General features: G+C 49.7%; 1 protein-coding gene and 2 long non-coding RNA genes across 7 annotated transcripts in view; 1 reads left to right on the forward strand and 2 right to left on the reverse strand.

The window, feature by feature from the left end:
• The first annotated feature begins 10,245 nt into the window (after positions 1-10,245).
• GRIK3 (glutamate ionotropic receptor kainate type subunit 3) lies at positions 10,246-134,348 on the forward strand. 5 transcript variants are annotated; one of them, XM_072979610.2, is made up of 16 exons: positions 10,263-10,541; positions 85,212-85,388; positions 88,044-88,301; positions 91,034-91,215; positions 98,522-98,575; positions 101,789-101,962; positions 102,535-102,678; positions 104,773-104,880; positions 106,538-106,651; positions 110,580-110,783; positions 119,543-119,766; positions 123,662-123,780; positions 125,887-126,104; positions 131,859-132,081; positions 132,923-133,173; positions 133,641-134,348. In XM_072979610.2, the coding sequence occupies exons 1-16, from the start codon at positions 10,361-10,363 to the stop codon at positions 133,833-133,835; spliced, it is 2,826 nt and encodes a 941-aa protein (XP_072835711.1). In that variant the 5' UTR covers positions 10,263-10,360; the 3' UTR covers positions 133,836-134,348. The 5 variants fall into 5 exon arrangements, with proteins under 5 accessions (XP_078236202.1, XP_078236203.1, XP_072835711.1 ...); XM_078380075.1 differs by lacking the exon at positions 10,263-10,541 and adding an exon at positions 28,953-28,973; XM_072979611.2 differs by lacking the exon at positions 10,263-10,541 and adding an exon at positions 29,690-29,805.
• Positions 134,349-158,162: 23,814 nt separating this feature from the next.
• Positions 158,163-163,854, reverse strand: LOC144584278 (uncharacterized). The gene is made up of 3 exons (XR_013538422.1): positions 162,262-163,854; positions 161,226-161,278; positions 158,163-159,668 (listed from the first exon to the last, which is right to left on the reverse strand). It is a non-coding gene; the product is annotated as an uncharacterized LOC144584278 (long non-coding RNA).
• Positions 163,855-202,015: 38,161 nt separating this feature from the next.
• LOC144584283 (uncharacterized) overlaps positions 202,016-285,148 on the reverse strand; it is a 126,318-nt gene continuing 43,185 nt past the window's right edge. The window contains exon 2 of the long non-coding RNA XR_013538432.1: positions 202,016-202,128. This is a non-coding gene — a long non-coding RNA (uncharacterized LOC144584283). The remainder of the gene's footprint in view (positions 202,129-285,148) is intronic.

The following is a 285,148-nucleotide window of genomic DNA, read 5'->3' on the forward strand; positions in this document are numbered from 1 at the left end:
AACAAGCCCAGGAACAGAAATGCAGGGGGAGGGTCTAAAGAGGAGCCCCCCTCCTGCTTCTTCTCCATGTGCCTCGGGCAGTTCTTCCCTAACCACAGTTGGGGGAAGAGCCATGTCTTGCCTGGGGCTGGTGGTGGTGGAGGTGGAGGTGAGATATCTGTAGAGAGACCCAGGAGGGAAATCTCCAGCCCCGAACAAAGGCTGGTCTGAATACGCGAAAGAGCTGGGCAAGGCGAACGCTCACTCCAAGCGGGAGGCAGGGCAAGGTGGAGACAAGGCTGAGATGAACCTCTACCAGAAAGAAGGCACAAATGAGAGCCCGTGAGCTGGCTCAGGATGATGTGACAAGCTCGGTTTCTCAGGCAGGAGGCGAAGTGGCAAAGCCATCCCTGAAAAAGGACAGATAGGAGAGGACTGAATGGCCCAGAGAACCCTCAGTACATGTGCAAAGCACTACCCCTGCCCATGAAACAAGACAACCAGCTCAACATCTAGTTTTACATATTTGCACCTGGTTGCCAGTTTACAACAGGCGAGGAGAAGCTGTTGCTTTGCTGCTCTAAAGTAAAGCCACCCTGCAAGCACCAGCAGTGAGAATCAGTGTGTCTGGGGACTCCCCCCTTAGCCCACCTGGTCCCGGAGGATGGATCATCTGAGGAGAGGCCAGAGGCCAGAGGCCAGACAGGCAGACCATGAGGGAGACCTCTTGGAAACAGCTGCATGGGCTCTGCAAGGAAGCTCAACTCTTGAGCCCATGTTCCTTTCTCATGGGCTGCAGGAAGGCTGGGTGAGACCAGGAAGAACCCATCCAGCAAGTTGAGATGCAGAAGAAGTCCAGAGGGGTCAGTGCCTCTGTGGGTGGCTCTTTGAATGCTGGTGAGGAAAACTGCCCCGGGATATCGGTTCTAAACTCATAAGAACTAGGGTGGCAGAGGTTCTGGAAGAAGATGGCAGAGAGCTGGGTGTGAATTCCATGAAGCTTCCTAGGGAACCATCTCTCTCTCTCTTTCTCTCTCTGGAAAGCCCTTGTAGGGGATGAGATGTTAAAGACCTTGGAGACAATCCTACCTTAAAGTCCCTGGAGAAAAGGCAGAAGAAAAATACTCTAAATCAAGGAAAAAGTTTCCTCCCTGAAGAAAGTGTGTGTATGCGTGTGCATGTACACGTACATTTGTTACACAGTTGGCCTAGCGACACCCTTCATTACTCAACTAAATGAGTCTTTACAGACCCCCTGCCAGTGAAGCTTGGCTCCTGCCATGTTTTATGACACAGTCACACTCACAACATATCTGAAATATGAGCAAGCGATCACAGCTATTTCTTTCTGGTGCCAGGTCATTGATAACACACTCCAAGTTAAGGGCTTTTTCATCAAGACAGAGTGGTCTCTTTCTCTCTCTCTCTCTCTCTCACTCACTTTCTCTCTCTCTCTCTCTCTCTCTCTCTCTGTGTGTGTCTGTGTGTGTGAGTGAGCGAGCGAGAGAGAGAGAGGTGATGATGAAGATTCAGCGAATGATCTCTCAGGTCTAGTTGGTGATGAAGGTGTTGATTCACTAACCCAACCCTTGCACCTTCCAGTCCAGTCTTCTTCTGCCAGGGAGCGTAGAAGGAGTGGGTGGGGAACTACAGAACCTCAGCCATCCCAACTCCAGCATTTTTGTAGTTCCGCTAGCTCTCACATTCATTCCCACAGCCAATTAGGTTATTCCCACTAATCAAGCAGTTTAGACCTGGCCGTCTGAACAAGGCATCTGTCTGTCTTGCAAATCTTAATCCCTACATTTATTCCCCTGATACTTTCAAAATAAACACCAGATTGCCAGGAGATAATTAATGGCGAACCTGTTCTATTCTTAGGGAAGTACTTGGGCAACCAAACTGCGGTTGCATGAGATCTAGCTTACACACACACACCGCCCACACATCTCCTCCCAGCCCACAGAACTATGGCGCTGAGCCCTCCTTGGAAGTAGATGTCAGGTCCAACGCTTGCTTAGAAGACGACCCCAAGGGTTCCACTTTCTTTTTTGCAAGCTGAATTGGATGCCTGGAAGTCTCTGCGGTGAGCTTAGGAGCTGCAGCTGGAATGGGGGGAACAGCAGTCCTGTCGATGCTCCCAAAGAGAGGTGGGGAGGGACAGAACCTCTCCCCCATGGCATGATTTGCCCAATTCTGGTGTAAGAATTTAACAAGGCTCCATGTTTTAAGTGGATGTCATCACAAGAAAGTCCCGAGACAGCCCCCACAATGCAACACAATACAGAAAAGGTGCTACCTCCCAATAAGTACGTTGAGGCATCCTCCAAGGGCCGTGCTGAGGCTGTGTGTTTTCACCTGGAGGGAAGTCAAGAGGAAAAGTGCGCTCCACATTCCTGCCTGAAAATGGTCCCTGGGGTTGCCAGCTGGGCCCCCTAGGCTGGCCTTTCTCCTTCCTGAAGTTCTACAAGGTGGCACCTTTGCACAAGAGAGGAGGCGAGGAACAGCACTCCCTGGCGTATGGCGGAGAAGGCATGCGCTCCCTCTGGCTTTTGGGCCAGGGTGTCAGAAAGCCAGCTGGCTGCATCCAAGGACAACGGGAAGCCACCCCCCAGCCTGCAGGGTTCTGTTTCTTTCTGCCTGACAGCACAAGCCCCCATTAACGTCCGTCAGTGGCAGGCGAGCAGCTGACAACCTCAAGGGCTGGCTTGAAATATCTTTGGAGAAAAGAAAGACGAAAGGTGATTTCCTGCATCCCTAGAAAGGGGATGAAAATGAATGCAACCAATTCCAGGGCACCAGTAGGTGTCCTCCAGGAACTCTTGGCTCCTCCATCAAGCCTAGCCCCTGAGACACTACAGGCAAAGCTGAAGGGGAAACACGGGGAGTCAGGAACTGGGCCCAGAGAGGCTCCTTAGAAGGGGAGGACCACACACGGTGCTGCACGCCACCCAGGACTCACTCTCACCCCCTCCCCCCCACACACATAGAGGCTTTACCCAAACGTGTCTGCTGCATCTTGGGAGGCATGCTGCAGTCTGTGGTTCTTCCAGCACACGATTGACCGGGTTGCTCGGGCCAGAGCTGAAAGGAATATATTGGAACCTCACCGCAAAAACCTTGGTTCCCCCCCCCCTGCACACACCCCAGCAAAGGTCTGATCTCTATTCTCCCATCAGTCCCTTGTAATGAGGGGTGGAGAGGGAGGAATGGTGGGGGCAATGAAGCTGCAGGCTGGTGAGGTCCAGATTTAACGAGGACCTTGTGAACCGACAACCAAAGCCAGCTGCAAAGTGTGTGCCTTTTTATTTACATCCATGCAAACCTTCCTCAGAGGCCAAAGAATTCCCAGAGCAACGAGGCAATTACATCAGACAACTTAAAAGGTAAGCAAACAACCAATTAAAACCAACCAAGCAACATTGAAACATTTTACATTTGTATACACACTGAAGTTATACTTGATAATATTGAAGCTGGTAGGATGAAGAACTCAAAGCAAACAGCATCTGAGATAGCTAGGCAAAGAGACAGGACGTTGGCTCGGTTGTGCTTCAAAGGCAACAAAGTTAGCGAGCTGTCTTCTTGGTAAGTGTTCCAGACATGGAGCTCGGCCAACAAAAAAGCCTGCATGGAGCCAGCACTACCACCCAGCCAGCCCTGGAGCAGGGATGGAGCCAGAAAGAGCGGGGTGGTGGTGTCAGAAGATCTCAGCGGTTGACAGCCTTCAGGGAATTGCTGGCCTAGGTTCCTCTTCCCCAAGAGTAACGTGGCAGGATCCATCTCTTGTTGCTTTTAAAGTGGCTTAAAGATTCACCTGTTCCCTCTGGTTTAAAAGGAAAAGTTTGCTTATGGTACATCTTCCTCAGGTTTAGGATACGAATTCTTCCCAAGCAGTTAAGCCTAAAATGTATTGAAATCAATTTATGATCTCAGGAACATTCCAAGGCATTGAATGTACTGCCTGGGGGAAAAAAACAGTCTTGAAATGCAATGCAAAAGGTATTCGCGAACGTATTCGGCAGAGTGCTGTCCTCTGAAGATGCCGGCCATGGAGACTGGTGAAACGTTAGGAAGAACAACCTTCAGAACACAGCCAAAGAGCTCAAAAAACCTACAACAACCAACACAATATAAAACATTTATTAAACAAATACAGTAATTCTTAAATAGTGTTTGGGGTGTCATGCCTTTATAAGATTTCCTGTGTCTACGAAAGCAAACATGAATGCCTGATAGTGCAAGAGTCACAGAGTCCCCCAATTACATCTGAAGACACACAGTATCTGACTGGAAGGGGACAGGAGCCCCCCGTCAGGACTACAGCGTCCAACTGGCGATCCTTGATTCCTCTTCGAATAGGTTTTGCACCAAGTGAGGAGCTGCTGTCAGGTCAAGACATGTTTGAGATACAACCAAAGAAAGAAACCCTTCTGGAAGGTGTGTCATGCCTTGTACCCCTTTGAGAAGACATGGAGTTGCAAGGTAAAACTCCTGAGGAAGCGTTTCGCAGTGCCATTTTGTCATGGGGTTGAGGGCAGCCAGATTTAGGCCTCTTTTCAACAGTTCCAGTCTCAAGGCGAAGCACAGTTGCTTTTAAAGACACACAGACTGGAACTTTGATGGCATTTTCAGATTTTCAATTTCAATCTTGAAGGGCCCTTAAAACCGAAACCATAAATTAGCCGGCCAAAGCATTCCTTCTGAAAAGGACTGGTTTGCCCTTCTCTTGCCATCCTCAGCATTTCTCTCTGTGGTCAAGTCCCAGAGTTGCTGGGCAAACCCCCATCTTGGTCTCCATTTATCAGGGGGCTGTCTTTGTCATTTTGCTCAAAGAAAGACAACATCTGGCTTTGCAACATTTAGAAACAAAGCAAGTTTTCTTTAATAACGAGATTCTACCAAGATGGGAATGCTTGAACCATCTGTTCTCCCTGATGCTGGGTCACGATGTGCACTGCTCTGCCCTGCCTTGGACAGGATTTTTTCCTCAGTCCTCTCAGATTCTCTGCTGCTCAGCAGATTCCCTTGGTTTTCTGCAACTGTGTCTGCAGCAGAGGTGTGTTGCTTTGCAAGTGACACAGTGCAATACAGCTGTAGCACTGTCAAGGGCATGATATTCTGGGCAGGCAACCATGGTCATATATTTTCCAGCTTTGCCTTTACTGCTCTTTCCAAATGCACAGTAATGACTTCGCTCAACAGCTTTTGCTTCTCTGACAAATCTGCAGAATTGGACTCTGCAAAGGGCAAGGAGCACAGCCGGCTTTCGAAATGGGGATGCTGCACTCCTGACTCTCCAGCTGGCCTGCCGACTAGGCAGTGCACCAACAGCCCACGTGGAACTGAGAGATGGCTTATAATGCACAATCCGTTTTACTCTCTCTCTCTCTCTCTCTCTCTCTCTCTCTGTGTGTGTGTGTGTAAGAATGTGAAACTCCTGCAAGACATGTGGCTTTTTAAAAGATGAGGAGAGAATGGGACAGAATTCACCAGGGCCCTCCCCAGCACGTAATGCCCACATTCACAGTGAAGGCCAAGGACTTGCGGTTTATGGCATGGAATGGCATGGAACTGGGATGTTTGGCAACGTGTGAGAGTAGTTACAATAGTTACAATAACTATAGAGCCGCCTGTTATTTCCCAGTGCACGCTGTTCAGGTCAGTTATTACTTCCCATTGTTACCAGCCTAGCTCGCTAGCTAGCTCATTGGTTTAGGTGTGGTGGGCGAGGAGCCAGAAGCCAGGCGTTCCATTCCCCACTGTGGCTCCAGTCCGTGTGGCCTTAGGCAAGTTGCCCAGGAGTCCCAGGGAAGGGAACGAGAAGCCACTTCTGAGTATCCTTTACTTGGAAAACCCTGAAAAGGGTTGTCATGAATCAGAATGGACTTGACAGCACACAGTTATTACTAGAGTTGCCAACATGCTTAAAGTCACTTGTTTCTCCACACATGGAGAGCAGACCTGATAAAGAGATGGCTCCTGCCCTCATGGAGGCTCTGCCTGTGAAGAAGAAGAACCACAGGAGGCCTGGGCACCAGCCTGGATCCGGACCCTGTACGTACGCCGGAGGTTCCAGCTTTCCAAACGCATCACCATCTGTGTGGAGAAGATGAGCACAGATCAGAAGGACCCCGGCTGCTTCTCTCTAAGCATATGGGAAACAGGAGGGTTAATCTGACTGAAAGGGGCTTCTTGGTGGTGCCGCAAGATCTGGAGGTTGTGGCTCTCAACCGTGCCGAACGGGCACATGGCACTGACAAAAGGTCTGGGTGGAAGGGTCTGGAAGTCTGGGGTGCTTTTCCTGGCCTTCCTGGGCTGGCCTACCACCAAGGGACGTTCATCACTTTGCTTTATGCATTTTGCCACGAGTGCTGCAATGCCTTTTAGACTAAATTATTATGACCTGCTTTAAAGCTGATTAAGGGACAATGTGATTTTAAAAAGCAACAAAAACATACTGTTGGTTGTTGCGCGTTTTCCGAGCTGTTTGGCCGTGTTCTTAAGGTTTTTCTTCCTAACATTTCGCCAGTCTCTGTGCCTGGCATCTTCAGAGGACAGCACTCTGTGCTCTGTGCACTCCCAAGCCAACTACACCAGAGCACAGAGTGCTGTCCTCTGAAGAGGCCCATGGCCACAGAGACTGGCAACATGTTAGGAAGAAAAACCTTAAGAACACAGCCAAACAGCCCAGAAAACCCAAAACAACCATCAGATCCTGGCCGTGAAAGCCTTCGAGAATACAAAAACATACTGTATTTGTTATCATTTTCTCAAAACAGATAAAACATTCTCTGGGTGGGTGTTGCAGGGTGTTTGAAGTTAAAAAAATAAAACAAAACATACAAGCCCAAGAGAAGAATTTTGTTTGAACAATAGCGTCTGTCTGTCTGGTCTCTAAAATCGGATGCAAAGAACCTGGGAACATTTCAGCAGAGGGCACTCCAGACCGACAAATCTCTCCTTGCCAAATCCCAGCAGGCGTATTTACTCAGCGGTGTTTTAGAAACTCAAGCACATGAATCTCCATAATGCGCACACAGGGCCCCATAACTCACCCTGATGGTGGCTGTATCATACCTGATGCATATAAATTCAAACAAAACGCAAGCGTCTTTGGCTAATTCAGCCAAGAATCATTTAACCCAAACCTCCATTGCTTTTTTAAAAAAGTCCTTCTTGTCTCTTTGTGAGCATTGAAAACTTAAAAAAAAAACCAAAACCAAAACCCAACCAAACCCATGGCAAAACTGCTTATTTCTCTTCTCTTCTTCTAGGGCAGCTCATCTTTCAAACTGTGCTTTGATTAGGATTGAACATAGGCTGCCCCTTCAGCAATTCCCCCCAGCTGCCTCCTCTCTCTCTCTCTCTCTCTTTGGATTAATAAAATGTTTCAGCATTTCTCCTCTCTCATAAGCAGTTTGCCTTTGTACTTGAACAGGCTGGCGTTAAATTAAGAGGACAGAGTCCCTCCATAAATCTGCAATTATTTTTTTGCTCACAGGCATGAGAACATTGAATGCTTTTCCGTACCGAAGCAGCACCACCAATGGCAGTCACAGTAGAGACGATGGGTGCCATGAGCAACATCTCTTTCTTAGGACAGAAATCTCCTTGACCATTGTTGGCCTGTGTGTGATCGTAGGGCCACAAGGCCTTTGATAAGTGGGGAGGGGGGGAGGGAAGCTCAGAGTCGCCAAAGGCCAGGGGTGCAGGGTCCCTACGGGGTGAATGGCAAGGAGGGAGCTTGTCTGGGGTTTTGAAGCCACATGGTTTTGCTGTTGGCGCCAACGCTGGTGCCCCCTTCGTGGGCATGAGGGGAATATGGGCCAGCTGGAATTCAAATCCTGACAGCGCTTTGCTCAGTGTGATGGCCAGCAGCCTCTCAAAAACTCCGCCCCGAGGGCTCTTGCCTGGACATGCCAAACACACACACACACACACACACACAAACACTTTTGCAGGGAAGAGACCAAAGGCTACCAGCTGCCTGCTTCACCACCACCCTGCCACGGTGTGCATTTCTGCTGTCCGCACTCCCAGTCCCACCATAGTTCAAAATCTGCAGGAAAACTCCACCTGTGTGGTTTCCACCCTTCTGCAGTGAGATGTCCTCAGCCCAGCCTGCAGTGGGTCCTGGCTCCCCATGGTTTGAATATCCTTAGACACACTCCCCCCCCCCAGTGTCCTCTGCTCCCCCCACCCTGGCAGCCTCCCTGTGAAGCCTGCTTGCCTTCTCTCCTTCTAGGCAGGGGCCACCTCTCTTCCCCTTCATCCTGTCTCTGTTCCAGAGCAGACACCACCAAACTGGTGCCCTCTGGATGGTGCAGGCGGTGGAGGTGGAGGTGGTGATGAGGTGGCCAGAGGCACCACGCCTGTGTGTGAATTTGTTTTTTTTTTTTTTTTTTGCGGGCGTACCGGGTTTGTGACCCTGGCCGGCCAGGCCCAGCTGTGGTTCGCCTTCCGCCCCCGCCCCCCCCAGGGGCACCTGCAGGTGGAGGACAGACCCGCTCGGCTGGGCAGGTGCGCTAAGATCCAAAGAATAGGTTCGGCAGGCTTGGTTGGGTAGAAGAGGGCGGTTCTCGTGCCTGGGCGGCGGGCGTCCGCTGCTTTCTCCGCCTGGCGCTCCCCCCCCCCCGTGGGATAGAAGCGGTGTCTCCTTTGCGGTGATCGTGGGCCTCGCCCTTCGCCCACTGGCTGGCCACGGGCCTCGTCGCGTCCGCCCTCCCCGCCAACCTCCGCTTTTCTGAGGTCAAGGCTCCTCAGCGTCCCCCCCCGCGCCCCCGGGGCAGCGTCCGCTTCCTTGCAGCCGTCGCTCCCGGCTTCGGCTCTCGAAGGGGGAGCGCTTCGCGGAGGAGCGGCCTGTGCCCCGGGGCACCTGCTCTTCCTTCCCCCGCCGCCCGAAGCCGGTCTTTTCGCTGGCCGCCCGGCCCGCCGTCGGAAGCCTTCGCCTAGGACTGCCCTTCACGGGGCGCCCCGTCCAGTCTCCGGCCCCACAAGGGGCGCCCCGTCGTGCCCCGCTCTCGGCGATCCCGCCCAGGCCCTAAGCCTGCTTCAAGAGGGGAGGCCACAGGCGAGTCCCAACCCCTGCCCCCACCGACGGCACCCCGCTCCCCGCAGCCACCCCGCCTCGACTCCGCCGGCGGGCGCCCTTTCCCTCGCTGTCTTGGACTCCACCACCGGCCGGTTCGCCAGAGAGCGAGCCGCAAGCGGCCGCCGCCGGTCTCACCGGGCGTCCCGTCTACCTCCCCCCCCCCCTTTTTCCCCATCTCCCGGGACCGGCTGCCCAGTTTCGCTCCCCGGGCAGGTCTCCGGCTCCCCTGCCTTCCGAGAAGGCCAGCCCGGCCTCCCCCTCCTGGGTCCTTCCCCCCCCCCGCCGCACTCTGCACGTGGCCCAAGGGCAGGGGCTCCTCCTTTGCGGCGGGCACGTCACATGCTCCAGTTCAGACCGGAAGTCTGTCTCCTGGACGGGGCGGGAAGGAGAAAGTGGTCGGGGCGGCTGGGATGCCTGCGCGCCCGGAGGCGGCCCACCGGTCCTGGGAAGAGACGGTCGCGCTTCCTCGCCCTGACCCCGGGCGGGAGGAGAGGAGCCATGGCGCGCTCTTGAGCATGTGCAAAGTGCCTTCGCCTCCACCGGCCTCCCTCCGCCTGAGGATAGGGGGCCGGACTTCCCGGGCAGAAGGCGGGCCTTTCTGTGCGCCGGCTGCAGCCCCGCCGGCATCGCTCGGCCGAGCCGCTCCCGCCGGGCAGGCGCTTCGCGGCCGCGGCCCCGCGCTCCGCCGCCGCCTCCTCCGCCTCCTCGTCTTCCTGGTCTTCCCCCCGACGGGCGCCAACCCGGGCTGCGCGTGAAGCGGGCGGGGCGAGCGAGGCGGGCGGGCGTTCTGCCGGAGCGTAGCCGGGGAAGGCAGCCAGGCGGGCAGGCGGGCAGGCGGGCAGGCGAGGCGGCAGACCCGGCGGAGGCGCGGCGCTGTGGGCCAGGCAGGTGAAGCCCGAGCCGGACGTGGCAGGGCAGGAGGGGCGGCGGCAGCCGCGGCGCTCGGATCGTCGCCGGCGTCCTCCACCTCCTCCGCCTCCTCCTCCGCCGCCTCCTCCCGCCGCCGGAGCCGGAGTCGGAGCCAGTATGCTGCGCCCCGCCGCGCTTGGCGCAGCCAGCCCGGAGTCGGACGCGCCCTCGCCGCCACTGCTCCCGCCGGCCAGGAGCCCTCCTGCCGCCGCCGCCGCCTCCGCCGGGCGCCCAGTCCTCGCTGTGTCCCCGGCGCCGAAGGTGTAGCGAGCGCCGAAGCTTGGCCGCGCCTCGCTTGCCCGCCGCCGCCGCCGCCGCCGCCAACTCGTCCGGTCCGCCCTCCTCCTCCTCCTCCTCCTCCCGGTCCGCTCGCCCAGGATGCTGCTGCCCTGCTGCCGCCGCGCCCCGGTCCCGGTCCCGCTCGTCGTCCTCCTGCCGCTGCCGCCGCCCCCGCCGCCGCCGCTGCTCCTGGCCCGCTCGTCCTTCGCTGCCGCCGGCGTCCTCCTCGGGCTGCTCTGGGTCCACGCCTGCCACGGAATGCCCCATGTCATCCGCATCGGTGAGCCCGCCCGCCCGCCCGCCGCCCGCCCGGGGAGAGAAGGGGGCCGGCAGGGGCCGCGGAATGGGGGGGAGGTCGGTCGGTAGGGGAGCGCCAGGCGGGTGTCCCACGGGGAGGAGGGCCCCCGCTTTGGTTTCCGACCAGGCTGCCTCGGGAGGGACCGGGCTTGCGGGCTTCGGGGACGGGTCTGCGCCTGGGCGAGCGAGGGGCGCCTGCTTGGCCACCGGAGCAGGCGGTTGCCGGGGCGGACGAGGGGAGGTTGAGCCCCACGTCCCGCCTGCTCCGTCCCGCTCCCGGTGGGCTACCGGCTTTGGCACACCGGCGGCGATCCCGGCCGCGGAGAAGCGCTCCCCGTGGCCGGCGCAGTTTCGTGTTTGCCAAGTACGGTGGGCGTCGGAGCGCCTCTGGCCGCGGAGAGGAGAGAAGGCGAGACGGTGCGATCTCTTCCTCCGTCGCCCAGCCAGCCCCGGAGCCGTCTGGCTTGGACGCCCGTGCCGCGCGAGTCGGAGCCGGGAACCCGGGAGCGGCGATCCCCGCCGCCCGCGTTTCCCTTCGGGGTTAGGGGAGGGAAGCGAGGGCGCGCTGGGCCGCTTCTCTGACCCGAGGAGCCTGCCGGCCGCCTCCCTCCCGATTCAGCCCTGGAACCGCGTCCTTGATCCAAGCCGGAAAGGGCGCAAGAGGAGAGAGGCCCCGGTCCCCTCCTGCCCCGGAGGTCGGCCGCTCCGGCGACCGGCGCTTCTCAAGGGGCCCCGGGGTGCTCCCGGTCTCGTGCAAGGCTGGCCAGAGACCTTTGGACTTCTCCCTGCTCGGAACCTTTCCTGCACAAGCCCCGCTGAAAGCGTGGAGAGCTGCCTGCCGGGAAGCAGCTCCCTTGCCTGGCGCCGCTGGAGCCCCAAGCCGCCACTTGGCACAGCGTCTTTCCCGGGCGCTGGGACAGCGGAACCGGCTGCAGCAGCCCTTGCGGGGGTGGGGGGTGGGGGTGAGGGGGGGTGAGAGGAGGGCAAAGGAGGCACATTCCGGGAGAGCAATAGTTTGGAGGTTTAGAGAAGCCCTTCCTCAGCCTTTCTTTCCCTGGGATGCTTTCCACCCAGACTGGTCCTTTCTCCTGAAAACAGGTAACATACACCTGGGCCTCTTGACGCCCAAAAGATAGACCTTTGGCCCCAACTCTCTCCCACGGAGCCTCCCATGTGGGCTGCGGATGAGCCTATGGGGTGGCAGTGAGGCCAAAGCCAAATCTCCCCGGGGTGGGGGTGGGGGGGGCGGGCAAGCCTCTCTCGACCCAGTCCAGGGGCGTCAGAAGGAGGCTGGCGGCCAGCCTGACCCTTTCCCGGCAGAGACCTGGTTGGCGTTGGGCGTGTTCAGCCTGGTGCAGGATTCAACACTCGGCTGCAGTTGGAAATGTGGTGAAGTTTCATTCGTTGGGCTTGGTTTGTGTGGCGTTCTTGGCATGCCACTTGGGCTTCTGGGAAAGGGCCTGGGGGGGTGAGGGTGACCACGTGAAACTGGTAGTGACTTAGGGGACAGCTACTGTAGGATGTCAGAAGGTTAGGGTTAGGGCACCTACACAATACAACTTCATGTGATGGGGGGAGGAGGGGGAGCAGGAGGGCAGCAGCCTCTCCCCTTGGACGGTCGGGGTCCATGTGCTTCAGGGGCCTCTGCACATGGGCAGAGGAGCTTCATTCCTACTGCTTGCCAATGGCAAAAGTTAATGGGGGGCACGTGAGAGAGAAAGGTTGGTGTCCTCCCATGCCTGTTCCAGAGGAGCTCAGTGGCTTTGATGAATTTGGTGCAGCGTGGTCTGTAGACTGAGCCTTCATGGCGAATGAAACCAAAGCATAATCTAAGAGGCCGGGCCCTTCCGGCTCCACGAGAAGGGCTTTCCTTTCCTTTCTGTTTTAATTTTTAATTTTTTTTGTTATTAAAGAAAGTTGTATTGCATTGTATGTACACACATTTTATGTTAGTGTTGTTGTTATTATTTTCCCTTTTCCTTTGCCATGTCCAAAGTGGGCACTCTGGTCCCTGTTTGTTGTTGTTGTTGTTGTTGTTGTTGTTGTTGTTGTTGTTGTTGTTGTTGTTGTTGTTGTTGTAATAACCACTTATCTGGTTCTCCCTTCAATAAAAGCCAGTTTTCTAGGAGGAGGTGAAAAGATACCCAAACAGGAGTTGTACAGGGAGCACCAACAGAGCTGCAGTTTGTAGCACATTCTAGACTCTGAAGGGTTTATTTCTGGAAGACCCTTTAGTTGTAGCTACAGCCCTGCGTATTTCTGACCAGGGCACAGGGGGCATCACCCTTAAGAGTCAGGATGATGAGAAGAAGGACCATTTCGGAAATGTTTTTTTAAAAACTGAGCTTGGTGAGGCTTTGCTCAGAGCTAGAGGGAAAAAGCCTCTGCATCCTCCTTACCACCACCCCTCTCTCTCTTTTTTTTTTTTGGTAAATTGAAGCATGGGTTAAAAATCATTCCCTCGAATCTATGTAAACATCACCTTTCGAAAATGCCAAACAAGAGGAGGGAGTTGAAAATGCTTGGAGACAAGCGAGGAGAGGATCCCGTAGCCACCGCAGCAATTTCGGGTTTAGATCAAAGGCAGCCGAGCTGTTCCGAGTGGCGCGCGTGTGTGTGTTTGTCTGTCAGCTCCCCTTCTGAGCATGGTAACAGCAGTTTCCTGTCCCTGTTTTAATGTAATTTAATTTTTTGTCATGTTGACAGAAGCAGATCTTAATAATAAACAGAGAATCTTTGAAGGTTATTTTAGAAACGGAGACGCTTGTAAGATGTCAGAGGGAACTGCCTAGCAAATGAATGTGAGGCGTCACTCTGAAAAATTGGCGGCACGTGTGTGTAGCAGGTGGAAATCCTTCTTGTTGTTGTTGTTGTTGTTGTTGTTGTTGTTGTGGACTCAGCACTCCCACCCCCCTGTGCCCCATGAGAGAGAATAGATTTTGGTATTTTCCTACATTGCTTCTGAGTCCTAAGTAACCAGGTTCAACCTCTATCCTATGCAAACGACGAGGGTGATTTTCACTGGAACATTTGTAAGTTTCGAGTGCAATTGTCACATAATTATGAGCATAATCTTTTTGTGAGTGGAGTTTATTGTGCCTCGTGAAAACGTAATTCTAGTCAGAGGAACCTGGGTGGCAAAGCAGCAGCCGGGAAAATCTGGAACAATTCAGCTGACTTGCAGGAAGAATGGTGGGTGTCACAGAGGTGGCTTCTGGTGCTTGTGAATGCGACGACGGAGCCAAGCGTCATTGGCCTTTTGAGTGATGGTCTCCTTACGATGCAAAACGCATTCAGCTGTTGCCTTGAAACACCTTTCCTCCTGTACCTTCTGATTCCTCTGCCTTCTTAGCGCAGGGGCGAACGTGCAGGAGGACTGAGTTTTCCCCAGCGCCTCTTGGCAGCCTGTGACATCACAAATCTTGGGGAACAAGGCAAACACCATGCCAATGACAACAGCAAAACCCTTTTATTTGCATTACGCCTTTGGAGGCCACATTTGATCTTTCGATTTGCTGCAGTTTGTCCAACGCAAGCTTCAATGGATGTCCTGCCTTGTTGAAAGAAGCCAAACCTTTGCAGAGTCTAAAACGGATAGAGGGGAAACAGACATAGAAATCATGGCGTGCCTTGAAGCTGGATAAAACTGTAGGCGGGCAAGAGGCGGGCAGTATTTTCATAGATCCTTGTGTTCAGAAAGGCGGCCTGGGTCTACGCAGGCCTTGAGGATGCTCCTAGAGGCGTCTGCCATGCTCTTGTTGCCTCATGCTGGATCTTGTGCCTGAGATTTCAGAGGGAAACTGGCTTGGTCCCAGGCAGAGAGAGGAGCAACCCTGGGATCTTGCCCGAACGGAGTCACAGGGAGTCTCCGAGGGGGTCACCACCAAGGCCTTTTCTGCACACGGGCAGGGGAGTGAGCCTGCCGCTCTATCCTGCCACTTGGCTCTTGGAGAGACTGCTGTTTTCTGTTCGCAGAGAACGTTGCTGCCACCCCGGCGAGGAGAAGGGGATATTGCATTTGGCTTCCATGGCATCTGGGATGAGGGCCACCATTCTGGTGCTGAAACAAACAGGCTGAAATAAGAGATGTGTTGTGCTAATTTGAGATGAAGCAAAAAAAAAGGCAGTGGCATCAATTGTTTGGATAAAATACAAGTCCTGCAGAAGGGAGGCGGGCAGGCGGTGGAAGTCTGTTGAAATGAAATAGTTCATTGATTATTTCATAAAAACGTGTTGTGAACAAATTCAATTCATAATTATGTTTCCTTGAGAGGTAGGCTTATTATTCCCAGGGCTTATTATTCTGTTATTATTTTATTTTTAGACACATCAGCTGCAGCCTCCACTTCCAAGGGTATTTAACAGTTTTCTTTCTTTCCACCGCTGCTAAGTGGTTTCACTGTTGAAAACGACAGTGTTCAGTGGCATCAAATCCATTTAATATTCTTCTGTGTCCCAACAGGTAGAGAAGGATTTTTTGGTTTGACTTGGAGGTAATTTTGTGTGTGTGTGTGTGTGTGTTGCTGTTAAGGAAAGACACATAGGAGGGAGATGGTCATCACTCTAGGCCTCCAGAAAGCAGTGGTGCTGGAATTCAACAGATGCAGAGACACCAATAAGCAAGCATTGGTGTACATCAGTCCATTATCTGTTGTCAAAAGCCAAACCGTTCTCGGGTGGGAAGCATCCTCCCTCCCTCCTTCCCTCCCCCCTCTTCCCCCCCCCCCTTGTGTGTGTGTGCTTGAGAGTGAAATCTTGGTGTTTCCTGGATGTTTCGGGCAGAGCTTTCCCTGCTTGTGCACATGGGGGCGAATCCTCCCGAGCCGCCCCCCCCTGACCCGTTGGGTTGTACTTGCTTGCAGCATTTCATTCAGGAGCCTCACTCAGCAGGAAGAGGCACCGGCTGCCAGACCTGTCCTGCTATCAGCCTTAACCAATGCCTCAAAAGACAGTGGCTCGGCTACCGATTTGTAGAAGTGCAACTGAAAACTCATGTTAGTGAAGCGAAACCGGTGCAGAAATATTTGCAAGGTCAGGGTTGATCTTGTCAGGATCGTTCAGCAAGAAAAGAATTTTGAAAGGGGGCAAGGGGGTGTCTTTACATCTGTGCAAGCCAGTAAGGGATCGGTGCGCAACCGTCTCTTTCCCAGCGCTGTGATCTGAAGCGTCACCAGCCCAGCGGCTCAGTCCACAATGCCTGTCTCTAAGTTTTTGTCTTGGTGAATGTAGAACAATGAGCGGTGAACCCTCGCGGTGTTGGCGGCTGCTGATATGATAAAGCTTAGCTGTACAGGCGCAGACACGAAATGAATGAAGATCAATACGTTTTCCCTGTCCCTCTCTGCTCACCTTCCTGGCACACAGCAAATCGCTTCAGACAAGTGGCTTCTCACCATTTGGGAGTGGAGCAGCCAAGCTGGAAAACGTTAACTTGAGGACTCTCCCTGCCAGCCCTGAAATTTACAAAAAGACACACACAAACAAAAGACCAGCTAACCCTCTTTTAATCAGAGAGATGGAAGCACACTGAATGCCGTGGAAGTTTCCTTGTGTTCAGGTCAATGGCGGCGGAGTGGAAGGTGCCTCTGCCCTACTGGATGTGAAAGCCTCCGGAAGAACCTTCAGCCCCTGAGTTTGAAAAGCTGGAAGCAGGCCTTTGGGTCCCGCCGCCCTGTTGTTCTTCACACTGGGGAGGGGGCTGGGGGCAGTGGCAGGCTGGAAGGCTAGGTTTTTGCCCTCTCAGAAAACGAAGCCGTCTGTAGGCGTTAAGGCCACGTAGGCTTTGCTGACTGGAGCGCAGGCTGCAAGCAAAGAAAGAAAAAGGGTGTGCTCTTTTTGTGAATGATGCCGCAGCCAAGGCCTGGGCTGGCTTCTGTGTTTGTGCATCCGTTACTTCTGGCATTTTGTTTGTTTCTTGGTCCGTTCTGCCACAGGAAGGTAAAGCATGTCCAGTCTCACAACGGGGCGTGTTATTCACCTGCTTCTTTCTTCCTTTTCTACCTGTGTGGATCTTACTTAAACAGGGTGTGGAGAGTGTGGTGTTTGGAAGCCCCTTAAAGGAGAGGCTCCCGTCATCCCTCCCCAGGGATGGGCTAGGAGGAAGATTAGGGCGGAAGTTATTCCTCTAGTCCAGTGGTCTTCGTTGCCCACCCTTGACAGAAGCGGTCCAGAAGAAATATAGTGGAGGAGTCCAAAGGGCTGGGTAATGCTAGGTCTTCACAGGGCGTATGTGTGAATGGGAAGCGGAGCTGCCGCTGCATCACGACACACACCTTTGTTTCCTTGCCGCACCAGCAGCGGTGCCTGCCTGGAAAGGTCTGTTCCACAGGCAGCTGGTATGGGCCCAAAACAAACAGCAGTGGCAGCGACGGCCCGATGGATTTGAGGCGAGGGTGTCACTGTTTCCTCTTTGTGTCAGGCGAATCTAGTTACTTAATCCCTGTTCTCAGGAGGATGGTGTCGACACAATGCGAAGGCCTGGCAGGGGAACGGAAAGCCACACTGTCGATGGTGTGGGGCTTTCAATGAAGAGTACCGAGGGGGGCATTTCCATCACCTTCCCCCCATCCCGACAAAAAAAGAGGAGGCAGCTGCTGTGTCCTGCGGTCCGTTGCTTCACTCCCCAATGAAGCTCCTGAGGCTGGATGCTGAGTTGTTGAACAGAGCCGACCGCCTGGCATTTGGTTTATTTGCGCAGGTGCCGAGGTAATGCCTGCCCTGGCTGCATGTGTGCATGACACGTTGTGAAATGCCGCAGCAGGTGTCGAATGGCAGCTGGTGTGCCGGTTGTGGACGGTTGGCAAAGGGTGCCATGTTTCGTCACCTGTTCAAATGGAGGCTGGCGTCCCTGCTTGCCCACCTGGGTTCAGCTGCTTCTCTCTGCTGCAGGTAAATGGCCCTTCTGGATGCTGGTGGTGGTGGCTACCTCCTGCCATCCTTGGTCGTTGTGGGCACTGCCAAAGTAACACATGTGCTGGTATATCCCTAAGGAGGTGAAACAAGAATGCGAGCATGTGCAGAACGTGCTCCATGCACCCCCCTGCCCCCACCCATCTCATGCCTTTCTCTTCATCTGCACCATAACCAGGCATGCTTTTCACCTCTTCATGTTGGAAAAGTGCTTTAATGTAGGCACGTTTTATTAAATGTTTTATCCTTCAGGAAACAAATGTTTCTTCCTTCATCCGTGCAACTGATCAGAACACTGGGAAACAAAGATAATATCCATAGTTACGCTCAGGTGCAGTTCAGAAACTGAGGAAGGAGGCTGACAATTCTCCCTGCAGGCAAAGCTCCCGGTGGAATTGCTGCAAATCTGGTGGATGTTGGATACGGAGCGGGGCCGGAGGGGGGGGGAGGGCAGGCAGGATTCTCCATCAATTTCTTTGTGGTCCAACACAGGTGGCATCTTCCCCCAGTTTGGCTGTGTTTCCAGGGGAAATGTCCTCTTTCTTGATCCATGAGCTGCTTGGGGATTTTCAGTTCCCCAGACAATTTTAGGGTCTCTCTCTCTCTCTCTGTGTGTATTTCAGAGGAGGAATGTGTAACTGTTTTGAGAAGGGAGTGGGTTTGATTTAAAAATTTTTTTAAATGGTATAAAAATTGTACCTATTGCTTCTTCATATGCAGTTTAAATTATCATCCCATGATATGCAGAAGGTCACACATTTATCACACCTTTATGTTTTGTTATCTCCCCATTATGTTGTAATAAATTTGGGAAAATGAAAACGGATTTTGCTTCCTAAATTTAAAAATGGGTGTATTTGTTTTTAGTCATGCAGTTTCAAATTTTAAATAAAAGTGTGGCCAAAAAGCCATGGTTTTGAAAGGCTGCGTTGTCCTGCTCCGGCCTCTAAGGACACATTCATGCAGCTGTTTGCTTGTTTGTTTTTAAAAAAACAAATTGCATACCTGTTTTGGACTTCCAAAAATAATTGCTATCTAATGGCCAAAATCCTCTTCCTTGTTTTATTTTTGGGGGCGGGGGGCGGGTAAGGAAAGCATGTCCCTGGCAGCCCTGCTTCAATTTGGGGGCCTGCCCCACAGGGCCAGATTGAAACCACGGGGATTTAAAGCCGAGGCAGTTCATCGTCCTCAGGCGTGGGGAGGCGGCAGATGAGGATTCATCTCTTTGCTAGGCAATCCATCTTTGGTGGGGGGAGCAGCGGGGGGGGGCATGGCTGCTGGTGCCCCTTCTGTGGCCTTCTTGCTGCGGAAGCGCACGGTGCATTTTTCCTCCCCTCCGCCCACCTGAAGGTGTACAAGGGCGAGCACCTTTTCCTTCTGAAGGAACACCTCGAGTGAGGATGGAGACGGCTGTTTCAAGGAGGATGCAAGAGGATCATGACGAGAACGGCAATGCCTGATGTGGGCTGCGTATTTTCCAGTTTAATAAATAGACAGCTGTCATCTTTTGTCTCCTGCAGTAAAACAATAAATAAAATACAGAGTAAGTTGGAAGCCGAGCTGAGCACGGCAAGTGTGCGGGGAGACGGCGTCAGATTTGCCCGTTCTTGTTCTGCACTGAATTTGGAGCGCTTAGGGGTGGGACAGAGGTGGGAGGACAGGCGGGTCCCCCGCCTGCCTGTTGTGGGAGAGCCCACTCCCCTCCCCTCCCTCGGCCCTGCTGCAGCCTGAGGATGCTGGCAGGTGCAGCTTCCCGGCGGGGGGGGGGGCTGTGAAACATGGTGGAGAAAGCCTGTGCCCACTGCATCTGAAGGGCTGGCCCCTGAACCTGGCCAAGCAGATGCTGAGCGGAGCTCCAGGACTTGGGGTTCAGGAGAGGTGCACGTGGGGCCTCTCCTTGGCGCCACTTCTCTTGGCCATGTGAGACCTACGGATCTCTTCCTTCCTTGCTGGAGGGGGGAGGCTTTTCCTCTGGAAGGCAGGGTTGGAGGGGCAGGACCAGCCACAGCGCTAGAGCTCCCTCCTCCTCTTCATAGCCTTGGTCAGACTGCCAGGTGGGGGCGCTTTTGCTCAGCCTCACCAGGAGAGGTTCCCCCCCCCCACAGCAGCCTGTTGTGCTGTGCGTCTCCTATGGCCTTTGCTTTTGTAAGGCCTTCACTTTGTTATCTTAGAGCTGCAGAACTGGAGGGGACCCTCTGGGTCATCCAGTCCAGCCCCTGTCAAGGAGGCGCCATGGGGGGAATCAAACCCACAACATCTGGATCCGCAGCCAGACCGCTAAGCCACTAAGCTATCTTTTAAACCTACTTCAATGTCAGGCTGAGAGATTGGATTTCATGAGACTTGGGGGGGGGGGAGGTGAGGAAGGGTGGCTCGCATGTACTTCCCTGAGAACCCCAGGGCAGTGGCCACACTTCTCCAAACACCCCCAAAAATCTCTCTCACTTACCCCCCCTCCCAATACTACAGATCAGGCCTCTGGGAGGCAGAGCTTAGCCTTTCCCTTCTTTTTTTTTCCCCCTTGGGATATTTTGGGTCTGGAAAGACCTTTTTGAGAAAGTGGAAGTGACTGCCTCATCACTTCTGGTTACCCCAACAGGCATTTCAAGGTCTGGAGGAGGACAGGGAGGGCCCCCAAACTGGGCTGGATGGCATGTTGCAGTCCCCACAGGGTGTGTGTGCCTGCATGTGTGCGTGTGTGTGCCTGATTTGCAATTGTAAGGCATTGCCAGATGGATGGGGTGGCCTGTGGCTTTCCAAGGTCTGGGGGAGGGCAGAATGGGACTTGGCACCAGGAATGTTGATCCCTCCACCCCCCCCCGCCCCCGCTGCCACAAGGTCCTTCATTCTCCAAACTGATTCTAGAAGGGTCTGGATATTCTCTCTCCCCTTCCTACCATCCAATACTATTTGACCCGCCTGTGTCTTCCCTGGCCAGCTGTGTACCCACCTTCGATCTTTTTCTCTCTGTCTGTCTCTCTTTTGGAACAGATTTTTGTGCCTTAAAGGCTCTCAGGGTGGACAGAACAGAGACTGTGTGAGAAGACAGAGGCAAAGGAAATGATGGGGGAGGGGGAAGGAAAGGGTGAGGAGCCCCAAAGACAGCTCTGGTGCGGACAGCTTAAAGGCAGAGGCCGGCGGGTGGGGTTGCCCCTCCTTGTGCCTGGAGCAGCAGCCGGCCGGCCGGCTGGGAAAAGGCTTGGAGGCAGAGCGGGAAGAGGGAGACAAAGGAGCCGAGGGCCAAGCACAAGGAAGAGCGGTGGCTGCGGCTGCGGAGGTGGCGCTGAACCTCTGGGGCTCTGAAGGGATGTTTCGGAGGCCTTGTCTTGCCGTTCGGCTATAAAATAGTCATGGCGTTTTGTGTACCGTCTCCAGCTGATGGGAGCACACCAGCGTGTTCTAAATATAGTGGGTTCTTAGCGCTTCAAGTAGAAACGGGGAAGAGTTGGCGACTTCTCGCTGGGGATTTTCTTACTCTGCTTGCTGACACATTTTGTGCTCCACGCATAGCCAAGGCACTCGATCTTGCTGTTTATATTTTGGATATTGAGTGGGAGGGGGGCTGGATCTCAGAGGCCAGCAGAGGTTTCTTAGGATGGCCATGCTTTGCTCATTATTCCCAAATGGAAATGCACAGGGATTTTTCATATGGGTTTTCCTAAATGTACATATTTGGTTCACATGTGTATTTCTCTGAAAATACACATTTTTAGATGCATCCCGCCCCCCCCCCCCGGCAAAAGTCTGTTTGCAATGTTTTCACCATAGGCATTTTTAGCCAAGCACCACAAGCCTGAGAAACGCATAGATTTCTGAGGTTAGATAGGCTTCATCTCATCTCAGACATTCTCAGGTGGTGCAAAAGAGACACTTTCACTGGGAATCCCAAATCTGATGAAAATCTCTTCTGTTCCTAGTTAAGGATATCCCAGAAAAATGTAATCAGCATTTTAAGCCAGGATTTCTCAATGAACAGCGTGTTTCTGTGGAGGGAGGGACTCAGAAATTGTCTAGGAGGGATGCAAGGTTTCCAAAATGGAATTGCTATTTTTGCTTGTCTATGTCTTAGGCATAGCAATGCAATTTATTTCCACTAATGCTAACTGATTTTTGTTTTACAGTTGCTATAGCATTAAAATCTGCACTGAGCAATATGATTGCAAATTTCAAATGCGAAAGGGGCTTACGATACTGGGTTGTTTGCATTTAACAATACTGCTGCAGCTTTGTATTTCCTTAAACTTGGTCAGAGATGATAAACATAACAATAGACTCTCCTCCCCAGGAGAAGTGTTTATTGTTTCCTTTTGCGCCCACCGTGCGGAGAGGCAGGTTCTCGGGCAGGAAGATCCCAAGGCTGCTGAGAAGCACTGGTTTGGGTGAATCCTGAGCAGCTGCAGCGTTCACAATGGTAGCCACAAGGCCTGGCTGTCAGGAGTTGTGAGCGTGCATGTGCGTGTACGCTGTTGTTGTTGTTGTTGATGTTGTGGTTGTTGTTGTTGGTGGTGGGGAGTGTGTTTCCAGGCAAAGCTTCCTTCCAGAGGTTGCTCTATCTCACAAGGTACCCACTAGTGGGAGGCGGGTGCCTAGAGCGCTGGCTCCCATATCCAAAACTGTGGCAAGAAGGAGGGAATGGACCAGGTAAGGAGAGATGACGCCGCCACCACCACCACCGTCTCCTCCTTTCTTTCCCTCTCTGGCTGCTGTGGGAGGTGAATGGGCCCCAGGGGAAGCCTCAGAGGGGAGTCAGCCGGCCCCTGGGGCTCTGGGGCTGAAAGAGCATCTCCTCCTCTAGAAAGCGGAGAAGATGGAAGGCGAAGGCTGGAAGCCTGCTCTCCTGCGGAAGGCCTGCAGGCCCAAATCAGTCACCGTTGCCCACTCCTTGTAGTGCCTGCCTTACATCCATCTCCACTGAACTGGTTGCTTTGCAGATGGTTCCCTTCCGCCCAAGACCCCGTGGGATGTTGCCAAGGTTACTCTTGTGAGATCAACAAGTCAGTGGAAGGATACGCCTGGGGCAGAGTTATGCCATTTTGCTGAATTTTGTGCATTGAGGGGACCTCACGGGTGGCTTGGTCAATGGTCCTCCCTCCCTCCCTTCCTAAATCAAAGGATTTATATACCCTCCCATTAGTGCAAGGGGAGTAATATTGCTTGCCAAGCTACACAGGGCAACTTTGAGGTCCTTTGGAGGGTTTGGCATCCAAGTCAATGCACAGAATAACTGTTCCTCCTTTTTGACCTCCTTCTCTTCCCCCCCCCAACTTGCTACAAAACACACAACAAATGGAATGACAGCTTGTAGTTTTTCTAAAACACAAACAAACAAGTGTGTTAAGGGCTCCAGAACTACGCCTCTGTACATGTGTGGAAAATGAGGGTCACCGGTTCCCTTCCCGCCTCCTCACCGCCTTTACCTGTCCGGCTGCAGACCTGCTGGCTTGCCTCTCCTCGTAGCCTTCAGAAAGCTCTTTGTACCTTTATGGTGCTCAATAATGATTTATTGAATAATCAATTTCTTTATCACCTCATGCTTTTGTGTAATCGGTTAATGCCAAAGCCCTGCAACCAGCCTGGGGGCCTGTGATTTTAAGCTCTCCATTTTCTGCCCTGAAGGTGTCTCAGCAAGACTGACGTGTGGAGTTTTCCGGGTTCACCCTGTTCTTGGCTTAGCTGAGAAAGTCAAACAATGAAAAATGCAGAGGTCGCTCTAGACGCACGTTGTAGTGGGGAAGCGGGACGGTGAGGGTGCATTTTATCGATAGACTGCCCTTTTCGAGGTTCCGCTGGTCACTGGTAAATCCACAGGTCTGACACTAAGGAGCCTTAGTGCTGGTGGTGGTGGTGGTGCTGCTTTTTTGAAGGTGATCCTTTGTGCTCTTGCAGGATGGAATGAAGAAGCATCTACATAAATGAAAAGAGGTCTTAGCTGGAAAGGGGAAGACCATCAAGGCAGGTCTCAGCGCCATCTTGCTCTCCTCAGTGGCCACCCAAAGGGGCCCGAGGCCTACTCAGAGTAGCTGGGCTTTGTTCAGTGGATAGGACTCGCTGCACCTCCTTTCGATGAATGGTCTGCGCTGTCAAAGGAAAGGGAGCCCAGTGGTTGTTCCGTCTCTTTCCCTTTGCACAGTGTGGTTTTCCGACACCGGAAGTTGAGGCTGAAAATGAGAAATTGTGCAAACCGTAGAAAAGGGCAGGTTAACGTGCAGGCACTTTTCAGAAATATTCTGCCTTCGTGGACAGAACAGAATGCCCTGTTTGTCCTTGAACACAAGTCTCCTGGCCACCGTGGTCGGACAGGGCTGGCGGTGGGGGAAGTGCAGGAGAGTGACTGGGCTCAGAAGGAGACCGTCGCCGTGGCTTCTCAGCCTGTTTTCAGTAGGGATGGGGTGGGGAGAGATTTCAGTGGGGTTTTGGTGACAGTACTTTCAGCGTAGCGAGGTGGAACTGCCTTGTGCACCAAGGGAGGACAAACCTAAGTCAAGATAGGTATCCGGACTTTCCTCACATGCAGTCCCTTTAAACCAAGAGCAGGCTCCTTCCACAGCTGCTGGAGGCGCTTGCCACAGCATGGGAGATGATACCCCCTTGCAGATGCATCAGTATTCTCATCAAACCTTAGGGACTGGAGGGAGAGGTCCAAAGCCTGTCCAGCAGAGGGTCTGGGAAGGAGCCCCGTCTCTCAGCGGCTCCTGGAGGTCATCATCTCAGGTCAAGGGCCGTCTTCAGGAGAAACTCTGGCATGGTTCCCAGAGAGTCTGAGGTATTCTGCTAGTGATGGGGGCCAAGCCCAGGGCACTGTGCTTTCCTCGCAGCTTCTTTTGCCTGTCCATGGCACTCCTTCACCCAGATTTTGGGGAGGCTCTGCCTGTGCGGCCTCCTGAACTCCACAGGTCTTGACTTTGAATTTCTCAGTGAATTTCACTTTTGCCACCTACCTGGCAGGTTGGGCTGCCTCCTGCTCAGTTGGGGGGTGGTGGTGGCAGGAGTGAGTTTGTGTTGTGGAAACAGCTTTTGGTAGGAAAAATGTAAAAATTCAGAGCACACAGAAAGAAGGCACAAGCCGCACGAAGTTCAGTGGATTGTCCCCTTGGTTGGGGTTCAAATCCCTCACTGGGCCTCCTGGGAGAAGAGCCAGCCTGGGTGACCTTGGGCAAGCTGCACAGTCCCAGGAAGCCCACCAAGGAAAAGGGAAGGGCAACCCACTGCAGAGGACTCTCCATCTGGGAAACCCTGGAAAGCTCGTGATCTAACCCTGCTTGCTTTGTTCTTGCAACGGAAGCATTTCCCGAGGGATTTGTCCTTAGAGGGCATTCCTAAACTGTTTCACTTCTGTTGAAGAAATAAATTCTGGAAATTTCTCGCTAAGTCCGGAAGGTGTTAGATGGGGAATACTTTGGGAGCATCCCCGGATGGAAACCAAATGTGATCCAAGCTGTGCGTTCCAGAGGTCTCGCACCTCGCCTCCACTGGCCCACTCCCCTGCCGTTCCTCTCTTGCTTTGTGGAATCGGGTGTCGGTGGTGGAGAGGGTGGGCTGAACGTCTGGCTGCCATCATGTTGCTGTTTGCTCTGCTCTTTTATGCTGAAATATTAATGTGGCTTTGGAAATTTGGTTTTGGAGTGGAACCATTTCCTGTCCCTGCTGCGTGGCTGTTTTACATTTTGAGTACCTGCGTCTGGGGCCGGATCCATTTCTTCCAATTAGGCGGCGTGCAAATGGTGCACTAAAAGCTGTAACCCAGCCCAATTTGCATCTCATTATCCATAATGCTGTCCATTATGAATTCACATTTAATCTTAGCACTTTTTTTCAGTTGACTCTCAACTTAATTAAATCTATCCCCCCCCCAGGAATAGGTTACCCCGCTGGTGTCCTGTTCCCCCCCCCCAAATAATGCCCATCTCTCACCGCCTGTAACAACAGCTGAGACATGTTGGGAGGGAGAAGGGACACTCCGTTACCTACACACACATAGAGAGATGCACACACACACCCATTATGGGAACGGTTGTGCTTCCTGGCCATCATTTCCTCATGCTTTTTGGGTGTAAATAACACCCCTGGAGTTCCAGTGACCCCACTGCCGTCCCAATGAAGCAGGAGTCAATGCTTTTCTTGACCTGGTGGTGAAGGGAAACATCCTAGACACTTTCCTGGCTGAAATAAGATGCTTCCCTTGCCAGAATTTGCTTTGCTAGTGCAGCTAGGATGGGAAGTTTTCCTTAAATTAAAACAATGAACAAAAACCCGGCACCGTGTTGGGCTGCTCTGCGCCTTGGAAGGACTGGGCAGAAGCTCAGGGTTTCGTTGTAAGTCTGGTTATGCTGAGAAAGGGATGGAAAGCCAGGGTGGTGGCTGTCAAGGCCGGCTCCTATGCTGGAAGTGGAGCCTCTAGTCAGAGCCTTAAGGCAGAAATGGAGGGAAGCCGCCCTTAAGTGCCGAGAGCTTCTGCGGGTCCCTGCGGGAGCTTTTCTCACTGCCCTTGTGAGGTGCAAGCCGGCTAGTTTTGCTTTGTAATTGCTGCCCAGGACACAGCACTGGATTCCTCGGCAGTCTGGTTTCTCAGAGGGAAAGGCCTGCCTAGATGGTGTCTCCCCAACACTAGCGTATGGTCCTGGACATGTCCCTTGGCGCTCAGGCAGGGGCCCCATCCACCTTCCTCTCATGTTGAGATGGCTCTGCTGCCTTGCTGGGTTTTGCTTGACGCCGGGGTTGTTATAGCAGCAGAAACAGGAGCCCTGCTCAGCTGCTTCCAGGTTGCCTTTGAGAGGGGCCTTTGGTCTCCTTCCAGAAGGTGCTTTGGCTGGGCGGGTGAGGCTCAGCTGCTGCAGACACATTAATTCTCTCCTGAAAGTGTCTGACCCCAAAGGCCACTTGCCTCCGGCTTGTGGCCACCTTGGGATCTTGCCTCTCCCATGCAGCTGGCTCCAGGTACTTAGCATTTCTTTCATATCATAAAGAACAGAAGAGGTCGCTTCCATTTAAGCTGTGGCGGAAGTCCTTAGAAAGCCCAAGTGCCATGGGGCAGGTGCCGCTCAAGGCACTCCTGGTGCCTTCTAGTCCCCTGTCTATAGATATTTAGCAATCACCTCCCTCCCTCCCCTCCCTCCCTCCCCCCTCGCCCCCCCTCTCTCACACACACCCCTAAAGGTTCCTTTCGAGTCACTTCCTGCCAGGTTAGGACTCAGGAGATCTGGGTTCTAATCCCTTCTTGGCAGTGGCAAACGAATCCTTGAACATTTTGCATATCCTGAAAACCGCATTAGGGTCCTTGTAAGTCAGAAGCTCACCAACAGTTTATTTATTTCATTTATTTGATTTATACCCCACCCATCTGGCCTAAAAGACCACTCTAGGCATTTATCCCAGGAGAAGCACGAGGGGTAAAGCAGAAGGGGAGCCAAGGATTGGAACTTGGGTGGGGCAACGAGGTGATGAACTTTTCCATCACAAGATGAGACATAATTCAAGTTTGGGAAATAAATGTACATGTTGAGGGATTGTTTATGATCACCTCCAAACAAAAATACGTGTTTGCCTTTTTCGTGGAAGAAAAGCAATTGTAAGTCACAAAGGAGCTAATGAAGTTTTCCTTTTAAGGCTACGCTGTCTATTTTATGGCTATTATAAACCATCTGATTCAATTTATAATGGAAATACTTACCTTGGATCAGTCATTCTGGGAAATAATGGATGTCTTCAAGAATTAACCACCTTGGGATTTTAACTGGCAGAATCCGGAAAGGAGAGAAAAAGCCTTGTGATAGGAGGCACCTGGGCGGGAGGGTGGGGGGGCTCCCAGCCGGACCCCCGCCAAGCACAGAGTCCTGCAGCCCCTTTTCTTTGGGAGAAAAGAAGTCCCTTTGGTGGTCCCTGTGCATGCACGCTCTTGATCGGCAGTGTTAAATTCAGTGACATTTAGAAACCTGCCAACAGTGGGAGAGAAATCCTCTGAACTTGGAATCTGAGGGCAGTAGTGCAGAAAGGGAGAGGTGTCATGAATGCCAACAAAGGTCCACACGGACTGAGAGACATTTGATTTAAAATGAAAGCCACCGCAAGAGAAGAGGAAAGAAACCCAGCTGAACCAAAATGGTGCTTAAGAATACTGAGCATTTCCTGGCCTCACCCCCTGTTATAAGAACTACCTTTACCTTGGCACGGGCAGCTTCACAAGACTTGTCAGAAAGTGAGTCGCCAGGGTCCAGGATGATTTCCTTCGTCTTGGAAATATTGGTGAAGGCGAACGTAGACCATTGGCCGGTGCTTCCAAGGTGCAGGAAACCATCCCAGGTTAGATGGGGAGGATGGTTCCTCCTGACCAGTCTTGTGAAGTTGTTGAGTGGTGGTACCAAAAATAAAAATAAATAACCACCACTAAACCATGGAACATACAGCATCCTGCAAACTATAATGCTAAACACATAAGACGGCCTTTTAGCATAGAGCGTACTGTACACTCTGTAGGGTAGGGTAAGACCAGAGTCGATCTTTGAAAGTGGAAGAGAAATGGCTGGGCCTGCCTAGAAACAACTCTGGGGGCAGGGGTGGTTTGTCTTATTTTCCCTCTTGTTATCAGCCAGTTTGTACAGCAGTTTAAATAACATCTGTGCTCCTTGAATTTTGAAGCTGCTTTTGAAAATGCATTTTAAAAATATATGCTGTATACTGTACCTTCTAGAGAATTGGTCAGCTCTTGCTGTGAGATCCAGTATCCTGGGCACAAGGTCTGTGGAGAGAGGTGATGCTGGTCTCTGAGAAATCCACACAAAGTTTGCTTTCCTATTTTTTATTTTTATGTTTGCGGGCATGAATGTGAATGATTATTTTCCCCTCTGTGGCTATGATTCCTTAGTACTAAGTAAACTGCATTAATCTTACAATCAGCTTCCCAACCCCGTATTTGCAGTTCTGTATGAAAAGCCTGAATAGCAACACCGGCAGTGCTAAAGAGTTGTTGATGTCACATTGAATTCCCACAACAGATGGGTGTGGCAACGCTGGGATGCTGTGGAAGGTGTGGCAATTCAAAGACCCCCTCAGCTGCATTCCTGCCCCTTTGCCATTTGGGAAGAACAAGCATGCATTTTGTCCAGAGCTTAGCAAAAAAAAAACCTTGGCTCTTTCTGGGGAGGAAAGACACTGGAGTCAGAAAGAGCATCGGCTCCTGTCTCTGCTTCTGGTCTTCTCCACGGCAGAAAGCCAGCCTCTCAGTAGAAGTGGCCCTGTAAGATCGCGGGAAGCCTCTTGCTGTGTACAGTATGGGGCTACAAGGGGCATTTAGGATTTTCGGGGAGAGGAGTCTCCCTCTTCAGGAACATCCCTGCCTACCAAGCTCCTCATTGGGCCAGAGTTTGTTGGAAAGAAGTCAAGCTAAATACACCACTATTTAAATGACTGTCTTTGGTGGCAGAAGTCCATTCTTTCCTTGGCTTCTTCAATGAGCTGATGGTTACCTCACGGAGGATATTAACTGGGACTGATTTATTCCTTTAATGACAAAGTGAGACCTTTTTTTTTTTTAAAGCAACAGATTTTTGAACTCAATTTCCTTTGGTTTATTTTCCCAAAGAGCCACCGGAAAAGCAGAATTATTATGGTCTTTCAGCTGCAGGGCCTACTGCACATATCCTTCGAGTGATTTGTTTGGTCCAGAAACTAGAGAGTGAGAATGGAGATGGGGGGGGGGCAAGTTGAGGATGTTGTTAAGCAAGGAGTTGTTAAAACTTAAAAGTCGAAGGGAGAAACGAGCCGAGAGAAGGAAACTGTCTGGATAGCTGGACCCTTCAGAAGGGCTCCAGTGAGCCCCTCCCTCCCCCCCAGCCCAGAACCCTCTCGCTGGAGGGGGGGGCGGCGGGAGTGGAGGTCTTTGGATCAGGGGCCTCTCCCTCTTCAAGGGAGCCGCAGCGCTATGGATTGAGCCGCTGGTGACCAGCTGGACGGCTCAGCCCCAAGGGCGATGGCCTTGGGAGACCGGGTCTCCTCAGGAGCCGGGAGCGTCCGCCAAGGGAAAGCCAGCCTCCCTGGAGAAGTAATCAAGGAGAGGCTGCACCTGCGGGCTGGGCGTGGCCTGCTAATCAAGGAGTGGCTGCACCTGAGGGGTGGGCGTGGCCCAGGCATCCCAGCCTCCGCCGCCACCGCCCCAGGGCAGAGCTCCGCGGCCGGCCGGGCGAGCGGGCGCCTGCCTGCTGCCTCTCGGGGAGCCCGGCTGCGGCTGCTGGACCGCCGACGCCCCGAGCTCGGGCCCCGGAGCCTTCTGCTGTGACGGGCGGGCCTCTTCCAGAGTCTGCCCGGCTTGGACCTTCTTGGCTGGGCGGGGGCCGCCCGACTGACCGGTAGGAGCGGCTCTGATTGATGGACTCCTGAGCGGGCACCTGCTTTGCGCGAGACGGTTCCTTTTTGGGGGGGGGGGAAGGTGGACACTAAGTTGTTTGCAAACACCCCCACCCCCACCCCGACCGTGGGCTTGACTGGGAGGTTTCTCCTGCCTGCAAACGGGACCCGCGCCCGGCGCCGCTGGAAGCTCCCGCTGCGCTCGGAGCAGAGCCAGCCCGGAGCCGGCCTCCTGTCGCGGCCAGGCCAGGCCGGGATCCGCAGGCTGTGGGTCGGCCAACTGGTCCCCCGAGGTCTCAAACGGGGCGCGGGGGGCCGGGGGGGGCTTGTGATTCCTGTGCTGTCGGCCCGCTTTGGGCGCCCTTTAGGACGTTGCCCTCTCGCCCTCGGGTCTCCTCCTGCGCGCACCGGGAAGAGGCGTCGGGTCTTCGGAGGCGGGCGGGCGGGGGAGCGGGCGGGGGGGGGGAGGAGAGGCGAGGCTCCTGTTTGTCTCTCCCGAGTGTGGCTTTAGGGCCAGGGACTTAAAGAAATGATGGGAAATCCTGAGCGCCAAGGAGCTGGGCTTCGCTGGGGTCTCTCTCTCTCTCTCTCTCTCTCTCCCTTTTTTGGTGGCTTTAAAAGGAAATTATCTTTAAAAAGTTTTCCTCTTGGCTTTGGAGTAAGTAGGGCGGCCTACCGCTATTGAGTTGCGCCCCCCCCCCTTGGTAGCGCCCTTTTAATTTGGGAGATTAGGCTGGAATCTAATAGCTCTTCGCTCCGAGTTTCTGCGTTTTTGTTTTAAGCTGTTTTGCATTCTGTGTGAACAGAAGAGATTGTGGCCCATAAATATTTAAACCACCACCACCACCACAAAAAAAATCCCGGTCTTAGCTGAGAGGCGATGCTTAGTAAGTGTGTTTCCTTTTTATGATTTCATTTTGAGAAAGTGTATGTGTAGCAACTGCCTCTTAACCGAGTAACCTTTAGATAAAAGGCTCCTGGTTTGCCTGAAGAGAGAAGAAGCTTGTCTTGAACTTGGGTTTCCTGTGGTCTAGCAAGACCCTGTGCGGGTTTACTAAGTCAGGTGAATCAGGGCCTGCTTTATTTGGCAGGGGCTTTCTCACAGGAAAGTGTACCTGAGACTGAGAGTGGAGGGGGGAGGGGTGAGAACCTTGGGCCCCCCCACCACCACCACCAAAGGGAAGCTGCACAGGAGCCCTGTCTTGGTCTGCACCTTCCTCCTTCTCCTCCAAAGGTGGGCCACCAGCTGCCACCTGCTTTGTTTGGCAAGGCTGTGCCCCACAAGGCTGTGCCCTGCAGAGCTGGGTGCACACAGAGGGGCCCCCATGAAGGCTGGCCAGACTCAACCCCCTGCTGTTTCAAATGGCATCTGTGACCCGGACTTTCCATCATCCATTCCTTACTTTGGAAGCTGTTCTTGTTGAGCTCTGATGGGTAAATGGGAGAGTTGGATAAAGTGGCGCTGTGCCTGGGCTCTCAGCCGAAAATGTCACATTTCACTGTTTTTTGCAAACTGAATTTTCTGTGAAATTGGTTGTTAGCATTACAGCACAGCCGTTCTGGCCCCAATACAACGATGCGTGTCACAGACAAATGCCTAGCAATAGCCAAATGCCCTTTAAAAGCGACCCCCCCCTCTCTGTGTGTGTACTTCCTGTAATGAAACAAGGCAGGGGAGAGAAAGAGATGGGAGCCCCCCTCTGAGTGGATAGTGCTGACTGGGGAAAGCATCATCCTTTGCTTTGCATTTCTTTTCAGTTGCTTCAGCTGAGAGGTGGGAGGCCTGTTGCCCAGTTTAGCTGCAAAGGGCCAGCCTCTGGCAGTGACTTCCACAAGCCCTCTGGGACCCTGTGCTTGGCTCCTGCGTGTGTGTGCGTGTGCGCAGGCGGTGTCCCCTTGGGGGCCCACTTCTCAGCAATGTCTGGCCAGGGGGCTTCTCCAGGTCCAGTGGGTGGGGCGGGGGACTCTAGGGCAGGAGGCCCTAGTTAGGAGCGCCAGGAGAGCCAGCCTGGTCTTCTGCGGAGCTGCCACGGCTGTTGCTGCTCAAGCTCTTGGCTCCCGAAAGCGCTTGATCCAGGGGCGGGACATTTGCTTCAACGCTTCAAGCAGGGCACCGGCTAAAGTTAGCAAGGAGGCTTCTTTTCAAAGGGGCGATAGATACGCCTGTCTTTCTTTGAACCTGTCACAAATGCTGACAACTTGGAAACATTGCACCGGGGAAAGAATTCGATTCTCTCTAAGTGAGACAAAAACCAGGGGGGGGGGGGAAGCTGAAGTGGCAAGCCTCCTTTTTGGCACGGCCGTCAACACATTCAGAAACCTGACACAAGCGTGTTTTAGAACTGTGTCCCAGTCTTTCACACACGTACACCATCCGGGGAAGAGAGGCGCGTGTGGTTTGTGAGCCAGGGGAAGTCCAGCAGACGAGGACCCGGATGTTTTGGTGCGCAAGAGTTTTTCCGGGGGTGATTCTGTTCCTGTCCTGCTTGCAGGATGGTGTTATGGGCCGCAGAGGGAAAGAGGTGGGTGGCCTTGGTCTTCGTGCAAGACGACTGGGGAGATGGCCCCATTCTCCACTTGTGGGCCTGCCTTTGGAACTTCCCTTCCCCATCCCTTCTCCGAAGCGGCTTTGTGGAGCAGCTGCAGCTGTCGGGCCCTCAGGGGGCTGCAGAGAGAAACGTCCTGTGTTCCACTTGCATGTGTCATCATGAACTGGAGGGACCTTGGATGGGAGAGAATTTGCCAGGTTGCTCCTAGGCCACGGAGGGCATCTCATCCAGCCATGGTCCTTTCCCCTCCATTATTCTGTGATTCCTTTGTGGGCCACGTCTCTTCCTCAGTGCTGCTCACGGGCCTCCCACCACCCAGGATCCCATTTAGACCCCATTGATCACCTGGTACGTATCACCATTTGCGACTGTACCGCAGCCAATTAGGAAGACAGTCAAATTGGGATGTTTTGCTGTGGAGCATTAATTTGCAAGAGCGCGAATTGCCAGTCTTGGAGAACTAGAATGGCAGAGTGTTTTGGAGCTCGTTATAGCCCTTTTCTTAATTAAGTGAATCAAATAAGGATTTAATTGGAATGTAATGGATGCTATGACATGTTTAAAAGCAGGGGATTATTAAGCACATATTTACAACAAACCTTGCACAGCTGCGTGCCTAGTGTACGTAGCAGTTGGGGCCCAAATAGGAACCAGGCTGGAACTGGCCGCTGGACTTTCCCTGCTGCCATTTCCAGGGGGTTGTTCCCAAAGGAAGGAAACGGAAGGTTATTGGCCATCTCATGTTAGAGCAATCTCTGGGCAGTTTACAACATAGTTATGCAAAAAGTAACATTGTCCCCCCCCCCCCCAGTGAGCGGGATACTCAGCTTACTGACCTCAGAAGGACGGAGGCCTGACTCCACCTGGAGTGGGCTACCTGGGCCCATTGGGATTGAACCCAGTTTACAAGCAGAGACTTGACTGCAGTGCTGCAGTTTAACCATGGTGCCACTTTCCATTAGCAAATTTCTATCTGAATCCTAGGGTAATTAATTTTCATGAGTTAATTTCTGCCACTGTGTTCTAAAGTGGGACATACTCCTCCACCGTGTTTGTATTTGAGGGAGGTCTGGGGCGGGCAGCAAGGGTCCTCCCGGATCCTGTCGGGAAGACGGCTCAGCCAGGGAGGTGGGCTGCAGGGGGTATTTCCCTCATGAGAGACCTCTCTGGCAGCCGGCTGTGGGGGGGGGGAGGGCTCCTCCCCTTTATGTCTTTCCCCTCCACCCCTCGAGGGTCTTCCTTCTTGAAAGGGGCAGATGTTCCCGACTCAGGCATCAAGCCATCTCTCTCTCTCTCTCTGTTGTTTCAGCTGCTCAGCGCTCCATTAGCATGGCAAGAGGGGGTTGGATTTATTTCCAAATTGGAAAAGAGGCAGGCCCCAATTCCTGTCCTCCTGCCCAAGTCGTAGGAAGTGCCATACAAGGGGTGCCCTCCTCCCTTTACTTTGCATTCCAGGCACCTTCTTGTCCAACGGGCACAAACCTCTTATTTTTCAAATGCGTTTGAGGGTTTTTCTGCCCCCCCCGCCTCCATCCCTGCCAGTCGGTGCCTAAGCAAGGGAGGTGCTGGGATAAACGGCAGCTGGGTCAGGGGGAGTAAATACAGCCATCGACGCTTGTCAAGGGCTCTCTTGTCTGGCTCTGCTGCCATCTGCAGCACCCTGAATGCGGGCGTCTCAGGCGCTCCACGCTGAGAATAATTTGAGAGCTCTAGACATTTACACTAAAGGCTTTAACTTCATCCTTGTGTTTTACGGCCTCAGCCTTCCTCGTTGGCGGTTTCATTCTCTTCCCCCCCCTGCTCCCCCCCCAGCTGCAGCGAAATTCACAGGGCAGGAGCAAGAACACTCCGGCCCCACAGAGGCATGTTGGGGGGGGGGTCTGGGTGTGTGTGCTTTCAGAGCTGGCCTCTCCCAATACAAGCAGCTTCCCTTCTCTCTACCAGTCTCTGCTCCCTTCCCAACACCCTCTTTCTCCCCCCCCCCGTCCACCCTCCCATCTCTAGACTGGCTGAATAGTTGGGTTAACCCCATTTGACCCCCCCCCCCCAAGAGCCTTGCGTGAAGCTGCTCTGTCTTTCCTTTGTCTTCACAGCAGCCTTGTTCAGCCTGGGCTGGTAGGGAGGGATCCTGGCCAGGAGAGCCCTGGGTCTGGATGATTCCCCTCCTGGCGAAATGAACAGAGCAGCCCTTGATGGACAGCTGAAGAAACGGGCCGTCAACAAGACAGGCCTCTGGAACATGAAATTGTCACTTCAGCTGCCTCATAAATTGCAGGAATTAGTTGTGCAAAATGTTATGGAGTGTCCGTGGCTGACCCCACGCAGGCAGGAGCTGGGCGCCTTGGAAAGATGATTAATGGGGCCGTTAAGGAGCAGAATGACTTATTAAGAAACACCTCCTTCCCTCCCTCCCCCCTTGCTCCTTTTGTTCCTGGTGGATATCATGAACATTCTCTCAAGGCTGTCAGGGAAATAGGCTTTATAGAGATCTGTTTACAGCTGTTGTCGGGAGGCTTTTGAAGGCTTGACTCCCTGATCCAGGACATCACTCGGGAGGCGGCGGGAAAGGCTGTCTTGCAGGGTTTGGGGGCAGGGGGTCTGGCAGGGGGTCGAGGAGAGGTGGCCCTCCCCAGGACTGGCATGGATGGAAGGACACCTGTCCCGCGGCAGCGGGGGGGTTGCTCTCGAAAGCGTGCCTTTTTCTTTTATAGGTGGCACTTTTAAGTAAAAGAGGGATTTACAATGTTTGGTGTGTCAGCCTGCAAGGTGTTTGATTATTTTATGTCGTTACTATTTAGAGGATTTATTTCTTTTCCTGGCAACTTGCAATAGCATATAATAGAAACTTATAAATATATGAGTACAATAAAACAGCAATAATATAACATTAAAGAAACAAATGGTGGTAGAGTGGGGGCTAGAAAAAAAAAACTCAGAAAGTGGGTAGTAGGCAGAAACACCCAGGGAGAAAGGCCTTTGTCTGGGGCTAGACAGGATCCAGGAAAGACTCCTTCTGGAAGACATGGCACAATAGGGCTCCCTGACCAAAGAAGGCCATTTCCCAGTCATGGTAACTGAGATTGTGATGGTGAGAACACTGTAGTATGACCTCTAGTCCTTTTTTCCTAAATCCAGCTTGAACATCTGCCATTTCTCCCTCCATATATCGGAAAACATCTTTGTAAACTCTTGAGCGTCACTTTGCTTCCAGGGGAACGCCATGCCCTTGCTCCTATACTGACTGCAGTCTGTGAGGTCTTCTTTGCTTGGGATCACTGTGCTCTGCCTGGCATCTGTGTCCTCAAAGCCCAGCAGGGATGGCACCCCCACCCACCATGCCAGGCGGACTGGTCACCGGGTGCAGGGGGCGGGTGGGCAGGCAGGCTTTTCTCAAGAGGGCTGCTTGGGGCATGCCAGGAGAAGGAGACAGGGTGAACCCCACAGGTTTCTGCCGGGGTGTCCACTCAGAGGTCGGGGAAGGCTTGGCAGGGTTGGGGGGGCACCACTGTGGATTTTATGGCACAGAAAACAGTTCTGTTCAAGGTGAACATCTGTGATCATTTTTCAGAAAACATGCGACTGATCTTAGAAGAGGAGACGTTGGAGAGGTTGAGGAGCCAGCTTTCTGAGGCCCACAGGGAGCTAAAAATGGACCCCAGAGATCGTGCCCCCCCCTTGTGGGTCCAGAGAAAGTGCACGTGCCCATTCACTTTCTCTCCCACCTGGACCCTGTCCTTTCAGCTCAGGAAGGAAACTCAGTCTGAGAAACAAATCTGGCCCTCTTCTCCTTGACTCTTACCCCCCCCCCCGTTCCAGGTGTGTTTCCTGGTCTGGGTTTTGAACAGGTCCCCTTGGCCTTCTTGCCTGCCACCCTTGCTCCCCGTCACCCCCTCCCCGCCGTAGACCCACTTAGCATTCAGTGTCTGAACTGCGCACAAATTATAGACTAAATGGATAGACTTCCAACGTCTGCCAAACGTCTGGTTCCTTTTGATGGCTGAGGGTGGTTTTCTCCCCAGGGGAGCCGGGACAGCTGCCCACAGAAAAGGACAAGGAATCCAGGTAATTAACAAAGCTGTTCCTGAGCAGCTGAGCCCCCGCCCGGCCAGAAAACCCCACATACCCCAAAATATAAAGCCAGAATGGGAGTTTCCTAGCATTCAGTTCTCTGGAAATGTACCTCCCCAGGAAGGAAGAACAGGTTACGAGTTCTGTCTTGTCTTTGTGCCCACAACTCTGAACACTCTTGCTCAAACCTCTCTCAGGCTGTTCCAAAGAATAACTTTATTTTAGTTTACAAAAGCCACCTTGGCATAATTAATGGGAAGTTCCCCAGATATGCCGAACCCCCCTCACTGGTGCAGGGGTCATCTGCTGTGGAGTTGGCAGGTGTCGGAGTTTCCAAGTTGGGTGTTGCCTTTTTTGTGGCGGGTGAGGCCCCTTCTGTGGGGCTAGTTTTCAATTCAGGTCACATTAATGTGGCGCCACCTTTCCATGTTTGTATGTGCCGGAGCAGAGAGGCAGAATCCCTGGGTCCAGAGTTAAGCCCTTGTCAAAGGAACTGAAATGGTTTTCCTACGTCTTCCCTCGAGTCTTGGGCTCTGATTGTGGATGAGGCTAAGATGGAGTTGGAGAACTCTATACAGTATCTGTATATCTATAGAAATATATCCATTTCTCTGACTGTATGCAGAAATGTACTCTCTGCATTCAGAATTCCTGTTAGAGACCAAAGAGAATAGACCTGAGCCCCCCAGCTTCACATTCCCAGTGCAGGGCTGATGATGGTGGTGGGGGTCCCATTGTTATCTTCGGTTAGGGTTAGGGTCTCCCCCTGCCGGCTGTCCCACTTTTGGAATGAGGAGGCCTGCAAGGGACAGAGCTTTGGGGGTGGGGGCACCTGCAGGGCCCTCCCTTGGCATTTTGCTGCTGTGATGTGCTGTCAAGTCAGTTAAGAGTTTTGGCAACCCTTGTAAGGTTTCTGAGATATATGAGATGTTCGAGGAATGGCTTTGCCATTTCCCCTCCTAGCACGCTGCTGTGGCCCAGCCAGGATTTGAACCCAGGTCTCTTACAGCACACTCTACCCACTAGGCCACGCTGGCTCTCCTTCTCTTGGCACCCGTTGTGCATAAGCCCACCGAGGCTCTCGTCTCAGCTCCCAGAACCAGCCAGTCTCTGTGGCAGCCCGGCTTAGAATTGTTCCCAAGCTCCAACAGCACAATTCTTCTCTCTCTCTCTCGTGCGCGATCCCCGAGGTGGTCTGACCGGGCCCTCTCAGGGGCCACTCACTAACCCAGATGAACTATTCAGCTCATATGACATTGCGCGCGCAGGCACACACAGACTGGATTTTCTACAACCAAGCCGAGGGACCATCCCTCAGTCTTTTCATCCCCCCCGACTGCAGGAGCTTCTCTGCTGTGTGTTTACCTTGTGGGCCTGCTCACAGGTAGCACAGGCGCTTTTGAACAGACGCCAGTCTCCTGGGGCCTTTGCGTGCTTCTGCCTATTGTCCAGGAGTTGCGTGAGAATTTTTCAAAAGCATACAAAAATACGCTGAGAAAAGAAGGGAAGCCAGGATGAAACAAAGCTGAAGCATCTCGTTCCCTCCACGTGGAGGGTGGGCTCTTGTCTGCTCTTCCTTCTTCTTGGGATTACATTGTCGTAATAATAATAACAAGTTGCAGGCGGGCGAGGGGAGAGAATACGCATTGTTCTGTCTCTGCAGCTGAAAATCCAGTGGCAAATATTGCGTTGTTTATTGATAGGGCTATAATACGGGTGAGGCATTGCCAGGCGGCTGCAGTTCTGGGCATTTAGAGAGAATCGGCAGTAACGTATTGTAAAGCATTAGCATAATAATTGGTAAGCATTCACAGATGAATAGTTTACTGACTGATAGATTTTGTACAGAAACTGTGAAGGTGACACGGAGGGTGGAAACATTTCGCTGTGTCAATGAACATACTTAATTTTTCTGGAAGTGCTATTTAAATGGTGCAGTTCGGTGGCATTAGCATAACAAAGACATAATGCTTCGGGTGGTGTGGTGGCGGTGGCGTAATGGGGAACACTGCCCCACTGTTGCTTAATGAGGCGACCCAGAAAGGACGATGGCGGTGGGGTGGGAAGGTGTCGGCGGCTGCTGCCTTTGGCGATTAATCTCCCTTGGGCACTTGCCGGAGATCTGTCCTCTGAACAAACTTCCCCAGATCGTAGGGTTCCCCACCCCCACCCTGTTTGTGTGGCTTTCTTGTCATGAGATGACATGCTCGAGGTAGATGGCGGGCATGTCTCCATGCACTTTTGGGTTCTAGAGGCCCCCTCCTCATTTTGCACAGGATGAATCCCACGTGCGCCAAAGCTGGCTTGCTGCAATGCTGTGAGGTGGTCGTGGCTGAGAGGGTGCCCCAAGGACAGGCAAGGCTGGACTGCCGGTGGCCTCTTTGGAAACTCCATGGATATTCCAAGGGGCTCCTTTGGAGGCCGGCCTCAGTGGCACCCCAAGACGCGTGCGGCACTCCTCACACTCCGTGTGTGTGTGTCTGGTGTCACACGGTGCGGTGAGGGGCTGCTGCAATGCCAGGGAAGGCCTCCTGTGGAGAAGGGCAGGGGCGGAGTGCCAGGGCACAGAGGGAGGGGTGCCACACTTTCTCACTCAGAGGCTGAACTCCTGCTGGGATGCTCTCCAAAAAGTGTAATGCTTGAAGGCGAATTGCCTCAAGTTGAGAAATCGTCTCCAAGCATTATGGGTTGCTTGCAGAGTTGCTGGACTCAGTCCTGCCCTGCAACTCGGCCGGGCCCAGATGGGGTCTAAGGCAGAATTCTTAACTTGAGGCCATTCACCTCCAGAGGTTACCCCTTCCACAGAGTAGCAGAGCAGGATTTCAGCCCACGCCTCCCTCATTTCTGTACTGCAGAACCCTGGGAATGGTAGTTCGGTGAAGGCGCAAACGGCAAACGTACCCTTTCTCTTCTCTCTTCTCCTCCGCCACCAGCACGGCCCTTTCTAGGGTCTTCTGAGGGAGCAGATCGTTCCCACTCCTTTCTGAGGACCGACTCACTCACCCTATTATTTTATAATATTGCTTGCTGGCCAAAGTGGCTTCGTTTGCTTTCATTGTGTCGACTTTGATTAGTTCAATTAGATGTTACTATGGGGATGGCAAAGTTCGTTCTTACGTGCTTGTCTGTGTAAGTGGGAAACGAGGTGGGTGCTGGGGAGGCAGATGAGTTTGTAGCCACAACATGCATGGTCTCCTCTCCATCAGCTCCTCCACGACTCCTCCTTCTTTTTTCCGATTTCTTGGCTGCCACCTCTCTGGGGACAGAGACCTGGAACAAAGTGGGGGAAGATCGTTTCACAATTTCTCCTGCTTCCTTTCATCATCTCATAGTTCTTCTGCCGTCCTGATTTTTATCCTCTTCCTCCTTGCACTTTCTTCTTTAACCTTTTTTTTTTGTTGCTGTTGTTTCAAGCCATAGCTACTTTCTTCTAGGAATGTATCTTCTGCATATCGTCAATTAACAGTGTTTCTCCTGCCAGTCTTCACTCCTGCGTTCTCTTAATATAATCCAGGTTTTTGTATAATAAATTCTGCATATAGATTGAACTGATAGAGAGAAAATGCAGAAATGCTTTTCTGATAGCAGCCGCTACACAAATTATGATGATTATTGCATATGAAGAATTTTTGCTGGGTTTGTCTGTGAATTCTGCGATTGGGTGTAGATTTTTTTTGTAGGGGAGGACATGGTTCTCCACTCCTCCCCACTTCCTCTTTTCTGTAATACACTTGCAGGTGCCACAGATATGTTCTGCTGGTGCTTGCTTGCTTGCTTGCTTGCTTGCTTGCTTGCTTGCTTGCTTGCTTGCTTGCTTATCTATCTATCTATCTATCTATCTATCTATCTATCTATCTATCTATCTATCTATCTATCTATCTATCTATTTATTTATCTATTTATTTATTTGGATAGGAGGGATGCCCCCCCTTATCTTCAGTCAGTTCTACAAACCCCAATTTTACATGGAGTTTAAACAATCCAAAAGTTTTAACATTTTAATTTGCTGTATACATTAATTTGTTGAATATACATGATTTGAAATAATATATATTTCATATACATCCATAATATTTAGTTGTGCAATGTTCTGGTGTGAGTAAAGGAAGACTTGGAGTTGATAAACAGCTCCTTACCTCTTGTTCTGAAATAAATGCTGGCCTGGTGCTCTTGCACCCTTTTCTTTCTCCAGGAGAGAAACCCCAAAACCCCAACCAAAAGATCCTTGCATAAGGTCCTGTCCCATTACATTCCCACCCACAGAGGGCCCCACTTAATGTGTGGCAGAGTTACAAGGAAAAAAAAAAAGAAAAAGGAAAAAAAGATTATTTATAATTTCTGTAAAGGAAGCGACTTGGCAAAATCAACTGGAATTCTGCCTGGAAGCCAGTTCCTGATGACGTCGGGAGAACGCTGCATGAGAAACTGCCTTTGCTTGTAGCAAAGTGATGCCAATGCAAAATTGCCGCCTCTGAAATTTCCCCTGGAAGCCGGCCTGCTCTGGCACACCACAAGTGCAGACTTACCAAGGCAATGGGGAACGTGCAAGGGATCTGGCGCGTTAAGTGACATCCGAAGCGCCTCGGCGTTTCCTGAAGTGGGTGACTCAACCCTTTCTCATCTCTGCTTCTCTGCTCTTTATTTTGTAGAGTAAAGTGCTTTCCTTGACAAGTTGTGAATGTCTTTCATCATACAATGAGGAAACAGACATGAAATGTATTGCGATGGATTTCTTGCCACTTTTCCCTTCTCGTGCACCAGTATCAAAACACTGGTTACTGATGGAAGCCTTTTCTGGGATTGAAATGTTCTGAGGTTTAGCAGAAGGATAGCTGCCTGGTGAAGGTCAAAGTTTAATGTCTGCTTACGGTTATTGCCTGAAGGCCCTGCAGGTCCTGGGGGCCCTCCTGAATGGGACCCACTTACTCATGGACAGAGTGCATCGGTTCTGCTGCTTTACATTGTGGACACTGAAAAGGGCCGCACAGGATGGCAAAGTACCCCATCTGCCAAAAAGTAGCAGATTTTGCTCTCCCTGGATTTACCCTCCCTTTAACCTCCCCCCCCTCCCGCCCCCATGCTGTATGTGGCAAATGGCTGAGGCAGATCATTGACCTTATTTCAAAGGGGGTGATGTAGTAGAGCACCCACACTGGACCTCTCATTTGATGTGAATTCTGCAAGAAAAGGGGGATTTGGTCACTAAAACGTGCCATCCTGGTTATCACATGGTTTGCTACACATGTTCCCAGGGTGGATTTCTACCTGTCCCTTCTAGTGCCTGGGGTTTGGTCCGGACTCCTACTGAGAGAGATAATCTGCCACCAGAGCCGTATCTGGCTCTTCCGGCTGAAGGTGTAGGACTATGTCATGTCTGGCCCTAAGGATTGGCAACGTGAATGTGTCCCCCTCCCCCATCCCTAATTTGGCCGTGTTACAAATAATGTTATATGGACTTAGGTGTTGTCGTTGTTTTGTCTCTTCTTTGTCTACTCCAGGTATGCTTGATCACACCTGTGCTTGTTCAGTGACTGAGGGATGCTTTGCCTGCCCCCAAAAGGAGCCATGAGCATCCTTGAAGTGGGTGCAGCTGCCCCCCTCTTCTGCAGCCTCAGGGGGTGGTGTCAGATGGGTACCACAGTAGCCACCATGGACCCATCCGGTGGCGTGAGGTGCTGTGATTCCTCACCTGGCAAAGCCTTGTTCCCGTTCATTGTCTTTATTTCCCCTTTCAAACACTTTTTCCTGCTGTAAACAGAAGTGGCGGCCACGGCAGGGAAAGGAAGCATTGAGGACGGGAGGCTCTGCTGTTTCTTTCTTTCTGCCTGACAGACAGAAGGTTCCGAAAGAAATTGGGACAGAGGAGAGAAAGCCTTCTGGGTCTTGTGGGGCTCTCTTCCAAGTCTTAAGAGAGTTCTTAAAGGTGGGATGAGCCTGTTTCTAAACCCGTAGCTAATGCATCAGAGAATTTTGATGAAATCTTTGTAAATAGCTGTTTGTAACCACTTTGGGAACAGTCTAGTTGAGAGAGGCAGGAGAGGGGATGCCGAGAAGTGCTGGTGATCAGTTGTTTCTCTGTGTTTGCTAATTTTGCATACCTTCTTCTGCTCACATCCGAGACCCATCTTCACCTTTGCAACCATCAAACAACCTGTTTAAAAAGGGAGAGAGAGAAAACGAGACCCCCTGCAATTGCAGGATCCCCAACTTCCTTCTCTGCTTGTTTTATTTTTTAATTATTTTTGCTCACTTGGAATACAGGCAGTTCTGGGTTTTTGCCTGGCAACTGTAGGGAAACAGCTCTCTCCACCCCCCCCCCAAAAAAAAGAAAGCCCCTCCTAAAGAGAGAGGAGGTAAAGAAGTGGCGGGATGGCAAAGCAGAGAAGTGGAAACTCTCCTGCAGGGGTCCTTTGGCAGTGCAAGGAGCCAGGGTGGGTGGCGCAGGCTTTGGAGAAAATAAAGGGCACGGATCCTCCCGCCCTGCAGATCGCACGGCTGTTAGAGGTCAGAGGGCTCCTTTTTTCTGCCATCGCGCAATCAGCCAGGCACCACTTTTGTCTGCGCTCCGCTGAACTCCGCCTGGTTTCAAGCCCTGGAGTCGCTCTGTTCTGTGCATATTTAGATTTGCTCCATAAATAGCCCCGCATCAGAATTCAGAGCACATGGGGTTATCGGTGCTACAAATAGAGGCAGGAGAAATCTGTTTCGCTCAGGAAGGAAGGATTGGAGTTTCTTGCCTCTCCTAAGCAACTTGCCCACAATGCCTTGAAATATAGAGCCCCTTGTTATATTCTGGTTAACTGGGGTGTGTGTGATCGATTCTCAATCAAGATATTAAGAAATTAAAATGAAGGCAAGAGCCCCGCAGCAGACTGAGCAGTGAGCAAGGTGGGGGGGGGAGGGCAGGGAGAGCAACGTCAGATGTTGGCGTGGAAGTGATGCTCTGTGCCAGCTTCAGGTGCCCAAGCCACTAATAAAATGGCTCCTGCATGGAAGGCATTTAGCGGCCGGCGCCAGGCAGCAGGGCTATGGGCAACTTCCATTTGCTCTACATCTTAAAGTAAAACACAGCTACTCTACTGGTCCTGAGCAGGCAGATCAGACGATCTTAAGCCTTCTGAATCCCAGCCCTTTCCAAATTAGCCCAGAATTGTAGAATGTTTTGGAAATTTTGTGAAATTGCAGGAACAGACTTGGGACTAAAGACATGGGGGAAATGATGAGGCTTGATTTGCAAATTCCAGGACCAATGGAGAATTGCTTGCAGTCAGCTGGGTAGTTTATACATATGACAAAATGAGAAAAAGAATCCCACCAAGTCTTGTGGCACCTTTTGGATGAAATGATGTTTAATGCAAAATAAATGTACTGAAGGTTCACAGCCGGAGAAAAATCTAAATCACTAAAAGCTCACAGCAATATAACTCTTGGAAATGAGGCTGAAATCCTGGTCACCTTGCTCCATATTTACAATGTGACTTTGCAGAAGTTGTAGAGAGCATGGCAGCAGGGCGGAAGTGGCATTCATGAAGCACTGTGGCGTGTGTCCTGCATGGCAATCGCAAGGGGGCAGGCGGGCCATCAAATGCACGATGTGCTGGTGTGCAGGCCGTGACGTTCAGCGTGCTTCTGCAGGGGAAAACTGTGTACTGTACATTCCACTAGAACAAACAGGATTTTGGCTTCCGTTGTGTTCTCTATTCATTGTACATGCTGAAACATCATGAGTACCACTTGGAAAGCTGCACAGTTTAAGCCTGCAAAGCAGAGGCATCTTGGTTAGTAAGAAAATGAGAGATAAAGTGAAGGGGGAGAGAGTGAAATATGCATCACCTACATGCCTTTTGTCTTTGCTTCGAAGCTGCCCTGAGGACTTTTTAGGAGGGTGGCTCATAAATACTGAGAATCGGTAGCAATAAATAAGCGAAGGGCTTGTTTGTACGCAAATGGAGGTGACCTGTATTTTATAAGGAGAGAGACAGGGCTGCTGCTGGTGCTGCTGAACATTTTCCCTTGAATAAGGTTTCACTTCCTGCTACCTAATGATGTGGTGGACCAGTTACTGTACATAGTGCTTTGGGAAGCACCCCGACATACACACCTGTTCCTTGGCTCCATATCTTTCCTGGATATAAAATGTGTGAGGCCTGGGCTTACCTCAGAGGTGGTCAGCACCTTTCTGCAACTGGGAGTGGTTCTCCTTGCAGTTAAGGAAGGCACAGTTGAACTCTTTCAAACATCAAATCAGATCTGAAGCCATGGACTCTGTGTGCAAGTATTGTGCAGTTATCAGATCGAATTTTAAACAAGATGCTGGCAAGAGGGCTCCAGAATGGTCCCAAAGGAGAGAGATCCCGTAGTCTCAGGTATATGATCTCATTGGATATTAGAAGCCCCAAAGGGGGTCAATCTCATGGGGAGGGGCACTAGGCATGCCTGTCCTGAGAAGATCCACAGTTCTTCTGAAAAGGGTTGTTGGTTGTTGTATTCTTTTTTCGGCTCATCATAGTTGGGGGCAAATAAATCCCCCTTTCCCCATGAACTGATTATCTTAGCAATGGAATTATTTCATCTCTGAATGTGCACTCTATGAAAGGATGACTTTGTACATGTAGTGTAACAAACAAATCTCAAATGAAAACTAGTAGCATAGACACAATTACGTTCTGTAAATTGGGAACTAAATAGAATGAGTTCAGATGAAATGGAAATATCAGGAGCTCAATCCTGCAGAACAATGGGGGCTGTAGTATAATTAAATCTACAAGGACAAAAGGGCACCATTGTTTTATTGTATTATTATTAGTAGAATGTTTGTAAGGAGTGTGAGGCTCATCTGCAGCATTTTCACTGGTTCATTCTCAAGAACCTGTAGTTGGCAGTATTTTAGAAGAGCTTTGCCATGTATAAATCAGGAACATTTTATTTTTGAAGAAGTATCGTTTAGCATGTCATCAATACCTCCTCCTCTGCCAGCATTTTCTCATACCTAAATGAATAAAGAGAGGCAGTGGGATGTGGTAGATTGCACTCAATTAGGGTTCAAGAGAAGCAGGTTCAAATTCCCACTCAACCATGGAAACTCTTTCTGTGTCAGAGGTGGCAATGGTGAACCATTCCTTGAACATTTCACATACCTAGATAATCCTGTTAGTATTGCCAAAAGTTGGAAACAAGCTGGCAGCACATAAAAATAAGACATGAATAAAAGAGGCTTGTGTAAAAAAAGGCTTTTAGTCCCCCTAATGGCTGTTCATATTATAGCATGATAAAATTATTGTAAGTGAAAATTACAGCTGTATCCCTTATAGATAGCTGGCTGGACAGCTCAGTGTCTGGCTGCAGAGCCAGAGGTTGGGAGTATACCTGGGAGAAAAGCCAGCCTGGGTGGCCTTGGGCAAGCTGCACAGTCCCAGAAGAATCCCCAGAAGAAGGGAAGGGGAAACCCACTGCTAAGTACTCTTTACCTAGGAAACCCTGGAAAGAGTGGTGATAAGTCAGAATCGAATTGATGGCAGATGCTTATGATGTTCCATATTGTTGCCAATAAACTTTTAAAATGAGGAACATTCTTCACTCAGACAAAAACCAGAATGGAGGGGAGCTGAGAACACCTCACAAATCCCTAGAGAACACCTCTGGGTACCTGGATTCTCCAAGCAAATGTGGGAATGACTGAAGTCCTGGAGAGTTTTGGGCCGACTGTACTGGGTTAGATGAACCACGAGCCCAACGTGCACATGCTGAGGCAGCTTCTTCTGTTCCTTCGATTATCCGAAGCCAGGACAACCTGGAGTCTGAGCTGTATTTAGGGCAGAGCCAGCCTTGCACCGCTCGGGTAGGTGGATGCCCTCCGTCAGAGAACAGTCAGGAGCGCCGTTCATGGGTCCTGTCTCTGTTCCAAGCAATCAGATCATCTCCTTAGGGCTGTCAGGATCTGGCCTGTACCGGCCTGGCAGCTGCAGGATCGGGGCCAGCCTGACCCAGGAATGGCCTGGTGTTTGCAGGCCCAGCTCCCTGGCTGCCGGGCCACTCAGGAGACTCACCTGGAAACCTGGAGGGCGGGCCCGTTGAAGGAGTGGCTCTCCCTCCCCGAACAAGACCACCGAGGTCTTGGGCTGGGCGTACTGTTACGGGTGCCTTGCTGCTCCAGAGTCCCTGCATTCCAGTGTTCCTGCATCTGTTCCTGTTCTTGCCTTGGCCTCTCCGCTTGTCTCCTGCATCTCTGCACCTGGACTCCAATGTTCCTGCCCCTGTTCCTGCCCCTCCATCTTGGTCCCTGCTTGCTTCTGCCGGCCTCCTGCATCTCGGCGCCTTGTTCCAGCTCCCAGCCTGGTGCTCCCACCTCCGCTGGGTCACAATCCACTGTGCAGTCTTTGGACTCCATACTCTGTGTGGTGGATGGGGGTCCTGGTGCCCTTGCCTCCCTCTGAGAGGCTGCCTTGTTCTTACCAAATGCCATTGGTGGCTGGATCTCTTAATACGGCCTGTTTTGCTCACACAGCAAGGAAGATCAGAGGGAAGGGAAATCCCATTTGGCCTCCGAGCTACACAGAGCCTCCAGTGATTGCCATCAGGCTGGATATTTGAAATCATTCCAGCTTGACGTGTTGTTAATGCACATTAATGCTCTTGGGTTTTGGAATATTTGTTTTTTGCATGAGTTGTTATTTTTAGGGTTGCAGATTGTAGCCACTGTAACTAATCTTGTACTGTGCATGTATTACACATATTTTATTGCCTGGTGGTGTTTTTGGATCAGTATTGTGTGGTGTTTTGCAGGGTTTGTGGTTACAAGCAATAAACACATTTATCAGCACTGGAACATGGAGGCAGAGAGCTAAAGCGTCCTCGTTCTGAATTTGTCATTTCCTGCCGCCGCTCACCTGATGTCCACGTGGCTACCATGGCTTTGTAGTTTTAGCATGCAAGGGAGGAAGCGAAGGCAGGACCGGAGGAATTAGAAAAGGGTTTGAAGATGTCTCTTCTTGATTCTGTAATTGCCCGTGTTTGCTTACACCAGAGAGAAGCGGAAGGGGAGCTGGTGGGGTGAGGGAAGGAGAGAGCGAGCGAGCTGCTAATGAGTCGGGGTGCGTGCCATGAACTCGCTGGGCATTTTAATCGTTCCATGCTGATACTTCTGTCTCATTGTGGATTCTTTCATGTGAATATGAGATGGGCTGAGTGAACACCAAAGAGTTATCGCATTCAGTGGAATGATTAAGTGTTAACGGGAGAGAGAGGGTGAATGAATTAGTCCGAGGTGACCTACTCAAGGAATTTTAATGAAACGAACATCTCAGGGACATTGTGCTTGTCCAGCGGGAGTCCGGCCGTGGGCGTGGGCCCTTGCCTGCGGTCTCACTGAAATACCATCTCCAGGTCTTCTGTGGCTGATAGAGGGCCGCCTTTTACCTCACAAGAAGGCCACGCGTTCCTTTCACGAAGGTAACGATGATGAGACCAGCAGAGAGGGAAAGGGGCCCGCAGTCAAGGCAGCCTTGTGGCTGCCCTGCCCTGCAGGAGGAAGCAGAAGTATCAATAACACCAACAGAGATGATGATGTGTTTGGAGAGGCGCCTCGTGGAGTCATTTTGATTTCTCGCCACCTGCAAGTCAAGCAAGTTCTTTTCTTCCGCCTGCCTTCTGTTGGGGGCGATTGAAATGCAGAGCGGCTGTCCCTCTCCCTGTCGAGGAAGCCGGCCCCAAACCTGGACTCTTGGCTTTCAGGCTGCGCTGGGCAGAGACGGAAAAAGGGGAAGGATTAGCCTGTTAATCACGAATAAGCTGAAAAATCTGACTTGACTGCCTTTATAAGAAAAGGGGCACCCGGTTGAGAAGCCAGTTAATTTAAAAGTGGTGTTTTACTGTATGTTCTGTTACGACACTAAAGTTAGGGTAGATAAATTTGGCATCCTGGGAAAAGAGGCTCTCTCTTTGGATATCCTTGTTTCCTCCTTGCCCTGCGCGTCTTAGCGATGTGGGAAGGATTTGCTGTGCAAAAGGCTCTTCGCTGTGCGGTGTTGGTGCTCAGCTGCAGCGATGCTGCCCCATCTGAGGGAGGGGTAGCCCGGTCGGGCCAGAGTCTGGAAAAGGACTTTCAGAAAGTTGGCCACAGCAGTTAGTGTCCCAAGCCCCTTGAGTTAGTCACTGTTGCAGTTATAGTTTTCCAACCACAGTTCTTTTTTTATTCTTTCCTTCCTGGTTCTCAAAAGTGGCTACAAATGGTCAAAACACATCTGACTGGGGATTGCACAGGGATACACACACACACACACCCCTCCCAGCAGAGGCATGGCCCATGGCCTTCTCTGTGTTGGCACCCAGGCTGCAGGCTAGCCTAGAGGGTCCTCCTCCTCCTGGCCTGTCCTTCCGTCAGCTGGCAAGGGCATCTTTTCTAGCAGGATTTCGATCGATTGGGTTGAAGGCTAATCCCCCCAATAACAGGAGCCCTGCTCTTGAGTTTGAGGTGGCTAGTGCAAGATGTCTAATTTTTATTATGAAGATTCTGGAGGTTTTAGTCTGCCATGAGTCACTGTGTGTTTGTGAGTGAGTGACTGTGTTTTTACAACAGAATATAAGGCTGTAAATATAATAAATAAATTCATGAGACCCTTGCTAATGGCATGGAACTCACCTAGTCTAGTTAGGCTGGTCTTGTGTTGCCGGAGGGATTCTGCAACCACCATGCCCTCAAAAAGGGATGCACTGGATGAGACCCTTTCCCTAGGGAAGCCAGGAGTGAACCTGGGACCTCCTGCTGGCAAAGGGTGGTTCTGGCCCCTTGGAGCAGTAGCCCCCCCTCCCCAGCACGGCAGAGAGGGCTCCGATTAGGCCCCCCCCCATGCAGCCTCCCTCCCTCGCGATCTGGGAAGCCGCCACTCCCGTTAATAGAGAGGCCTCTTTGCTTTGGCAGCTGTGGTGTCATTTTGCCTGCCGTCTCTGTGATCTATGAGGGTGGCCTCCCCCAAGACACGAAGAAAAATGCATGTGGCAAAATGTTTAGATGCTTGTGCACCTGGAGGAAAGCCAGCCCCCCCCCTTTCCATGTTTATTCAGCTGCCACAGCCAAAGGAGGACCTTGAGAACCAGAACAGTCTTGCTGCAGCTTTGAACTCTGGACCAGGAATTCGGGGGGTGGGGGGTGGGGGAAGCGCAGGGGTAGGGCGTGAGGGGAAGGGCTGGTGGCTGCCAAAGGGAGGGAGGCTTGACCCTCCTCCCTGGAATTCTAAAGGTGCCAAATTCTTGGGAACTGGAGACGCAACTCGCTTGCCAGTCGGCTGGCCACTGAAGCTTCACCATATCATGGGCAAGTATATATATATATATATTGGCATTTAATTTGCATGGTACTTGCATACGCTAATTTAAGCTAATCTTCGAGCTAACACAGTCTCTTATGTGTATGCAATTTATGCTCCACCACGTGTGCAGAAGAAGACCTAGCAAGTGGCCAAGATAACACCATTGAAGTAGCCTGCTTCTGCTCAAAAATAGCCTATCTTAACATTTTAATTTGTTTTCAATTTTACATATAATTCATATACATCCATAAATTCAGGAAGGGAGGGAGGGAAGGTGAGTGGGTGGGTTTTGCTTGCATTAAATATAGTATCATTCATGTGGAAGCTAAGATCACTCGAATTTTTTGTGAGCACATGTGTGAATGTATATAGGGGGGAATGTAGCTACTAAATAAATATTCCTGAAGTCCCGCATGTACCCGTGTTGAGGGCAGATGGGCAAAAGCAGCCTTCCCTGGAGGCTTTGTGGATTAGCTTTTGCTTTGGCTGAATGGTTTCTGATGGGATGGAGGTGGGGGTGGGGTGGGGGTGGGGGTGGGCAACAAGGAGAGACAACCAGATCCAGAACAGAAGTTCACGAGACGTGTGAGCTGGATGTGTCCCTCCCCTGACCTCAAGCTCCTGTTGCCAGTTGTGGGAGGCCAGTAGCAGCATCCAGCTGCCCACCCAGATCCCCGTCTCCTTGCTAGCGTGTGAACTCACTGTGCTTAGTGTATTTTGTTTTATTTTCAATTGGCAAATTTTAATTATAGGTACATGTTTCCATTTTGTAAGCTGCTCCTGGGATTTTCATTGAAGGGAAAGGTATGATTCTACAGGCTGATTGATCTCTGTGTGGTGTGGCGTTAGGTGTCATTGTCTGTCTGTGGGGTGTCTGTGTATTCATGGAAGAGTCCCCCCTCCCCCCTCCCCTCCCCCGCCTTGGACAAGCCCTTGAGGTTGTTTTGCAGTCGATCCTGATCTGGTCTTTGCAGAAATGTCGGGCTGTCAGTGAGTGCGGGCTGAGAGTGAGTGAGTGAGTGATTGAGTGGGAGCTGCCTGGGAAGCATCCTGGCTCAACCGGGCTTTGAGCGCCACTCTCCCCCTCTTGGTGCTCCCCGTAGCTTTTCAAGTCAGTTCTGCTCAGGGTTCTAGGAGGGATGTTGCAAAATGTCTTAAGGTCAAATTCCAGGGAAGCCACCTGGATCAGGAGTCAAAGCAGGAAGAGGTCTTAATTTGGGGAGTGTTAGAAATTTTGCTACCGACACAGAGGGTATGTCTAGGCTGGGGGTGCATCATAGGCAGCCAAGCATGGCATGGGAGACGGGGAAAAGCCATGTGTCTGGAGAAGAACTATGCTCTAGAATCTAGATCATGGAGCTTTCATGTTCTCCTCTGGAGATCTGTCCATTGCCATCTGCAAAATATCACAGGACCTTTGGCTACAGTGCAAGAAATCTGCACACTGTCACATTATGGGCAATTCAGCATCACAAATGCATGCTCCTACATAGAGGATGCACGGAAACAGCAACATGTCTACAGGTACTTGCTGGATACCTTTTAGACCACCTGGTCTGCTCCAGAGACCTCCCCCATTTTAAACTGGCTATTGGCTTTAGCAAGTGCTTTCCAGTACAAACTGAGGATGCTTTTGGGTCCTATGGGTCAGCTGGTCATGGAGCAGTGGATGGCCTGGAAGGAGAAGTTGAAGGCACGTCATTCCCCCCCCCCCCCGGCTGTATTTCTTTATATATTCAGGGTCCTTAATTATATGTAGAAACTCACCACTCACATGTATGTAAGCTCCGTTCCCACAGGCAATCAACTTTAATTAAGAAAATTAATTTTAAAATTGTTGATTAAATTGAAATGCTTATTTTCATTTAAAAAAAGATTTACATAAACTTCCTTGTGTGGGCAATGCATCCTGAGAGGCAGGTTGTAAACTTTTGAGTAAATAAATGGAAGAAATAAGCTCCCAGTGGGAGCAGTTGCCTGGCTTTCTTGCCGGAAATACAACAGATAACCCGCTAACATTTTAAAAGACTCTTAAAGGTTTTAAAGGCTTAGTAAAGGGTGTTTTTTTAAAAAAAAAGATTTTGAAAATGTCTGTGCCTCATGAGATTCACAGCTAGTGTACTTATTAAAAACAATAAAAACAACAAATGGTGGTTTTTAAAAGCCTCATTACTAGGACTGAAAGCAGCAACCGGATCAATATTTAAAGATGGAACATATAAAACCATAGTTAACTTAAAGACAGCTGGAAAAAAATATCTTCTTTGCTTAGTTAAAGAGAGAGAGAGCTCATGCACAAGTCTTTGTCTCCCTGCTTGGGGGTGTATGTGTGCAACCCCTCTGTGCTGGTCCCTGCCCCCCCCCCCCGCCTCCACTTGCAGCAATGCTAAGAACACTTAAGAAGTAGTCCGGCATTGTAGGGTTAAATGTCTTGGTGTTCCAGCACTCGGAAGCTACAGGAGGTGTGGAAGCCTATTTTCTTAGAAACCCCAAGTGCCTGGAGGTCTCCTGAGTGGGGTGGGGAGCACCCTTTCTCTGGCGGTTCTTAGTGGCGGAGAGTCACAAAATCTCTCTCAGAGTGCATGTACCAAGTCTGCCACCACAACGGTGAAACCCCAAAGCCTTTCTATGCATTTCCCCAGTAATTCCTCATAGATTTGGTTGGCCTGATGAGGAAGCAGAGTGACTCTAGGGCCACATGCAGATCTTCAACAGGGCGCCTCTGTGGGGTGGCCCTGGTGCCCAGGTGGGGTATGGCATGAGAGACATCTCTGGTGTTCTCCTGCCCCGTTCAATCAGTCCTTCCTTGGCTGGGCTCTGCACAAATCTAGCATTTGCCTGCCTTTACTGTTTTTGCCCAGCCCTTGTGCTGAGTTGCTCTCTGGAGAGGAGAGGTTTTTTGCCGCTGTGATGCACAGAAGCATCTTGGAAAGGGCAAAGGCCTTGTGAGATGAATGTTCAGGTGCTCTCTTCCCTAAGAATTCCAAGCTTCCTTTGAAATCCTGAAAAACCAGGTTTGCTCCTGATGTGACCCCAAGGCTTGTGATATCTCAGGCATATACAACCGCTCCCCCACCCTTGCCCCAGCCCACGCCAGTGGAAACCATGCTGGTGGCAATGGGAACCTCACTGTGGCTTTGAGCTGCTCCTGTTCTCTGCTGCAAGCAAGGTTCAGAGGCGCTTTACGAGTTGCTCAATATGACTGTTTGGTTCTCCGCACCATCCCCCCATCCCCCAACCCCAAGATATATTAATGGTGGCATCTTTATGTCTCAGTAAATCCTGGCTCCCTTGACTGTAATTGCCAAGTGCTAAATAAATAGATTTAGAACAGATAAGGAAAGATGTTCTCAGTTTTTGGAAGCATTGTTTCCTGCCTGATCAGCAAGAAGGTCTCGCCATCAGAGGCCAGAGGGAGTGTGCGGGGGGGGGGGGAAGCACTGCAGGAATATTTCCTAAGGAAGGTTACTCTTTCTGATTTTCTGTCTTGCAGCTTGCTGGATGTTTGGGTCCCCCTGTAAACCCTGGACATGTTTGGAAAAGCTATACCATTATTGGGTGTGGTACAGTTGCTTCTGAATTATGGCAACCCTATGGGTCTGTGACTTCCAGGATGCCTTCTCATTAGCAATCTTCCTCAGGTCTTGCAAATTCAAGGCTGTGGATTTCCTTTGTTGAGTCAATACATCTCATGCTTGGCCTCCTTTCCCCTTCCATTTTTCCTTGCAGTATTATCTTTCATGCTTTTTAAAAAAAACTCCCAACTGTTGGAAAGAGAAACATCTTCTCAAATTGGGTTATCATTTCTCCTCTGCCACCTTTTCTGTCTTCTGTTCCTTCCCTTCCATGAGTGAAGGTCATCTCTCTCTCTCGATGTCCTGACTGAAGTTTGCTAAAGCACCCCATTAGGATCATAAGCCTTTGGGTTCTCCAGATCCCATACTTGAATCGCCAAAGTGAAAACCATATAAGACTTGGTTGTCTGAAGAACTGCTTCCTGCTACAGCAGGAACATTCCCTCTCTTACATCAAAACATCACACCAGAGTCTGCCACCTGGGTCTCCTGATCATCTGAACACAGGTGGGTGAAGAACAAAGAGGGCTTTCTTGGTGGAGGCACCTCCTGTCCAAAAGTGCTCATCATAGAGGCTGCCCTGCTCCCAGTACCTTGGCCTTTTCTGGTCAGGTAGGGGCTTAAAAGAAGTTCCTGAGTATCTCAGCACATTGGATCGGGTGTATGTTAGTCTTCTGTTGGGTTTCGTTGTCCAGCTGCAGCCTACTACATTTATGATCTTACTGTTACAAAGGGTTTTAAAAGTTTTTATTTTAAGTACCTGCACATGATTCTGGGAGCCTCCATTCCGTGGGGCAACTTATGAATTTACTAGACAATTAATCAATAAATAGTTTGACTTGGAGCCCAGGTATGTAGCTTGGAACTAGAGGAAGGCAAAAAAGCTGAGGAGGAGCTGGTTCTTTCTGCGGATCAAACTGTTCAAACTGTGGTGAGGTATTTTCAGCATAAGCTCTGGAGTGAATGGCCCACAAATCTGGAACAATCCTCCAGGCATCAGGTTATCCAGGCAAATGCTGATTTCAGGAGAGGCGTTCCCATTGAGTGTAATCGCTGGGTTTTGCAGCAGCAACTCTTGCTGGCAGACGATTACACGGATCCTGTTTGACAAGGAGCACTGAGCCCACCGTGGCGAGGTGTGGAGCTGGAGGGGAAGCGGAGGGCTCAGGGCCACATTCAGAACTGGGACGCTGCTCTCTAGAACATGAGCAGCCCTCTAATCACCTTAGTCATGCAGCCATCTCTTCTCAGCTCAAGCCACCATTGTCCCCGGATTGCACGGCTTCCCTGGAGGTGCCTGATCCCAAACCCAAGCTGTCAGCCTCCTATCTTTCTCCGTGTGCTCTTGCTGGATCTGCCGCCACCTTGGATTGAGAATTTGGCTACTTAAATGTTTATTTAAATGCAAGAGTGTTCGGAAATGTAGATCTGCCATGCAGATGTGATAGAATTCTTTATCAGCTTGCTAAAAATACAAATAATAGCTCTCATTTATAATGTGGGCCACAGAATGCCTCCCTTCTTTAGCAGGCGCACAATCATATATATATTTTTGTGTTTGTCTGATACGGCACTCTTTCCCTAAAAGGCACCCATTGTGATTCCCTCCCTAGGATGTGAGGGCCAAAAAAGCACCTTTAGTGCACTAAGGATGCCTGTCCAGGTGTCAGGATCCCCTGTAGATCCCTTCCATCCCAGACGTTGTGTCCGGTGGTGAAATGCAAAACCACTCCTGCCTGTCTTCTAAGAGTGCTGTGTCTGCAAATGGATGAGGGTGTCAGCTCTTCTCATATTAGGGAGTCTGAGTCAATTCGCTTTGAGGCAAACATTTTCAATTCTGCACAAAATCCTTTTTATTTGCGGGTTTGTGCAAACGTGAAGGGTGACAGCCTGCCTGCCTGCCTGCCTGCCTGCTTGGGCACAGCAGACGCAGAAGAGAGAATGGGTGGAAGGCAGTCGCCTCTGGCATCTCGGAATGCGTTCTGGCCCAACAGGGCAAAGCAAGGCAAAGGAGGGGCCTTCCACAGTGACGGCAGCAGCACCTCTCCTCAGTCTCTCTAGTGGCTCAGACAGCCCAACTGAGGTCAACAGCGAACTGCCGGTCATGGTTGTGTTTTGCCTCCCACCGCCTCACTGTCTTGCACAACAAAAGCAGGGCTAAATACACCTTGAGCGCCACCATCTGGTGGCATCTTCTGGATAGGTGACCCCTAGGGATGCTTATCCTCTGGGTAACTTGGCAAAGGTAGCTCAGTCCCAGTTACCTGGGGGGGGGGAGGTAGCGTTCACGGCCACATGGAAAGAAATACTTGCGGTTGCCTAATGTTTTAAAAGGAGAGCAGAGGGGAGACACCTGATGAGCCTCCCCTGCCGCCAGAGAGGAACTGCCCCTTTGGGGGGGGGCTGCTGCTTACCCTCTTCTCAGGATCTCCAAGGGAGGATTTGCCCTTGCCGGAGGGGTTTCTCTCTCTCTCTGTGTGTGTATGTGTGTAAAGAACAGGGCTCTGTGCACATAGGCGTCTGCAGAAGTCATTTCTGATCCCGAGTTGTCTTCTCTTAAGAGGGAGGGCCTGGCTCATTTGGGGACCTGGAGTTCTGCTGTTCATAATCATTCTCACTACTGCACATATATTTGGGGTCTGGTGATAGCTCTGGATCTTCTGATTCAATTGTACTGTTGTAGGAGAGTGTTGTGTGTGTGTGGGACTCTCTCTCTCTGTGTGTGTGTGTGTGTGTGTGTGTTAGAGTGGCATAACTGAGGAGTGGCCATTGCTGGCTGACAGGCCAGGGATGGGGGAGGCAAGTGGCTCCAGTGTGCAGAGGGCAGGCCTCTGAGTTTCTGTCCTGTCTGTCAAAGGAGCTTTCCAAAGGGCCTTTGGGCCTTGGCTGGGGAATTCAATTCAGCACCTTGGAGAGCTCCAGCAAAGCTCTGTCTAAAGCAGCGATGGCGAACCTATGGCATGCATGCCACTGCTGGCATGCGGAACCCTTTCTGCCGGCACACCAACCATAAGTCACCAGATTGCTACTCCCCTCCCCATGAAGACAAACCTGAAAAGGCAGCTGCAGCCACAGTGCTGGTGCTTCGGCAGGCGGATCCAGAGCAGCTGGTGTTGGCAGCGGATCTGGAGTGGGGTCTTGAGGCACCACTTCCGGTTCCACTGCCACCGCTGCTGCAGTGGTGGCACACCACCTGCTGCCCCCCCCTCGGTTTGGGCACACAAGCCCAAAAAGTTTTGCCACCACTGATCTAAAGGGTGGCACACCTTCACGGCCCCACAGGCCACAGCGGTCTCTCTCTCTCTCTCTCTCTCTCTCAATGGCTGCTGGTGGTGACCTTTTTGTCCTCTTCTCTGCCTCCCCCACCTGCTCTTGCTCCTTCCTTTCACCCTCCTGCTTGCTTTTTCACTCCCCCCCAATTTCTGCTGCCTGAGTGGGTGTCACTTCTGTCATTCTTTTGTCATTGAACCATGGGTGTCACTGTGTCTCACTCCCAAAGCAGTGAGTCGAGCGCCATGGGTTGCTTTGTGTTCCTTTTGTCATGCACAAACGATCGGGAAATGCCTTCCAGTTTTCCCTCCTTCATCGGACGGCTGGCTCAGCTGCCTTCCCGGCTAATAGGAATCGACAGGATGGGGCAGCCCTCAACATCACGGCCAGCCCACCCCCTCCCCCCCCCCCGGCCATATTGGAAGAAGAACCAAAATGGATTGAGCTGAACGCCTCTCCTGACCTGGAAATGAAGCCGGCCACCAAAGACTTGCCCTGCAGCCCCTCCTCATCTGTCTGCACAAGAAGCCCATCTGTGGCCATGACAGAAGCAGGACAGGAGTTGTTCCAGGGGCAAGGAGGTGGCGGGGGTGAATCGGAGAGCGGGGGGGAGGGGGCAAATCACTGCTCATCTGCCTCTCAGTTGTCCACGATCAGCCGGAACAGCCGTGCTCCGAGGTGCTGGTTTGGTCGATCCCGCTGGAAGTTCTCTTTCCCTGTTGTTGGGCCATCCATGTGCTTGCAGACCCTGGAAAGTTAGCTCCCTGTCCCAGGGCAGTTTACAGCCTGGAAATCGGCATAAGAGAGATGGAAGGAAAGGATGGGGGGGGGAGGGATTGGCACTGGGGAGGGGTGAGATACCTTTATTGATTAAATAAATGCATACATCACCATTACTTAGACCTATTGTTCAAGGTGGTGGTAATGAGACAAAATACAAAATCAGCAACTGGGGGTGAGACTTTATGGCTCTCGGGCTTCTGTTCCTAGACAACCGAGGTTAAGATATCCTGGCTTCTTGTAGCAGGCAGTTCCAATGGCTGGGAGCAGCCACTGAGAAGGCCCTGTCTTATGTCACCGCCAGATGTGCCCTCAGTGCTGGTGAGACAAGTAAAAAGTAAGAAGGCCCCTCTCAAGGTTCATACAACCCAAATGGGGGCAAAATGACTTTCCAAATACCTCTTGGTGTAGCCCACTTGAATTAATTTTTTAAAAATTGGTTTACCTGGTAATGGCCAACAAGTTGGCCTTCTTAGGAAGCCTGCCTGCCCTGAGTTGGAGGAGATGCCTTGGTGCGCTGTGGCTTTTAGCAAACTCAACCCAGTGGCTGCCTTTTCTGAAAACTGAATGGATGAATCAGTCTGCCTCTGATTCGCAGAAGACTTCCACGTCTTTTTATCCATAATTGCCTCCCATTTCCATCTGGGAGTTTTGTTTAAAAAAGCTCCCAGAATGCCTGCTTGCATCTGTATTCCCCCCCCCCAATATATTTTTGAGGCGTTCTCGCTGTCAGGAACTGCGTCGCAGCCCTCGCCGCTCGATCCTTCTGCCCACCCCAAATGTCCTCTAAAAGGAGGAGGCGAGGAGGGAGGGGGCTGGGGTGCTGTGAGCCACAGAAACGTCCCAGAGTCTGAAATGCCGTGGCTGCTGGTCAGGCCGAGGACTGCTGAGGTGGCTTTTGCTGGAAATGGCTGCGATTGCAAAGCTTCACAGGCAGGAAGTGCGCAGATAAATTTCCCTCTTCGGGCACCTCCTTGGCCTGGCTCAGTGGGTGGGAGAGATGAGGAGCAGAGCCTCACCAAAAGACCCGAGAGTGCAGGCTGTTTATCACAAGATTTTTTTTATTTTTTTATTTTTTGCAAAGACTCATTAGAGTGAAGAAATGAAAAGAGAACCTAACACAGCAGAGTGGGGGGAAAAAGATGATTTTTCCAAGAGTGAGGTAGATGCTTACTGTGGTTATTGGAGGAGGCGGAAGTGGTGGTACCATTTATTTCCAGTTAAAGTCCTGTGTGACTGGTTTGCTCTTTTTTGGTCTGAGCATCGCCTCCCTCTGAGGGCCCCCCCTGCCCCTCTAGCAGATCTCAGAGGAGGGTGCATGAGGTAGCTGGCCTTCTTCCAGGCGGCCCTGATCCCAGGCCTTCCAGAAGGTCTCTTGCTGGGCCTCTGGAGAGGGCTTGGAAGCGGATTCCGATTCCAGGGTCTCACGGGGGTTAGGTTGAGGTGCACGCGCAAGCGTGCTTTACTAAAGGCACCCCCCACTGAAGGCGAGGTGAGTGTGGCAGGAGCAGAAGGACCTGGGCCAAGAAGCAGCTCCTGCCGGCCTGCTCAGGTAGCCGAGGGGGATATCAGTGGGAGGAGGCCCTGAGGCTCAAACGGATATTCCAGTAGCCAAAGGAGACTGGTGCTTTTGGGTGCCCCCTCCCCCAGTGTCCTCAAGGGGACCTCTATGGACAGCTAGGCAATGGGTCCCTGGGCGGCTTCCTAACCCATTTTAGTCTCTGTGAAGATGCAGTGACCGCCCCCCTCCCGCCTCCTCTGTAAGCAAAGGCCTCCCAAGTTAAATGTTTGACTTTCAAACTCCCGGACCTTTGCGCCCACCCCAGGCTTGTGTTTGGAAAGGCCTCTTTGTCATTGAGCTGAAGGAAACGCCGTCCTTCAGCTTTGCTCTCCTCGCCTATTTATACACACGGTGCTTCTCGCTGCGGACAGCAAAGGTCGGCACCCAAGCACCGGAGAGTTATTTGCTACATTAAGTAGATCTTAATGCATCTTTTGACACAGGCAGGAGGTGACCCAAGTTGAACCATCATTAACTCTGAGCCGAGTCTCTGCTTATTAACATCTGAGCATATTTCAATCTTTTTTAAGTGGGAAGGAAAAGGGAAAGAACACAAACCCCATTGGCTATTTCTTTCCTTCCCGCCATGAATATTTATAAGATTTGGAGAGATCTCTCCTAAAATATAGCATTTCACTGTCTGCAATAAATAATACATGTAAAACAGGCTTAACATCAGTGTATATCCTTTCACTGTAAAGGAACCCCATTAAGAATTCAGAGGAGGGGAAGGCAGAATGGTGCTCGTTCGGCAGAAATCTGGATGGAGGGAGGGGGTTGTTTTCGGGAACCGGGGCCGGCTGCTTTTCTTTGGGAGAGATTGGGCGATTCTCCTTCCAACGTCTGCTTTGGCCTGCCAGAGAATTTTCCCCCTTGTCGTTGCAGGGCTTTCCCTTCTCATGGCGGCTGCTGGAAGGGTCCACGTACGCGGAGCAAATGTTTCTCCACGTTGGGGCCTAGTTGGGCCTCCCTGCTCGACTGGATGCGGCGCTGTTCTTGGCAGAGAACCGGAAGCCCCCCCTCCTAAGGCTCCAGGGCCCAAGTCAGAGCATTCGGCCACTGTCTGAGGATGGGTCGGGGGACTCTCGTCCCCTTGACAGGCTTTTCTGCAAACGCCTTCTTCTTCCCCCGCCCGCCTCGAAACCACCCCCCTCTTAGCAGGCCGAGACGGAATTGCAGTGGGTTTCGGTGCTCCGACCTGCCTCCTGCTGTCATTCAGAGGCTGCTTGCACGCCACGTTGCTTGTTCTGCTTTGCTCTCCTCATGAAAGAGATCTGTAAAGGCCTGTGGTCTCCAGCATCTGGTGGGAGTTATTCCGATCAGACCGACCTGGTGGAGGGGCTGCTGAGGATGCCCTCCTGCCAGGAGGCTCTTGGCAGCAGCCGCAGAGGCAGTAGCAATAGCGTCGCCGCTCCCCTGAGGCCCTGACAGCTAAAAGTCCCGGAAGGGATTCCTTACATTCGACCGTCGTGACGGGAGGGGTGGTGCAGCCTCTGCCACATTTCTGAGGCCTGGAGACCACGTGCAGGCAAGGCACGGGTGGCCTTTGGCCAGGCTTTCTGCAGCCCCTCCCCTCGGCTTTGGGCACCACACACCACCCTTCTCCTCACCACTCAGCTGGCCAGCCACGTTGCCGATTCCTCCGGGTTAAAGCGTGGGAGCCGTGGCTTTCTTCCACCAGAGGGGATGCCTTTACGGCCCCCTTGCTTTGTGGGGAGTGCTTTGGTGTGAGGCAGGCGAAGAGTCGTCTGCACCGGTCCTTAAAGATCAGTCCCGGACTCTCCCTGCAGCCCAGGGGAGCGGTCCTGTCGTCCGGCATCCGTGATTCCTCTGAGGTTGGTTTGTGTTGCTTCCTAGCAGGGCCGCCTCTGTGGCTTAGGAACGATGGGCCCCCGTCTCTGACTGGCGTGGTGGCAAAGAGCACCATGAATAGCCCGGAAGGCCCCGGGAGCTTAAAAGGCAACGTTGGATGAAAAAAGGGCAAGTGCTCCCGAGGCACGTGTGGGGTCCGTTGCCCGGAATTCATTCCCCCTTCCCAACCGGCTGCCTCTCCTGCAAAACCCTTTTCCTGCCCCCAGTTTCCTCAGGTAAAGGCATCTCCTTCGGGCAGCCCGCCTTCCTTGCACTTCCCAAGTGTGAAGAATAGCTGCCGGCAGGGAGGGAGGGAGGGGGAAAGGGTGTAAAAATAACCTTCTGCGTGAGAGGGAGCAGGGGAGCCCACTGCCCGCCTTGACCCACTTCATCCCTGTGTGCATTTGAGCAGGAGGAGATGACAGCTCAGGACAATTTCTGCTGGGCCTACAGGAAAGGCCTTGTAATCTCCCCGGGTTTATAACCATGGAGGGATTTCTCTCCGGCTCCTGCTGAATGTGTGAAAGTGGCACCAATTTGATTCTCAGCTTCCAGCACGGCCTCTTTTTATCTGAGAAAAGCAATTATTGCCACTTTGCTGGAGCAAGGGGAGGGGGGCCCGCCTTTCCCGCCTGCCCTCACCTTCCTGCCTCCGATTTGGCCGCAGTCAGCACTGCACTTGGAAAAGAATCAGGGCCCTTGCAGGTCCCCCTCTCCCACCCAATAGCCAGGGATGGGGGAGGGGGGCAGGCAAAAGGGGGGGGGTTTCATAAAGGACTCAAGGGAGAAGAGGTTTCATAGAATGTATTCGCGAAGGCTTCCCTGAAGCTGGGAGCCAAAGTCTGAGGCGAGGATGGCCCTCTCCTTTTGGCCAGATAGGGTGGTTCCCCAAGAAGCTCCCCCCCTCCCCTGCCCCTCCCACAAGCAGGCCCCCTGGCACGTGTACCTAGCTCTCACCAGGTTGGGGGGCATGCCAGAGATTGGGCAGCCTCGGTGCCCCAGACGTGAGGGGAGAGAACCGGGCAGAGAGCCAGTGGATTCAGGCAGAGATCTGGTTTGGAGCAAGGGAAGGAGCAGAGCACCACGGCGTAACTTAGGGGTTTTCTAGGCACATGCACGGACGCGGTTGTGCACCAGCTACAAAAGGGCTCTTCCCCATTTCGTCACTAGGGTCCAGCCCACACCATCTGCCCAGTATGAGGCTTTGGCCTGAAATTGCAAGGAGCGGGAAGCTGCTGACCTAGCCACCCAGCCTTCTATTGCCAATGTCGAAGCACGGTTGATTTGTCAGTTCTTTCAGCTTCTGTATGTGGATGGTGGCATCTTGTCTTTGGCCTCAGGCAGCAACGTGTCTTGGGTGGGCCTTGCCTCCCCCCAGGAACTCCACTTTAAGATTATGCTGGTGCTTGAGAATTTACCCTTCTCCTCTGAGTCTGGCGGCGTCTGCTTAGAGGAAAAGGGAGCTGTGAGATGAAGCTGGCCTGGGATTGTGCCACAGGCTTCCAGAGGTGGATTTAGCTCATGCCGGCGGAGGGAGATGCATTGCCTCTCAGAACCAGCAAGTGCACCATTGATTTTTCCAAAGAGCTGGATCATATATTTTAATTATTGTGGCTGTGAGGTCCATTTGCATGAATTACTGCCTGTTTGTAATTAAAGGAATCCATTGCTGCCGAATGTTGGTCTCCAACCTTGCTGCGCAGCTGGAGATGGGCTGTAGCGTGGGGGATGGCAGAGTGGATTTTTGTTCCTGATGCTTGGACTGGAATGTCAACGGCCTGTGGCAGCATCTTCCAGGACACTCAGAAGCTCTTCTCCTTCCTTGGCCCAAGACTGTGTTGCTTCTCTGCCCTCTTAGCTGGAAGCTGCAGCCAGAGAGTACTTTTCCCCAATTCTGGCTCATCCTTGAGAACACAGGAGAATTTTGGAAGGCCTTTCTCCCTCGAGAGAGACCTTCCAGCGATACTCTCTGGATGAGCCAAAGAGCTCTGAGTAGACACAAGTCCCAGAGCATATCAGCATTTGGTCTAGCTTTCCAGAATCCTTCTTCCTAAAGATGGGTTGGCCAAGCAGGCAGTGGTGATGGTCTCCTGGCCCAGCCTGCCAGCTGAGAAGCCTTCAGAGTGCAAGGTGCAGGTATTTCTCTCTCTCTCTCTCTCTCTCTCTCTCTCTCTCTCTCTCTGTGTGTGTGTGTGTGTGCGTGTGTGCGTGTGTGCGTGTGCAGATGGCCATTGTCAGCCATGCAAGAGACTGTCGGGGCTCTCGTTCCATGTGGCTGTGTTTCACCACTTCATAATTCTTCATTCTATAAAGTGACTTAAGTTTGTCACTTTATTGGATTTGCATCCGTTACTAAGTTCCCCAGCACAGCCTCTCTGTAATTGGTGTTAAATCACTAGAGTTCCAATTACGAGGCTTCGCAATTGACTCTTAATTTCCAGACTCATCGCTACTTTGTTTTAGTTATGGGGAAAGGGGTCTGTGTGGCTTCCCGGGGGAAACATGTGGGGTTCAATTTCTGCTCAGAGCCAGGATCCATCCTGGATGTTTTGAACTAAACAATTTCACCAAACGACTGGCCTCTTCTGATTTTGTGTCACCCCTTTTGGACCTTTGACTGTGGTCTCATCATGGCTGGAGAATACTCTTCTAAGGACCTCCTGAGGTTGAAGTCCAGGCAGGTAGCGCTGGAGAAGGATCAAGCCTGGAGCTTTTAAAGTCAGGGCATCCCTTGTTGCCCACTCGCATCTCATGCCCTGCCTTGGTTCCAAGGTGCTTTTTTTGTGGGGGGCACCTGTGCAATCTTGGCATACGCCAAAGATAGCCGGGAGGGAAAGAGCTGGTGAGTACATGCACGCGGAAGCCATTCTGACCCTCTTCTGCCCTTGGCCAGGCCTCACCACCATGGCTGACCCCCTGCAAGGACCCGTCCCCTGGTTTCAGGCTTGGGCCTTGAATCTCAGCTGGTGGGATGCTTCTGAGCTGGAAGCCTTATATCCTAGGATGTGGCAGCCCTCCCTTCAACCATCGGTGAGATTGGCACCAGCTTCGTTCAAGCCTGCGCTTCCACTGTTTTGAGTCAACTTGCCAGAAGCCAGGCTCTGGGAACTCTGATGTTTTCTACCTGGATATGGAAGATAAGGACTCAGAATCTCAGTTCTGTCCCCAACAATTGTATCTTTGCCACAACAGGAGAACAGAGCCATTTAATCACCTGCTTGGCACCAAGCCTTCAGCTCTAGCCAATGTGCCAGTTGCTTTGAGACTTGCTGAAATCCATTACGGACCTTTGATCTTTCTCTTCATAAAGGGTTGGCTGCAGAGAATGGGTGGGGATTAAACAGACACTCTGTTTTCTGCTCCTTCTTTCTTTCCAGGCCAACACTTTCCTTCTCTCCTCTGTCTCCTTTTCTCTTTTACCACTTTGAAGGACATTTGGAAGGGACTTGAGGAACGGGGTCTGGAAGCTGGTGGAGCTTGGATATAATTTGTTTTATCCATTTGTATTGTCTTGTAAAGAAAGCAGCCATCAGCTTGAAGACATTTGACTTCCTTGGGAGCATTTGTCAGAAGCAATCTGATCAAGCTGAACTGGTAAATATTTGGGGTGGGCCAAGAACGAGGGACGGATGCTTTGAGATGAATGTTGCAACATCCAGAGCGGTGTGTTTGCTGCCTGGATAGGCTTTTGCTGAAATCCCTTTTGAAACAGCCCAGCAGGGCCTTAGAAAATTTTCTAATGCTCTATCCTGTGTGAGAAATCTTAACCCAAAAAAGAGGATATCATAAAGACAGGGCTGGATACTTCAGCCACCTGGAAGGCAGCCAGACAAGGCTCCCCATTGACTCCCCAACTGTCCAGGCTGGGGTATGGTGGAAAAGCTAACTAGTCTGCAGAAGGTCACAGGTTCAATTCCTGCCATTGCTAATTAAAAGTTTCCCAGGTAGGAGTTTGGCCAGACCATGGCCTTGGAGGCCTGATGTCAGTCTGAAAATGCCAGAGATGCAGAGAAAGGTCCATAGCTCAGCAGTGTAGACTCCTGGTTCACATGCTGAAGGTTGCAAGTTCAATCCTTGGTATGTCCAGCAAAAAAGATTTCCAGGTCACATCGAACAGATGGTTTTGGAATTATAAATATACAGAGAGAGGCTGGCTTGCACTGTGTCCCTGAAACAAGGTGATGCTGAAATGCTAATTCCGTTCCAGGTGCTTTCTCAACTGGCTCTTTCAACTGAGACAAAGAAAAAAGATTGTTTCAATTTGGAAGAAGCATCCAAAACTGAAGATATTTTTTCTGAATGTGGAGAAATGCAATCAGTGCAGCACTTAAGTGCATGCAATTTATGCCCCAGCACATGTTCTAAAGAAGGTCTAGTAAATGGCCACGATAATGCTATTGAAGTAGCCTGCTTCTGGTCAAAAACAGTCTAATCATTTTAACATTTTAAATTTGGTTGAACTCTAGCTACATTTCATATACATCCATAATTTTAAATTATACAGTGCTCAGAAAGAAAGAAAGAAAGAAAGAAAGAAAGAAAGAAAGAAAGAAAGAAATGCCTCTATTTTGCTAGTTTGCTTTCTGGTCCATTTGCATCTGGACTCCCAGTTTTTGATGGCTCATGTAAAGCTGTGTGTATAAACAAGGCCACATGGCAGCATAATAAAGCTACAGTGGGGAGTTTATTTATGGCCCTGTTGCCTGGAATAAACCCGGCTGCTTTCCACAGATGCCCAATAATAGTTAGCTTTCCAACGATTCTCCATTTTCTGCCATGTGTTTGAAATTTAAAGGGTGCTTGTAGCATGAAAATCTGCTGTAAATGCCACATCCCCGCGGTCTTGATTTATTCTGGGGTCCAGGCATGCAATGTAATCAGGTGAAGAAACCAGAGCAAGAGAGTGCGTGTATGGAGGTGGCGGCTGGGGGTGATGGGGGGGGGGAAGAGGACGCAGCCCTTGTTCGGATGAAGTCAGGGATTGGTGCCTGGCTGTGGAAACAAGATTTTGTCCTTTGAGGGGAAGGTGAGGAGCAAGAGCTGCTTGGAGCTCTCAGTTCAGGCAGCAAGATGGCCCAGGCTGGTTCTGCTGATTTTTCTTGCACGGAGTGGCAGGACAGGCTGCTGTGACCGTAGTTCCCAGAGTAGGGCCTTGGCTCTCCTGCTTGCTCAGTCACCTCTTGCTTAGCCACCGAAGTTCGGGGGCAGAGTCACCTCCTGCCGTACACAACCGGAGGAGCAACCGAATGGTCAGAAGAGGCCAGGCACCCGGATGTTGTGGAATGCTGTGAGCCTGCTCTGGGTTGGAGTCTGAAGTCTACAGAACCTATTTAAGACCCTGGAGTGACTTTAGGGGACATGGCCAAGCACCAGGGATCACTCTCCTGAGATCAGGACTGAAACCCGGGGCTGGTTCGCTGGCCTCACAGCCTCAGGAGGGGTCCTTGCCCTCCCTAGGGCTCAGAGCATAGATTGTGCTAGGCTTGGCCATTGGTCTGGTGAATCAGGCCCTTTGCTCCTCCTAGGGTGTTCTAAGGCATGTACAAGAGCTGCAAGCTTAGGGGCAAAGCAAGGAGTGGCCTGTTGCCTTTACAGAGTTGATTTGGGATGTTTAGCTAGGATGCTGTGATCTGCAGTAGCCCTGATTTTACTGTTGGGGGTATCTAAAGAAAATCCCTGTAGACCATCATTTTCCTGTCCATTGAATGCATCTGAGATCATTCCACCCCCTCCATCTGGTTTCCAAGACCCCCCTGGAAGGAAGAAGGGCCCCCAATCATCTGAAACTGCTTGGTGCTGCTTGGTTCAGCTGTGCACGACCATAGCCACCCAGTCACAAGCCTGGCTCATTCCAACTCCCAGTTTTTCAAAGGGTTTTGTGGGGTGACCTTGAGTTTGACCCTCAAAAGCCTCCTTAGGAATTTTGCTCTTTTTCTAAAGGATCTCTTTTCCATGTGAAACGTTGGCTTGAGTTTATCTTGATCTTGCCTTGTTAGGAGGTTCTGTAGATTTGGTTTGGTTTTCTCCAATTTCTCCCCAATAACACTGGGGAGTGGAGAGGATTTTTCATTTTAATCGTGTTTTATGCTAATCAGCAGTGTAAACATCTCCAAGAAATTTGTAGGTAGCTTAATTTGTTTTCGCTGTAGCAGTGTGGAAGGTCTTTGATCTCAGATTAATACTTTGATCTGTGCTCTTGATTGGGGATCCTTGGATGGTGCATGGGGAGGAGCAGATTTTTGGGCACGTTTGCTTAAAAAGTCAAAGTGGGTCATTGAAAGAAACATAAACTCTTCCTCCTCTCTCTCTCTCTCTCTCTCTCTCTCTCTCTCTCTCTCTCTCTCTCTCACACACACACACACACACACACACACACACACACACACACACACACACACACACACACACACACATACACACACACACACACACACCAACTCAGAATTCATAGTGGCTTAAAAGTGTCCCTTGCTACTCAATCTGGAAACGTCTGTCTTTTTGCTGCCCCCCCACCAAGGGCAAAACTCTTCATTTTTCAACTTAAAAGAGAACCAGTACAGTATCCTTGGGAGAGGGTTGGGCTTGTTACTGATCAAATCCTGCCTCACCTTTTCAGCCCAGCAGGTGACGTTGGCCCAGTGGCTTTGGTCGCTCAGGTTAAACTGCCTCTCTCTCTCTCTCTCTCTCTCTCTCTGTGTGTGTGTGTTGTGATGGGGAGTGTCTCTGTTTGATGCCCAGATCTCCTTGAAGGAAAGTTGGGAGAAACAATCTGCAAGTTATGCCTAACTTTGCAAGGATGATGGGCTCATCTCCCTTCCTCTGTTGTAAAGCGACAAGACTGCATCTTATCAAACTTCCTGGTCCCCCTGCTTCCTTGGGGTCTATGAAGCCCCACCAACCGTGCCTTGGGAGGTGTGTCTCCTCCCTTGCCCACCTCTGTGCCCAAGCCTTTGTGCCATCCTTCTGCCCACCTTGTTGTCTTCTCTTGGGCTGGAACATCTGGCTTCTTTTTCTTCTTCTTCTTCTTCTTCTTCGTCTTCTTCTTCTTCTTCTTCTTCTTCTTCTTCTTCTTCTTCTTCTTCTTCTTCTTCTTCTTCTTCTTCTTCTTCTTCTTCTTCTTCTTCTTCTTCTTCTTCTTCTTTTTCAGTGCTCGCTTTCTACCTTTTGTCTCTGTGGTCCCACCTGTAGCTCTGGACTTCCGCGGGTTACATTTTACGTCCCTCCAAATGGCAATGATTTGCGACAGGGAGGTGTGCCATCCTTGCAGCAGGTAGTGATGGGGGAGGGGGATGGCAGAGGGATGGCCATTAGAGGCCTAGCCAAACATGTGTCACCTGTGCTCTAAATGGAGAACTGTCAACATGTCTGCGCCAACATTGCAGCCGCCAGACTGAAAGGGCAAAGTTAGATGGAGTCTCCAGGCTGCCAGCTCTATACATACTTCAGTTCCCCCACCGCAATCACACAACCTCATCGTTTCCAGTGAGACAGTTTGTCAGGATTGGGAGCTTTTCATGCCATGGTATTTGTCAGTACAGTTGGTTCAAGACGGGTACGGCCAGACGCCTAAATCACACACCAAAGAGGAGTTTGACCACCACGTGTCACACCAGTGGTGGCTTCTGAAGACTTGTCAAGCGCAATCCTGCACAGAGTGGGTTACAGTTTGGTCTCCCATCTTTCCAGATGCTGGACACCATCTCTCTTTGTGTGTGTGTGTGTGTGTGTGTGAGTGAGAGTGAGAGTGAGAGTGAGAGTGATATATATGGTTTTATATACTACATATCCCCATATATTCATTCCCCAGGGGGCTGCCTGGGCTTGCAGTTAAGCAACAGAAGCTGGATGAGCTCAGCAGATTCCTGCTGCCAACAGCAGATGAGTTTTGTCTTGGGTTTCCTCCCTTGCCAGCAAATACTGGGGGTGGGATGGGGGCTTTAAACTGTTGAGCTTCCGTTAGTAGCTCTCTGATGTTCTTCATCCCTGTTAACACAGCTCTAGCATGTAAATTCCATTACCTTTCCAGGCAGTTTCTGTCTGCTGTTTCTTACAAACTCACCCGCCATATTCCATTAATTTCTCATTTACTCTGCATAAAGTGCTGATATGTGCATTTTACCTAGGGTGTGTGTGTGTTTTTTTTTAATCAGTTAATTTAACCAGAAGCATTAATAATGTAGTTCCTTTGCGACTTGGCTGCTCATCTGTTAAATGGCTGAGGCAGAGGAGAATCCTGTCACCCTAAGTGACAGGAAATATCTAATATAATGAAAACAGAATGTTTGATGCCAAAAGGAACAAAAAGGAGCGTCTCTCGTGGGAGCATGCAGTGGCTCTTTCCTCTTCGTCTTCTTCCCCTCTTGCTTTTCAATCAAGCAAATCCTCCTCGTGCAGCCACTTGCATCGGCATCCTCTTTCTGCACCATCAATTCTGAAAAGGGACGCGGTGGACAGTGAAAGGACCTGCTAAAGACAGCAAGGCACTTCCGACCCCAGAGTGTGCAGAGGGCTAATACAGGAATTGTGGGTCTTTGGCTGTGTCTGATCATGCAAAGGGGCACAGATCTGGTGCAGGCGGACGTTTGCTGCTTTTCCCGAAATGTGGCCGCATATCCTCTCAGCTCTAAGAGCCCTCCTGAAGGCCGAAGATGAAAGCAAGATGAGAAGCCCGGGCCTGTGTGGATCCTGCTGAGTATTGATCTGCACAACAGGCTTCCCTCGGCCTCTTGCTGCCTTCAGAAGCTGGATTTAGAGAGATTCACATCAGCAGAGCTCTTCTGGAAGGGCTTTTCTCTTTCATCCTAGACCTTCACGAGGCGGATAATGTTGGATGAGAGGCTGTGCTTACATTTGAAAGGGAAGCCCACAATGCCGTGCACGGTGCCCGTGAAATGAATGCCAACAGTGGTGGGAATGGTGCTGTGCAGAGTCTTTGGTGTGTGGTGGGGGAGAAATATGTGCTAATGTGGTTCTCCCTTGTGTTTATTGAACTACGCAACGTAGGACAACCTAAATAGGGATGTTGCTGTTACTTCTTTGGGATGATTGAACAAACATGGGCCCAGAGGAGTCAGTCATTCAGACACTCCTTCATTTTAAGCAGGAATGTTTGGGCCAGCTTCCAAAGACAGCCACTCCCCACATACTGTCATTTCCTTTGTTTTCAGCTTCTTGAGAGAATAAAACCATGTTTTGATCTATGAATTCCTCCATTTGCACTATTGTTGCTGATGAAGAACAGAAAGAAAGCAGAAGGGAACAATGCCACAGAATTAAGGGGTGGGTGGGTGCAGGAAAAGCAATCTCCCCAAAAGCAGTGGCAGTCCATCGTAGGAAAAGCAGAGGACTTGGGGTGGGTGGGTTGAAGATGTAGGTCTGAAGAAGGAATGATGCTGAGAGGGTGGAATGGCATTCCGAAGGAAAGTGTGTAGAATCTGCAATGGAAAAGGCAGCTTGGTTTGGCTGGTAGGTTCCATCCAATCCCTGGAATTTAAAACCCAGCCTGGCAGGCCTTCTCTTGCCTTCAGGACCACGGACAGCTTCCCCTGGCGAAGCAGCTTCCCCTCTCCCTTGGAGCCTTCTCCGCTTCTTCCCCTCAGCCTTGGCTTTGGAAAGCTTCAGATGCAAAGTGATGGTGGTGTCCCATCAGATTAAGGCAGATAAACCTGAAGCGGCAGGGTGGAGGCGCCTTCATGGCATATTTAAAGGGACAGCAATACGACACCTTTCTTCTCGGAGGAAAAGATCTGGTCCTACATGTTTGAGACAGCTGAGTACCGCTGGCACAAGAGGCGATTCCCTTGTCACACTGCATGAGCCTGACTGACGTGGTTCTCTCCTGCCTGGGCCTGAGGCACCCAAACCCTCCCCTGCCCCGACACCTGCTCGCCGTGTCTTCAGACACAGGTGTTCCGTGTCACTTATCCAGACTCTGCCACTTCTGCCGTAGCTCGGATTTAGCCTTTTTCAGAGTCATGTTCCTGGAGGAACCACCTGAGTAACATTCTGAGGGCAGGAAGGGAGAGATCTCCCACTCTTGACCTTGACTTGTTCTTTGCCGGACAGCTGCCCACTCTAGCACATCCCTTCCAAAGGGCATTTCCCAAAGGCATGCCCATGGTGCTCTATTGCCGAAACAACAAACGAGCAAGAGTCTTGTGACCCTTTGCATCTGAAAAGCTCACCTGGCATCCATGAACATTGTGCCCCCCCCCCCCGTAGAGTGCGTCTTTGGATGCACGGCAGGGTCTTTCATTGCCGTGGGAATGTTGGGGTTCACTTCCCAGGTATTCCTTCTCGTTCCAGCGCTTCGTTGTGCAGCTCCTGGAGCATCTCTCTCCTGATTTCTTTCTTTCTTTCTCTCTTTTTAAAGGGAAATAATTCTTGACACGTTGTTTCTCAGAAGTTTAAATATTGTGGTTTGGGTCAATGATGTTGGCTGCTTGCTCAGAAATGAAAAGCTTGCGTGATCCTTATTTTAAGCGAAGGAAGCAAATGCTACAAAGTGAGTCATTGTGGGAAAGACGGGCAGTTGGACAATCCGACTTGTCATTGTGTGTGTGAGAGAGTGTGAGAGGAGAAGGGCTGTCCCACGTTTGCTTCCTTGGTTCTTGCCTCCAGCTTTTAGTCGTTCGTTATCATCTGCTTCTCTCTCTCTCTCCCCCCCCTCCCCCTCCTCCCAACCTACTATAGAAACCTGGGAGATGTAGATCCATTTGAAGGTTACTTGAATGGCATTTGATATTCATGGTTCAATGTCTCCCTTGGGTAGCTCCTTTTTAATGACCTCGACCCTTACTGAGTTGCTTGCCCCCCCCCCAACTACAGCAGGGGTGAGCTGTCAGCTGTCCAAGGCAGGGGCCTGATGCCTGAAGCATTTTTTTTTTCCTATTTGGGAGCCCCTTGGCGCCTTATAGAAATTGCTTCTCACTTTTCTCTGACGAGTGCTGGATGCCGGGTTGGGACCTGCTCTGTCTTCTCATGTGTTCCTTTCAGGTCTACCTTCAGGGGGAGAGGAGAGCGCAGGAAAGAGGCTGTCTAGAAGTGTTAGCAATATGCGGTCAGTGGAGAGAGAGTGGTGTTATCGAAGGGGCCCATTTGCCAAAGTGAAGCAGCCTGGCGGAGAAGAGAAGGCGGCGAGGGGAGTCTCCACGGCAGTTAAAGTCTTCCCTGGAGACCTCCCCACTCAGCAGATGCATGTGGAGTCTTGGTGGGGTTCATACACATTTCTTTTCAGCAGAAGCCTCAGAGGGCCTGCTTTTTGTGTAGCTTTTCCATCATAAATGCAACAATAACAAGCCATTTGGTGTTGGGGCTGATGGTTTTTCTGCTCTACTGGCAGGAGGGGAAGTACGGGGGGGGGCGAATTGAATGAACAAAAAATTCTGGGCAGCATTGAGGGCCCCAGGTGGCGTTGTCGGGTATCAGCAAATGTCATCGGGCAGTTTTTATATTTCCAAGGAGAGAGGGCTGCGTCTGGGGCAGGGATCCTTCCAGGAAGTGGCCTCATGGCCCCAGAGAGTGGTTGCTTAGGGCTTCTTGTTGTCGTTCCTCTGAGCTTCACAGCTATAGCCGCAGGTGGTTATGGCATTTTTCCTGGACTGTACACCTTCAGATATTTAAGACACTATAAAATCAAGTCATTTAAGACAGAACATTCAACCACTGAAACGATTCCACTAAAACCTGTGCAGGCCACGATCCTCAGCGTGCCCCCCCCCCCAGCTCTACTAAATACATAAGCTTTGCTTTTGTGCTGAAATGATGCCCATATCAGGACCAATCATGCCTTCAGGCAGGAGGGGATTCTACAGGTGAGGTGAAAAAGGGGGATGCTGGGGGTGGGCTTGCGTGCCTGCAGGGTTTGAGCAGGACTGCTCTTCTCTAGCCCCCTCCCTTGAAACTCTGGAACTTTCCAAGCAGCCTGCTGCCATTTTGACGGTCAATCCAATCCAAAGGGGAGCTGGTTCTAATTAGCGCCTTCTCTCATTTGCTGATTGAGGCACTCCAGGGAGCAATTAGCCCACTTTTGAAATCCAACAGAGAATGTGAAGGAGTGCTTAACCTGCCTGCCAATTGATATTTAAAATACAAGAAGAGCATCCAGTTAATATTTGATGAACGGGCTCCTCTCCCCCCCCGCCCCCCCCCGCAGGCCTTTACATATTTTGACAAATATTCCTTCTCTTTCATGAGATGACAATCCCTGGGAGGAAGAAGACAAAAGGCTGGAGAATGCGCCGCTCCCTGAATGGGAGAAGGAACTAGCATGGCGCTTGGCTTAATTATTCATCAAGTAAGTGTATTAATTTTGTGTTTGCTAATGAGCAGACATCCTGTCCTGAGTTTTCCCACCTGACGTCCCATCCTGGTGACTTGCCCATTGGGGGCTTCAACAGGAGGAGGAAGAGGAGCACAAAAATGGGGCGTCAGTCGGCCCCTTCTCTGTCTCTCCCTGCAATGCGTTCGCATGGCACAGAGAGGATTGTTGTGCACACAGGCAGAAATGGAGACCCTCCCAGGAATCTCCCCAGGGCCCTGCCTCTTGCAGGTCACGATCGTCATTGGGGATCTCTTCTGAAGCACAGGCTGCTTTTGCTTCTGCCTGAGCACACCTGCGCTGCACAGGTACAGCACTTGGATGCTCCCATTTTAATTGCCAGGCCTCCATCTGAAGAAATGCTGGGGGCTGTGGTTTGGAGAGGTGCATAGATTTGTATTTTTTTTTGGTACCAGAGCTTTCCCTTGCTCTGAATGGTTGCAAGAGAATTCTAGGCGTCTTGGAAAACTACAGTTCCCAGGGTTCCATAGGATGAACCACCAGTTGGAATCCTGTTGCCGACAGGAAAGCAGTGTCGATATGTGGCAAAGGAAAGAAATGCAGTGGTCAGTATGGAGCTGCTGGGCGACTCAGTGGTTTTAGGTCTGTGGCTGCGGAGCCAGAGGTTGAGAGCTTGATTCCTCCCACTGGGCCTCCCCAATGGGGGCTGCGCTCAATGAAAGGGGTCCTGTCCAGCTCTGCTGCTCTAAGATGAGTTAGTGGGATCAACTAGCAAAGAGAGATCCACTCTATGACTCCCCCTAAACCTGATGACCACTTGGGGTCAGGACACAGTGCGTCTAAGGTGTGGGATGGGCTGGCCTCACCTGGCCACCTTTAGGGGCCCTGAGGGTGGGGGGGTGGAAGCAGCTGGCTTTCACCTTGCTTTATTTTCTGCTGTCTGCATTTACAAAACAGACACTGAGAATCCAAGCAGATAACACTGCTGTCAGTTGGGGAGAAGCTGTGTGTCGAGCCCTAAGAGGTTGGGTGGTTGGTTGGTTTGGGGCTTCCCGCTCCAGGACATAAGTGAAGCCGAGAGGTGGTGCTCTCTTTTCCGAGAGTTACGGGATTAGTTGGCGCATCTGTGTTTCGCACTCCGGCATGTGAAGTCTTCAGAGACTGTTTTGGACAGAGATGCTATTCATTCGTCTGGCTATTACACTCAGTGTGCGTGTTTCAGTGTTCTTGTTTTCTTGAGTCCTCACCTCATTAACTTGATTTATGCTCTGTTCTTTCTCAAGCAGTAGCTGTTCTATTCTTACCACCTTCGCTGCTTGCTTTGACAAAAAATAGAAAGCTGTTCTTCCAAAACCCCAGGCCACTATAAATCAAGGGAAGACGTGGCTCTTCCCCAAACTGGTGACTGCACAATGTCTGCAGTTTGGGGCTCATGGCTCAGTTTAAACCCCAGGAATCTTGCAAGTCTTTCTGTGGCCCATGTAGGCCTGGGTTCCGTGAGGTCCCTCTGCCTGTTTCAGCAGCCCCCTGCTGCTGAGTTTGCAGCTGTAATCCTTAATTTTAGTAAGGCAGCTGTGGCCACAAAGCCACTTTCCCCCTTAAAACCAGGTGCACATGGAGCACACATCTTCTTAAACAAAGTTGACCCCCCTGGGAGACACCTGGAGGTGTGATTCTTTTCTTAAAGCAGGGCATGCACTCCCTCTATACACCTCGTTTTATAACAGTTTTCCCCCTTCTCCACTGCTGCTGTCACAGTCTGAAAATCAGACAGCATGGCAGGAGTTCATCTAGTGTCAAGCCATTCCCAAGGGAATGAGCTGGCCAGTGTGTGTGTGTGGGGTGCTGGGGACTTATGGTCCTGGAAATTTCCTTCTGTGGGGTTCCAATGGTCAAGATTCCAATCCCTTCTGGCTTTTACACTGGTATAGGGTTGCGAAGTGTCTGGTGTTGGCCCTGGGGCTCACATTTTGGGAGTGGGGGCAGTCTCCAGGTCTCAGACTCTGGACCAGGGAGCGGGATGTTGCCAGACTTGCAACTCTGGATTTTGGAGTTTTTTCAGGACATGCCTGTTGGATGCACCCAGAAATATTCTTTGGGTGCGTCCAACACCATTGTCTTGTCAGTTTTCCATTGTCTTGTAAGTTTTAGAGCTGTTGCTTGCTCTGCTGTGGGATGAACTGTCAATCTTGGCCTTTACGCTCATCATAATGGCTGTCCATTCTCCTTCCTTGGCCCCCCTCCTCCCTACACACCAATTGTGTAATGGTTGCCGAAGGGGCCTGCTCCTTGGGATGGTTTGCTGCTGCTCTGGCCCCTCTCGTGTGTCTGTGTCTTAAGGGAATGCTCTGTTCTCAGCTGAGAAGGTGGTGTTTCGCTTGTTAGAGGATTTCTTCTGCTCTGTTTTGTCAGTTGTGCAGCATGGAAATCACAAGCCAGGAATTAAGGCTTTAGTTGTGGATTAGGTTCAACCCAAACTGTTGCAGAAGATTTTCAAGGTAGCAGGAGAGAGAGAAAGAGAGATCTGGACCTCAGTGTTCCCATTTATGAAGAGGACTTTACTTCTTTGCTGACTGGGAACCGGGCATCCCTGGACTTTTCTCCAATCACCTGCTTAGCAATGACCTCCTTGGTTTCCATCAGCTGCTGTCAAACATGGCAAATGTTCATTCTGGGGTTTGTTGGTGTGGGGGTCCAGCTGTCCTTCCCAACTTTTAACTTCTAAGATTTTAGGATGTGTGCGTTGTAACCTTGGTGGTTGTGTGTGAAAATCAAGACTCTGCTAGTTTTGTGGGACAGCTCTGAAGAAATATGGGGGTGAACTCTTGGGCAAGAGACAGTAGAGAAAGGGGGGGAAACAAGTAGGTGATGCTAGGAGAAAGTGGTGCGAATCAGATGATTGCCTTTCTGAAACCTACCCTCCCCTCCAGCCCAGCCCCTGCAGTCAGCAGACATGACCCTTCCTTGGGTCTAGCCCATGACAGCTGCAAGGTGGGCACTGGGAATGTAGAAACCCTCTTGACTGGCAATCAGAATGGGGAACCTCTTGCCCCATGATAATCACCCTTTCTTTGATGGTCATCATGGCCTCTCGTCTGAAGACTTTTTTTGTTTAGAGAGGTCTGTGACCCAGTTCCTCTTTGCTTTTTCTTGGCCCTCTCTAAATTGTACCTGGTATTTTATGTTTTTTAATCTTCCTTAAGTGGACTTTTGTTTGTGTTGTCTCTTTCTTGAGTGTTGACCAATGTCGAAACAGGAGGCAGAAACATGGGACCCAGATCCTGCAGGAAATCACAGATTCTCATTCAGCCTGAGTCTAGTCGCAGCCAGGGTTGCATCTATAGCCACTTGTGTGCCAAAGGATGCTTTCCTAAGCTCCAGCCCCTTCTGTATTCCTCCTTTCCTGGAAGGGGGTTTCTTCCCCTTCTTTTGCTTTAAAAGAAAAGTGAATGCACCTTTTTTTTTAAAAAAATTGTGAACTGAGAAGCTGGCCTGCTGCAAAGCTAGGCCTTAGTCTGTAGTGCCTCTGGCCATGTGGGCCCAAGATGGTTGTGTGTGTGTGTGTGTGTGTGTGTGTGTGTGTGTGTGTGAGAGAGAGAGAGAGAGAGAGAGAGAGAGAGAGAGAGAGAGGAGCCCAAGGCTTCCTTCCAAAGTGGGCCAGCTGCCCAGGAAAAAAGAAGAAAGGGGGGAGTGAAGCCCAGTGAGCCAGTAACATGTTTTCCTTTTGCTGCCCGGTCCCTTTGTTGCCTGTTTTGCCTTGTGTCTGTTTTGGGATGGGTGTTTGTAATGTGGGTCTAAACTGATCCGTTCTGTTAGTGTCAGGGTTGTGCATGTTCTGCTTGGGTTTCTGCAGGTGGGTCCTGCTCTCTTATGGATGGAAGCCGCACCTGCATTATCCCTGGGGACCCCTTGGTGTGTGGTGCAGATAAGTGGCAGGCATTTTGTCACACACTTTTCTGAACACCACACCAGTTTGTGAAATGGGTGCTGGAACTGAACACCATGACTCCACCATTACTGTCCTGTGTGAGCCTTGGAAGTGAGCCTTTTCTCAGTGGCCACCTTTGCCCTGCCAGCTGCTGTCTCTGAGGAGCTCTGATGCTATCTCAGCACTTGAAATGTTCCCCCCTTGCCCAAGGGGGAAGCCAGGCCTCCGTGGGATAGCCCTTCCTCTTGGTGGTGGTGGGATTTCCCTCACTGCAGTCTCTCTCTCTCTCTCTCTCCATGTGTGTGTATGAGAGAGAGAGAGAGAGAGAGAGAGAGATGGCATATAGCATTGGGCAGGGGCACGTGCCCCCTGCCAGATGGGTCTCTGCTGAAGGCCACACCTCTAGACAAAGTGGAGGCTCGAGCATGTCAAGCCCTCCCTGCCGAGTCCCTTCTGTCTCCACATGCGGGGCTGGGAAATGTGCCACCTTTCATAGCAGAGGAAGGAGAAAAGAGGGAGAACTCGGTGGCTGCTTTAAATGTTGCAATGGCCACGTGGCTTCTTTAATTTATAGCCCAGGCACATTTCTTCCATTTTATTAAAACAGAAAAGCTGCGACAATTATTTTCATAATTAACTGGCTCTCCAAATTAATGCCAATTACACTGTGTAATCATGATTAAGATTATGCATTAATCAACTGCTCCGAGTTAGTGATTAGGCTCTTTAAGTGACTGCACAGGACTTATGCAGAGGTGTGGTAGATGGGTGGGTAGGGGGGATGCAGCTGTCACCCCTAAAGGCTCTTGGTGCTCTGGCAAGGCATCCAACATTTGCACGAGGGTGTCCCCCCCACCTCTCCATGCTTGTGAGTAGAGTGGTGATGCGTGAACAGATGCAGGCAGTTCCACAGCCAAGCACAAAGGGACTCAGGCCGCAACAGAATGTGCACCTGACAGCTGGATTCCCCCCCCCCCCACTCTTCAGAGGTCACAGTGAGGCATGTGCAGACTTTTCAGGAGTTCATGCTGGGGTTCTTGCAGCATCTCCTCATGTTTTGTTGTGTCCAGAGTTCAGTGGCTCCTGTGGAGACATGCCAAAGGGACCGGGTGCTGCCCAGGTTGAAATTCCTCATGGATAAATCTTAGCACTGGCCTGGGCGGTGGTCAGGTGCCACGCAGACTTGCTCCGTATGCATACAGAACTGGGCAGGCTGGTCACTCCGATTTCACAAAGGTGATGGATCCGCGCCAGGTTTTGGTTTCCAGGAGCTCTCCAAGGTGCTGATCCCTGATCACATACAGTAATACGTTTTGCACCCAATGGTTCCTTTTAAGTCCTGGCTAAAGTCTTGCATGTATTTATTACACACACACCCCACAAAATTAGTCACCAACTGCAGGACTAAACTCACCTTCATGAAAGGAGGAACGCGGAGGGAGAATGACCCTCATGGTGGTCCTGGATTCCTGCTGGCATTCAGCCCCTGTGCACAGAGAAGCTTCCTCAACCATTCACGGCAGTGATGGAGATAAAGAGCATGATGTGCAAGTGCCTCTCATAATTCTAGAGTCCAGGCCTGGGTCTGGGGAGAAGTTGGTCCAAGAAGACTAGCCGGCAAGTCTTGGCTTATGACGGACGTCCACAGCTTGGGGGGGCACGGTGTGGGACCCCCTGGGACCCCAGATGGCCCTCCAGTGCTCTTCTTGTGCCCCCACCACACCCCTGCAAAAGAAAAACCAAAAAGCTTTTCTCCTCCAGTAAATAAAAACAGAACCAACCTTCCTGATCACCTTCAAGAGCACTGGGCCACCTTCAGAATACGCTCCAGTGTTACACTCACACACATACTCTCTTCAACACAATTTTCATTCTCTGCTGTGTTAGTGCTCTGTGCACCATCCCACCTTGAGGAACCTGGAGGCAGAAATTTGGCCCCAGACTCACCCACATTTTTAGAAAAGTTGATTTGCCATCCAGGAATTCTACAACATTGTAAACAAGGACCCTAATCCTGCTCCTTCACGTAGTAAGTTGCAGCTAGAGTGGACCCATTGAATCCATGGGGATTTGGTAAATAAGCCCTACCTTAAATTCCAAGCAGGATCTGAAAGCCTTAGGAATGGACCTCAACAGATGAGAAACCTGGACCTCTGAACGTTCAGCTTGGAGGCAGGCGATGCATCATGGCCTCTCCCAATTTGAAGAGACCCTTGTCCAGCAGGCTGAAGCCAAGAGGCAGTCCCCAAATCAGCAAAATCAGGGAGCTGGATGGGGGACAGTATTGTATTTGTCTTCAGTGTGGAAGGGATGGTCCCTCTCGAATTGGCCTTCTCAGCCACACTAGACGTTGTTTCAAGTCCTCCATACAGAGCATGTTACCATAGTCTCTCGAGACTGAAGGATGCCTAAATTCCATTGACTCAAATGGGCTTACTCTAGTTGCTACTTACTACACCATGCAACAGGATTTCAGGTAGTGTCTCTACAGTTCTGTCACTTGGTGTGGATACAGAATTTCTTTTGGTAAGCATAAAAGAAGAAAAGAAATGGGATAACACAATCAATTGGATTTTGCCATTGACACATTCCTTCCCTTACCCTTCCATTTGCCATCATTTAATGTAATGTAAGGCAGAGGACAGACAGACAGATATACAGATAGGTAGGTAGGTAGGTAGGTAGGTAGGTAGGTAGGTAGGTAGGTAGGTAGGTAGGTAGGTAGGTAGGTAGGTAGGTAGGTAGGTAGGTAGGTAGGTAGGTAGGTAGGTAGGTAGGTAGGTAGGTAGGTAGGTAGGCAGGCAGGCAGGCAGGTAGGTAGGTAGGTAGGTAGGTAGGTAGGTGCTGTCTGATGTCTTCTGTGCCCAAACAGCAATGTAGGTGAGGAGAAATGATGCTCTCTGGTTGTCAACAGCTTGGCCCTATTTGAGGGAAATTGAAATTTCTTCTATTCCAGGGACCCTGAAAGTTGCTGCCTTCAGGGATTACCTCTGAGGAGAAGAATTCTGATTTCACCTTCTCCTGTTCTTCTACTGTGTGTTTTCTACCTCACAATAATATTTTTTTTAAAAAAAAAGGTTTGTGCAAGAAGCTTAATAACGGACCATCTATGTGAAACCGTTGGGTGAGATCATCAAGAGGTCTTCATTGGGATCCTGATGCAGAGAGACGACTTCCGCCCTCCTGTCCCAGCATTGCTCAATGGTCCTCTGGGCGAGCAGGATTGCAGAGGAAGGAGACGGTGGGGTCTGCAAGCAGGCGTGCTTTTTCAGAGACGCACGTGAGCATTGTCTCAGTGGAGAAAGGCCTGTGCCTCATTCCAGGTCTTCTGACGGGCTGTGTCCATGGGCTGTGCATAGCTGGTGCCCCACGGCGAGGCCCACAGCCCCACGGCGAGGCCAGGCCTTTCTCTTGCCGCTCCAGCCTGGTCTTCAGCTCCCAGCGGCTGCTTTGTTCCCACCTAGCAAGTACTTGGGTCTCCTTGAAGGGAAGCCTGTGACCTCCAAACGGGCGCCTGGAGTGCCTGTTGACTCTGTTGTCTCAGCCACACGCTGCTGTGTTGTGTCATCAGAAGGAAGGATGGAAGACCGAAAGCCCTCACTTGAAGCCCTCTCACACGCTGTGAGAGCCATAGTCTCAGCTGTTTATTCATCAAAGCAACATCAAGGCACTCATCATTTCAATGAAATACTTGGGGGGGGGGGAGAGAGAGAGAGAGAGAAGGCAGTGGAGGGTGGAAATGTTGGCCTTGTGTGTTGGCGAGTGGATGGCAGCTCTCCCCGGAGGGCTTCTGGGCTTCTGCTGGGGGGGCCAGGCTTGCAGAGAATGGGGAAGGGGTGGCGCCCGCTCTGTGATCTCTCCCCATGGATGGGATTCTGCCCCACACCGTTGCCTCAGAGGTGCCTGGCTGTGCCGGCGGGAGCTGCTGGCTTCGCCCAGTTCTGCTGCCGCCACGAACGAACGGTGCAGGGCCGAAGGAGCAGATGGTCTCCCCTCGCTCTGCAGTAGAGTGTTTTCATTGCCAGAGGAGGCCTTGGCAAAGGCGGGCGTCTTCATAACTCGGCTCTGGAATGATCAGGTCCTCTTTGACTGTATTGTCCTGAATAATTGATCCCCTCGAGTTGAAGTCGGAGTGATGCTGGGAAGGGGGGAAAGGCTGCTGCCTCATAAATACTTCACGGGGAACAGAGGAGGAGGAGGAGGAGAGCGGCGAGGACGGCAGGACGAAGGAGGTGAGCGCAGCTGAGTGCGCCGGTCGGCTTCCTCCTGGGAGGCTCCTTCCGCCGATCCCAGAGCCCCAGAGCGTTGCAGCCTTTATTTTTACCCATCTGGGGATTTTAAAAATGCCTGTGCCCTGCTGCAAACCCACATTGGAAGCAATGTGGCAAATTCTCTTGTCAGGGGAGGGCAGCAGGAGAAACGAGGGATGCTCAGGGCCAAGCGACCCCTCCGCCTCTAGAAGGGGCCACCCTTTTGTGGGTCAAAGAGGGCAGCTTGCAGTGGCAGGCGCTTTCCTCCCCTTCCCATTTCGCAAACGAGCTTCCTGTATTCTGGGGTATAAACACAGGCTTGGGGCGCGATCGGACGGCTGTAACGGTGCCTGCCAGATCGCACTGGGAAGGGTCACTTGAATGGGAGCGGCCTTTGCCTCTGCCAGGGAATGGCTCCAGGCTGGCCCCCAAACATAGGAGCCCTACAGCGGGACCAACAAGGCCCTGCTTGGGCATGGATTGGGATCGGGTTGGGGTGCCGTTCCCCGAGTGCCATGTGAGTGCCCAGCAATAGATCTTAACTGGGCTGCTCCGCAAGTGTCCTGTTTCCCCCTCGCAATCATACCCTTAATTTGCCAATCTAATCACTCAGGCTGAAAGAGCTAAGAAGTCTTGTGGGGAGAGAGCTGAAGCAAAGTGTGCTGCTTATAAACCCCACCCTGGTGCTTAGAGCACTCCCTGGGCAGTTATGCCATTTAATTATGTAGACTACGCATTGGCCCCCCCACCCCCACCCCATTCCAGCAAGCTGAGTACTGAGTTTACCAGCCTTGGAAGGATGGAAGGCAGAGTCAACCTCAGTCCAGCTGCCTCAAACTCAGATTGTAAGCAGAGTCTTGGCTGCAGTGCTGCAGTTTAACCACTGGGCCATCAGGCTCCTTCAGCTTCTTGTGAGCTGGCTGTTCCCTCTTGTTTGATCCCAAGGAAGCAACAGAGGCCTCTGTGCTGACAGAGAGACTTCAAACTGGGCCTCCCTATCTGGGCAACTGGAGGGACGGACCAGAGCACTCTGGCGTTGAGAGGTGCTCTGGCTTGATGAGGGAGACCTGGGTTCAAATCCTCAACCCGTCACCAAGCAAGCTTTGGTCAGTCCTGACTTTTCAGGATACAAGGGTCTCAGGGAGCTTCTTTCCTTGATAGGTATAAAGGAACAAGTCTCCCCCACCCTTATTTTAATGTGTGATTTTAATGGTTGCTTTTATTAGTTCTATGTCTTTGATTTCGCCATTGCAATCTATTCAGATGCTGCCATCTGGGAATTTGTATAGATTATTGTACTATAAATGGACCATTTCTTATGTTCATGCATAGAAATAACAGATACAGCCTCTATGTATACATATCGCATAGAAGCATATCCTTTAGCAACATGTGCATCCCTTTTTTAGCTGGAAAATGTGTTTCCCTTTTTTTTTTTTTAAATTGTCTCCTTCACTGATTGACTTCCAGCAATTTGCGTTGCGGGCAGAAAAAGAGAGCCGAGTACTTCGATCTCCATGAAGGGAGATCAAGATAAAATTGTGTGATGATTTAAAACAGTGCTTCTGTGGAGGTGGCACTCACAGGCTATGGAACTGTTTGTCGGGTAGCTGCTTGGTGTTTTTTTGGGTGGTGGTGGGGGGAGAGGCTTCCGACGTTTCTTCGCTGGTTTCCTTTAGAGTTCTGTGCAGAGTTTTGTCAGATCCCAGCCAGGGGACGGGAGGGTGGCATCGCAATGGCCCAGTTGCCCTCGTGCCAAAAATACAACCCTGCAGCTGATGCACGGGGCTGTTTTTCTCTTGTCTCTTAGGTTGGGCTTGGATACTTGGTGAGGGACCAGCTGGGGCTGTGGGCAGCCTTGCATCAAGTCAACAAGTCCTCTCTGGAAGGAGAATTGGTTTGAGGAGTAAATCCCCCATCTCCACAAGCACATTCAGGCCCCCCCTCCCAGGATGTGGCCGCACAGCTTTCGGCATCTCTTTCGAGAGCTTCCACCTGCACCTCAGAAACACCTCCCTGCCCCCATCTCCCTCGGAGGCAAAGAGAAGCTTTCCAAATGCCTGGCCACCAACAGGTGGAAAGGGGGACCTTCTGCCAGAGCTGGGCTTCCGTAAGGAAACTCTTCGTGGTATTTCAGTCATCTCTTCCACATGCAGCTCACACCCACCTTCCCACCGATTCTTGGCGGAAGCAAAATGAAAACTGCTCCCTGTTGTGATTTCAGAGAGTCTTTTCTTATTGTGTATAATTTGGGCACACAATACTTCCTTAGTTTTCATGTTCAAGCGGCTGCTTGTGGGCTCCTTTGGAGAAGACGGGTCTCCCCTTCAGACCAGTTGGGTTCAAGTTCTCACTTGGCTGGCAGTTCACCTGGATGACGTCAAAGCCCATCGTGCAGTTCTCATGCTACCATGCAGGGTTATTGTGGAAATAGATAATTCCCCAGGTTTTTCTCAGGAAAGGAACGTGAAATACGAATCCATAAAATATAATTAGGTGCCTGGAGAACCGCAAAAGATCTGGCAGTGCTGGAGACGGCAACCAACTACCTCTCCTGACACCAAAAAAAGAGGGGAGGCTTGCTTTCTGCTAATGAATCGGGAGATCCATCTGTTACTGGCTGCCTTTGCGTATTCTGTGCACCCATTAATTATTCTGAATTGCTTGTTAATCAGAGAGTGCCTGGTGTGGGTGCCTCATTGCTGTTCCAAGGGAGAGCAAGGAGAGAGAGAGAGAGGTAGCGGAAGTTGTGAGATCTGAAACAAGGCAAGACTTTCCTAGCCTGGGTTGTGGTGCTTCAGTTGGAGTGGCTGTTGGTTCACAATTGTAGACATCCCTTGAAGTTGTGGAGCCTGGAAGAAAACTCCTCAAATATCCTGTGACACGACTGGCGGAGTCTTTGGGGAGCAATAATGGCATCCACATGCTCTGAACAGAAAATAAAAACAGATATCCGTGGTGTGCGCACACTGTTGTGGCCTGAAGGGTTCCCCTCAGTTGACTCAGAAGGATGGGTCTGCCTGTCAGAACCTGGAGGCAGATCTGAGGAGAGGTGGGCAAAAAATGGCACAGAGAGAACCTGACATACTAGGGGAGCGGACTGAGCATGTGGTTGCAGAAATGGAGAATGTATTCATGGTGGGCTTAAAAACCACCAGTTCCCTTGCCCACCTGTCCAACTGGGCTCTTGTGATGCCACAGAATCTTCATTAACATTCTAACCACCAAGGGGAAGGGAATTGGTAGTGAAAGGATTGGACGCCCTTTACAAAAAGTTCCAAGTATGTAACCTGAATGGCCACCATCCTTGGAACAGTTGTCACTAAACTTAGTGGAGAGCTCTGTGGTTTAGGTATCTGGCTGGAAAGCCACACGTCGAATGGTCTGGATCCCACTGACAAAGGCTGGACTTTGATGATTTATACGGGTGCCTTCCAGCTCTGCAGTTCTCACCTTGTATCTCATTAGTAGGGGGGATGCAGCCCTACACTTAATTCTGAGTAGTGCCAAGAACTTCGTCATAATGAAACCGAGCAAACACGTAAGCAGTCATTTGTCAGGAATGGTAAAATGATCACATTGTGTCTTGAAAATACTTTCTGCTCAGAAAAGAGTGGTAACTAGGAGTTTATCTATAAAGAAAACCAAGAGTGTGAATGCATTTCAGAACCTTTTGAAGAGTAATCAGAGCAACTACATCATTAAAAACATTTAAGGGGAACAATAATTTAAAATATTGAAAAGATACCTGAAGGAGCTGAGGAAATGCTGGGCTGGAAGACAGCAAGGGAGTCGAAGGTTGCTGACTAGATTCAGGCAAACAGTTACAGCCCTCAGAACCCCTTCTATTTTGTGTGCCTCGTTCAAAGTACGAAGCGATGATGGACCCTGGTGACACAAGACAGGTGTCCAGAAGTCCAGTCGGAACATGGACTTATGGAGATGCGGCCTAGTTGGTCCTAACCTTTCTTTAAAAACAAAAATTCTTTCAGGAGGAATCTTTGAATATGTGGATGGCCCCAATGCCCAGGTCATGAACGCAGAAGAGCAAGCCTTCCGATTCTCTGCCAACATCATCAACAGGAATAGGACTCTGTTGCCCAACACAACCTTAACGTATGATATCCAGAGGATACATTTCCATGACAGCTTTGAGGCCACTAAGAAAGGTAAGTGCAGAGCGTCGCCCTTCTTCCACAGCTCTTGGGGTCTCTCTGGTGAAGGAGTTTGCACTGACGACCTGGTCTCCGTGGCCTTTGGTGGGCTGAGTGTGCAGGTGGGGATCTCGGCTTCTCAGTACAGGAATGCTGTGTCTCTCTTGTCTGTCCTTGAGAGGCCCAGAGCTCTATGGAGCCGGGAAGGATGTGCAGGGTTTGATGGATCTCCATGGGGTGGGGGGATGATGGAACAAAGTCAGGAGGAGCCACGGAATCCACATGGATGCTAGCCTTGAAAGCATCTTGCCACTGCCAGCCTCATGGGAGCCTTGTACCCAGTTTAACATTAGAACATCTCTCTCTCTCTCTCTCTCTCTCTCTCTCTCTCTCTCTCTCTCTCTCACACACACACACACACACACACACACACACACACACACACCACACACACACACACATACACACACACACACACACACACACACACGTTGGGTCCACCGGCTGAGGAAGGCGACATTGCCGTGGTCAGTGTGTCACTTGGTGCCCTGAAAAAAAAATGGTGCTTTTCGTTGTTATTGAAAAGTAGCTTTTTTCCCCTCCTTGTTGCTTGCAATGTGAGTGACAATGAGTATTCTTGCCTTCCCTCCAAACTCTGCTTCGGGCCGTTCACCAAATTCACCTGCTGCATGGGATAAATGGGAAATGGGAAATCACAGGAGGGGTGGGCAAGAGAGGCAGGGGCGTCCCATGGCCTCTGCCCCAACCCTAGGCAGGTTCCTCCGGTCTCCACAAGGGTGAAAAAGCCTGTGGCTGCTTTTGCTCCTCTTTATCCGTGGAGGGGTCACCTTCTGCTCGGTTCCCCTGGACTGGTTCTGCCTTACCATGGAGCCGATTCAAGAACGCAGATGAAGTGTGGGCAGATGGAGTGGGTGGGGTGGGAGATGGAGCTGAGAAAGTCTTGCCCTTTGCCCCCGGGTCGGAGTGACTAGACGCCCCCCCTTTTTTTCCACCCACGGACCCTGCCCACATTAGCCTAGTTCTTCTGATTAAAGTTTCTAAAGATTTTTACATAGTTCCACTTAGAGATGATGCTAATGAAATGTGACAAGTAAATAAGGTTAGTTTTGCTTTTTTTAAAGAAGCGCCTCTCCCTCATGTTTAATTAATGCCCTGCTCCTCAAAGCTTGTGTATTACGCAGTCAAGACTGTTGGAAACTTTCCCCGAAGAAATGCAGCCCTCCTTCAGGCCATGTGTGTATGTGTGTGTGTGTGTCTGTACATGCACACATGCGCGTACGCACACGCGTGTGCACACACACAAAGGCTCCGAGAAGCATCTGAACAGACGGTTTTTGGCAATCACTTAAAGGAATGTTGCATATGTCCCCTGCACAGTTGGAGAGAGGGATTGGAGAGAATTATTTTCAGAACCACTCAGAAATTAAACGGGAGTCACAGCAGATTAGACTGGGAGGGAGGGAGGAAGCCAGGAAGCCCACCCCTGTCCTTCTTTCCCTCAGTTGAAAACGAGACCAGTTTCCCCCAAATGTCCCTTTGTGAAATTTAAACTCATGGCAAAACCAAGTTTAAATTTCAGAATGGAAGGCAATCTCTTTGAAGTGTTCCCGCAACTGTTTTCTCTGAGGAAAAGTTCCAGCTCTCAAGACCGCTCCTCTGTCGGCTCCAGCACAGCTTCGTGAATGTCAGACGCCCCTCTTCTGTTTCCTTAGCAAATGGACAGGGACACTGAGGGTTTCTTTGCTTGCTTTGAGGGCTGTGTTCCTTCTGGCTTTTTTAAAGGCTGAATAGAGGAATTTTATTTTGATCAATCAATAAATTTTATCTCAGGCTTTGAAAACCCCAGTAGCATCTCTGCACGTTCTGCTTTCTGAGTCGCTCTTGAGCGATCCTTTGCCCTTCCTTTGTCTCCATGTTTGGTAGAACAGATGGCCTGGGTGATGAGCACGGATTGGGAACGCGCCTTGTTGAAGTGGAAAATGTGGACTCATGTAATTTCCCCATTGTACAGTTTTGCGCAAAACCAGTTTCTAGACAGTTTTGTCTCTACATTTGTGATTTTGTATGTCTTCTTAAAACCCTTCTCTATTGAGAAAACTCTCAGGGGGAATCCTCACTGGTGGTGTTAAATTCCCCCATCTGTGCCTACAACAAGAACACAAATTAGAAGTTGCATCCCTAGTCATAATATGTACAAGACATCCAAAGAGTTGAACACAAAAATGTAACCAAAGTTGACCGCTGAAAGCACAAGAATATACACAGAACTAAAATAAATGGATGGATGGATGGATGGATGGATGGATGGATGGATGGATGGATGGATGGACGGATGGACGGACGGATGGACGGACGGATGGATGGATGGACAGACGGATGGATGGATGGACAGACGGATGGATGGACAGTCGGACAGTCGGTCAGTTGATCTTTGTAGCTAGAGGAAGTGATCCCATGAGTCTTCATTACCAAGGGAGTCACTTAACCTGCCTTAAGATCTGGCTTTGGTCTAGTGGATTTTTGTGACTGAACAGAAATGGATTTGACCTCTGCCAGCGAGCGTTGTGATCCCCCTCCATTGCCACCTCTCAAGGGCTCCTTGGCTCCTTCCCAGGCACCCCTGACCACCTGCACTCTTTCCCTTTCCAGCCTGTGACCAGCTGGCGCTGGGGGTGGTGGCGATCTTTGGGCCCTCTCAGGGTTCCTGCACCAACGCCGTCCAGTCCATTTGCAATGCCCTCGAAGTCCCCCACATACAGCTGCGGTGGAAGCATCACCCTTTGGATAACAAGGACACTTTCTACGTCAACCTTTACCCGGACTATGCCTCCCTCAGCCACGCCATCTTGGACCTCGTCCAGTACCTGAAGTGGAGATCCGCCACCGTGGTGTACGACGACAGCACAGGTAAATGGGGCTCAGGGCAGGAGCGTCGGTTTCGTTGACTCTCACCCTTTTTTCTATTACAAATATGCATGAATCATAAGTGCCAACGTCTACTGAATGAAAAGTGTGTTTGTGTGGTACAGTAATTTTAAAAACCCAGGTATTTTGGTTATTTTCAAGAACTGGGAAAATAAGTTGTTAACCTTTATTGGCCCTTAGTGTTGAGAACTATTTTTAGGGTCTTAGAACTATAACTGTTCCAAATTGTCTTTTCCATGTTACCCATGTTAGCCACATAATAACAAAAAACAAACATACAAGGAAATCCTATTTATTTCAGTGTCGCTATTCATGGCTTAGCATCCACTTCATGGGTGGTGATGCTGCTGCTGCACTATCATACGCAAAAACTCACACTGAAAGGAATATGTTACTTGTAAAGGCGTCACCAGCCAGGTTTTGTTTGGATTTTTGTTTTGGATTTGTTATATCCACAGAAACTGCCACAACAAGACTATCTCTTTGAAATAAAAAGTGGAAAATTATTATTGTTTCAAAGAATTCGTTACAGTTATAACTGGAGGTTTTAAAAGTAGTTTGTTGTTGCAGTTAGAACAAGTGAAAGTAAACTGTTGACTTTTTCATTGCTTGAAAAGAATTAGAATACAGTGGTGCCTCGCTAGACAATGATAATCCATTCCACTGAAATCGCGGTCTAGCGAAATCATTGTCTAGCGAAAAGCCAATAGTCGTCTAGTGAAAGTCGGTTTGCGAAGCAGGGACCAAACATAGTCCAGCGAAATTCCCCCATAGGAATCACTGTTTTGCGAATCGCTATAGTGATCGCAAAAAGTTAATGTCTAGCGAAAAAACTGTCATGCGGGGCAACTGTCTAGCGAGGCACCACTGTAACGGATTTCTCATGCATTTATGTCTGTGTGGAGTTGTTGTCTTTTGGAACAGAATAAATCCCACACCGCCCCCCCCCAGCGGAGCACAAGTGCTGGATTGGAGCATTTGGGTGTTTTGCTTTGGTTTGTTTTTAATTTCTCCTGCGGAGAGCGTCTCTCTAATGCAATCTCTTAATTGGAGGCAGCAGGCGGTGCTGCTTCATAATGGAATTAATTACCCTGAAGGAGTCCATTTGTCAGAAGTTTAAACCCATTTGACCTTGGAGGGGGTGACATCTTCTGGTTCTGTGCCCAGGGCAGTTTTTGTCCTTCTGAGGGTCCTGGCAACTCCTCTAGAGAGCATTACTCAGGGTAAACTGAGGCCTTCTTAGATTTGCTCAGGCAATTTCATAATGCAAAGAGATCATTCAGGCAGGCCGTTTAGTAAAGTCGTGCATGCAAATGCTTCCTATTCCACCAGGTGGGCATCATTCGTGGAAAAGCTTGCCCAGGTGCCAGGAGTGGCTCCACCGGGGCGGACTCTCTCCCGGTTCCTGCACAAATGGCAAACTGAGTGACCTTTTTCTGAACGTTTCCTTCTTTGAGGCTTTGTGTCACCAGCTGTTTCAGATTTCCTTCCTCCATAGGCATCCTGGAACCCAGGGAGGACCACTTGGTGTGCGTGTGTGTGTGTGTGTGTGTGTGTGTGTGTGTGTGTGTGTGTGTGTGTGTGTGTGTGTGTGTGTGTGTGTGTGTGTGTGTGTGTGTGTGTGTGTGTGTGTGTGTGTGTGTGTGTGTGTGCGTGCAGAGGGAGCCTGAAACACGGGGTGCTAAAGTGGCCTCACTTCAGGAAGGAGCACTTTGGCAGCCCTCACCCCATCCACGGGGAGCTCCGGCTTCACGTCCGACCCCTGTTCAAGCACAAACTGAGACTAGTGAGGGCAGCCACTAGAGATGGGCTGTTCATACTGGTATCCCTGGGATACAAATATGAATATCATCGCCGCACGTGCTGCAGAGATCCAGCCCCCCCCTCTCGGACCGGCCGGTCTAGTCCTCGGTGCGCGTAGCTGTCCTCTGTGTCGTCACGCCAATGGCAGAAGCAGCCCGGCTGGCGCTTCCCCACCTCCCTGCGCAGCCGGCCGCCCAACGGCTGAGTGGCGAAGACTCTTCATCCCGGAGGCAGGGAAGGGAAGGGCCGGCTTGATTGCCCCCATGATGGGCGCGATGATGCTGGCAATGTCCGTGCGCACCATGTGGCGGCCAGAGACCAGACTGGCTGGTTTGGGGGGGGGGACAGGCTGGATCACCGCTGCTCCTGTGGTGCCGATATTTGTATTCCTTTCCCCAGGGATCTCTCTAGTGGCCACACCTCCCTTCTCCTCCCATTCTGGCCCTCTTCCAGTGGGAGGGTTGCCAGAGAGCAGTCCTCCTTTCAGTGGCTTCTTCCATTTGAAGGATGGGCTCCTGCAGGTCTGACTCAAAGAAGGAAGAAGGAGGGAGATGGGCACCCTTGGGCACTCTTGGAGATGCCCATCGCCAACAGGGAGCAGCCCCTGGGCAGCGATGCAGCCACATTGATTCAGCTCCCCGTCTCCCTGCACCACAAGGCATGATCCTCCTGTTGAAATTGTAAAAGTCCTTCCTTATTTTGCAAGGCGTCCTCTTTTGCCCTCTCTTTTGGAGATGTCTAAGTGGCCACTGAAGGAGAGGGCAGGAAGAGGGATCCCCCTGATGACCTTGACTCTGGAAGCAGGAAGCTGAAGGGGTTCTTGGGCTGGCGTGGGACCCAAGGCTGCCCTCTCGTCCTCGTTGTTGTCCTTGGGCTCTCGCTCTCTCTTTTTCTCTCTCTTCCCTCCCAAGGCCTCATCCGGCTGCAAGAGCTGATCATGGCCCCTTCCAGGTATAACATCCGTTTGAAAATCCGCCAGCTGCCCCTCGACACAGACGACACCCGGCCCCTCCTGAAGGAGATGAAGCGAGGGCGAGAGTTCCGCATCATCTTCGACTGCACCCACACGATGGCCGTGCATATCCTCAAGCAGGTAGGCTCGAGCAGTGTGTGTGTGTGTGTGTGTGTGTGTGTGTGTCTGTGTCTGTGTCTGTGTCTGTGTGTCTGTGTGCATGCATTGATATTTTGTGCAGGGAAGACCAAGGAGGGCCCAGAAAGGGAACTGGGTGTCGTGGCTTTAAAAAGACCATTACGCGTGGCAAATGAGATTCATCAGATGAGGTGAAGCCAAACGCGGGCACGGCTGCCTCCCGAATGGCCCAGTTACGGCTTCAGCAGCCTCCGTCTTCCAGCCATTCTCCATTGCGCCAGAATTGAAATCTAAAATTAGCGGAAGTTTCCAGTGGAAGCTGCACACCCAGAAGGGATCCTTTTGCCAACGGGTGAGCAGAAGTGACGTCTCCTGCCTGTTCCGATCTGCTCTCTGGCTGACGGTGTCGGGTGGGCTTCCCTTGCGAGGCAGAGCAGTGCTCCTTCCTTGTGCCCATCTGCTCCATTCACCAGGGAGGGAGGGAGGGAGGGAGGGAGGGAGGGAGGCCGGGGGGGGGCAGCCATTGGGGGGGGGAGAGCTTGCGGGGAGGAGCTGTTTGTGGTCTTTCCAGGACACGGCGGCCGGCCGAGGAGCTGGCCTGAGGCTTCACAAGAACCCGGATTCAGCTGCAGAGAAGAGGCACCGAGGCTCATGCAGGGGTTTCCTGCAGACAAGAGGGCGTGCTCCCCCCCCCCCCACACACTGGTTCTCCTTCCCTCTCTAAAGGACAGAATTAATGCGGATCTTTTCTTAGTGCCACAAGAGAGAATTCTTGAGCATGTGCTGAGTGCTTTGGAACCCCACGTAATGTTTGCTTGAAATGCTGAAATATTTTACAGGAGGAGGAAGGAAGAAAATCCTTCTTTGTCTTCTCATTAGAGTGAGAAACTGTTGCATTTTTTTCCTGCCAGTGGGGGAGTTCCTGGCACTCAGTCGTGTTGCCACTTAGATGCAGTGCAAGATCGCTCAAAGCTGCCAGTTTGGGGGCAAAATTGGCCCTTCCCTGTAACATTTCCCGTTTTGCAAAAAATTGTTCTGTTTGTGCAATTGTACAAATTACTCAAATAGCAGCAAACAAGTTTTTTCTTTTTTTTGAAAAAAGGATTTGAAGTACTGGCCAGGTGGTTTGCATCTTCCTTTATCATCACCCATCTTTCTCAGCTTGCTCTTGGTGTGTGTGTGTGTGTGTGTGTGTGTGTGTTTGCACATGCATTGCTTCTCGAGGAGGAAAAAAATGCTAGAGGTGTTTTGCATAGATTACAGAGAGCCGGTGGAACTGGGATGAGGAAGCCCTTTGTTTCTTCTCAGCTTCAGGTAAAGCATCTTGCAAGGGTTTTTAAATCTTGGCAAGGTGCTTCCTTGTTTTGAAACAGCCTAAACCAATGAGTATAAGGAACATTGTGCATCCTCTTCCCATCCCTAAGAGGGAAAGAGTGCACTATTTTCACAATTTCACATAAAGGTTCCCATTTCAGGCAGGGGGGTTTTGCAAGCACAGCTGGAATTGAGGGACATGACACCCAGGTGAGGAGGGAGAGAGGGAGGGTTGTAGACGCCCCACCCCCAGCCTCAGTCCCAGTCTTGATGGTTTTCTTTTAACACCCCACCCTGTCTTTGTATTTGTGAAATAAACATAATATACCTTTCCCAAAAGCAAGGAGTCTTGGCCCCAGAGGCATGCAAAATAATTGACATTTTATCCAGGTCTTTCTGCAAGGGTGGGCAAAGTCTGCTGTAGGGTTCCCCAGAGACCACTCCTTGGGTGGCCACAGGCCTCGTCAGATTGCCCCCCCCAAGTTAGTTTTTCAAACAGTCACTTCCTGTTTTTAATGAAGGCCTTCTAAGACTTAAAGCAGCCTGAGGAAGGGACAGACCATGCCTCACAAGGCCGGGAAGGGGGCCTTTGTCACGTTGGGGGCAAGGGATGGGTTTTCCAGAGAAGGGTGCTGTTCGGAAGGAGGAGACAAACCTGCTCTGTGATTATCCGGAGTTGTAGCCCAGCCACAGCACAGTTTTATAATGGCCAACCAACAGCAACATGATGAGGAAGAGTGAGCCTCTGGCTCATATGCAGAGTGCCTTTCTGGACCCTGCTGTATGGCCTCCCATATGGGGTGAGGTTCCAGGCCACCCCCACCCCGCTCACCGTCCATCCGCAGCTTGAGTGGCCTCGAGAAAGATCCACCAGAATGCTCATTTTTCTAACCATTGATGGATTTCAACAGCTTGGCTTTTTGCCTCCAGGCAGAGGAGAGCCCCGGCTGGCTGGCTGTCCAGCTGGTTGCCCTTTCTGAGTGCATCTGCTGATGGGTTTTCTGACGTCTGCTGTCCTGCCCCTCCCCTCCCGTTTGCACCTGTCCCTGGCAAGCCTGGGCTTCAGACAGATAAACCCGCCTCTCCCTTGTTTGGATGGGCGATCCATTTGCATAAATGAGGTCCTGGTTTGTGAGGCTAAGTGTCCTAATCCCCCCCCCCCCATTTTGCGTCTCCTCCCTTTTTGCCCCTTTTTCCCTTTGAGATCTTTCCACGAGCGTAAATCCTTGCTTGCAGAAACTGCTAAGTATTTCTCCCTGCGTTGCAAGGCGACAAAATACTTCCTGACCTTCTCCAGAGGAGTTCTGGCATTTCTGGGAACCTTTTTCCCCACCGTTGCACAAAATTATCCTACCTGCCGTCTTGCTCTCTGCCCCCCTAACAGTTAGAAGCACTAGATGGTTGGTTCCTTTCTTCTTTGTCAATCGACTCCTTCTGTGCTTGTTATGAGCATGTGCAAAGCTGCACAAAGGGGAAAACTTGCATGGTGCAGAGACGTTGCTTTGTGGAAATTGTGGAAACCTTCGGAGGGAAAAAAGGAGCGTCTCTTGTGCTGGAAGTGAAAAGTCTTGCTTGATGCAACTGCTGACAAGTTATTTTGAAATTCTTCTTCCTTGTCTGCTAGGATGAGACAAGAGAAGATTTGTCTCCCTAATCTAGAAAGCATAATTTTGTCACAACACCGAATGATCAGCAGGCAAGGTTTTGCTGGAGTTGTACCAAAACAGAGAGATCTCAAAATGACAAGACCTGCATGAAATGTGTATTTTCTTCTCTGTTTTGTGGCCATGCAGTATGTGCGCTCCAAGGCTGTCCCTCTTTGGCTCAGCTCAAAGCAGGGATGGAGTTCCATGGTGATTTCATTCTTGCAACAGAGAGCCAAGATCGTCACAGTTTTCTCCTCACTGGCTGGAATCCTGTGGCATCGCGGGAGCAAATCTGCAGGTTTTGTGCCATTCCTCACCAGTCAAATCAAGAACCCCACAGCGAGTCCCGGGGATGTGCACGGGCCCATCAGGCCAGCCTGCCTGTGCGTCTCGGAGAACGAGGGTGGGGCCTCTTTATGTACCAGTGAGGAACAGCCCAAAACTTAGATTGCACGGCGGGGATGTGGCCACTGTGTCGGATTGCCAGTTGTGAACACATTTGAGCATCTCCAGTTCCTTCCTGCTGATCCGTCCTCTCCTGAATCATCTTTGGAGAGGGGCATGTGGGGTAAAAGGCGCTGAAGCTCAAGCAACCGCCTGAGAAGCCAAGCACTCTGCACCCCCTTTCATGTCAGCCCACCCCATTCTCCAGCGCTGGCGGCTTCCCCTGGGGCTGGCTTCTTTGCCAGCCAGAAGGGACAGTCAGCCTTTGGTGCCTGCTGGGCAACAGGGTCTGGGCTGGCCCTTCACTCCTACTTGATTGGTGAGTGCAGAGGCTGGTTGTTCCCCACTGGAAGGAGAACCTCCACAGGCGGCCACCAGTGGCCTACCTCGAAGGAGGGGTGCATCAAACAAGGTGGATTCTGCTCCATGGCAGAGAAACCGCAGTGCTGGCTCACCTTGGCTCCAAACCAGTTCCTGTGTGACCAGCGGACCCTTTGGCACCCTCTGGGCTCATGGGGCCACATCCTGCATACATGACTGCAGAGATGAGTGGCAAGAACCACTTTCTTCAGAAGTCCCTCTCCCCTCATCCCCCCCACCCCTCTGCCTGGCCTCTGTTTCCTTGACACCATCTAGGTCAGGAAAAGGGCCGAAGGGAAAGTGGACCCATGACAGATGGCGCCTCCCCCGAGGGCCTTCGGCTGCTCCGTTTTCCTCCCAGCTAAATCCTGCCCTAGTCCTTTCAGCAGAGAGAGGGGGGTCCCTCTGGCTAGGGGCCGGGTGCCTGCTGCTTGTCACACTGAACATTTTGGCCTCCTCAGACCCCTGCCTTCTGTGGCAATCTGTGGCAAAGGTTCAGAGTGGTGGATGGAGAAGGTCAGCTTCCATTTCCATCTCCCACCAAACCCTCGGCATCCCCTCTTCTCTTACCTCCTCACACCGTGGTGTGTCCAGACCCTTTTCGCCTTGCCCTTCCAGCCCAGGCTGCAGCCCACCGCAAAGAGGCCAGTTGTCCTTGCCTTATTTGGAGAGAAAAACCAATGATTTTGTGAGCAGTCTGCAGGGTTCCCCCCCAAAAAAAACAACCCCAAATCTGACGGTCAGGGGTGGCCAAAGGGAGGGCTGCCCCTCCTTTCCTGGATGGAGGACAGCAGGGCAGAATCGGGTCCTGCCTCAGGGCCATCTCCATCAACTGCTCGGTTCTTCACTCCGGCCCAGCCATGGAGACCTCACCTCACCCTGCTTGGAAATGCCCCCCCGTCTTCCTCCGGGTTTCGGCATCAGCCTTCTTTCTTGGACTCTTTCGGTCCCATTTTGTAGAACCTGCCAAGGCACTTTCCGTCTCTGCAAAATGATTTGATGCCATTGACAAATCCATTCCCAGCCCCCCCCTTCTCCAACGACACATTTTCCTCCACAATTTTCTTGGACCCTAGAAATATTGCCAATTAGCCCTCCCTCTGATGAATCAAGGGCACACTGTTGTTTGTTTCCCAATTAGCTGCACATGTGGGTACACACTAAAGGCCCACACAAAGGCAAAGGAATCAAAGCAAATTCAGATCTCAAACAGCAGAACACCCCCCCCCCGTTGTTTTTCTATTTTTGTGCCCCTCCCCATTGTAGCCATCATAGTCTGGAAAAAAGAATGTGTCTTGAAAGAGAAATCCTCTGCCTGGGCTCCACCGCAGACCTTTCCTTAGCTGTGCCAGTTTACACGTCCCTCCGGGAGACGACGTTCCTTGGGAAGATGGATTCTTCCAGGGGTCTCTTTGAACATCTGTTCAGACGAGGGGTGTCCGTTCCCCTTTGTCTTTTCCTGGTGTCCAAGAATAACGGGCTGCAACATTCTGAGGAGAGAAAGCAGTTCCTCGATCCTCTCAAAAGATTCTTCCCGGCACTAGAAAGAATGTGAACCTTTCCATATTGGGGGAGTGGGCACATTTGCACTTATGTGTCAGTTGTCACAAAACTAGAGTGACTGCAACTGTAGTTAAAGATCTGAAGCATCCGATGGGTTATTTGCATCTTTCTTACCCATCAGCCTGTCTTTGCTCTTGGTCTCAGTCTTGGCCAAAGATGAGGAGTCTTGGAGGGCTTTAGAATTCCTCATTGAGGTGTGCCATCCTCTCAACATAGCCTAAAAAAGCAAGGAATTTCACAAATATTCTTTGCGAGAAGCAGAACAGAAAGGATAGAGCTAGCAAGGTTAAAGGCATCTCAAGGAAGGCTGCCTGCCTATTTTTTCTTTCTTTCTGGGTTATGAATGAATAAAGAAATCCACCACTAGAGGTGTGAAAGTCATGTGTCAGCCCAAGCCGGATTCTGCGGTCTGTTAAAGTGATGCAAACCAAGCTATTTCTCCTGTTTCTTCATGCTTTGCATAATTTATTCTGCTGGCCACTGGAGAGTGGAAATTGAGGGGAGGGCAGTGACACCCACAACCTCTTGACCACCTTACACAGGCGTTCCTCCAGCTTCTGAGAATTTGACATGTACTTATAACCCTAAAATCTTTTTGAAAAAGAAAACTGGCATTTGCAGGAATCTGGCATCTGCATTAAGTGCTGTCTTATGTTGGGTTTTTTTTGGTAAAGTTTCATTTTCTAAAATGTTATTATTATTATATGACAAACATACAAAACATACCAAACATACATACAGGGAGGTGTTTTCCATACTATCATATCTAATATATAGTCTTGACTACATAAGCACATTATCCTACTAAAATTTTTAAATCATATTATATTCTCCACTCTCTCTCTCTCTCTCTCTCTCTCTGTGTGTCTATTTCAGATCAAAACTTCTAATATTAAATTCAGCAAGAGCATTTCTAGTTTGAAGTGATTACCATAATACACTATCTAACACATAATCTAACTACATAACTATGTTATAATACGCAGCTACATATCTATAATAGTCATATGTTTATGTATATATGTGTCTTTCAGTCAACAAATTGAAGGACTGTCCAGTCTCAGTGTTATTTAAGATAAACAATTTCTAATATTGTACTCAACATGGACATTTCTAGTTTAAAAGTTATATATACTTGTCTACCACCTATACCAAAGAGCATCCAGAGTTACTAAATTTAGACCCTAACACCCTTTTACCATTTTATCTAATACATAATCTTAACTACATACTATATTACAGTGCACATATGTTTACTGTGTATATATGTGTATCTTTCAATCAACAATTTGTTATATTTCACATAAACATTTCTAGTTTAAAAGTTACATATACAGTACTTATCTACCACCCATACACAAGAGTTGCTGACAATATTTTAACCTGAATTAATCTCTGACACCCTTTTTGCCAGTTTTAAATTGTCATCTATAGAACATCTTTAAAACATTTTGTCTCACATTTACTGATTTAATCCATCTACAATTATCATTCCTACCCTCGAATCCAGTCATATAAGTCTGAATTATAGCTGAAATTTTGTACCCCTTCCATCCTCACTGCCTTCACATTTTCCTTCATTAAATTCTCTTCTATCAAGCAAATATACATTTTTGGAGTAATCTTCTCCTTAGTGTAAAGTTTCAAAAGGCCTAACAGAGGAGCTATGATGGGGATTGGGCAGAACACAGAGAAGACAGAACTTTGGGGAGGGGGAAATAAACCCCCCAAACAAACAGGGGACACTAGGATGCAGTTGGGAGATCTCACCCCAGGGGCAGGGCTCTGCCCACCCAGGCTAGCTGCAAGCGCGGGGGGGGGGGGGACAGAGGTTTAAACGTTCTACTCCAGAGGAGTAACCAGAGTGGCAAGAGCACAAAGCCAGTTTTCTGTGAGGTTCCCTGGACCTCTTTCCCTTCGTTTTCCAACAGGCTGACTTTGCGATGAACTTTCTCTTTGCCTTCCCCCCCCCCCCCCCACAGGCCATGGCGATGGGGATGATGACAGAGTACTACCATTTCATCTTCACCACACTGGTAAAGTATCTTGACTTGTGCATCTGTGTTTTTCTTTTTGTTTTCTTTTGTGGGTTTTCTTTCTTTCTTTTTAATGGATATTGTAGCCTTTCCTAGTGGAAGTTCCTCACTCTTGAACTTTGACTGGCAGGCTTTAGCTCAAGAGAGACTTGCAAGTCCTCTGCATTTAAGAGCAATAAAATTAAAACGAGCCCGCCTGTTCTGTGTTGGCTTAGCAGACCAGGCTTCAGCCGTGGATGCCAAGAGCCAAAAGGTCTCCGAGGGCCTTCCCTCTTGGCTGAGCATCTCATCCTGGCTCAATGGGAATGGTTGCCAGTGGATGGACAGGATGCAAGGCCAGGCATGTCTACCACGAGAAAAATCCAAAAACGCGTAGAAGTGCAATGCCTTTGTCAGACCCACCACAGAAGGGTGGTCCCAAACAAGTGCATGCTTTGGAGGTCTCCAGATTTCGTCGCCAGCCAAGATGCCACAAAGACCAGAAGGTTCTTTGTGAGGAAGGAGCAATGGAAGGGGAAGAAGGTTGCCATGGTGGAACAACTCACATCATTTTGGCGTGGGGGTGGGGGTGGTTTGCAAGGTGATCTCCCCTCCAGGTAGGGACCAGCCCGGATCGATTTATCCTCAGTGTCAGGGAGGTATGTCAGGTGTCTTAAGACCAGGCTGGTCGGGCCCAGATCGTATCCTGCACAGGAGATCATGCATGTAGAAAAAATCTATATGTTTTTGTAAATTATAGCCCCACCCGCCCACCCACTCCAGACAAGGAGACATTTTAATTGCTGCTGCCACCCTTATCTAGCTGAAGCAGCTTTACAAAGTTCCCTGATAACCTCCCATTAACTGGGCCCACTTGCAAGATGGGAGCATATTTTGAACATAAGAGCTTGAAGGTGAAGATGACGAAGAGCTATGGATGGGGGAATTATAATAAATTAAGAGATAAGCAATTACAATTAGTGCCACTTCCCTGAAATAGCAGCTGGATTGTGGGAAAGATATTTTAAGAACCCCCTCTCTCACCAGGCTCTGTCCTTTCTGGAGCCAAGCAAGGCCCAGGGGGTGTGACTGAATTTGCCTCTTGTGCTTAAGCGACAAGATCCCCCGGTTGGGGCCCGAACGAAGAGGGTAGATCAGCAGCTGGCAAGGAGAGGCAGAGTTTGCATAAGACGGCAAGGTGTTGAATCCCGAAGGGGATCGCCATGAACCAGAGGGGAGGCTACAGAGGCCCCACGTCAGCTGTGAAGGGAGAGCATAAGCAAAACTTTGCGTTAAAGGCCACAGGATATTCCTGGCCAGTGCTGGGATTCGGATGAACGTTGCAACCCCTTGTCCTTCTCTGTCCATACAAGTCAAGCAAGGATTTCCAGCCCTGCTCCAAATCTTCTTGGTCTACCCAGATGTGGAAGGGATGGGACCGTATGCATGGCTCCCCCTGCTTCCCCCCCCCCAGTTCCCTTCCTGTTTCCAGTTGTATAATGCTTGCTGAAGGATGCTGAAGCAGGGCTGTCCCGTGGCCCGTCATGCCACCCAGAGCCCCCGACTGCATCTCTGAGTGCCTCCCACAAATGCCTCCACCGCAGGGAGGTTCTGTGCCAGACTTGGGAGGGGGATCCCTGTGCAGCTGAGTCTCTGAAAAGGTGTGAGAGGCACATAGCCCCAGGCCTCGGATGAATCAAGGGTGGAGAGGAGGGAGGGAGGGAGAAGCTGGACTGGAAAAGGCCTTGTCTCCTTTCCTTTCTGGAGAGGAGCACCACCAGCTTCCTCACCTGCTTTTAGACTCCCTTCTCAAGCACCACCTGCTCAGGGCAGCCTTGGGCGCCCTAAGCAAAAGCACAGCAGCCCTTGCTCTGCAAACGTCTGTAAGAGGGACCAGGCCTGTCGTCCATTGATGTGTCAGCACCTGGCCAGTGGAAAGCAAGAGATAAATGGGGGGGGGGGGAGAAAAAAGGAGCTTTAGGAGGAGCCATTTAATCAAAGCATTTCTTTAACGAGATAATGATTTTCCTTGCTGCTGCTTTCTGCAAAGCAAGGAAAGGTATGCATTATTTTAATCTCTGTAATGCAAAGATTGAAACATGAATAAATGAGTAAATAGCAAGAATCTTGTGAAAAACCCCTTAAATGGAAGAGCAGACTGGTCACGAGCACCCCTCATTTCTGCCACCACAATTTCTTTACGACAGGGTGTACGTGAGGATGCCTCCAGGACCCCTCGGCTCTGCTCAGACTGGCAGTGCTTGGAATGAGATCAAGCAGTCTCTCTGTGAGGATGTTTTCATACAAGATGCTGCTGGCGTTGCCGTCCGCCAGGGCCAAGGGGGTCCCTCCTGGGTGTGCCCTGCCTGCGTGTCCTCCTCTCTCTCTCTCTCTCTCTCTCTTGGGTCAGCTGTTTCTTCTTTCTACTAAGCAAAGCAATTGTCATGAGCTCCTGGCTGCCCTCGGTCCCATTCAGACTCTGTTTGCAGAGGTTGACTTTGCAGGCCTCCGTTTGTGTGTGTGTGTGTGTGTGAGAGAGAGAGAGAGAGAGAGAGAGACAGAGAGAGAGAGAGAGAGAGAGAGAGAGATGGCTATTCTTAGCTGCGCAGTCAAGAGGGGCGCATTGAGGCCGTGCACTGGAGCAGGGCTGGCAAGCGTTCCCTCTGCTCAGTTGTGTTGAGCGCCAAGTGGCAGGACTGGGCCCCCAGCCAGCACTCTGCTTGAGCGCTTCCTTCTTCTCCCCTCCTTGACTCATGGCAGAAAGAGCCTGCTCATTCATTTGCAGGCGGCAGAGGGGGAATGTAAAGCCAAGAAATGCATCTCAGCTCCTCTTCCACAAGTTGACAGGCTAAATTCTACCCACAGACGTGGCTCAGACCGAGAACTGGAAAAAATAAAATAGTGAAATTAGTTCTTAGCTTTTAAAGAAATTCTGCCTATTGCTATGTTGCAGGTGGGTCTCTTTAACTGGAAGGCACATCCAGAAATCTCTCATCTCAGGGGACGAACGGGAGATTCAAGTTCAGGAAAGATTGGGCGAAGGGCATCTTCATAGACCAGGGGAAAGATCTGTGGGGAGGCAGAGGGAAGCTGGGTTTCAGTGAAATTCCTCAGCCACTCCTTGCTTCTATCTGGACATAGCCTAGGCCTCCCTCCGTGGATGACAGGAAGCTAGAGGAGGCTGAGAAGAAGCTAGACAAAGCACTGAACGGAGGTTTCTCTCTTTTTCAAAAGGATCTTTATGCATTAGACCTAGAACAATATCGCTACTCTGGAGTGAACCTGACCGGCTTCCGCATCCTGAATGTGGAGAACCCGCACGTCTCCGCCATCATTGACAAATGGTCGATGGAGAGGTTGCAGACGGCCCCCAAACCCGAACCCGGGTTGATGGCAGGGGTAATGATGGTACGATGGTCACTTTATGTTTTCCCCACCCTTTTTTATGGTGGGCGCAGTGGGGCAGGGGTGGGGTGAGGATCTGCTCTTGTTAGGTCCTACCTTTAACAGCAGATAAGGCCAATTATGGTTTCCTTTTGGAGGTGCCTGGCCCAGTCAGCCATAGGTCACCAGGCAAACGTACATGAAAAATGCTTGAAACAAAGTCTTGATCCCACTTTGGGGAGCATTAATGCTGCTGGTGGGCAATTTGGAGGGGGTGGGGAAAGAGAGCATTGAACCTTTCCCTCTAACCACCATGTGTAGTAGTCGCCTGGATGGTGGTGGTGGGAAGGATCAGCTGCCCAGGGCAGGTGTGAACTGGGGCAGAAGCGGAGAGAGTCTCTCTCTCTCTCTCTCTCTCTCTCTCCCCATTAGAGTAGACATGGGATGTCCTTCAGTGGGGCAGGCCAGCGTGGGCCCCTTCTGAGATCAGGACTGCAGGGTAGGGAACGCGCGACTCAGCCACCCCTCCTGAGCCCTGCGGGCTTCCCTGCCCTTAGAGGTGTCACCCAAGTAAATGCCGTTTACCTTCACTTTAGACAGATGCTGCCCTGTTGTACGATGCCGTCCACATTGTCTCTGTATGCTACCAACGGGCCCCGCAAATGACGGTCAACTCCCTCCAGTGTCACCGGCATAAAGCCTGGCGCTTTGGTGGCCGCTTCATGAACTTCATCAAAGAGGTAAGAAGAGCCCCTTCGGTCTTGAGTGAGCTGGAGGCCCGCCTATGGAAGGAGGGCCCTCCTCCTCTTTGTGTTTTGTGTGCCAACATCCCAGACAGCTTTCTTTGGGCAGAAAGGGGTCACCCCGGAGCATGGCTCGGATCCGACAACGAGCAGAGAAGCCTGCTGTGTTGGCAGTCCAAAGAGGCCAGTGGGCGAGTGCCCGAAAGGGGCACGTTGGGCCTTCCCAGTGCCTCCGACGCCTTTGTGTCTTCTTACAAGGCAAAGCACGCTAGGCTGAACCTTGGTGTTGGAATAGGTGGCCCTGCAGTAAATCCCTGTCGCCTTGACAGCCCTTCTGAGCCTTTTTGGAGTCTCAGCTCTAGTGGATGATGCCCACTGCATCTTCCTTTCCCTGCTAACCTGTCTCATTATCCTTTGGGTACAGAAAACCTTCACCTCTGGCCTCCGGGGCTGCAGTGCTGGCAGGATCCAAACAGGGGGCGTTCTAGAGGAAGGCCCCAGTCATGGATTGGCACCTCTCTAGTGGAGTGCCACCCCCCCATCACCCTCCCGTTCTCCGCATGCTTATCACTGAGCAGTCTCTAGTGCCAGGAGAGGAGAGGTGCCCGGCGGCCGTGGGTGCCATCGCCATGAGAACAAACAGCCCACTGGAGTGCCGTTTGTGTTGTCAAGGAGGAGGCAGAGGGCTGGCCTCTGCCTTGTGGCTTGGAAATTAGAGGCACTCCGTGGTGCCGTTTCCCTTGAGCCTTGCAGAGAAAAACAACGAGGAGACAATGATAAGCGGGCTTCCTTCTGCTCAACGGTCTGGCCTCAGATTAGAATGCGGCTCTTGTGTGAGAGAGGGAAATGGAGAGGGGCCACTTCCCTGCCAGTGTCATGCTTCTCTAGGGCGTTTGCCGTCTCAGGGCCCCTCCCCCCTTTTGCAAAGGCTTTGGGTGACACACACACACACACACACACACCCCAAATCCCTGTCGCCGGGTCTCCCGGGGTTTCCCTCCTGGGTGGCACCTGGGCTAGCCCTGCGCCCATGGCTCTGGAACAGCCTGGGGTGAGGGTTCCCTTTGGGGCCATGAGGGCTGCCTCCTCCTCCTCCTCTTCCTCCCGGTCTTGGTGGCCCCTGTGCTTCCCCTGACCAGGGATGGGCAGGTGCTGTTGCAGCCAGTCTTCCCAGCAGTCCTCCCTTTGGAGATGGGCCTGAAGCATTGTCTTCAGGCAAGGCCAGTGGAATGGAGCGCAAGGACCGTTGCTGTCTCCAGACCAGAGCAGAGCTGCTCATGGCAGGACGTTCTGGAGGTCACTAATTCAGGGGTCACCGTAGGTCAGAGGGACTTGAGGGCTCTCCATTTCCTCCACCACTGCAAGGTCTACAACCTCCTTCAGCCACTTAGTCGTCAATGTGGCATTGTGATCATTGCCAGCTGGGACAGTCCCGGGAAGGGTCTGTGTGGCTGCAGGGATGACACGGAAGGGCTTTGGTGATGGTAGCGTGGGATCTGCTCAAGGTTAGCTACTCTCATGGATGAGACTCACCTTGAATGCCAGTGGGCAGTAAGTGGGGGGAAGGAAAGGCACTCTGCACATGCCAAGAGGCACACTCTCCTTGACTTACAGTTTGCAAGTCTGAGTCTGAGCCTTAGCATTGGCAGAAGAACCAGAGGAAGATGCTCAGCCTCAACAGGCAGTCCTTCAGCCAGGCCAGGCATCTGCTGTCCAGCCTGACTTGGCTCAAGGCTGGGGGAGGGGGGGGATGATGTTCCCCTCCCCCGCTGCCCTGGGCCACCCCTCTGGCGCTGAGTGGCCAGTGTCTGGACCCCTCAGCTGATTCCCCCACCCCTGCCCCAGAGGCAGGGCTCTGAGCCCCCAGGATTTATGGAAGAACTCCCCGTCCTCTGCAGCACCCAGTGGCAGCCATAAAGTAATGGAAGTGAAGCATCCGACTCCTTGAAGCAAATGGGCAATGGCTGGGCTCGATGAACGGCTCCTGTGTCTCCTTGGTCTTTGGCCCCAATGCATGCATGCACAAACACTCGCGCACACATGCGCGCACAGAGCCCCTGGCCACCTTCTCTCCTCTCCTCCTTCCTTTAGGCCCAGTGGGAAGGCTTGACCGGGCGCATTGTCTTCAACAAGACCAGCGGCTTGAGGACCGATTTCGACCTGGACATCATCAGCCTCAAGGAAGAGGGGCTGGAAAAGGTCAGCAGAGACGGGGGGGGGGCTCTCTTATTGGATCCTGCACAGAGCTTGGGGGCCCTTTTACTTGAGCTCCTCTGCCCTTTTTAAACTCTCTTCATGCTGTCTCTGACCTTTTGCGGGGCCTCTAGGAGGGGACAGGAGCCCGGCCTCTCCACACCCGCATCCCTCGCCCAGGACGAGTATGTGGTCATTCCTCTTCACAAAGGCCAACGCCTGACGTCAAACAGGGGCTGGAGACTCTGTGGTTCATTTCCATGATTTCCCACAGGCTCCTGCCCAGGAAGACGTGTGGACGCTTTGCCTGCCTTACAATTGTGTGCTTAAGCTCTTTGTCAGCTCAAGAGAGGCTTTAAAGTGTCCATGTCAAATCCCTGCAGAGTTGGGACATTACATTCTTGTCAATAGATAATCTGAATTAATGATGCGCCCAAACCAGGAGCAAATCCCAGTATGTACTTTTGCTTATTATGTTTAATAGCTTACATTTCCTGAGGTTTAGCGGAGGGCTTTCTGATCTTCCTTGCCTCCTGCAAGTTTGCGGATTATGGCGGCATTAGCCACGTGTAATTACAAATCGCGTGTTATCCAGCGATCACGGCAGTGTCAGGCGTGGGGCGGAGGATCGGCGTGGTAGTGATGGTGGGATTTTGCAAAACAGCCGCTGATGCAATCAGACACCCCACGCCGAACCTCTCTCTTTCCTTCTGCCCGGTCATCTTCACAGAGGACAGTGGGGTCTTTGGTGGAGCCTCTTGGCTCCCCACCCTACCCCCCCCCACAATAACCCTTTGGCCCCTACCTCATTGTGAGAGGAAAGGGAGAACCCCTCCATGAAACACCGCCGAGTGCCGGCTGCCTCTGGGGTGACCTTTAGAGCCGCTATGGGAAAACAGGGCTTTCTCTGCCTGGGAATGGAGCTGAACCTCGTCCCCGTGCATTCTGGGCCGGGTTCCTGCTGCAGCTGAGCTGATGATCCAGCACTTCCGCCTTTGCCAGGCGCACCTCTGAAGAGCAAAAAAGACACAGCAGTGGGTCACCACCCATGGAGAGCCAAGGGCAAAGCTGGGCTGCGAATCCTTTTGGCTCTCCCAACACCTCTGGAAGGGAGCAGCTTGGGGCTGTTCTCATTTTACAGTCAAGGGACACAGGCTGTACCTCTGTGTGTGTGTGTGTGTGTGTTTGGGTGTGGTGTGGTGTATGTGAAGAGGTGGCAAAGGTTCACTCCGCCCAGGAGCTGAGTCTGTACACATCCGGGGGAAGGGAGAACCTCCCGTTGTCTCTTCTCTCTCTTTAGCTGCTCAGAGTGGTATAAATATACCAGATGGGTGGGATACAAATCAAATAAATAAAAAAATAAAATATCTCTCTTGGTAGGAGCCTGGAGCAACTCAGGTTGTGGAAAAGTGCCATGATGAGGTGTGGGTGGGTGGGGTCTCCCTCCTCACGTCGTCCCAGGTCCCTGGAGTTGGTTGCCCTAAAGGCTCCCACTTAAATGCTGGGGACTCATCCTGACTTCCATAGGGGAGGCTCTCCAAGGAGCTCCCCACTACCTTCTTTGGCATTAGCCATGGGCCTCTTTCTCATCAGGGACCCGGGGAATCAGATCTCATCCCCTTGGCTGAGTTTTTGCTCCCATTTGCCTTTGCCTCTCCCACAGGTTGGGGTGTGGAGCCCATCCGAGGGGCTGAACATCACCGAAATTGCTCGAAGGCAAGGCCCCAACGTGACGGATTCCCTCACCAACAGGTCCCTGGTGGTGACCACAGTCCTGGTAGGTAATTGCTGGCCTCCGCTTGATTTGTGTCAGGTTTTGCCCAGACATTGTCTGTGTGTTCTTTACAATCCTGAGGTTGAAACCTCCCCACATTTTCAGGTCGGAAGCAAATGTGGGACTTCAACTGCATTGGCATGTGTTGAATCTGGCACAGGCCATTTATCTTGATATCGGAATAGTGGAGGTGTTTCCAAAACACGGAGCTGTGTGCAGACACTGGGGGACATTGATGAATATTGCCCTCCTTGGAAGCATTCAGACCGAGGCTCAGCACCACCAGAGGACAGGTTCAGAGGCTGTGCCAAAGCGAGCAGGAACATCTGTTTCCTGCCTCATCAGTTTAGTCATGGGCTCAGTGAGCGAGACATGAAATACATATTTGAGTAGGCGGGCTTAACGGTGACGCTTTTATTTCAGAAGAGGGAGAGGATGCTTGTAACTGCGCGGTGGGCAAGGGCCTCTTCCCCACTCCTTGGCTCCCCCCAGCAGATGCAAAAAGGGAACAAGGAGAGGAACTGTCTTGTGAGAGGACACCCCGTCCCCCCCATGTATGAGGAGGCTTTAAAGCCCAGGTGCCTTTCTCCACCCCGCCCCTCGGCTGTTTGAACCGTACCTCCCAGAATGCACCAGCCAGCATGGCCAGGGGATGATGGGCACAGTCATCAAGAAAGAAAGGTCTGAAAACTTGGTCTGTAGCCGAAGCCCTTCCCCCTGGACCTGCACATGCTTGAGTGGGCATGCAGCGTCATGAGGAGATGTTGGCCTTTAGGCAGCATCAGCCGCTGTCTCTCAAAGTCAGATGGCTTCCCTAGGAAGCAGCTGCTCTAGAATAATGCATGGGTCAGGACTGAAACGCACTGGGCTGCATCTTGCCGTGCGCCTTGAGCTCTGGAGGACACATGGATGCCTTGACTCCCCAGCCCCCTTAAAATAGCTCACCACCCCTTGTAACAGCCCACCCTTCTCCTCTGTGGCACATGTGCACACACATCAGTTGGCACCTGAGCCAGGTACCAGCGCAGAGTCATTGACTGAGCTGGCAGCTCGCTGATACTTGGTCTGGGTGACTCCTCGCTGTCAGGGTGCATTTTGCACATAGTTGGGCTTGACAGCAAGGGAGGGAGCCTCGGACTGGAAGGTGGCTTTATCTGCCTCCCCCTGGGAATTCTCAGGAGCACCCTCCCCCTCTGAGGGGCCAGTGGAGGAAGGAAGCAGGAAGATAGTGGCCCAGGGCAAGAGGCTGTACACAGCCTGGTTGCAGCATTATCCCTTTAAACGTGTGGATGTGAGAGATGTGGAAACATCCATGCACACTTAGATAGCTGCCCAAGGGACCCTTGGCCCAGAGGGTCCCCTGATGGCAGGGCAGGTCCTTGGGGCCCTGAGCCATTCTGGAGGCCATGGGCCCAGCGTGAGCCTGCTTGACCACTGTGCCTGCCTGTCCGCCTGGAGACCTGCGTCCCACTGCCTCCATCATCTGTTTATAGGCCTGGTGTGACTTGGCACTGGTGCTGGGAGTGTGTGTGTCAATATTTCCCCCCCCCCCCAATTGAAGATCTCCAGAATTGCCTGCTCCTGCCTCAGAAAGAGCCTGCAGGAGACAGGGGGTGTTCCAGTTGGGTGAAAGGCGGGATTTCCCTGCCAGCTGGCTGCTGTTGGTAAAGCCATAAGCTTTCTCGTTACCTAAAGGCATAGAAAGGTAAAGGTAAAGGTTCCCCTTGACATTTTCAGTCCAGTCGTTTCCGACTTTAGGGGGTGGTGCTCATCCCACTTTTCAAGCCATAGAGCCAGCGCCTGTCCGAAGACAGTTTTCCATTGTCATGTGGCCAGCATGACTAGGGAACACCGTTTTACATTCCCACCGAGGTGGTACCTATTTGTCTACTCGCATTTAATGCTTTCGAACTGCTAGGTTGGCAGGAGCTTGGACAAAGCGACGGGAGCGCACTCCATTGTGTGGATTCGATCTTACAACTGCTGGTCTTCTGACCCTGCAGCACAGGCTTCTGCAGTTTAGACCACAGCGTCACCACCTATAGGCATATAAATGAGCAAATTGGGGGGGGGGAGTGTTCGTTGCCTGTTGTTTTTAAACACGTGGAGGAGAAAAGGAACTGCAATTTCCTGATGCCAAGCATCCTCTCCCTCCACCCAATTCCAACCAGCAGTAACAAAATTTTGACCAGGTTGACAGCGAGAGACCAGTTTTGTTGGAAGCAGAAGAATGGCGTGCCTGTAAGGCTGACTGTGAAGAACTCAAAAGAGTTATAGATTTTCTCTACCTTGGTTCAGTCATTGATCCACAGCTGAGAAGTCAGAGGGTTCCAAAGGGAACTAGGAAAGGGTTGGGGGCTTCGGGTTCGTCTTTGGAGGCCGGCGCTCCCTCTCATTTGAGATGCTTGGCTTGAAACCATGTTTTGACGTGGGGGGGGGAGCCTCTTCTGTGTCTCCCAGCCCAAATCCCAAGGGGAACGAACTCACCTCTGTGCCAGGGAGAAGCAAGTTATCTCAGCCTGGGGGCGGCAGCGGGGGGACAGAGAGTGCATGGGACATTTGGAGGGTGGGTGGAGATCAGGAATACTGGCAAAGCCCATCAGAAAGAGGAGGGAGAAGGGAGGCAATGGGGAGCCCCTTCCCGGTTTCCCTTGGTCCCTTGGATACGGTACCAGAGGGGCTGCTGCCAAACCCAGGGACAGAATGTCTTTGATGCTTTTCAAAGTTCTGCAAGAATCCCATTTTCAGGTGGGGGAATTCCTAGGAATAAGAAAAAAGTGCTTCTGCGGCTCTCTTGCCCGTCACCGCTTGCTAGGACGTTTCTCATCACACTTCCGGTGACTCTCAGCCTTCTGAAATATGAGGAAGGGAGGAAGCAGGGAGGGGGCTGGTTCAGTTCCCCTCCCTCTTGCCCTCCCCACTTTCTTTTACACACTTCTGCTCAAATGGGGGGGGGGGGGAGAGAGAGAAGACTTGTCAGGGGCTGGCCCACGACATGCTGTTGTTGCCCCGGCAGACGGCGTGCCTTCTCCTCGACCCACAGGAGATCTGCGAAGATCCTGAAATTGAGGGCACCTTTGCCGAGAAATCGATTAGCAGGCCCTGAAAGCTTGCGAGTGGAATCTCTGACCATTTCCAGTTCTAAATTGTGAAACAGCCTGTGAACGACCGCCTTGCCGAGTTCAAGAATGACCTTGGGGGGGGGGTGTCCCCGGGAGACCTCCGGGAGCAGAGCTGAGGCGAGGAAAGCGGCAACACCACTGCGGCATCGCTGCTTCAGTTATAAATAATGGAGAGGAAGGGGGCTCCACAACTACTCTGGCCGGCCCCATGGAGGAGCGCTAATGCAAGGCACAGGGGCGGTTTTGGAGGTTCGGGAGCCGTTTCCTCGTTTGGGTGCAAGCAGGCTCCTCCGGCGCTCCTGCTGTTCAGTAGCCCATCCCCCAGGTGTGCCCAGGGGGGCAAACTGCAAGTAGAGATAAGCACAAACCACAGAAATGGTGGTTGGTGGTGGCTTGTGGTTCCTGTGGTTCATAAACCAGTTCATTATTTTTTTTTTAAGAAAGGTTCCCATACCGGGGCAGGGAAAAGGGGAAACTCTACCTCCTCCTCCCCCGCCATCTTGAGGGACAGTGGCCAAGCTTTGGGTTGGCTGCCTCTCAAGGAGGTGATGGAGGATGATGATGATGATGAGGACCAGGTGGGGAGGTGACGGGGCAGTGGGAAAGGGAGGCAGGCTGTGGTGGTGGGGCAAACCAGAATGTGTGTGGAATCACAAAGAAACGTTTGTGGTTTTCTATGAAATTCTTGGTTCATTTTTCAGTTCATGCCTGTCTCTAATTGTGAGGCTTCTGGTAGGATGTGTGCTGCTCCAGGTTGTGAGCACTTCTTGTCTCATGGCATTGTTCTCCCTTCTGTCCTGGCTGTGCAGGAGGAACCATTCATCATGTTCACCAAGTCAGACACAGTCCTCTCTGGGAACAAGCGCTTTGAAGGCTACTGCATTGACCTCCTGGCGGAGGTCGCCCGGATCCTCGGCTTCTCCTATGAGATCCGGCTGGTGGAGGATGGAAAGTATGGAGCCCAAGACGAGAAGGGACAGTGGAACGGCATGATCAGGGAGCTGATTGATCACGTAAGTCAGGCCACGTCTTCTGCCTCTGTGCCCCGATTACTTCCTGCTCTCACTGAGCTTTCACCTTGACTTACTGGTTTGTTTTCAAGGTTTCCTCCAAATCCTTCCAGTCTGTTTTTCTTTACTGCAACAAACCATGGATAATGTGGGCTGCAATAAGAATAAAAATACTAAATGCAACTGTAAAGTGCAAACAAAACAAAAAAACATCTAAAAACCAAAATACCAAATCTCACTGCTTCCATGGTGCATCTCAGGCACTTTGTGGCCTCAAGGAAATGGTAGCTTTGAAAGACGAGAAGAAGGAGCAGGGATGAGGTAGAAGGATTGAGAAGCTCTCAAGCCACCACATTGTTTAAGGACTTTTCCTGTGCTCAGGTGGACCTTCACCCCTGCCTACTGGAAGGTCTGACCCCACTCCATCCAAATCTACCAGGCGGAGATTTCTCCCACATCCAAATCCTAAAATGTGAAGAAAGATGGGGAATGAATAAAAACATTCCCCAACAGAACACCAGGAGAATCAAAATGCCAAATGGTAGGTTTTTTTTTTTTTTAAAAGGTTTTCCCATGGTGCCACAAGCCTCTTGAGAAGGAGGGTGGCCAAGAAGGCTTCCAAAATGGAGGAACTGCAAGGCTTTGGAGCACTCATGGGGAAAACTCACTCTGCCGGGGGTGTTCAAGACCAAACACATGTCCTGGGTAAGCCTCTGGAGACGATGGCAAAGGGCGGACAGATCTGGAGGGAAGCGCAGCCCTTCAGGTAGCCTAGCCATAAGCCACAGAGAGCTTTATCTGCCCACCGCTTGCACTTTGTGTTGGGTCCAGGAACAAAGCCAGCACCCAAGGGAGCTGCTGGAATAAGGCAGGAACGGGGCTCCGAATGCTGGCGGCGGTCAGCGGTCTGGCTGCCCTGCCTGGGCCTCCTGCACCCCCTGAAGGCAGAATCCAGGTGCCTGGAGGAGGAACAACGAGAACGCGGCTGAGATTCTCACCAATTTAGGCTGTCTGGATTTGAGACGGGAGGAATTCTGAAGCGGTCCAGGATTCCTCACCTCCATGTGAAAGCCAGACTGTTTCCCACAGATTTCATTTGTACACAGCCAGTGTTCTTTGAGAAGCAAAACACACAGGTGTGTGTGTGTGCATGCAGCTGGCTCAGTGAGGGGCAGGTAGTTGTTTTCAAAAATGCCAAAACAAAACAAAGCCCTCCCCTTGCTTCTAATCTTGAAAGTCCACACAACACAGTAGTCAGCCCTACAGGATTGATATTAAAGCTGCATTTGTGTTGCTTTGTGTCGTTTTGCTTCATTGGCACAAAAGTTGTTCTCATTCTTTTCTTGTGTCAAGAGGCAGCAGAATTCCTTGACCTCTTTCTGGGCACTGACATGGGGGGGGGGCGTCAGAGCTGATGCCCCTACGTAGGGGGCCATTTAGATGGGACCAAGACACTCCTGCCCACGGGTGTCACTTCTGGATCCGCCTTCAAGCCTGAGTACAGAGTTTCCTTCCGAGAAAGGAGCACTTCTTGGATTGGAAAATGCCCTTTTGGGCAACATTGGTAGATGAACAGGGGGCTTCCTCTGTGCTTTTTCTTGCTGTCAGTTGCCCTTAAAGCAGACAAGAGGCTCAGGCAGGTGGGCATAGTCATGTAGTGATGCTGCCCTGTTGGAAAAGGGAGCCAGGGAAACACACACAGTCTCCCCTTCCATGGAAGAGGACAGGAGGGCTTGTTCGGGAAGAGGCAGCGGGTCTCCATGGCCTGTGGCTGCAGAGAACTAAGACTTGAAAAGGGGCCAAAGAGAGGGGAGTTCTGCTGAATTCATAGCCTAGGGCAGCGAAATCTGTCTCTCAGAGGGTTAAGCTCCTGGCAGCCAGGCAACTGGGGTCCCCCAGTCAAGCGAGATCTCCCTCCCTCCCTCTCCAGGATGGTCTCTGCTTGCTCTTTTATTGCCTGGTGAGCTGGAGAAGGAGGACCAGGTGCGAGAGGCACAATTTCATTCATTTAGGAATGCAGTTTTCTTTCTGAAAGCAGCCTGACCTGGCCAGAATAATAAACCGAGTCAGCCTTCCGGCAGAGCAGCTGCACCAGCCCTTCTTGTGGCGCACATCCCGCTTTGCCTAGGGAATCCTTGTCATCCCTCCCCCCCCCCCAATGCAGGTAGACTGAGAGGCCTGGGCGGCCCCTCCATGGAGCGTAGGCACTCTCACTCCACCCTGCCTCCTGTACATTGGGGTTGGGGGGGGGGGGGAGAGAGCCACACTACGGTGGAAAGGGAAGGTGCTTAGCCAATTCCCAGGGCCAGGAGTTTTCCCCTCCAGGCAGGCAATGTTGCCCCATGGGAACCTTTCCAATAGCACTGCAGAAATTGCCTGCTTCACAGTCCTGTTCCTGTGTACATGTGCACACATTTACACACACACACATGCCGTGTTGCAGAAGCCATGGGCTAAAAAGTCACTTCCTGGAAGGAGGAAAGACTTTAAAAGGTCCTGGAAAACCAACCACCCTTTCCAGGACACTTTAAATGAGCCAGCAGCACTAGCCTCACAAGAACCTCATTTGCATCTCTCCAAGCACTTGGCAAACATTAATTGCTCCCCCTGCAGTGCTAAGTGGCTTCTGTTTTAATTGAAACCAGAAATGGCTTCGCTCAGAGCCATGCACCATATCAGTGGCGAGACGGAGCTGTGAGCCTCGCACGGCCGAGCCCCCAATCTGTCCGTCTCGGTCACGCTTGCTGGGACTTGCGCCATCCGTTCCTGGAAACCATTGTTTGCCATTTAAAACAAGCATCTGTTGGTCAAGCGGAAGCCACTTGGAGCGAAGGGACCTTGTTGGCTCAGAAGGTGCAAGAAAGCTTTTCTGAGGAGCTTGCTGTTGTCAAGAGGGCCCCCACCACTTTGCATGGATTTCTTCCATTTGACAAATCGTCTGGGTTCCCGTCTGCAGATACTCACAGCATGGTTCTGCAACAGCATCTCTCCCTCTCCCTCTCTCACACACACTCCCTCTCTCTGTGTGATTGCTCAGATAATACTGTGGCGAGAGGCCGTCTGCGGGAACCTCATTTCCCAGCCCACTGAAGTGCCTTCGTGCAGATTTCAGTTCTGAGGCCTCCTCGGACGGACGGAACCTGTAAAACAGAACGAAATAATTAATGGCATAATTATGTTGTGAGTGCTTTTTGGAGAGGACTGTGAGAGCCTGAGTGACGTGGGGGGGGGAGAGGAGGGGGAAGCAGCCCTGATGCCTGGAGGAGTGGATTATCTCCCTTAAGGAGTCATTAGTCGGTTAAAGTGGAGGATTGCGCCTTTGTTTGTTTGTCTGCCAGGGAGGAGCAGGCGGGCTGCCATGTCTCCATCCTGGGTGAGGAAACAGGACGGCCGCCGGCTCCATCCTGGGTGAGCCGGACAGCCTTCAGGAGGGGAAGTGCCTTTCCCAGCGATTGCAATGGGGAGCCTCTCCTCTCTGGTTCCTCCTTGGGTTGGCTGGCTCAGATGAAGCAGCCAGCATCACTCTGCACCTCTTCAAGGTCACGAAGGGGCTCCTTTTATCCCAAGCTTTCCGGAGTCAACCTGCTGAACCACCACCTCCTCCTCCTCCTCCTCCACCTGCCATCCTTTGACGGAGGTTCTTGGCAGACTACATTTCACAGGATCCTGGAGGTGGCTGGAGCCACAGCCACCATGGTAGCGCTTGTAAGGGTGCAGAGCCCGGAGGAAGACTTGCCCATGAAGAGGTCAACCTGCATTATCCGGGAAGGGGACCGGGAGGTTGCCGAGATCATTGTACTCTCCTTTCATTAGGGACCCAAGCCTTGGCTTTTTTCACTTTCTCAGAAGACAAGACAAGCGGCTTCCTCCCGACTCCCTGAGACGGGGGAACTTTTATGCATGGTTGCACATTTTGGAGGAAAGGAATCAAAAAGGTATTTTTGAACAGAAGTTTTTTTGCATTTTCCACAGGACTACTTTTCTGCCCCACCTTCAGTCTTCCCATGCTTCCGCGGGCATGAACAATATCAGGGTGGTCAATCATTATTTTTTTATGGTCTGTCATGACGTGTTGAAACACCTCTTTTCATCTAGGATGGAAAAAAAATGTGTATATTTTTTTTACCTCCGCCTTTAGGACTAACAAATTTATCACAGCGGGAGCTTCCGTGAAACCACCTCTTCAAGTACAGCATGTCACGAAAGCACCTGCTGTAATAAATCTGGCAATCTTGAAGGTGCCACCATGTGTCAAGACTGAGGATGAGAAAAACTGGGAGTATCCATTATAGCCAGAGGTCTGTCTCTCTTCAGGAACTGCAGAGAAACACAGAGGAAGGAAGAACAGAGAGAGAGAAAGAAAGAAAGTTTAAGACAAGCAGGTTGTGTGAGTGAGGGAGAGTTGCCACTTTCCGTCCCCTCTCTCGATTGAGAGAAGGTGTCTTCAGGCTTCTCTGAACCCTCTTTGTGGTGCGTTTGCAGAGCTGTGAATGGATTTGCTTCCCCCCTCCCCCCATGGACATCTTAGAAGGCTGGGGTGGGACGGACGTGAAGATGTCTTCCTTCCGGCCTCCAAGGCTGATCTGGATGATCTGGAAGTAGGAGTGCAAAACCTGGTTAGCAGAATGGGGGTGGCTCTCCCCTGCCACAAGTCCCAAACTTTGCCCAGGAGAGCAGGAAAGCAGACCCTGTAGGACAGCAAAGGGCTGGGGCTGGGCAGGGGGTGAGTTGAGACTCAAGAGCCTGTTGTGTTTGGGCTGGACCAAGGAGGGAGAGAGACCAGCTCCTCTGGTTAATCCAGTTTTGCAGGCTGTAAAATCCATAACTCTCAGAATTGTTCAGGGGGAGCCATCAGAGTTCATCAGCTGATGGGGTTGAGATATATGCGCTGTGGATGCTCCCCTGGAGAGGAAGGTGCTCTAACTCCAGGCCTGAGATCCGAATTAGAGGGAGCTCCTTGGAAACCTGCCGAGCCTCCTCCTCCTCCCTCAGCAGAAGATGAGCTTGACCCGTCGGCTGCTTGAACCAGGACTTCCTTTGGCTTTCCCCGGCCCTCAGTGAATCATGTGGTTCTCTGACTTGCAAGCAGGGCATGGTTTCCAACCACAGACTGCCTGTGATGTGACACTGTTGCTCGCTGTTTGTCAGCAGTGCATGGGGGGGGGGGAGAGCATGCTCCCCTTCGCCCCTGCCGTGTGATCCAGGCAGGTCTAGCCACAGGCAACGAGGCTGTGGGGAAAAGGCTGGCTCTTCTAAAACTTCTTTGTGTCAAAGCCAGCCGTAAGCAACAAAACAACAGCCCTGGATGCCTTGAAATGTTTTGACGCCGGGTCTCCTGTCTTGACCCCCTCCCTCCGCCAAAGGTCCTCACCTTTCCTTCCCAAGGAAATTCCACTCTGGATGAGAGGAAGGATCCCTCTGGTTCTGAGCACCATCCTGCCTGTTGACCAGATTCTGTCCTTGTGATGATTCTCTCCGACCGCTTGGCCACCCGTTCCTGCATGTCTGTTTTCTGGGCTTTTTGAACACCCGCAATCTGCATCCGAAGGTTGTTCTTGTGGCCCGAACATGAAGTCATCTGACGTCCGAGCCTCTGGAATCTTCCTTCTTCCGTTGACTACAAACCAGAAGATGCTTCCATGCTAAATTTGCAGTGAAGAGTTCACCAACACAGCTCAGAGACACCGGCTGTTGGACTTGCACCCCCAGGCCTTTATGCGCTGGCAAGGCTTCCTCCTTGGCTGTTATGAATCCCACTTGGCCCAAAGACCACAAAATGTCTATCGGGGAGGTTGAATGGAAATCGTTTCCCACTGATTGTGGTTATTCAGCCTATTCTATATCCCCGGGGACGATTGGACTGGTGATTTAATAGTTTTACGACAAACCAACATTTATTGAGAGTCAGTTCTGCCCACTTGCCTCCTGATGGCTTCCCAGCCTGGACGTGGTTTTGGCACAAAGGCTGGGAGACTGTTTCACAGAGATGTGTGACCCCAGTATCACCACTCTCTTGCAAACCAGGTTGGTCATGGCCAGGTCGGTGCCCTGTTTGCTTTGCAGGGCATATCTTTGGGAGGGAGGGAGGGAGGGAGAAGGAGCCTCCGTGCCATTGGGAAGACATGGCCCCGAACCTGGCTCCTTGTTGGCGTTTGACCAAGTCCACTCCTCCCTCCATCATGAGGATGTTGGTAAGTGGTTTAGATCAAGGTCAATGCCATAGCAAAACATATCTCAGGAGCCGACATATCTCACAACCCCCTCCCACCCCAGGTGAGCAGCCTCCTCAGGTACTGCCAGGTTATAGTTAAATGTTGAAACTTCTCCAAGCTGGAAGAATGATCATTAGGTTAGATTAGAAAAACCTCCATAGGATTTCAGGTAGGACGGGGGGGGGTGCATCCCTAAAAGCAAAAAGCAAAGTGTGCTGCTCATATAACCTCCCTGTCGTGCCTGGAGCGCCCCTCCGGGCAGTTCTCAATTTAATGATCTAGCAACACACACACTCTTTTTCTTTTTCTTTAACACACACTTGAGAAGGTGGATTTCATAGACCCCGTTTTTAATGCCCTTTGCTTGTGCTCCCATTTATATATTCCTTTTATTCAAAGCTATGGTCAGGGTGACCTAGAAATATACCTGTGGCTATGAATTATAACCGAAGGGGAAGCGAGTTTTTATTTTAATTTTTCTGGAAACCAAACAAAACATTGCCTTGGTGAATGTTGGGAACTATCTCATGATCAGATTTTCAGTTGCCTGGCCTGTGTCGTCTACCGAGCCCTTACCTTACAGCCTGAAGGGTGGCCTTTCTCTTGTCCTGTCCGCATCTTGAATCTCTCCCCTTCCACCCTAAACAGAAAGATGATGTTGGGGTCAGACCACCCGGACGAGTTGTTTTCCAAGCCCTGGCCCGCATCGGCTGGAACTCCTGCCTCTCCTGCCAATCTCTGTGTTCTCTGGTCACCTCAATGGATTCTGCATGATCCGCCTTGTCTTCCTGTGCCACAGATGAGGAGTTTCTGTAAAACAGCTGAAGAGGACGGTTGCCCTTCTCTCCCTCGCCTGTCCTTGGATAAAACTGGGGCTGCGTTTGGCATTCAGCATCTTCTCTGTTGAATGCGCAGGCGGTTGATGCATAGGGGAACTCCCACTGCTGTTTGGAAGCATTTTGAAGGAGGCTGGAGTAGATGACCCTTGGGGATCCCCTCCAACTCTATGATGCCGTGCTTCTCTCTGGCTGCTAAGATGCGCCAGCCTTTCTACTGGGAATTGGGACTCCCTTCCGCATGAGACTCATGGGCGAGCCCTCAGTGGACACCCCAAAACATGCAGAGCCCCCACTTGCCCTGGAGATGAAAGGGTTTGCCTGGCTGTTTGAGGTATGAGCTGCCTTTAAGGGTGAATCCCTCTCGTCTCAGCTTCCAGAAGTCCATAAAACATCAATAACACAGAAATTCAAAGCACAAGGACGAAGAATCGGCAGATACAAGCAAGGCACAGGAAACACTCCACTCAGCAGAGCAAAAAACAAAACCCAAACCAATGTCGGAGAAAAGCCACTGAAACCTGATTATATTATGTGGTTGTTATTATATAGTATGTTATTATGGTTTATTTTGTTGTGAACTGCCCAGAGTAGCCAGATGGGTGGTATATAAATTGACTGACTGACTGAATGAACGAACGAATGAACAATGTTTTTAAGGCCACTGTGAAGGCCAGAAGTGTCTGTGTTTCAGTCTTGAGCGATCTGTCCATTCTGAGCTCTCGGGGGGGGGGGGGGAGGCTGCTCCAGCCTGCTGGAGAGCCCCAGTCCCTTGATCAGGCTGTTGAAAGGCATCTCCCGGTTTGGAGGAAAGTGTTCCAGGGACCTGGTGTGGCACATCCACCCTGACATGGAGGTTGCCCAACATGCCAGGCACCCGTCAAACTCACAGGGAAGGGCTCTCACCCTTCAGCTGTTGAATAAACGGATGGTCGGTTCTTTAGTAGACGAGATGAATCTCGAGGGCAAGGATCACCAAAAGTCAGAATTGACTCGAGGGCACGTCGTCCTTGTTACTCTGTTTCATCGGCACCTTCTGCGTTCTTCGGCTTCAACAATGGCGTCTATGGTGACATTTGCTGTTTGGAACGTTTTGCACTTTATTAGCTTTAATTACGGTCCGCCGCCCTGAGGCGATGATCCACCTTGGCTGTCATGACAGCTGCCTGTTCCTTTCAGTGCCGGAGGCGGTGAGCGCCTGGGGGCCGCCTTGGGGTGCTGAGGAGCAGGAGGAGGAGGAAGAGGAGGAGGAGGAAGAGGGGGCGGCCACCTTCCTGCCTGCCCGGCTGGTGGCCTTTGTGGCTAACAACGGTGAGAAGAGGACACCGGACAGGCAGGGGGTCCTCGGGCGGTTCCAGCTTCGGGACCCTCCTCATGTTCTTCCGTATACAAACAGGAGGGAGGCGTACACTTCTTTTTTTACTAGAGACAGAGGGGCAGACAGACAGGGAGTGCATAGGAAGGAATACCTCAGTATGTTTTGGTTCTTTGAACATATTTTTTCTCAGTGATGGTGGATCCAGTGGTTTCTGTGACAGACTTTCTCCTGGATGGACAAACGGGATCTTTGAAGTGGGAGGCCAGGCTCTCCTTGCTGAGTTGAGAGAGAAGCCCCCGGCTCTCTCTCCTGGTCCTCTCCCTCCTCTCTGGCTAACAATGTGTGTTCAAACCCTCTCTCTCTCTCTTTCTGTCTCTGTCTTTCTTTGCCCCACAGAAAGCGGACCTGGCAGTTGCCCCGTTAACCATCACCCACGTCCGGGAGAAAGCCATTGACTTCTCCAAGCCCTTCATGACCTTGGGAATCAGCATCCTCTACCGGAAGGCCAATGGGACCAACCCCAGCATCTTCTCCTTCCTCAACCCCCTCTCCCCTGACATCTGGATGTACATCCTGCTCGCCTACTTGGGTGTCAGCTGCGTTCTCTTTGTGATCGCCAGGTAAGGAGCTCACCAGGTATCGGCCTGAGGACCAACGCTGGGCTCAGGCTGGGCTGCTTCTTTTGGAAGCTCTCGGGTTCCTCCGGGGTGCCGGCATCCCGTTCGGACACCCTCCTCCCCACAAAGCATGTGCCTGTCGCACGTGGCCCTCGGCTGTTGATCCCACTGACCGTGGACCCCTCCTCCTCCCTTGGCCTTGGTTCAGGGACAAGCAAAAGCTTCCATTTCATGCTTTCCCAGGGCAGAGCATGCTCACGGTTGCCTCTCCCAGATCCTTATTCCGTGGTTGTAAAGGATGCTGTTCCTCACCTGCCACCCTCTGTTTCTCCTCCTCCTCCTCCTCCTCTGGTGACTCCCTCTGCCTCCATGCTATGCTCCTCCCTGGCCCTCCCCTTCCCACAAGACTCCCAAGGACCTTCAGGAAGCATCCTGGTGGCCCCAGCAGCTGGACCAACTTGCTCTCCTGCGATGCTGGGACTAGAGCAACCTGGGATCAAGTCCTCACTGAGCCACAAAGGTCCCTGGGGCAGCTTGGGCCCCGTCAGGAACCCCTTGCTCTGCCTGGCCTCACAGAGGAAATGGCAGGACACGCAGTGTAGCCAACAAACAACTGCATGCATGGAGAGATCAATGAACTGGTGGAGGAGGGAGGGGTGGCCACTGGTCCCCCATTGTCCTAGCAGGTGCTCCTAGCAAGGAGGATCACAGTTGCATGCATTGTGCAGGGGGAGGGCTTGGAGGCAGGAGGGAGAGACAGAGGTACCTGTGCTGCTATTGAGAGAGAAGGAGAGAGAGAGAGAGAGAGAGAGATGTGCTGCGGCAGTACATTAAGCCATTAGATGGGTTTGCCTCCCACCTTTGACCATGGGCTAATAGGAAGTGACTAGGAGGAGGGGGAATATGCCAGCGCCAGAGCGGCCATCCATGTGGGGTCAGCTTCCAGACAGCTTTTGCAACAGCCTGTCCAGTTGGGGATTTGAGCGGAAAAGGGAGCCACTGAGTGGATCAGCGGCAGCAGCATCATTATCTCCATTAGCTTCTGTGTTCTGGCGGTGGCAGTGGTTTGCCGGCTCTCTGGGACCGTGGCGGCATTTGGAGGTGATTACCTGCGCTTAGTGCCTAATGCTGTAATTTTGTGTAATGCAGCTTATCAAAAATCGGCTCTCCGGGGAGCAGGCTGGCTCTTTGTTTGCTCTGGCACATCTGGATGGGCTCGGTGGCTGATTTAAAAGTTTTTGCAAGTGCATCCACCAACTCTGAGAAGAGGACCTTTCCAAGACCCCTCTGTGGGGAATGGGGAGGCTCCTCCATCCCTCCTTCCTTCCTTCCTTCCTTCCTTCCTTCCTTCCTTCCTTCCTTCCCTCCCTCCCTCCCAGAGAGGGCTTTGGTGCAACACTTAAGACCATAAAAGGTCAAGGCCTGGCAAATCTCAGCTAGGGAACATTTCCCAAGATGGATGGCTACCTCCCCCCCCAAAAAAAAAGACATCCCCTTACTCTGAGCTGCTACCTGCCATGGCTTTGGGAGCTGAGCAACCTGTAGCAGACAATAGATGGAGGATGGAGAAGCCACTCAGGAAGGCAAGATCTGAACCACCGACCACACAGATAACTCCCTGCTGCTGAACGTTTCAGCCGTCTTCCTGCCATCTTGCACCCGTGCTCCGGACTAAGGGAAGGATGTCCAAGAATTCTTAAAGTGTTGGGGTTGGGGGCAGCTAAATGTCTTGAATCGGCAGGGCTTGATGAAAGAAATTCTGAGAATGATCCAGCTGTTGAAAAGGAGAAGTGCAAAGGACCCTGCTTTTCAAGGCTCGGCTCCTTCTCACACTCCATGCCCCCCTTTTGCACTCCACGCCCCCTTTCCTCCGGGGAAGCCTCCAAGGCAGCCCAGCCCATCCCTCCACCTCCAGGGCTTGATGAAAGAATTTGGTCACTTGAAACCCCTTTAGCCAGAGGTGTGAGTGGGGTGAGATGAGTGGGTGGCCAGCAGCAGTGGCCGCCTCTCTTTCCAAAGCCTTGGAGAGGGTCTGGTGCACCAGGCAGTCCTGGAGGGTCCAAGCAACAGCTAGACTACTCACAAAGAGCAGGGTTGGTTCCACCCCCTGTTTCTCTCTGCCAGGTGGCTGAGAACTCATCCATCCTTTCTGTTCTTTGATTTAATTTCGTCTTTGTCTCTCCATTCCTTTCCTTATGTTTTACCTTTTTGATTTAAACTCTGCCAATTGGAGTTTGCAAAGCCCCCCCCCCGCCCCACAATGTCACCCTACCAGATTTTTGTTTTTTAATTAGATTTTCCTGTGCCAGCTACACACAAAGGATCCCTCTTTTCTTTGCCTTGGTTCCAGTTAAAGTTGCTGCAACTTTTCCCTTTTTCATCCAAGCTCCTCTGCTGCCTGATCCCCCCCCCCAGGCACCACCTTGCCTTCATCCTAATTACATTTGCACAAAGGCTGCTTTTGTGGAAAGAGGGGGGTAGGGAGCGGGTTTCCAGAAGAGGACACAGAGGAGGAGACGGTGTGTGTCGGCCCCAGATCTCAGGGGGCAGTTTCCCACTCTTGACCTTTGCCTGGCTCCAGAATTCTGTGGAAAAGTTGCCAATCTCGGCACGCCTTCATTCAAAGGGTATGTGTGCCTGTGTCTCTTCAAACGCACCTGCTCCCTCTTTCCCAGCCCTACAAAGCCCTCCATCCGCGCTGCCACAGGTCACTGCCTGCTGTTTAAAAGGGCTCTGTGGCGGCTCAGGGACCAGAAATGGTGACGTTTTGATCCATCAGAGCTTTGCCTAAGGTTTTGAAGCGTCTTGATGGAGCGGCAGCACGATTCCACCAAATGCCATCAAAGTGAAAGAAATGCAGAATTGTGTCGGCCAGGTGGCCGCTTTTGCTCGGCGATGCTTTCTAGTTTCACCAGGGCAGTGATGTCAGAAACAGTGCTTAATTGCCGCTTGCTGTGGACCTGCTCCTGTTGTCCCCCCACCCCCCCACGCGTGGTCAACATTTTGTGTTTGAACAGGTTTGCTGGGCTGGGTGCCTGCCTCAGATCGGCCCGCATGGATCCTTTCCTGCAAATGCATTTGTGCTTTAAGGTTGGGGGAAACCAAAGACCCTTCTTTCATTTAAGACGGTGTCTGTTGTGGGTAAATGGCAGGGAATGAATGGCGAGGGAGGGGGGGCTTGGTGAAAGGAACTACAGCTGCTGCCCCCCCCTTCCCCCTCTCCTCCCAGTCTCATGGCTGGGGTTTGGAAGAGACAATAGCTGATGCAAAGCTGTGTGGATTTCTGGAGGGAGGAGTGGTGATGATGGTTATTAATCTGCTTGGTTCTGAAGCAATTATGCTACATTTAGTTTAATCGTCTTGCAAAATGCAGGTCTTTGGGAAAAAAATGTGAAAAACATTTTTCCCTTGCCTCAAGGTGGCCTCTTTAGAAAACGCAGAGGTGGGGTGGGGGTGGAGGAGAGAGAGAGCGAGAGATTGAGAGAGCGAGCGAGCGGCAAAGGCTGGCCTTGCACAAACATACCTGTCAGAAATTTGGCAGGAAGTGTCCTTTCAGGAAGCACTACTAATCTATTCCAGCTTTCGTCCCCTTCTGTCAAGATCGAAATCGGGGCACCTGTTTGATGCTTCCCAAGCTGTACGGAGTCTGTGCAGGGGGAGAAGCCTTGGCATTTTCCAAAGCGAGATCCTGATTGAAATGGACACCTAAACCAGACACCTAAACTTTCCGGCTGAATTGGAACAGCTGGACTTCTCAAAGTGGTTCCAAACCAAACCTTCCGCATTTGGTGCGCGCGCACATGCACACACACCGATCTTGCATCTATGACCCCCCTCTTGGCCCATCCCAGGGGGATTCCTGGTGGTTTCCCTTGAGCGCTGCTGCTTCTTTCTGTAGGTTCAGCCCTTACGAGTGGTACGATGCCCACCCCTGCAACCCTGGCTCGGACATGGTGGAGAACAACTTTACCCTCCTCAACAGCTTCTGGTTCGGAATGGGGGCCCTTATGCAGCAAGGTAGGTCTCCCTGCCCCACCCCCACCCCCCGAGGCGTGTGCCGCTGCTCCCTTCCCGGCCCGTGACGCCTCTTCTGCACGCCACTTTGGCTCCGTGTGTGCCTGCACACGCCTGTTGTGGGTTTTCCTCTTTGACAGGTGCAAGAGAAACGTAGTTGTTCTTCCTTTTAAAAAAAGCTTCAGGAGCAAGAAAAAGAACGTCGCGCCTCTTCCCCCTTCGCCACCGTCTAGAGGCAGCTGAGCTCTGCCGAAGAGCTTCTGTCATCCCACAATGACAAGCAGAGACACTGGTTTGGAAACGGGGGAGTTTGTCTCTGAACAATTACAGGAGTGCTTGTCAAGACGCGCTTTCGTCTCTCTTCAGCCACGCAAGCTTTTAGGTGCAGCGTCTGAGCACTCGTCCGCCCTCCCCTTCCCCTGACAGCTCCACACAGCCCTGTGGGGATCAAGCGCTGGCACTCCCCTCCTTCCAGCTCTTGCACTTAATTGAGCTGTGCCACTCCAGCGTGGCTGCGCGGCTGCCCTTGGGGTTGGCTGCTGCGCTTTGCTTTGCTTGGGGGCCGTTCCTGGTAGGCAGGACGCAGAAGGAGGGCCGGTGGGCACTGAAGCACCATCAAGAGAACAGGGGCCTTCATACAGGTGGGGGACTCCAGGGGTGGGGGAGAGGTTGTTCCTAAGGAGCTACGGTGGGTGAAGCTGGAAAGAGGTGGAATGACGGAGCTGACCACCACCCCCAGACCAAATCGGACATCCCTAAGACCAGCATCATTTCTAGTGGGTTCCTTAAAGGGGGGGGAGAGGTTTTGAGGCCACACTGAACCCCAGGAACTACAGTTTGTTTTTAGTGCCAGGTCTTGGGGGGGGGGGCTGTCCCCACTAGGGTGGTCTGTCTTTGTCCATCCATAAGCCACTAGGTCCCCAGCTGGTGAAGCTTAAAGCATGCAGTCAGAGTTGTACCCTGGAGCTCAAATAAGGGGCACGACTTCCGATTGTCTCCTGGAAGCATGCATGGCAACATCCCTATGAATCGCGATGCCCACCATTCACAAGAAGGTGTCTAGTTAAATGATGTTACACTTGGTAGTCCACTCGAATGTACATCTGCCGGTTTCTCACCTCCGCAGCCCTATTCGGTCATTCCCTCTCTCTCTGCAGTCGACGCATTTAGAGAGAAGCGCTGCGTCCCCTCCCGCTTCTGGCTTTGCTTCCTCCATGTGGAGAGCAGGAGCTCCCGAGAGGAGAAGCTCCCGTTTGCATGTCGCTGTGCCTGTGAAGCCAGAACTTTGGGCAGCTTGCCCCCCCCCCCCCGTTCTCCCATGCTCCTGCCTGCTTCCGTCCTTGCCAGAAACTGTCAAGGTGGGGCACCCGTCTGGCTGGGCTCCTGCTGAACCCATCATGTCAGAATCTGTGGAAGGGATTGCCCGGAGAAGCAGAAGAAGGGAGCGACAGCTGGCTATGCCTTTTGACTCCGCCACCCCCCTCGACTCCTCTGCCGTCCAACCCCAACCCCAACCCCAACCGGGCAGCAGCTTACAAGCCTGTTACGCCTTTCCTTTCCCACCCTCCAGAACAAATGGTGTTTTCTTCCCTCCTGCGGTCATTTGCAGCCGCCAGGACCATTTCCCTTTCATGCACATTTGCATGCACAAATGCATGCAGATTTGGAACTTTTCCCTCGGGTGAGCCCTTTTGAACAGCCACCACTACAAAAGAAGTGCCTCTTTATTTTAAATGGTGAGGAGGGGGGAAAAAACCCACTCATAAAAATCCACAAATGGCTTGCTGTTTAAATCACATAAAAGCTGCTTACTTAATTACTTTGGTTTGAAAGTCACCCATAAATTGCGGCCTTTACCCAACGTCAGCTGGAGATTCCTACAAGCTTTGCAGAGCAATAAAGAAAAAGAATCATTTCAATGTCTTAACGTCCACCCCTGCTTGCCTAATTTGCACACTGAAAAATTGTTTAATTCCTGCAAGGGTCCGAGTCCAGCCAGGAATAAAGATGTGGGGTCTGAGAAGGGGGCCTTCCATGGGTTGCCCCCCCCCCCTGCGGTCATGTTCCCACCTCTTCCTCTTCCTGTCTTCCGTCCCAAACTCTTCCCAGGTTCAGAGCTGATGCCCAAAGCCCTCTCCACACGCATCATTGGAGGGATCTGGTGGTTCTTCACCCTCATCATCATCTCTTCCTACACGGCCAATCTGGCCGCCTTCTTGACGGTGGAGAGAATGGAATCCCCCATCGACTCTGCCGACGACCTGGCCAAGCAAACCAAAATTGAATACGGAGCAGTGAAGGATGGAGCCACCATGACCTTTTTCAAGGTGAGCCTTGAGCGCCTTCCCGGATCCTGGCCTCCAGGCAGACAGAGAAGCCTTCATGCAATGGTGCTAGAGCATTACTCAGGGCGAGACCAGCAAGGAAAAGAGCCTGCCGTGAGCCCCCATTGAGCCCCATCCATGAGAGAGAGAGAGGGACTGCTGCTCCTTCTCTGTCTCCTTGAAACTGCCCCCTTCATTGGTTTGCCTGCTCAGAAATGGGCTGGGTGGGTGGACTCGGAGCAGCCCGCGGGACGGAGCGCTTGCAAGACGCTTCGTAATGCTGCCCACGTCCCCCCCCCCTCAAAGCCAGGTCTCTTTCAGCTCTGAAAGGGCCCCATTGGGAGGATTCGAGCACCCCAGTGAGTGCAATGGAATCCAATGATCTCGCCTGCCCCCCCGGCTGAAAAACAGAGACATGAAAATGGGGGTGGGGTGGTTCAGGGATGAGGAGAAAGCAGCGGATGGAGATGATGCAGGTGAGGGAAGAGGGGCAGAAGGAGGCAGTTGCTCAGGGAGGTGAGGGTGAAGGAAGAGGGGCATTTTCCTCCCCAGCCAGAGGTGGTGAGAAATTTCCTGCCACTTACCACAGATTTCTTATCCGGGTGAGAAAGATGATCGGTGCAGAGTTGCCCAGATTTCTCTCTCTCTCTCTCTCTCTCTCTCTCTTTCTCTCTCTCTCACACTCACACTCACACTCACACTCACACACACACACACACATCTCTCTCTCTCTCTCTCTCTCTCTCTCTCTCACACACACACACACACACACACACAGAGAGAGAGAGAGAGAGAGAGAGAGAGAGTGCCATGAATTGCAAAGGGCGCTGCTGATCTACTGCCTCACACCACTTGGAGCGTTCTCTAGGCAGTTTGTAATTTAATTGTGCAGGTCATTATTGTGTGTGGCACGGTATAGGCAGGAAAGGGGTCGGTGAGCAAAGGAGCTTCGGATGAGGGAGGGCTGTGGTCCGAGGGGTGCGTGAAGAACCGCAGGCAAGATTTCACACATTATTTCAATTAACGAGCAAACCTTTACCTGGAGGCCTTTTGTTCTACTGTATTGGGTCTTGGTTGTTATCCCCGACTGATCGTCAAGTCAGAACGGACTTACCGTGTCCCTCGCAGGGTTTTCAAGGGAAGCGAGATTTTGAAGGAATGGCTTTTGCCAGTTCCTCATATGCCCGAGTGAGTTTCTGAGGCAGAGTCGGGGGACTGAACCCAGGCCTCCAGAGTCTTGGTTCATTGCTCTATCCACTACACCACGCTGGCTTCTCATTTGCTTTTGGGGCATGCGTGATGGGAATTATGGCCTTGACCTATGAGTAGCAAACACATCAGGGAGTGTGTCTTCCTTCATGCGGGACCTGTGTCTTGCAAGGCCCTCCTAGAAGAAGGCCAGGCCTGGCTTGAGATTTGCATGAAGGGAGCAGCTGCTCAGCGGATGCAGAAGGGAGGGTTACTGGAGACCCCCAGCGTTGCCCCAGGCTCTTTCCTAATCTCCGAGTAATGACCTTGCTAGGCAGAAAAGGGTGTGTGTGTCAGGGAACAGTGGAGTGTGAGCTGCAGAGTGGATGCCTTTTTCCTTGGCTGTGGCGAAGAAGGAAAGGCAAGTGCTGTGCAATTATTCCCTCTATTGCTGCCCTTTTAATGGTGTTGCATTCAGCGCATGGATGGCATTCCAGGGTGTTGGCAGCACCAGGAGCCATAAATAGCTTGTGGCCCAACATCTTTTGAAAGACCCGAGAACTTGGAAGAAGCTGGCCATGATGGCCGAGGGTCTCTGGGTTTAGACCTCTAGAGGCAGGTGTTCCTGGGGCCCTCCTGGCGGTTTCTTTTCACCCCATTGCCCTGCTCTGTCCCGCAAAAGGAGAGGAGGAGATGCTTGTGGTCTATGGTCTTAATTGACCTCTTAAGAGGCGCCACGAAGACATGGCAAAGAATGAAGAGCAGGGTTTGGCCTCAACTGAGAGCTTTTTGCTTTCGTGCTTTAGTCATGCAACCACGTTCCTTAACATACCCTGTCATGCATCTTTCCTGGTTTTGCTCAGACCGTTGCGCGAAATGCAGGACCGGATGGCTCCGTCCGCTGCTGGGCCCCCAGTGCTCAGATCCAGCTAACATCCTCAATAATTCAGTGGCGTGGAAGGAGGGATCCAGCCCACGTTAATATTTCACGAAGTGCCCAGAGTTGTTCCATCAGAAAGGCTCGGCAGCAAAAGGACAGAGGAGGAGAGCCAGAAAACCTGGCCAGCCGGCCGGCCGGCTGTCAGAGAGTGATGGAGTCGGTGCTTAAAAGCCCTCTCCGCCTTTGCCGTGGCCATCCACCCAGCTCTCCTCATGTTCCCATCACATGGGGAAAAAAAACTTGCCTTAATTTCCACCATTTGAAAGAAAATTAATTGAGGGAGCCGGTGGATGCAGAGAAGCAGATATGACACTTTTTTTAAAAAATAAAAAATAAAATAAACATTAAAATTATACAATGCTGCTTAGGAGCTGGAAATTAATTAAGAGATTTAGAAGGGGCTTTGAAAATGCCTTTCAGTTGTAAATGTGCATGTTCAGAAGAGAAGCTGAGCACAGCAAAGCTCTGTCTTGCCAAGGGATTATCCCCTTTTCAAAAATAATTTCCTTCTTCCACTAAATCTGGAGAATGGATTTTAAAGGATGGGATGGGGGGGGTGGAAATACAGGCAAGATACCCTCTCCCCCCCTTTTTTTTTTCAAATGCTTTGAAAACTGGCTATAAAGGCAAGGAAGGGCTTAGTTGCCTTTAGCCACCAAAGGTGGGAATAAAGATTATGGGGCCACAGGAACAGCAGGAAAGAACAAAAAAGCTTTCCCCAAAAGGCAGGCATTATGTGAAGATAAAAGCAAGGCTGTCCTTTACATTTTTATCCTGTCCTTTTTTCCCCACCATAAAAGGGACAGGACGCCTTGCCAGGGAAAGTTGTGAGAGAGGAAGCCTGGAGGAGAGGAGTATAATGGCCCTGCAGGATTTGAACCCAGGTCTCTGGCTCAGCCCTTTCTGCGGCATTATCCGCACAGGTTCTTCTTTTTCGTTGCTGTTCAAGAGCGAACAGAGATGATAAACGCTTTTGCTTGGGTGTCTTTGTTTGGCTGCTGAAAACTGATTTCTTGGTAGCTGTCGGAGCTGGACCCGGTGCATGCCAGGGAGTTTGCTTTGGCCTCGAGAAGGGGCAGGGTCTTGGGGAGGTGCCTGTGATGTTGGCAGACAGGAAGGACAGGAGGGCCGCCCCACCCTGGCCTCCTCCTGAATTCTGGGGGTCAAGCCAGGAGCCTCTTGGCCTTTTCAAAGAGGGGAACCCGTGGTGGCCTGTTGGTCAGGGTGGCCGGGGGTGGGGTGGGGGCTCCAAGGAGCCGAGGCAGGCAGAAGGAGCATCGGGCACGGGGTTGGTTCAGGCTGTTGCCTTCGCCACTCACAGAGGCTGTGGGAGCAGGGAGCCCCGCTCCGTTGGACCTTGGGGCACTCTTTCTGCATCAGCTTCAAATGCACTCCTTGGGGCAGAGAGAGAGGGTGCCCGGCCTTTGCCCTCCGGGCAGCCCGGCCTCCTCTGCCCTCCTCTCCTGTGCTTCTGGGAGAGTGGTGCCAGCGGGGCCACCCAGTGCCCCTTCTGCCCGAGCTTCCTCCAGCCGAGGCAGAACATCTCCCACTTCTGACCGGACTTGGCCAGGGAAGGCCTGGCTGTATTTCTAGACAGCACCCCTAAAACAATCTCGTTCATGTGTTTGGAGGGCTGGGCCTGAAACCCCCGTCAGGACGGCTGCAATCAGTCCCATTTTTGTTGATGCTCCTCTTCTCTGCAAAGCACAGGCAACAGATTTGGAAGCATCTGAAATCTGCTCCTTTGCATGTCGTAGCCCTGATTGTGAACGGTCTCTGAGGCTTTTAGCAACCAAATAGTGCAGTGGGCACTGGGGCTGAGGCTTCGCTCCTGCGGGCCCTGTCCTGGGGGGCCCCATGCCACCTGATGCAACAGTGGCTGTGTAATAGAGCTCACTTACCTTTTCCCAACACCCTGCCTATTATTGCTGCTCTCTTTTTTCGTATAGTGAGGTCATTTTTATCTACCTTTGGGCGAATCAGTCCAGAGTAAGCAACTTGTTCAGGCCAACTAAAAATGACCCTGTGGGGGGAGGGAGAGATTGTGTCTCTGTCGTCTTGCACCTCCCAGGAGAGGCAGCGGCTGAGGGATTCTGTTCAGCCTCTCTTATGGGCGAGGGTACTGCGGACAGCCAGGGAGAAGCATCTTCCATTTTCAACAGAGTTTCCTGGCAACGTGCACAGAGGGTAGACTTGCCACTAAGAGGACAGAGATGCCAAAATTAGCAGATGGACTGGCCGCCTCGCGGCTACGATTGCAAGACGTTTCTATTAATTTGAACAAAACAGTCCCTTTATGCTGCACTTCACTTACAAATGACGAGGGTATGTTTATAAGATCCAATCATGATGTAACAAAGGGTGCAGCATCTCAATAAATCTTCTGTTTGAATTTTTTTAAAAGAAGTGCTGCTTGGCACATGAATCAATACATGACAGATACCTGATTAACTTCAAAAGCTGATGTTGTTAATTGCCTGCTGTATTGACTGTTCGCTTTTTAATGGCAAGCAATTACGGTGGACATTTGACAACTAATATGGTTATTAAAAAAAAAGAATATACCCTCACGGAGGTGATAGAGCAATAGAAAGTGAGAGTTAATTTGCATGTAATCAAAGACTAGCTTTAATTTGAGAGGCTTTCTGTTGGACCGTAACCGATTTTTATGGCAATGATGAAGAACATCATGTTTTTATGGCCACATACACACTCACTCACTCAGACACATAGAGAGAGAGAGAGAGAGACAGAGAGAGATGCACACACCCCAGTTCTTGGGCCTTAAAAACAAGGGAAGCCCAGGACGAGAAGAGGGGATGGCTTTATAGTTTATAAGTGGTTCCTAAGGTTTCAGGCATCTGAAGGATGCCTGAAATGGGTTTTAAAGGAAGTTTTTAGGGCTTTCTACTTTTGGTTTTTTGCTTGTGTTTTTTTTTAAATATAAAGGTAGGCGAGAAAGTTATTACATTGGAGATTACGCTGGAGATAAGGGACCCGACTCCCAGTACCAGTCTTTAAAGAAAACCCTTAAGAATGGGCCAGCCACTTCAGTGGCTTCCTGACCATGGATGATGGGAGCCCCACCTTCTTATGTTTGGCTTCATTTTCCAGAGAGCATCGTTTGCTCCCCAGCAAGGGGCACAAATGGATGCTCAGGTGACCTTTCCTGCCACATGTGCAACTGAACTGGCTTCGCAGCTGAAAAAAGGGGGCCTCTAAAACCTGTCTGGAAAGAGGCAAAAAGCAAGGTGAAAATGGACAAGGTGGGCTATCAGCTGTGGATGTGAGCCTGGACAAGTAAAAGGTTTCTTCTTTCCTGAAACACTCCTGCATCCTGGTTTGGAGAGGCTGGCTGCCTGGGTACCTGCATTGGCCATCCAGCTCAGCAGCTTATGGGGGGTGAGCATGCGGGCTGAGGGGCCACCAGGAGTGACCAATTCACTTATGCTCCATCACACAATCGTGGGTTTGGCTGTTTCCAGAATGATTGTTTGCATTTTTATGTTTCTGTCCCCTTTAAGCAGCTCAAAAGGGATGGGGCAGTGGAAAAGCCCAAGAGAAGCCTGCCCCCTTTTCCCTCCGGCTGACTGTCGCTTTTTCCTTTGTTCACGGTGCTCTTCTTTCAGAAATCCAAAATCTCCACATTTGAAAAAATGTGGGCCTTCATGAGCAGCAAGCCTTCTGTCCTTGTGAAGAACAATGAGGAAGGGATCCAGCGCGCCCTCACCTCGGACTACGCCCTGCTGATGGAATCCACCACCATTGAGTACATCACCCAGAGGAACTGCAACCTGACCCAGGTTGGGGGGCTGATAGACACCAAAGGCTACGGGATTGGCACACCAATGGGTGAGGAGCAGCAGCGGCAGGGCTCCGGGAAGGGGGGTGGGAGCAGGTTGGGAGGCTGGTGGTGAGGGAGGCTGTTGCTCAAGGCAGCTGCATGGCGGCCATTCTCCACCGTGCTGGGCGCTCCCTGGCTAGTGACCCATGCCTAGCCTTAGAGGCACAGCCACCTCATCCATCCGTCCGTCCGTCCGTCCGTCCATCCATCCATCCATCCATCCATCCATCCATCCATCCATCCATCCATCCATCCATCCATCCATCCATCCATCAGCTAAGAAGGGCTCCTGGCCTGACTTGGTGAGTTCCAGAGACACCGTGATGCTCACTCTGAGCCAAGGCTATGATGAGCCTTCATCTCACAGCTTTCAAAAAGCCACCTTTCTCAAAAGGAAAGGACCAACTGCCCCACCGCATCATGTAGAGTTTACAGTGACGGAAAACAAGCTTTCAAAAGCTAGCCTTAACCAGAACTGAGACCATGTCTGAGATTTCAACAGCCCAATACAAACAAACAAATGAAAAACAAAACAAACAAAATCAGGCCCCAGGCACAGAATTTTTTGTCTTTCTGAGGGTCTCTGCTCTTTCGAAAAAAGAGAGAAGTTACTAGAAATTGTGATTTTGTGCAAAGCACATGTTGAGCATCTGTGGAAACTGCAGAAGACAGAGAGGTGGCTTCATAGAAGAGGAAGTTCCGTTCTAGGTCAAGTGGTGTGAATAAGGATTTTACAGGTGGGCATAACTGTATGCCAGTTGCCGGATTGGTCTCCATCTGGGCATCTTTGCCTTGCCCCCTGTGTGCTTATAACGGGATGCTTGCCTTCTCTGCTTCTGCTGCCTTCAGGGTCACCGTACAGAGACAAGATCACCATTGCGATCCTCCAGCTGCAGGAGGAGGCCAAGCTGCATGCCATGAAGGACAAGTGGTGGCGAAGCAATGGCTGCCCAGAGGAGGAGAACAAGGAAGCCAGCGCGCTGGGCATCCAGAACATTGGCGGGCTTTTCATTGTCCTGGCCGCGGGCCTCATCCTCTCCGTGTTTGTGGCCACGGTGGAGTTCATCTACAGGCTGCGCAAGACAGCCGAGCGTGAACAGGTAATGGCTGCTGGCAGGAAACCCCTCCCTCCAGGGATGCACCCGGGGTGCCAGGCGGGCCGAGTTAGAAAGAGAACCTGCCGGGTCTCATCCTTCCCTCCAAAGGGCCCTCTTTAAGTCATGCTGCTGCTTTGGAGCTCTGCATAAAGCTTAATCATTGTCCAAATTGCCCAAGATTAGGCATGTAAATCTTTGCTTCTCTCATCCTCACAAACAAGGCTAAGGAACTCAACTCCACGCTTGGAGTCCCTTCTAGCCTGTCTGTCTGTTTTCACTTTGTCTTGGGTTGCTTGGGAAGGCAGAAATGTCCGCCCTTCCTCTCAGCAGACGAGAGTGGGAGCAAAGCAAGGAGCGATGCTTCTGAGGAGGTCCTCCCCGCCGGCCACTCTCCTGCGTCCCGAGGGTCCCTCTGTTGCCACATCTGATCTCCGTCTCCCTCTTTCTTGTCCTACCCCCCCCATTTCCAGCGCTCCTTCTGCAGTGCCATGGCTGATGAGATCCGACTGTCGCTGACCTGCCATCGGCGTGTGAAACACAAGCCCCAGCCCCCCATCATGGTGAAGACGGACGCCGTGATCAACATGCACACCTTCAATGACCGACGGTTGCCGGGAAAGGACAACATGACCTGTAACACAGGGCTGACCCCCGTCTTCCCGTAACCGAAGGAGGGGTGAGGACTGGGGAGGGGCTCTCCAGATCCAGGAGGGAGAAACGGGCACCTCCGCGCATCACGGAAGGAAGGAGGGAAAGCACCCGGCTTGGGTTCTCTTGTTTCTGTTTCCCTTTTTTCTTTTAGAAAACAAAGCCTTCAACACAACTGCAGCCATCATCCAACTTGGAAATGAGGACTCAGAGCCTGGACTGAGCTGTCTCCATGTTGGGTTGCTCTTATTATTAATTTTTTCCCCTTTCAAATCGAGGTTTGAGTGGCTCTGTGGGGGTCTTTTGACATCTGAGCCCCACGCCCCACCCAGACACATCCAAGAGTCTTGATGTTTACATAATCAGAAGATGGAGGAAATTAAGCAGGGCGTGAACAGTGCTGGCGCAGGAAAGAAAGGAGGGGGAGAAAAGCCACAAAGCCCACGAATCCAACGCTTCCTTTAAAGTATGGCAATAAACACAATGACATTTGGTTCGGTCTTGGCCCGGGGTCAGGATCCGACCACGGACAGGAGGTGCAGGCGTTTGCGTTGGGAGGGTGGGAAGGGGTGGAGCCGGCCGGGCCCAGCGAGGATTTTCCTTCTATCAAAACCACTGCCTTCTCCGGAAGAAGACAAACTGTGATCTGTTACCTCAGTGCTGTTCTGAACTCTTACACAAGAGGAGACCCCGCGGAGCGACTCCTGCCAGCACATCCATCTCACGGGGTGTCTTGCGTGCCTGGTCCCTCTTGGGGGGGGGGTTGAGGGGAGAACACAGAGCGCCTACTTTCTTCGGAAATATGGTGACGCGCGGACGTGGGCCGTTTCCCACCGTTGTCTGAGGGGGATTGACCTACAGAGAGAGGAGGAGGGTCTCTCCGTGGAGGAAGGGGCTGGGGTGGCAGATTTGGAGCAAAAGCAGAGTCTTTCCTTAAGACTGGGCCAAACGATCTCAGGGCATTTGGCCCTACGGTGGTTCCTTCGCCTGGTCCGGCTTCCTGCCATTATGGAGGGGTGCCCTCGGTTCCCAGTCCGTCCCAGTGGCCAGGCTGGCTCCGCACCCCTGGGGGAGACAGGCGGGCCAGGCCTCCACAAGGGACCCCCTAGGCATGTTGGGGAGGAAGGCTGGGAGATAAAAGCACAGCATTTCATGGGGAGGGGGAGGGAGGGCGCGGCTGCCTTGCCCGTCCGTCCGTAAGAGTAAACGCCAACTTGGAGGCAAAGTGGCCGCTGGGCGTTAAACCTGGATGTGGGGTGAACCAGAGCATGCTTGGGCCACTGCCGGTGCGAACGTGAGCGCACACGGTTCCTGAAAAGTAAGTTCCACCACCTCGAGTGGAGTTTATGCCCCGAGCCGTTATGCACGGGACCCCAGCCGGGGTCAGTGGAATGAGCGCCTCCCTAGTGGCGAAAGCGTCAGCGCTCTGTGTCGTTGCCCCATCGTGTGGTCCCTCGGCGGCCTTTGTCTCCTTCCCGGCAGCTGCTTTTCTCTTCCTGTGACCAAAGAATGCTCTCATTTTTGCCACTTAAGACCACTGGGGAGGGGCTGTTTGCTTCCTCACGGCTGCCTGTAACACGGCCAAGCTCCGATTCTCTGGGACTCTCTTTCTTGGACAGGGCGGGGGGCAGATCTGAAACATGACCACCCAGGTGCAAAACCTCAGGCCAGACTCTCTCGTGCAGGCCACCAAAGAAGTTTCCACCTGGATTCCAGTGCCAAGATGTTAACACTTTGTTCCGAGGGGAGCCCGGGAGCTCTTTTCCCTGGGAAGCAAGGACTGGAGGGAGCCTGTGGTCAGGAGGGGGCCAAGGAAGAGGCGAAGAGGGGGCCCTCGGCCCTTTCCTCTGGCTTCCTTTCCTTTCTGTTCCGGTGTCCCAGGACTTGAGCTGAGCCCCTCTGTCCATGCCGAGCGTCAGATGGGATCCCTAGTCAGAAGGCCACTTCTCAGTAAACAGATGAAGCCAAAGTTAGCGCGCGGGGGGGGGGGGGTTGTGTGTGGCAGGGCCAGTGGGGGGCCCTGAGGGAGGCCAGAGGTCCCAATCTGTTGCTCAACAGATAGAGCCATCTCTCTCTCTCTCTCTCTCTCTCTCTCTCTCTCCCTCCCCCTCCCGCCTGGTTCCCTGCAGTGATGTACAGGTCCCCCCCCCGCATTTTTCCAGGGCTGGTTTCTGGCCCCTCCTGCCTCCCTTTGCCTCATCTCCTTCAGCACCAGCATCCACCACCAGCATCCAGGGCGCCTGCCTCTTCTGCCTAAGTCGGCCCCTCTTGGCCCCAGTCCTGCTCCTCCCAAATAAGAACAGGATTCCGGATTGGAGGATTTAGGAAAAGTTGTAGAACTAACCGACTGAGAACATTTAGGGATCCTCCTAGTGCTTATTTGTGTCTGTACAAAAGGCGGGCACAAGATCTCGACCCTCGCGGGGGTGCTGGGGCCGCAACAGTGACCTTTAATCCGTTTGACAAACCGGTTCCCCACCACCTCCGATATGGAACTGAGCCTAAAAAGGAACTGACCACAAGACCTACTTGATGGAGGAAAGCAAAGGAAAGCCACCCGGCCAGGCCCCATTCGGCCACTCAGCGGGTGGCATCGTTTTTCTCTCTCCCGCCCCCCCCCGGCCCTTCACTTAGTGGTGGTCTTGTGGCCTTCGTCCTTGTGGTGGGTGGCTGCTGAATTTGTGGCTCTGTAATTCTTTTGGACTGTGAGCAGCTATTTACTTCTGTAAATTCAGGAGCCAGAAAGAGTTTCTCAGAGCAAAGCTTATGCTCCTTTAAATAGTTTTAAGGCTGTTGGAAAAATCAGCTCCTCCTCACCTCTTGGCGAATGAAGGCAAAAGCTAGAGGATCTGACCTTGGAGCTTCGGGTCCAACAATCTCCCCCCTTCCCCCCCCCCAGCTCTTAGTGTTGCTGTAAGCATCTCACCCTCTCCAGTTCACTTCCACATGCTTTTCTTTCAAATGAGGCCTCTAGGTGTCCATTTTTGCTGTGCACACATAACAATGAATTGTGTGTACGGTGTGTGTGTGTGTGTGTGCGTGCTTAAATGTCCAGACTTGAACCTGGGATTGCACTGCATCCTGAGGGCAAGAGGGCAATGAGGTGGCACTAACTACTACTGCCTTGCGTGCTCCTGCCTAGTTGCTGCTGGGTGGACTGGCTAGCGCCTGTGTCGCCACTGGCCACAGGTCATGATTGTACTCTCTCCTGTAATGTATTGAAACTCTGGAGGTGAGGGAGCTGCTTGGGAATCATACTGGGATGATGTCCCCAATGTTAGCAGGCTGAATGTGCAAAGGAAGGGGGGGATATTGGTAGATGTTGCCGTTACTCCGTCAGGTACTGTATTGTGCTGATAAAGCGGGAAATTTGGTCAGGGCAGTGCCCTGGAAATCTGAGACAAGATGTTCCTTCGGTTTCACCCGTAACCAGCAGGTGCCCAGTCCAGATGTGAAGAACCCTCACTGCTTATGTCTTTTCCTACGTGATGCCCGCCGTAGGAGAGGCGTCTCAAGACCCCCTCCTTGGGGAGGGCCTCGGGCTGCAAGCTCACCACTCCAGAGGGCCACGAAGAGGCAGAAGCCACTGTGGGAGTCCCGTGAGGAGCAGACACGTTCTCACAAGACTCACGATTCTTTCGTCACCCCGTCCTCGCTTGCCTGCGGGAAAGCCTCCCAAGCCCTTGGATGCCCAAGGACCGCGGTCTGCGCTCTACACCACCCTGAGAAGGAGGGGCCTCGGGGGTGGGGGTGGGGGGGGCGCCTAGCCCTTTGGCCCATTTCTCCACCACACGCAACAGAACTGGCCTCTGTGACGTTCAGGTGAGGGACACGCTCCTTTATGGACATGCAGAAATTTCTATAAATATAGTTTTTTTGTAAACATTTTGTAACAATTTTGGTTTCATAGTAACTGTGTTACTTGCAGATCATTCTAGCCGGATGTAAATAAAAATTTCCAAAAAAATAAAAAATTAAAAATGCGTTTAAAGTTTTAAAAGGAGAGAAATATCTGATTATTTTTCTTTTTAAGACACTGTGATATATCAAAGTGCACAGTTTGCTGTATGAAGTAACATTGTTTTACATTTTAAATAAACAATAATAATTTCTAAAAAAAAATTAAAATAAAAGCAGAAGCCTCCAAGGTTCATTTCTCATAGATCAGTTTTCCATTGGCTTGGACAGGGACACTGTTTGAGGGAATCCTGGATTAAGAGCAGTATGTGCAAACAGATGGTCTGTGTGCAGGAGAGAGGAGGAGAAGTGTTTTATATGTTTAGAACTTGTTTTATGTGCTGAAAAAACAACAACAGCTGCACCATCAATTAATGGATTGGTCCTCAGGTCTACCTGTGAGCACCAGCACGCTGAGGAGCTCATGTTCAGAAGCACAGGTAAGGATTGGAAAATGAGACTCCTTCCTCTGACAAAGGGAGGAGAGAGCAGAATCCCCATAAAAACAAACATGGTGCCCGGGTAATCGCTCACTGATTCCATCTGTTTTCTGAAGGCAATGCAATGACCATATTTCATTCTTGTTTTGGAAGGTCTTAAAGGTCTGCAGGAGAACGGGGGCCATGAGATGGTGGCTTGGAGGAATCTGAGGAGGCTTCTCTTCCTCTCCTTCTGTGGTGAGGATGCTGACTAGGAGGGGAGGGGATAGAAACTGCTTGCTGTGCAGGTCTGAGGATGATTTTTGTTCCAAAGCCTCTGTTGTGGTAGTGCCTCCTTTTGGAGCAGCGGGCTGTTTCTTTGGAGTTGTTTTGAGGGCCCCTAACATGGTCCAGCAGCCAAGGGCCAAGAGGAGGAAGACTGCAATGAAAGCACGCAAACGATTTGGGTCCTTTCAGGAGCACCAAAAGGCCGAGTACCCCAAAGAACCAGAAAACGAAAGAAGAGGGGGGGAACACCAAAGCACCAAAACGGGAAAGGCAATGAAAGGTTTTCCTGCCACCCATCCCTCGCAGCCAGAAAATACAGCGAAACACACTTCAGTTCCTTCTAGCAGTTGACCCCTGATGTCGCGCTTCTGAAATGCTTACAAAAAGGCAACGGCAAAACAGTATTTCACTTGCCACATCGATTGGTCGAAGGACAGCGTGAAACTCCGAAAGCAAATCCTGTTAATGTGTCTCTAAAACAATGCCTTCAAATGCCTTTAACAGCTTATTTCGAAGGTGGTTAGAAAACGTTGCTAATTAGACCAAAAATATGACTTTGTAACTCCTAACTGTACTGATTTTAGAATATAACTTAGCTCCTCCTGCATGCCCCCCTCCCAAATTAGTTACCAGTTACAAGTAACTTCCAAATCCTGGTGAAAACTGTGAGTCGGTTGTGAGCAACAAAATCCCCTGGAAGGGTTGTCTTCTGTCTTGCAAGATTCTTCTCTAGGCTGGAAGCTGCAGAGTCGCTGGCTTCTGTTTGGCGGGCGGTCATTGGCTGCGAAGCCCAGAATTTCTTTAAAGGTTGATCACGCAGGCCTGGCAGGTTTGAAGGGTTGTCTCTGGAGGGGGAAGGCTTCATCCCCTTCTAACTGTAAAGCTAAGAGTCTTGCCTGATGAGTTCACTGGGGAAGAACAACTAGAGATGAATCCCTTCAGTTGAGCAGAGAAGAGGAGCAGTGGTCCATCCGCCCCCTGCCATCATCTCCCAGGCAAGACCTGGCCAGGGAGAGGGTTCGCCCATCCTGCAGAGGGGTCAGCCCGTGGAAGGCCCACCTCCGCGTAGCAGGGAGTGGAAAGGGAGCTATCTCCACACACCGCAGTACCTCCAACATTTTTTGCAGTATATATAATGGGGACCTCATAACGTGGGGCTGCTGGTGAAAGTCAGAGCCTTTGCAATTGCATCTGGAGTGGGGGAGGCCTCTCCAGCGCAGGCCCCCCCTTCCTTCTTATCTGAGGCGCGGCGGGCTTTCATTAGGTAGAGGTGTTTGTGTCAAACAGCAGCTTTCCTGCCTCCCTGCTGACTCAAAGCCCAGACTACGCCTGTTTGTCTGCCTCTCTCTATTTGATGTCTCTGAAAGCAATTAAAATCTCTCATTAGCTTGATAAAAGCTACCCTCATTCCAAAAATGGCCAGTTTTATTATTACTGAAACTTGCTATAATTCGGTTGGCAGGTGCCGATAAGAATTCTGCTTTCTCCCATATCCTTTAAAAAAAAAAAAAACCCATACACATCTCAAGTTTTTTTTTCCTCCTGTCCTGCTTATGAAGATATCTGTGAATTTTGGCAAGTTCCTTTATCCACAAGGAAAAAAGGTTCTGACTCATCTGCACGGGCCAAATGTCAAGAAGTCCGGATCTTCTCGGCCTGCAAAGCACTGGGTTGTGTCTTCCATGTCTTTCTGGAAACTTGGGAGTCGCTCAGAAAGAGAGGCAGCCATAACAATTCAGCACCACAGGCGTGGCTAAAAGAGCCAACGGTCTTGTGACACCTTGAAGACCGAAGACCTGTTCTAAGAGGTGGGCAAGGGAACCATTCCTCCCTCGGCTTGGAGAGGCATCGTTGGTCCCAAAGATGGAGAGCCCTTGAGGTCATCCATCTCCCCAGTGCTTTTTAACATCTCTGGCAAGCTGCCGGGAGGGGTCATCCAGAGATCTGGAGTGTGTTGTTGCCATCAAAGTCCAGGGTCCTTGGCATCATCTCCGGTGGATGCTGGAGCGCTGCCTGGCCTCAATTCTGGAACGGACTAAAGCTAATAAGCTGAAGCTGGACTCAGACCAAAACGGGATCCTCCTCCTTCTGGGGGACTTTCCAGACAGGGTAGGAGGTTGTCTTCCCCAGGCTGGAGGACGTAATTCTCCCACTTAGGGATTCGAATGCGGAACTTGGGCGTATGACTTCAAGCATGTGCAAATGCCAGAGCATCCAACCCAGAAAACTCACTGTGCGGTGGTGGTGGTGGTGGTTGCGCACGAGAACTCTTTCCTAGAGATTGTGTTATTCACCCGCACGGATGTTCCTGAGATATGAGCTGGGTGACTCTGCCAGAGCTAAGAAGCAGGCCAGCTGGTGGCTCCATAACTGGAGGGTGACAACGACTCCAGATGTGGGCAGCCTTCAGAGAAAGGTCTAAATACAGACCCAGTTGGGGTGATCCCTGTATTTATGAGGTGATCAGGGAGCGGAGCAAGTATCCCAGGGGGTATCCTAGGGTGGAGCGGTTGCATCTGGCATTTGTGGGGCTAAAAATGTTAACAAAAACTTGCTCCAAGGACGGAAGTCTCTAATAAAAACATTGCCCTTCCAGAGAGACCACATCCTTCCAAGCAGCTGCATTTGGACAATCTGGACAAGAGCTGCAAAACCTCTTTGGTGGATGACCAAACCTTCCTTGATTCTGGAGCCAGTTCAGCTTCCAATTGTATGGCTGCTTTCTTTCTGTTTGGTCCATGGTTTTTTAAAAAAATGTAACCCCTTTCCCAGTCCCTCCTCAGGTAAAAACTGCATGCGTGGCTTTGAAAAACTGTTCAGTAAGGCCAGCCCTGTAAAATCTCTCCTGGCAGAAGCAGTTCTTGGCAGTTCTGCTTCCAGGTGTGGAGTGCCGTGCTCGCTTTCTCTTCCTCCTGCTTGTGAGCTAGCCAGGGTTTTCTTCTGACAAAGGCAAAGGGTGGGGCTAGGCGGCCTTCTAGCACCTTCTGCAGGCCTGCCACCAGGACCCTGGACTTTGCTTCTGCATTTCCATGTTGCCCACCTACGCAACCGGCTAGCGGGGGGGGGGGGAGACAGCAAAAGGAGGGGCAGCATCTTCTGAAGGAGAAATTGTAGCAGAAGATGCAGGAGAGGAAAAGAAAATTTCTCCAAAGCAGCAAAGAGTGAGTAGAAGCTCCTTCTCCCCTCCCCTCTTCCGCCCCCCCAAAAAAGGCTGCAGCCGAGGAAATCTGGCGCGCGGCAGAGTCCCTCCTAATAAATGGCATTTAATCACCGCCTTCTAATTGCGGGCTTCTGCCCTGGCGCTTGATGTCAGAGAGTCACGCTTCAGCTGGCGGGGCGGCAATAATCATACATTTCCCAAATGGAGGCCTCTCGAAAGCAGGCACTCAGGATCTGTGTCATTTTGGCAGCCTTTTAAATAACTCGTTATTGGGACGGATTCTGCCTGTGGCGTTTGGGCTGCCAGGTGGCCCTCTAACGCCGCCAGGAGACCCCTTCCTCTTGTCTAGCTGGGTTTTTCTGGCCCCCCTTTTGTCAATCAAGGAGGGCTGATCAGGAGACTTACCTGGGGGAGACCTGATTCCCAAAGTCAGGGGGGCAGAGGGTGAGACTGACTGAGGGGAAGTGGTCTCTACCTGGGCTCCGATTAAAGGGTCCCAGTGTAGAAAATCCTGGATGGAGGAAAATCCAAAGTGATAGTGGGAGCTCACAGGAGCCACAGTTTTAGAAGGCAAGAATGGGTGAGAAGATCCATCTCTTTCAAAGTTGGCCCCCTTGGTCCAGCGTTCATCTCTTCGGCCTCCCAGGTGATCACAAAGCTCTGGTGTTTCCTTTCACATATTTAGACTCCATTCAAACATCTGGCTCTTCCTGGGGAGTGTGGAATGGTTCTGTGTTTTCAAGAGGGACCTCAAAGGCACACGCTGCGCATTGCAGAGGAATCGGTGCCTTTCTGAGCCCCTGGCAAGCAGCAAGACACCTTCCAATGCCCAGAGAGGGCCAGGAAGCCTCCCTGCTCACCAGCGTCAAAGCTGCAGGAGCTTCCGGTGGGCGGCAGGGTGTGGTGGCTGTGCTAGGAATGCTTAAGGACTCCCCCAGTCCCCTCCCTGGAAGAGGAGGGCGTGGCGTGGGTATCAGGGAAGAGTTTGGGGCTCCCTCCAAGCCCCTCTACCCCGTTGCAGAACTCCATTCTGCTTTCATGCCCAAGGAGCCCCGGCTGAGGACAGGGATCTACGCGGGACACTTACCAGCGCTTCCTTCTGCTTGTGTTCACTAGCAGAGACCAAAGATGTAGGTGGTGGGGAGAGTCATCAGGCATCTGAAGGGCCCACTGGGGTCTCTCCCCCTCTCCTCTCTCCCCTTCGCTGGCTTCTGACAGCAAAGCTTATAGTTTCGGGGAGCCCTGCCTCTCTCAGGGCATCTGCTGTCTTGCACCCCTCCTCTCTGCCCTATTCACTCACCTGCCCCATCGAGCCCTGGCACCACCTTGATTATAACACTGGCATTCCTTAGACAGCAGTTGTCGAGGCTGCTGAGCATGATGGTCAATGTTTTCCTCTGAAAGGCAGCTAAAAGTTTTAAGGATCTCCTCAAACTACCCAATTCCCCACAACAGAGCCCTGAAAATCAAAATGGTATCGAACTGCTCTAACTATACTGATATGCATTCACGCCTGTCGTTATGTTGGATCCAACCCACGGCCTGGTTGTTCTTCATTCTGAACACTGGATGTTTTGCTAATCCCTGGCAAACTAGAGAGCCAGTCTGGGGAGAGTGTGGGACTGAGGAGTCCTGGGTTCGAAACCCTGCTTGACCATGGGAATGGGGGATGGTAGTGGAAAACGGCATGCAAGCATTACTAGGGGTCTCCATAAGTGGGATAAGTTTGGATGGTGGATGACACCCAAAAAGTGTTTGTTTCGATTAACTGGCTTCTTCCAGCTTGAGGGAACCGGCAGGTTTGGAGGCAGCATTCCCAGGCAAGTGCGATCCTAATGTAACTTCAAGGCAAGAACCGCCCTGTGTTTATTTTATGCTTCAGCCTTTCAGGTTTTTACTGGGCAATGAATTTGCAGAGCTCCGCTCTTGCAGGAAGACAAGTGGGTCAATACGACAACAGGTAAAATATAGAGCCACTTAACATGCTTTCAACTTTGTTCCTCCGAGAGAGCTGTGAAAAGGTTTGCTGCCTTGGGAGGCATTGTTGTTACTCTAAGTAGCTGTCCGGTCCTCTGTGTAATCGGTGGAAAACAAATGGGGGGGGGGGTTGTTGACTTAAATTAGGTCTGTGTCTGGAAATTTGGAAGCGAGGAGGCAGGGGCCAGCTGCTAAAGATCACTTTCCTGAGGCAGGGGACCTGATTTGGAGGGGCTATGACTCGGATGGCTCAAATCCAATCTTCACCAACCTTGGAAGGAGTGGGAAAGAGAGTAAGCTGAAGACTCGCTGTGAGTTTGGTGTCTCTGACGTATACAGAGGCTGTTCTACCACTTCCAGAATTCCCTTTCATCGGAAAGTCCATGAAGGTTCGTGGTTCATGGTTGGTGAATGGCAGCAAACCACAAACCATCACGAACCACAGTTTTCCCGGTTCGTGCCCATCTCAAGAGCTTGGAGGGAAAGGAAGGGGTGACTCTTGGTCCTTCCACAGCCTGCGCTGGGAAGCTGAGCAGGCTGGATCAGGCCAGGGGTCTGGGGTAGTCAACATGAGAAGCAAAGCACAAGAGAAAGGTCAGGCCTTCCTTTCCCCAGAGCAAAGACCAGGCAAAAGCTGTGAGGATTTTAGGAAGCTGGGCTGTTCCCTGGGACCCTCACCTCATTTGAGCCATGGCAGCTTTTCTGAGCGGAACACAGAGGCAAAGCACCCACCGGGCAGGCCACCCTGAGCCACGGCTACGTTACCCGTTGCTATTCAAACCAGCATAAATACATGGACCTGGAAAGCTGCCGCATCAAATATAGTTCTAAGCCACACAATATCCTTTACCCGGGGATGCCACAGTCGAAAAAGAGTTGTGCTTTCACCCGTGAAGAAACATGGCCAACACCACATGCTATGAATTAGCAGCAATTAACTGCTGTTGGGACTCTCCGCATTTAATACTGCAGAAAATTAAACCCATAGATTTACTGGGATTGCCACAGCCAGCTACGCAGCCCCTTAATTATATTGGACACTTCTAGGCTAGCACTGGACGTTCCCCAGCATAAATAAATCAAAATTTTCTGCACGGAAGATTCCATGTCGGGTTGAGAGAAGGACCTGTTCCTCGCTGAAGTGACTCTGCAGGACAGAACACCTTAAATTGGCCAGAATGGGCAATTATTTGGCATCCAATCTGATTAGAATGTGACCGAGCGTGAGCCTTAAGAGTGGCCAGGCTGTAGCTGGCACAACGCTGAAAGCTGGTGTGTGTGTGTGTGTGTGTGTGTGTGTGTGTGTGTGTGTGTGTGTGTGTGTGTGTGTGTGTGTGTGTGTGTCTGTGTGTGTGTGTGTGTGTGTGTGTGTGTGTGTGTGTGTGTGTGTGTGTGTGTGTGTGTGTTAGGATGCAATGGCATCTAGGAACAAAGTATGCACCCAGTTCTTGTTTGATTGTTTGTTTGTTCATTCATTCATTCATTCATTCATTCATTCATTCATTCATTCAAAGTTCAGGCTTCATTTGCTCTGGCATCCACTTTCTCTCTCTCGCTCGCTCTCTCTTGCTCCAGGGTATCTGAGAGGCTCTCCTCCAGCACCACATTTCAAACAAATCAATGTTTTTCCTGTTCAGCTTTCAAACCCATACCGGATGATCAGGAGTGCAAGAGTGTGGATGACCCTGGTCTTGGTCTTGGTGCTGGTTTTGGTCTCCAGTGACTGATCCATCCTTGCAGTGGAGGATCATTTCTAATTCCTTCATTGCTGCCCTTCTGGGTCTCAGACTTCTGATTTCTTGGCTACAGTCTTCGTTTGGATGGACGCTTGAACCAAGGCATACAAAATCTATAACTATTTCAATTTCTTCATTGTCAGCATTAAAACTGTGTAGTTCTTCTGTAGCCATGATTTTGGTCTTCTTAACATTCAGCTGCAGCCCTGCTTTGGCACTTTCTCCATGAAAAACCCTTTCAAGCCATTGATGCTTTCTGCCCGTAAGATGGTGTCATGTCTTTAATTATTGATATTTCTTCCAGCAATTTTCACTCCTCCTCTTTCTGGATCTAGCCTGGCTTTCGTCATGATATATTCTTTGTACAGATTGAACAGGTGAGGGAATAAAATGCAGCCGTTGTCTGACATGTTTGCCTACAGGAAACCATTCTGTCTCTCCATATTCTGTCTGGAGGGTAGCACAATACAGATTACTCATCGGGACAATTAAGGGCTGAGGCACAACAATAGCAACTTCGTTGTTGGGAAAACACCATATTCATCTAGCCCCCTTGTAAGATCTCAGAACAACACCCCGATTAAGAGCTCAGGGCCATGCAGGCAGAGTTGAAATATAATCTAAGAAGTACAAAATAGCCAGCAGGAAAACGGATGGCCCACTGCAAGTCCTGCAAAGGGACAAACTTGGGAAGGCAATCTGCCAAGAATCCAGCCTTTCTGAAATTCCTGATCTCTTTTGAGGATGAATCTTCTAAATGTGAGGTGTCAGGATGCAAGGTAGTGAAACTACCGTCTGTGAGAATCAGACTGCAGAGCTGTTTGTGCATCCTTGCTCAAGGCCAGCTGTCTATGGCAGAAATCAGGGCGATCCAGGACCACCACATTTCCAACCCGTTGCATGTCTCTTTCTGCAGACGCCTGAGCTGAACGTGGCCAGCAGAACAGCCCTCATCTGTCCATCCGGATCATCCAGTTCGGTTCAGGCCCATCTTCCAGCCATGGCAAAGTCGGCACCAGACGAGAGCGTGCGAACAGATAGCGAGCTGCTTAATCACATCAATAATTATTTGTGCACTTGCAGTAATCTCTTTTTATATCTAATCATCCAAATTAATCAGGGAGGTAAAGATTCCCATCAGAAATAATTGATGAAAATGAATTTTCACTCAGGCTGAAAAGGCCCCATTTTCGTGTGTGATGGGTGCTGTAAATTCCCATTAGGCTAAATCTAGATAGAAATGCAATTTGGAAGAGAAAAAAGGATACGGCACTAAAACTTTGATCCCAAGCAAATGGAATGGATAGTGGAAGAAAATGGTGCTGAAGGTTATGCCGCTCATAGGCAAACACCACGTGAAAGATGTGAAAAATCTGGGGCGCCTTTGGCGTCTCTCTTGCTACAATGCAGGGACTACCTTTCCTAACGTTTCTCCTCTCCTTTTGCTGAAGAGCCGCGTCCTTCTTTCTTCCAGGTGTCCCTGGGAGCCAAACATTTAGGGGGAAGGACAGGCTCACCATGTCCTCATGTGTCTACACCTGAGGCACATTTACTAGCAACACATCTTTCCATCCATCCATTTGTTTGGATCCTTCCAGCCAGCCGCTGGTCTCAAGGAAAAGAAACCTCTTGGCCTTAAAGAGGCTATTTTTGTTTCATTTCGTCCTCTGCCCTCCAGGCTCCTAGTCCTCTCTAGCCCTGCCATTCAAGAAGGAAGGCACCGTGGCTCTTTTGGAGAACCCCCATCAGGAAAGCAAGGGAGCAGGTCTGCTCCAGCACGGAACCGCCTCCTTGTGGGGAACCCAGAGCAACGTTCCTGAGATGTCTTGCTCCCCCTTCCCCCCTTCCCAGGGTCTCCTGTGTCGACTCCATGGAGTTGCAAGCCTGGAAGCCTTCCTCGCCTCGCACGGAGGCTCTTCCACTCGTTAGCAGGGTTCGTTAAGAGCCAGCAAGTCTTGACCATGAGATGCTTTCTTCTCACTCTCCGTCAACTCCACAGTGGAGACCCAGCCAACCCTTCTGGAAGAGTGGTGGTACAGCCATCTTTGGCCAAAGGCTGTTTGGGTGCAATAAGACTCCCTGCAGACACCTCCAAGCGCAGTTGCCGCCTCACTCGCGCCTGGCAGGGCAGCAGAAGCCCTTGCACAAGAAGAGTGGCGCTTGTGCATGCCCCCCCCCCCGCCCGGATCCTTGGCTCAGGAATCTCCCTGTCACGAGATCTGCGCTGTGCGGTGCCAAGTCTCCAGTGCATCAGGGAGACTCATTAGCATGCCATTTACCCAGCTGCATTTTTAATTAGTGTTTGTTTACTTTTCTACCTGTTTACCCTCGTGTCTTTCATATCACAGGGCTCTCCGGGGCACCTGCATGGGGGCCCGTCCCTCGAAAGCGACAGTGTCAGGCTGTTTGTTTTGCTTAGTCAAGAAACCGTTCTGCCACACTTTGGGAGGGAAAGACCTTGAGGAGAGGCGGCCAGCTCATATCTGCAAGGGGGGGGGGGCGAATCTTCCTGAACTGAGCCCCTGGAAGGCTTCCAGATCTTCAAGGCTGCTGCCCTTAGTGGCTCAGCTCTTTGCAGTCACAAATGGGCCAATTATTATGTTACAGCTAAAGGACAATTGGCAGGATCATTGGGGGGGGGGAGCAATCCACAGGGTGGAGAGGATGAGGCCCTTGGCTCACGGCATGCCCTCTCCCAAGGTCCTCAGGGTGGGCTGGGCCCTCCTTTCTCCATCTGGACAGTTAAACCCTCTCCCTGCTGGTTTCCTGAACCGTGAGGGACAAAACCCATCCGGGACTGCATGCGTGTAGGTCTACATAACCTCCAAGCCCCTGGGAGGGACCTGATCCTTCTGCAACAACATAGAAAAGAATAGAAGAAGAAGCCGGGTGTTCTACAGTTGAGCGGTTTCAAAGCGTCCCAGCGTTAAGAAGCCTGTTGCCGTGTTTGGAAACCACGAAGCTTTCCGGTAGGGGAGGAACATTGAGCAGCTGAAAGGGTGCCTGGGAAAGGATCCGTGACGTCTCTCTGCTTCTCATGGCACTCTTTCGTCTGGGCATCAAAGGGTCCCTTCTTTGCCTCCAGCCCCTTGCGCCAGCTGCCCCCTCGCGGATGGACAACCTCCCCTCCTTCAGCAACAGCATTCATGCAGCGTCCATCCAAACTGATTTTTAAAACAAGAAGCAAACAAAGCCTTCTTCGGTTGTATTTCATGTTCCAGGTGGCTCAGTTGGGCATCCTGGGTGCCAAAGCAACCCCGGCCTGTTCAGCGACTGGGACGGCTGGCCGAGGTGGGCCAGCCACCCACGAGGTGCTCAGCGCCTCGGCTCCCTGATGTTGTTCTGAATGCCTCCCAGCCCGCCAGGAGCCCCCTCTCGCTGCCCACCCCCCCGCTTTGTATGCCACCAGGGACTGTTTGCTCTCCCACGCAACACCAGAAGGCATCTAAAATTATCCCCTGCATTTCGTTCTCTGTAAAGAAAGGCTTTTATTATACCCTCCTCTCTCTCTGGCAAAAATATCTTGCATTTCCTGCTCAACACTGAAATGTCTGGGGGTGGGTTCCTCCAAATGAATGATGCAGGCAAATAAGCCCCCTGCACTTCTCTCTGGCCGGGATGGAAGGAAGCAATGTTCAGAGTCCTTCGTTCTGAGGCCATGAGCACGGCTCTTGTTAATGCTCTCCTACTTCCTGGATGTCCCCATAAATCGCTTTCCTCTGAAACTCCCACTCTGAAATTCAGAAGTGTTGTTTGGGGGGTTTCCTGGCAGCTACCAGATTGATCCCGCCAATATTCATGCAGCCAGAATTGCCCAGCCCTGCCTTGCCTGTGAAGACCCCTTGGGGCGGGTGACCTCGCTACTGGTGGACCAGTCCTGAGACAGCCCTCACCTGCTGGGAGGGGAAGCTCGGATTAAAGGGACCTGCAGAGGTGCTCCATCCTGCAGCAAAAAAGTGTGTGCTCGTCATAGCAGCTGGTTCCCTTAACTCTCTCTCTCTCTCTCTCTCAGTCCGCACACTTTGTTTTGTGACTGGTCGCTGGAAGGCAAGCATGGGCATAATGGGCAAGCCTTCTTGCTGAGACAGACAGCAGCTCTGCGGAAGTTCTGGGGTGGGAAGCAAAACAGTTTGAAGGCATGCCTTCAAATGTCTGGTTTGACCCTAATATTGTCAAGCTATTGTTATGCTGGAGCCACAGTGAAAGGCCCATGAGCAAGGGTGCCAAGGAAGGGAAGCTATCTGCGGGAGCCCAGTGGCTCCTGGTCTGTTGACGGCCATGGGAAAAGAGGGCCCTCACACTGGCGGTCCTGTTCTGAGGAGGGATGCCCCTCCACTGCCCGCCTTGCCCTGTGCAGTAACCAGGAAGAAGATGCGCATGCTGGAGCATCTGCTGTGGCTGGGAACACCAGGGGGGAGGCAAAGCAGAAGGGTGTCGAAAGTGGCCCCGTTTCCCCCCCACCCCCAAAGCACCCCAGCATTTGCACACGAGACACGCCGCCAGCTGGTCTGCCAGTCGCGAGCGACGCTGGCGAGAAGCATGTCTGACAGTGAGTGGCGCTTTGCCCCTCGTTGCCGGCAATTAACGAGGCTTCCTTCACTCTTTAGCCAAACTGTTCTTTTGCTTTTCTCCGGGGATCCATTAGACTTGTAGAATATCAATCCCGTTGCAGACTTTTCTGAGAATTTTTAAATTAATCACCCTGATTACCACTTTATTTACTCACCCAGGCCTACTTAGAACGTCCTTTGTTGCTGTAAAAAGCTTGTTATTCTCTTTAATTGAGCTGGCTTTTGTTAGCGGCATGCATTCTTGCTAATCACTTTCCTTGATGAGAGCAGAATTCCTAATTGCCGGCACTGTGATGAAAATGCATCATGTGATGAGAGGGCTGGGAGAGGAAGAAGGGCCGGGCCGGCGGCTGGAGCGAGCGAGCGACCGGACCGGACCACCCACCCGCAGCCCCTGCTTGACCTCTCTCAGGGGCGCTTGGCGCTGCCGCCCTTGGGTTCTCCTCCTCCTCCTTCAGACCCGAAGCGGCAAAGGGCTCCCTGCGCTTCAGCAAAGGCCATTCGCTCAGGCCAAGGACAGGAGATGAAAGCCGAGAAGGCAGAAGAGGAAACCTTCCGGAGGATGCGCGGGGCGTCTCCAGCCCGGCTCTCCGAGGTGCGTGTCTGATCCAGGCTTTCCGACGCTGGCCAGCCTCCCTCCGCTGCCAGGAGGAAAGAAAGGGCAGCTTTCCTCCCAATCCCTTTGAAGTGGTTGGCAATGGAGATTGAAGGGATAGACACCGCTGGCCCTGAAGAGGCTCTCCCCAGCTGATGCCCAGAGCAGCCCAGTCGGCCCTCCCAGTCCCTCCCCGCCTGCCCTGGACCTCCCCAGGCAACCAATAAAACTTGGGAAAAGCAGGCCGAGCAGAAAAGCCGCCGCCCAAGAAATGCCAGGGCCTGGAAGCAGGGAAGGGGGAGCGGTCGCTTTGCCAGCGGCAACCGAACAGGGGAGCAGCAAAGGAAGTGCAGCAGTGAAATGGCAGGAAACAGTCAAAATTAGCTGAGCGAAAGGATGGGTCAAACGCCTGCCCGGATGGAAAGGTCCCTGTTGCCTCTTTCTGATGCGCTCCTGGGGTTCCCCGCTTGGTGCCCGCTCGTCCTGGAGGCCTCCCTGAACATCAGCCAAACTTCCTGCACCTCCTAAAACTGACGGAAACTATGTGCACAGCAGCAAAACCGAGAAAAGTTATTCCCCCCCCCCTTAGCTCCCAGTTACTCCAGTGCCCAAAAAACAAAACAAAAAAAAGCAACTTCTCCAAGCCCTGCATTGCGGCTGATCACCCTTCTCTTTCATGCCCGTGTTCTTATTTATTTTTACATAGCACGTGGCTGAGGGATTTGGCCCCATGCCCAAGCCGGGTTGAATGCTGAGGAAACGGGTGTGAAAATGAAACCAAGCAAACCGAGGAGGAGGAGGAAGCTTCCGGGCACCTCAGGAGTAATTCCGTCTCCAGCAACGAGGACAGAGGCCGTGGGAGCAAGCAGGGCGGCGTCTGTCTGGGCTCTGTCGTTCAGCGGAGTGGTGGTGATTTGTTTGTTTGTTTGTTTGTTGAAGACAGGGAAAACTTTTGATATTGGCTTTTTAATGTAAAAATTAAGGAAGAGGGAGAGAAAGAGGGGGATAGGGCTTTGTTTTGCAAAGAGAGCAGCTGCACATGGACAAAGAGGAAGAGGACAAGGAAGAGGAAGAAGAGGAAGAAGAGGAAGAGGAGGCTGGTTGTTTCTGCATCCAGGCAGACACCCCCCCCCCGCCCGTCCATCGTGTGTATATGATGGACGGATGGCCAGGACACAGCCAGCTGCCGGGGGGGGGGGGGTGAAACAGCAGCTGTGTCGCTCTTGGCACCAAAGTCCTGCCTATCCTCACCAACTGGCACGGCACAGCCTTTCAACGCTTTCTGAAGCCTCGGTGCCTAATTGCTTGGCAGAGAGGAGAGTTTGAGGATTTTGCCCCTGCCTGTCTCCCATCTAAACACTGCCACGAGCAGATAAACCACAAATGGAATATTTAAGCGTTTGAGGTCCATTCTGCCTTTGATGTTGCTCCCTCCTGTTCCGGTGGCATAAAACAGGAGACGGGGGGGGGGGTTGAACATGGCTTGAAGTGCTGTAATAAGGACAGGGAGTCAGAAAGTGAGCGCCATCTTGATTTAGGCAACAGCTTTAATAAGGAGAATAGTTGTTGTCGGTTGTGGTTGTTTACCAAAGATCTAACAGTTTATGTGCCCAGTAAGTCGGTTCTGATGGACCTTTCCACATTCCCCCCCACACACACACTTGGTCCTTTGGGATGTCTGGTGATCCTGACAGAGTCTGAAAGTGAGGTGAAACTTTCAAGGCAGAGCCACCACCCCCCCCACACAGAGACTTTCCATGCGGGGATGTGATCCCGGTTCAACACCCCAACCATCACACCACCCTTGACGCCATCCTAGCCACTTCCTTTTGTTTCGGAAGATAAGGTCTCCGTTGGGTTTCAAGTACAGGAGAGACGATTCCGGTTGAAGCTCTAGCAGTTCCTGCTGGCAAACGCTGTTGGAGAGGCAAACCAACAGCCTTGGAAGGGGACCTTTTCCTCCTTTGCTGGGCATTTTTAAACAGCGTCCAGATGGCTATTCCTGGAGGCCACCTCAGAGGGTGGGTCTCAGCCTTGGCAGAGCTTCCAGGTTCCTTCCAACCCCACAGTTCTGCGATGCGAAGAACGGGCCTCACCTCTCTCGTATCATGTTTGTTTTCTATATGCAGAGAAAGGTGGCAGAGGCAGAACCGCTGCCTGGAATATCATAATCTAAGCCCCTGCTTAATCACCCGCTCAATTCCCCCTAATACACAACGTGGTCTTCAGGGAAAACACTATGATCTAAAGTCAGCTGGGTCTCACCTGTCATGCACCCTTATCCACGAGGCTGTGCTCTGTGGAAACTCCTTCCAGGCACACAGCTCCACAGTTGTCCGTATCATGATTTGTGAGCCACAGATCACTGCACAGAGTCATGTCCACCACCCCACCGAGCGCAGATCCAGGAGGGTCAGCTGACACCTGGGTTACCTGGGGACATGTTGTCAGCTCGCCTCCAGCAGGACCCCTCGGAGAAGCGTGCGGTGAGAATACAAGGACGGTAGCAACAGGCAGGGATGGTTAACCAACTCCTGTAAAGCTTTCATAATTTACCTCTCCTAAAGCATCATAACAGAGCTATTCACAACACCCATTAAATAAGGCAATATCTCAGTATCGATTTTCTGCCTTTTCCCACCGGGGAAGCAGGCTTTTGATAATTCAGACTCAATGGATTTTCCTATAAACAAAAAATTAATATCTGCAAAAGGATAGAGAAGCTGAGAACTAGTTACAGCAGGGACGACAGGGTAGAACGACAGGCCATGGATTTGCAAACGCAGCTCTGGCACATTAAGGCCTGATCGTGGGACAAGCAAGGCGTTGGAGAACAAAGGGCCAGAGAAGATGGAAACCGCTTCGTGTGACCTTCCCGATGCATTGAGTGTTTCAAAATTTTGTTCATTGATTTGTTTTTAACAAATGCAGGGGAAAAAACAGGTTATATGCTAAGTAGCATTGTCAGAGTTAAAAGATTTGCTGCAGTTAATAGTTCAGCAGGCGGGGGAGGAAACAGCACCAGGGTTATACCTCTTATTGAACAGCATAGTAATGTTTGCTACCTGATAAAGTAAAAATAAGTAGTTTTCCATTATCTTTCAAGCATCCTCCAAGGCTCAGCATCTGTCTAAGGAATGAATAAACTGCCTGGATCCTGCATTGATAAGGAGTACCTCCCTATCACACTGCCTTCTCCAATTCCCATTAAGAATGCAAGAATTTATAAAATTTTGGTACTAGTCCACCATTTCAAAAAATGTGCAGATTCAGGCCCAGAGCAACCAGAACCATATGATCTGGTCTTCCAGCAAAGCTCAGGCCTGGATCCTGGGAGATGCAAAGATTAGGTTGTAGTATTTCACATTTGGTAATAGTGTAATAATCCTTGGCTAATATTTAATCCATTGAGATGGGCATAAAGCATATGTACTGTATATATTTTGTCTCCTCTGTCTCCCTCTGGATTCTTGTTCTGTAACTTCTCTTCACCAGGATGGCAACTTTCAAATCCTGTGAAGATTGAAGCAATTTGAGACAGGTTTCTGTGTAGTCATTCCTGGTGTCCAATTGGTGTCCACTAATTCTTCTGCACAGAGATTATCCTGTTTGTCCAACACAGAATGTAGAGAGGCACTGTTCGGAGAAGATGACACAGATCCTTCAAAGAAGAATGCAAACTAACCTTGCCCCATATTTGTATTTCCCTTCATCTGCTGTGATGGCCTTTTCTCTCTTGTCCTTGAGGAATAAATAAGCCATGAACACATTTCTTCCTTGTAATTTGCTCACTGGGATGTAAATTAGGGTCAGGCCCATGGACACCCTGACATGGGTGTAAATCTTTGCCATTCGATTAGAAGGGAAATTAAAAAATAATTGACAGGCTTTCAGGCTGATCACTGGCCAAAGAGAATGCCTCCCCCCCCCCCTTTTTGCTAAGAGCTGTGGTCGGCAGTGATGAATTTCAAGCCAGCTTGAGGTATGGCCTTGATCCAAGACAGCATCATTTCATAATAACAGTTTATCATCCAACTGATGCGAGATAGCAGACAAACACCACATTCCTTCTGCCTTCCCCTACACTCTGTCTCTTTGCTGAAACCAGACAACGCTCGGGTTGAACCTGCTCGGCAAATGCATGGTTTCCTGCTGTTTAAGCTCCTTTGGGGATGCTTTAAAGGTGTGTAGATAGCAGCTGCAGGAACTGCTTTGCCTCAAGCCCCCCTTTGGCTGGTTTTCCTCAGCCAAAATCAATCAATCAATCAATCAATCAATCAATCAATCAATCAATCAATCAATCAATCAATCAATCAATCAATCAATCAATCAATCAATCAATCAATCAATCAATCAATGCTTTCTATACACCTGCAACCAAATTAAGGAGGCCCAGAGGAAGCAAAGGCCCTGCTCCTTGTTTCCCTCTTGCCCTGGAGGCCAGGAACCTCTTGGGGGGGGGGGTTGGAATTTCTCAGAAGGGAGGTATCTCCCAACCTCTGAACCCTTCTTCTTCCTGTCCTCCAAAGCCTTTAAGAGAGAGAGAGAGAGAGAGAGAGACACACACGCACGCACACACGCACACACACACACACACACACACACCCCTCTTTCCAATTTCCTTATTAGAATGGGAAATGCAGCCCATTTTGCTCCACTTTGGATTCACGTCTGCTTCTCAAGACTCACTGCTGTTTTTGTTGCAAGAACTGTGAAATTCTGGGTTGATCTTCCCTACAGTCACTCCGAGGCACTCTGTGGATTTCCGCTGATCCATGTTCTGTTCTTCCCACGGTGGTGATTTTAGAACATGAGCTAATTGATGAGCATCACGAGGCCTTCCGATTCTGCCTTTGTGTTTCTGTTTTGTAATTGTACCAAATAAGCTTCCAGTTAGTCCACAATCTCGCTCCTGGGAAGAATGCATAAACCATGTGCATTAAGAAAATGGGCTTCACGATGTGCGATTGGGCAAAGAGGGCAGGAAAGAAGGATGTGTGCAGGAAGGAGATCCCAGAAGTCGGGATTCTGCGATCAGAGCTCCAATCAGGATCCCACAGAGTTCTCGCTGAGCAGAAAGTCTTGCCTGTATGGGGAGTGCCGGAAGCATTGCACCTGCTCAAACAGAGGATGCTATCCTTCCCAGGGATCACCTTCTGTGCAGTGGCCATGCTAGCAAAACGTGGACAGATCCTGCACAGATCCTCCGTGGATGGGACTTTGCACTCAGCAGAAGCTCTTCCATCTTGAAAACCAAGATTGAACAAAAGCAGCAGGAACACACCGGTGTCCTGGAAAACAAGCGCAGCCAGATGGGAACCGGGATATTTTCACATGCCTCTCAATGTACACGAGCAAAAGCCCCACTAAATGGACAGGTATGTTCAAAGTGGACACTGGATAAAAGACTGGGCTCAAAATGTCCTGGGAAAAACTCCCAAGAACCTTAAAGGGGAACCCTGGAACATGCATTCGGGAAGGCCCCCCCCCTCTCCCCCCCACTGCTCCATCCTGGTCCAAAGCCCCTTTTGAAGGCTGGCACTGATCCTGCTGGTCCCAAGGTAACCCTCTGTGTCTGGCATGTGGGTTGTCCCTCTTCAGCACGATCCTTTCTGAAGTGGCTGCTTCTCAAGGGTGGCAAGAAGTCAAATTGCATTTGGAGATGGGATTTTATTTGTAAATATGAAATTAATCTAGGTAGCAATTCCATTGGCAATGACTTTATGTCTAGGAAGTGATTAGAACGTCAGGCCTTTGTGAAAGGATTAGCGGAGAGGATCTGGCTGAGCTGGGGCTTAATTTTAATTTGAAGTCGCCGGAGACGCCTCCCAGTGCCGAGCGAACGGGCCCCTGGCCGGCTGCTCCTGCAGCCCCACCGCGAATGGCCTCTCGGGGTCTGGGGAATGGAAATCCCTGGCTCTGAGGGGCCTCTCCAGCCGGGGCCAGAGGAGAGGGGACGGAGCTGGGCTTCGAATCCAGGGGACTCAGCTGTTCAAGTCTTGCAGGGAACCTCACTCGACACAGAGACACACAGTCTATCATCAGGTCGGAATGGAAGAAGGGCATCTGAAGGCCATCTAGTCCACCCCTTGACCAAAACCAAACTCTCCTGACAGCTCTTGCCATTCTTGATCGGCCTTTGCAATCCCTCCATCCACAGGTACTGTGGCCAGAATAACAGCATGTTGTGTCCCAGATGCGGCCACTGCATGGATCCCTATGAGAGCAGTACGATGTGCTGGGTTTTATTTCTGCTTTTTTTTTTTGGTGAGGATGGATGGATGGATGGATGAATGGATGGATGGATGGATGGATGGATGGATGGATGACGGACGGACGGACGGACGGACGGACGGACGGACGGACGGACCGACCGACCGACCGACCGACCGACCGACAGACAGATAGATAGATAGATAGATAGATAGATAGATAGATAGATAGATAGATAGATAGATAGATAGATAGATAGATAGAAAGATAGAAAGATAGAAAGATAGAAAGATAGATAGATATGTCTGGGAAGCCAGAGTTCCAAATGAAGCCCATCTGGAGGATCAGTCAAAAAGCAAGCTGATTTGCAAATAAGAGATGAGAAAACTGTCCTCCTGTGGCAGTCAGATGCTTCTAGCTGTTAAGGAATCCCCACATCTAGTGTTAGATCATCTATAAGGTACAGTTCAGTCCAGGATGGATTGTCCTGAACAGAATGATCCTGTGCTTCTGTTGGCTTTCCCTCAGAGATCAATTTAGAAGCTGCCCTCCAACCTTTTGCCCCTCCCAAAAATGTCTGTTGGTGCCTGACAAAGCAAGACCTCTCCTCCCAACATTACTCTCTTCACGGGCACAATGAGAATCTGCATGTCTTCCCAGGAGTCCTGATGCCAATTAAGCTTGCAATCCCATGTCAAGGAATACGCCGCAGGACTTACTCTTGCGGAGCATGGGGCTTGAAGGCAACCTGAGGGTTGCCGGATCCTAAACTGACTGGCCTGGACACACCTTGGCCTCATTTGGGGTGGCTGGCATAGAGGAAGGAAGAGGGAAATGGTGGCAGACGCTCCGAGTGTCTTTGCTGCCGACAACCACTCTTTCATGGTGCTTCCACCTTGTGCAGCATCTTCGCCATTCCGGAAGGGCCTGGATCCAGCCTTTTTGGCACTGGCCACAATCCTGCCAGTGCTGTTGCTTGTGGCAGAGGCTTTGCATGCTTTAAACCCCCCCCCCCATACATAATTTGCTCTGACAAGCAAGCAAATTGTTTCCCCATTATCACCAGCTCTGGCTTCCCCCAGAAATGATGTGTGACCCAGATGGGGGAAGCAGGGGGGGCAAAGCAATGGGGACCCTCACCCCCCCCCCCGTGAGATGATTTTTCACATTTTCTTCCATGGCGGAAAAGCTGTTTCTTCCCCTGGAGCTGGAGCATAAAGCAAAGTATTTTTCCCACTTGACAAGTGTCATTAAAATACCACCGGCTGCCATCTGTTCTGCTAATTGGAAATTTATTACCTATTACTTTTTATTAGCATAAATAACATGATGTCTCCATTTCATGATGTTGGGACTGGAAATAAATTGGTGCCAATTGTCCGCAAAAAGAAGTGACTGTACAGAGGCTGTACAGAGACCAACTTCCATTGGTTTGCTGGAAACCAGGCCAGTTTCTTCCACATCTGGACCAAATACTCTCTCTAACCTCAAAAGCTTTCCCTTTCTGGATTAGCTCTTTTTTCTTTTTTCTTTTTGTAAATACACCCACATATACAGTAGAGCAGGAAGTAACAGGCAATATAGTAGCTAACTGTAAATTGTTACTTTAGAGGCAGTAACAAGAGTATGATGAGGTTCGATTTCAAAAGTAATGGAACCAAGTAGGAAGTAAATTACTTAAATCACGTATTAAGCAATGTTTCTAGTTACTTCCCAAACCTACTTTTTTAAGGGCTTTATGGACATTTTTAGAACTGTTTAGGAATTTTTTTTTTAAAGATGGGATCTGGTTGCATTCATGTAATGTTTTAGAAAGATGCCATTTCAGAGTTACACAACTGAACTTAGAGGATATCATGAACAAAAAACCCTGTTCACACGCACACCTTCCAGGGGGACGTCTCCATCCTTCCCTTTCGCTACTATTCTGGACCCACAGATTCTGAAACTGCGTCCACACAAAGAAGCGTTTAGGGTATATCTTGGGGTCGGAGGCCAGTCTCTGTCCCTATCCCATCCTGATTCAGTGGGACCAGACCAATCCGGGGCCACCCCACCCAACTTGGATCTTGGAGAAACCCTGGAAGGGAGGGCTTCGAAGCTTTTTTTTTCCTTGCCCAGAATTTCAAAATTGAGCCGAGCAGCTAGTTTGACTCAAACATGAGGGAAACAGGCGTTCCGTGTTTGTCATGGAACACCAAGCAGAAAAATATTGGCTTCCCTTCACTGGGATGGAAGAACAGGTGATGTATAGATGAAGAGGAGGGCGGCCTCTCCAACAAACAGAAATAATTTTTCAAAAGCTTTCAGAGAAATATGATTGATGTCCCCATATCACCACCAGCCTCTGCCATGTGGGAGAGGGTCATCTCGCTCTGAGTGATTGATGGCTTGACTCCATTTGAAAAAGCAAAAAAACTGAAGTTAGGAACATGTCGTGGTTTGCTATGGACAGCTCAAGGGACGGTTCCAGTGTCTGGAACTCCATTTTCCTCAGGAAAGGGGATGATGAAGAAAACAGGAGCCCTGCTGAGGATTGAGGTGGCGATACCTGGGCGGAGGGATGTGCCAACACTGCAATGGGCTGCCAAGCTGCCGAGCGCCAGGGTGGATTGGGCCATTTTTAGGTTCTTGCTCCTCTCTGGTTTGAATGTGTCTCTGGGTGTGTGTGTGTGTGTGTGACATGGTGCCCAAGGGGGTTTATGCGATTGGCATTTCAAAGCAAGAAGTGATGCTTTGGAGGTTGGGGGGGGGTGGTTCTCCAAGAAAAGAGAGCAAGCCTAAGCAGGAAGCTGTTCTGTTGAAAGACTGTTATCCTGTATTACTAGTAAAAATAACAACCAGCAATAACAATGGCCGTTTTGTCCTGTTTCTCTCAGCTCTGGGCTCTGAATCCTGCAATCTTCTCTCTTCAGTTCGTTTGGTTGTGTTCTTCTAAATTAAATAAAAGGAATACGTAGTTTAGTCCCTTTTGAGAAAAGTTATGCTCTAGTAATTCTGATGAAAGTCAGCTGTTTTCCAGGGCCTTGACACTAAAATGTCAACAGACAACTTTTAAAAATATAACTTTCTGAGCTCTCTGGGAAATGTTTCCGGAGACACAGTTAACAGATCCTATGAGGCCCTGTTTTTCAGCCATTTTTGGAAACGGCACCTCGTAGCTCGGAGTCTTGGGGCATTTCAGTTTCCTTCTCATCAAAAAGCGAACAAGCTTCTCTTGGGGCTCTGCTGCTCATTGTCAGACGCGAATTACCTGTTGGAGGCTGTGTCAGAATGAAATCTCTCCCCATCCCGCCTTGCGTTCCCTTGGCAAAGTCAATCCCATTGCAGTTGCGCCTGACGGCTCTGCTCCAGCCCACAGACAGGCGGGTCTGCCCATCTCGCAGACTAAATGCCCCCCCCCCTTGACAGTTCCAAGCATTTGTTTTCATTTGTCAGCAAGGACTGGCCAAGTCTGGCTTGACGGGGCCCCTCTCTTCCTGCTCCCCAGCCCTGCCCCACTGCACAAAGATCGATGTTCTCCCAGCTGCTGCGTCTCCTGGCTTTCTTAAAGCTGCAGATGAGACGATGGGAATTCTGTTTGCCTGCTTAGGGGACATGAGCTGAGAAAAAAAGAGCCATGCCACGTTTCTAGCAGGCACGCTCTTGCCCCAGCATCCACGCTGAGTTCCTTTCCATTCCTCTCCTGCACCCCATTACTTGCTCATCGTCATTTCTCCTGTCCGTGGGGTTCATCCTTTTCATACTGCCGTTGTTTTTGCTCATGATGCTAGGTTGGAGGCTGTGATGAAATTGGAGAAGTGGAAGAAAAGTGATGCACCTTTTGTGGAGTGACAAATCCTAGATGTGGTTTTCCTGTCAGTAAGTGGTATAAGACGGCCAAATTCCATCCTTATCATCCATCCTTATCACTCCTGTTCTTCACAAGAAGCCCCTGTGTCCTCTTTCCCTTGCAGTCGGGGCTGCCAGGATAGAGGCCAAACTAGTCCTGGGTGGACAACCAGCAACTCCTGGTCAGCTGAGAGCTACATTCAGTTCACAAGATAAACCGAGGAGAATGGACCAACTCCAGTTGTGCTGGCAGGTGGCATCGAGGGAAGGAGAGAGAGAGGGAGGGAGGGACGGAGAGGGACGGAACTTGGCGGCTGTGGTTTCCATGTCCCGGAATGACCCAGAGGGGTTCCATCCTTGGACATGTCTTGTGGCTGCTGCGGAAGAGGATCTGCCACCGAAGCCTCTCTGTTTCTCCAGCTCAGCAACCACAGACGGATTTGTGGCCCTGCTTCGTGAAACTGGCATTTGTGGGAAGCCCAAATGAAACCATGCTCCTTTGGCAGACACTGTTCCTATGGTATCTTGACAATTTCTTGAGCGTCCACTGGTGCGAGGGTGGTGGCGTAAGGGAGGAGATTAGGAACTTTGGGATGCATAGCAATTTTTAAATGATGTTTTTTCAAAAAATGTTTTGGAAGGATGCAAACCCTCACTTACCTCATCCTTGCTCAACAGGGCAGAGCACTGTAAATGGAGTGCATTTTGTGGTCCTGTGAGCAAAAAAAGAAAATGACAATGAGAATGGATCAGAACAGTTTTTGTGCATGTTGAACGAATTTGTGCAAATAATACTGCAAATCACAAAGCTTGCTCAGAATGCCGATGGCCATTTCTTTGTTGCATTAATGATGCTGCATTGAAATCACCACTTTTTGGATCTTTAAAAAAAATCATTGGCCAGGCGTTCTGTACTTGCTATGTACCGTAGGTGTATTTTGCCATTTAAAGCTAAACATATTTGTTTCGAACAACAGTTTGCACAAATTACATAGATCTCAATGGAGAGGAACAAAGCTCTTCCTCTTGTTCTCGTGCAGAAGCACAGGCTCTCACAGGGCTCTGAAATTCCTCACATCACTTCAAGACTTCCTCAATATGCCAGAACAAAGGATTAAGCAAGGAATATTTGGCTCACTCCTTTCATGGCAGACCTGAAGCTAAGCTGGCCGGCAGCATCTTCTGTTTGGTGGCCCTGATGGAAGTGGAGGCATTCAGATTTCTCTCCATGTAGCAGAAAGAGCAGAATCCCCTCTTGTGAGATGCTAAGCTTTTAACATGGTTTGTTGTTGTTAAGAAGCTCAGTCTCAACCGATTATTCACACGTAAGGTGAGCAGTTCTGAACATTTCTAAGTAGCCCTGCCGGTCTTTCTAGGACCCCAGAGAATGCACATAAATCACAATTATAACCATGAAGATCAACTACAAAAAGGTAAGTACTTTCCTCTTTAACTCTGGCATCTGACCCCCCCCCCCAAGCTAAGGGCGGTGAGGCCTGGCTTTCCCCCTAGTTCACCATGCTTCCTTCCATGGTCTAGAAACGGGTGCCTAAGGCCACGGGATGCTGTCAAGACCACCACGGATGGCAGGAGAGAAGTCGGGAACCGACCTAATCTCCTGCCAGGCATCTATGCTGCCTGTCTGAGGCCTGAACACCTAATTTTGTTTGGTCCAGTAGGTTTCGAAATTACCTACCAAGATATTTCGTTGCTGCTGCTGTTGTTTTCATATTGCAAACCCAGCTGGTGGCCCGGAAGCCCATTTTAGCGCCGCATTATAACTGGCGACATCCCTGGAGCATTTCGTGTCGCGCATCCTTCACAATCACAAAGGGAAATGCGTAATGGAAAGAGCAAGCCATTGAATCTAATATAAATTTGCAAAGAGAGAGAGAGAGAGAGAGAGAGAGACAACACTGTCATTTGCTGAATGGCATATGGAAAACATCAGCCTGTGCGCATGTAAAAGGGTCCTGCTGGATTCTTAAACAAGATTGCCTGACCTTGGTAATTACCTTACATTGGTGGATGGGACTGCTGTGCCCATTTGCATATGCAGAACCTCCTCATGCTGGTGCGTTTTCCTGCCCCTAGAGGACATTATGGTTAAGACGGTGAGAGCGGCAGACGCCGCCGCGGTGAGATTACCATCCCAGTGGTGACGGCTGGATGGCTCATTTCCTTCTGCCCAGCGGCCCACAGGACTTTCTGAAAGCCCAGGTCCCTTTCCTGTCGTCTCGCCATTTTAGAAACCCAGGAAGTGGTAAAAGTTTATTCTGCTACCCTTTATGATGAACTCAAAGTACCTTTTTCTTAAACGACAACATTAATTTTATAGGTTTAATTAAAAATGTTAACTGTGCCGATTAAAGTTTTACTGCACTGTGTATTTATCCTTCTTATTTAAATACATTTGGAAAGCTGGTGTTCCATCAGACTCACAGAGTTTTAAAATGTGGATGAGAAGCAGATGTTAAGCTTGTGATTCTTATATTAAAAATATAAAATAGTACTAGATTCATGAAAGGAAGACAACTTGGAATCTTAGATAACAGGGCAAGTGGAAACCCTTAAGATTCTCTCCACAGGTGGGAGAAACAGTGGTAGGTTAAGTGCCGAAAGCCTACAATGAGAACTAAATGAAACATGAGTCTTGGATGCCTCTATTAAAGTAATCAAAATGCCAGGGAACCCCACACTTAAATCCCGAAGGCCAATCAGAGAACAAAGTGACTTAATTTGCAAACCCCATGAAGTGAGAAAGGCTGCTGCCATGTGTACTCAGACACTTTCTGCAGGTAAGGGACTCCTTTTTCAGATGACGGCATCTCTGTGGTGTCTGTTTCACCCCCAAGGCATGGCCAGAAGTGCTTCCGTTTTACACAATGAAAACAGAAATATCAAACGGGTGAGGGAAGTCCACACTGCTAATCTGTGGATCTTCAGAAAAACTGAGGTTGATATTTAAAGCCTCTGTGCCCTGGCCCTCAGTTGCCCACCCCTAAAATATTAAAATAATCATGCAAAAAGAAAGTAAGAAATATAAGAGTATTTTTATTTATTTATTTATTTATTTATTTATTTATTTATTTATTTATTTATTTATTTATTTGTTTGTTTGTTTGTTTGTTTATTTATTTATTTATTTATTTATTTAAAAAACCTTTAAATGTTTTTTTTCTTTTGATCAGCACAGACAGGGCAAATATCTATGTTAAAATCAGATATTAAACACTAAACGCCACTTGAAATATAATGGTTTCGATTTGCTTTCGAAAAGAGAGGAGGAAGGGAGACCAACTCAGCCTCTCAGGGGAGGGGGCTCCATAATGTGGAGGCACCCACCGAAAAGGCCCGTTTCTCCAGTTCCTTTCAAATATACCTGTAAAGGTGAGGAGGGCCTGCAGTAGGATCCTTGTTCGTAAGGACATCATTGGTGAGAACGCGCTACACTGGTTTCCAAATCATGGGAAGAGTATTAGACTTGCTGAACCCTTTCTAGGCTCTTGCAAAAAGAAAGGAAGAGGAGAGAGAGAGAGAGAGAAAAGTGTCACATATTGGAGAAGGTCCCTCCTGTACTTCTCCTGTCATAAGGGGAAGGGGGTTCAAGTTCTCCTCCACCTGGGATGTTTTGGGAGCATCAGGACAGGAGTAAATTGAGAAGAATAAGCTTTAGACAAGGTGCTGCCCCTTTACAGATGGATGGACTCAGCGATGGAAGACCGGTTTGCACCGTGGGTGGCTGGATAGCCCTCTACTTTTGGTCTCTAGCTGTGGAGCCAGCAGTTGGGGGGTTCGAATCCCCCACTGGGCCTCATTGACAGGGGCTGGAATGGATGACCCATAGGGTCCCTTCCAGCTCTGCTATTCAAAGATGATGATGATGATGATTATCATCCCACCACCACCACCACCACCATGCTCACCTGTGCCTTTCAAAACTTGGAAATGGAGAGGGGGAGAGAGAGAGAGAGAGAGAAAGAGAGAGCATGCCCATGTTAAAGCCCTGTGAAGGTGCTGGGCCTGAGATCCGTCCCCTCCCGGTGCTCTTCTCCTTGCGAGGAGGGTGCCCGTGTCCATGGAGCAAATGCTCCCCTCCCTTGCTAAGCCCAGGTTAATGGATGTCTTCCTCCCCATCAAAAAGGGCAGAGGCCTGGAGATCCGCCCGCCCGCTCAGCCACCCGCCCTCCTCCCTCCTCCCTCCTCTAGAGGCTAGCCTTGTGCAGAGAGGCAGGGAAGAAAGGCAGGCATCTCATTACCAGGTGGGATGATGAGATGGCCTATTAGAATTTCTAATCAGCCTTGCTCCAGGTTGTGGAACAAGGGTCGGGGATACCCTGCAGGTTGGAAATCTCTGAAATGTGGCCGCATTAATCATTTTGCAGTCGGCGGGGTCGATGTTTTATTGAAAAGCCTGCCTGGCATTTAAAGACAGAGCGGCGCCTCCATTTCAGACAAGAGCAGGTCGCTTTGCCGCGAACCCAAGGCCTCTTTTAGAGCTCAGCGCAGACTCTTTCCAGAAACTGTTCTCAAGAAGGGAAAAAGGGAAGAGATTAATTCCTATATTTAGAAGAAAAAGTACAGAAAAACCTTTCCTGGCCCAAGACTTGTAGGTTCAATATACGTTTCAGGGGAAAGCGTCGGCAACGTTTAAGACTAAATTTTAATTCTCTTCTAATCAGGCTGCCTTCTGAACGGGAGGGTAGACCTTGTTCGTCGTGAAGTGGGATAATGGCTGCTTTAATTTAAATTTATGCCTTCCCCCTCATTATAGAAATTCTGCCCTCCTCACTCCCACCTTATTGGCCAAACGGTTCGAAGCGCATGCAAATTACAAGTTCCAAAATGCTCATTCCTTTTATGGTTATTAATCTAGGGCTGTCGGGGGCAACCCACATTAACAGTCTGTGGCATAAAAGCTTTTCTCTCTGGAAATCCAGACAAGTGCAGTTTCTTCTTTTCCCAGATATAGAGCTAAGACGTTTATCTGCATGCACAAAAATTACCATTTCCAACCAATATTTTTAAGGTAAATATACTCAGACTCAGGACATACCTGTGCTACATTTGCAAGTATTTGAGTCTTCCTTGGGCAATGTTCAGCAGCGTATACTTCTCCTTTATGTACTGGAGTAAGTATCTGGGGGTTTTGGAGCGTGTTGTGATTGAAGAGGGTGACACAGCAGCAAAAAAGGCCAATGCAATACTCGGTTGCATCCACTGGAGTGTCCAGGTCAAGGAAAATAAGATTACCCCCCTATTCTGCTTTGGTTTGACATCACCTGGCATCCTGTGCCCAGTTCTGGGTATCCCTGTTTAAGAAAGGCTTTGGGAAGCTGCAAGGTGTGAAGAGAAAGGAAGCCAGGATGGCAACATATCTGGAAACCAAGCCCTGCAGATGTATTTAAGCCTGTGCCAGACCAGCAGGGCCCTCTGTCCTCCATCCGATAAAACCCTCTTGCTATGGGAGGGCCTTGGGAATGGGGGACGGGGACAGGGGGAGGGGGAAAGGTTGTTGAGGGTGTGCAGATCAGCTTGATGCTCCTAACAGGAAACCCTGTGACCTCTTGAAAGTCTGAGTTAAAGCAATGCCCTCAATATTCCTGGCATCTGAAATAGCAAAGGCTCCTTTAACCCACTTCTTAAGCAAAGAATAAAGAATAAACAAAACAAAAAAAGGGTGGGGGAGAAACATGACGTACTGTTGCTATTAATGAACTAACTGAGCTCAGTAAATTAAAAAAAGAGACCTTGTTTGTTCTTCAAAGCCAACTCTCCCTACCCCCCCCGCTCCCCCCCAGCCAGCTTTTCGGGACTTGATGCTTTTTTTCCTGTGTTTGTTTTCCAATTAATGCTGTTTATTGACTGAACTGAAAGAGCCAACCAATTCTAATTTCTCTTTTTTCCCCCTACTTCTAATGCCTTCTGTATCCCATCCATTAACTAGTTCATATAATTCATATCTGAGCTGTGGTTGAAGAAATTACATCTAACAAAACTGGTCAAATTAAAACAATTGAAGATTTAATGGAATGAATAGAGCCAATATCTATCTTAAGCATGCAACGCACCACTGATTATTTTCTTGTAATTATACCAATTGATTTACTGAAAGTTCCAGCCCAGCCCACCTTGGCCTTCCCTCAATGCCTTTGGTACATAGTGGCCAAATGTTTAGAGTTTTTTTTTCTAAACACTCGGTCCTGGTATATAGCTGGTTTCAGTCTCCCTCCCTCCGTTCTATCCTTCTTAATTATTGCCTTTTTAAGGCAACGCAAAGCAGCCCATCTAGCAGCTTCTCTGCTGTCTTCAAGGTCAAGGCCCCAGACAGCAGACGTCCAGGGACTCTGGCCAAAGTTGCTGGGGCCCAGCTGTCCCTCCCTGTCCAGAAATGATTGCCACTGGCCGGCGGGCCAAAAACAGCTAAAGGTATTGGAGCCACTGAAATTATGCTTAGTACTATTTCTTAATAGCTGCCGTTGACATTACTCTTGTTATTTTGCAATACGCCCTCCTTGGACACTCATTCTTTACCAAAGGATTCCTTTACCAATGGATCAGAAAGGCACACAGCACCAAAGGACAAAGGAAAATTACCTTTGTCTGCAATATTAGTGGCCTCCTCCCTTTATGTTTCAAGGAACTCAGTAGTAAAATGTAGGACTGACAATGTTAAGCAAAATTACACCTGGTCTTCGGGTAAAGTGAGGAAGGCATCGGATAAATCAGTCTGAACAAGAAGGTTTTGGAAGAGAAGCAAAGTCCAAGGAGAGCCGCTCGTTTTTCCGCCCTTCAGGCAGTCGCCTCTTTGTCTAAGGATCTGCCTTTAATATGTTAACTGTTTGGAATTATATGAGGTCTTAACTTCATTGTGGAAGTAGTTATTTGTTGCATAATCTATTCTAATGTGGAGTTAGTGGCAAAGTCTTAAAGTTTTAAAGTTCAAGATTCCTTGTGAAAATGGCATGGGGGGGCTGCTTATATATAGAATTTATGATAGACTCTATTAAGGAATGAATTTTCATAGATAAGTCCAGATTTGGAAAGGGATCAGTCAGGACGGCGGATGTGGTGATTCTCCACAAAGCGCCTCTTTGGTCTTGCGTGTCATCTGGCCCTGCAGTGGAGCAGGATGTTCAGTTTGCACGAAACAACGCCTGGAACAGAGCAGGGCCAGCTCTGAGGTTGAGCAGCTCCGGGCCGGTGGGCCGAGCCGGTCCAAAGGGCCTCCGTTGTGCTCTGTCAAGATACTACGAGGCTCAGAGGGAAAATCAGCCTCATGGCTTTCTTTTTTTGTAGCAACAACATTTTGTCAATTAAGCAGCTGGCTGGGGAGGCTCCGGAGGCTTGTCTGGAGAAATCACACATCTGTGTTTCATTGTAAACCCCCCATTTGATCTGTCTTTGGGTTCGGTCCCTCATCTGAGGTGCTCTGATGGTTCCGCTCTCTGCCTTCATCACAAAAAAGTCAACACCAAGTTTCTGGCTCAGTTCTGGGCCAGATGATGCTGTGGACCCGATGCCCCCCTTCCTCACCTCCTGTGGGCCTGGTCCACTGACACGAGGGGCGGATTTGGGCTCCCACCTGTCCGTCTAGACGGGAACTGGTCCGATGCCAGGGTCTTCCTGCAAAACTTTTTAAAGAATGCCTTAAATACTGACTGTTTTATTACTGAATGAGGGCAGCACGGAAGGTAAGGTTCTTGAGTTGCATTGGTAACACAGGAAACAGTGAAGGCTCTTTGTTACTTGTAAAATAAATGGTTTTCCAGAAAGTACCTGGACTTCAGTGCTATGGTTTGGAGATGGATTCCAGGAGATGGGGAAGGGGTGGTGGTGGTACCCAGAGTTCATAGGTGCTTTGCAAGAGACCTGCTTCTGATGTCACCCAGCTAGCCTGCCGATGGATGCTCCAGGGGAGAGGTGGGTGTGGACTTTGAGGATTCTTGATCTAGGACAAATCCTTTTGCTGGACAACTTTCCTTCTCAATAAGCAGCTGTGGAGCAGAGCCTAGACTCACAGGGTCAATGCCCCAGGACTTTTTAAGTAGCAGGGAAGGTATTGTCAGTCACCCCACCCCACCCCACTCACCCCAAGGTTTATCTGCTTTCTTTCATCTTATCTGCAATCCGTGCAGTAGCTGGGAGAGAAACCGATTTTCCCTGGAAGAGAACATTTTATTTGGAAGCTATTCCCATGGCAATACAAATGATATCAGGGCAGTTTGGTCTCGACGGGGCAATTAAAAGTCATTCGCTTTACAAAATACCTGTTCTCCAATTGAACAGCTTGCATGCTTGGACTTTCCATATGGGAGGGTAGCTGTCAGGACGGCCAAGAGAAGTAGCTGCAGATCCAGATTTCACCACGGCGCCACTGCTGATAATCCGTCAGGTAACACTCTTTCCTTCAGCTTCCAGGGAGCTCACGCCCACGTTCCGATTTCAGCTGACAAACGCTGGTTGCCCATTTCCAGGGGCCTGCCATTGGTGGACCAGTCAATAAATTGAACACTGGCTGCTTTGCTTTGCCCTTTGAGGGTGGGGTGGTTGGTTGGTGGGGAATAGGAAATCTTTGCCCATTATTCCTATTGAAATACTAAAAAGGTAAAGAGACGCTCAGCTCTCAAGGGCACCACGAACACTCTGCAAAAATCTATTAAATAGGACATTGGTACATATTTCTTAGGTAGTATAAACGTATTAATATGTAATGTTTTAATAAATATTAATAAGAGCTCCTGTCTGGTGAAACACGAGTTTACATCTCCTTAGAGTTTAATTAACACAAAGACTATATTAGTTCTGGGTTTGCTCCTGGGCTAAAATGACACTTCATGAAATACTGATAAATTGAACAAAGTTAGGGAGACATCCATAAATACATTATCTCTCTCTCTCTCTCTCCTTCCTATCATCTCAAGACCCCCGTGGGCTGGAAAGCATAGATTAAAGAAACAAACAGGCAGTGAAGGGACGCTACCAGCATTTCTAGGGTCTTCTCCTAAACCTGGAGATGTTTCCTCACATTGCTTTGGAGGCTAACCCAAACTAGGAAGAGGGTTGAGAGCTAGCTGAGCAACCACAAAGCTGAGCTGAATACAACTTCCTCCCAGGTGAAGGATGCTAAAAATGACTGGGGACGACCCTCCCTTTGACCTCACGTGGCGCTGGGCGGCGTCTGTGTTCCTGGGTTGGGACAGATTCAGCTCCTGTGTGACTCAGTCTGTCCTTTGTTCCATAACTCCTGTGCATCCCCCCCCCTTTTTTTTCACTCTCTGCTTCAAATCTTCATCAGCAGAGCAGCTCTATAATCCATTTCTTCCATCAGTAAGTCTCTGAAACCAGCCAGCACAAGGGGGTCCTACCCTACACAGGGGGTGCTTCCCCTCCCGGCACTAAGCAATGCCTGCCGACCAGAAAATGCCCTTCTGTGCTCTAGACATGGGCGCGCACGCACACACACACACACAGACACACACACACAGACACACACACACACACACACACACACACACACACACCCTGAATGGTGATTACATCTCTGAGTCAGGATTGTGCTGCTGATCAGAGATCAGATTTCTCATATTTTCTGGCATTTTTTACTTTCCAGGACAAGAGTTTTCAAGCCTTCTTTCAACACTTTGACACAACTTTAAAAAAATGTGGGTGTTCCCCCCCCCTCCCAGGTTTTTTGACATGCCGGAATGTCAGTGACATGTCATGATCAAGTCTTCTATTAGATGGCAGATCTCAAAGCTGCTTGCGCTCTCTGCCTTTTCTCCACTGAATTTTCTAGGAGTCCTCCCACCCCGCTGGAGTTGAACACACTCCTTCTCCCACCACGAACCGTCCAATTTTATTTCCTTTTCACCCTGCTGACTGAGGGCGCTGTGCCTCCTCCTCCTCTCTGTGATTCCAGCGGCACCTTGAGAGCATCACTGGAGTTTGAAATCCAACTCATCTTTCGCCTCCACTCACAAAAGATACCAGAATGTCTATTTTCAGGCGTGATTGGCTCTTATTAAAAGTAATTGAATTTTGCTAAAAGCTACATTTGTTCACAATGCCAGGGAGAGAGAGAGAGAGAAAGGGTGTGTGTGCGTGTGTGCTTTCCAAAAGGTACAAATGATAGTTTTCTGCCAAAAGGGCTCCTGACAGGGAAAAGACACCTGTCAGTCACACCGGCAGCCCTGCTTTCCAGGGTTTGGGGTGCTGCAGGGGCTGCCACACTGCAGAAAGCCACAGCCCAACAGAGGCGCTGGAGGGGGACCCGAAGGTTTCCCCAATGCCATGGCTTGCCCTCAGTATTTTGCCACCTGGGTGAAAGAGTAACGTGGCCCCTCTCCTTGCTCATGGCACAGATGCCAACGAGACTGGCAACTGAACTTCACTGCAGCCCCTGCCAGGAGGACCATTGCCCTGTTCTGGTGCTGAGACCTGCAGGCTTCTTTGGGGCATTCAGAGCAGAGGAAGGCCAACGTCTCAGAGCTGGGAGACGAGGGAATGTGATGGGGGGGGGGTCCGAGATGTGCAAAGGTTTGAGTTCAAGGAAGAAAGGTGAGTTTGGCAGCGGGAAACCAAGCTGCCTGCCGTGGGCTGGCTTCTATTCTGCTGCTAGTAACAGCCCCGGAAGAAGCCTGGCAGGCAGTGGGATGGGTTGGAGGGATTTTTCATCTCGCTGTCATCAAGGCAGAGAGGGCGGTTTGAGGTCTGACCGGCTGAGGGTGGAATTGTTGAGAGAGAGAGAAAGAGAGAAGCAAGAGGGCAGGGAGGGATTCCATTGTGAACCCAGATGTTCAGTTCCACATGAAAGAGAAGATGCTCCTCTGCCTACACGTTTCGGGAGCAGAGATTTTAGCTCCAGGAGTTCATCATTAAAGGAGCTCCTGGTTTTTACTCTGCAGACGCCTCCTGCTTGCAGCCGACAGGCCTTCTGCCACAGCAGCCTCTCGAATCCCCTGAATAAGCTTTTGACGCACCTTCGGCTGCGAAAGGTCCCCCCCCCCCCAGAAAGCAAACAAATGTGGCATTCACATTGGAGCCCGAAGGGCAGCTGGGACCACGTGGCAGCAACTGGCCCAGGGCAACGTTTGCCTGCCACGTCACACGGGGCCAGCCAGATGCCTCTTCTAGAGACCCAGGCACACAAAACACTCGTTAGCGACTGCTGGAATATTTTAATTGTAATTGAGTCCATGGAGAGTTTTGCTGCTGGAGGGGGGGGAAGGGAGCTATCTGCCAGGCTTGATAATTTAGAGGCAAGGATTGAAAGGAGGCTTCTCCTCCTCCTGGCGCTGGCCCTGGACCTCTCCCTCTGGCCTCTTCCCGCCAGGTAGGGAGCCTCCAAGGCTCAGCTCCTTGCACGAAAGCTTGGGGGCTTCACTGTCTCTCCAGAGCACATTCTTGATGTCGGCGTCATGACTCCCAGAATCACAAAGCTCCCGAAGGAGGGGGCCTCTTCCTACTTCTGGGACCACGTCCAGGTGTCGTCCGGCTTGTTATGGACATGGAAGCCTCAGGGGCTTGAGTCCAGACACACTCCAACCTCACGGCTTTGGCCACGGGTGCTGGGGAGAGGGACAGGCTTGGCTGGTTTTGAGGACCTTTATGAACTTGATGTCACCCTTGTTGAGTTCTCATCTTCCTCCAACAGATGTCCGGTACGTGACTAAGTCATGCAACACAGCCAGGATACTATACACCCAATCAGCAACTATATAGCAATACAACATAACTCATGTTGGTGTGTGTGTGTGTGTGGGGGGGTGAGATTTGAACCAGGCATTTTCTGTCGTAGCTGCCTTGTGTGCACCACCCTTGAAGCAAACGTTCCTTAAAAAACCACTCAGGATAACTACCCTGTTTTCCCGAAAATAAGACCTAATTCCCCAAAAATAAGCCCTAGTATGATTTTTCAGGATGCTTGTCATATGAGCCCTACCCCCCAAAATAAGCCCCACATGAGAGAAACCCCGCCCTCCACCCTGATGCAGCAACCAGAAGATGATGACAGGACTGTATTTGAATAAATGTAGATTGCTGTACATGAAAAAAATAAGACATCCCCTGAAAATAAGCCCTACTGTGTATTTTGGAGGAAAAATTAATATAAGAGCTTGTCTTATTTCCGGGGAAACACGGTAGCTGTGGCCCCGTCCTTAAGGTGTTTCGATGCGTCTTGTACAGAAATAAAAAGGCAGCTGGAATTTACTAGCTAACAGCTTCTCTTCCTATTCAAAATCACAGGTGGAATCTCTCGTTAATCTTTTTAAAAAAAACTTTGAGAAACTTTGCTCTTGGTCTTTAAAAATTAAACTTTTTCCTTGTTTCTGTGGGCAACACACTACCTTATTAGCTACCGGTGACCTACTTTAGCTCCCTTCTTTCTTGGGGGGTGGAGGCATTGATGAGAAACCCGATGGCCTTCCGCCTGGCTTCACATTTTCAGACTGCTCACATTTTTAGTCAGTTATTCTCGGACGTGCGGTTTGCTTGAAAAGGAACTTTTGGTCACCCATGGAAAGTGATTGTCTCGTTTGCCTTCGACCTGGTGCCTATTATCCCTGGGCTTGACTCATGTGCAATTTCAAAGAATAATTGTCCCTGAAAACATGTCATTCTGCTGCCTTCCCCCACTTTGCTTTGCATTTCTCATGCACAAATTTCTTCTTCTTCTTTTTTAAAATCCATTTCTGGGAAAAGACAGAAAATAAGGGCTAGAAGTAGTCGCCTGTTTCATTGATCTCACAAGAAGACCTGGAGCTTCCTGCCTTCTCGTGTGTCAAAGGGTCAGAGGGGTTCAGGTGAGTCCTCCTCAAGTGTTTAAGGAATAAATGATGGGCATTTGGCAGGCATGGCCTTCCTCGGGTGCACCTTCAGCAGTTGTGCAAGGAACCCCACACACCCTGACAACAACACAGAGGATTGCCGCAGCATTCCAGGTCAGATTGTCGAGCTCCCCCTCCCTCCCCGATACGGGTAGGAGCGAAAGACCTAATGTACTGTATGCCAGTTCACGCAAGAGGAGCGGGAGAGATGGACATAATTTCCTCCCCAAATAACAGCAGGAATATCTGCATCTCTAATGTAAGTTACGGGGAAGCAGGAGAAAATGCCCCTCTCAACAATAGGTCAAGTCAATGCACAGAACTGCAACATTTTTGGTTGTTTTTTTGCCCCTGCCAAGTATGGTTAAGTTCAGCAATCAGAAGTAATCCACCATAGATTTCCTTGGAGGGCAGATCCAATGACATGGACTCAGTCCTTTAAGGGTATTAATGCATTGTCCTAATTTCAGTGGTTGCAACGGTGAGGCTGGTTTACTTGGATCTCGCGATTTTTAATTAAGTTTAGTTTGCTGTTATTTATTTATTTTTTGAAAAGATTTTAAGCTGCTTTGAGTGCTAATTTTTTTTAAAGTGGAAAGACAGAGTGTAAAGGCAATAAATAAATAACGAAAACAACCAGCGATGTCCCAAGGTACTATGGAAAGAGAGGGGATGTACAGGATTTTAATATCAATGTTCTTTTTTAAAACTGAAGGTTGTTTGTAAATAGCAAGCAAGATAAATTTAGCTGAAGCAGCAGCAGCTGCACAACTGCAAGGGCTTCGCTCTCCAATCAAGAGGAAGAATTAAAAAGATTGTCATTAAAAGAGTATGAGGGTTGGGGCAAGCGGATCTGTGGCCGGGAGGGAGTGGGGGGGGGCAAAGAGGGACAGGACAAAGCTGGCTGAAGCCAGACACCTTCCAAAATCACTTTCTCTCAAGTTTTGGTCCAATCTGCCTTGATTTGGCTTCCTGCCTTGAGCCAGGGGGTTGGACTCGATGCCCTTCGAGGCCCCCTTTCCCACTCCGTGAGTCTAGGATCCTAACAGCAGTATGACAATGCAAGCCATGACCTCAGGGGGTAGTGAGCGCTCCAACGCTAGGGGCCTTCAAGGGAAAATTGGACTACCGGCCATCAGATCTGCTTTGAATTCCTGCCTTGAGCAGGGGGTTGGACTCGATGGCCTTTGGGGGGCCCTTCCAACTCCACGAGTCTGGGATTCGATGACTTTAAAGCCGGAGTTCACTCTCTTTCTGCACCTGACCCCCACCCCAAGAAACCAGACAGAGACTCGGGGGTGGGGGTGGGGGGAGTCTTCTGGTTTGTCTTCCTTAAACGACCTTCGATGACTCCTTGTTCCTCCAAATTTACGGTCTACAGAAAGACAATCTGTCTTCTTCTTGGCCCCCTTCGGCCAATCCTCCTGGTCGAGACAAGGGTGGCCTTCTCCAGAACTAGGCCAGCAGCTGCCACTTTCCCCACGCTTTGCCAAACTTTATTCAAAGGTGATCTCTGATGGCTTTCCTGTCCTGACAATTAGCTAAATGGGAGGGACCCCTCTCTCTTCCACCACAGGCTTCCATTTCCATTTGCTAAATGCCACTTTTCCCCAACCTTTTATGTGGCTCTGTGTCCCCCCCCCGCATCCCCCCATTCCTGATATTTCAAGAGGAGTCCTGGCACCCCTTTGGGAGAAGTGCAAATTGAATACTTCGACCGTGGCACTTCAGAAAGATGGCTTCAGAAAGCTGAACCCTTTCCACCTTCAGAGACCCAACTAAATGTCGCAGAGGAATTTCTCATCTCTTGAGGCAAATTAAAGACACATCGGTCTTCTTTGCAAGCCTGACAGCTGCCATTCAAGCGTCGGATGGTGGAGGGCTGGGGGGTGGTAGGGAGTCATCTTCCCAGAAATTCATGTCAATCTGCCGGCATATTTGAGCCGTTCTCTGTAATGGCTGTGCTCAGCTTTGAATGAAACAGAATCCGGCTTCCTCCTCCCAATTAATTCTCGTGACTCTCCAGTGCAGAAAAATAAGGAGCTGGCCAGGACACAGGAGGGCCCCCTCACGGCAGCTGGTGCGCGCAGGTTTGTCTGCTTCATCCATGCTTCATGTGAAGTTCAAAATGGAGAATTCCCTCACCATCACAACGGGAGCGAGAACTGGGCGCAGCATGATGGCAACAGCCTCCTCTGAGGAGATGCTGCATTGGGAGAGCGCAGGGGTCGAGGTCTCTGGCTGAGAAGGCAGAGGTGGGGAGTTTGATTCTCCCCCCCCCACGGTTCCTCTGTGACAGGGGCTGGACCCGATGATCCAGAGGGTCCCTTCCAGCTCTGCTGTTCTGATATGATGATGATGATTTCTGAAACATGTAGGCAGTTCTGGTGTGTGTCAAAGTGTTTTTTTCTGCTGTGGACCACTTTGAACCCCACATCCTGCTTGTCCCTGATCCAAAATAAGTTCCCCCCCCCACCAGAATTCTGAAGCTTTGTAGATCTCCTCACTGACTCTTTGACTTCAAATGGTCACACAACACTTTGTTGTTCTTGTTGTTCTGCATCTCTTTTTAGAATAATTGGATGAATTTGGGGTTCAGAAATGGACCGATTGCTAAAGAGGCTGTTGTAACAAGTGACTTGGATGTTCCCTGTAAATTTCCCACTGACTGCTCCGGTGATGTTTCAGTTTCCCAAAACGGCCCTCTTCTCTTGCAGGGAAACCCCAGGGTGGGACAGGGTGGGACAGGGCCAAGTGTGTGTCTCTCTGCTTACAGGGAAACAACTAAAACCACAACTGCTGTAGTTTCTACGAAAAGTCACAAGTCTTCTCAGTACGAGATGTTTTCTCTCAGGGAAACATGGGCACCAGTTTTGGAAGGAAGACCTCTGTGCCACAGATTGAACCGAGCTTGGGGTGATTGATTCCCCCCAGTTATCCTGTGTTTGTTATAAATGAGCATCTCCATCCATCAAGCAGCTCCTACAGGCTCCCCCCGCTTTCCAGCCCAAACTCTTCACCTAAATATTTCCCCATCTATTAAGGGCCAGAGTTACGAAGCTGAGACATGCAGCAACACACGCGATCAATCACTCAAGGAAGGAAGGAAGGAAGGAAGGAAGGAAGGAAGGAAGGAAGGAAGGAAGGAAGGAAGGAAGGAAGGAAGGAAGGAAGGAAGGAAGGAAGGAAGGAAGGAAGTTCACAGCTATAGAAATAAAACAAAAGGGGATGTTGCACACCTGCCACACTCAAGGGCAAAAGTCCAGTTCATTCTCAGACTCGACAAGTGTATTGACTTGCTACCTGGCCAAATGAAAAACAGCAGGTGCCTGTTCAACAATAATATCTTGCCCCCTGTGATGGCCACAGAGATTCACGGATTTTATTAAAAAAATTGCAATCTGCAAGAAAGAAAGGGGGGGGCAAGTGGCATGGAAGAAAAGGGAGGCTTTTGCTCTCTTGCCTGTTGCAGGATGACATAGGGAACTGGATTCAGATCCTCCCCTCAGACATGAAGTGCACTGGGAGAACTGGAGCTGAACCTCTTTTGCAGCCAAACTTCTAGAGAGTTGCTGAGGAACAAGGAATATAAGGATGTGATTCGAAAAAAGCTGCCCTCTATAGCTGAGGAGGGTCCTGCTCTGGCTTGACCCTTCAACCTGATCTGGACTCCAGTCCCCCCCCCCCCAGGAGACAACAGAGGGCCTCTTTTCCTTCCACCCAGAGTGGGCCATGTGGAAGGGGGGGGCTCTGCCCCTGTCTCAGACTCCTCACCAGGCCAGACTGCACATGTGGGGGACCAAGGTGGGGGGCTTACCCAAAGGTCATAAAACCAGGGGCAGTTCTTGGAGGGGGGCTTTTTCAGCCTCTACCATTGAATGAAAAGTCCTCCCCCCCCCCCAGAGCAGATGGTCTCCTTGGAAGAGAAGTCTTTCCTCAGGCATGCAGAATGAAAACAGATAGAGGGGGAGGGGGCTAGCTGTCTCTCCCGGCCTCAGATCCCCCCTTCTTTTCCTGGACACAAAGTGAACAATCCACATGTCCCCCCCCCCTTCAAATGATAGGGATGGACTAAGGGATCACAGCTGTTGGATTTTCAGCAGCAGTGGTATGACTTCCTCTCTCTGTTAAGAACTGCAGAGGAGAGAACTGCTGAATATCCAACTTCGCCAACTCCTACACGTTACTGCCATCTTCATTAGTGGCAGGCGGGAGCTAATTGGTCTCCAGACTTTGTTCTCTCGAAGCCACCCCCTCCCTCCCCATCTTCAGAAGTCAGCGTTCCACCACAGAGGGCAGACGGAAGATGGCTCGGCTGGGTGGCATCATTAAAAGCCCCCCTTTTCACTCCCCATGGCAAATATCTGAATTTCTCAAATACCATCAACAAAGCGTCCATGACACTTGGAAAAATGTGGCCGTTATGAGCTAATCTTTACCTCTCCCCTTGAACAAGTGAACCACATTTTCTCTCTCGCTTGGGGAAGAGTGCAATTTTATGGGGCAAATTCAAGTCAGGATGATCATTTCTCTTTCCCTGGAAAGGATCCCTGGCTAGAGGTTCATGGCTGGTTGTCCTGTCTCACCCAGGGTTTGGACGGAGCCTGGGAAAAATGGTCCAGGAGAACTGGGGTGGGGTGGAGGACAGGATCTGGGGCCATTGGGGGCAGTGGCAGGGAAAGTGAAGGCAATCCAGGATCAAGACCACTGATGGTCTCAGAAGTCCAGACGGGAGAAGGCAAGCGGCATCTTCAGAAAGAGCCCAAGGTGGCTTATAGGGTTCTGGGGCACCCCAGTGGGCCATTGCCAGTGACGATCCTCTTTCGTGCTCTCTCTCTCTCTCTCTCTCTCTCTCTCTCTCTCTCTGTGGATGTTGCCATCCAAGGGGACTTACATGGGTCTTATTTTCCAATTACCGCGGGTGGCTTCTTTTCCTCCTGTGCCTCCTTCTCACAAGCTTAGCTGCTCTCCATGCTCCGCTTCTGAAATGCACACCAGCCCACATGAAGGACAAATGGGGTTATGGTGATCCCTGGGCCCCCCCCTCCGAGCCACGGCACAGGCCCACTCTCACAGGAACCAGATCCTGGCCGTCTTCCCCAAAGCAAAGCCCGGCGCATGGTCATGTTCCGTGGGACCGCACCCTCCCAATACCCAAGGCTGCCTCCAGGAACCACCCTGCCGAGGACGAGCAGCTTGCAAGGCTGCCTCGCTCGGGCTCCTATATAGGTCAAGGCTGCAGAGCAGCAGAGCCAGTGGCCGGCCTGGCGCTCGCCTCCCCGCCTCGCCGCCTCCTGCTCTTTCTCCCCCAGGCAATTGGTAAAGCCAGGCACATGACTGCTCCACACTGCGCTCTATCCAGAAACTGCCAGACACAACCTGGCTCCTTCCAAGGGCCTTCTATGGCCATGTGAACTGCAGAAGTCAGCTGAGCAGTTTTCCATTTACAGGTGGACACAGTGGAGCATCAGCTAATATCTTTCCACCCTCAGTAAGGCAGGAATGGCTAGTTGGCCCCGATTCAGGTCAACACAACCAGCTGCCAAGGCAAGGCTGAGTAGCAGACCATGGCACGGTGTTTCACCTACCCAGCCAGCCCCACATGCCCACCCTATACTTCAGAGCCTTTTCTTTCCCCCATCTTTATATCCACCCTGCTTTATTTGGTCAAATAAATACTTCAGAACACTGGAATACAAATCTGAAGGGCTAGGGATTGGCTTGAGGTCCATTTGCTGCCATTTGCAAGACAAATATTTTGGACTGAATCAAAGAGGACACTGTTTGCACACCCTTAATTTGAGCAACAATAACATGAAGCCAGGCGAGAGAGGGATGATGGCAACTCTCTTTGTTCCACCTCCCGGCAGACATGCAGGTGTGTCCACACACCTGTGTGTATCTACCTGCCTTTGTCATTCTTCCCTGGCTGGAGCAGAGAATTGAAAGGAGTGGAGCATAATGGTGTAGGAGTTTCCTTGGGGCGTTGTTCCGGCTGCCGGAATTCCATCCGCTGGCATGAATAATGCGCCGGCTTCCTCCAGGAAGCGCACCAGGTAAGCAGAATTTCCTTGCCTCCAAGAGAAAATACATGTGTTATATATCAGAATGGAGCCGAAAGACTTCTCCTGTTGCTGCTATTTAGAGCTGTGCATTTTCTCAGCCAGCTTAATACTTGAGGCTTGCTATTCCCCTAACACTAATAAAGGTTTTAAAGAGGGAAGAAGAGGGAGGGAGGGAGGGATTGAGAGAGAAATAGATGAATTTGCATCCAGAAAAGAGCAAGAGCCGTGGGGCCTGTGGGGCCGCTCAAAGCCAACAAGTTGAAGTTTTGTGATGCGTTAGAGGCCCCAGAGGGCTCTTTGTTGGGGGTAAAGGAAAGCATGATCTTGCAGTCAATTGCCAGCTTGGGAGCTGGAAGGTCTGGGCTCACCCCCCCCCCCGCCACCGCCCCCAATCTCTAACAACACCAACTCCATCTACCGGAGGATTCTTGGAACTGGCTTAAAGAGAGTTTCAGGGACAACCTGGTCTCTCTCTCTCTCTCTCTCTCTCTCTCACACACACACACACACACACACATACACACACGCACGCACGCACGCACGCACGCACACACACACACACACACACAGAGAGAGAGAGAGAGAGAGAGAGAGAGCTCCATCCTGTCTTGCAGAATAAAGGGTGATGGTTTGAGCATGAAACCCAACATATTGAGAAGGACCCAGATCTTATGGCTTTCACCAAAGACCAAGACTTCAGAAGCAGTTATTATTTCCCAAGCCCTTAGGCTGGGCAGTGGATAACCTTCAAGGCCTCGGCTCCCATGTGCATGTGATAGCACTGAGTTCCGGAGTGTACATGATCATCAGGGTGGTGGTCCTCATCCTGTCCCCATGACCTGGGGGTTTCGAAACGGCAGGCAGCTGGATTGGTCTAGATCTGCCTGTCTGATGAGATTGCAACACATGTTCAGACTGAGGAGAAGAGGCTCTTCTTCCATGCCATTCCTCACTTTTGTCTGGAGTTTTGCTGTCTGTAGTTTGTGTGACAGGAAAGGACTTGTCCGAGCTGGGGCGAGTGTCTGTCTATCCAGCAGTAACCAATCCAATCGTTCCTTCCAGCTTTTGAATTCAAAGAGATCCCTGCCTCTCTACTGAGTGCTCTTTCCTTCTCATTTGCCTGCCTATTGGTGGCAGTGGTTTGTTTGCTGTTGATCTGTCCAGCTCATGGCTCAGTGTGTATGCAGTAAAGAAAGCAGCCAGCACATCTGTAATTTCGGAAATAATTTTTAAAATTATTATTCGTCAGCGTGAGAAACTGAAATTTGTAGTGCCAGTTAATGAGAATCAGGTGGACTCCAGACAACTTAAAGAGAATTTGACCAGAAATTCAAAACTCCACAACATTTACAACTGCTAATACCCACATAATTTCCTCCCTGGAAAGTGATGCTTCCTGTGGCTTTCAAAAACTTGCTTTCCCTTCACATTTAGACTTCCCCTAGCAGCCATTCTGGCTTCAGGTACACCAGGCCTGTTTCCTCAGTAAATCCATCTGCAGGAAAAAAAGAAGTTGTGTGCAGAGCAACCGTGTCCCAACGTTTTGAGAGTCTAGCTTCAGGTGGACCCACGTAAGGGAGCCACAAAGGCCCAAGGCCACTCTGCCTTGTGCAACTGCTTTTCAGGGTGGGATCCGGCTCCCGTTGGACAGCTCCTGTTCTCTCAAGCAGGCAGGGAGGCCATCCCTCAGCTCCCCCGTTTCCCCCCCCCTCCCAACAGATGCCCTTTACCAAAGATGAGCCTGGCAGCTTGAGACCACTAGTGAGGTGAGGGCCTTCCCACGTCATTAAAACCAGCCGTTCAGCCTCACAAGTGGGTGGTTTCTTTTTTTTTTTCTCCACTGCTCCGTCGGCATCTAAATATTTCTTTCAAGTCACAACACTTTTTTTCCCAAGACATCCCATTAATATTTAACAAGACAGCCCACAGCAAGTTAGATAGTGTAGCAATTAATTTTTAAATGGTGACATTTATTACAGCATGTAACTGCTACCTAGCTTGCTGTGGGCTATCTGGATAAAATGTCAGTTAAATATCTCATAATTCCCCTCGATTTAATGCAAACATAAAAACTGCAATCATCCCATTATTTGTAAAATATAATTGAGTTTTTTCATTTCCATTTTTTTTCCTCCCCTTTTCCTTTTTTTGGGTCTTGCTCATTTCTCCTCAGAGGCAAAGACTCAGAGCAGGGAGGGTGGGTTGAAGAGGGTAATTAATGCACACATTAGTTTAATTTAATTTCATCTATACTTGTGATCTTGTGAGGCTCAAGATAACAGCAGAGAAAATGTTGATTAACACTGAAACAGTTTCAATTGCCATCTGCAACTGCTATAACGAGCGAAGAGACGAACCTCTCAGAGCACAAGGAAGTCGAAAGAGGTGCAGAGGCAACAGCAGACAAGGTCTCCCCAGATTCATCATCCTCATCCTCTCCCAACTGCAGAGCTGGCAGGAGTCCTATGGACCATTGAGTCCAACCCCTGTCAACGAGGCGCAGTGAGGAATCGAACTCCCGACCAGATGCCTTAACCCTCTGGGATATTCAGCAGTTCTCTCCTCTGCAGCCTTAACCTTCTTTGGGAAGGGGCTGAAAGGCTGAGTTCCACCACCTCACTCAGAGAAAGAATATCGACAACCCCAAGCATGATCTCCCAGAGGGCCCGGGCACTGTCAGAAAGCACGCTTCTTTGGCTTGCCAACACCAATGCCTGGCCTTTAAGATGAGCACAACGGGCCCGCCAATTGTGTGGTGTTAACTATGCTGCTGATGGCCAGCAGAGGACAGGCCGCTCTGACCCACAGGTCCCCTTCCAACCCGCAAGCCCCATGGGAATGACCCAGAACCACGCAGGGAGATGAGCATCTCCTGGAGAAGTCCCTCTCGTCCTCATGGTATCGCCAGGGCTGGAGAGCTGCCCTTGTCTACCCGACACAGGCCCAGACGATGGACTGATCTTCTCTGAGGACAGAGAATGAGGAGCATGGGGCCCGGCCCCTCTCTCATCACTGAAGCAGCTTCCCCACTCAAAACACCTCCGGTTTCTCTTGGGAGCCTCCAAAGAGGGAATGCAGGGTGATAGTGATAGCCAGGCTATGGCCAATGACCTAAAGGACTTCCCATGTCAGGAAGAACAACCGTACCAGCCACTCCACAAAACGGAAAGAAAAGAAAAGAAAAGAATTAATATAAGCCACTTGCCGGTTGGGGGGTTTAGTGAATAATGCATCCATTTGATTTGGTTGTTTTTCAAACCCCCGTATTAAGCAAGTCTATGTGGCTTTTATGTTGGTTTGGTTCAGTTTTGTTTGTATGATTTTTGTTTTTTTGCATTTCCAGCACCCTGCATTTTGCATCCCGAATGAGACTGCACGATGGCCAGAATACATTAGCAGGTTGCCGTGTCCTCCGATACAATGTTCAGAAATATATTAATGGAACAGAATGGCTCAATGTTGTTGAAGGAGGCAATTTTCTGTGTCTTTCTTCCTGGATGGCAATTTCTCAGAATTATACCTGTCTTTCTAGCAAAACGCAAAACAGCGACTGCTACAGCTCCCCAAAGGGGAGGGATTTGGTTCCTTGCAAAGCTTGACCCCGGCAGCTGCACTGAGGTCCTGGACAGGGACATTTTGAGCAAAGGGGGGGGCATGGCCTTTCTAAGGGGGTTACCTGGCTGTAGAGCCACGTTGCATGGTTTTGTTAGAATTTTTAAGCATCCTTGAGTGGCAACTATCTGGATGAAATAATTTCCTAATTTTTAATAAGCAAGGCTCCCAGTCACAACCATAGACCACCAGGAAGCAGAAGAGAATGACCCAGACACCCTGAGAGCTGTCTTGTGTGAGTGCCTTGCAGGGTGTGAGCTGCCCCTGTAGGCAGTTGCTGATGGGCCAAGAATAATTTCTGGAGGGAGAGAGAGAGAGAGAGAGAGAGATTATTCTCAAGCATGCAAGGAAGGCATCCTTAAGCACCCTCTGCCCGAAACCCTTTACCAAAGGTGGAACCCACACGGGGGAGATGTGTTTGTGGGACAGAGGTGGAACTCTTGCTCTTACCACTGGGAAGAGCATCATCCCACAAGTTGACAGATGGAGCACCGGCTGTTGTCCTTGTGACTACCTGCGCTGCCCCATGCCAAGGCCTCCTCTTCAGCTGCGCACATGAAATGAGACGATTCCACAGACATTGTATTACCTGCATCCATTAACAAACACAATAGCTTTTTATTTTTTAAATCATGAGGGCAATCAGGCAAAAACTAAATGTGACAATTGTTATTTGTTGTTCAGGCGCAGGCCACCTTCCTTTTTGAGTCATCACTTATGAAGCAAAATAATTGTGCACCTAAAATGGGTGGCCTTAACTGTTGGGCACTCCGCCTGAAGAGCCGAGAGTTTTAAAAAGAAAAGGGAGAAGCGGTGATAGGCTTCTTAATATGCACGGCAGAACCTGCCCACTTGCAAGGGATGAAGCTCAGTTTTAGCTGATAAAAATCCCGGCCCCGAGATCTTCCCTCACCCCTGGTCTCGGGAGAGAAATGTGTTTTTCCGTGGCGTTTTTCAGATGATCCACGGAAAGCTCTTCCCTTCTCCACGGGCCACTGATAAATGACTGCTCCGGGAGGCCTCCCCTGCTGTCCGAGCTAATGATCTCTTGCCAAACAGGCAGCGCGAGGGGCGGGAGGCAAGGGCTCCCCAGCAACTGCCACAGTTCACGTCTTCAGCTGCAGAAAAGGGCTCCGGGTGTATTTCATTTTTATTAGAGGAAAGATTAATAGGGCCTGGGGTGGTTTTGTTTTGCTTGGTTTTTCTGCAAAGACATCTCTGAGTCCCGAGTTTATTTTCAAAGCAGTCCTTTAATCTGACATTAATGAACCTCATTTGGAAAGCTCCAAAAGGCAGACACCCCATGCTCGGTTTTTCGCGTGGGTTGAGAGCTTGTTAATGAGGGTAGGGGAAGGAAATGCGGTGCAGTTTCTCTCAGGTAGGCTGTCCTGAATCTAGACCTGGGAGGTTTAAAGAAAAGGCAAACAGGGGCCCCAAAGATCACAGCGGGAGTGGGGGGAGGAGGAAGAGACGGGGGTGGCCAAGCCAACATCTGGAAAAGCTCACAAAAGATCCTCTGGCTCTGGAGGTACCAGTTCGTGCCCTTTTCAGCATATGTAGGAATGGGTTTCTGGAGGCCTCAGCACCATCCTGGAAAAACAGAGCGATGTGGATTGTGGCCCACTTGTAGCTGTTATGACAGTATTGGGGGGGGGGGAGGAGGAAGAGAGAGGAGAGAAATGACCCATACAGTCAGAGATGAAGCCAACCTGGCCACAGTATTCCCGGTTACAGATCGGAACGGAAAAAAAATTGCTCACCTCTTCCTTTTCTCATCCGTTTAAGCTTTCTCAAGACAAGGAGGCTTCTCTACCAGGGATTTTCAGGCCTTGTGAGTTCCCTTGCCTGTAGAAAATGAGAGAACGGGCTCTTTTTCTCCCTTCCCTCAAGATTTCTGTAATTGGCGTAAGAGGTCTCTATTAACCTTTGCTTTTAAGAAGCAAAAAGCCACGGAGACGCATGAGGCAAGCGCAGAATGGCCAGATGAGGGCAAAGAAAGAAGCTAATTTGAAGAGAGGTTCTAAGAATTAAACAAAGCAACAGTCTGGTTGGTTTGCGGCAATCCAGAGAGTTGCACAAATGGCATCATTTGGTGCAGAAATGGGCAGTTTGATCTACAACCTCTTTCTCACCTGTGCAAAAACTCTGCTGAGAGGAGCACTAAATTCTGGGGCAGGCTGGCCAGCAAGGACATACATACATACATACATACATACATACATACATACATACATACATACATACATACATACATACATACATACATAAATAAATAAATAAATAAATAAATAAATAAATAAATAAATAAATAAATAAATAAATAAATAAATATTAAAAATCCCCATTTTTCTCTGCAAAAGAATTGTCATCCCACCAGTGTCTCCAACCAGAGGTCATCTGCCAGTCTTGCTGTCCGTCCTCCTTCCCTTGATGGACTGGATCTCCATTGCTGGGGGGGGGGGACCCGAGGAAACCACATCAATGCTCCTGGTTGTGCCATGTTATTCTCTGAAGGGAGCCAATATTTATTTATTTATGATGGATGGATGGATTTAAATTATACATGTGAGCGAGCCTCTCCCCCCCTCCCCCCACTGCGAGCCTCCCTCAGAGCTGACTTCTGTGCCATGGCTGCTGGCGGGGGGGGGCTAGTGCCAGAAAGGGGGAGGCAGCAGCTCACGCTTCCAGGGATATGGGTGCCACCCGCTTTCACAGTTCACAGCTGGCCGTCTTGTGTCCAACGGCCGCACGGTGTGAAAACGAAGAAAGGAAAGAAGGAAGCTGTCTGTGAGCGGCTCTTATAATGTCAGGCGGGCAGATTGGACCAGGTTCCCCTTCTCTCGCGCGCACTTCCTTTGCCCTTTGAAGCTGCTCAGAGTCCTGCTGGGGTCCGAAGAGAGAGACCGTCTTTCCTCAGCTCAGGGCAGGCTTTCACCGGACGTCACAAAGGGTCGTCACGTTGATGTGCGTGGAAGCTGCACCCTCTCTGCCGCCACTCAGAAGCTTGATAATCAGGCCCAGAGGTCTGAAATGGGCTTTCGGGGGACCTTCAGCCACATGCGTTTCCAGCGCCCCCACCTTCCCCTGGGCTTCCATCATGGGAGACCTAGAGGTGTGTTTCACCGAGCAGACCTCTCTTTGGACGCCTTGCCCTCGGCTGAGGAGAGTCTCGCCCACCGCCGGGGGTCAGGACCTCCCACCCCTCTTCATGCTTCACAGCTTCAGACAAAGGCTCGGTCCGGCCAGCATCTCCCCTAAGAGCACAATGGTGGTTGTTCTTGTGGCTAATACATAAGTCTAGCATACCCTCTGCCTTTGAAGGGCTCCACGCCCTCCCAGATCAGGGGCAGCGATGCCATGGGGCGATGACGCCCGTGAACCTGGATTCTGAAAACAGGTCTAGATCCGTCTGCCCCACTCAGGAGGAGTCATATCGAACCCTCCTGAAATAATACTGGGGGGAGGTTGGAGGGATGGGCCAAAGTGGGCCCTCCGAAAAGGAGCTTTTCTTTTCTTTAACATTTGCCCCACTTCCTGACACCTCTCCCCCCTCCCCCCCCTTGAAGCTGGGTTGCCTTCATCCTACACAGCAAGCACCAAGCGCCCTCCCTGGCTTCCTCCCTCTTGCACCCTTGGGGTTTTTTTTTCCTGTCCAAAGGCTGCCTCATTCATTCCTATTCATAGATCCAGAGCTATTTAAAAACAAACAAACAAACAAACATAAGGATGGGAGAGGAGAAAAGGGGGGGGTGAGATCTGGTTAGGGAAACCAGGCGGCTGCTCTTCCTTGTATACCCTGCCTTTCCTTGCCATTTCTATTCCCTGGGCATTTTATTACAGAGTGATATTTGCATGAAAATAGCATCTTTCTTTTCACAAGAATTCATCTACTCCTGCTTCTCCAGTCCCTCAGGATTTTACAGTGGATGAGCATTGTGTATTCCTGATGCTGTCACATACACACAAAAACACCCAATTATTTAAATTATTGTAACTTGTGTGGGTTTATTTTTCCCTTCGCGAATTTGCTGTTCAGTCAGCACTGCACGGAGCTGAAATAGGCAAGGCAAGGCAGGGCAAGGCCGTCATAGCAAATTGACAGCAGAAATATCTTAAAGGATACGGACAACAGCAGATGCCCGGTTGGGCCTTATGGACACATCAGCAGCCGATGTATGGGGGCCATGACTGGAGGTGGTGGCCAGCTCCACCTCACTCTGGGTTTTAGTCCAAACATTACACGAGCTGTCCAAGATACTGAATCCTGCACCCCAAAGAGGTTCAGATCTTTGCAGAGTTCCTTCAAAATGTGGACCAAAGCTCAGAGCAGGGTCACCCTAAGAGTCACCAGCTTCCACTTGGCATGAGAATGGATGGGCTAGGGTGAGGAACCGAGAACATTTTCATGATAGTTGTGGTGGTGGGAGGAATCACAGAACAGAAATTTTCCAATTTGTGGTAATCCCAGTTTTATTCCTCGCATTTCCTCCTTTTTGTATTTGCATACTCATGGTTGTTAGCTTTAAATACTCTCCTTTAATTATGTAAACCACCTTGGGTCCTTTTACAAGAGAAAGGTGGGGTAAAAATACTTTAAATAAATAAATACATTCTGGTTCTTCCCACATAGAACAACTGGGCAGGGACATCGGATGCATAGAGCAAGGGGCCTGTGGTGGTGGTGGTGGGGGACTGAACCTGCTATCGGTTACTCTGATAAGCAAGAACTGCACCCCCTCTGAGCACAAATGAAGCCCCATCTTTGTTGCTGATCAAAGGCCTCCTCACAAAGAGCCAAGCGGCTCCATCTGGACCACAAGACCTTGCCTTGAGGCCAAGCCAAGACTCTGCTCGAGAAAGACTGTGGAAACCCCGTACGTTGCTGAGGGTCCAGGTGTTGCTGGGAAGCAGGCGGCATTTTACGGGCGCTTGTGGTCTAGCCCTTGGCCGTATTTTGTGGGTGTTTACAGAAGCCCTGGCTTGGTGGTGCCCCCTTTTCCCATGCAGGTGGCCTTCAATTTCCTGTTCTCGGTTGTGCTTCTGTGACTTAGTTCCATATCACAATTCCCCTGAATCAATATCCATACAGAGAACATGCTGAAAATTATGTTCGTAAAAATGTACTTCCTTCCTTTGTTTCCTTAATTGGAAAAAAGTGTTTCAATTTAATTCTGCATATTTCTCTCTCCCCCCCCCACCCCTTCCTCAGCCCCACGGCTCCTGTAATTTATGCCAGCCTTCGAGCACTTGCAAAACCATCAGGTCCTTTCCTCCTTCTGTTTGGCTCTTTGGAAAGGCAAAGCCGCTCCCGAACTCTCCGGCTTCGGTGACGTGGGGGTTCATTAGCTGCTTCCACTTAGCTGCTTGAGCAGCTGTGCAATTTCATGGAATTGGAAATAAAAATAAAATACACTGAAATAAGATTAATGGAGTTGGAAATAAAATGTAATGCACTGAAATCTGCATGGGAGCTACTTTGGCACAAGATGGGATTACTTGGCAAAGGCTGGTGGCTGCCCAGGGCTTGCAGGAAGAAAAGGCAAAATGGCGGCCCTTGAGATATTGCCTTTGGCACCCAGCCTTTCCCTGGATGTGCTGTGCTGCCCCCTGGTGGTGGGATTCACCACCTGCCCACACCAGACCCAACTATTTGGAACCCATGGATATGCCAGTCCCACACAGCCCCCTGCCTTCTGGTGGTGGTGTTGACATGTGGCCCCCAAATGTGGCTGTGCTGGATGGGGCTGGACAGGGTGGCAGGTCAACACCATCTGCCTGTTTCTACTAGCCAGCCTCTGCTCTACTCTGGTCAGTACCTTGTGGTGTGAACTGAGAATGGTCACCTTTGCTCAAATCTTCTGGGCCAGAAATGGGAAGCACGGAGCTGGAAACCCCCTCCTCTCACCCACCATCTATAGCAGTCGGCCTCTAAGGTCTCAAGCCATGGCCTTGCCCCACTGAGAACTTTCGAGTGGACAAGGGAGAACTCCATTTACAGTGAGGAGAGAGAGAGAGAATGAGAACTAAAACCAGCACCATCAATATTTCTTCCATGCCGTGACTCTCTTGCCATTTTGGAGAGAGAGAGAGAGAGCACAACCTTGGCTCTGCATGAGAGTACCAGCTCTCCATTTTCTCTGGGGGCTTCATTTCCTCCACATTAAAAGCTGCATAGTCAAATCAAGCGCCTCAGTGGCCTTTTGCAAAAGGGCAACTCCTGCGTCAGTGCCGTCTTCTACCATTTCATGTCAAGAATCCCAGCAGGCAAGGGAAGTGGGTTTCCCAGGCCCTCAACCGTCTCCAACCTGCTGGGGCGCTGCTCAGCTTGCCAACTTCAGCCTTCAATGTGCAGGTGTTTGCCTTCAGAAACACTGGCATCCTTTCCAAAGCACTTCCTCCTTCTTGGAAGGGAAACAATGAGGTAGACCTGACTCTAACAGAATAGGTGAGGGGCTGGGTGGATAAAGAATCTGGTTCAGATTAGAAACCTGATACATTTCAGTCTGTCCAGAAACGCAACCCACCACCCTGACCAGAGCTAACAAATGTCTTTTAACTTCAGTGTCTCTTGGCATCCTTGGAAAAGCTGTCCTGTGTCTCTACTGTGTTTCCCCGAAAACAAGACTGGATCTTATATTAATTTTTGCTCCAAAAAAAGCAGTAAGTCTTATTTTCAGGGGATGTCTTATTTTTTTTCATGTACGGCAATCTACATTCATTCAAATACATTCATGTCATCTTCTGGTTGCCGCACAAGGGTGAAGGGAGGGGTTTCACTTCACTGGGGCTTATTTTTGGGGTAGGGCTTATATTATGAGCATCCTGAAAAATCATACTAGGGCTTATTTTCAGGTTAGGTCTTATTTTAGGGGAAACAGGGTACCATGTTAACACATACCACATGTCTTTCCCTCGGCCACCTTGAAACTCCAGCTCTGCAGTTCCAAGGTGATGAGAACGAGGAACTGGCATCCCAGCAGATCCAGCAACAGGCAAAGCTGGCAGCAGGAGCTCCACCAGCTCGTCATTCCGTTCCAAGAAAAAGCAGGACATGCCGTCCCACCAGAGACCAAGAGATATAGGTTTCAGGACCACGGCTAGCGATCGAGTGGCGGATCGATGCTGCCTGTGAAGCTGCTGAAACGTCGTTCTGGGGACAAGATTTTGAGTGCCCCACAACTCTTCATGAGTCCGGCTAGCGCAAAATTCAGGACGGCAGAGAGGAGAGGCAGGCAAGTTCAGGAATCACACTGGCCAGATGCTGTTGCCACGGGATCGCTTGGGGTCACTTTTGCTGTCAGCAAGTATTTTGCAGGTTTCTGAACTGCCATGTTCTCGGGGCCTCTGCTCCAAGCCTTGTGATTGGGTAAAAAGGCAGTTTGGTAAGTCCTTGTCAGATGGCTCAAGACGCGGCCTGGTGACACCACACCCTCAGCGGTCTCTGCCCGCCTGCACTGCCCAGTTTGCAAGTTAAATGACGACCATCCCCTGGCGTGCTATCCGGGTAGGATAATGAATATGGAACCTTTCTCCCCTTTTCTCCCCTTTTCAGTCTAAGTCTCCCATCAAGCTGAGAAGTCTCCCAGGTTTGCCTCTTCAATTAGAAGAGGAGCAGTGCTGAGAAACATCCCTTCTTAAGACCAGTCAGATGAAGAGAATACGAAGCTAGAGAGACCTTTTCAGGACAAGGCCACTTTTCACTCCCCACAACGTCCCTTGTGTGGCCCGACAGAAAGAGATTCCTCAGCCTTCTCTCAAAAGTCATCTCCTTGTTATGCCCAACACCTATATGAGAGGAGACACATGGAAAAAAGAAAACATTGATTACATGCTTAGATAAAGAATATGCTTGATGTTTGGGTGTCAAATGAAATGTAATTCTGAAAGATCTTTTTGCCCTTTGAATGATACATCATCCTTCAGAAATGCCACAAACTGCCCCATTATTAATGCAGTTTAGAATGAGTGGAATTGAAATGATAATGAGTTTCTAAATTAATATTGCAACTTCCCATTTCAGTATTTGATGAGCTGTATCAAAACTTCATTAAATCACTCTCTGTTTTGCCAGCTCTGGTTTATAATCAGGGCTGAGAGAGAGGAGCCTTTCTCCAGAAAACTAGCTGGGATCTAAGCCACATTTGGATGAGCTTGTATGCTTGATGGGCCCCAGTAATAGGCACAAATAAGGGAGTTAATGACGTGGTTTCCAAAATGTGACAATAGCACTTTTGATTGTTAAGTAAATATTGCATGCAGAATTACCAAGCTAACAAGATGCAGCTTTTGCTTTCTTGTTTGGGATCAAGGCACAGAAATTCTTTCTTTGCACTTCAGGGGCTGGGGCGGATCTCTGGTTTTGCATATGGGCCACTCCTGCTGCTGGTCTTGGTTTCACCACATCTGGAATTAATATAGGTTACATTTTACCACACAGACACAAGGAACATGGCTGTTGATTGAACTGGTGATTGTACAGAATCAGAAACAAATATGTTATTCAAACTGTTCCGAATTAAAACTTGGGAGGCTAAGAAACTATGGGGATTGTCCTGGTTGCTCTTTGGAATGAGAACCACATCTTCCAAGAATGTATTCTGGTATCTGGACCAAGGGGAGATAGTCACTCTGTGAAGCTACCTTACCTACCTGGACCTTTGGTCCACTCACATAAAAAGAGTGGACCAAAGGGAGATCTTTTTCACATAAAAAGAGGGCCGAATCCTGACAAGAACATCCTTCCCACCCCTGGTTTCTCCAAGTGCATCTCCAGTGAAGGCCGAGGCCCTCGTAATCACTCTCTCCAGCTTTAACCTATCTTGGGGAGGCTGAGCACTCTCTGTGAAAAGAGAAGGAACTAAGTTGTCAGCTGCAACGTGCATTCCACACCCCAAATGGCCACCCCTTATGACCTCCCCCCGTCCACATGGGACCCCGGAATCCCCCACCCCACCCTGTGTTGCAATCAGCTGCATAACAAACAGAAGGATGCAAAGTTGGGAAGATGATTGGAAGTGTCGTTTGCCACTCCTGACACAGGCGACTAACCAATTATGCACAGAATGATGGATATTCAGGCTGAGGCTTCCTGCCAGTGTCTAATGAGACTTGGTTCTCCAACCAAATTAAGCAGAAGACTTCCTAACAACATAACCGGCTAAGTTGCTTTTCTCTCTGTCTTGCCTTTTCCTTGCACAGAGGAGGTGGTCTCCATGCCTTTTCTAATCACAGCCTGCACAGTTGAAATCTGTCGGTGGATCAGTGCAACTGACAGCGTGCTTACACTAGCTCTGTTTCCACTCCACACACTTCAGACTGAAACATTTCTTGCACATTTCCCAGTCTTTCGAGGCCTTGACAGTGAACTTCGAAGTCATGTTATTTCATAGCCTTTTTTTTTCATTTGGCAAAACTGAACAAATGGCAGGTCCCTGTTGCTGCCCTTTTATAGATGGCAAAATGGGGCAGAAGGAGAGCCTTGCCCAGGAACAGCCGATGGCGGCAAACAAAGCTTTTGTCGCAAAGCAATCACTTTTGTGAACAGAATGTGTGTTTATTTCTAACCATTTCCTGCCTCTGGAGAAAAGCGTTGCCATTCAAAGGCTGATATCCTCTTGCTTAGGGTAGTAAGCTACATCCAGAGTAGACCCATTGCATCAGTGGAATTAAACAAAGGAGCTGGCTCACCAAAACCCCCACTGATTCGGTGCAACAGGATTTCAGCCAAAGAATTCCCAGTAATATGAAGCCTGTCTCTAATATCATGGGCAAATTTCTTCCGGGCTAATTCTCTGCTCCTTCTTCAGGCTAAGAAGGCAGATGCTTTTCCTGGAGCCTCCTTCTCCTCCTCCTCCTCCGAGGCTGAGCTGAGCTCGCTCACGTTCCACCGAGGCAGTGGTTAGGACGGCCCCTGTCAACAGCAATAAATCCTCGCGGTAACCTTAATGGCTAAGCAGTTTAAACTTGAAATTGCATAACTCAATGAAAAGGATCAAGCCAACTAACCTCATTTCCCGAGACCTACAATCGGGTGGAACACAGAAAATTAATTAGAGAGCAATTCCAACACTTGTAAAATAATTAATGAAGCCCCCAGCTGAGCAGGCCGGAACCCGTGTCTGGGATGGGTCTTTTTGTTTGTGGCGGGCAGGCCTATAATTAAGTTGTACGTGCTAAACTGGGATTACACCTAGGTTTATTAAATGAAGCAGGCCTTTCAAGGCCCAGCAATAGATGCAGCTAATTCATTTAAATTCTCATTTCAAGAGAGACATTTCATTTCAAGTTTGGTGCCTAATTACTTGGCCCAAACCCAAGTTCTCTGCCATTTTCAAATAAAGAGATGCTTTCAAACCTCAAACACCCTTTAATTTTCTTTTCTTTTAAATGCTAATAAAGACACAATCCATCAAAAAAAATAATAATAATCCCAGGAGGGTTTTTTTTAAAGAAAAGAAAAACAATTTCCTCCAAAATCTTTTAATATTTTTTGTCAAAGTTTTGTTTACAAGCCCATAAACGGGGATCTATACATATTCTGCAACCCTACGTCATTTAATCTTCATAATCTTTCTGTTGAAACTTCCTTGGAAAGAGAAATGATACATCAGTAAGATTAATGGGAGCATTTTCCGCACTTTGTCAGCCCTGGGCTTCCGTTTCCATTGCTTTGCACCCCTTCAGGAGAGCATCCGATGGCAGGTGGTGCAACCTGGAGTAGAAACCCAAGGCAAGCACTACCAGGCCAGGGAGAAGCGATGGCCTTCAAATCAGGCACCCGGGCAGCCTCTCCCTCCTCAACGCACCCTCTTTGAAAAGAAGGCTCGTCTGGTCCACATTTTGGCCTCTTGCTTCCTTGTGCTCAACAGGCAGTGCTGGCTGATGGGGTTAATCTCCCTCTTGTCCCTGGGTTGGGAGGGGGTGGGGGAGAGGTTGAACAATCCAGGATGCAAAACACAACAACAAAACCCGTGCTTGCCACAGCTCATGGATCAGTCAGATGATTATTCCATTCAGTGGTTGGCTTTAGTAAATCCCCCCAATCAAAATAGACAAAAGGTGTTTTTTCCCCCTTATATTTTAAAAAACCCATTAGGAGGTCTTAGAAGTCAGCTAGAGTGAGAATTCCACCACAGTTCAATTTAACAAGAATTTACCAAGATTGGGAAATCTTTCATATTTGAGGTGGAAAGAAGGGATTTAAAAAAAAACAAAGCGAGAGAAACATGACACAAAATCCGGATTTGAAGCCCTGGGTATTGATTCAACCCTCTTTCTGCTAGATCAAGGCTATTTTTCAGCCTGATGGGCTCTTGCTCTTTAAGAGCTAAACCTCTTTTGAAACCCCTCTCACCCATGACCTTAGAGAGGATGATTTCGCTCCTTATACCCCTAGGGACATGATTCCAGGGACCACAGACCTGCAGGCTATGAATAGTTCTATGTGCTGTTTTACTGACCCGCTCCCCCAAAATGTCTTTTTTTTAGGTGGATGAGCTGAGGGAGAGAAACAGAAAACCTATTAGCAACATTCCTCAACTATGCATGACTGATGCTGGAGACCAGAACCGGCTCAGCAGAGAGAAATTGCTGCCCCGACCCATCCTCTCCCCAGAAATGTTATGCTTTTGCTCCTGGGTGAAATGAGAGTGTTGGGCTTACGGTAAAAGCAGCCAGTCCTCTCCAAAAAGGGGGTGGGGGAGACACAATGAGAAAAGCAGTGAGGCAGGATTGAATGCTCCCCTTTCTGTGACAGAAAATGATGGTAAAGGAAGCCTCAGAATCATGCCCTCCCCTCCCACCCCTCCACATCACCTCCCCTTTGCAATCAGATGACTGGAGCCTTTAGGATGGAAGGAGGAAAGTGCCTGCACCCTCAACTCCCTCTTCCCCATATACCTAGAGCAGCTCCAAAAATAAACCAAAGGTTTGGGAAAAGTCCAAAAAGGTTCAGGAACCCATTAAAAGAAGCCGGACAAAATGAGATGAAAGAAGGTGGTTTGCATTTTTTTTGTGGGGGGGGAAGCATCCATTCAGATCTATACTGAACAGGGAATGTACCGGGACATCATGTCCAGTCCAGAAGAGCCCAGAGACATCGCAGTGGGAACCAAGCCTTTTTTTAAAAAATGTAGGCAATGGTTCAATGGACAATTTTTCGCTATGTTGGATTTTGTCCTTCAGTTTTCACACTGAATTTGTGTGGATTTCCTGAGGTCATTTCCTTGTAGGATTACGGGATGCTTATTCTCTTGGTCTCCCTTTGTGGGCCTTTTTCTTTCCTTTTTTAGCTTCATCTCATCATCCCATCATATTAAAAACCAAACAAACCAGAACGCAGAGCAATCTGGGTTCAACACCTGGCGCCACCTGACATGTGTGAGGGGTGTTTTCCGTCGGCAATTAATAAATCTCACCTCTTTGGGAATCTAGGAATTTCAGAGCTGTCAGAGCTTGTCAGCAGAACGAAACGATGCAGATCAGACATCCATTTCCACAATTCGAGAAAATAATTCCATTGGATTAGGAGCCCCCAGCGTGTCATGTAGAGAGGAGTCAAACTATCATCACGTGCGCCAAGAGGCACCAGCCGGCGTGGTCGGGGCATTTAGGTCAAGGTGAAAGATGCCGTTTGTCCCTCAAAAGTAAGGGAAGAAAAGGAGGGTGCCACAGAAACACACTTACACACTTACACACACACACACACACACACACACACACACACACAGAGAGAGAGAGAGAGAGAGAGAGAGAGAGAGAGAGAGAAGAGAGAGAGAGGAGCTAAGCCTCAAAATGACATGAAGTATATAAAGACCTTTAAGAAGAATAACACCACCAAAAATTTCTACCGCTTGAAGGGTTTGGAAAGAACTTTTTATGGGGGTGCCAGTGACAAAGGATGACAAACTATAATTTAAATTTGCTGAAATGTCTGAACTAGCAGAACGTGTTCCATGGGGGAGCAGAGCTATGCAAAAGACATAACTCCCATTTAAAACTCCGTCAGCATCTTTTCTCTGAGTCAGGAAACCATCCTGTATATCCTTAGTCCATTGGTGGTTTCAGTTCAGTGGGTGGCTTGGAGTTACATTCGGGCAATGGCCGGGTGTACTGATTCACGGAGGCTATTGTGGTTGGGATTAACCATTGAATTTAGGTCTAAAGGAAGAAAGACACGTTACAGGTGATTTGTCACTGGAAGACAGAAATCCATAACTGTTGTGAGTAGCAGAGATCATGGATAAGCCATCGCAAACACAGAGAATTCTTTTAAAAATGCAAGAAGATTTTTCACCCCTTGCCCTCTCCTGCTTTGGAAAAGCTTGGTCTGCTTTTTGATTAAACCTCAGGACTTAATAAGAGATCTCTTTAGTGTCTTATCTCTATAGCACAAAAGCACAAAAGCACTGCATCTCTCCAGCACTAGGCATGCTTTCATCATCCTACCGCAAGGCAGTTTTCTTGGTCCCTTCCACGGTTCCAGAACGGCTCGGAGACCTATCCTTTTGCTCCTTATAGATCCCTGCAATCCATCAGAAGTAGCCTTCAGACAGCAGAGGCACCCACGCAGACCCCAGGCTCAACAAAGGCTATTTAGCTCACTGCTCTCAACCCCACGCCTGATTATGTTTGCTGATTCTCCGGCATATTTGCAGTCTGGAGCATCAGTCTGCAAACCCACACAATAAGAAGCGACACCACTAAGCTGTTTGAGGGGAAACGGCCATTTTTCATCCGTGGCATTAGCGTTCTTAATGTGACACCTTTCCTGTCGAGAAGCCCCCCTTGAGTTCTTACAAACAGCTCCCTGGCTGAGCAATCTTGCTCTCTAATTTAGAGTTTAAGTGTATTTACTAGGAGATCACCCCTAAAGAATACCATTTACCAAACTGACAAACCCCAAATTGAATTTCAGCTTCGGCTACTGTATGTCAATGACAGGAGCCGCAATCAGACGGGGTGTGTGTGTGTGTGACTGCTGAGCCTGCATTTCAAATGCAGGGAAACCATCCACAGCCAGAGTGGGGTTTGCATTTCTTCCCCCCCCCCCTTTGGTTGGAAAAGTTTAAATGTGCAAGCTTTAAAAATGGGAGTTGCTGAAATGGCACTCTTTTTAAACAGCACAACCTCCGTCTTGAAGACGGCAGCTTGGAGAAAAGGGCATTGGGTCTCTCTGGGCACACTGCCTCCAGACTTTCCCCGATATTTCCAAAAATAGCTTTCTTATATTTGGCTGCGTAATTCCAAGCACGAGAGATGCTCTTCTCCTCAGATTGGAATGCAGTCCTGTAGCTGAATTAGTAAATATTAGCACGGGTGGAAAATAATAGCCGGCACTAATACCCATTTGAATGTTCGGAATCCCAAGGGCTCCTGCCCATACTGTCTCCTAGCAGGAGGTGCTCCACCAGTGGCACCTTTGCCACCCGTGGGGGATACAGAGAGAGCCAAGGTGGGTGCAGGGCGGCACTTTTCCCGGCCACTGCTCAGAATCTGCTCTCTCTCACCATCCCCACAGCACCAGACGACCACCAGTGAGGAACGCCGCATCTGCCCCTGGTGTCACACCTGTGTCAGGTGCAACCCCCCCTGCTTCCCTGCTCAGCAAAGCCAGAGGGTTAGATCTGAATTGCCCCTGAATTGCCCCTTAGATCTCCTGTGGGATTAAAAACAGAGGAATGGAAAGGAGAAACAACAATGAAGGTAAGGAAGGGATGCCAGCAAAGGGGGGGGGAGAGAGAAACACTGGTAAAATGAGTGGCAACAAAGCACTTTGCCAACACCGTCCCTTTGGTCTGGGCAGGATTAACAGGCTGTCTTGTCCGACCCTTGGCCCATCTCATCTCGGAATGTGCCAGCCACCCGTCCCAGGGAGCAGCGGCCTCTCCTCTGGAGCTTGAGCGTGGCTGCCTTTTCCAGGGAAGGAGACCCTGGAACCCCCAGCACAGAAAATCGGGAATGCTGTTGAATATTAAGAAGACCACAGTCAAGAACTGCAGAAGAATCACACAACTTCAACGCTGACAGTGAAGACATTGAAAGGGAGGAAGATATTTGACACCCTGGCGCCTCATCATCAATACAAACAGAGGCTGCAGCCAAGAAATCAAAAGAAAATGGAGGCTCGGAAGGGCGGCAAAGAAAGAATTAGAAAAGTTCATCAAGTGTCAGGAGGTGTCTCTGGAGACCAAAACCATCCTCACTCTTGTATCCTTGATCACCACATTTCAGCGTGAAAGTCGGACTGTGAGGAAAACTGGCCAGAAAAATATGGTGTTTTCCAAAGATGAGATGTCAGAAAGAGATTTACACACACCACAAGCCCCAAGAATGGGCTAGATCAAATGAAATGCAAACTCTTCTCTAGAAGAAAAATAAAAATAAAAGAACAGCGACACTGGGGCTATTGTTACCTTGGGGACATCGTGAGAAGACAAGACTCGCTGGAAAAGACAGCAATTGTTGGAAAAGCTGAATGCAGCAGGAAAAGAGGAAGACTGAACATGAGATGGGCGGACTCAATAAGGGACCACAGCTTTTCATTTCCAAGACTTGAGCAGGACTGTTCATAGGATGGTTCCTAGTTGACATAGCTTGGAAGCCATTTGACAGCACAGAACACCAATAATAACAAATCCTTTCTCCTGTCTGCCCCCACACACACACAAAAAAAGGCTAGGCAGGGGCTAACCACCTACAGAGGCAAAGCAGTGCGTGGATTGCAGTTCCCATGTAAAACAGGGTGTCAGTGTGCCAAGTTATAAGCAAATTTCCTGACAAGCAATTCCTGCAACCTGACAGCGCCGGAAACACCTTTCTTACAAGCTGTTGGCAGCCGGGAGCCCCTTCTTTTCCCTCCTCACACATCAAGGAGACAGTGTCTCAGGGACTTGCATCTCACCTCCTCCTCCTCACCAGACTGTTCGCGTTTCTGGAGAGCCACCTGCCTGCCTTGCTCCGCCGCATCCTTTCTTGCATCCTCTGGCGAGCCACGGGAGGGGGCCCGGCTGCCCTTTTACCTGTTGCAACCTCACTGTGATGAATTCCAAGCGCAGCCTCCACAACTGTTGCACCAGACGGTTGCGTAGTCACCCTGCAAATCCCAGAAGAGGCTGTCTGCGTGATCTGGAGGCTGGTCGCATTAGAAACTGGGCTTCTGGGAGACCAACAAGGGGCCTCTTGGGGGGGGGTCTCAGGAGGCAGAGATCCAAATCAAGAGGGCTGCCTGGCATGTCTTTCTCTCCCCACATCAAAAGGGGCTGGTGATGGCCAGAAAGGAGACAGAAGCTGGTAACAGCAATCCCCCACACCCTCATTCCTAAGACCGAGGGCATGGTTACATCTGGAGAAAAGGGCACAGTTGTATTTGAATTGGCTTTAGCATGTTTGAAATCAATTTTTTCAAAGATGACTACACAACACACATGGAAGTGTGGATTTTTCTTTTTTTTGTATGGGAATTTTTTTTGTTGGAATGCAAGGTATTTTATTTTGCTGCAAGAGGGTCATTTATTTTCAATCACTTCTGAAATCAATTTATTTTCAGTCATTTTGGCATATGTGAACACTTCTCTTGGTGTAAATTGTGTCTGTGGGGTTTGCCACTCACTGGTGTGCCTTCTCTGCTCCCTCTCCTTCGCCACCCTCTCTCTCTCTCTCTCTCTCTCTCACTCTCTCTGTGTGTGTGTGTGTGTGTGTGTGTCCCTCCCTCCCTCCTTTGAAGACTAGTCAATGTTTCTGGTCAGTTTTAGCTTGGGCTCCACGTTGCTCTCCTTTCCCCCCCCCATCTGTCATTCTGTACTAGTGCTATGCCAGATTATAAAAATTGTAAATACAGTGGTGCCTCGATTTATGAATTTAATTGGTTCCGGAACTCCGGTCGTAACTTGAAATGGTCATATGTTGAAGCACCACTGTATATATATTTAAAAATAACACCTTAGCAGCAGTGGCTAGAGGCTGTGAGAGGCAGCCAGCATGAGGGCAGGCAGATGCAGGAAAAAGCCTCAAATGCAGCAATTCTAAAAGCTTGTGTAGCCCCCCACCCCTGTTGCTGAATACACAATACAGCTTAAAATGGATTAACATGTTTTCCCAAGAGGACACACACAGAGAGACCAGACCTCAAGCTATGTGACTACCATGCAACTTTAGACCAAAATTTAAAACCGGATCTTTCCACCGATTCATTTCAATGATGCAACAGCGCCCTGACATTCTGCCACAGGCCTGTTCAAACAAAGCAGAGATGAGGCAGCCGAGAGCTGCTTATTGTTCCAGTGACCTCCCTTTTGTTTCCGTTCAACAGACTTTTCACAAAGCCACAGATCACAGTCTTTATCTCATTTCCCTCAGCCCCCACACCTGCAATTTGAATTGCAAATATGGTGGCCTAAATATTGCACTCCATGGGGTTTGAAGAAGTGGACTGCCACCCATGGAAGCGCATATGGAAATAAAGCTGTGAGCAGTAAGGCTTTGTCCTTTCTAAGGGTACTTTCAAAAGCCTCCGAGAGAAACAAACACATCCCCTAACGTGTCAAAAAACCAGAACAGACTCTAGCCACCCTCTGGATATCCTGACCCTGTCGCCTGAGGATGATTTTCAGTCCAGCCATCTGGACATCCAGGAGGGCTGGCCCAGAGCGTCGCCCAGAACGCTTGCATTGGCGGCCTGAAAGATCTGCAAGGCCGTTGTCTTCAGAGTGGACGGCCACCACCCCTTGCCTTTTCTGCTGGGTAGTACCGGGCCTGCAGACCCGCACATACGCATGCACACACGCACAGACAGAGTGTAATTCCTCTCCCACCTTTCACAAGCCTTTGTTTCACTTGGCACTGATAGTTCCTTAGCAACAAGTAACATGTGCCGAATAGCAGAACTGTTAAACCTACAAGATAATTTTAAAAGCCGGACTGTTATCAGCACCTTGTTCTGCTGGTAGATATAAAGGGCCCCATAAAGGCTTACTGCAGGCTCATGCAAAAGAGATTACGCTGTCTTTATTTCTTTTGTTGAGTTCCTCGCAAATCCAGAATAATTGATGGCTCGGAATAATATCCTGGGGATTGCTGGGCTCCCCTAAAAGCTGGGTTGAGGACCCAAAAAGGATGTCTTTCAAACACTTCCCTCCCACTAAAGGCCAAAGCCATTTGTGACACTCTCTCTGCTGCTGGAAACTTTGCATTCAACTGGGAACTGCCCGAGATAGGGAGATTCGTTTGGCCAGAGCTGAGCACCTCACTTCCCAAAAGGATGTTCTTTCATTGCTTCTTGCCATTATTAGGAGGGGGGGGGAACTAACTGCAGAATTCATCGCTCCTTGGGTTACTCACTGCTTTTAAAAAGCCTTTGGACAGATAGAACCATACAAGCCAAGGCTTAGGGGGCAACAGAGGGCAGGCATTGCCGGAGCAGCGAGAAAGCCTGCAGGGCTGCTTGTGACTGGAGCAGCCGCCTCCTCCCAAAAAATGGGGGCGAGGCCCCTTAAGACGGGAAGGAGGAGAGAAGCAGTAGCAGCCACCGCCATGGTGGGGATGGCCGTAAAATTCCCCCAATATGTCCACAGGGGTTCAGCTGTCCTCAGTTCGGCTGACCTTGGTTTGGCTGAGGCTCCTGGTTTGCCTTCACTTTAAACATAACTCGTTTTATTTAGATTTTTTAAATCGTTTGTTCTCATTGTTCAGAAATCCCAGGCACAGACAATCAAAATCATAAAAACATTGACTTGTATTATATATAACAAATACGTTTTAACCAAAAAACTAAGTATCTGTTAAATATCGGTGCAGTATATATGCTGTTCCTAATATGCTGGGGAGGGGGATTGAGCTCTGATGGTGTTATTTCTGAGATCTGGAACTGCTTACAGTACAATACTATGTGAAATTTCTTCACATTGCTCCCAAAGTTCCAATGTCTGTCTGTCTGTCTGTCTGTCTGTCTGTCTGTCTGTCTGTCTCTCTCTCTCTCTCTCTCTCTCTCTCTCTCTCTCTCTATCTATCTATCTATCTATCTATCTATCTATCTATCTATCTATCTATCTATCTATCTATCTATCTATCTATCTATCTATCTATCTATCTATCTATCTAATTTGGGACCTCTCTCTCTCTCTCTCTCTCTCTCTCTCTCTCATGGTTCAACCAGCACTGATGATGTCAACACTTCCCGTGAATGAACAACCCACACATATTAATGCAGCGCAGGCGGTACAGGAGGCGGGCAGCGCCAGGCGAGGCCGTCTGAGGCTGCTGGTCTCCTTGCAGCTCTCAGGTGCCTAGCCAGCCAGGGGAATGATGAGTGCCGCAGCCTCAAAGCCCGGGCGGCAGCCAGCCTGACCCGACCCGTCCTCTAAATCCGCCCCAACTCGGAGCTAGTCCGGATGGCCTTCCTCGTCCCCATCCTATGTTTCCTGCACAGGCGGCTTGTCTCAAAAACAAACGACCACCTGACTCCGCTCACTGCCTGTGACATTGGGTCTAAAATGGCAGCACCCCCCTCTCCCGACCCCCTCCCTTCCCCCCTCCCTTTGGCAATAATGCAATATACTTTTTTTTCCACAAGATCATTTTCAAAGGTAACTGCTTATAATAATACAATTTATTCTTTATGGCTGCAAGGCAAGGCGCGCTCTAAATGAGGCATGTCTTCCATTAGAACCCTACAGAAACAAACTAATAGGCTGCAGAGAAAGCCATTTGTAAGTGTTCCTATAATTCACATGATTCATTAAACAGAGATGGAAAATGATAGCATTTTCCTCTGGAAAAAAAAATCCTTATGGAATTACATGCTGCGATCACTTAGCTCAACTCTTTTATTGAGTAAGCATCTTGTCCTGCTGATGTGGAGATTATGAAGGCCTGGAGATATGAAGGCTGTCGTTTGCTAAATTTAGACATTTTTGTCCCATTCACTTCTCCTCCCCTGCCTCGAAGACCGACTGACATTTTTGTCTGCTCATGAGGTCTCAGAAGGTAGCCACTTGCCCAATGTCCATGCTGAAACCCAGCCATGGGGAGGGGGGGGCATCTGAAATCCCTGGATGTGTAAATGTCACTGGGAGATGATGAAGAAACTGCAAGAGAAGAAGAAACCAAGAAAGAGACCTTGGGGGCCAAGCTGGATGCTGCAGATACAACAACATTTTGGCTAAAATTGTGCTTCGGCTCCAGAGACAAAACACAATGAAGAAAACAGGCTTGAAAACAAAGCCTGTGTTTACATCCAGATGACCAATTGCAAAATGGGAGCAGCTCATGTGTAGACTATCAGATGCTTACAACACTCAAGGCGTTCCCTGCTGTGATGAGTTGCTAATGACCTCCATCATGTGCAATTTGACCCCTCTGTTTCCATGCCCTAATCAGACACCCTAATACTCATCCTGCTCAGACTGGCAATTATTTGGCCAATCAGTGGTTCAAGACAGAGAGACCACCGGATCTGCTGAGATGACTCCACTCTTAACTCTGCTGGTGGATTTGGTGAATTTGCTAAGAAACAGCGGTTAGGCCCCTTGAAACGCTGGAGCCTCTCGAAATTGATCAGGTCTTTGCAGTTCTGCTCTTGGGTTGGCTCAGCTCTGGGTGGTCCACTGCTGATGGCCGTGCGCTTACCCTCTTCTGCCTATTTGGTGAGCAATTGATAAATGAACCTGTGCAAGGATGTTTTTTAAAAATTTTTTCCCTGGAAATGGCCCGCTGAGATGCTTCAACGAACGCTCTTACTCAGCCAATATATATAAAAAATAAAAAATTAAGAATAATTTGCCTACCTTTTGTCTCTTCAGTTGGGCTCCCAACAGCAGCGGAAAATTACCATGCCAACTGCGTAGTTGTATGAAAAGGTTTTGAATTAGCCGGGTACAGCTACTGGGAGATGAGAATTTGCAGTGTGTGATGATTTAGCAGAGTGACTGGCAGGCCATTCTTCCCACGTGTCATTTTCAAGCTTGCACGCACGCACGCACGCACGCACGCACGCACGCACGAACACACACACACACACACACACACACACACACACACACACACACACACACACACACGTATACAAAGGGAACTGAGTAAGACTGGAGCCATGCCAACATGAGGGGCCCAAGGCATCAAGGTGCCGTGGGAAGCATCCAGACATTCCTGAGTGAAGCAGTTCATTGGGCAAACCAAACCAGAGCCAAGGTGGGAGGACGTGGAATGAGAAACAATATTCAGAGTGCAGGAACCAGGCAGCCCAGACACCAGCGACCCAGGACCTCTGCGCAGTAGTTGGCCTCAAATATAGGAGCCCAGATCAATGGGTTTCTGAACTGCAGATCAAGACAGATGTAAACTCCATATACTCGACGGGGCTTCTAAAGCAAGAGGCAGCCACTGAGTTTTTGGCTCATACAACAGATTGGTAAAAGAAAAGTAAAAAGGGGGAAATTTTGTAGCACTTAAATGGAGCTATTTCATCACGAGCTTTCATGGAAATATACTTCTCAAAGTGCTCCAATGTATTGCTTCCCATCACCACCTTTTTTTCTCCCCTTTTGCTGACATGCTGAGACAGACTAACATGGAAACATGACACCACACACACACACACACGGACACACACAGACACACAGACACACAGACACAGACACAGACACAGACACACACACGCACACACGCACACACACACACACACACACTTTCAGTAGATGAAGAACTTTTTCTGCTCAAATGCTTTCACGAAGAGGCAGGGTGGAGGGTGATGCAGGGAGAAAACACCCAAGCTTGTAACAATCCACTGACTTCGAAAAGATAAAAAGAGCTCAGTCGAGCGTTACAAAAATGGAAAAGAGTTTAGCAAAATCTTGGCCCCACTGGCACACTGAAACGGTTTTCATATTACCACCCAATGTTTCAAAACAAGAACCCAGGCTCCTTCCAGCACAGCGGAAAAGTAACAAGCTTGTGGGTCAGTGCACACGGAATTTTCCCTGGGCTCCTGTGCTGAGGAAGCCGCTCGCATGAAATCCCTGAGCCCGGCACTTCCATTCTCGCTCACCGAGTGCTCAACAGCCTTCTCCAGGTGTTGCTCTGTTTTTTGCACCTGGGAGAAAAGCCTCCATCCCAGGGTGCATCTTGTACCCTCCCCGGCATTTCCATTTTTGAAACGAGTGCTTACCATTTTTCCACTGTTGTGGGTCCATGAGAGAAGGACCTGCATGTTCAGCATCGCTTTCAAGCCCCTCAGGTGGTAAGGGCAGAAAGGGACAGGGTGGCAGGTTCAGGACAGAGGGAGCATGAGAGGATCACCTGTTAGTAGCGCGCACGCGAGCGCCCACACACACACACAGCTGCACCCCATACTGCTCCATCGGGGCCTCAGCAAGGGTTTTCAAACCTCAGGGAAGCTGCTCTACATTGGCAAGGTGGCCACAGATCATTGAGAAAAGCATTCTCCAATGGGCATGGCTAACCCCATGAACAGTGGTGGTAAGGCTTCACCATTGCTCTCTGGGGACTGAGCACAGCCCTGTTGTCCGGTTTTCAGTGAAAACATTCATGCCTCGGATTCTTTGCTTAACGTTCTCAGGAGGGCTGGCAACAGTTAAAGCAAGTAGCAGACAAAGTAGAGGAACAGCAGAAGAGAGAGTAAGGGGGGAGAAGGGTAGAAAGGCAGTCCAAGTGTCCATCAGGACCAAATCACCTGGTGGAAGCCCGTTGGAGAAGGTGCCCCATGATCTCCCTTAAAAATACATCCCACGGCCTGGCCACAGCAGCCTTAATCCAACATCTAGTCCCAGCTAAAACGGAATCACCCACATTTCATATGGGGGGGTCGCCATCTTACAAAAAAAGGGGGGTGTCTTGCAGCCTCTTGGAGCTAAACCAGTTTTACTCGGCTGCTGCATTTCCCCTCTATGGAGTGTTTTTAAAATAAAGGAACTTCTTTCCCCAAGACAGCAACTTTCCTCCGAGAATCCAATTTTGCCCAAATTCAAGGCTTCAATAAGTACAGTAAAATGCTCTCTGTGCAGATGGCGCAGTGCAACTTAGCACCATCAAAAAGCCATTTGCAGGAGGAAGGCAATGGAGAACAGGAGGAAAGCAACCTAGGGAAGGGGGGAGAGCCACCAGCATCAACATGACAGCTCTCTGACTGTATTCTCTTTGGAAATGAGGACCGAAACTTTGGACACAAGGGCCGGAAACCATGAGTCTCCGATATACCGTTGCAAGACACAGCTGGCACCCAGTAAGCCTGCCCTGGAGTCCTGGAAAGATCATTGATACCAAGCCTTCTAAAGTCCCTAAGGCAGCATTTGCCAGAGAGAGGGAAGCAGGGAAGGCCGACCTAGTGAGGAGGAAAAGAAGAGGCTGTTTCTAATCAGCAATGCTTGCCTGATGAAGGAAGCAAGGCTTTCTGTTCAATTCCGGCAAGGCCGGCTCTCAGCGGAGGCCTCCTCGGCCAATGTTGGGGGCACCGGCACCTCCCTCTTCCGGCTTGATTCACAGCTTTGGGGCATTGAACACCCACTTTGCCAAGCCTGTGCCGAGGAGATGGAGCAGATCCTGGGAGAGGCAAGGAAATGGGTTCTAGTTCCCTGCACAGGGAAGGCCGTGTGACCCATTTCCATCACAGTGTGCTTGTGTATATATATGTGTGTGTGTGTGTGTGTGTGTGTGTGTGTGTGTGTGTGTGTTTGTGTGTGTGCAGTGCCAGCCAGCTGGGGAGGAAGACCACTGGGAGAGAGCAGCATCCCCCTCTGCCCTCGAAAACAGACCCCTCGAAGCAGAAGAGGTGGAGAAATACTGGGGAGCTGGAGCTGAGCCGGAGGTGTTTGGCAGTGTTTCATGAATTGTTTTGAAATTTATTGATGTCAGTCTGTATTCCTCACCTTCTCTTAAAAATCCATTTTTCTTTCCATAAACAAACAAACAAACAAAAACACCTCAGACTCGCACGATTAAGCTAGCGCCATTTCCCTCTGAAACGTGAACAATCACATCCAAGCTACCTCCGATCATTTCCTCCCGCAGCACTGTTTGGACTTCCAGGCCCTGGGGACCGCGTGCCTCTGGCCGGACACCCACTCTTTGGATGCCGGACCGCCTGGAACTCACCCTCGGCTTCCTTGGCATGTCAGCCACTTCAGGGACTCTGGAGCAGAAAACTCATGGGTAAGTTCACACAGGGAGTCCACCATAGCAATGACTGCAAAAAGAGGGTGTGTTTTTCAGAGCCTGTGACATGATGATTATTATTTTATCTCCTGAGCACAGGAAGTGCCTAATCAGCGCAGCCTGGGAAACTGATTTGAAAAATTGATGAACTGAGCCTTAAAAGAGAAGTACAGGAAAGCTCTGGCCTGCCTAGACTTTGAATGAGCTATTTATCATGAGCTATTGAACGGACGGATGCTCTAGGCTGGGCGGGAGTGCATCCCGCCTGATAAGGGTCTGTTGCTCAGCCATGATGGGAGGCCGACTGAAGCCCTATTTGGTCGTTATTGACCCCCCCCGTGTGGTCAATAGATTTGGAGGAGGAGAGCATCCTGCCTGGCCCGGCCCTCGCCATTGCTTGCTCCAGGCAAACGAGGAGAGGATCACAGAGTGCTGATTTCTTGGTTTCATAGAGAGCGAGAGAGAGCGAGTGGGTCATCTAGAAAGCCTAAACCACCTCTACAATTCTGGGCACATTTCCCCCCCCCAACAGGATTCTGGTCCAGATGATGGAGCTTCATCTCTTAATAACAGGCTTTTTAGCATTGTTGGGTTTTTGTTTGTTTGCTTGTTTTGTTTTGTTTTGGTCCTGAAGAAATTCTTTTGTACCTCTTCGGCAGAATGCAAAAGCTAACTGGGCATCCATGAAGAATGAGAGTCCTGGCCAGCAGTTCTGCGCTGCAACTTGAGATTTAGATGCAGTTGAGTGTGTGGGACCAGCCATAGCAACAGACAGGTCCAGAATCACCTGCTTCGTATCCTGAAAGTGGGAAACTGAGAGTACAAATTAGTTGCACTCACACAACCATACACCACATTGCAGGTAAAACAAATGGAGGTGTGGGGTTGGGTGTGGGAATCTAACAATTGTTTTGTGGGTTTTTTACCCCTAGTTCTGACTCTGAAGAAGAAGGTGGAATGAAAGGAGGTGAGTGTAAAATACAGATAAGAAAGCTGAACTCCATCTGTCCGTCTTATCAGCCCTCCCTATTTTCCACTGCAAGAACATGTAATTTTGTGCCTTAATCATATAAGTTGGAGTGACAGCTGCCACGTTGCAGGGAATGGTTTGCTGGAACCGCCCGTCCCCCCTTCCCACACAGCTTCCATGCCTGCATCTAAAATGGAATCTGCTTTGCCATTTGCTTCTTCTAATCTTCATAATGTGCCTGGCATCTGAAAACAGTTGTGAGTCATAAATGTGCCAGTGGAAGCAATGTGTTAAAATATTTGTTGATTTTAAGATATAATATCTCTTCCTTTGTTTCCTCTCTCTCTCTCTCTCTCTCTCTCTTGTCTCAACCATCTTTAAGGGGGGAGGAAAGGATTTTAGTTTTTTAAAAGAACACGATAGTTATTGTTAGCTTTGTTATTTTCCTCCAAAACACAAAGCTGCTACAAGCAGGCCATGCTTTGCATGTCTTGGACATGTGAAAGATTCATACGAGATCTGATTCAAAAAGATCCAGGAGTAAGCAACCTTTCCCTCTAATCTAGATTGTGTTTTTTTTTTTTTTAAACTTTCTGGAAATCCTGTAGTGTCCTCTGAGACACTACACATCCTGAGCTTCTCTGCCTTTGGTCAGAACATACATAGATGTGCACGCATTCTTTCTGTGTGCACGCACACAAACACACACACATACACAAACACATCTGTGCCCATACGTTCCATATTTTGCACCTTAAAGGTTTCCCTTGACCTTGAGTTCAGTCGTGTCCAACTCTAGGGCGCGGTGCTCATCCCCGTTTCCAAGCCGTAGAGCCAGCGTTTGTCCGTAGACCGTTTCTATGGTCACGTGGCTAGTGCGACTAGACATGGAATGCTGTTACCTTTCCACCGAGGTAGTACCTATTTATCTACTCGCATTTTTACATGCTTTCGAACGGCTAGGTTGGCAGGAGCTGGGACAAATGATGGGAGCTCCCTCCATCGCGTGGATTCGATCTTACGATGGCTGGTCTTCTGACCTTGCAGCACAGAGGCTTCTGCAGTTTAACCTGCAGCGTCACCATGTCCCTGCAATTGTAACTAGGATTGGCTAAAATAGCCCTTTGCTCTTATGCTCTACCTCTAAGCGAAAAGGCAGAAGAAGGGGGCGACCCCGCCTGCTGGCAGCTGCTGCTTCCTGCCAGGAGTGCCTGCCCGCCACTGGAACAGAATGCAGCTACTCCCTTAAACAGAAGTTTCCCACAGCTCCCCCCCCCCATTAAAAAATATGTGGTCGAGTGAAGAAGAGGGCCCTTGTGAAGGAAGAGCCACACGGAGTGGCCTTGGGAAACAAAGCAAGTCTTTTCCGAAGGAGCCTCTGTCTGGTTATCCCTGTCCAAATGCCTGTCTTAGAAAGCAAGTCGCACCTTGCAAGGAGAGCTCCTTTTGACGAATGGCAGGAAACTGAACTGCTCCGAGCACAGCTTTAAAAGCCCAATAATTATTACTTGGAAACTTGATTGAGGGTAAATGAGGGCATGTTTGTTTCTTTCTGCACACAGACACATGCCCCGGGGGGAAAATTTGATCGATGTTTTGTCAAACTCAGCCTGGCAAACAAAGGAGATGAAGATCGGTCCCTGCGATGGGGCTTCCTGTACTCCTCAAAACACGCTCAAGGCCCCAAATAGCATGAACTGTGCATCATAAATGCATGGGCAAGAAGTAGCTCCAGCAAAGTTTGAGGCCCATCAAGACCTACCTTGGCACAGGTAAAGAGAGAGCGAGAGAGAGAGAGAGAGATGGCAGCTAGATGAAGGAATAGAAAACGCTCTGGGGACCCAATTTGGGAACCACTGTCCTAAAGGAATGAGAGAAGACTCCTTCAGGTTTCACAGATTCTGGCCTTCCACCTCTTTTTCCTTCTTGAAAGGTGGAATTTTGTAGGCCAGTACCTTATCTCCAGCCCCAACTCCCACTGGATCAATCGCTGAATGGTAAGTCAACAGTTACAGAAATCAGCTTGACCTCCCTACAAATCTCAGGCCAGCTTTTTCAAGCTACCCGCACCTTATTAGACAACTGCGATTTTTAAAAACTGTACACTCATTGTTCGCTTCACTCCCTTTCTTTCAAACTCACCGTGAGCAAAACAGGCAGGCCTCCCTGCCCAATCGGGGCATCGCCCTCTGTTCTCTATATTGTCCTCACAGGTGTGTCCCAGGCTTGCCCTGTAACTCCGGATAATACAGTATAATTGCACCTGTTGCTGTTAATTCATGTTTCCTCCTTCCCGTTTTTCAGAGCGGTGAGCTCGTTAGCTCTCTTTTGATAAGGCAATGGTGGCGATAAAGAATGAAAAGTACCATAGAAGAACTTCGCTAAAACGAGCTTCCTTATGAGTTAAACAACACTGACTCTGAGCATCTGGATTTGGGTCCTGGGGACGAATGCCCCTGGGTTTTAAGTGCTTGGTGGAAATTTCCCTTTGTGGGCCTTGACTTATGGGGCAGGTGCATGTGAAGCTTCAAGGAGTTCTGAAGGGGCTCAAACGAGGAGATCATCTCGGAAGGACAAAGGGGCCAAAAACTGATGGCCAACGCAGAGGAGAAGAGGGTCTTCTTGACCAGGGGAGGGCAGGTGATTTTCTGACTGGTACCATCGTGACCCTGGCTGCCCAAAAGGGGGTTTCTATAATCTTGGCACTGCGGGAACGAGAGCAGCTCTTTCTGCAGACAGATCGCTGTCTTTCCAACCTGCGATTCCTCCCTCTGTGGACGCCGAGAATGGAGAGCAACGTCATTGTAAAATATTCATAGGCAGCTGCTCTACCGCATTTCATCTCAGTGTCAGTCTAAACCGTGGCTGGCCTATAATTAAATCATTTATGTTTCAGATGCTTAACAGGGTGTTTTAAATGTTTGGGTCTTGTAAATGATGTTTATTTATGGGGAGCTAATGAAGTGTTCAGCCAGTGGGGTCTCAAAGCCTATCCAAAGGGCCAGCCGGGGCCTCCTCCACTTGTGACTCTTCCTTCATGCCATTTTGATGAGGAACAGAGAACATCATCTGCAAAGAAATAAAAATACAGCCAAGGTTGACGTGATCTGGGAAAGAAGCTGCAAAACAGGACTTCTGTAGGTTTTGTGCAGCTCTGTAGAAAGCAGGGCCGGGTTAATCTCCCCCCCCCACTTTGGCTCAAAACCCAGGCTGGGTTAAGGGGATAACCCACTCCCCCAGTTTTGATGGGAGGTGCCACCCCGTTCAGTTCATGAGACAGCCTTGGCAAAGGGTAAGGGCCAGATGGGATGCTAAGGAAAACACGTTTCCTCTAACTCATGCTTTCTTCCTCTCCCATCATCATTTTCTGAGATAAAATCATGGCAAGCACACTTGCAAAAGTGGCCTGTATTTGCCTTGCAATGATCAATCCTGAAACAAAGCATCCTTGAATGCAGGCAATGGAGGTGAGAAACCCTTGTGACAGGATAAACATATTCCACAATCTTGAGGAGCACCATGTCTAAACGCAGACTAAGCATATAATTTAGTCCGACTGTAAAAGGTAAATGGAAACTTGTTTGTAAGGTTTATATGCCTCTATCCATTTTAAAGTGTTTTTCTTATGACAAAAACGTAAACCATGGATTAAGGTACCAAACCACGCCAACCCTCCATATATCATGTAGCTTAGTTTCCATGTCTGGGGAGCCCAAAGGATGGGCCCCTGCCCCATCTCTCTAAGCACAGAGTACAAAAGAGAGATCTCGGGGCAGCTTGAAATAGCCAGACTCTTTCAGTCCATCACAATCAAACAGCCATGTTGGGCCATCAACTATCATCCAGGCTAAGGTATCCTGTGAGATTGTTCTATGGCTACAGTGTGGTAAAAGCACACTTAATTCATTATTGTTTAGAACTGGTAACGTACATCAGTTAAAGCATAGGGTTAAGAGAGACCTGGATTCCATTCCATCATGGCGTTTTCTGAGGGGCCTTGAGTCCATTAAACCACCTCCACATCATTGTGGAGAGCAGAGAGAGTGGGGATCAATGTAAAAGTACTCTGAATAACTGGAAGCTGTGTGGTGCAGTGGTTAAAGTGGCAATCAAGGACCACGGAGATGTAGGCTCCAATCTCTGCTGAGCAATGATGACGGCTCAGTAACTTTGGACCAGTCATGAAGGGTCCTACCTTACAGGGTTCTTCTGGGGCTGAAATGGCTCCACTGCAACCCCACAGGCCATCCTGAGCACCTCAGAGGAAGAGTGAGAGGAAGAAGGGGGGGGGAAACCCATGAAAGAGTTGCAGGCATGTTATCGGGGGGGGGGCAGGACGGCTGCTCTCTGTTTGAATGAAACAAAGAGGAGGAAACAAGAGAAGAAGGGCGGGCCTCCTAACCTGAACGAAATCAGCTTCCAAAGGAATTGCCACAATTAATTAGCTTGACGAAGGTGTTTTGCATCTGCCGACAGCCTGCTGTTCTGTGAGCCTTCATTCCTTCCCTGGAAAAGAAAAGCTCTCCCATTTCCAGGCGATCAGTGTCCAGATGGTCTTTTCCATTGCCAACTCCAGCTCTTGAATTCATGGCGTCCTCCACCTCCTGAAGCTTTGCAGGATGTAAATCCTGGATGCCATCCTAAATTATCCGAACATTTTGCAAGTCGGTGTGTCTAAAAATAAAGGAGTAGAACAGGACATTCTCCGGGCCGGGGCAAGTTGGCGATGGACTGTTCCTGACCTCCAGCTCCTTCTCACCTTCCGGAATGTTATTTAGCAAACATCTTTGAAAGAGGGATGAAAAGTGGCAGGAAAAAACAATACAGAGAAGCATACCTTTATGTTTGCCACCTGCATACTTTAACCCGCTGGGGTATTTTTTGGAGACAGACTGAAAAAGGCACTGCAACATAGAGGCCGAGAGCAGAGATTTCTGTGGAATTCCAAGAGATTCAACAGCCTCTGGCTAGGTCTGGAATGCTAAACATGGTGCCTTCGGATTCCACCTCCGTCGAGAGGTGCTCTGTTCTCACCTAAACACAGAGGAGTGGGTCCCTCTTCCCTGCTTTCAAACTCACCAAAGTATGCGGTCGTTTTGTTCTATTTCCTCATCAGAGCACATTCTTTTTTTTTTTCCTTTTGGCTTGTTTTTCTTTTCTTTTTCAAAAAGTGTGATTCATCGGTGAGGAAACTCATAAACATGTTTGCGTACAAGTTTGGATGCGATTCTTTTAATGTCACATACAATTTCTGCATACGTGCCCCAAACTTCACTCACGCACATACATTTTCAATTGGAGAAATGTGGCACAACAATATAAAAGAATCGTGGCCCGGTGCTTCAGAAATCAGTTCGGGAAGTGTGAATTAGGTTTCTGGGCATTAAAATGCAAGCCAGAGGAATCTCTCCCTGGTGAGCCCTCAGCCCTAGATTTGCAGCGCGGGAACAAGGCAATACGGAGGCAACTTGGAACGCTCAGAAGAGCCTCATAAACCTCAGGTTGTGGCAGGATGGCCCCTTTGGGGTACAAGCTGTTGATCAACAGCTTGCAAAATGATTCCGTTGGAAACTGGGGCCTTCTTGTGCCATAGCCCTGGTAGCTGCTCTTAAAAATATCCTTGGTACTTTCAGCACAAGATAGTCCAAAGGCATCCCTCCATGGTGGGGGTCCAGGACTGGATTCTCCCATGCAATCCTGCTTGGGTTCTCTTAGGTGCCCCTCTCCTTCTTTCAGTTCATAGCGTTGCAAGCCACCTTTGAGTCCCATTTCTGGAGAGGAAGGAGGTGACCCATAAATCCATGCCAGGCAAACAAGTCTCATAAAATGACCAACAGATTTTGGGCTGGGTCAGATAGCTTGATCTTTGTGCACCAGGCAGGTTGTCCCACCCTTCTACCATCCCAGATTAGGGCTGGGTCTGGGTGGTTTTTTTCCTACTCCTGCCAACTTGTGCAGCTTCTGGGAGTTAAAAGAAAGCTGAAGAAGGAAGCAGGCAGGACTGGATGGTGCTGGGTCCTCTCCGGGTGCTGTCGCCAAAGCAGCTTTACAGCCAAGTTAATAATGTGGAAAATATAGGACAGCACATTTGACAATGAACAGCTTCCATTTGCTTAAAAGGGATTCCGTCTTTTATGGGCACCCTTCCCCTTCCTTACCGCCCTCTTTCAAAAGAATGGCTGCAATCAGTTCTGCACATTTCTCCTAAATCACAATTAGATGCCAGGGCCCGGCGGAAGGGATTATGGCTGCCATAACTCTTTGGGGTTATGCTTTTCCTGGGGATATTGTCTCTCCTTCGAGGTAGACGACAGAGTTCGCTCGGAGTCTTCCCCAGGCATGGCACTGGGGCCCCTTAGGTGGCTTCTCCATGCCGAAGCAGACAGGGTGGGACCCTTTTTTGCTTGGGAGATCGTAATCCCTGTTTTTTTTTGGGGGGGGAGCAAGTATGCACACACACCAACCACATCTTTCCACCACTGGCTAGTCTTCAGAGACCCTTCCTGAGAGGGCAGCCGCTAAAAGGTCATGCCTTGGCATGGGCTATTGATGCTGAACGTTGGGCATCGGATCCAAAACTCATGACAAAAAGTGGCTTCCCCTTTAAGGCTTTGGCTCAGTTTTCATTTTAGAACATTTCCTTTCCACCTGTACTTCGAGGAGAGGAGGCTGGAGAACAGGTGTCTGTTGTTCTGTGCCGTTGTGTTGCCTCTGACTTCTGGCGATCCTATGAGTGAGCGATCTCCAAAATGCTCTGTTCTCAACGATCTGGCTCAGGTCTTGTAAACTGAAGCTGTTGCCTTCCTTTAGGGAGACAACCCATCTCATATCTGGTCTTCCTCTTTTCCTGCTGCCTCCCACCTTTGACCTTCCCCCTTCCACCATGACTGCCCTTTCCAGGGAGTCTTCCCTTCTCATGATGTGCCCAAAGGAGGGCTTTGCCCAGTCCTGAATTGAAACAGGCATGCGAGAGGGTAGTGAGAAGGGCCGTCGGGGTCTAGACCAGAGGTCACTAGGTAGCTATCCCGTCCCTCAGGGAGTGATGGCAGGTTGAAGGCTAGGCTTGGGGTCAGGGTTGGCCACCTTATGTGTTTGATCTCAATTTCCTGATGGCAAAGTCATAAAAATGGAATTGGAAGGAGAAGGAACATCCGAGGAAGAGGAGCGAGTGGGATGGGGAGAGCTGTCTGTGCGAGGCGAATTGTGACAGGACAGCATCATAAATGGCTGGAGGAAGACAGACTGGTGTGTGTGTGTGTGTGTGTGTGTGTGTGTGTGTGTGTGTGTGTGTTTAATGGTTAACAATGGTTAGCATTCTCAGTCAGGAAGATGGAAACGTGAGTTGTAATCCTGCCTTAGGGGGATTTTTTGTCTTTTCAGTCCAATCCCTTCACAAATTAAATTATTTTCAATGAAAGCGCCATCTATACACTCACAGCCCTGTTCAGCTTTGCATTTGAAAGAGAATCCTGGTGAGCAGCAATTCAAAGTGTTTCCGAATGTAAGAACCTTGCTAGGCAGGAAGGCTCATTTCGAGGCACCCCTGCTGGAGGGGGGGGGTCCCTCGTGTAAACCCTCTCAGGGACTCATCCACACATGTCATGTCCTGCAGCAGGAGGCTTCTCCTCCTCGCCTGGTGTCTGGCAGCTGGATGGTGTGAACAGGCTCTACGGAAAAGCATGGGCTGCGCCCTGAGAGCATGGACCGTTTGCCCAGGCAAAGAAATACACGTTCAGTGGGTTTTGCGGTAACTGGGCAGGCTTCTAAGGACACTGAAACCAGGTTCACAGCATCTGTCGGTGAACCCAGTGCTGGTATTCAGCACAGAATGTCTTCAGAGGACCTCCTTTCCTCAATTATGAAGTTAGGTTTTAGATATCATAAATAGTGGTTGTTGTGGGTTTTCCGGGCTCTTTGGCAGTGCTCTGAAGGCGGTTCTTCCTAACATTTCACCAGTCTCTGTGGCCATGGGCATCTTCAGAGGACAGCACTCTTCAGAGCACAGAGTGCTGTCCTCTGAAGGTGCCGGCCACAGAGACCGGCAAAACATTAGGAAGAACAACCTTCAGAACAAAGAGCCAAAGAGCCCGGAAAACCCACAACAACCATTAGATCCCAGCCATGAAAGCCTTCGCAAATACATAATAAATAGTGTTTCCTGGTTACTTTCAACGCCTTCCATTAACCAAGAAATATTCTTTGGTTTAATCTTTTAGATTTCCAACATGTAATATCAAAATTGGTCACTAGAAGGAACCAGAGAGTGTTGCCTTCTTGAAGGAACTTGGAGGAGGAGTAGCACTAAACACAGTACAGTATTTATATCTATTTGATCAGCCAGCCTGCCCTTTTGTGCTTGCTGTATTCGCTGAAGGAAAAGGCACTGGTTTTGTGATACCACATTTGTGCAAAATATCAAAGAGATCATTTAAAAAGTGGTTGTCTTCATGTCTCATGAACCTGGGCATTCACCTTCTTGAGTCCCCTTATCAGGAGAAAGGTGGCCTATAAAGGAAGGAAGGAGGGAAGGAAGGAAGGAGATGGGAACTATTACAGGTGCCAAGAAATTTTTGGCAGGCTGCCTCCATGTGTTGAAATGCCATTTCTTGACAAGTGACTCCGAATCCCATCTCAAAAGAGGCACATACACCCCAGAATGGGTGTGGTGCAGCCTTGGGGGATGAAGGACGGCCAAGGCTCCCATAGCCGACCGGTTCCAGCCCGTCACTGCTTGCCTGGATCGCTGTCTCCAGCCCTGAGTCTCGGCGTTGGTTGAAAGAGGTCAATCTTTTTTTCCAAACAAATTGCATGATGTCTATGAAGCGACTCCGAAAGGCAACTGTGTTTCCTCGGTGACCTATGCAAAATAATTAGAAGGCAGAGCAGTGGTTTAGAAATTGAGAAGAGAGAGTGTGAATTCACGGCGTAGAACCACATGGCAATATATGGAAATGCTGTCAATTACTGTAAAGCAAAGAAATCCAGGATTGAATTTTCCATAAAGTGTTTAATGCAGTCTTTCTAGTGATCTTCAGAAAGAAGTCTGAAATGTCAGTGAACCAGAATTGATTTTGGATGTAGCATATCCATTAAAGCAGGAACGTTTTCTTTAAACTGCTTATTAATCTAACCTTGCCTTATAGGTTTTCCATGTGAATCCTTCCCTTCAGCTTTTACAAATCAGGGAAGTGTCATCCCTTGATTTACTGACAAAGCCGGTGAGTGACATAATTTAGCTCGCTCGAGATCAGTTCATCAAACGGAGGAGCGCTTTAGTGGCCATAAAAACCCGGGCATTAGATACAATTGTGCCTGTTTAAAATGCAAAAGGGGTAACCTACATTTTGAAAATGCGGTAAAAGAGAACAAGAAACGATGCCAAGATGAAAATTTATGAGGCACGGAAAGCCTGCGTATGAATCCAGCAATTGCTGTGTGGGATAGAATTGGCTTGGAAAGTCAGTGCCCGTTCCTCTGGTTTCCACAGACCCTTTGTTGAAAGGCGGATTTATTAAGGGAAACTTTGGACGAGGAGGGCGGAAATGTTAGCATTCATGCTGGTGGTGGTGTTATTATCCGACCTCGTGCCGCACTGGCCTTTTTCAGAAACACCCATTCTTCTCTTTGGTGTCTCATACTTGATGGGGCAGAGTGGGGTTTTTAAAAATCTTTTTCTTTTTTGGAATCACAGCTCGCTGCTTTCTTGTTGGCTTTTTTGTCGTAGGAAGGATCAGGCCTTCTTTTGTATCAAGTGGAGAAGGCAGGCAGAAGCACACAGAGGAACCAAGATCGCACCGAGAAACAAGGTGGTATTCAAACAGCCATCCAGATGGGTCCGGCCGGGAGAGAAAAGCCATTTCCAGCATGTCTCTGAGAAGTCATTTGTTCCAGTGACACATTTGTCCTAGCAGGTTATGTTTGGGCCAAGAAGGGCCCAACGGAACAGAGGTCTGAGTAGCCTGATAGCTGTAGCGGATCACTAAAGATTTACAAGCACGGTGAGTTTTCAGATGCTCCCAAACTCTGCACCAGGCATAGCAGTTTCAAAAGAAAGAAAAAATCCAGAGACTAGCAAAGATGCAGGAAGTACTCCAGTTTATCTATTTATTTATTTATTTATCTATTTATTTATCTATTTATTTATAAGTCTGACTTGATGGAGCAGCCATTGTGCATGAAATCATAAAACAAGCTGCTGGCAAAGAAAAGTGGAGGCTCTGAACATAATGGAGCCAAATGGAATTACATTTAGAGAATGGCATAACGAGAGGTAAGCGGTTTTAGTGCAATGGGCAGCATGTTTAATTAGATTAAAAGCTCTTATTTTTAAAGGGCATGTTTAGATATATATTTTTAAAGAGGCTTTTTTTTCACAGAGGTTTTTCCTGTCTCCCCCAATATATATATTGGGGAGCTTATGTGCCCTGTGATACATCTTTAGTCAGTGTAGTCTTAAAGCGCAGCTGATGTCCTGAGACCATGTAGCATTCACCTGTGAACTTACGGTGGGAATAAGTATCTCTGAAAGGTGGTGAGGTTCAGGCCCTTTGTGCATGCCCAGAGGCATCCTCATCTTGATAAGGACTATAAATTCCCCAAGCCATTTCCCTAGAGATGAAAGTCCTGATTCAGTGTAAGAATACATATTGCTGCTTTTAGCAACTATGCCTGAGATAGCACTTCAACAGGGGGGTCCCACTTTCCTAGGGCGAAAACTCCCAGAAGCCCTCACCACCAGCCGGGCTGGCCAGGATTTCTGGGAGTCACCGTCCAAGAACATCTAGGCGACCCAAGGTCGGGAACCTGCCGCTCTGCCCCTTTGGACCCTCTTCTGGTGAGCTGGGCAATCTCTGGGCTGCCTTGTATGCATGGAGGCCTGTTGGGTGCACTCAACTCACTGGGGAGAGCAAAAGGACTGTGGGAATCAAGGCGGCACAAGGCAGGCACAGAAAAATCTGCTGAGCATGGGGCACCCACAGTCTCCGCTGCAGCCTTCAGGCCGTGGGGCTATAAATCAGGCCAACGTCACACATATCAATCTGTCAGCTTGTTTGGCAGCTTTCAAGCGTTGTTGTCCCTTATCATGCTCATTACTCTCTTCCTTCCCCTACTGTCAAATATGAGATTTGACTATTTATGACATAAAGAGCCAAGTGTGTTGGCAATCCTTGTGCAAAATTGCTGACGCGCACACATAGCTATAATATCATCCCTAACCCTCCTGGTTGTCTCGTCAGATCCATGAGTCGTCTTCTCCTGGAACTGCCAAACAAACTATAAATATTCTATTACCGGTTCTCTACATAAGCTGAGCGGATACCCAGTGTGGTGTAGTGGACAGAGTGACAGATTAGGACACCTGAGGTCTGAGTTCAAATCCCTGCTCGGCCATGGAAGATCCCTGGGGGAGTAGAATTGGTAAAAACCACTCCTGAAGTTTCTCACATTGAAAGCCCTACTCGGATTGCCATAAGTAGATTCCAGCTTGCGTCAGCACGTAAGAACAATGAGAAATGTGAGCTTAACACAAGTTTGTGGTTCCATAACTGGGAATGTGCAGGATTTCTCTTCTTGGTAGGCGTCACACCTACCATGCATCATGAAACCAGCCGTTCTCCTCTTGCGGTACTGCTAACCCTGAGACTTGTCTTCCTGGGCCTGGGGGGTGGGGGGGGGAGACACCATCCATGACTCCATTCCCTGCCTGGAGATGTGGCAGCCCTGATTCCTTGGATTTAACAGCATGCCCTTTGCCCACACATGCCAACTTGACAGCTGCACATGATTTAAGAGACACAAAACCAGGAGGGAAGGGGAAAAGTTGCAGTGCAAGTTTGAAACAACGGTTGACATGCCGAGCTCACTAACTCTGTTTAAAGCAGCTCTCTCTTATTGATTGCACATGCTTCGCCAGATGCTTGGAGAATGCTAATTCAGGGACCTCTCTGGGACTTCATTTTCTGTGTATCGGAGCCAAGCGAACAAAAGATCATTTCTCCACTGCAGAGAAGGAAGCAGACGATGGAGGGACGGAGCAGATGACAGCCCTGCAGGCTGAGAAATCCTACCAGTTGATTCTGTTGGGTTGGCATGATGGGGGCAGGATGCGACCCATCTGAGAAAAGGCTTTCTTTTACCTGTGATTATTTTGCCATGAAGTGGTCCATTCGCACAAGGGATGTCTGTGTATATTTAAACAGACTGATAGCCTTGGGATCACGTTGACCAGAGGGAGGGAAAACACGGGAACAAGGCAAGGTTCATTCTCAATATTTTGATCTAGATACAGACAAATCTGGCAGTTCTGGGAAACTTTACAAAAAATATTGTGAGTTCTGTAAATTTCTTAACACACACAAAAAATGAATAAAACCAACGCTGACAACGCTGCTTGCCAAGGTGGGTGGAAGACGTTGAAGACACTCGGGTTCACATGTTCTGCACAAAATCCTGATTGTAAAATGAATGCAGGAAATGACAGTAGAGCAATTCATGAGTTCTCCATCCTCTCTTGCCCAGCTCAGCTCATCAGGAAGCAATTCATTGGGTTAAAACAGGGGAGGGGGTGTACCTACATCTTCCTTTCTCAAGCAAATCTAAGAAGTCTTGTTTCTAAATTTAGGCATGCTTTGAAAGAGCTTTGATTATGTTTACGATGGATTTAAGCCTGATGGGTTGATTAGGAAGCCGTTTTGGCTTCAGAAAAGCTGCAGGTATTTTCAGCCCAGCCTGCCTCCTTCTCGGCTGCCCATGCGAAGCTTCATTATTCTTCTTGCAACCGCCTTAGGGTCGCTCCTTACATTCCCCAGGCTCAGCTTTGCAAGACCAATATATCCCCTCTGATTTTGCAGGGAGATTTTTATACCTCTCCTGGAATTCCTTACCCTGATTTGCTGCTCTTAAAGGCCCCTAACAGTGCTCTGTCTGGCTCAGAGTCCCCACACTGCAAAAGATGTGCCATTACAATGCCTTTTAACAGTAATGGGCCAGGATGAGCCCCACCTGCCCCCCTACTCAATGTGTACATTTTTCTCAACACTTGCAGATTTATTAATTAAAAGCATCTTAGCAGAAGCCCGCCTTGCTTTCCTTTCGGGAGACTTCAAGGCTTAGTTGTTTTATTAACAACCTCAGATCAAAGTGGTTAATTTATATGCATGTAAATAACAAAATGCGTGAAGTCTCTCAATGAGAGACCAAAGAGTCCATTGATGCTTTTGTATAATGCATCATCTGTGGATGATGGTGGGGAGGGTTTTCGAAGCACGCAAGCGTGTTCAGGAGCAATTAGTTAAATACATTGCCTTATCCAGGAAAAACACTTAGAGGAACATGAAGGCAATTTCAGAAGAATCAAATTTACATTTTTATTCTTTTTCCACTCTGACATCCGCTAGTCCCGTAGTTCTGCCTTCTGGGGGGGGGGGGGGGACTGTGTGTGGCAGATACCCTTGCCTGCTGTCGGTGCTGTTGCTCCTGACGGGCAAACGGCAGCAGTTCAAAGGTTCCTTTCAAACGGGATGCAGGTTCAGATGCTTGTCTGAAATTCTTCCAACGCTCCCAGGCTCCCGTTGCCCCCAGAGACACCTGGCTCCGGGCAGAGAGAAGAGAAGGCACGAGAAGCATTTTAATTAGGTGTGTGTGCTTCCTTCTCTACATGGAGCTGATGCAAATGGCGGGTGGGCTTTGATCCCTCCCTCCCACCTGCCCGCCTCCAGTTTAGATGAGCCGTAGGTGTGCAGATGTGCACAGGATCTGGTGCAGAAGAGCCTTGGCAACAAGCGACACCTGCTTGGTGTCAAAGCCACCACTGCAACATTTCCTCTGCCTCCCCCCCCCCCCCCCAGCCTTTGGCTTTTATATCTTCTGTGGGGGAAGAGCTCCATTTTCTGAAAGCTGACAGTCGGTCGGTAGCAGAGCCGTTCTCCCTCAGGAGAGACTGCCTCATCGTGAGAGGCCTGTCCTTCTTGCACGGATAAGGATAACCCGTCTGTAACCCACTGGATAAAGCAGGGCCTCCTGGCTGGTGGAGGAAAGGCCTCTCTTCTTTGGGCCAAACGGCTCTCGGGTGTCCCTCCGGAGTCCCTTCCTTCTCACTGAATTCTCTCCTTGGTCACAACATTATGCTTGAGTCAGGCATGCTTTTTCTCTTCCTTCATGGCGGGATATCATGGCAACCATAAAACACCATAAGACATTTTAGCCACCAAAAATTAATACGGACGTGTCAACAGGTAAACTTAGGGAATTAGTGCCCAAGTGGTGCAGAGGAGAAATGTGTAGGATCAGGAGGTATGGATTCAAATTCCCATTTGGCCATGGAAACTCACGGTGGGCGGGGGCGGCACTGGTAAAACATGGGCGATGTTTTACGCCCATGTTCTCCCCAGCAGGCACCTGTCACAGGTAACGCTATAACACAGAGAGTTGGAAAACACTTCTTGCAACCCCCTGCTTTCACAACCACTGGCCATGACGTCCTGGGATCTGTTCTCACCGGGGACCAACTGGGCTCTTCCAGTGGATCTGTTGGGCTGGCGCTCAGCAATACTTTGCCTCATCCTGCACCCACACCTGCTGCACAAAACCAGAAATCCATTGGAAATCCCAGAGGGGAATGCCTTGGGAAAGGTCTTGGTGGGAGAAATCCATCGGAACAGCTTTTAAGCCCAAGGTGCTCCCATGATTGCTCCAACATTTTATACAAATCCATCAACTTTGCCATTTATGGAGGGAGCTCCTAGAGTTATCAGAGGGGGGCATTTTCAAATATAATCTGTACAAAGCAATTTAAAAACTGACAATGAACAACGTGCACTGATGAAAATGCAATCTGTGGAAAGAACCCACTCTGTTTTATTGCTAGTTTATAATAGCAGTTCTTGTTGAAATTGTTTTTGGGAAATGGCAAATAAAATGTTGGAGAAGGAGAGTTTGCCAGGGGATGACGCTCAGTCTTGGAACAGGGGTCTCTTACTCCCAGCATTTCCCACCTCTCCAGCGGGACCCCCAGTTAAATCAAGGTTTCCATATTCTTCATGTCACAGAAATAGAAGGTACGAATGAGCAACCTGGGTCTCTTCCTTCTCTGTCCTGCCGGCACTTCATTCTGCTTTGTTGCACGGGCCAAATTGTGGAGCCGCCTTCCTCCTGGGTGACCAAGCTCTGCTCTTGCTCCACCTTCACGCTGGAGGAAGGGCTGCCATCTTCAGTGCTGAAGGCTGAGCAATGTGCTTCTCTGGCAATGCTGCGGTGGCGCATTTCAGGTTCCTTTCCGTCTAGACTGTACGTGAACTCTCCAGGGGAGCATTTATCTCCCTGACAGTGGGCCTCCTGAAGTGGCAACCGCTCCTTCAGCAACACAATCCCAGTGCACCTGACGCAACAACACAGGCCGCTGGGGGGGGGGCGGCTCAGGAAAGGAAATCTCCTTTTGATCCCGTCCCCTTGCGAGAGGCAAACTTTTAATGGTTTCCGCAGCCTCTCCTTCCAGAATAATGTTGCTGTCGAAACATCCTGCGGGGTTTGCACAATTGTTGTTTAATCTGACATTTAAATGGATTTATGCATTCAGTGGGGTTGCATTAAAAAAATGAAATAGATTAAAATGGATTCTCCATAAAAGAAAAAGATTGTGTCTATAAAACCAACAGAGTATGCTTGTTCCCAGTAGCGTGTGTGTGTGTGCTTGAGCGGGAGAGTCAGCTCTTCAAGCTAAATGTATATTTCAAGTATAAATCCTACTCTGGAATAATATCCAATTAATATTCTCATTGACATTTCTGCTCCTGCCCGTGGTTATTCACCCCCCACCCCCACAGAAGTGGGCCTAGTTGTTTCTAATGAGATTTCTCCTGGTGTGATGAACCCCAATTGCCAAGTTCACAGTGCTTGTGCTTCAGCCTTTGCAGTTTTCCCTCTTTGAGTCCAGTCCGTGTAGGACGTTCAGCCGGAGAGCAGAATCCACTGGAAACACTGGATTTCTCCCATCTGTTCATTTGCATGCATAGCTCCAAGGGAAGATCACCTGTTAAAGGAGAGCCATATTTACTCTTTTTATGTACATTGTTATCCTTACGGGCACTTAAAGCATTCAGCACCACATGCCGGGGCAGCAGACCTGCCAAGAAGTCATGCTATCACCCAGATGACTGATTAGAAAACAAAAGCAGGCTAGTCTTCCAGAAGCAGATTATGACAATTTGGAAGCAGAATAAACTGACAAGACTTTCTCGCTAAGCAAGTCGTACTTCCAATGATGTGTTAACTGTGTCATTCAGTTTGATCTTATCATGTTGTCATCTGTCAGAGATGCTGCCCTCTTCATCCCTGAAAATTTATGCCATAGTGGAACTTACTCTTGAAAACCTCCTCCAGGCAAATCTAAACTAAGTGAAGCAACAGAACAGCTTCCAGAAAGTGACTTCTCAATTACTTTCTGGCTCCATGCGAAATCCAGTACTGTATATTGAAGGCTAGTAGAGCCATTAGGGTTAGCCAAAAGAGAAGAAGTCTATTTCCTAAACCAAATGGGAATCCAAATGCTGCCCTCCCCTTTTCTCAGCATCATGGCTCTCTTGCTCTGAAGGAAGGAAGGAAGGAAGGAAGGAAGGAAGGAAGGAAGGAAGGAAGGAAGGAAGGAAGGAAGGAAGGAAGGAAGGAAGGAAGGAAGGAAGGAAGGAAGAAAGAAAGAAAGAAAGAAAGAAAGAAAGAAAGAAAGAAAGAAAGAAAGAAAGAAAGAAAGAAAGAAAGAAAGAATTTGTCCTGATATGTTACTTTGTTTGGGGTGGGGAAAAGTACCCCAGTTGCAAAATACAATGGACACACTTTTCATCCTGTTTGTTGTGACCTGTTTGTTCAAACAAACGGAGAAACAAACAACAGTGCATGGTGAGTGGCCAAAACCTGAAGACAATGCCTCGCTGTTCTTCAGGCGCTGTTGTAGATGGTCCAACTGTGCAAGTCTTTCTCTGCTTGAATTCTGTGTGTGTGTGTGTGTGTGTGTGTGTGTGTGTGTGTGTGTGTGTGTGTGTGTGTGTGTGTGTGTGTGTGTGTGTGTGTGTGTGTGTGTGAGAGAGAGATGGTGTCGTCCTGGCTTTCTGGAGTGAGGATGAAGGTGTCATGATTAACCATCATGATAATGATGATGATGATGATGATGATGATGATGACGACGACGACGATGATGATTTAATATATAGGTTTGCTGGGCAGTTTTAACTCGCTATTGTCACGTGATTTTAATTGTCCTGAATCGTGACCCACCTTGATTCCCCCTATGGTGAGAAAGGCAGCATATAAATAAATAAATAAATAAATAAATAAATAAATAAATAAATAAATAAATAAATAAATAAATAAATGTCCTGCAAAAAAGAATAATAAAACAGTTTCCCAGCTATAGATTTCCTTCTTAAACTAAAATACCCTGAGTGTATCAGGAAAGCCTTCAGAAACGCTGGGTGGGGGACCCTTCCTTGATCCATGACCTGGGACTGGATCCCTCTGGGAAGCAGCCCACCCAGCTGTTCTCACTTGTCAACAGATGTGGCAGACCAATTGCCATGGTCTGGCGTAGAGGGTACTTTGCCTGTGCCCAGAGATACATGCTTTCACCCTTCATAGTATTATTAGCACTAAAAATCAATACTGGGGGAAGCTCCCGAGCCCAATCGAGCCCTGGTTTCATGCACATTCCAACACTGATGGTCAGGCATCCCATTCCTATGCAGGAAAGGATTTTGCTAATATTCCCCTATTCCAAGACCCTGAAGCTACAATAAGAAAATTAGTTCTCATTTTAGCTCATCATCTCAACACTCCTTCCCTCTCCCCCCAGATCAAACCCATGGGACTTCCAACCTTAATGCTAATTCTCCTTTCTTGATAGTTGCGCTGGTCTATTTTCTCTGCCCTTTCATTTTAAATCAGCTCTTGCAAACACTGCTGAAAGAATTTAAATTAGAAGAGACCACGAGCGGAATAATTTTGGCCTCTGTTGTCTGGGTACATTGTAAATCATTTTATTATTTAAATTTTTTTTAGTTTAACAGGGAAATTAAATATAGAAGACAAAAGGAAAATTCAATTGCTCTGAAGTCATATCGGGAAGATCCACAAATCATATATAAATGGATATACCTACACACACACACACACACACACACACACACACACACACACACACACACACACACACACACACACACACACACACACACACACACACACACACACACACACACACACACACACACACACACACACATACAGGGTTTTATTATTTTCAGGCAAATAGATTTAATTCTGGTGCTATTTTAATTCAAAAATGATAATGAATTGGAAAAAGAGAGAGAGAGAGAGAGAGAGAGCATTTCCAGAAGAAATAAGGAGCAGGAGGTAACATCCCATAATTACTGCTTTGCTTGTCCTGAAACAGGTCTTTTGTGTGAAGCAATGCTGGAAGGGCTTCCTTTGCACCAGGCCTGTCCAAGACCTTGAAATAATAAATGCCATCGTGGGGAGGGGGGGGGAAGGTCTGACAGCTAAACGTTTCCGTGCATGATTAGCCCCTCTGAGGCAGGGCTGGACAAAGACATGTTGCTTCCGGAACCAGAACCCCTCGTTCTGTTTCCAAGGCCAGTTGCTCAGCCCTGGAACCTGTCCTAAATCAATTGCATGTATTATTTATTTATTTATTTATTTATTTATTTATTTATTTGTTTGTTTGTTTGTTTGTTTGTTTGTTTGTTTGTTTGCTTGCTTGCTTGCTTGCTTGCTTGCTTGCTTGCTTGCTTGCTTGCTTGCTTGCTTGTTTATACCCTGCCCATCTAGACAAATAGTCTACTCTGGATGAAGGTGATCTGTATGAAGGTGATCTGCCTTTTTGGAGCATTCCAAATTGGCCACCTAAGGCTGCCCAATAGCTGGGCCGGCCTGGATCACAGGACTGGCGAGCCTCCTGCTGAAAAAGATTTATTGGTGCTAAGCACGGAAAAAGGGGAGTGGGTGGGAGGCAGACACTGACACTGGAGTGAAACAAAAGCCTACGTTTTCTGGAAGGACTGTGCCCCTCCTGTCCTTCAGATTAAGCAGGGGTGGGCACAAGTTGCCCCTCTGGTGTTGCCATACGGGACTCCTGTCTCTGCCACCCCCTTCTCTACCTCCTCCTGCAAGGGGTCAGGGGCAGGGTCTCCCCCCCCCCACCCCCGGGAGGCATTTCCGAGATGTTTCTCCAAGGACCCTTCCCTCAGCTCCTCCTCCTCTCCCGATCCCAAGCCTTTCCAAACCCATCTTGCCAAAAACTTTGGGACTTAAAGTTCTTCCCACTGGTAGGTACAAGCCTGATGCAGTGGTGCTGATCCATGAAAGCTTGCGTCCTGTATAATGATTTTATTTATTGGTTTATTTATTTTTATTTTTGGTGCTCTGTAAAACAATCACCTATTCTTGCCTTTGCATTTTATTTTGTATGGCCCCCCACCGCTCCCCTTTACTCCAAATTGCAAAAGACAGATTTTCTTATTTATTTACACCTCAGTTTATTTTGACAGCATTAGTTACGACCGTTTTTATATTTCAAATGTGCTCTCCCCTGCAATATCGCTTGTTTTCACATCATCCCACATTAAAGATTTGAAGCAGGGTTATCCACACTTGAAATAAAGTAATGTTTTAAACCCCTGGAGACTTGGGCTGGCCCCGAGGATTCTGTTTGTTGGGTGATGCTCATTGGCCATAGAAGAAGCCCCAACAAGGCGCATTTGAGAGAATATGGGGTGGCCGACCGAGATCTAGCAAAAAATAAAAAATAAAAATAAAAACCAGTCTGTTCATCAAAAGGCAAAAAGGCATTTGTTTCCTAAATAAAAAGCCTCTGCCTTCATGATGCCGGTAGCTTTCTCCGGTTTGATTGAGGGAGATGGGTTTGTGGCAACCCCAGCAGAAGGTGGGTTAAAAAGAATCTACATTTTAAATAGGAAGACAACTGTGGAGTGCATTTCTCAAGTCACTATGGCTACCTGCCCAGTTTTACAGGGTAGGTAAGTCAATGTAACCTATCAGCCATCTGTTCTAATTGGACACGCTGCTTACTGAGGCATTATAAATATGCAAAGAACCAGGAAAGGAGGGGGGGAAACAAACCCCTGATGGATTATCGGGATAACAATAGTTTTAATTTTTCATTTGTTTATGTGATTTGCTGCAGTGAATCAAGTATCGGGGAGACATCTGGAAGAAGCGAATTGAGACAAATGAAAGGCTCAGGGAGAACCAGCCTGTTGGGTGTCGGAGCGGCTCTTCTCTTCTCCAAGGCTGCGCCTTGAGCGGTTTTCACTCCTTCATGTGACCTTTGATGCATCCTGGGATGGGCAGGAGGGAAGACGGGCAAGGAGTTCCGACTTCCTTTCTTTCTTTGAACACTTCGGGTTGCAGTTCGCATTTGCCAAGACACAGCGCCCCGCATCCTACTGCCGAGGGCAAGCGTAAATCAGCAGCAGGATTCTGCCGATGGGGCTGGCGAAGCCCCTTGGACACACCTCCACTGGAAGGAGCGCAAGATGGGTGAGAGAGGGCTTCAGCCTTCCACCTCCCGGAGGCTCAGACCACGCAGCCTGAAGAGCACCTTGTTAAAGACGGAAGCTGCTTAGGGCCCCTTCTGGAATGATTTCCTTCCACCACCACACCTGAGTGTTCAGATCTGCCCATGTGAGACCTTCTGTTGTTGTTGTTAACCATCAGGTTGCCTCTAAGTTATGGCAATCCTATGAATGAGCGCTCTCCCAATGGCTGCTGCCTGGAGGGTTGGAGTCCAGCATGCCTTCTTCCTCTCTGCTCCCCTGGAGCCTCTCTTCTCTCCACCCCTTCCTTGTTTCTCACACAGGGGTGGGTGGCGGGTGAGGTGTGGAGTTAAGGCTGGTGGTCTTTCTTCAAGTCCCACATTGGCTTCCACATGACAGGACCCATCTCTCTTGCAGTTTGGGGAGGGCGGGTTGGCAAGAAAGATGCGGCACACCCAGTCCTCTGAATCTGGGGTCTCCTTGCCACTCCTCCAGCCCTCCCTTTAGCCAGCCATTTTGCACCGGGGATCGGGGGCAACCCAGGGGATGAAGCTCTTTGGCGCCCGCTTTTTTCCAACAAGGACTCTCACAACCCTCTTTCCAGCCGAGGGTGAGGCAAACTGCAAAAGGCTTGCCTCTTCATGCCTGTCTCTTTTCCAAGGCTCCTCCTGCCTGCCGACTCCTCTTTTCCACCCACCCACCCCTGCCTTGGATTCTGTTCCTTGCCATCGCTTCAGACTGCCCACACCATGAGAACCCGCCACACATCTGTTCCTCGTTGGCAGGAGCATGCGGTGTAACATTCACAGCCGGCAACAGGCCTGACTCTGTGGCTGCACCTGCTCATCGCATTGTGTTGTTTGGAAGAACACTGTGGGCCACACGCAAACAAAAAAACCCCCAGCAGACAAACACAGACAAAATCCATGGATGGGCAAGGCAGTCGGGAGGCTGGGAAATGTGGAGGCATTTTTCTCCACCCCAGAAGGTGGGCTCTTGGCATCTGTAGAAAATGGGTCACGAAGCAGAAAATCTGCACAGAGGAGGAGGTGGCTGCCAAGGGGTCTTCTATGGATCCATCCCTGTGGCCAGCTGTTCACACTCCTTGTGAGCAGAGAGAAGTGCCATACCCTGCGCAGACAGGGGTGGATAACAAAGTCGTCCCCAGGCATCCTTCCCAGCCAACACAACAGAGATTCTTTTCACCGGAGCACCTTGAGAGTAGCTAAATCCTTGCTTGCTTCTCTTGTCTTTACACGAAAGGATAGTGAATGACAACATTTCTTCTTCTTTGACAGGAATGGAGAGGAATTGCCTGGCCCTCTCGGTGGAGTTCTTCCTTATACAAATGTGATTTTTTGTGTGTGTGTTCAGTTTGCCTATTTTTTTGCACACAATTCTCAATGTGCACAGCTGCACATATACTGGGGATGAGGAGAACTACTCCAAACTAGGCTAGCTGCTTGTTTGTGTAAGCTTTTGAGGCTCTGGATAGGTTGTTTGAGTCTTTCTTAACCGTCAGCCACATTTTCTGCCCCTTCCGTGTGTGCCTGCCTGTGTTGTGCAACTCAAAGGGAAAGAAAGCCAGGAATATTCTGCACTGAGTACAAAGACTTTGAGAGAAAACCCTTTTTGTCTTGTTCTTGGCTGGAGGTAAGGGATCTCATGGACTTCTATCTCATGTCAGGACCGCCTAAATCATTGGGCGAATTTAAACTGTATCCTTTCCATCTCCTCTAGAGACTGAACTTTGCAATCCTTGGTATACAACACAGGAGAATTGCTGCCGAGTTATTCATGCTTCTTGGTGCCCTTCAGTGCTCTTCATGCTGGCTCATGGTCAAGAATTGTGTCGTGGCTTGGAGAGGAGAAAGGAACACTAAAGGCCCCTCTAAGATCACACAGCCCGACAATGAAGTCCTCTAATCTACCTTAATTCTGTTCTGTTCTGATGTTTAGCTCTGGCAACATAAAAACTGGGTCAAAAGTGGGTGGGGTGGGTCAAACAAGGTGATATAAACAGCACATCATTAACAGCAGACATTCCTTGAGTGACAAAAAACATCTGTTTGTCCCAATGGGAGCTTCCTCTCCTAGCTGTGTTGCTGGCTTTGTTTTGCAGTTGGCCATCAGGAGATAAGCACAGGCATCGTCGTTTGAAGCCAGATTGCTCAGACCCAAAGCTCTGTGCAGCCAACGAAGCTGCTGCTCGTGGCTTGCTCTCCCTTTCCCCGTCTCTCTTCTGACGGGAGCTCCGCTCAAGGAAGGACAAACAACTCAGAGGCTCTCACCAAAGACCAGATGGCGCCATCCAAATTGGTTGGACATCAGCTCCAACTTGCCTCTGGACTCCAGCGTATCTGGAGGGTGCCAGCCTGTGCAAGAGGAAGGGCACTCTCACCCCCGGCTCTGATCTGCCTGGCTTGTGCGTTCATTTCTGCTGAAGGAAATCAGCATCATCTGAGAACAGGCAGAACTCGCTTGGCAATAAAGCACAGCAACCTCTCGCAGAGATGGTTCCTCTTAATGCCATTTTCTCCTCCCCTCCACCAAAATATAGTTAATCAGCCACTGTGAGCCCGTTGTTTCTCTCCATCCTTTTTTAATTGGATTTTTAATGTCAGATGTTGACATCTATGTTGTTGAAACAAGGACAAAAGAGGCAGTGATGGGGGAAGCAAGAGGACAATTAACCATTTTGAGGCATCTCTCTTTCTCTCTCAAAAAACTGAAGGCAGATGATATGACTTCATTTGAAATGTATAAAGTCCCAACAATGAGCTGACTCCAGTGCTTTGATCGTGATGACTTCAGCAACTTGAGGTGCCATTGAAGGAAATTAAAGAAAAGTTGAAAAATATAATGCATAACGGAAAGGAATAGATTTACAGATGCTCATTTTGGCTGGGGGAGCAACAGTCACCCTCGGCTCCTGGAGAAAGCTGTCATAAAATGATCATTTAGGGAAAAGGGGAAGCATTTGAAAGAACCATGTTTTGGCTGGGAGGTCCCAGTGGACCCCCTTCACCTGCCCCAGCCAGGAGGTGCACGTGGACAAGGCTGCATAGACACAGCCGGACCCCGGCTTTTCTCAGCCCTGACTTCCACCTTGAGGGAGTGGCTGCGAGGGAAGGGCCAGGTCACCAGAGGTGCCAACTGTGCTGGAGGTCACCCGTCCTAGTCCATGTTGAAATAAGGGCGCCGGCTCACCCCCAGCTCAGCCCCTTTCCTGTGGAAAGCTGTGCTGTCACCCCTAAGCAGCTGAACTGGAACCAAGGAGGGAACCAACTCTTCCCCTCTCCCTGTGAGTGAATGACATACTGTGTAAGGCTAGAAGAGGGCCGAACAGCTGGTGAGAAAGCTGGCACTAACGGACTGGGATCTTGAGCAACGGTTGGTTTGCTTAGCTGACTCTGCTCAAGGCAAGAAAGGAACTGCTAGTCACTTCAGAAAAGGAAGAGTGTGAATGCCATCTTCATGTACTGAAAGTTTAGTCATTGGGGTACTATAAGCGTGCCAGAACCCAAGGTACAGAAATCCAAAGGCAATTACAGTATTTATGCTGCCTTTTCATGGACATATTTCCACAGCAGGAAAAACTAGGCCAAAATGTGTTTGGTCATCATGATCAAAGCGCTAGGATCAGCTCCTTTGGGGAATTTTATCATATTTACATATGTATTTACATTTATATGGATTTATATAGTCTATATTCTCTCAGTGGGATGTGGTGGCACTGTGGGTTAAACTGCAGAAGCCTCTGTGCTGCAGGTCAGAAGACCAACCGTCAAGATTGAATCCACACAATGGAGTGAGCTCCCGTCGCTTGTCCCAGCTCCTGCCAACCTAGCCATTCGCAAGCATGCAAAATATGTGAGTAGATAAATAGGGACCACCTCGGTGGGAAGGTAACAGCATTCCGTATCTAGTCACACTGTCTAGTCGCGCTGGCCCCATGACCACAGAAACTGTCTTCGGACAAATGCTGGCTCTACGGCTTGGAGACGGGGATGAGCACCACACCCTAGAGTCAGACACGATTGGACTAAATGTCAAGGGGAACCTTTTCCTATATTCTCTCAGTTTCAGTAAATTATTATACATGTTTTGGGCCAGTTTAGAGGGTTTTTAATTCCACTTTGGTGAAGCCACGGCATTGGTCTGTGTGGGGCACAGGCCCTTGTTTCCCCTTTCTCATGTCTCCACCTGTACCACCGCTTTTCCACATTACTAGGTGATCTTTTCCAAACAAACGTGAAATATCACATTTAAATGTGCCTCTTGATTCATATTTTCACCAAAAGTACCCCTTTCTAGAACTATTTTTCTCCAACCAGACATTCAACACCCCTGCTGTCATCTTTTTTTTATCTGCTGTGGCCAAGAAGACCTTCCATCAGCTTCGGCTGGTTCCCCATAAGAGATGCCGAACAACAGTGGTTCGTGTGTTGGTGACCTCCAAAGCAAACGACTGTAACACGCTCTATGTATTTCTGATCACCATGTACTGGTATGAAAGCTGGGCGATGAAGGAAGTTGACAGAAAACCAAAAGATTTGTGTGAAATGTGGTGCCGGAGGAGAGCTTTGCGGGTACCCTGGAGAGCCAGAAAGGTCAACAAGCGGGTCCTCGATCAAATCAAGCCTGAACTCTCTATGGAGGCGAAAATGATGAAACAGAGGCTGCCCTATTTGGGGCACATCATGAGAAGGCAAGAAGATTCTCTGGAAAAGACAATCATACTGGGAAAGGTAGGAGACCCAACACGAGATGGACTGAGTCCCAAAAGGAAGCCACCAGCGGGCATTTGCCAGAGCTGAGCAGGGCTGTTGAGGACAGGGCGTCTCAGAGATGGCTCATTCGTGGGGTCGAGATAAGTCCACCCATAAAACTGGGCTGTACTCCAGTCTTCTGACAGGACTGTGCCACCTGGAAAGCACACCGGTGCCAGCTTCTTCTTCGCTCATGGGCCACGTCTTGGTGAAATCTCTTCGCCTACAGAAAGGTAACACGTTGGACATAAAAGGAAGGAAAAATTAAAAAGCCAACCTGGCTTCTTTTAAAATAAGCTTCCCAGCAAAGGCAGAGTTCACCAATCTAATGAGAGAGGGAGGGGTGTGTGTGGAGAAGAGAGAGAGAGAGAGAACTCTTTAGACCATGGGAAGCCGCCTTCTTTGTATTCCAAGGCTTCCTTCAGCAGGAGCTTGACTCAGCGGGGAGTTACTGGCTTTAAAGCAAAAAACTTCTCCTTTTGCTTTGAAGTGAAGAGAAGGCCACACTGGGCAGAGCTTGCCAAATGGCCCGACGAGTAGCATTCCAGGGCTTTGGAAATGAGCCTGCAGCCGGCAGATTGGGGCAAGTTTGGAAAGCGACCAACGGCCCTGGCGACAAAACCCAGCCCTGATTCATATTCAGCTTCACTTTAGGATGTTGCTTTCATACACCTCTCTTGCCTCTGTGCCGCTTGAAGGTCACTGTGTCATACAGAACACCTACTCAGGAGTAGGCATGCGATGCAGCAAACCCAGCCGGTAAACTCCTTTAATCTAGTGTGTCATTTTTTTGTCTGCATTGTTCATTTCAGGGCATGATTGCCGGGGCCTGTTTCTCAGCTCCAGGGTATAATTCGGCCCCTTTCCCTCGGCATAATTCCTTCTGTGTTACAATGAAGAATGCCGAAGGTAATTGGCAGCCTCAGATCACTGATACATTTCTAGATTGGTTGTAAATTTAATTTTGCCACTAGGCACAAAGCTGGCCAAAGCAATAGGCCATTTAATAGGAGGCTCTCTAGCCTCAGTTTGGGAAGGACACTGCCGGTGCGCGTTCTGTGCCCAGGGCACAGGAAATTAGTAATCAGAATTGGTCCTCTTGGGTGTACTGTTCAGCAAATTTTCTCAACCAGAGAAAACACATTAAAACATCTTCTTCAAGGTACTTTGAGGCTTTCTGCATCTTTCTTATTAACGAGCTCTCCCAGTTGATTGATGGGATGGTCTGCACTACGAAAGCATATTCATCATTACTCTGTGGGTAGCTCAGCATCTCTAGAGATGAATGGTGTCGAAGAGCTCCTGCCTCAAAGAGGTATGGTATGGTTTACTCATGTGGCGGCAGCACGGGCGGGGGGGGGATTCGGTGCCCCTTTCAGTGGAGTATGACCGTGCTAGGAGACCAAGGGATCAAGGACGCATGAGAAAGGGCACACACACACACACAGAGTGCTTGACCGGCTGACTATCCATGCTGCCTTGGAACACATCCAACTGGGTGGGAAGAACCTGCATGTCTCTACGTCTGTTTTGTATACTTGTATTAGGATCTCATTTTATCCAGGGCATTGATCTTGCCTATGGGTTGACCCTTGTGCTAATACTGACTGTGTGCCAGCCTTTGTGCCATGACACGTTCAATGCAGACTGATACGAAGGCTTCCCAGGGAACGGCATCTGGTCAGCGAGGAAGCAAATCATGGCAGCGCAGGGCAGGGGGCGAAGCTGAATGTGGTTGCAGGGCTTTGGGCAGGGGGTGAGGACAGGGCCGCCGTGGCCCCACTGATGGCTAACCAGGCCACAGAAACTAGAGAAGGGGGAGGAGGTCTTTTCAGGAGAGCTGGCTGCAGGACATTTCCAGATGGGCCAGCCCACCGTTCCTGAATCATTGCTCTTCCATCAGAAGGTGTGGGTGAAATAGCATCCACACACATACACACACACAGAGGCAAAGGGTAAAATACATTGTGCTAAATTTATAGCTCAGCATTCTGCATCCATGGTATCCTGCAGGACACAGAGTCAGGCTGGGGGGGAAGGGCATTTCTCCCTCTTACAGAGAGAGAGAGAGAGAGAGAGAGAGAGAGAGAGAGAGACTGTGCCCTACGGAGACATTATCTCCAGTTCTGCAAAGTTCCCATGGCTTGAAAGGTGAGTGTTTACCATTTAACGCTGGAGCTGCTGGGAGTGGAGAGGAAGGAGGGAAGTCCAGCACAGCCTTATAGCCCATGGAGGAGGGATGAGAGAGGGGTCTTCTCCTGTTTGCCAAGGAACTGTGGAGACCAAGCCCTCTGCTGCCTTATCATACAACAACCATCTGCTCTGAATGGCAGTTGAGCTGTTTGCCTCCTGAAAGCCACTTTCTCAGCAGTCCCTGGTTTGCTGCTGTTTTCCAAATGAATGTGCAGGCCCTCCTTTTGCATTCTGCTCCAAGAGGTGGGTGGACACACAGATGCACGCACGCACGCACGCACGCACGCACACACACACACACACACACACACACACACACACACACACACACACACGCACCTCCACTTTGCTGTCCTCTGCCACCTGCCAATTATCAGCTAATAGCAGCTTCTTGAAGATAATAGCAGGTTTTATGTGTGGACGGGAGCCGTGTCAGCCAGCCTCTCCATCCCGGCTCTCAAAGTACCTGCCCCACCCCTCCTGCTGCAATGTCAGATTCCATTTTATTGTTTTTTTTTTTTAATGGTGTTGCTTTCATCACTTTAAAAACAAATTCACACCCGTTCTAGTTTGGCCCAAGAAGAGCCCGAAACACGAAAAACAGAAAGACGATGGGGAGACACGAAGAGTGTTTTGTTTTGGGTTTTTAAGCCTTGAAAACCATTTGCTGCAGCCGAATCCTGTCTGGGTGCAAACCCTTCAGTTTGGGCTTGGGACACAATGCAGGATGGATGGTTTTCAAAGGGAAGCTGAATTGGGGGGGGAGGGGAAGAGGGGGAGGGGAAGAGGGGAAGAGGGGAAGAGCAGCCACTAATCCCGTTTGCCGTGAAAAGGTCGCACATTCCGATACGAGTAATTAATTTCCTTTGCACCACATTGAAAAGGTTAACACGATTTGAGGGAAGCCGTTGCATTGAAAATGCCTTGTGTACCTTGTTAAAAGGGCCCAATTATAGCCCTGGCTTTGTTGGACCAAGAGAAGCGTGACAGTATGCTAATAGATCGGCATGAATGGGAAGGCAGATGTCATAATGGTGGGTCATATTGTGAGGGGGAGGGGGAGGCCTTAAAGCCCCCGACCTCTTCCCTTCCCAAGACCAGCCCTGCTCGGAGGCAGAGACCTGGCCCTGCGCAGGCCTTCGTTCTCCTCCCCCTCCTTGAAGGCCCCATCGTGGTCACAGAAGAAGAGGAGGCGGAGGGTCTGCAGCAGAGAGCCAACTCTGCCGGTCTGATCAGGAGCCTGGAAAGTCAGAACTCTGAATCATGTGCTGGGCTGCAAACACAGAGGGGAGGGGGCTTTTGTGCCTCCCAAGAGAAAAGCCAGCCTGGGCAAGCTGCACAGTCCCAGAACACCCCCAGAAGAAGGGGAGAGGAAACCACTTCTAAGGTCTATCTACCTGGAAAACTCTGAAAAAGAGTCACTGTCAGTCAGAATTAACTTGAGAAGACATGCTTATTATTATTGGAAGGATTGTCTGCACTCTTAGCACCGTGTGTTCAGTGCCAGATGCTCTCAGACTCTTCAGCAAGATTTGTAAGGACCATGGACAGCGACAAGAGAGACGGAGAGACAGAGAGACAGAGAGACAGAGAGAGAGAGAGAGAGAGAGAGAGAGCTCTATTGCCATAGAATTTCTTCTCTGGGAGATATTTGACTCCCATGCTAGCTGGTGTTTAAACTAACTATGTGCCAATCAAGTTTATTTCTGATTTATGGCAACCCTTTCTAGGGTTTCCTTGGTACAGAATACTCTGGAATCATCTATCATCCCTTCCTTCTGGAGAGGGTGCTCCGGACCTTTGTCCAAGGCTATACAGGCTAGCTCTTTTCCACAGTGGGGGATTGAACTCCCAACCTCTGAATTTGCAGCCAGGGACCAAACCCTTTGAGCTCTCAAGCCAGTTCATAAATGATGCTTGTCGTTGCTGTTGTTCGGTGCCATCAAGTGGCCTTTCTCCACTTCCAGTTTGTTATTTGGGTGTCACTTTCCCCATTGCAATGAACCTGCTAGTCTCCGATGCAAGGACATTAACATCAGCATCAGACACCAGAAACATACTTTCATATTACAGAAATATTAAAAGGGCAATTGTCACTTCTCAGCTATGATGAGCACTTAAGCAAATTATCTATATTAAAAAGGAACAAAAATCGAGGAGACGCTGCTCTGGAGGCTGACGCGTTGAGGAGACACTCCAATGGGATGCGCAGTCCCTATTTGTCATTGCGGTTTTAATATTTACTTCTGTTGATGAGAATTCGTCACGCTCTATTACAATTCATAGAGTTGTATTTCCAAATTTTATGCATCAAAATGCGTTGATTTATCGTTCTAAGAGGGTTCTGTTCCTTCCTCCCTACATCCCACTCTCTCTCTCTCTCTCTCCTTTTTTTTTTTTAAATATTGTCATAAATGTAGCCAGTGAGGCTTATCTCATGCTATTAATGTGCCTCATTTAATTATATTGTCTTGCAGGAGAAGTTTGAAGGAAAGTATGAAATGAGAACTTTTCTTCTTCTTTTTGAAGGGAAACAGGGGGAATTAAGTAGGAGGCATTGACTCACATGGTTTCTTTCAATGCCGTTAAGTCAAGAAGTTTCTATTAGCAAAGACGGGAGAATATTGAGATGCTTGTTCAAGCAATGTGAAACAAAAAAAATGAAATATTCAGGAAATGCATAGAGACAGAGAGGGGGCAGAGCAACACCTGGGATGGGGAACTGCAAGCACTTTGGGCTGGAATAAAAAAGGACTCATCGTAACGTTCCTGCCTCTTATATAAAGCAGGCGTTTTTGTTCTGACAAAGGGTACACATCAGATGCAAAGCTTGTCGTGGACTTTGACTCCAGTCAAGGTGGCTGACTGCCTTTGCCATTGCCTTTTCTTTTCCTTTCTCTGTTGTCCTGAACTCCATCTTCTGACAGTGTGAAAAGGCTCCAAAGGTCCCCCAGTCACCAGTCTGGCCTCTTTCACCTTTGCTGCAGGAGGCAGAAGCCCTTCCCTGCTTCCCTTTGCTTTTTCCTTTTGCATTTTCAGGGCTGGTGCATTATACCTCTGTATTGATTACCTGATCTATATAATTACAATCAGAACAGACGAGATTTCAAGCCTGATTGGCTTCAAATTAGAAATCCATTGCCTTGGTTGGACTCCCACTCCAAACAATTATGGGAGAACATTGCTGTGTCTGGTTGTCTTGTTTACTTTCCTTGTGGTGCAACAACCTTTCAGAATAGCACAGATCAACAGGAACAAAGGTGGGTACGTGCAGGTCTTGGCATGTGGCATCTTCAGCTTGCATTTGGCACACGATAGCACGGCCTTCCCATGTGCCGGTGTGACTTGAGTCTGACTTGACAGGGAGTCCAGTCATTCAAGTCCCCTGCCTGCAAAATGCGGTCTGTGTACTTGAGAAACAAGAGAGAGCCCGAATCAAATACAGGAAGCAACCTAGAATAACTGTCTTGAAGACGAAATTTCAGGCATTGCCTGTTTTCCGAGCCCCAGGTGCAAAGGGGCAGAGCAGGAATCCCCCCCGCTTGCACCACTGGAGCAGAGCCCCTTCCTTCCTTCCTTCCTTCCTTCCTTCCTTCCTTCCTTCCTTCCTTCCTTCCTTCCTTCCTTCCTTCCTTCCTTCCTTCCTTCCTTCCTTCCTTCCTTCCTTCCTTCCTTCCTTCCTTCCTTCCTTCCTTCGCTCAGGGGCCAACCTCTCTGAAAAGCCGCTCTTTGCACCCCAGGGGAGCCGGGCAGGCCTTCCCCTGAGAGGGGCACCCTTCGCCCTCCTCCCCTGATGCAGAAGCAGACACCCGGGGGGGGGCAGTGTTTCTCGCCCCCTCCCCTCGCTGGCTCCTTTCTTTCAGCCGGAGCAAATCCAAAGGATATCAGCTAATTGATCACGGGAGGCGGAGAGGGCCGCTCTCAGCAGCCCCCCCCCCCCCGCTCGCCTTCCCCGGCTGCCAGGAAGGAACAATGGGCCGCGCTCCCTTTTGAAAAGGGGCTCAAAGGTGCGGGCTGGCGCGCGCGCGGGGGGGGGGGGGAAAGCGCCCGGATCCTTGCCATAGAAATGGAGCACAGGGAAAGAGCGAGATTGGTTCGGGGAGGGCGGCGGAGAGGCTGGGGGATAATACGTTTCCCTTCTCTCTCTTTCAAATAGGTTTCTTGGTTAAAAATGCCACAGACGGCAGATTAGTGCCTGCCTCTATAGGTTTCCTGAAGATAAGGCCCTGGAATTGATTTCAATTACCAAAGTGGATAAATGGAGCTGCTCCAGGGGCCCCCCTCCTCTTCCTCCTCCTCCTCTTCCTCCTCTCTGGGGAGATTATTTACCTTCTATGGTTCACAACCAATGGAGGGGGAAGAAGAAAAGGACGGATTCTTTGCCCAGCGGACAGAGCGGCGTCTTCTGCAGGCTTCCCTCCTCCACGGAGCTGAAGAAATGATATCAGCTACTGGCTCCAGAGAGGGGGATAAATCCCCTTCAAGGGCAGGAGGCAGGGCGGTGCAAAAGGCTTACATGGAGAAGGACAGGATTTTCGAGAGGGGGTCACGCCAGCTCTCCGACCCTGCCGCTGGAGCCAGCCTGGCTCACTAGATGGGGCCCCCGAGGAGTCCTTGGGCAGGGGTCCCAAGCGAGTGGACTGCGCTTCTCCAGTTGGATGGAAAGGAGTGGGGTGGGTGGTGGTGGTGGGGAGAGGGTATACACATGTACGTACAAGCAGCCCACATACTGCAGGACACTTCTCTGCTGAAGATCACAGGCAGCTGCTCAGAGAAGCCTCTCCAGCATCTTCTCTGAAATCCCTGCAGTCTGGAGAGCGCCTCGCTCGGCGCGCTATCAGTCCTCGACCGTTCGTTCCTTCCTTCCTTCCTTCCTTCCTTCCTTCCTTCCTTCCTTCCTTCCTTCCTTCCTTCCTTCCTTCCTTCCTTCCACCCAGCCATCAACTCCTTCCTTCCTTCCTTCCTTCCTTCCTTCCTTCCTTCCTTCCTTCCTTCCTTCCTTCCTTCCTTCCTTCCTTCCTTCCTTCCTTCCTTCCTTCCTTCCTTCCGTTTTCCTTTTCCGATGAGCTGGGGTGATTTTTAGCAGGCTATCTGAGATTGCCAGACTCCCCGTCTGCGCCCACCTCATCTCCGAGAAAGACCCGGGACCCTGGGAGCCACGTTACAATAGCCTGTGTCAGTTCAGGTCATGCCTAACGCAAACGATGGGGCAGTTAAGTTTTGTAAATAAATCAGATTCCCTGAAATATATTTAAAACAGTGTGCGCTTTTGATTGCCCCTTTCTTTTCATACGTTTTCGGGCGTCTTTCTTTTGTCCGTTGATTTAGCTTCCGACGATCTCAGCATCATTGGAAACTCACTTTAAGCAAAAACCTGGCCGGCGGGTTCCCGGCATAACTGGAGAGGCTCCGATCTGTTCCTGCGGCACTCGACGGCTCCAGCAGGGTTTGGATCAGGAAGGCGGACCCGCGGAAACCCCCCCCCCGCCCCAAATCCCTGCACGCACACGCGCGCAAAGGCGCGGTCAGGAGACCTAGCTGGCCGAAAGCACCGCCACTTGCTCGGCCATTTCCCTCGTTTTTTGCAGAGGTTCCTTCCGTGGGGCCTCTGGCTCGCCTTTGTTTCGCTGAAACTCCAGTTCCGTCTTGGACGGCGCCACATAATGGCTACCCTTGATAACAGATGTTAGCTCCTATTCATATCCCGGGTCTCTTTCCTCCTCGACAATCATCGCATGAGAGGGAAACGGCTCTTGCACATTTCCCAGCGCCTCTCCCAGCTTGAATTTCCCCACGAACTGTTATTGCTCACAACAGTTCATGCTGATCTCCGATATCCCCCAGACTGTATTTTCTTACGATGGCAGGACGGCAAAAGCTTGGCAGGCTTCTCTGCCGGTTAATAAACTGCCTGGAATACATATTTTTCTGCAGGAGAACGGAGTGGGCAGCGTGTAAGCGGCCCGATTGTAAAGAGAAATCATAGCCTTCTCGGGAGATTGGCTAGGAAAATTAATTTCCCAGTGGCAGGAATTATGCTTTTTGGTGCTGACGGGCATGTCAAATGCCAAGGACAATTTGCTGATCAAATCACACTCGAGATCCGAACAAAATGAATTCACTGGAAACATGAAAAGCCTTTTGTTGGCAGGATCAGCTGCGCCACCTCAGCCGCTGCTTCCCTCCCGAAATGCAGCGCTAGGTTTTGGCAATATATTTAAAAGCAGCAACTTGAAACACACTTCTGCAAATTAAGAATAATTACGGCATTTATATGGGACCTTTCAAGCATTCAGAATGCTTCTCTTCCATTGTGTCACCTTCTCCTTCATCAACAATGAGAAGAGAAGAGGAGTAAAATCTTTTTCCTTTTCTTGTCTTGCCTCCTCTCCTTCTCCCGCTCTTTATTCTTCCATTCATTCTCCTTTTATAAGCCTGTTTGTTTATGATTATGTAGCTCCTGCTATAACTAGGGCTTGGGAAATGTGCTGGGGAATGGCTACTGCCATCTAGAATTGCAACCATACCCCTGGCTTTTGGTGCAGTGACACCCTGCGCCACTGGTGGCTCATGCATTAGAGGGAGTGGATTGCGCACGCCACCTCCCTCCAACCCAGTCTTACTCCAGGTGGAAAACTTCTGTAGGTTCATGTAAAAATCTTTCCCTGTTTGATTGATTTTACATACATTTGGGTTTGATAGACAAAGTGTGTGTGTGTGTGTGTGTGTGTGTGTGTTTGTGTGTGTGTAGACACTTTTGCCTTTGGCTTCACCCACTTGGTTGCTGCATCTTCCACCCCACACCCCAGTAACCATAATGGGCATCACCCAATGTTGTTTTGCATTTACCTTGCAGTTGACACAAGTCAATGAGTGGAACACCAGCCTTGTGACTCACGAGCCTTCTTGTTGTCCAAGCCCTGGTAACAGCAGCAGGGAATTTTTCCCTGGTCTTATTTTTCGGCCCTTAAACCTCCCGAACAGGATGCTGCTGAGCTGGCTCTTCTTGCAGGGATAGGAATTAGATCAGATGTACAGCTTGATGACAGCCTAGAGAGTTGAACGGCAGAAGGAAATCCACACACGCACCAATCTTGGTTTCCCACCACATGTTCTTTTTTTTTTAAGGAGTGAAAGGAGAGGTCTTCATAATAATTATGGGGGGCACTCCCCTCCCCCCCCCCAATTGGCTCTCATGAAAGTCAAGGACTATTTGGTTCAGCCCAGGGGGTTAGGGATATCCCAGGAACAGGAGAGGTCAGGAGCTGCTCTTCCCTTGGAGGAGGAGGTAGGTCTTTATCACTTATGGATTGGGGCCTGAGAGATTCACTGCCCAGAGCTGCTTTCTTTCTCCTGCAGATCTTCTGCCTTGGGCCATAAAGAGAGCTGGGCCTTTCTTTCTGATCGGTTCTGCCTTAAAGAGACACTTGCACTGCTTCATTTTTCCCCCTATAAGCAACTCCTGCTCTAACACAGGGTTGGGGAATGGAAGGAAAGAGTGTGCATTCTGTAGCTTCAAATTTGAGCTGTGTTTCTCTTACTGCTGTTGTTATTTGTCCTCTGAAAGCTTGCCTTTGCATCTTTGTGGAGTTCATTGTGTTTACCTTAATGCAAAGAAAACAGCCCCATAGAATCCAGAGGGCTGGTGCCGAAGCCCTCACACTGTGGTTGCTATCACGGGCCGTGGAAGGCGCCTCTGACTTATGGGGACCCTAATAGGGTTTCTGAGGGTCTGCCTAGTGTTCAAGGAGTGGTCATTCCCACCACTCCCTCAGTGAGTTTCCCGAGTTGAGCAGGGATTTGGACCCAGGTTTCCTGAGCCCTAGTCTGGCCCTCTAGCACTGGCTTTCAGCAGCCCAGTATCCCCAGTTAAAAGGGTGTCACCCTGGGTTGTCATGAAGCAGCTTGTTCTATGGAGGGTTGGGGTTCTAGTCCTCGGAGATATTATAATATTTTGATTTCCAGCAGGATTTTCCAGAGGCTTCTTCACCATTTTCCCCATTTTTTTTCGCCACCTTCCGCTTAAGCCGAAGCACCAGTTTCTTGGTGCATTGATAAATCTGAGTTCATAAATTACACCCAACGTGACACTCTTTTGCTTGCCTGACAATTAAGCAATGTTCTGATAAACCTCGCCTTTTGTTTCCCTTAAATGAAAACCGCCTTTATTTTTCTCTGCAAAGGCCTGCTTCTCAACAATAAGATTCCGCCGTTCCCAGAGCTCGGTTAATTAAATGCGGGCCCAGCAATCTCCCCCAAACAAGCTGTTTTATGCAAACTGATAAGGTGGATTCTGTTTCATAATGCGGACAACGGAGCTGGGCCCATGCCAGTTTTTAAACCTGTGTGATCCGTCTCCACCACTCTGGTGTCCTCCTCCTCCTCCTCCTTCCTCTCTCTGCAAAAATCCGAGTACAAACAGCCCAATTAATGTAACTGAATGCAACTAACCAGCAACCAAGGAAGCTTCTTACCAGTTAGATACGTCCATGGTTTAATTAAAAATCTGACTTTTCAACATGGACGGCCCCCTGCCTTCTGTCTGCCTGACATTTAACATTGTTTCCCCCAAAGACTTCCACTGCTTCTCAAGCTTTAGGGAAGGATTGCAGGATAGAGCTCCTTTCTTTCAAACATTATGCATCAATATGGTATCAGCCAAAATGTTAAAGGATCTTGGGCGGGGGGGAGAGAAGAAAGCTTCTATGAAAATTTGCAGATGACTCATGGGAGATCTCTCCCGAAGATTTTACTTTTAAAAGAGGAGAGTCTGTGTGAGCATGACTGATTTGAGCACATCCAATTTTTTGGTCTTTTTTAAAAAATCCCTCACTTAGAATGGTTTAATCCACTTGGCAGGGTTGCCAGGTCAGCTGTGTCTCCTTCCCTCAAAATCTGAGGGTCAAAACCAGAGACCAGGGGAAATCCTTGCGCTGTCACAGAAGTGAAGCAGGCAAAGGGTGGGAGGGAGGAGTTTCCAGCCAGCCAGTCACCACCAAGCTCTGTGCTGCTGCTGCCGCCAGATCTTGCACAACAAGAAGTCCCATGAGACAACAACCTGGTGCTCCACTCCTTCCCATGCCCCAAATGATGTGATGCCCCCAAAGTCAGTGCTCAGGTGAATGTCAACACTCAAGGATTTGGGAGTTCTATCAACAATCTCTTGGTAGCGATGAGTTCAGCCAAGAGAGAACACCCACCCTCTCGGGCCCTCTAGCCATCCCAAGAGGTTCTCATGTTCAGCAAAATCCCTCCCACCAAGTTCAACATGGCTTCTGCTGGGAACCATTAGGGCAGATGGTACCTCGGTTTAATTAGTTTACCAAGAATGTCTTCAAGGTGTTCCCAACCTGGGCAATGCATGCGCGCATGCACATTCACACAGAGAGGCAAACTCTCAGACTTAGTACTGTAGTTTCCTCCCACACTCAATTTCTCTCTGCACAAAGCACCTTCAGCATTCAGATAAGGTATTGATTGCCCATTTTGGGAGGATGAAACTTACTTAATTAGTTCATTATTCCTTTTTTGCACAACACGACAGATGATTTATTAAGCCGCAACTAATTGTAGAGTTTATTACTTCAGAGGTCTAAAAAAAGCTAATACTTTCTCCAACTTTATGGCATTGGTTGTGAAGGGCTGGTTCCATCATCTCTTACTGCAGTCTAAATTTACACCCTGCCCCTTCCCATTTAAAAGCTCCTTGAGACTCTTCTATTCCAGAACATTACATCTTTTGATAGAAGGGCTGCAAGTAATTTTGGTTTTATTGCTGGTAATGTGTTGATTTCTTTTTAAACTGATAGTTTTTAATTGTTAGCTGCTCTGGAACCATTGTAAGGGGAAGACAATTACACTGAAGACCAACAATAAAAAAGCAACATAAAACATAAAGTAGTGGTGTATTTCCCCCACCCCACCCCAAATGACAACCCACAAAGCTACAATATGTCCAGAAGAGAGTGACTAAGATGATGAAAGGCCTGAAAACCAATTCCTGTGAGGAACAGTTAACGGAGCTGCCTATCTTTGACCTCTAGAAGAAATGGCCATGAGGTGAACCTTATAGCCACCTTCAGAGATCTGCCACATGGAAGGTGGAGTGTATTTCAGTCCCTTGGTTCTGGAAAGAGGATCCAAACCACTAAATCCAAATTATAAGACTAGAGATCCTAAGTAAACATTGGTAAGAATTGTCTGATAAGCTGCTTGGTGGCCAGACAGGATGCCTCAAGAAGGCGGCGGGGGGGGTGTCTCTCCTTCATGGGAGATTTCTCAAGAGAGTTGGGTTGCCCACCTGTCAGGGAATGCTTCATTGTCAGGAGTTAGATTAAATGGCCTTTAGGATCCCCTCCAGCTCTACACATGTAGGATTCTATGACTCCCACTAGGGCTCATGTGTCACCCCAGTGGATTGCTTTGTCCTGGGGGTGGTGGTGGTTCTCCTTCACTGCCAGTTTTTTAAAAAAAGATTAAGTGGCCACCTGCCAGGGAAGCTCAGGGGTGCCTTGGGAGATGTCAGTAGTCAGAGCAAGGGAGGGTGGGAGGTTAGAGGGGGATCACTTGGGAGGGTGGAGGGGGATCTAGCGCAGACCCAGCTGCATGTCTTTTGGCCTGCCATCTCCTCTGGCTGCCTCCTTCTCTGCTAGCACTCTCAGCCCCCAGGAGTCATGGGGGGGTCCCCATAATGAACATCCACAGCAGAGTGAGAGAGTCTCTCAGATTAGGAAACGCTGCAACCTGATCATCATGCTCAGGCTTGATAAACCAGAACTGTCCACCGGAAGCCATCCAGCGCCTTTTGAATTCCCCAGTGTCAAAACAAACAGGGGGGAGATTAGAGTCAGAACCTTTAAAGTCTCTGTAAATCCAGATGCCGAAGTCTTCCAATAACTCACAGGCATGAGGAAAATCTTAAACTGTAGTTGAGCATTTGACAGGACCTTCTGCGTCTCCTGTCATTTGGGAAGCTGTATGGGCAAGTCCATCTTTAAGGCAGTCTCCCTCTGTGTGTGAAGGTGTGTCCTTGTGTTTGACCATCACAAGCCACTCTTCCTGCTATGTATGGAGCAAAAGATAATGCCGACTGGTGACTTGGGCTGCATGGTCAGGAAGGATTTGGGTATTTTACAGATGCTCTCCAAGGTACTGAACACTAAGTACGTCACACACTTTGGATTGCTCCATTGAACTTCTCCACCAGCTCTGAGGATATAAATATAGAGAAAGGATTTCTCAAGCAGAAGAAAATCATACAGCTGACTCCCTGATTTAACAGGAAAATCATTTGTCATTTATATGGCATATCTGAAGGGTTAAAGGGTTTCATGGAGTTTTATCTCTTTGAGTCTTATAAACCTGGCTAAATAGCTGAGCGAAACAATATGGCTTCTGAAGATGTGCATTGACTCACTCATCTTTTAGAATTCTCTAAAAGTGTCAACAAACATATGGTCAGGAATGGCTTGGTAGAGTTCACTCACTTGGATTTCCAAAAGGCTTTTGACAACGTTCAACAAGCTTAGAAGACATGGCCTAAAGGAGAAGCCTTTTTGTGGGTTACAGAAGGTGAGAGAGTTAGAATATACCAGCAGGTTATGAGCAGCCATGTCCTACAAGGACTAGTGTTTTACAACAAGTTCATAAATGATCCTGAGCTAGTAGCCTGCACAAGTCTCAGGTGATCCATCTTCGCCTGTCTTGTGTGGTGGGACTTTGTGCAGGACTTTTCCAGCCTGGAGATCCAGCCTCACATTCCGGCCTCTCCTGCCCTCACCTAGCTCACAGCCCTGCTGTTCCATAACATGCATCCCTTCTTGTCTCCATTCACACATTTACTCAAAGGTGTGACATTATCCACTCCTGCACAGGGATTCCAAAAGGATTGAGCTTGCCAAGTAAACATCCTTACAAAAAAGGTGTTTTCTTCTTCTTCTTTGCCTTAAAGGATTTCATCTTTTCAAAGAAGGTGTTCGACATTGTCCTCCTTCCATCCCTTAAGCCAGCTTTGTGGAGAGAATTGAAATGGAAAATGAGAGAAAGGAGGGGGCGAGAGGGAGAGAGACAGAGAGAAAGGAAAATATCAGTCTATTTACATTTAATTTAAGGCTGAAGTTCTTAGCTTGAGAGGCTGGAAAGTGGAGTTCTGTCACACAAAATGGAAATGCAAAGTACACAAATGGTGGTAATTAAAAATCAAAGGATTTGGGTAATATCAGAGTTGCCTGTTCTCTTTCTTCACTAATTAAAGTACAGCAAATAGAGGGCTGAGTTGTCTTACATAGAATGGTTGGGAGAAAGGTGATTTGCAGAGTACACCCTTTGCAAGCCTTATACCCACGGTAAACACAAAAGTCAAGAATTATGTGGTTGCCTTCAAAGCAAACAAAGTTGGTACCACTCACTTTCTCTTTTGTATGGTAATGGGGGGGGAGGGGTGACCTCAGCACAATTTTGTCTCAACCACCAGGTGTTTAATTCCTAAGACAAATCCAAAATTTGATGTTTAATGATTATATATATTTTTAAATGGAAGCAGTAGCAGTGGAATCCTGTGTACATCTGAAGTGGGAGGAACTGAGGAGGCCCTGACGTGAAAGTAAGCTGGCTTGTCCAGATGTTCTCCTTCACACGTTACTCATGGGCAGAAGACAGACATGGCAGAAACCCATTTTTTTCTCATACTACTTTTATTTATGTTTGCCCATAAAGACAGAGAGGAAGTATGAGAATTTCCTTTTCCAGGTTGGTGGTTGGGATGGATGGCTGGTTGGTGGGGGGGCCGGTTGGTCGGTTTACAGGAACATATCAAACAAAACCAAATGCACACTTGTGAGATGGGGCTACTTGGCTCTGTAATACTTTGAGAAAGAAAGAGCTTGGAATTGTTGTAGATCACAAGCTGAAGATGAGCCAACAGTGTGATGTGGCAGCAAAAAAGGCCAATACTATTCTAGGCTGCATTCACAGAAGTGCAATCTCCAAATCCTGTGAAGTTCCAGTTCCTCTCTATTCAGCACTGGTTAGGCCTCATGTAAAGTCCTGCGTCCAGTTCTGGACACCACACTTCAAGAAGGATGCAGACAAAGAGGAGCAAGTTCAGAGGAGAGCAACCTGGGAACTGGAACCCAAGCCCTAGGAGGAAAGACTGAAAGAGCTGGGCATGTTTAGCTTTGACAAAAGAAGACAGAGGGGAAATGGGATAGCATTTTTAAAAAACTTCAAAGGTTGCCCTTCTTTCTTTCTTTCTTTCTTTCTTTCTTTCTTTCTTTCTTTCTTTCTTTCTTTCTTTCTTTCTTTCTTTCTTTCTTTCTTTCTTTCTTTCTTTCTTTCTTTCTTTCTTCTTCCTTCCTTCCTTCCTTCCTTCCTTCCTTCCTTCCTTCCTTCCTTCCTTCCTTCCTTCCTTCCTTCCTTCCTTCCTTCCTTCCTTCCTTCCTTCCTTCCTTCCTTCCTTCCTTCCTTCCTTCCTTCCTTCCTTCCTTCCTTCCTTCCTTCCTTCCTTCCTTCCTTCCTTCCTTCCTTCCTTCCTTCCAACATATTCACTGGCTTTATTGGTTTTGGGAAATGGACCCTTTCAAGGTTAGGGAAGGGAAGCAGCACTCCTTCCCTTGAATGTCCCCAAAGGGAGCAGGATGTCTCTTGCACTCCCCACACTTCCTGCAGGCGTGCAACACATTGGCTGGCTCCGCCAGGTCTTTGCTTACCAGGGACCCACTGTTCCCCTGGGGGCTCGGCAGTGGCATCATCACAGAGCCCCATTGAGAGAAGCATGCAGGAGATTATGGGGCCAGCTGCTGATTTACTGACTTCTCTCTCTACACACGCCCGCACTTGCTGGGTTGAATGTAATCTGCTGAAATACCCCAGCAGGACTCATAAAGTTTATGCAAGGAGCCTTAACTCAAAAGAAAAGAGGCTCAGAGGACACAAAGAGAATGCGGGAGAAACATGGCAAAATCTGGATGTCGGTCTGTGTTTTTCTCCCCTCTCGTTTAATCGCCCAAGCTGTTGTGAGTTTATTTTGTAAGTCAAAAGTGGCCTATTCCATTCCCCCACCCCCACCCTGGCACATGCTGTAGCTTTGAGACTACAGTTCCCATTATCCCCTAGCCGGCAGCTGCCACTCTGGCTGGAGATTTCTAAGATCTGTCACTCAAAGCCAAAACCACAAACACACACAAACAAAAACTCACTCTTCTTAAAACTCTGCATTGGGCGGGTGGCAATTTGGTCTGGCTTCTTTCTGAGAAGAGCTTTTCAGCCATCTCTAACGTCTCCACACCCATGACAGGAAGAACTGATTTTGAAAAACCATTCTTCATTATTTTTGACTATATTGAGAGTGGCCAAGACTATAGTTTTCTCACAATAGCCAGAAATCAGGGGAAAAATTTAACTAACTCACATGCCAACGTAGAGACCAGATAGGAAAAAAACATGTTTGCACTCGGAGGCTGGCTGGGCAGGTGGCAAGATGCCCCCAGCAGCTGCCACGCTTGTGACTCCCCTGCAAGGACTCACCTCACAGTTGGCCTTCCTGTCCATGCAGGTGGCGTTGGGGGTGGGGATGGGGGGAGAGGAGCGCCCAGCACTGAGCTGGTGGGAAGCCCATCGGGGGGATGGTGGCTAGAAATGCTTCTCCCGCCTCCACATTGTTGCTGGTTCTGCCAAGACTTCAGCAACTGGAAGACTTATTGGGACATTCACACTCCATGCCCTGTCCTGCTGCAAGGGGCACCAGTGCTCACCCCAGCCCCTTCCGTTCTTTGTTCCACCATGGGCGCTGGTCTGGGCTTTGAATGGGAAGAGGTGAGTGTGCTCAGCAGGAAAGATACCTTTACACACCAACCCCGGGCTTTCTCTTGCTCTGGTGCTCCTTACCCTGAGATTGGTCTCCCTGCCACCACCTGGAGGCCCAGGGAAATATAACAAATCCCCCCCCCCCAGCCTTAAAGGCCCTCAGGCCCGGTAGCAACCTTATGCCCCACCCATCTTCTTGAGGTTGCCACCAAGATGGTGGAACAGCCTGGACCGTTCTCGTCTTCCCCAGGAGTTCAGGATTTGCTACATAAATTTCGACCACCTGTTATGTTTTGCTAATTGAAGAATTAAACAACACGGCTTGTTTGCAAAAGAACGGTGGCTTCTAAATGAGGTGAGATTTGGGACTCTCTGGTTATTTTTCCATTGGGAAGATGAAAGAGAGAGAGAGCAATTTAAAAATTGGAAAAGAGAAGGGAGAGAAAAGAAAAGCAGTAACACAGCAAGTATCAACAGAAAATAATGATGGCAACGAGAACACAGGAATTTAATCCATCACCCGATTTAATACTGTGTCATAAAAAGGCAGGAGCATTTTCTAGGCAAACTGACTGGGAAACATGGAATTACTACTTAGAAAACGATTCATGGTGATCCAGTTTCTCGAGAAATTCTGCACCACTGTTTCAAAAACAAACTTCAAACACAACTCACCCCTCCAGGGGTTTCTGGATGTTCTGCCTCTCCCTCCTGAAGTGTTTCTTTTTCCTTCTCCTGCCCTGGAAAAACACGATAAGGTATTGATTGGACTTGCTGAGAGATGAGGAAGCCTCTTTAATTGCTTCATTAGTTCTCTGCACGTTGAGAGCTGGATTAATGCACAATTAAGTCCTAGCTAATCGCAAGAGTTTATTCCTTGCTAAAAGTTTGCAAGACATCAGTTGAAACAAGGCCGAGAGTTAATCACAGTCAAAGCAGGTTTTCAAGCACTGAAGGAGAAGGATGAGCTTAGAGCCAATGCAGCAGCTGCGGCTGCTGCTGGAGAGAGACAAGAGGCCGGGTCCAGCTTTTTCAGGATCATATTCATTGCTCTGCATCAGACACAGAATCCAAGCAAAGCCAGTGCTCGCTCTGTTTCCAGGGTCTTTTTTACCCTCCCAGTCCATGCTGAAAATAAGACAGTTCCTTGATGGACCACAATGGCCCAATGAGCCAGTGCATGTCATTTAACTCATCAGATACCACCCTAGAAGCCTCATCCACTTGCAGGCTGGGTATGGGGCTGCTGGATGGCTCGGTGGTTGAGGCATCTGGCTGCGGAGCCGGAGGCTGGGAGTTCGATTCCCCCACTGGGCCTCCTTGACAGGGGCTGGTCTCAATGACGCATAGGCTCTTTTCCAGCTCAACAGTTCTAAGGTGATGATGATGATGATGATGATGATGATGATGATGATGATGAAAGAGAAAAAGAGGGGAATCATGGAGTCAGAATTAATGGAAGAAGGAGGTTTTTTTGGGTGGGTGGGTGGGAAAGTGGATTTGGGGTAATCTCCCTCTTAATGTGCAGACATTAATTTTATAGGGGTTTATCTGGAGGAAATGTGGTGAAATTGCCTTCTGTGAAATGGATATTTTCCTGGAACAGAAAAATGTGGATTCCGATAAATAGATATGGGTCTTGGGACTCAGCCCCCAACCTCTCCCTTGTGCTCAATAAAGTTATATATCATTAAGGATGATTTTTCTTCAGTGCAACTGGTGTCTGGCAGTGCTATGGAGGCTAATGATGTTCAAACACAACCACAGGCCAATTACGTGTCTCTGTGTGCCACACCTCCACAGTAGCCTTCTTGCGTTGGACCCCATAAAACTTCCTTGAATTTCCAAATATACCCCAAAACACACATCAACCCCCCCAAAAAAGTCTGTGGACTCCCTCGTCCACCCTGATCCATAGCCAGGAGACTTTCCAGGCTCTGACTACAGATACCAAGGCCTGATCCTGCAGCAAAGTGCACGGCCCCAACTGCTGAGCTTCTAAGGAACTAACCAAAGACTGGCCGGGGAAGGGGGGCTCTTGCTGTCAGAGTGTCGCCTCTCCCCGCTTTCACCCACGGAGCTCTCCAGGGTGCTGAATCATCGCTCCAAAATAGATCCGGCGCCCTGGACAGACTCAACCAATGTCTGGGGCTGATTCGCAGCCCACAGAGATGGCAAAGCGCTTTGGCCAGAGCCTCCCGTCTGCAACACAGAGTTACTAATAGTTACTTAATTTAACTTGGTGGCCTAAGTCAGAATCAACTTGATGGCACAGATACACTTAATTTGGAGGTTTGCTGCTAATGGACATATTAGCGAGTCCTTCAGAAAAGGGAGATCCTATTAGGAGCAAAGGGTTTAGGCTCCCTTTCCCTCATGTGTCTCATCCCTCAACACACACACACACACACACACCTCATTCAATCACACAAGAATAATCATCCAGCTAAGGGAGAAAAGATGGCAGTACGTTCACCTTGGAGCCCCCAGTAATGTTATCAAGGTCGTCAGCCCTCAGCTGAAGCCGCAGAGAAGTCTTAGCCTGTGTTCATGCTAGGGTTAGGCCTGGCACATTGGATGCATGATGTTGCTGATCATTGAGGCATCCCAACAAAACGAAAGGAAAGAGCACAGATTTGCATAATGTGTGTGTGTGTGTGCACGCGCACACGCTAATTTATAGCCAAAGCTGTGCATTTAAAAATAATCCCTCTAATTCAAACACATGGGTTCTCCTATCTGTGGTCTGAAGTGGTCTAGATCAGAGAGATTGACCTGGAAAGGCCTGGTGTGTGGATGCTTCAAATGAGGGTCGGGTTTTCCTGGCGTACTTCACCCAGTCTGAAGGGAATTGCCTTCCTTCAAAGAGGCTGTTGTGGCTGTGCATCTCCCTCCTCACACCCACCCAATGTGCAGTGCCTTCTCCCTGCTGTGCTATCACACCCTTCCTCAATTCCTGAAACTGCTGGGAACTCCATTATTTTTGGCCAAGCAGCTGGGCACGGCAGGAGCAATCTTTCCTTCCAACTCCTCTGCTCTAATGCATTCTGAAAATTAATTTGGCCTCTTGTACAGCCTGTCTTCTGGCCGGCCACGGCAGGCCTTTCTCCCTTTTTACAAACCAAGGTAATCTACACAGGCTTGAGGGCCGGGTAAATAGCGTGTGCCATTATGTGGGTAAAAGTTTAATGATGTCTGTTAGCGCTTTCCTGCCTCACCCCTGAGTGCAAATTATGGAGTAATAAACCAGCAGGAAAGCTCTAATCAAAGGCATGATGGAAATGGAAAGAGCAGATATTACGGCCACTCCTCATGGGGAGAACAAAATTCATTCCCCCCCCCTCCAGTGTTTTACAACTATCCCTGACACACACACACATGGGTTCATGGAACCCTCTCCAGCCACAAATGTAAATGTCTCCTCACACCTTTTTTCCCTTTTGTTTCCCAGCTTGTATTTTAACAAGGAGCCCACACAGTGTTGCGCTCAGCATCAGCACGTGGCGCTTAGAGCTGGGAGCCAGTGATGCGTGGTCAGCCGGCCATATTTTAAGAGCTGGTGGAAATCTCTCAGGGAGAGGTTTGGTTTTGCTGTGGTTGTCCTGGGTCTCCAGCCAGCAAGACAGATCGCAGGGTGAGACCTCCTGGAGGTCAGAGGACCATGCTTGGATTTTCAAAAGCCAGGGCGACCACCCCCACCCCCCTTCCCCCTCTGGAAACGGAGCTCACTAGCTCAGCAAGAAAGGATGTGTGGACTTGCCAGATGCTGGTGCAACACGACTCTTGAACGAAGGCCTAGAAGCAAGGAGAAGCAGCTCGGGAGGTAGAAACTGGGGCGGGCAGGGGGGGGGAGTCTCTTGTGCCATTCGGAACAAACCCCTGGGGCATCCTTTTTGCAGCCTGGTCTACCTTACAAGGTTCTTATAACAGTCAAATGAGAGGGATGAGGAGCTTCTGGGAAAACAGTGGGATATACATTTTTTTAATAATAATTAACAGCAACAGCAACAACAGCGATGATGGAGGTGCAATGAAGCACGAATTATCCACCCATTGTGAGAAGCTAAATCTGAAGAATTACCAGGTGTGGCCAAGCCACAAGATCCCCTCTTGGATTTTCCACCTTCAGCAGAGCCAGGGAGATGTAGGCTGTGGCAGGTATCAGGCTGACAGGCCTGAGAGCGACTATGAGGCATGTTATTAAAACAGTGAGGTAGGAGGGTAGGGAGGGGCATGCCTTGAAATGCACATTCTTGAATTCAAAACATTCAGCAAAGCCTTGACAACAGGGCAGGAGCCCACCACTTCTGACGGGAATGTCAAGCATCCCTCATTGGATCGACCCCGGGCCCCCTCTGTGGGGTGTCATTTCATCTTCATTTCCCTGTGTTGTCCTGGGTAGAACAAGCATCCTATTAAAAGCATATAATCTGAGTTGTCCACCAAGCACCGAGATGCAGTGAAAATACATTATCTTCTCAGGGCCCGGTTAAAACTAAGATCCAGCTCTTTGGTGACAGTTCAAGATAATTGTTTCAAAGGAGCGGGAGGTAGAAAATACTTTAAAACAACTTTAGAATCAATCGCCATTTTAATTTGTACCCTGCCGCTCGCGTGCTGACAAATAACTGAGCAGGACAGCTGAATAATACGGCTTCAATTATATTTCTGTACAATATCTGTCTTATTCTGTGTCATGGAACAGCCAAGCTAATTCAATTTTCTGCTGCCAAGCCACTGCTTGTTCTCCTTTCAGTCGCAATATATAATGCGAGGAAGAGCAACCTGCACATGAATGACGGCTTCTCCTAAGAGTTGAATGCCGTCAAGAGGTGTGAGAAGAAGGAAGGAAGGAAGGAAGGAAGGAAGGAAGGAAGGAAGGAAGGAAGGAAGGAAGGAAGGAAGGAAGGAAGGAAGGAAGGAAGGAAGGAAGGAAGGAAGGAAGGAAGGAAGGAAGGAAGGAAGGAAGGAAGGAAGGAAGGAAGGAAGGAAGGAAGGAAGGAGCTGATGATGAATGGAAAGAAAGAAAGAAAGAAAGAAAGAAAGAAAGAAAGAAAGAAAGAAAGAAAGAAAGAAAGAAAGAAAGAAAGAAAGAAAGAAAGAAAGAAAGAAAGAAAGAAAGAAAGAAAGAAAGAAAGAAAGAAAGAAAGAAAGAAAGAAGGAGATGGAGGTGCCCAAACAAGTTACAAATTGACAGTGGCTTAAACTCAGTGGAGGAATTCCCTCATGGGCCCAGTTAAAGGCTTGAACAGAAACTACAAGCCAGAGAAGAAAATTGATTTCCAGGCTGTGTTTTTCTGTGGAGAGCTTTCCTCGGAGAGACCCATGAGGAGACAGGTTGCCATTTCCACAAGCCTCGAACAGGAGCCAGGCTTCCTGTGGTCCATGCAGGCCTTGTGTGGTTTTTCCAGACATCATCAAGAAGAGGAAATGGGGCTGCTAGGAGCCTTCCTGGCTGTTTTCAGTCCGGACTGAACTCAAATTGAACGGCTCCTGTTACAGATCCTTAGAGCAGACCTCTTCTGAAGTCACCTTCTTTAAGGGACAGAGGGTGTCCAGAATCAGGGGTAAAAAATCTCTCTTTGTTCATGCAGAAAGCTAAGGAGAGCCACACAACCAAAGAATTAAACCACCGCCATCATCCTCCCTGCCATGACGGTGAAGCTTCCCCATCCCAGAAATCACATTTTCCCTTTGCTTGTTCCTCCGGACTTTGTTCCAATTTGTCGCAATTTAGGCGGTGATGCTCCGCAGGCCATCGATGGTGTTGCCATGAGCACGAACCGCCTTTGATGTCCACTCCGCCTTGCCTTGTCCAATTCCTTTTGTACAAAGGAATAAAGAGGAACTCCCCAGATGTGCAGCTTCTGATGTGACTGCCATAATAAATCAAAGCCCTTAATGTTTTCATTGAGTGGCAACATGGCGCAATAATGCTAGTAATGAATCACATCCTTCAATTTGGAGTTCTCTTGAGGGGTCAGAGCCACTAGGATGAAAGGGGAGCGTGCTTTTGACCAGGAATGGAGGAAGACTCCGGCCTGGAGGCAAACGTTATCAGGGGCATTCTGGTGGCTGAAGGAGAAAAGCTGGACCAGAGGCTTGCCTTCCCAGGGTTTCAAGAGTGTCCTGGTCTAATACGGAGCTTCTGCTACTGGCGCCTCTTTCAGCCAAGCCATGTGGTGCCTGCCAGACACTTCCCACATTCAGATTCAAATACTGCCATAGTAAATATATTGTGACATTCTGGTCTGCTGAGGGTATTTAGCTATTGTGCGTCCCAGTAATATACAAGTATGCATAATAATCACTGCCTTGAGAATATTTACTTCTACAGAGGAACTTTAAGACAAATGAAGTTAGACAACAACTTTCAGTCTCCACACCACAAGTGGTCCTGCAACCGGCGGTGGAGGTGAGGGGGGGTGGACCTCCCACCCGCCTCTCTTGTTCTTGCAGGCCCAGAACTGCACGACACCTCATCCTCTCAAGGGGTGGGGAGGGACCGTAATTTTGTGGCACTCCCAACAAAAGAGGAGAACGGGAAGGCCTTTTGCACAGATTGAGCAACATGGTGCAAATCAGGCCAACACTGTGATGGAAATAATGCAAAAAGGACAAAACAGCCATGGCTAAAAGCAAATAATTAATAATAATAATAAGAAGAAGTATGCTGCTTATATACCACCCCGCAGCACTTAAAAGCACTGTCTGGGTGGTTTACAAGTTAATCATGCAGACTACACATTGCCCTCCCCAGTAAAACATTCTTACCCTGCCTTTCTCCTTAAGGCAGCTTACATCATTAAAAGGCAATATTTAAAAGGAAAAACAGGAAGTATACAAATGTTAAAAAGGATCAAACAAATACCACTTTAAGAAATGGTAAACAGAAACAACATCAAAAACACATTCAAAGCAGTAAAGCATAACAATCCACACACAGGTACTGAAGGAAGGCTTGCCTGAAGACAAAGCTATTTCCTTGCTTGCAGAAGGTGGGGCCAGGCAGGCCTCCAGTGGGAGGGAGCTCCAGAGACTGGGAGCAGCCACCGAGAAGGTCCCGTCCTCTGTCCCCACTGAGAGCGCTTGGGAAGATGGCGGGACCGAGAAGAAGGCCCCCCCCCCCCCGATGATCTTAATGCCCAGGCAGGCTCAAAAACGGAGCCTTTATTCATTTTTCAAAAAAATTTGTAGACTATCTGTGGGCACTTCCACAGCTGATGTGGGTCTGCTCCTGAAACAGAAAGGACACACCTTAGCACAAATTATGGGCAGAGGAGAAAAAAATAATGGCCCTTATTAGACCCTCCTGGAGGTGAGCAATCTCCTAGGGCTTGAATACGTCTTGTCAGCAGGCCTTCTGGTCTGCACAAACTGAAGAGAAAACAACATTTTAGCAAGCATCCTTTCATCCCAAGGAGATGCTCTGTATAGAGGGCTTCGAGCAAACAGTTCCGAAGAGCTTTTAAATAATCTTTACCATGTTTTTTTTTAAATCCCTGACATGGAAACAAATGCTATCTTCTTACAGGTGTTTCCGGAGTCCCTAAAGAGAAAAAGGAGGAAGGAGAAAGAGAGAGAAAGAGGAGAGAGAGAGAGAGAGAGAAAGAGGGGGGGCACCTTGTATTTCATTAAAGACCAGCCATCTTTCTTCAGAAAACAGCCTCCCATTATTCACATTACTTATTGAGCCAAGGGTGCTTTCCATGGTGTTGGACCACGGTGCCAATCAAATCAGACAATTCAGCAGATGGATCAATGGCCCCGCTTTTAACTGAGTTCGTTGCGGAGCCTAGTAAATTATACCCCAAAGAATTAAGGAGATGAATGTACTCGGGGCTCCGTCAGACTCCAGGCCCGACCACTTTGGCACATTCAAGCTAGAAGTACGAAGAGATCAATAGGCTGGAGAGAGTGTATTCGGCATCAATCACCACTTTTAATACATTAATTTCTCCACCAGTTTAATCAGCTATTGATCATGTTTCAGCTTTCTGACAGACGTGCCATACCTTTGTGGTGAGTTTTCTCTGCTCTCTTGAAAGCCACCATCAGCGCAATCACACCAGCTGTCAGGATGAAGCCCACCTGCTTTTACTTTCAGGGCCAAACCTGAGTTTGTTTGTTTGTTTTGTTCATTGGGGGACAGAAAGTGTAGCAGGGTGGCCCCAACCTTGGCTATCGATCCATTCCTGATCCTGCATGAAAGTTAAGGCCTGCAAAGACCAACAGACCTTGGGAATACAGCTTCTGGAGCACCACATTTCCTAAGGCAAGAGGGCCAAGATTCTGAGGTTCACAGGAGGAGATGGAATCCAACCTTGGAAAGACCTTTGGTGGGAGCTGGAAAGACGGCCTCTTCCATGGCTTCCTCCAGGCACCAGGGGCACTTGGCTCAGCGAGCCCTGTTTCTGAGGTCCACCTGACAGAAGGCCAGTTTTATTTGGGCTGCCCTTTGGCCCTTAAGCCACCCTGTCAAGATGCTTAAAAAAACATTGTGGCACCTTAAACTTCTCTGTTTTAATGTGAGCTTTCATGGATCAAGCCCACTTCCTCTGACCTAAGAGTGAGACTCTGTGACTGTCCTGTTTATATATGGCTCCATGGCCAAGTGGGGCTACCGATCCTGAACAGGTGGTCCATTCGCAACGGAATAGACTGTCGTGCTGTGAATAATGTCAATGATCAGTCTGCAAAGTAACTGGAGCATAGCTGGCACAAGTGATAAACTTCGGGGGGGGGGGAGATCAATGGGGCCATGTATAGATAGGACCGCCATGGAGTTTCACTCTTATGTCGGAGGAAGTGGGACCTTAAAGAGCCACAAATGTTTTTCTCTCTTGCTTTTTCTTTGTTTGCTGATATGTTTGCACGGACTCATATGGCTCCTTCTTCGAAAACTGTAAAGATGTATCTCCTTGTAGTGTGATTCCTTTACTGATGGTTTGCTTGCTTCATTTCCTTTGTGCTTCACATTTCACTCTTGTTTTGCTGTCCTTCTTATATTATATTGCTTTTTATTACTATCACTTTTAGCTGCCTTGAGCACAGTGTGGTGAAAAGGTAGGATGGCACCTCAGCAGAGAAATAAATGAACCAAGGCGCTTTTCAGGGCACGGATTCCCTGGTGCCAATGGGCTGGGCATTTTCAGAAAGATGCCTGGATTTTCTTTTGGAAACCACTGCCCCCCCCCCTTTCTGCTATGCTCTCCATCCACGGTGCAAAGGCACGGATCTCCTCTTCTCTCCTTCCCCGGCCACCTTCCCCTCTTTTCTTAGCCAGAGGGGCCTTCTCTCCCCACCCTCTCTTTTCAACAGATGTGCTACAACAGCAAAACAAATCTCTTTGACACAGAAGCATGTCTCCCTCTCTGATATGGAACTGAGAGGAATGTTGTCTCACTTCTAAGGTGCCCCCCAAGCCTCTGGCTGCCCCACCTTGGAGCAGAAGATGCCCCCCTTCTTGAACAGGCACCCCAAATCTGACTCGCTTGCCTTTTTCCATCCTTGCACCAAGCTCTTTCCTAAGTGTCCTGTTCTGCTCCTACCTTCCCTGCCTCATCTCTGCCTCATCCACTGTCCCCATGTTGCCACTTTTTAATCCTTCATCTCATCACCACATAAGCAATGGGGCATGCAAACACATGGGTGAAGGGCACAATAAACTCAGTAAAAATCCGAGAAGTTCCAAGAGCAATGATTTATAGTTTCTCTTCCCACCCCTTTCTGAAGAAGACAATTAAAGGACAGAACAGCTGACATTGCTGTACACGGCAAGTCCAGGCGCCCCTCCCTGGATGCCACTTCCAGCACTCTGGAAGGCAGGAGAGGCACCTAGGCAGTCGAGGGATGAGCAAAAGGCTGGCGCGGGGCTGAAGGTGGGTCTGAGCAATGCAAAAGCAAAAGAACAAACACGAGGGAGAGAAAAACCCAGGGGGCCATAAATCTTCTAAGTGGACACCATGCTAGAAAAGAACAAAAGGGGAAGAAAAGTGGGGAAAGCTTTATTGAAGCAAAGAATGGGGGAGGGGAGCGGGAGGGAAAATACACCACACAATGGATGATGCACTGAATCCCAGGAATCAGCAGACCACAGGAGCCAGAGAGGATTCTGTTTGGTCTGCATTTTTAAGCGAACAAACCTAATTCACACTTTTGGGACTAAAGCACAAATTAGAATGGAGCAATCCTTCAGGCGGCGAGCCTCTCCGTGTGTGGTGTGATTGTTCTTGGTTCAGCCATGCAAACACAAAACGCCAGAATGCGCACAAACAGGCGCATGCCTGTAGTTGAACGCAAATCTTCGTACCCCAATGTCTTTGCAGGCAACGCGGGGAGCACGTGTGTAATGGAATGCACACGGAACAGACTCAGAGTGGGGACAGAAAAAGGGGGAGCAGGCTGGGATACATGAAGTTTGCACACAAAGAGATGCTGGCGACAATCTGTTCCCAGTTCAATCCCTGGTAAGTTGTGGGTCCTTCTCTGTTCTGCCTGCAGCCATTCACATGCCATATAAAGGTAGCCGTCTGTCTGTGCCACTTTATGGCCACTGTTTGCCTGGGCGAAGCCTTGCAGCCCTCTCTCTCGTGGTCTGGCCACGTCTTGCCTGAGAGTGTGGCTTATCTTCGATCACCAAAGAGCGGGAAACCCTGGCATTTCACCAAGGCTTCCCTTGTCACCTGAGCGAGAAATAAGAGCAGCCCGCCCTCCGACACTTTTGCCTGCTGCTCAGCTCGCACAAAGAGGCCTCTTCCTCACCTGGCAAAAATCAATTCTCCAAGGCTTAGGGTTGCTGCGGCTTGAGTGGAGAGATGGCGGGGCTGATAAAATTAATTAGCAAATGGAGAGACAATCCGCGAGGATGTTTGACGGGCTCAGTATATTACATATCAACACCAGCTTTATCACCCTGACAAAAGAGGAACACGCGTGCCCCTGAAGGTTATCGGAGGGGATGTGACAGGTACAATTGTTTTCCTTTCAAGATCCAGTGTGACAGGTTATTGAAACGAAGTGCGCTTCCATCTCATGCGCTCAGCTGTCAGTCATTCGAATTAGCAAACACGGCCCTGCTGGAATCGGCCTGGATTTATATGATAATTATAGATGAAGTGGCAGTCATGGTGGCGTTTGGATCCTTCTCTGCTTGAACCCAGCAGCTGCCAAACAGCCGTGGGGGAGGGGAGGGGAGGGGAGGGAGGGTCCCCCTCCCCCTCCGCCGCCCCAGGGTCCAAAGCACCCCGGGATCCGAGGGCCAGCCTCTGAGAGGAGGCTCCTGACTGAGCCAGCCTCTCTCTCTCGGGACTGATCGAAGAAGTGGGACACTGGGAAAGTCACTCGTTAAATATCTCACTTACCTGGAAAGCCATATAATAGGTCGCTGTAAGTCGGTTCTGACTTTGCCTCGCATAACAAGTGTAAGAAAAGGAAAGGAGGAAAGGAAAGGAAGTGGGTATTCCCATTGATTCTCTGTGAAATTAAAATTTGCACCAAATCATTTTTAAAACCTTCTTTTACCCACCACACTAGATGATGACTATCTCTCCAAACAAAGACCTTTGAGGGGAGGCTGGCTAATAAAGGATCCAATTGGTGGAGAAGTCGCCATGCCTTCATGGAGACGCCAGCCCTCGTTTCCTCATCTTTTCTGAGGCCAGACTCTGCTGAATTTGGAATAAACTTGGAGGACGAAAGTCACCTCCAGCTTCCACCGGCCCGGCGTTCCCTCTTGCCCTTCATGCGCTGCAATCGATAGCTCTTCCACAGGAGAAGATCCCTCCTCCAGGCCGATTTCTCAGGTTACCTTGTTAAATGCAACTTTTGCTAAAATTGAGCTGCGCACGATGCCCTCTTGTCCTTATCTTCTATCCTCAATAGATGGCTACCTTTTTCATTATAGACTCTCAAAAGCTTCCTCTTCTCTCTTTCCAATTTTTTTCCCTTCTTGCTGACTGGCAGATATATTAAGGGCCTGCTTTGTGTTTTGCTGAGGTGACAAAGTTTCCTACAGGCAAAATTTCCCCAGATCCTTTTGGCAGTAATGAGCCCCTGGAGAAAGCTGGAAGAGCCAGCCTCCCCACCCGGGCGCTTCCCAGGAAATGAGGGGCATAAGAACAAAGAAAAAGAAGTGGCGGAAAGAAAGGGAAAACCCTTATTGACTGCAATAACCTGCCATACAAGGTCGTCGTTTAGAGGGCTTCCAGGCATTCAGCCACTGGGGGGAGGAGGAGGAGGAGGAGGAGGAGGAGGAGGAGGAGGGCTGAATGGACCACCAGCTATTTCCAGTTGTTTCCTTTCATGTCACTGTGGTCGCTCTGGTGTTGTACTCCTCAAGGAGTTTGAAGGAAGTAATACCAGCTGCTGGGATATCATGGCAGCCTTGGACTCACAGAGTCCAGGAGTCCTTCAGGCGGATGTTTTGCCTTCTTCAGTGGAAGGGGGTGCTAGCTGCTGCCCCCTCTTGGCCTTGGCGTGGGGCTCAGTGCAAGAGCGAGGCAGGTTATGATTCTGAGAAGTGAATCCCCCCCATAGGCAGGGAAATCCCTTTGGGTCACTAGAATGCTTCCTCCCACAGTAAGAACTGCTGGACAGCTCAGGGGTTTAGGCATCTGGCTGTCGAGCCAGAGGTTGGGAGTTCGATTCCCCACTTTTCCTTCTTGACAGGGTTGGACTCGATGACCCAGAGGGCCCCTTCCAGCTCTGCAGTTCTAAGATGATGGTGATGATGATGATTTGTTGACCAGTAGTCCTCTTACGTTAAATGCAAGTCCCGCTTGTGCACTGCACGCTTCACATGTCCGTGGTGGAGACCTGCCATTCTCTTGGCCCTTCCCCATCATACCTTTCCCACAGTTCTTGGCCCGGGGGGGGGGGCGAGGCAAGGTTTTTGATGGAGCAATAACACTTCCTCACCAGAAAACCTAGCCAACAATCCCAGATCCCTCAATGTGTGTGTGTGGAAGCAAGTGCTCCTTGCCGTTGGCGAGGTGTGACCCAACAAGCCGGTCTGTTTCTCTTCCTCCTTGGCTTCTTCGTTTACAGGGAGCCCCACGAGGTTGGAGAAGGGAAGGACAATGGTTTTGTATACCCTCCCTGTCTCAAGTGCCAGCATGAGTGGGACCAAAATCCAACAGAAAAGTAAAATCAGATGATGAATTTTTTAAAAAAGAAAAGAAAGGAAACTATGAACACCTTCAGGTTGTTTGTTTTAAAAGCTCATTTTGAAGAATACGGAAAATGGAACCAACAAACGTTGATTCTGCTCTTCAGGTCTGGCAACTGACTTGGTGTCAACCACACTAGCTTCTTGAAACAAACGGGTAAGTGTTCCAAAGCAACAACGCTGTAAGCAAACATAAAGCCAAATCAAGTTTCAGACCTGGGCAGGATGAAGACAAGGGCCCTCCTCAAGCTGTGTAGGTAGAGGCATTCGTTCTTGTTTGAGTTAGACCCGGGGAGATGTCGCCTTTGAGGAATTAAATGGGGGGCGGGAAGAAGGGTGTCCCTCTCCACAGCAAACAAAAGCCCGCCCCCCCATCTACCACTTCCATTCACATCTATGGGCACCCTTGACACCTGACCAAGTCCATTGTTCCCTCAAGAAGTGACTCTTGTTATTTGCACAGTGGAATGAGGCGCTCAGCTCAAGCATTAGCCCTACAAGCCAGAACTGCAAATCTCTCTCCCATCCTCCTTCCTCCTTCCACCTCTTTCTCTCTTTTTTTAAAAGGGTCTGTGTGTGATTGAGCTAATGTTTGGTCTGCAAAGCTAACACCAATGACAGTGTTACAGCAAAAACAAAACAGAAAACACAAAACTATAAGCCAAAGTTGTGAGGCACCTTCAAGACCAACTCTTGTTTTATTATTATTCTTCCTGTGTGAATATGTCATGATTATAACCCACTTCTTCAGACACAGGTCGGTGCCCCCTTCAATAAGTGCAGCGCTGAAGGGCAATGACATCGATGCAATCAAGGCATCCAGCTCCAGTTGCAGGTGCCATCCCACAACCAGGCCCACGAGCTTCAGGGAGCACATCTGCAACTGTCTTCCTCCCCACAACAACCCTGAGGGGTAGGTCAGGCCAAAGGAGAGGAACTTAGCCATAGGGTCCCGATGACACGGATCTCCCTGCTAACAGTCCGGCACTTGAACCGTGGCACCAAAGCATGGCTGGCCAGCCCAACCTTTGGCCCACTTGCCCAACACGGGGCCCAGGCCAGAGTCTCCTGCTTTCTTGCCTGTGGAATCCTCTACTGCAGTGGTTCCCAACTTTAGCCAACCCAGGTGCTCTTGGACTGCAACTCCCAGAAGCCTTCACCACGAGCAGTGCTGGCCGGGGTTTATGGGAGTCGCAGTCCAAGAACACTCGGATTCCCCAAGTTTGGAAACCACTGATCTGCCAAATGGGGGAAAGATGACCTCCTGGCTGAGGAAAAGGGATGTTCTGGGGCACAGCAGACTTTGAAAAGTAACTTTTCCCATCTCGGAGGCTGTGCTGCAGCCAAAGACAGATTGGGGGCAAGTTTGCACAGGCAGCAGCTCTCACGGCTGCTAATGAGATGAACTAATTGTAAATTGCAGCAAAACGAGGCTGTTAATGGCCCTTTTACAGGGATTTAAATGCTGAAGAATCCTGTAATATTTCTACCTGGCAGGTGGAAGAAAGGAAGGGTTGGGGCTGTGAGAAGCATTTCTTCCTTACCGTCCCATCTGGCTGGAATCCAGCCCCCCCCACAAACCCCAGAAGCCCCCCCACCTGCCCACCACCACCCTTTCTCCCTCCGGATCTCCATGCCTGCCATTCCAGCCAACGCGATCACCCTACAACCTCCCCCCCACAGCTGTTTGTTTACATCCAAGGCTTGTCATTGCAACGGTTGAATGCAGCAAACTCATACTTAAAATTACTGGGAAGGAAGGAAGGAAGGAAGGAAGGAAGGAAGGAAGGAAGGAAGGAAGGAAGGAAGGAAGGAAGGAAGGAAGGAAGGAAGGAAGGAAGGGGTGGCTGGGTGGGCTTGGGGGCCTTTCTCCATCTTGACCTTTGTCCCGGATTGTGTCCTCTTTGGCACATCTGCATTTTTCAAGGAAAAAGGCCTTTTCCCTTGCCCTCCTCCTTCTGCAATGGGAGACCAGCTGTGATGGAGCTTCTTTGCTGGCATAGAGTGCATTTGCTTGCACGGAAGCAAATTCTATTATTTAATTTATTCGCTCAACGTATTTTTATTCTGCCTTTTTCCTTAAAAGGTTCTAGGGACTTCTGTACTCATCCTGAATGAGGACCTGCTCCCTGGAGAGGAACCTGCTGGCTTCATTTCCCCTCCTGATATGTTTAATTGGCCCAGCACTCCCAGGCTGAGGAAGGGGCCTGATTTCATACCATGACTTTCCCCCTGTTTTTGTAAATGGTGAAATGTGAGGGGTCAGAAGTGGTGGCCCTCATAGGGGTAGAGGTGCTAAGGGGCAGCAGCAGGGGGGAGAGCAGAAGGCCAGGAAGGGCCCAGGAGAGCGGGTGCCTCCAACAGCCAGGCAGGGAGGAAGCAAAGAAGTGCTATGAAGCATCAGCCACCGCACAGCCACCCTTTTGAGAGGAAGGACCCAACGTTGCAGCCGCTACTGCCCCTACACAGGGAGAGGTGCTTGGGGGGCAAAGCAGGGAGAGCAGGAAGGCGTCAGGACCCGAACCAGCAAATTACCAGTATAAAAGAAGCGGAAAATGCTCGTAATTATCAGAACAAGCCCCCTGTCTGGAGAAGCTCATTGATAAATAGATATATAAAAAGCTTCAGTGGGTTTCTTAAGGTTTCCCATTAGTCTTTCTCCATGCTGTGAAAAGGTTCCTCTGCCTAACGTGTCTGTCCATGCACCCGCACAGTTGCGATAAACAGAGACCACAAGGACTACAGCCGACACCCTGGGAAGGGGTTCCCTTAGGTAGGAAAAGCACCAACAGGTACAGTATCTCCATCTGATCTGCTTGTGATCTCGTAGATGGCTGGATGGCTAGCTAGGTAGGTAGGTTTATAAGATGAGATAGATAGATAGACAGACAGACAGACAGATTCACAGACAATGGATCTTGCAGTTCTGGAGACAAGCTGTGGATGCAGAGCTAAAAAGCATCCTCAGGCCTTTGTCTGGAACATTTGGACATCTTAAACTTCTGCCCAGTTTCAGGCACAGCTAGAAAGGCCGATGAATGTGAGAGAACCCGAGTCGGAGAGAGCCGAGCCGCAGGTAACAGAGGGCCCATTTCAGCCGCTCACCTCTGAAGCGCTGCCCCATCCAGCAAAGGGGGAGCAGCCCATCTGTTTGCGCTCCCTCACAAGCCGCCTGGCCCGGCTCATATCTTTGTTAGTAGGCTGCTAATGAGTCATTTCCAAAGCATCCTCCTCACTACTTTGGTCTGCTAATTGCACACAAACAGATGCACTGTTATATTACCAGTGACACTGATGAGATGGGCATCCACACGAGAGGAGCGCCTGCCAGCCAGCCAGCCAGCCGGCCTGCCTCTCCTCCTCCGACAGCGAGTGCTCGAGCGCCAGGAAGCCACTTCCACCAGAATCGCAAGCTTGCTGTTTGAAAAGTGTGTGTGTGTGTGTGTGTGTGTGTGTGTGTGTGTGTGTGTGTGTGTGTGTGTGTGTGTGTGTGTGTGTGTGTGTGTGTGTGTGTGTGTGTGTGTGTGTGTGTGGAGAACTCCTCCCACAGGCACTGTTAGGACACAAAGCAAAAATTAACTCATAAATACAGTAAAAGATGCTTGTGTTCTTGGGAACTTCTGCTTCCTTCTTTATAAGCCATGATAAAAACTACCTATTCTCATCACAATATTAAGCAAATGTGTGCTTTTTTTAAGTGCTCAAAGTGGTTTGCAACATATAAACCCACAGCAACCCAACTGAAAATAAAGTAAAAGAAAATTAGATGCGTAAAGCCCTCCATGGGTCGGGACCCTGTTACATGTTGAAGTGCCTCTCCCCAAAAATGTTGACCCGGGCCACCAGATCCTCTTGCGCCATGTTTCTGTGGGTTCCCACACCAAGGTAGGGCAGAAAAACACCTGCCTAGAAGCTGGGCCTTCTCGGTGATGGCACCCGAGTTCTGGAACCGGCTCCCGGTCGAGCTGGGCCAGGTCCCCTCTGCTGCCTGCTTTCTAGAGGTGGATCAAGACTTTGCTCCTCACAGGGGCCTGTAAAGGCAAGGCAAAGCTACTCCTCTTTTGTGTACAGTCAACCCCGTTCCCCTCAAAACTGGACTGTGCCAGGTCCACCGAGAAGAGGAGCTGAAGAGGAGCTGGAAGCAGACCCAGACTTCATGTCCACCTCTGCTGCCTGTCTGCCTGCTTGCCTGCCTGCCTGGAAGGAGGTGGAGAGAACATAGGGAGAGTCTGCATAGGCTCTCTCTCTCTCTCTCTCTCTCTCTCTCTCTCTCTTTCTCTCTCTCTCTCTCTCTCTCTCACACACACACACACACACACACACACACACACACACACACACACACACACACACACATGTTTTAGAGATGGCTTGCCATTTCATCCAGGCTGCATCCAGATGTTCTGTCCAGATTGATTCTGCTGCTCAAGTTTCTCCACTGTTTCTTGGCATCTTTGCACAAAGAAAGCATTTTTCTGCCTCATCCTTCTGCGAAGGTACACCTGCCAGGATTCGCATCAGGCACCTAAGCTACCAGATGCCGACAGCATTTTTAGATGCTCTCCTCCCGATTCATGCCAGGCCTCCTCACAAGACCGATCCATCACGCCAAAGGAGTGAACTAAGCAAACCCTTTCCCAGCCTTCCTCTGCAGGCCATCCTTTCAAGTACTGTAAAAGATGTCCTGAGGGCCAGCTGTTAAAAAACAAACAAACAAAAACAACAACAACAGAGCACCAGTGCAACATTCCAAAAATCAAATTGCCAAAACAGGCTAAACAGGTGGAACTAATTTCAAGGTTTTGCCATGACCTCTAAAAGGCCTGGGCATGAGATGGAAGGAAGGAAGGAAAGCCTGTTTTGTACGAGATAGGGGAGTGAGGCAGAAATGTCCAAGGAGAGAAAGCCTGTGCCACACTGCTTCAAATGTGTTTTGGTGCTGCTAATGGTTTTTCATATAGCATTTCCTTATTCTTTTGTATTTGTATATTCATCATTGTTAGTGTTAAAGACTGTCTTTTAATGATGTCAGCTACTTGGGTCCTTCTTAAGGAAGAAGGCAGGATAAAAATAAACGGAGCTGCTTAACGGCACCCAATGTATTTCTCGCCGCCTGCAGTTCAGTCCAAAGGCATAAACAAGGGTGCCCTGGCACCCCCTGCTCGCAGCCTGGACAAGCCGCCCTCTTGTTCCAAAAGCCTCAGACGGTTGTTTTGCACCTTGTTGGGTCAAATGCATTCACTTTGACCTTTGGGTCTCCTCCTTGAATTTTAGCTTTCGGGGTCGCCGCCGTTGGCATCCAGCAATATCGATGCTCGGCTTAAACAAATTACTTTCTTTCCAAATGGCCGTTGAAGTATCTGAATTTAATGGACTATAACATTTATGAACATCTGAGTTCTCCCCTCAGCAGCTGTACCATGTTATTGATGACCTCATTGAAATGCTGGCCGAGGCAGGCCAGAAGTCACTGGGAAGCCAGAGACAAGCCAGAGAGACCCTCGAGTCTAGGAAACCATATGCAGGAGATCCTCAGCTACATGGCGGCAACAGCATGCTGGTTTTAATCAGCCAAGCTGCAAAGCCAACGCCAACGCCGACCACAATAACCTGGGTCAGTTATTTCCTGCAGGATTTCCTTGCTGTACGGATCCATCCCTCGCCCTTCCTTCAGCAGCTTTCCCTTTTCTCAATCCCCGCTTGTGCTGCTGCCAACCCGGCAGAGAAGAATCAAGCTGAGAAGGCTGTAGATCACACAGAAACACTAGGGGATCGGCATCTTATTGCACTGACTAACTAAATCTACAGAGAAAAGATATCTTGTTGGCTTCCACCTGCAACAACACAACAGTCCATCTTGGTTCCACTTTTCTGGAAGCAACTGCGCTAGATCTGTGAAACCCAGCCGAGGGATCTGGTGAAGGCCCCACCGTCTGGCTGCTGGGCTCCCTGGAGGGAAGTGGCTGGTTGGCTTCTAGGGAAAGCAGGAGGCGAGGGTCGGTGGCTCCATCATCAGCCCCCGCCCTGCAGGCCTTCGTACTCAGAGGCTTTGTGGACAGAGAAGGCCAACGTTCAAAAGCCACGCGGGTCCTAAATGGGCTCAAGGGTGCTACTATTTGAAATGCCAGCAGCACTTCTCAGAGCGGAGATCTCCAACTCCCCAACATAATCGCTTCTCACTCTTAGAATCCTAGGATCATGGAGTTGGAAGGGACCTTGAAGGCCACCGAGTCCAACTCCCTGCTCAAGGCGGGATCCAAACCGAAGAAGATCTTCACACTCCCATCCTGTGTTTGGTCACCTCTGAGGATCATTTGCTGTCCTCAAAAGGGGTTTCCTTGGCAGCCAAAAACCAGGCTGGCAAATTCAGCCTAGAATGGCCTTTCTACATTTTTGTTGAGTGTAAGTCAAGCTGTTTCCAACTTATGGTGGCTTTATGAATTGATTGTCTTCAAAAGATCTTATCATTAACAATCCTGCTCAGCTCTTGCAGACTCAATCCCATGGCTTCTTTCATCAAGTCAATCCATCTCACATTTGGTCTACCTCATCTCCAGCTGCCTTCCACTTTTTTTTCCAGCATCATTGCCTTTTCCAGTGAGTCTTGCCTTCTCACAATGTGACTCAAGAACTTCAGTTCAGTCATTTTTGCTGTTAGAGAGAGTTCAGCCTTAGTTTGATCTATAAATCACCTGTATGTATTTTTTTTTAAAAAAAAATGGTAGCCCATTGTATTCATAAAACTCACAAAGCAAAGCACACTAAATGCAAGATCAGTGGTGAGGAAAACTGTGTGCAGTCCGAACAGAGTTTTTTACCACTTTAGTTGGGGGGGGGGGAAAGCCGGTGATAAATGCACCATCCAGATAGACTCTAGATTTTAAATTCAGTGCCTCATAAATACATACAGTGGACCCTCTACTTACAGAATTAATCCGTATTGGAACGGTGGCTGCAGGTCGAAAAGTCTGTAGGTCGAGTCTCCATTGACCTACAATGCATTGAAAACCAATTCATCCCCGTAACCTGCCGTTTTTGTTCCATTTTGGTTTTTTTCTGGTCTGTAGGTTGATTCTCCAGCTGCCAGTCGAACCTAAATTTTGCAGCCAGAGAAATCTGTAACTCGAAAAGTCTGTAAGTCGAGCCGTCTGTAAGTCGAGGGTCCACTGTACTAACCTTCACAAAACATCTTCCTTAAAATAAGATGCTTCCAAACCTTTCATTGTATCCACCAAGCTCATTTCTTCTGCAGCTGGACATGATTCATTTCCGTACGCCTGCACCGTTATTTCCAGCGCAGTGCAATCATAATGTTTAGCAGCCAATAATTCATATATTCGGAGATAGCGACAGCAAAGTAAATGCAGCACTGTAAAAATATATGGAAACGATTGTCACATGTACAGAAAGGCCGTGCACAGCTACTGGGAGTCTATTTCTGTCTCTCTTTCACTTCAGGGATATTTCTACAGAAGGCCTCGGAGAAAGGCGAAGCAAAGAAAGACAGGACCTAATTCAGACCTGAAAAGCACAAGTGAGAAGAAAACCAAGGCTGTTATCTTGGAAGCAGGGAAAGGATCGGCTTTCTGATTCTGTCCTCCTCTCTTGAAATCTTCCCTCCCTCCAGCTTGGTGAAAGGAAGCAGATAAAAAAAATGCAAATTAATTTTCTACACCCTGGTAGACATCTCTAAATGGAGGGTGTCACTCAGGAGGCAATCTCTCTGACACATTTAGAAAAACATCACACAATTTATATCTTGTGCTTGACGGAGCGTCCAAAAGTAATTCCAGCACCGGGCAGCCAGGCCGCGATGATTCGCCAGGTGTGCTCTGACTCAGAGCGGGAGATGCAGCCGGCGCTGCGCGAGGGCCCCGCTCCTGGACAGCGCCAGTGCTCCCTGAGCTTGCAACACACCTTGACTCACAAATCTCTGCCTGACAAGCAGGAGGGCACATGGGGTTCACCGCCTGGCCCCCCCCCAGGATGGCTCCGACTGCCGGTCAAGGGAGACCTGGATTCGCTTATAGGTCTCCCTTGTCAATTACAGCATTTCTCCTCTAGACACACCATTCCTTCAAAGATCTGTGCCTGAACAATTGCATTTGTAAATGATGCCCACGAGTTCCTCCAGATCTCCGGTTGCGAAAGAAAAGCAAGCTCACCTGCAACAGGTGGACTAAGGCAAGGTGGTACCTAAACAAACAGACACCCTTGTGAGTGGGCTCTGCTTTGAAGGACAGGCGAAAGCCTCCGTGATGAGCAGATGGTTGCTGGAGGCCAGAGACTTGGGCTCCTAAAAGCACTCCAATGGGGGGGGGGGTCCTCAGGCGCGTGCCTCGGTCAGGCTGCTACAAGCCTCAGTTTCTCTTCTGTGACATGGCAGGCAGCGCAGCCCAGCACAGCCCAGCGGCACCATCAGGCCCTCTAGTCTCAGCAGAACCAGGCTGAGGAACAATTGGACTCTCAGGGGCTGAACTGGAGCAGCCCAGGAGCAGGGAGGGGAGGGGCCAGGGAGACGGGGGCTTGCCAAGGGCAGGCAGAGGCCACGATCCAAGGCAAGAACAAGACACGGGCTGCAGGGGGAGAGGAGGAGCGGGAGAAGGAGAGCTGGTTTCGTTGTGCGCAAAGGCAAGCAAAGGTCAAGAGCTCAAGGAGGAGTCAAGAAATGAGAGCCTTTGCATCCTAGGGACAAGCTGCTCAGGGCCAGGGAGGCAGTTCTCCGGCTGCAAGATGGCCTGCAGGCCAGTGCTTGGCCCTTCGGGGCCAGCTGCCCCACTGCTCAGGGATCCTGGGGCTGCAACAGCCCAGCCAGGCCCCCTTAGAGCTCCATCCGCCAGGTGCACAAGCCGAGCGGGAAGCTCCGGGCCCGTCCTCGAGGCAGATCCAGCCACCACCACCAACCCCAGGACACAGAGGGAAGGACAGCTTTCCCAGCGCTGGTACACATGGAGCTCCTTCACGGCCTCCAGCCTTTGCTTAGACCAGAGATGTTGCCATTACTGTATGTGTGTGTTTTTTTGTGTCTCTTGAGTGTGGCTTTAAGAGGTTCCAGAATCTGCCCTGAAATGATGTGCAGAGGGGTGTGAAATCAGCCGGAGGGGGGGGGGGAAACAGGTGTGACCCTGGCCAAGACAAGAATCCCACTGGCCTTTAGCAGACACACTTCTTTCCTACCATGCCATGGGGGGGGGAGGGAGTCCCCATCATCAGCAGCCCCCCCCCCCCATATTCCAGCATCATCCTCAGGAGGGCCCAGGCTCTCTGGTTTCCTCCACCTGCGGGCCTGTAAGGATGCTCATTAGCATTCCATCAGTCAAATCTCTTTGAAAGGCTCCCTGATACAGCTGATGGCCTCTTCAATCAACTTAAATTGCCCTCATCAGCCAACAGGTCTGGGGAGCAGGCCGTTCCCCTCCACTTGGGCCTGACAGATTGCTGAGCCATCGCAGCGCATTAATCAGTGAGGAGGGAAAAGGAAGGAAACAGGAGCCGCGCCTCTCACAGACCAGCCCTTGCCAAGCAAGGGGTCCACCGAGGAGGAGGGGGAGAGAGGGCAGCGCACAGAGAGCGCCTGGCGCAGGAGGCAGCTTGGAGGCCGGTCCTTTCCTCGGGGGAAGACCTGGAGGGTCTTTCAGGCCAGGGAGAAACAGGCGAGGACCCAAGCCTTCTCCGCCTTCAGAAGGCACCTCCCCAATGGGGAACGGCGAAGGCACCCCAAGCCTTCCCGCTGAACCCAAACCTTGATAAAGAAAGGCACCTACAGCGGGATGGGAAGCCGGGGGGGGGGGGGGCGATTGCCTCCTCCAGCCCTCTGCTCCACGCAGGAGCCTGGCACCTATGACATCCTGCTGGGGATGGCTGCCCTCCCTCCCCAGCTAGAGGCTGGCCTTCATCAGTCCTCCCCCTTCAGGGAAGGAAGAAGGGCCAGTTGTCCTGGCCTGTCACGTCTGGGCAAACCCGCTGCAGGCGTGAGCGTGTGCCCGCCTGTTGCTTCCGTCTCCCTGAGTATGGCGCTGTGTCGGCTGCACCCCCTCTCCTCGTGCCACGATACAAACTAAAACCGACCCCCTCCAACCATCCAACAGGCTAAGTCACCCATGTCAATCAGTGGCAGCTAATTATTCCTGGAACTATTATTCTTGCAAGATTTTTAACTAGCGCTGTTTAAATTTTAGCTTGCATTTTAGTAAATATTTGATTGCAAGGAAATCTGTTCCAGTTTTTCAGTTTTGAAAAAGGTCTACCTTCCATCTCGATTGCAGGATTAGAGAACTCTCTGCTCACGGCCATACGTATCAACATGGGGAGAACAACCAGCACACAGTCAGCCAGAAGCATGACAGATGCACCCTTTTGCTCAGGCTTGGCAGCTCAGGTGCATTGTAGTTGGCATATTATGGGGTGCTGCAGGGCTTCCCTCTGTCTGGGTGGCATCAGGCACCTAGCCTTCTAAACTGACAGTTTGGAACCCGCTCCTGGGTCACAGATTGTCCCTAACATGTGGTTTTCTTTTTATTAATAGGTGGGACTCCGAACATGTGGCGTGCATGCACTTTGTGGTCCGGAGCCATGCTGTGCGTTCCTTGCACTGCCTTCTAAACAAATACCCATGGGGAGTAGGAAGGGGAGGGTTGCCCAGACATTAAAGCCACTGCTAGAGAGGGCACAATGCCCCCCCCCCAAAAACCCAGGAAGTTCATCAAAAATCGCTGGTTCCTTGGTTCAGGTCGGCTCAGGTTTGTCAAAACTGACAAAGCAAAATGGACAAAACCAGTGAACTTTCAAAGTGACTTAATGAACTTCCTGGCCCGTTTGCAGCTCTTCCCAGCCTCCTCCCTGCCCCCTTCCGGCTGCTCCCGTTGCCTCCCTGCCTTGCGCTGCCTCCTCCTCCTCTTCCTCCTCCACTTCAGAGACAGCAGCCCAGCTTCCCTTCCAGGATGGGGGCAGGAGGAAGGCAGCACCGTTTTTCTCTACCCTCGGGCACAAACTTTTTTAAAAAAAACAAACCCGTTTGTGCTTCATTTTTAAAAAAAGTTCGTGCCCATCCCTAAATAAAACCAGATTTTCTCAACCCCCTCTTCCTTGCAAAGCCTGGCCTTCTCCTTGAGCAGTTAAGGGTGATGGAACAATGATGAAGAAGGCTGGAGCATTCCCCCCCCCCCAGGTTCAAACTGACGGCTGTCAAGGAAGCTTCTGGGAGATCTCGCAATAAACTTAAGGGCACGAAAAGAAGCCACACGAAGCAAGTTTGCACTGTTTGATTGAAATGATGTGTTGTGAACTGCTCGGAGAGTGTTAGCCACAATGGTGATATACAGTACAAGTTGAAATAATAAACCATATATATAAATACGATGCTTTTGCCCAGTTTACCAATAAGCCTCCTTCCCCTCCTCAGCCCCATATCACCAAACTAAGGACCTGGACTTCCGGCAGAGGTGAGAAGCACCCATTTCCGAAGGCTAGAGATGGCCTTGCTGCCTCTTTGTGCTGAGAGGTTCCTCTTTTCAGTTGCGCTTCATTCGGAAAGGGCAAGGCTTCCCACCCTGGCTCATGTAAATTCTCATGACAACAGCTCTCTTCTCTCTCTTTAGCTGGTAAACCATTTCCTTGGTCTCTTTGCAAATAAATAGATGAGGGAGGGAGGGAGGGGGGGAGAATTGCTTCAGTCAGGCTCTCCTCCTTATTGCCAGGAGCATTCGGTGGAAACTTTGTCCCCTTACAAGGTCTTGGAAAGTGCAGTAACACCTCAAGACTCTCAAGTGTGTTTCAAAGACTCAGGAGCAGAGACGTGTGAGCAGCAGCTGCCGCCAGCAAGGAAGAAATAATGATTTGTGGGAGCAGGGAGGCTGGGAAATTCTAAAAAGTGGCTTTTTAGCCCTCCAAGAATGGGCAACTTGGGGTAGTTTTTTCCCCCCCAAAATCACATTAAACTGCATTATTACATTGTCTTCAAGCCTCTCACTTTCCTGTGCTTCCTATCATAATGATTTCAGAAGGCAAAAAATAAAGTGAAATTTTAAAAATCCTACTATTCGTAAGATCCAAAGCAGACTGTCTTGCTGGCTGTCAATGGAGAGCATCACTAAACTGGAAGCTGAAAAGCCAAGCCAGGGAAGGCTAAAGGATAGCATCTTAGCTCTTGCATAGAAAAGAACACTCTTGTATTAAATTCTCCAAGAGACATCTTGTAATGCTGGATGATTTTGTTTTTTAAAATTATTTTAGGACCTGTGCGGTGATCATAGGAGGATGGTGATCTAGGAAAATCTCCCTGTATTGAGGAGAAATACGGAGTGAGCAGACCTTGGTGTCTTCCTTCTACAATTCTGAAGGAACCTTTAAAGGCAGTTGTCCCCTGCTCTCTGAACAAGTTGTCCTTCTTTTCAACAGCACCTCTCATTCTTATGCCGCAGACTGGAAAGACACTTCTCTGTACACGTGAAAAGGAAGCTTCAGCCGGGCAAAGCCCTGCTCTCGGCTGGTGGGGCAGCCCCTGGCTCTGCCTTGGCCTGTAGAGCAGAACAGAGGTGGGGACGTTGCCTCCTACATTAGAGCTTCCACTGATCTTGCCTTGTCCCTTGCTCGCTACTCAGTGTGTGCTTGAAGAGGAACGCACCAGAGACTCAGCTTTTGCTCGGTCTTCACTAGCAGAGACAGATTTGCATGGCTGCTCTCTGGACGCTGCAGATCCTCCCTGGTGGATATGGAAGGACAACAATGGCAACAGAGCACCTTTCTAGTTCTCTAAGCACAACACAAGTATAATCCCAGTAATCCACACAAAGCAGGTCAGTAGGATGACTGTACTGTCAAGAGAACAGACTTGTAGCCGCTCTAAGGATTCATGGCAGAACTAGGATACTGTACATGGAAATGGTACATGGAAACATGTCTCAAATCACTGCAATCTGCCACAGCACTTTCACAGGGCCTGAAAGGTGCCATCCTGTAGAAGAAAAATTGCTGAACAAGAAGCCAGAAGGGAAACAGCTGAGATAAAATATATACATATATTTCACTATTTGTTTATTAATTGCATTTATATTCCACCTGTCTAGTTCCCATCTCAACAGATTAAATATTAGTGAACAGTTCTTAAGCCATTACCAAATGGGAAATGCTACAATATTTATGCTGTTACCTGCTGTCACTCTCCTTTCCAAACAGCCACATCCACTTTTACAGAACAACCATCCCAGGTAAAGCCAGCCATTCTTAAATCTTTACCATATGTTGCTTCTGCTGTTCTTTCCCTTCAGCCACGAATTACTTTAGCTGTTTAGAGAATAAAGTTTTGGAAGAAAATAAATGAATACCAAAGAGGGGTCTTAAATTTTTACTGGGGTGTGAAATGCAACTGAATCCACCCACCACCTCTGTTCCTTTATCTTAGAGACCTAAATGAATGTTTTGCCACGTTGTCTCTGTATTCTCACTCACATGTCTGAAGAAGTAGATTTGTTCCATTAAAGCTTAGGTGAAAATATAGAAGTTAGTCTTTAGGGTGCCACAATGTCTTTATCTTCTTTTAATTTTTTTTCTTTTTCTCTTCTTCTTTTTTGCTTTTATACTCTTTCTTTCACTCTCTTGTTTTGCTTTTGCTTTGTCTTGTGCTTCTTCTTGATAAGATTTACACAGCTCCCTTTTTGCATCCTAAGGATCTCAAACTGAGCAGGTTAATATCGGATTTAAAGCAAGACAAGAGAAGAAACTTCGAGATCTCTGGACCCTCTGGGCATGGCACGGCAGCGATCCATCAGCTGCAGTTTCCGAGGCCTCTTTGTCTGAAACACAACAGTTTCTCTGAGCATCTTTCAGATCTGATTAGCATAGCATGGCTTTTCGTGTCGTTCTGCAGAGTAGACTCCGAGATTCCTTCCCTGTCTCCTTTACAGCTGCCAGTTTTAAGTTTCATGTTCCTGGACATCCGACAATTATTTTTTCATTTGCAAGATTTTCATTCCTAAGCGAACACAGCATGCTTTATGATCTGCATTTCTCTGCTTTGATCATCCATTCAACAGATCAGTTTGCCTGTTTAGAGGTACAGAAGAATCCATAATGAATGCAAATGCTATGCATTAAGAGACAAGCATCAAGACATCGGAGCCCTATTCCTCGTGAATCTCTTTCTTTCTCCCCCCCCTTCCCGGCCCAACACTGATACAATGTTTTCATATTTAATACATACAGGGAGCTTTGCTTTTATAAATAATGAACTGATCTCATCTGGAAGGCATCTCACTGATGTGTCAGAATGGGTGGGGTGGGGGTGCAATATTCTCACAGCCCAGGAAAATCAATTTGAAATGATCCACTAATTTTTCCCACAGACTTTATAGGTTGTTTTATTGTTTTTTTAAAAAAACTCTAGCCCCATTCCTATTCTCTTCATTAAAAAAACAAAACATTCAAGAAGCCTGCTTCAATCTGCTCAGTAGGAAAGGAAACAAAAAAAAAAAAGCACCAACCCATATGGAAGGGAAAGCCATTGGGGAGAGCACATTAAAACACAGGCCCTTTATGTCTCTGCCATGTTCAAACTCCGATGGTGCAAGTCACTCCCAAGCAGGGATGTGCCGACCAAAAAAAGGGCAGCCCTAAGAAACAGCATTCATCTTGCAGAAAGCGTGTCGCTTTCCCACCAAATCCCTAAGAGGTTGTTAGAGGAGTACTAAAGGAAGATCAGGCTGTGGTCGAGAAGCCCAATGGATTCTTTTATTTTTTCCATTATTTATTGCCATCTGCATGAAAAAGTGTTCCCCGCATTGCAGAAGAAGCAGGAGAGAGACATCCACGCCCACCCCCGGTTATTTTCAGGAATGGACTGGCAAGCAGGGACGACAGGAGGGGACATTCTCCACCTTATCATCTGACCGAATACAAAGCACAGAGAGTGGCGGCTGTTTTCCTCTGGGCAGTCCCTTCGTGGTCCCTTTGCCTGTTCTTGCAGCTCTGGATGCTCGGTCACCCAAATCTGGTCCCCGGGTGGTGCAACCCCTTCAAAGCCCCATTTTAAAAAAGAGGCACTGAGGAGCGAGGAGTATGCCTTGCCTTCCAGTTGTTTGGTGCTCCTTAAAATCTCACTAAATGTCTTGAAAGTAAGGGGGAGACTCCTTATGCGCAAGATTTTAAAGGCAAATGGTGAGAGGTTTCCAGACTATCAGGCTTTGAGGCTGTGCCAGCTGTGGGGTGGTGGATGGAGAGAGGCTGCTGTTTGCCTTCAAAACAAAGGTGCGCACATTCAGTTGATCAACTGAAGTAGGCCTTCTCTGCACCCACAAAAACTGCCCACCCCCATTTTTACCATTTCTCATCCTTTCTAATTGTCAGCAACCATAGAGATGAAAGTGGCCAAACAGGCACTGCTGACTTAGAACACTGACCATGTTCCTCCCCAGAAGCTTCTTGGATAAGAATTGTCTAGAGCAAGGGCTGAGGGATGCCGCAGCCAGGTCTGCTTCAGCTTGACCCTTGACAGCAGTTTCCTGGCCCTTTGGGGCACCACCACCAAAACCTAGCTGTAGAAGATGCTGTTAGATGCAGGCTAGAATCCTGAGAGGCTTGGATGCCAGCAGAAGGAACGGACACATGTTTATAAGGGGCCAAGGATTCTTCCTTCTAATGCATTCCACCTTTCTTCAGCACATGCTGCTCCTGACCATCCTGAGCATATGGGTCTGGCAGAAAGGACTGGCCAAAAAAAAAAAAAAAAAACACTTTTCCTGATGCCCTGTGATTAGCTCTTGGAATGCCAGCCAAGGCCAGCTGTTTGTAAAAAGCTCAATTGCAGCTGGAATTTAACACCATGTTTATTCCAAGCCTTCCCCAAAGGAAATTCTAATTCTGCAGCCGAACAAGAACTCCATCTGAAGTTAAGTTATACAAGGCACCCAAACATCCACATTTTGGAGTTCTTTGCATAAATGTTATCCTCATGAAATGCTTGGCTTCTGCGGAGGTTTAAGGCATAAAAACCAGCACCATGGACAGCGACATGCAGGCTAAAGATCCCTGAACCTTCTTACTACTAGCAATTGCCTTTTACAAAATAACTACTGTATTTTAAAATTTGGAACTAAAGTTTGTTTCTGCCTTGTACAGGCTCCCACTCCCAGCCAGTCATGACAATGCAGCATGACACACTCCACCCGATGAATCATCCCGTGGCAAGCATCACCAGGCAAAATCCATTCAAGGGAGAGAGTTCGTGAATGTGCTTCTGTAAGCCTGTTCTCGTAGGATGCCTCCATGAGAGTGGATTGCTCTGTTTGTAGACCCATTTCCCAGCTAACGATGACAGCCATTCCCAACATGGGCAGAGCTAAAAGTAGGTGAGCATGTATGCACAGCTGTGAATTATCCCAATACTCTGACATAAAGCAATTGGCTTGCTTTTGCTTATTTGTTCCACTTTCGCCACACAAGGGAAAAGGTGAGAAACTATTGTAGGTATTGGAAACCCTAGTGCATGCATACAGGAAAGGAAACTTAATGCAAGCATATCTGGTACAGCCACATGGTGGAGAAAAGCAAACTTTTAGACTGAATATGGACCTTCCTGCATGCCACACCAAATTGCTTCTGATGTGCAGTGCTCTCCAATGTGACAAATATGCCTAGACCCAACGTATCAATTTCTGGAGCAGCAGGCTGTGTTCAGCGCAGGACATCTGCCTGCAAATCAACAGAATTCCAATGCTGGGGGGGGTGGAGGGGTGGAAGCATCCTTCCTCACTGCAGCCCCCTCAAGCAACCCCCCAAAATGTGCTTGGGGGGCTGCAAAACCCACCACAGCTGACTTTTCAATGGTTTCAAGTCCTGTAAGGCAGAGGGACCCCCAATTCTGCTTCAGCTTAGCTTTAGCCCAAAGGTGCACCTCTAAAGCAATCCCTCGACTCATGGATAAATAATTTTTCTTTACAAAAATTAGCAGTACTAGGAACACCTAGCAAGGAATGGGTTCAGGTTTGCATCCTTCCTGGATTTCATTTAATGAGAAAAAAATCCACCCAATGCTCAGGGAAATCCTGATCCTTTGGGAGGTGCGGCTTGTGAATGTTCAGAATAGCCAACCAAGAAGAAAAGGTCAAGCAGCTACTCTGGCCTATGCCCCAAAGTTGGGCCACCATTCAAGAAAGTCACCTGCACAGAGAGTCCACAGAGACATCCCATCACGTGCTGTGAGGGCAACGCCTTGCCTTTTTCGTGCTGCGAGACAATATTTGTAATTTCAGGCACAGACGTTTCTGCCTTCTTTACTCCCCTGCTGCTTTAACCTTCAGCTCAACTATTCCTGTTGGGAGTCAGAGAACACGTCAGTTCTCCCCCGGTTCACAACCAGACCTCTCCCTTCTTCCAGTTCACACTGGAAATGTTGGGCAGAATCATGGAAGGCCCCTCTCCCCCACCCCCACCCACCTTCTCCCTCCAATGCACCAAACTTCCTGCTGAATTTTAGATAAAAAGGCAGCTTGCTTTTCAATAATGCATTTCCCCCTCAGCTGCCTGAACTCTCAAACACATGCCTCAGAAAAAGAAAACCTGAAAAGATGAAGCTTCCCCAAACCAAGGCCCCCGAACAAAAGCGGAGGCTTCCCAGAATGAGCAAAGAAGTCGGCCCTCGATGTTCACAAGCCTGTGAGATCAGGTTCGGAATAAGGGCCTACCTTGCGGCCTGGCTCCCCCTTCATCAACCCAAGTGCAAGCTGTGACGTGCCTCTTGCACAAAGGAAGCCTGTTCTTACAGGCAGGCAGCGTCCCAGAGAGACGCTTCACCTGTTGGTTGACTCTGAGGCTTGAAAAGGGAAAACAGATTCCAACCAACCACACACACACACACACACACACACACACACACACACACACACACACACACACACACAGCGTGCCACACATCACTTTGGCCTGGTGTTGAAAACCAAGCCGAATAAAATTAGGGGTGGGCAAAAGAAGCCGTAGCTAGCATAGGTGGCCTGCCGGCTTCCTTCCCACCCACCTACAAAGTCCCCAACTTTCCTTTTTTTAAAAAGGACACACCCTTTATAGATCAGTTTTGTGCGGACCTGTGCCCACCCATTTCCGTTTGAATCCCCCCAAAGTTAGATTGCTGTGATCCTAATTTCTAGAAAATATTAATTCTTCAAACAGTTCATTTAAATTGGGGGGAAAAGTGGTTAGGGACACAAAGGAAGACATAGGGGGGATGATGATCAATGCAGGGCAACACAAAACGAATTTGTTTACAAAAGATACTGGCTTTTTAATTCTCAGTATCCTTTTTTTTAATCGCTCTCTGCTATAGCCTCTGAGTTGTTGTTGTTGTTGTTGTTGTTGTTGTTGTTGTTGTTGTTGTTGTTGTTGTCGTCGTCGTCGTCGTCGTCGTCGTCATCATCATTTAATTTATATATTTAATTTATTTAATTTATGGAGAATATGGAGAAGCGGTGCCATGGCAATTTATTCCTGGATTCTCAGAAATACTCAGGATAAAACCAGGCAAGGAGCTGTACAGCTGCCTCCCAACAGCTAAAGAAAATACGGTGTAAAAAATACACCTAAAACCCTCCCAGGAAGAAGGCAACGGGAACAGAAAAGTTCTGAGGCCTCAGATACCAGGCGGCAGAGCCAGAGGTTGGCAGTTCAATTCCCCCGCCGGGCCTTTTCTGAGGAGAACCACTTCTAGGTATTCTCTACCTGGAAAGCCCTGAAAAAGAGTCACCGTCAGTCAGAATTGATTAATAGAGATATGGACCAACAGAGCATTCTAGTGTTACTTGTACGCCAGCATAGCCACCTTTTCAAGGATGGCTTTGGAAAATAGCAGAAACCATTTCCCCTGTATGTATCTGTGGCTGGAGGAAGGAGGTTTGCTCATGCTCATGTGGACAGATGGACGGACTCTGTCCTGAGGGCTTTATCCCTTCCAAGGATGAGGTGACATAATCTGGCTGCACATCTTTTTCCCTGACCTAAAACTTTGCCGTCACTGCCTCTTGGTGCCTCGATTTGCTAACAACTCAAAAACCCAGGTGTGTTGTTTAAGATGATGGGGAGATCTCTGTGTTGTAGCGTTTCCTGTTATCCCTTTGCCAGAGAAATGCAGGGCAAGCTCTGGCCCCCTCCCCTGGATTCCTTCCACCGCCTTTCTTCATGGCTGGAGAATGTTGGCAAATGGCAAAGTTTTGGCCTAATTAAAACTACGTCGTTTACAATTCCAGTTTTGTTGCTCCTTCTTCCCACGGCAAGGGACGTCATGACACAGCCGGACCTTTGAACCTAAAGGGATCAGCATTCCTCCCTTCCACAACAGAAGGGCTCGCCCAGTCCCTCTCTTTACCTCGCTTGCGCATGTCGGGCGTGCATTTCCAGGAAATGTGAAGCTTGTGCTCACACTGGAAGCATGCTCCCGTCTAGCTGCTCTCTCCCAAATGGATCCAGCGACAGAAGAAGCCCCCTCCCGTGGAAATGAATAGCTGGCAAGAGATTTGCTGTAAATGATTCATCCTGTTCAGCATAATCCTGTTGTGTTAATTAGTGGCCTCGTGACGAAGTCACTTCCAAACGGCCCATGAAATATTAAAATGGAAGCGCTTATGAAAAGCATCTGGTTCTGTCGGGAGCCGGCCTGCTGTTCTTCACTTAGGTACATTTATCTCAACAAACGCATTGCGTGCACCTGGAGAAAGGATGGGAAAAAAAGACTCTTTAAGGGGGGAAAAAGCACCATTGTGGTTAAGTTGTTTGTGCCTCTTATTTAGTGACAAGTGTGAAATTCTTTTACTCCTCATGGGAGCGCCTGTTTCTTCGCTCATCTTGCAGAGATGTATCAAAAGGGGGTGTGTGTGTCACAAAATAAGTAGGGAATGTGTTCCACATACCAAGAGTGGCGGCCCCTGGCTCTCGTGCCACTGGGCCAGCAGCCAATCTTTCATCATTGTCATCATCATAGGAATACAGAGCTGGAAGGGACCCTCTGGATCATCCAGTCCAGCCCCTGTCAGGGAAGCAGAGTTCAGGACTCAAACTCCCAACCTCTGGCTCTGCAGCCAGAGAACAAAACCACAGAGCTACCCCAAGCCATTGCCAGAGGTTCTTTTAACTGAGGATGTGGCACCAGAGTAGGTGAGGAACGAGCCTTGGGACCGCGTGAATGCAATGCTCCTGCTATGCTCAGCTGCGCGGCCCCCTCCCACTCACCGGGATTCACCCCTTCAAAATCCAGTGGGTTCAGCCCTGGGAAAAGCGGCCACCTCCTGCACAAGCCACCAAGTCCACTTCCAAGCCCACTGTCATTCCTCCCACTTTGCTGTGGTTCCATCATCCTCTTGACAGATGAATGAGGGGTTATTTTATTTACTTCACCATGCTTCAGGAAGGAAGGAAGGCACTGATGATGGAGAGAAGGAAGGAAGGAAGGAAGGAAGGAAGGAAGGAAGGAAGGAAGGAAGGAAGGAAGGAAGGAAGGAAGGAAGGAAGGAAGGAAGGAAGGAAGGAAGGAAGGAAGGAAGGAAGGAAGAGTTTGTTTTGCTTTGTGCCGATGTCTTCCTGATCCTGGGATATATTTCGCCATGAATCAGTGTGTGTTGCAGCAAGGAGATAATAAAAAATTGAAAATGGCTCCAGGAAGGATATTGCTATGGAGAGCCACAGAGCTTTCATACATCAGCATATGCTTTTACAGGGCCTTCTTCCAAACAATTTACTACATAACCCTTGCAGGAACAGCGCAGGCATTTTCTCACATTGCTTGCAAAATTAAACTCCCAGGAAGTAAAAAAGAGAGTATGCGCTCCTTGGGAGGGTGTGTGGGGAAGAACATTTTTACAGAAAGTTGGAAGTTTTGATTTGGTTTTCAAATAAGTTTCCTGAACACACAACTGGAATGGCAGTTTCTGAGTGAGGTCTGAATTAGCTTTCATGCTTTAGAAAACTCTCAATTTGCTACTGCTTTCTCAGGGCACACAGATCAACTGGCACATGCGCATGCGCACACACGTGCGCACACACGTGCGCACACATGGAAAAATGAGTCTGAATATCACTTTCTGGGGCAGGACAGGCATGTTCAACATGCTTCAGTCTTTTTCAACTAAGGGTCCAGAGGCCTGGGTTCAAATTCTTATTCAGATTAGAATAACTCTTCCCCCCCCCCAAAAAAAAAAACACAGTTTAGGGAATTAAGAAATCCTGTTTATTCTTTGAACTGAGACCCACCCATGTCTAATTCTGCACCCATACAACCACTTTGACGACTGGTATAGTATCTTGCTTTTGACTCCGGCTAGCATCTCTGAAAGATAGTCGACTGTAGTTAAACCGCACTGCCTGCATACTGATGACCCCACCCACCCACCCAGACCAGATTAATTTTTTAGTGCGTTCAGGCACTTACGTTCTTTTCCTGACTCCTCCTGGCCTGGAATATCAGATATTTCATTGC

Source organism: Pogona vitticeps, chromosome 9 (assembly GCF_051106095.1).
Source record: "Pogona vitticeps strain Pit_001003342236 chromosome 9, PviZW2.1, whole genome shotgun sequence".
Taxonomy (NCBI): Eukaryota; Metazoa; Chordata; class Lepidosauria; order Squamata; family Agamidae; genus Pogona; species Pogona vitticeps.

Excerpts from the sequence above, each read along its gene's own strand:
- GRIK3 (XM_072979610.2), top strand. The coding sequence starts at position 10,361 with ATGCTGCTGCCCTGCTGCCGCCGCGCCCCGGTCCCGGTCCCGCTCGTC. Across the intron at positions 10,542-85,211 it reads GCCCCATGTCATCCGCATCG|GAGGAATCTTTGAATATGTG; the intron begins GTGAGCCCGCCC and ends AAATTCTTTCAG. Across the intron at positions 91,216-98,521 it reads CCGTGCATATCCTCAAGCAG|GCCATGGCGATGGGGATGAT; the intron begins GTAGGCTCGAGC and ends CCCCCCCCACAG.